At 37.2% G+C, this 288358-nt stretch overlaps 1 protein-coding gene and 2 pseudogenes across 3 annotated transcripts; 1 reads left to right on the top strand and 2 right to left on the bottom strand.

The window, feature by feature from the left end:
- Positions 1–36759: 36759 nt before the first annotated feature.
- LOC132014124 (TAR DNA-binding protein 43-like) lies at positions 36760–38262 on the bottom strand (annotated as a pseudogene).
- A 42496-nt stretch (positions 38263–80758) lies between these two features.
- On the top strand, positions 80759–90556 carry LOC132027036 (tubulin alpha-1B chain-like; annotated as a pseudogene).
- Positions 90557–96740: 6184 nt separating this feature from the next.
- Positions 96741–204712, bottom strand: EMCN (endomucin). Of its 3 annotated transcripts, XM_059376518.1 has the most exons (13): positions 204472–204711; positions 198703–198795; positions 167804–167923; positions 161039–161116; positions 150008–150118; positions 137177–137215; positions 126737–126832; positions 126231–126284; positions 124425–124520; positions 121283–121307; positions 119826–119887; positions 114526–114599; positions 96741–97289 (listed from the first exon to the last, which is right to left on the bottom strand). In XM_059376518.1, exons 3-12 carry the CDS (start codon positions 167841–167843, stop codon positions 114565–114567), a joined length of 636 nt encoding a protein of 211 aa, XP_059232501.1. In that variant the 5' UTR covers positions 167844–167923; positions 198703–198795; positions 204472–204711; the 3' UTR covers positions 96741–97289; positions 114526–114564. The 3 variants fall into 3 exon arrangements, with proteins under 3 accessions (XP_059232501.1, XP_059232484.1, XP_059232492.1); XM_059376501.1 differs by lacking the exon at positions 198703–198795; XM_059376509.1 differs by lacking the exons at positions 96741–97289; positions 198703–198795 and adding an exon at positions 97298–98824 and having other exon boundaries at positions 204472–204712.
- Between the last annotated feature and the right edge of the window lie 83646 nt (positions 204713–288358).

Below are 288358 nucleotides of genomic sequence, written 5' to 3' on the forward strand. Positions count from 1 at the left end.
ATTGGCAAAGCTGAGGATAAAAAGGGGCCATAACAAGAGGAAAACCTGGAAGAAAAGACTGGAGCCAATGCATGCCATATGGCAAAGAGTGGGTTTGAACTTTATGGGTGGGAATTTTAGTGGGGGTGAGGAAAAAAATCAATTCTGAGAGAGCAGAGGGAAAGAGGAATCAGAAAGGAATAGACACAGGAGGCCAGAAATCAGAGTGTGTAACAGTAGTCTCAATGAGAGAAGCAGGAGCCTGAATCTGGGGAGGGTCAATATAGGTGAAAAGTTGGATGCTTACACAAGAGTGATTCGGAAAGAGAAAACAATTGTTGGCCATGAAAACTGACTTGGTATGGACAAGAAGAACATGATGCAAAGGTGGTATCAAGATTTTGAGAGTGATTTTCTTGGAAAATGGTGTCACACAAGAACGTATTTTGAAATAGATGTGATGATTTCCCTTGGGAGTATGTTAAACTTGAGATAAAGATGGGCTGCCCAGTGGGAGATGTTTAGAGGCAATGGGCTATGAGGGTCTGGACAGTGGGAATCCTGATGTGATTTACATATTTCACATCATCTGCAAACGGGTGCAATTTGGACAACATTAACTAGGGATAGTGACTGGAACTGAAAGAGACACTCAAGGAAGTGGAAACTGGAGTTTGGGCAAAGAATGAACCTGATGGGAAGAATTTCTGGCATTCAAGTAGACAGTGCTGCCAAGCTAGCATGTGAAGAGCTTCTTGGATCTTGTAGAGGTAATCAAAAGTGTAAGGAGGCAAACTGATGCCTACTTCTTGGTGCTTAGATGTCTTTGCTATTATTCTGAAATAGTTAAGCTTTGGTTAAAAAAAAAAAAAAGTAGTCCATGGTTACAAGGTCAGGAATGTGTGAACACTCAAGATGAAAGTTTAAGTTTCAAGTTTTCCTTAGTGTAAAAATGAAAACCAGAATAACAGTAGCACTTACTGGAAAAAAGAAATCTTAATTTATATTTGAAAGTGTAGTTCTAAACTTTATTTATTCTGTTTGGGCTATGCTTATCAGTTAGAAGTGAGTTTACTACAGTCTTTATGTATTGGTTATATTTTGAAGTAAAGTTGTTCTTGATTAGGTCATGGTCAGTTATCTTGCTTCTCAGTTTCCAGACCTCAGAGAAACCTAACTAGCAGACTCTTCACTTAACAAAAGGTCCGACCGGGCTTCTTGTCCATGCTGTTTCCCACCTCCTCCCTGGTTCACAAGTAAGACACTCATTAGTTTTGAAGTTTTGCCAAGGCAGCTCGATGGATAAAATAGGCTGGTGATATGTCACGTTCCTGGAGCAGAAGTCAGAGCACCACTTACTTTCTCTTCCTCTGGCTTCACGCTTCAGTAGGTTAGGATTCTGGGACTCCATGGCAGAGAAATGCTCTCCTAATGGCTCACCATCAGTCAGCTGGTGGCCGCAGGAATTACGGACAGAGCGCCTGAGAGAAGTCACAGGGATGCATGTGATTGTCTTAGGGGAAATAGCATTAAACAGGAGTGTGTTAAATACCACTCTTCTCTGTGAAAATAGAACTCGTCTCTCTTCCAAAAGCAACACTAACCGGAGTGATCTCATCCAGAATAATAATTTCCTTTCATTCCTCCGCTGTACCGGTCTGTCAGTTTGTATTTACTGTGACTAAAGACCCGGGGACCTTTCTCTGATTTGGAGAGTTTAGAACACGTTCCTCTTTCAGGATATCTAGTAAATTATTCAGTAAGGCCAGTCCTTTGTAGATCTTGCAATTTATAGCAGAGAAGGCCACTTGATCTTTTATTTTCTGCGGCTAAGCAATCTTACCACCACCAGTAAAACATCTCCTCTGATTGTACAGTAAATTGGAATTGTGGAGTTAAGTTATGGAGCCTCATGTATCCAGGCCCTGAATTCACCAGGTTCTACCGCATTTCCTTTTCTGGAGGCCCAGTGTCCTCACGTGCCCTCTGCAGCAACCTCTGTTTCTCTTCATGCTCTGACCATTCCTTTCCATCTTTTTGGAAATGTTGTGCATGTTGTCATGTACCTGACAGCTCACTGGCATTAGTGACAGACTACTAATTTGATTAGCTAATCACTGGAATATGTTATAGGGAGTGGCCATCTCAATGGGCCTTTTCCTAGGTTCTATATTTTCCTGTTAATGCAGACCTTCCAGACACATAAAGCATTAACCCAAAGAACTGTCATTAACAGAATAATGTTCAGGAGGGTAGAGGAGATATATCTGAGAAGCCTTCAGACCTCCTTTTCATTATACGACTTCATTGATCAGCAACTTGTCCTCTCCACTCTGTGTGGGGAATCATAATTGAATGCCATTCTGGTGTGGCTTGAGCAGAGATAAAGCTATGGCCCATTTTTTTGTATTGTTGCATTTCAATTAATGATGGGGGGGGATCAGATGATTTAGCTTTAGGCTGTTTTCTGGGTTCCAGCTTTTTTATTGTAATTTGTAGTGCAGAGTCCTGAGGAAACAGTGACTAATTCACAAGAGGCAATGAAGAAAGAAGGGGGGAAGTGTCAGGGTAGGCGCCCTGGTGAGGAGGGTGGCGTACCCGATCTTGTGATTCTCTTAGTGATCCTCGCTGTTGCTCTCCCCTGGCAGTTTAGTAGGGAGGAGAGTCATTTTTTAAACGACTTTTGCCTTTCAAGGCAAGTCGTTCTGTGGGTGAGGTAATGCTATTGAGAGCTGGACGGAACAAGGGACAATAAAGGTGAGGAGACTGAGGAGGAGAAAAACAAGCAGGCTGTGGCTCAGACAGTAGAGGAATGTGCCCCTCCTGAAACCATTCAAGAACTGGTTTTGGACTGGGGAATAGCTGAAGCCAGAGAGCAGGGAAAGGGATCCGACAAACGCCAAGAGCAAGAGCTGGACGCAGGGGTCCTGGGTGACTCCGTATGTCTGGCTGCTTTGCTATGAGGACAGACCTGCTCCTTTCCTCTGGTTTGACATTTCCTGGAACATGCATCTCTACAATATTCAGACCCTGAAGGGTCTTCGGTCATGATGGGCTCTAAGAGAAGCTCAAATGTCTGCACTTTTGGAGGCCAGAAAGGATGGGGGAAGGGTATCCTTCTGTTACTTACAGATGAAGAAATGGGATTAAGCAGATGAACTTACTCACCCCCAGGTCTCTCAAAAAGAGAGAAGAATTAGTTTTTGAGTCACATACTTTTTTATTTCACAGCTTGGGTTTTCCACATTCATTCTGTTGTGTTAAAGTGGCACAAAATACGGATGCTGCAAATACTAAAATACAGCGAGTGACTCTTCATAGGTATTTTCTCTTTTCTCAGCTATCCATATGTTCTGGGTCCCTCTTGTGGTGGTTGGGATGGGCCGGGCAAGGGTGTCACGCAAAGGGCCTGCGTGGACGTGTCAGGTCCTCCGGTCAGATGGAATCCCTAAGGTCTTTGCCAATGACAGTAACAACATTCAAGGTGAGAGAATTCATACCATGGATTAGGAGTAAGACAGAGAGGTCTGAGGAAAATTGAAATAATCAGAAGGGAACTTGCCCAGATGCACACTACCTCATCTAAGTGCAAACAGCATCCACACTGTCATAATCTGCTTTCCTGAATTTCTGTGCCCTCAGTACCACCAAGCTCTCCACTTTCTCACTAGATCCCATCAACTGTCTCTCAAAGGACATCCCTCCGGCAATTCTTTCTTCTATCTTGGATCAACTTTTCACTCTCTAGTGGTTTCTAGAAGCCATCACATGTTCTGTTATTGTCCTAGTTTTAGAAAAATCTACCCTTAACTCTTTTCTCTTTTAGCAACTGCAAATGCTGAAAATTTCCTTTCTTCCAATTCTATTTCCAACCCACTCCAATTTGACTTTGTCCTGGACCACACTACTGACACTGCTCTTGCCAAGGTCACTCATGACCTCCATGGTGCCAAAACCCATGGTCAGTTTTCAGTTCCATCTTAACCCACCAGTGGCAGGTGATAGAGCTGGTCTCATTCTTTCCTCTGATATACCTTCTTTGCTTGATTTCTAAGGTACCATAGTCTCCTAGTGAGTGGTTCATCTCACAGGCTAGACTCTCCTTTTCTGTCTTGCTTCTTCTTTCTTTTGCTCTTGACCTCCTCCAGAGAACACGAGCATTCAACTTTGATCTTCTCCTCTTCTCTGTCTACATTGACTCCCTTGATGCTGTAATTCAGTCTCATGGCTTACAGTTCGACCTATATCTTAAAAATTTCCAATTTATGTCAGCAATCCAGATCATGTTGCTTTTGTGCTCAAAACCCTCTAGTGAATTCCCACCTTATGTAGAGTAAAACCTGAAATCCTTCCGTCTTGGAGCTCATTGCCTGCTATCTTTTCTTCTCTCATTCCTTTCTAGGCACACAGTGCTTAGGGCTTTTGACCTGGAACACTTTTTTCTTAAACAGCCCTGTAGCTAACTTCTTCACTCTTTCAAGATTTTTTCAAACATTCTCTCTTCAGGGAGACCTAACCTGAAATCACCTCTTAAAATTATAGCACATTCTTATCCCCCAGCACTCTGAAATCCCATTACACTGTTGTATTTATTCCTTTCCCTCATAATATTTATCAACTTCAACATACCATGTAATTGACTCATTTGTAATATCTATTATTTATTGTCTGTTACTTTCTGGAATGTCAGCCCCAGAGAGGCACAGACTTTTGTCTGTCTTGTTCCCTGATGCTTAAAATATTTAGAAGAATTGCTTGGTATGCAGTTGATGATGGACATATTAAATGAATGAATGCATAAATACTTTCCTTTACCAGGGGGAAGGTTATCATGGGGAGGAGAGAAGGTGAAGCAAATGGTCCAGGACGAGGATCACAGACAAGCCTAAGATGGTAGAGCTTTGTTTTATGATGTAGAGATGGGTTTGACTTATGTCAGTTACCCCAAAGCCCTGGAAACCTAGTTCATTCCCAATTCTTACGGTGTGGCTTGCAGGAGCTCTACTTACCTTGATTTTCTCCTTCGCATACATTTTAGTATGTTGGAATCCTTTTTTAAAAATATGGTGCTCAAAATGAAACATAATGTTCCAGATGCACTCAGACCAGCAGCCCATTAATATAGTCAGTTCTCATCTCCCTCTGCCTAAACCTATACATTCAGCAATTTAGCCAAAGAGATCGTTAGCTTTCCAGGGTCAAATGACGCATGACTCAGATTGAGCCTGCTATCAGCCAAGCCACAAGCTACTTTTATTTATTTTTTTCACATGAACCACACACACAAAATTTGCTCAATCCTATTCTTTTAACCATATGCGTATGACTCTCATTTTTTTTTTCTATGAAATTTATCTTTTCAGTTTAGATCCATTATTTTGATCTGTCAAGGTCTCAATCCAGAATTGTAGTTTACTTACAGAAAAAGATTGTCAAGGTATTGATAAAGTGTTCTGGGCAGGGTCCATAGCAAAAATCTGTGCCAAACACTTACACACCTTTATTTCCATAATAACAGTATCTGTTTAATTCTCACAATATATAGGTTTAAGCCGGCTATTTCTTAATCTTGCCCACAAGAATGTTACTGAATACTTTTTCAGATGGTTAGCTGAAATCCACATGTCCTATGCCTGCTGGATTTTGCTGAGTTTCCAGTCTAGCATTTTTACCAAAAGAGAAAACGAGGGCTGTTTGGCATAATTTTATTAGATAAGCCTGTGTTGGCTCTTCACAAGGCCATTAGATGAGCTCACAAGCCATCTTGTATTAATTCTGTGTTGAGGTCAGGCTTACTCTTTGCAATTTTAAGATCTGATCTTCTCCATCATGGTGACATCTTATCTCTGTTTATTTTGTGACTTATATTTGTAAGGAATCATCCCTTTCAAACTATTCTTTCTGGATGGGTGGCCCTTGTCATTTAAAAAAATATGAAAAATTGTAATATGTTGTTTTATATAAACACATATATTAATCTTATCATACAGATTTGAGTGCTGTCTTTCCTTTCCTGTTTTGCTTGGCCCTCTTCTCTCCTTATCTCTCCTCCTCCACTCATATTGTTGATTCTGTATTAACACCTACTGAACATATTATGTTTTCCTGTATTTTAGCACACTCATGTAATCCTAGGTGACCTTTATGAACTCTTAGCCTATTCCAAAGAGAATCAGTTTGAATATCCTTCTCCAAGAGATGATATTACTCACGAAACTGTTCTGGAAGCATTTGTTAAAGACTTTGAGACCCCAGCCTAAAAGTAATAGAATAACTCATTTGTCATTTCTTTCAGTAAGACTTGCTGAGCTCCTCTTGTGTGCTCGGCACCGTGCTAGGGTGTGCAGGAAGTCCCAACCTTTCAAGGTGTTGTGTTTAATCCATGCCTCTATCTTTTAATTTGCATTTGGGTGGGGGAAAAAAAAAAACAACAAACAAAACCCCAAACAACAACAACCACAAGCTCTCTTGCTTAGGGTGTTTCTTTAATAGACAAAAGGTTTGCATCCTCCTCAAAATCATATATTGAAGCCTTACCCACCAGTGTGAATGAATTTGGAAAGTGGCCCTCTAAGAAAATAAAGTTAAATGAGGTCATGAGGGCAGAGCACTGATCTGATAGAATTCATAGCCTTTTAAAAATACTAATACTAATACTAACGATACTTCCCCAGATGACAATAGAGCCTGCTGACTGAGAGCTTCAAAGTGCCACAGATTTCTACCACAATTTTTTTTTTCTTTCTGGGGAGGGGCTTGGGGCAGTGAATGAGAACATATTCTGCAGTATAGAGGGAAAATATCTTGATTTAATAACATTAAAGGTTGTAAGTATTCATTATCTGAATATTGCTACTTGGGTGGCTTACTTTCTCTCAAGACTCAACCATGCAGATTCCTGCTAAAATATTCAGCAATATCAAATATGAGTGTGCATATTATGAGCTGAATTGTGGCCCCTCTCCCAAACCTTCTAGTACCTCAGAATGTGACTGTATTTGGAGAGAGGGCCTTTAAGGAGGTGAAGAGGTGAGTAAGTAAACATTGGGTCATTAGTACGGGTCCTACGCTAATCTGACTGGTGTCCTAAGAGGAAGAGGATTTTAGGATGCCAAAAGAGACACCGGACTTCTGCCCACAGAGGAGAGACTGAGTGAGGAGACAGGGAGAAAGGGGCCTCCTGCAAGTCAAGGAGAGAGGCCTCAGGAGAAAGCCAGGCTGTCGACAGTTTGATTGTGGACGTCCAGTCTCCACAACTGTGGGAAATACACATCTGTTGTTTAAGCTGCTCAGTCTTAGTATTGCCTTATGGCAGCCCTAGCAAATTCATATGGACTGGATATAAACTTGGTCTCTGTTTTGTTTTTCAATTTCCCCTTCTCTCAGGTTTTCTAGGTACTGCAAGACCTTGTGGTCCTTTTGCTATTTAGAAAAATTCTTCAGGTCTGCTTTCAGATACACTAGCACAGTATCATTTCTATGAATATTAACTACTGGCAGATTCCCGTGAAGACCATTATTCTCTGCTAACCAAAAAGCTGGTCATAATGGGGTTAACCAGGCATTTTAGAAAACATGTAGAGTACAACACTCTGTCTATTAAAAAATTGGTTCTTCCATAACAATGAATAGCCTTGCCTAGGACACCCTCTGAAAGCACTTTCAATTTATTATGAAGTTTAACATTTCATTTGCTTGAATTTTCCTTCCAAGTTCTGCCTGTGACATTCTCCATCTCCTTTTTACAAGGATAAAATAGAAGTGTACTCATGCAGATGGTAGGAGGTTGGTAGAAACAGACCTTAGAATGAGCCTTAACTCTTAAAGCCATGCTCAGTCCTCAAGGCCAAGGTGACTCAATGTAGCATGCAAAGAGATGAAGCTAGGGTCTGGGCTCATGCCAGGCTGTATTCAAAATAAATAAATAAATACAGGGATAGAGACGGGAAATAGCTGGAGTGACTCAGAACTTATTCCCTGGAGCCCAAATCTCCTTGAGGTTCCTTAGCTAAATTCCCACACTTAGTGTATTTTATGGAGCCAGTTTCTAATCTGTTCCTTGCTTTACCACGGAAGCTTTTGCCCTGCAGCTGGACCTCATTTGGTTTGGATTTTTATCTATAAATTGCTGTCAGTAAGAATCTTTTGGTCCTAATTGGTGAAGGTGACCTAAAAAAGGGAACCCCAGAAAGGAACCAGAAAGAACTGAATTTTCATCCGTTCTTCTCCCAAGAATTTGTATTACCCTTTGCCAGGGAACAACTAGCTTTGAAGCTGGAGTAATCTCTTTTATTTAAAAGCTAAAAACCACCTTAGATGAAACGCCATCAAACAAAGTCTGTTTCTCAGTCCTGGAGTTGAGTACGGAGTGGCTAGTGTTTGCGATTCAAAGTCCCATTTGGACACACTTCAAAGAGAGACTCCAGGCAGAGCTGCTAAAAGCTCCACCAGCACCAGGACATACGGATTGCCAGTCACTGGGGCCTGAACTCAGTTCCTGCATCTGAGGAGGATCATAATTGCTGTCCTTTTAATCTTCTTTGCAGCCTGTCAAATGGAGGCCACTTCACAGCAGGACACATAGGTTCACAATAATAGGAGCAAAGTTTATAATGGTTTGATGTTCCTTAAAAAAAAAAAAAAAATCTTTGCAGTGAAACTGGGGCTTAAATTGGAACGAAGGACTTCAGGAGTAGCTCAGATGATGGAAAAGCAATTCTGTCATCTAAGAACTGGTCATGGGCCAGGTATAGCTGTTGTGAATGAATGTCTGCAAACTAAGGTGTACCTACATATAAATTTTTGTATTTCTATAACAACCAATTTTTAATCTCTAGATCCCATTCTATAAGGTGGAGTAACTTGATCTCAGTCTTTTCAGTGTCCTCAAATCCTGATGGTGACTCAAGATCATCTGTAAAAATGTCTCAAATAGGAAGTTTTAGAGTACTCGTGATGCTGTTGGGACTTGACCATGTGCCTAAATGACTTGCTATCTTGATGCTTCTGTACCTACCTAACCCCACTGGTTCCAGCAGCTTTGTTTAAGACTTCCACTGTAGAGTTTGGGACACAAGAGTCGTTAGCCCACTTGACACAGTTCATGTGAGGCTCACTATGGGTCTAGACCAGCCATTTAGCCAGTACCTTCCCAGGGTCCTGCCACTTCCTCGAGGTTCTACCAGGTGAGACATCTATTCTTCTGCTTCCGGAGTTTTCATAAATCTTTCCATTTGGCCACATTTCAGGGACAGAGTAAGTGCCCTCTCTAGACTTACCAAAGTTTCTTTCTTTTTTTTTTTTTTTTTTTTTAATTTATTTGACAGAGATCACAAGTAGGCAGAGAGGCAGGCAGAGAGGGAGAAGCAGGCTCCCCGCTGAGCAGAGAGCCCGATGTGGGGCTCAATCCCAGGACCCTGGGATCATGACCTGAGCCGAAGGCAGAGGCTTCAACGCACTGAGCCACCCAGATGCCCCTTACCAATGTTTCTAACTTCATCATTTCGCCACCAGCTCTTTCTCTGCCCCCAGCCAGGGGGACATTTTTTGCATTGGAGGTAGAGAGAGACAATGTGAGGAACTCTACTGTCCTCAAGTCTTCCTGGATTGGGCAACCCGACATTCCTCACTTCTCTTGCTCCCAAAGAGTTCTCCCTGTCACCAGTCCTTTCCGTATCTAAAGACTTTGTCTTTGAAAACAATATACAGGAAGATATTTCTTGCTCTTTTGTTGTGATATATCCTTCCCCTAGGGCAAGAAGTGCAGGGTTTGTAGGAATTGGGGTGAGGGAGAGGGATGTAAGATGCAGAGAAGAGACAGTGAGGAAATTTTTAGGAAAAAATAGTGTTGACTAACATTTCAAAAATATGATTGTAGGGTGCCTGGTTGGCTCAGTGGGTTAAGCCTCTGCCTTCAGCTCAGGTCATGGTCTCAGGGTCCTGGGATCGAGCCCCGCACCGGGATCTCTGCTTGGCGGGGAGCCTCCTTCCTCCTCTCTCTCTCTGCCTGCCTCTCTCTCTACTTCTGATCTCTGTCTGTCAAATAAATAAATAAAATCTTAAAAAAAATATGATTGTACCTTGGTAGCTTCCTATTGATAGATCAGAGCTCACAGTTGACTACACTTGGATCATGCTTGCCAACAATACCTCAGCTTCCACTTATAATTTAGACGCTTTCCTTGTCTATTCTGCTGTTCGTGCCTCTGAACACACTCACCCCACCTTTATGCTCTATTGATCTTAAGCAATTTTTTGGCTGGACAACCAAAAATCCTCATGCTCTAAAATTTCTTTCCACACACGTGCTTTCCCGTTCTTGAAGTCCTTTCTAACCAATCCCCAATGGCTAGAGTGAGCTCCCCCTGCTATTCACTTTTCTCCTGCCCTATCATTCTCCTCTCATAACACACTCATGTCATAGCAGTGAGTATTTAATCATGCTATTATTTGCTAAATATTCATCTTGCCCACTATGAAGATAGGAACCCATCTTTCTTGCTCACTGCCGTTCCCACAGCACTTGGTATCTAGCAAGTGTGTAATAAAATATTTATTAGCTAATGAATTAATGAATAGTAAACCAGCTAGATGTAAGGGAAGGAGAACAGGGGACCAAATTTGAGTTCCTACTATTCCAGGCACTTTCACATAAACCTTACCTCAGTCCTCTGAAAAAAAACTTCATTACCCCTGTTTTGTAGTAAGGTTTCTGAGGGTCCAAGAAATGAGGAAGGTTCTTTCCAAGATTCTTCAGTTAATAATTGATAAAGGGCAAATGTTTGGTTGCTTCTCTACTTAGCCTTGTGTTATCCTTAGCATCTGGCTTATGTTTGAAAATAACTTTGTAACTTCTAAGAGCAACTGATATCTTACCAAGTGATACTTGCTTTTTTTTGTTTTTGAGCAAAATGAGTATCTCATCAGGTGAGTACTCTGTAGAAAGAATTTTAGGCAGATCACGGTGACAGAATCTGTTGGAAATCCTTCCATAAATTACTTACATAGAGATATACCTGTGTTTTGCCTGTTGCCTTCCTGTCTTCTAAATATTAAACGTGTTTCATTTAAAATATTGCATCCATTCTATTTTTAGGGTCTTGTTTCCAGAATATGAGTTTGGAATTGGGGATAGAACATCCACACTGTGCTAAACATTAAAACAAGGCAGAATAAAAACAAACAAAAGGAACACATTTCTATGATAGTAGCTTATACTGTCAAATGCAAGAACCATGTGACAACATATATATTTAGTCCAAGAAATATATGATGAATTTGGGGGTTTAAAAATGCATTAGGGCAAGGGGTGACTGGCTGAGGGAGATCAACACAGATAGGGCATTAGAAGGGTTCTTGGGGATGAGGAGATTTGGGCCAGGCCCTGAATGAAGCATAGCATTTCTGCAGACGGATAAAAGGTGATCGCAGGGAGCATGGACATTCCAAGAAAACCAAGTGGTTTGTTCTGGCTCTAGATGTCCAATTTATAGAACTTCCGAGAAGTACAGGCAGCCCCAGTGTCAGCTTACACGTTGTAATATAACACATGGGGTTTGAGTTTCTCTGAGGTTTGAGTGTGTCAAGGCCAGCTTAGGTGTTCCTCGAGCAGAGCCAAACTCTGGATTAGTTTCAGCGCGTTCCTGATTTCCTGGAAATGCTCCTGACCACAAGACCAGTCTTCAGGTCTGAGCAGATGAAGAGATCAGGAAGCCCTCCCCAGCATGGCTCCCACCCCCTCCAGATGGAGTTAATAATTTCCCTGCCCCAGCAACCTCTGCAACTCTTACTGCCCTCGCTGCAGTCACCACATTGTTCGTTTTGTGTGCAGGCTGTCTTCCCTCCATGCTCTGAACTCCTTGAGAGCAAGCCTTTGTTTTATGCTCAGTGGCTCCAGGTGTCTTCAGCATCTAATACTTTTCTAGCACTTAGCAGAGAAGGGACTCAATTAATTGAGGGTAAATGAAGAGACATCGCTCCCAATCCCAATTCCCTGCTAGGCTTTACAGAAGCAGTGTGTTTTTTATATAGGTTGTTATGAAACTCATCTAGCTTTATGAATTATTCTTTAAAGAATTTACTTAGGTATATTGACACACAATGTTACATTAGTTTCAGTCATACAGCATAGTGATTCAACTCCTCTGTATGTTATGCTATGCTCACCACAGGTATAGCTACCATCCCTCACCATCACCATAGAAGACTATTATAACATCATTGACTATATTCCCTTGCTGTGCCTTTTTAGATATTCTTATGTTACTATTTGACAGATGAAACAGTGGAGGCTAAGTGATTAAATGACTAGCTTGCATTGTTAATAAGTGCATCTTCTAGACTTGAATTCCATTTTTTTCTTTTCCTTTTCTTCTCTTCTTTCTTTTCTCTTTTCTTTTCTTTTTCCTTCCACCTATCTTTCCTCCCTCCCTCCCTTCCTTCCTTGGTAGCAGATACTGTGCTTTGCCTTGAAGAGCTAGTTTCAGATCTATGTTTAGGAAGAGGAGCAAATTCTGAAGAAAAGATTAATGAGAGTCATGAAACTCCCTAATTATATCTATGTCACTTACCATTTGTCATGAATTCAGAAATGTCCTTTTTAAGAATTCTATTAGCATGATCTTCACAAGATTCTTTTTAAACTTCATACATTTTCTGACAGCAATTACTGATAATAGAGCTTACATGATGTGGGTCAGTTATTTTTCCACGAAAAATAATAAACACTTGATAGTGCTTTCCTAAGTGCTTTATATATTTTATTTCAATTAGTCTTCACAACCACCTAATGAGATAGATACTACTGATGTCCTTATTTTACAGACATGGAAACTGAGGTTAATATACATGAAAAAACTTTACAGAGATGATACAGGAAGTGGCAGAGCTAGTATCCCAGTCTAGTAGATGCCCAACGTCATCAAATATTTATTGAAGATCTGCTCTATACCTCATACCACGATGTGCCGAGAAATAGAGTGATGCACGAAATGGATAAGTTTCTGTCTTCATGGAGCTTTTATTCTAGAAGTGGGTGACAGGCTGTAAACCAATAAATAAATATGATAAATCAGACAATGCTAAAAGCAATGAAGCAAATATCTAAGGCAACGTGATAAGGTCTGACCAGGTTAAAGGAGGAGTGTGGCTACTAGAGATAACATGGCAGGGAAGGGAGGTGACAGTTAAACAGGACTCGAAGAGTGGGAAAATGCTGCCTATCCAAAGTTCTATGAGAAAGGAAGAGGGAAGACCATGTTTCTTCTGACTGGAGCTGGGGAAAGAGTTGTGCAAGGAGAAGAAACGGGGCAAGGCCACCCTGTATAATCACAGTAAGAGTGAGTTTATTCAAAGTACAATGGGAAGAGTTTTCCACAGGAGAGTCAAGTGATCTGGTCTGTGTTTTATACACATCACTCTGGGTTTTTAAAAATTTTTATTTGTTTTATTTCTACATAACTTTCCACATAAAGAAAACTTACCTTTGAGGTCAGGAAATGTACAGTATCTCTTGTTTGTATCCCACACAATAAAGAACACAAGCCAATCATGTAACACATGTTCAACATAAAATAATATCCCTACTTCATAGGTTTACTGTGAAGATGAAATCAGTTAATGCATGTACGATGGTTGGAGTAGTGCCTAGCATGTGGCTAGAGAACAGCATGTGTTTACTGTGACTACGACTACTGTTGTGGCTTTCTTAGTTTTCTTTGTTTAAACCTCTTGCACCATTCAAATGAGTTGAAAAGATGAGGAAATTTAACTGGCTAACCCAAATTGAAGTTACGTTACAGTAGATAGAGAGTCCGGCCTTGGCCATGTGACTCTGTTTTGATCAGGGTAATCCGGAGCTGGTGTAGATGTGGGAGTAGGGAGGGCAGTGGGGAGGCCACAGCACAGTGCTGGCCAGTGGTGGTGGCTCCTGGGGTGAGCATGGTGGCTGCAGGAATGGCGAGGAGGGACTTGGGTGGGAAACATTTTAGAGGCTGAGCCTGTAACTCTTATGGTGGTTTAAGAGTGGAAAACAGGAAAAGAAGGAAAAGAGGCCAACTTCTATATTTTTTACTTCAGTTACTGTTGGAATCTTTGTGTCATTTTACGGAGTTGGGGGAGGACTGAGGGAGGAACTAGTCTTGAGCAGTGAGCTGGAATTCAAGAATTTTCATTTGAAATACGATTTTGAGTTTCTTTTAGATCTCCATCTGGAGCATTCAGGAAGCAATTGCGTGTGGACTCAGGAGCTCGGAGGTTGTCCACTTGAAACAGAAGCTGGGCAGCCAGATTCAATAACATCACCATTGAACTTTTGTAGTTTCAACATTCTGCTCTAGAGGAGAATCCACTTTTTCAAACATATGCCTTAACATTGAAAGTTTCAATTCTTATCAAAGCAAGTAGGCTATAATTTGCATCACCACCTCAGAATGGCAGTAAGGTAAATTAGGAAGAATATGGAGGAAACAGGCCATGCTCTTCCGAGAGATAAAAATTGCAGGTGTGTGCACATGTGTGCACTGGAAGCAAGCTTACACTGTTCCTTGGAAAGCAGGTCACAGCAAAGATTGTCTAGCAGAAGTTAAGAAAGCTTCTTAATGAGACTGCTGAAGATATTGCTGTTAAAAATGGAACTTTGAACAAATACAGAGGTGATGCCTAGTAACACAAATATAAAATGCACCTCATTCCGTAGTAGAGCAATGTAGAACTGGAGTACATGTTGGGCAGATTAGCAAGATATACAATACAAGGGGAAGCTGAATTCACACCACATCAGAACAGAAACTATTCTCTCAGACCTATCCTAACAAAGGATTTTCACCAACTTGTGGTGATGAGGAGCTAGAAATTTCTGTTAGAATTCCCATTGTATATCCTGTATAATTTCTTTTAAGATTTTATTTCTTTGACACACACACACACACACACACACACATACACACACACACACAGCAGTAGAGGCAGAAGGAGAAAGAGATTTCCCACTGAGCAGGGAGCCTGATGGGGGTGGGACTCGATCCCAGGACTCTGAGATCATGACCTGAGCCAAAGGCAAATGCTTAACTGAACCAAAGGCAGAGCCACCCAGGCACCCAATCCTTTATAATTTTTTGAGTGCCTGAGTTAACTGTGTAATAAGATAATATATCTAATTTTAGTTTTGGTTCAATCTTTTAATGAAATCCATTTTTATTTTCATACCCACTAAGTCTGGGATAAAGAGAACCTCCAGATTTTATTAGTGCCCTGCTGGCTATCACAGTTAAGATTCTGGTATCTGCAGGAGGAGCAGACCCAGTTAGCAGAACTGCCCACATGTTGCTCTCTTAGTCGAGTTAATTCCTTCCTGGATCTGGTACAAGTTTTGAGTAACACCTTAAAACATGAACACAGATAAGCTGGTCATATTTCCTATCTGAAAGCTAGCAAAGAACAGTCCTAAGCAAGTAGGACCTAGCCTAAGTATTTTGTATTGGCAAGAGGGGATATGCAAATGTGTGGAGCAATCAGCCCTTCTAAGGATAAATGGCCCTGGGTTGTCCGTCTTATCTGCTGGGGGAGAAGATCCCCACCACTACTCCTAGACTCAAATCAATCTGTCCTCCATAATTACAGAACCCAGGTATTGTCCCTTTAGACCTTGCCCAAGTCCCTAAATTGCTCAGGAAGTCAAGCAGAATTATTCATCCTTGTCAGTTAATGTTTACAGCTCATTCCCTCTATGCTGGCCATTTCACTGACTAGGCAACTCGCTGTGAACCATGCTCCCTGGGATGTTGAGGATTAATAGAGCAAGACAGAGGATTTGGCAAATTTGGCTCCCTGTGGATAGTCTGTGTTTTCCAGGGAGTTGAGCACTGCTGGGACAGTGACTAAGCCAGAAGTTCATCTTCCACAGAGTTCTACTTGCTTTCTGTTATTTTATGCCACTCATCACACCCTGTGTTTGTGGAGTGTTTATTTGCCTACCTAGATGACCATGAACCAGATACGAGAAAAGGTATCACAAAGCCGGTTTGACAAAGAAACAAAACTCGAACTCCTGTTAGGCCTTATTAAATGCATTCATGAAAGTATGTGGACATATGTACGGGGCACAGATAGATAGTAACAAGAAATGCACCCTTAAATCATACAAAGAGATATCAAGGAATGACAGAGTCAGATGTTTCTTAAAAGATTTCTAAGTCTTAGAAAGCTTTCTTCAACTGAAGAGTTGTGCGGAAGCCCAATGTATAGAGTAAGGGTGAGGGCTGTCTTTCCTAACCTTCCCTGAGGCACTTACCTTGAACTGTAGAGGTTGGGCAGGATCATTCTGCAGGTCTAGTTCCCAGGCTTTATTGCTAAGGTAACTGTAGCTCCAAGGAGCTCCACGGTGATTGTCCAAGGTCATGTCATAAATTACTTGAGTAATTATGGCTAGAACCTGGTTTTACTGACTCTGGATCCATTGCACCGTGCATTAGGAATCTATGTTACACACTCAAAAATTCTGTGTAATCAGTGAATAAAGGACTCTATAGTTACTGTTGTTTTTGTTTAGATCTTCTCCACAGTCAAAAAGGAGTTGGATGGTTAGAAGGAACCACATGGTTTTATAATTTGGCCTTTTCTATCTGGCTGTTGGGAAAAGTCCAGCTTTCTCAGCTAAGGATGTGAGTTCCTTAGGTCTGCTCGTGCATTGCCTCTTCAGCCTGCAGACAACTCCATGGTCCACCCACCTGACACACCAGCTTCTCAGGGTCCTATGCTGACCTCTTCCCTCCCCCTCAGCCCCACATGTCTTGACTCCTGCAGACTCTTCTCCGGATGCCCTCTTCCTGTTGTCTCTTGCCCCTGATACCCAAGCATCTCAGCTGTTCCATTTTCAAATGCCCTTCTGCTCTTGTCTTCCTTCTGCTATTTCTCCAATGAGCACTTGTCTGAGATTGCCTGTTATTCATGTTAGTTACTGTGTATCTATCTCCTTCCTTCTCAGTTGTGAATTGCTAAGAGAGATCTGGGAAATATTCATATTTATATCTTCGGTTAAATCCCTGCCCATACCCAAGGCCCCCAAACAGTTAGTCCAATAGAATTGTATAAATATATTGAAATAGTCTTACTTTCAAGTTTTGATTACATGTGACAGTAGAAGTCCAAGATGGTCAGTAGAGATAACCCAATTGTGAGAGTGCATGGGGCTTTGGAATTTTTAAGATTTATTAATTTTCTTGAGAGAGAAGCAGGGCAGGGGCAAGGGAGAGAGAGAGAGGGAAAGAAGCACACTCCCTGCTGAGCGTGGAGCCCCACTTGAGGCTCGATCTCACAACCCTGAGATCATAACATGAGCCAAAATCAAGAGCCAGCTGCTTAACTGACTGAGCCACCCAGGTGCCCCTGGAATTATATATTTACATGTAAATGTAGGGATATTCCATATTCAAGGAATTGAACACTATCGAAAATTTTACCTCAATTTTGAGTATGTAGGACTTGAGTTAACATTCTTCCCAGTTTTTTATTCTTTTTGGAATAGTGCATCTCAGTGGATATTTAATTGCATGTTTAGAAATAAAAATTATTTTTTATTTAAAAAAATTCTAGAACTTTTTTCCTGGCTTGTTTTTCCTAGAAAGTATGAAGGTATTGATAGTTAATTTATTTTCTGTATGTAAATATATACAATACATATTCTATCTATTCACCTATCTGTCTGTCTCTGTAAGATGGGAGCAGGTTTGAAAAGACTATCGTTTTGGGGGCACCTGGGTGGCTCAGTGGGTTAAATCTCTGCCTTTGGCTCAGTTCATGATCCCGGGGTCCTGGGATCAAGCCCCGCATCGGGCTCTCCACTCAGCGGAGAGCCTGCTTCCCTTCCTCTCTCTCTGCCTGCCTCTCTGCCTACTTGTGATCTCTGTCTGTCAAAGAAATACATAAAAATCTTAAAAAAAAAGAAAAAGAAAAAAGAAAAGACTGTTGTTTTGGTTTCTGCTTGATTATAGACTTTAGTAGAGCAAGAGTCACCCATGTTTTTGGGCCTGCTAGAATAATCTTTCAAAATATTTTTACTTGGGGCACCTGGTTGGTTCAGTTGGTTAAACATTTGACTCTTGATTTTGGCTCAGGTCATGATCTTAGGGTCCTGAGACTGAACCTTGTGTCAGGCTCTCCACTCATCAGGGAACTTGCTTGAGATTTCTTTCCCTTTCTCTCTCTCCCTCCCGCTCTTCCTCTGCTCCACCCTCCACCCATGTGCATGCTCTCTCTCTCTCCCTCTCTTTCTCAAAATAAATAAATAAACCTTAAAAAAATTTTTTTAATTTGTAACGAAAGGCCACATGATATTATAATCAAGTGCATGAACTTTGGAGTTAGGCTACCTGTATTTGAATCACAATTCTACTTCTCAGTTGTGTAAGTGAGGGCAACTTGTTTTAACCCTCTGTTACCTTGACTGTAAAATGGGGCAATAATGGTACTTACCTCCTAGAGGTGCTATGAAAACCAAAATGAAGTAACATGTAAAGTACTTAGAATGGTACCTGATACTAGTTCTAAGTTCCAGTTTCATAGGTACTAGTTGTTATTTTATTCTAGTACCCTCTTTTCATTTTCTTTCTCCTACCTCTACCCCACCCCCCCCCGGCCCCTGCACATGCTCTTGGATACATTCTTGAGCATTAGTTTTATGGCTGAGATGTACATGAGTAAACACAGACATACTCACTGCAAAGAACACTGCATACATCTTTTCACAGAGTAGCCATTAATGGCACGAGAGCGTTCTTACACCCAGGGTTTTATGAAGGTGTTAATGGCTTTGTTCAAAACTAAGAGTAGAATATATGGAAGAGTGATTAGAAATGCAGCCACTGCATTAAATAAATTTTCAGATAATATAGCATGGGCTTTACCACAGGCAACTTTAGTGTATTATTAAAGGATGAGCAGAGCTGTATATCTCAAAAAGCCATTCTAGACTGAGAAGTTTGCTGATGTTAAAGAAGTGCAAATATATGCAGTTAATGGGTGAACCATAGGGGAAAAGTGTTTGCTGACTCAGCCCAATATCCGGTTCCATCTGATTGATATTATTTACAGCTCTTTGGGAAAAAAAGTCCTCCTGGATTCCTTGAGATGGTTTTAATGATCCCGTTGCTTCCCATCAATCTGCATAATAAGATTAACCTTCATAGGCATTTTCCCTGAGTTCTGAGACTCTGCAGGTTTTTTTCTTACCCTCTTTACATTTCTAAAATGTATGTGTTTAGTAGAGAAAGGCTCCAAATTGTGCTCACCGTGCTTGATTGGGTGCATAGCTTTTCCACTTTGGGTTTTAAACAGATTTGCAGATTCAGGAATCTGCAGAGGAAAAGCTGCTCTATGCCTTCCTGAATGGACAATCTAAGGCCCCTGTAGCCAGATAATTCAGCACTCACCAAACTTCGCAGTTGTGTTTGCCATGCTAATTCATAAGTGCAAATTCCAAACCTTACATTTACCATTATTTTTAGTATTATCAATTACAGAAAAAATACTGTGAATCCTTTGTTCATAGAAACTGTAGAAGGCAAGACAATGGTAATAGGAAATGAGGTGTATATAATATATATCTGTATCTATCTATCTTATCTCTCTCTCTCTATATATATATATATATAAAGAGAGAGAGCCATTGAAAGTTGTGGCATGACTGAGGAGCCTGACAAGGACTTGTCTGGGAAAGTATAGGTTAATGCCAGATACCTAAATAAACACCAAAGACTTCATATAGATATTCACACATCCTGTCTACACAATAGCAGATATCCAGAAGCATGAAAATATTTGCATAATCAAGTAGATTCTATCTGACACTGATGTCATTTAGAGGTAGACCTGACCTAAAGGGTTACATTCATTCTTGGAGGTCTCTAGTGCTTTCTTCTGTGTTTGTGACCTGAGGAGCTACTGGAGAATTAGAGACTTACCTGCTTATCTACTTAGCTTGGAATGATACCACCTTGAAGAATGGATCTTAGTGATCTACTAAGTTAATTCATCACGGATGATAAGCTGCTTTCTGAAAATAACTTGAATAATTTAGAAATGATATAAAAACATCTTGGGAAATTTGGCTTTGTTTCTAAAACAAATCAAGAAAAATTTTGTGTTGCATTACCTGGAGTCACCACTAATTGTGACCACATCAATGTTTCTTAACCAATTTGATCTTTAGTTCCTTCCCAAGTAAGGGGGGCATAACTATATCAATTTTGGAGTTTTTATGAGAGTAAGTAAGAATATTTGTGTTAAAATGCTAATCCAAGGGCACCTGGGTGGCTCAGTGGGTTAAGGCCTCTGCCTTCGACTCAGGACATGATCCTAGGTTTTGGGATCGAGCCCTGCATCGGGCATCAGCCTCTCTGCTTGGTGGGGAGCCTGCTTTCTCCTCTCTCTCTGCCTGCCTCTCTGCCTACTTGTGATCTTTGTCTGTCAAATAAATAAACATAATCTTTAAAAAAAAATGCTAATCCAAGACCATGCATAATAGGTGTTCAATAATTGGTAGCTGAAGGTTGGCATCAGATACTTGGATTTATTGACAAAACTTTGAGATTGTGTAGTATAATTGCACTCAGTCACATGGTAACTGTGGCATGAGTGTTTGATGTTTTTCTCTCTTATTACTTCTCAATAAAGTAAGTTTTATTTTTAATAAAACTGGGACTTGAGAGTATGCCATTCTGTAGTTTTCGGTTGAGAATGCTTGACTAAAGGGCTTCCCTCCTCGAGAGCTCAAGTTAATAGTTGATAGCCTTTCTGTTAGTCTCTGCTGCCCAAAGGAATTTCTCTCTGCTCCCAAAAGAGGTAAAAGAGACAGATGCAATGTTTTATCAGTTTGGGAAATGATTATTGAAGGTAATGCTTACTACTGCATGATTTTGATTCTCAACTTGCCAAAGATTTTGAGGAATTTAAACTCCTAAGTAGTTTCCACCTATTAGATTTTTTCTATTTAAGTAATTATTGGGAGGAGTAAATATCGTATGTAATTAGATTACTTTTGTGTGTATTAACTCAGGACCATGTGCTACTATATTTCAGGGATCATGAATGCTCAGAACATTGGTGGCCATATTGCTAGGAAACAGACATGAATAAAATGTGTCAGGATGATTTGAACTATGGACTCCTGGATATTGCTCCCAAGAACCCCAAGATGAAGGTTGGAACTTGAATTCTGAGTTCTCTTTCCTGTTAGGAGATGGTGCAGAAAAAGAGACCTCCTGTCACTCTGGAGACACTCTTTCCTTGCTCCTTCACCAGGAGGCACAGAAAAATAGGGTCTTAGCAAGGATCCAGTTTTGAGACAGAAACTACACTAATTATTTTAACAGAGAGAATTTAATGGGAACCACTGTTAATTTGGTATTAATGAACTGAAAACGTCAAAAATGAACATTATTGTGTCCCAGAGGTAGTCCCTTATTGGTAGAGCTATCTTCATGTGTGTGTGTGTAACCCCTGTGCTTGCACAGGATCTCAAATGTAAAAGGCCCCATGAGTGATTTAATACTCTGCTGTCACCATCTTGAAATTCTTGGTAATTTTTGAACAAGTGGTCCACATTTTCATTTTTTTTAGTGGACTCTGTAAGTTATGTAGCTGGATCCACCTGGAGGAAGCAGTTACCATTCTTAAGGGTAAGGAGACAACCAGAAGAGGTTGACATTATTCAACAGAAAATCTTAGAGAAGGGGGCCTCTGAAGTGTGGATGGTACCTGGTACTAATATCTCTGACTACAGAGAAGGGACCCTCAGATCAGGACACTGAGAGTGGGTGTTGGAGTTGTAGAGGGGCATGCCAAAGCTCATTCTAGAATGCCATGAGGCTACTTTCTTGAGTTTTAGAACCTCAGACTGGGCTGAAGAAGGATTGTTCAAGGATGCCAAGAAAGCCACAGCCCAAGTGGGGCAGGAAACAAAAGAGATCCAGGAAGTAGAAAAGAGGAGCCAATGCCTTCTCCCTTTTCCAATCTTTCCAATTTCCCTTTGTTCCCTACTGGCAGAGTTTAACAGGCACCGAGCTGAGAAGGCATCCCCTTGGGCTGCAGATTTAGACCCTGAGTCATAAATAAAGACAGAAAGGTGAGTGTGAAGGGAGAGCTTAGTAACTTTCACCAGCAGTCAGACACTAGGAGACATGGACAAAACATCTCAAATCTCTGTCCCCCAGCTGCCTCTGCCATAGCCTCTCTTGAACCTGTTTAGGCAGAACTTCGCAGGGCTCAATGAACCAGCCAAAATGACCTTCTTGAAGTATTTGTGGCTGCACTTTGTCCCGAAAACTTTATGATAAATCATGCAGTCATTCTGGGTCAGACCGGTAGAGTCTTCAGATAGATGCCCGTGTGTCTGAAAAAGGTAGGTAATCCTTTGTCATGCAGAAGAGTGTCTTTGTCTCTGAGTGCTTCCTGGAAGAAACATTTGAAGTAAGCATCAGACATTATGTTCCTCCCTTCGTCTTTTCTCAGGTTCGGAGTTGTGTTTGTTCCCATACCTGGGTGAAATCTGAGAAATGTGCAGTTCACATCTAGTACCATCATATTGTGGGGGTGGTTGTTCTTTTCACTGTACTCAGGGAAAGGGAGGATTATTACTTCATTTTAAATGACGTCTTTTGCATTTAAAGATTCAAAGTTACTATACAAGAGGCCACCCTCCAGGCTAGTGGGTGGGTGTGTTTGCTTCTCAACTCCATCTCCTCAAGCTCTTCCTGGGGAGGTGGGCTCGCATCTTGCCCCAGCCCCGGAGCCATAATGAGCAGTTCAGCTGTAATAGCTTTGTAGGGTTAATGAAAATCAGGTTCTGTGATGCTATTTGATAAGAGCCGCTTTCTTACCACACATTTTTTTCCTACATCCTTTTTTTTTTTTTTAATGTACACAATCATTGCTTGATAGTAAATTTGCTAAGTTGTACAGCCATCACCACGATTTTAGAACATTTCCATCACTTCAAAAAACAACCCTTTTCTTTTACTTAGCACCCTCCAATCTTTTCAGCACTCCTTACCCCAGGCCTCAGTAACAGCTCATCTACCTTCTGTCTATACATTGCCTTATTCTGGACATTTTATGTAAGGCTATACTTTTTTTTTTTAAACAAGTCCTTGGATGAGGATTAAGTACCATGTTTCCCAACACACGTATGTGTTAAAAAGAAAAGCTTCATTAGAATAATGATGCCAGGCAAGGTAACTATATGAATTTAAACTTGGGCTTATCCTCCTAAGGCTAGTTTCTCCACCTCTAGGCCTGCCCCCCTAACAACGCCTTTAAAAATCAGAGGACTATGGTAGCCAAAGTTACCCAACTTGTAGAGGGAAGAGAGAAGGTCTGGGACAGAATTGCTTTGTTCGAGTTGTTGGCAGATGAAGAACAAGTACAGTAATAGCTCATATGCTTGTCATCCATCATCCATCCCAGTCAAAGAAGAGTGTAAGACACCTTGTACTAGAATCTCAAAGCTTGACCTTGGGCAGTTCAGCCAGCCCCAGCTGACATGCTCAGCTTGAGCTGTCATTCAGGGACATGAAGATAGGTAGACAGGTTAACTTGATACACTTGATTTCAACATCATCATTGGATCAAGGACAGAAATAGCAAAGGTGATGAATTCAGAGAAGTTATTGCTTACAAAATGCCAGAGGTGGGTTCTACACAAAAATATATAAGATAGATCCCTCTGTGAGATGCATTTTCTTCACAAAGTGCACAATTTACCACAAAGCATGCAAGAATAAAGCTACCCTTCCTGCTGCTTGGCTTGTCTCTCTTTTTCATTTACCAGCACGGATCCCCAAATTATATAGACATGTAGAGACTTTGGTGCACTTCTGGGGAAGGCAAGAAAGAGACCCAGCTGTATCAGCTTCCTAAACTACTGCATTATTTTACCCTGATGGTTTTAATTAGAGAAAAATAACTGCATTGAGACCATCTGCATATTCATAATGTGGAACATATGGCTGGTTTTCAGGATTTTGAAAAAAAGAAAATGCATTAATAACCATGCTTCTTTCCATTCATTTCTCACATTCCAGGTTATTTCTTTGAGAAATAATATATTTGAAAAATCTCTACTTTTTACGTGAGCCAAATGTTCTCATTCCTTTAGGCCTCGTGTGTTGTGTCTGCTACTATTGTGCATTTCAGCAACAAATACTAAAAAGGATATGGTTATTTATGATTGAGAATGCCCCATAAGTTGGTTCAAAACACTTTGTAGATGTGTATTTACATCAACACATTGTCTTTTGTTAGGCATGAGTTACTGGGGTTAGATTCATGGGAAAGTCTTGTCAGAATTTCCCGAGAGCATGCCAAGAACTCAAACCAAGATGGGTGTGTGTTGGGTGTGCTCATGGACGTGTGTGTGTGCCTGTGAGATGAGCATGTGTATCTCAGATAAGACATAATAATACACATCTAATTAGACCACGTGAAAAAGTCAACAGTTGCAAAAATGAAAATTATCAAGTATATAAAAAGCATTTTGGACTTAATGTCGTTCTGGTAAGACAGTAAATGAGATGGATTGATTTCTGAATTTTAAATTCTTTAACCCACTGAGTCACCCAGGCCCCCCTGAATTTTAAATTCTTAATGGAAGGAAAAGCAATCTCTATTTATAGTAGAAGAAAGTAGAAAACCAGTAGAAGTGTGTTTTTTTTTCTGGCTTTTGGGTAGTCACTGGATCAATAAATCCAATTCCCAAGGTGAGATAACAAAGAGGAAAACAACCAAAGAACTAGAACTAGCAATAGTTGCCTCAGTAACAAAGCAGAAAAAGGTGTAAACAGGGGAGAAGAAAAGATTAGGAAAGAAATGAAATTTTGCTCTTCTGAGACCAAGCTACCATGTTTGTAAAGCAAAGGTAAAAGAGAAGAAGGGAAATAAAATTCAGATGGCAGAGACATATATGTTGAGAAGAATTGGAGGAAATCCATCTGTTCCCTAGGAGATTGTCCTTGAAGAACTCGCCCCGTGGGCCTCGTGTATCTTAATTACTCTTGGTGCCCCAAGGAGCTCTAAGGCCTCCAAGGGCTCAAAGATACAATTTCTTTCTTCTGTGTTGCCACATTCTTTCAGAGTTTATCTGGGGTCTTAGGTGCTTGGATAAAACAGCTTAAAACTTCCTGCCCAATTCACAGACAAAAAAATGGAGATATTTGGACCAGGTATTGTTTATTTAAAAGAAAAGCCTTCAAGGTAGGGGTTGAAATAAACAAATAGCTTATATGGAAATTATGCCAGAGTATCTGTGTTAAGAAAAGAAACAATTTGACACTTCCATTTGTTCAGTGAGGGCATTGGAGAATTCCAGTATTTCACAAAATCTACTGGGATGACTCAGATTGGGAATGAGCTTGCTTTTATGGGCATAGTGAGTGACTCCTTTTCAAGGAATTGACTTAATCTGAGTTAATTCCGTCCTTTTTTCCCATTCCAGTTAGAACATTATACCTATGATTTCACCAATATCCTGTTTTGAAATAGACTGTACTAACTCCGTTCAAATGCCATACCTCTTTAAATAGTAGAAAGGCTGTCTTCTTTGTTTTCCTGATCATCCCCTTTCTAGTGACGATGATACAAAGTTAATAATTTTCTTCATATGGTTTTGAAATTCATTTTATATTTTCTGTCTTTATATGTAGCAAAAATTCCCTTCGCTTTATATGGAACTTTTCCATAATGGGTCCAGCCTGGTGTTCCTTGTGCATACATTTATCTTGGATAGACGCAGTATAATGTAGGTATTCTTTATGGTCTGGGTACCATATTGTTTTATTTGTCCTACTCAGGATTTTTGTTTTCTATCAGTTTTCTAGTATTGCAGAACTCGCTTCTAGCTGATAACATTGCCCCCATTCTCTGTCAGGAAACAAAGGATGCTTAGATGTAGAAACGTGCCATGTTTTAGTGAAATATGGACCATTGGATCAGTGTGAACTCTTTCTCTTGTTAAACTATGTTTGGCTTCATGCCAATCCAGAAGTGACCATGAAATAAAAAATCTTCATCAATAACTGTTTTTCTTTTCTCAGTGACTTGTGACAAAAGACGATCGATACTTTTTAGTTCTGTGCATTTGACAATTCCTCAAAAACCTCAATCAAATCATTATTCAATATGAAGTGACCAAACATTTTGAATGAATTTTCCTTTTTCTTTTATTGTGGTAAAATATATGTAACATAAAATTGACCGACTTAACCATTTTTAAGTGAATGGTTTGGCGGCACTAGTACATTCATGCTGTGTAAAACCATCACCACCATCCATCTCCAGAACTTTTCACCATCCCAAACTAAAACTCTGAGTTTACTCAACCATGACTCTGCCATCTTCCCAGCCTAGCCCCTGCTCACAACTATTGTATTATCTGTCCCTATGACTTTGACTATTCTAGGTACTTCATATAAGTGGAACCCTACAATATTTGTCCTTTTCTGTGAATTTTCCCTTTTTGAATAATATTGCAGCATGAAGGAGATAACTTGGACCCCAAAAATGGCTCCTTCATCTTCCAGTCAGCAGAATATGGTCAGAGACCCATGAGGGTTTCCCCATTAGTCCCAGTAAGGGTATACTTCAGTTAACTTCATCGAAAACAAATTCATCTCACATACTACCAGATGATAGAATATATATACTCATATGAGAATACTTTTAAGTTCTTGGAGCCAACGCTATAAAAATATTTTGAAATAATACACTAACTCAAAGTATTCCCTCTTGAGTGTGTGTGTTGTGTATATTCTCATAAAGGAAAGGATTTTGCTTGGTAACATTAATAAATAATCTCGAGGGGCGCCTGGGTGGCTCAGTTGGTCAGACATCTGTCTTCTGCTCAGGTCATGATCCTGGATAGAGTCCTGCATCAAACTCCCTGCTCAGTGGAGGACCTGCTTCTCCCTCTCATTCTGCTTCTCCCCCTGCTTGTGTGCGTGTGCTCTCTCTCTGTGTCAAATAAACATTGCTTAAAAAAAAAAAAAAACTAATCTCCATAAGCCATATTGGAGTTTACAAAGGATTTTTCACAGGCCTCTTCCTATGAAACATCAGTCTTGAAAACGGTAATGTTCATCCCCATGTTTAGATGCTACAATTCAGTCTCATTGAGATTCACTCCCTTGCACACACAAGGCAAGTGTGTGATGTTGCTGGGGCCCTGAGCGTTGTCCATTTGTGTTGGCCCCACACCCCTCCATCTCTCTAATGACCCCCCAGTGGCACCGGAAGTCATGTCCGCATGTGGAGTCCCAGTCTGTGCACTATTCAGCATGGGCAGTGCTCTCCTTCATTTCATTTGACCTTCTAAGACACCCTCCTTTACGTCCAGCCCTCTGTTAATTACTACGCCCAATACTCTGCTACTCCCAGAGCCAGCACTTGACCTACACATTGTGCGATTCCCGGAGGGTCAGATACTTCCCACGTCTGGCAAAGAGTTTCTCCCAAGCTGCTACACTTAAGGGTCAGGAGCTCTTTCGTCTCACCAAAACTGGGTCAGGTTACAGATAGTGGGGAGAGATAGTGTGCGACTAGTTCAGAGTGGCAGCCGACCAAGTTCTGCTGCTGGCAATGAAAGTGGAAAATGGTTTATGCTAACATCCAACATGAAATTGCAGAGAATTAAAATAATAATAAAAAACGCTGCCAATGGTATTTAAAAAAAAACAAAAAACGCTCAAAACTTAAGGAACTTAGTGTAGAGCATCTTGGTTTTGCCTGGTAATCTCTCAGCTCTGCGTGTCTGGTCTGTGGAGGAAACCCGGCAAAGGGAAGGAGATATGAAGCAGAAACCTCGCGTCTGTGCTTTCTTAACTCTTGGAACCTCATGTCCCCAAGAGAATTGTCGGAGTGGTTTCTAAATTAAAAAAAAAAAAAAAAAAAAAAAAAAAATGTAGCTTGGCAGGGCTGCAGAGTGTTTTATTTCTAAAACTCTAGCCGGCCGCAAGCATTGACAGAACCATCTTCTGCTGGTCCTGGGAAGCTGCCAAAGTAGGGAAATGTGCTCTGCTGTGTGGATTCATCTCTCCCTCCTTCTCATTTGCTTCTGTTTTCCGTGGCCCTTTGATCCTTTCTCCTTTTCCACTCCCAATTGGTCCCTGTATGTCCTGTGCCAATTGGCATGCTTCTGTTAAAGAAGTACTTTGCTAATAATATCCTAGCTGCTCTGACTTCTCTACGGTTTCTCCTGCCCTGTCCGGGTACACTGTCCCTTGCTCTGAATCCTGCTGCTGAATCTTGCTAGTGCAAGACGGTTTAGCCTTACCTTCTTTACCTTATGTATCGATTTACCAAACATCTTTGTTCCAAAGAGTTTAAATGTTTTCCAAAGCTTTTCTTTTTCTAGATAACATTCTGTTTGAACAATTTGATAAAAAGATAGTCATCAAGAATTAAGGCTAGTTTGTTAATGTCACCTACCACGTTGAGGCTAGTTTTGGGTTTAAAAAAGTAAATCTGATCAAGAGATACCTTAACAGAACAGCTCAAATGCCTGTCCTTCCCACCAGCTGTGCTCTCCCTCCTGACTGAGGGAGGCTTCTATTCTGCGTCACAAATAAGGAGTGGAAGATTCCACTTGCCTCCTGCCATTAACATGCAACAATTCTATGCATTTCTAAAATAAAGAGCAAGCTTGGCTTGTTGCCCGAGGACTCCTAAGACTCACATTTCAGATACTCCTGGCTATGGGTTTCTAGAAATTAATTTCCTCGTTAGTCCTTTTTCAACTGATTTTGAAATTTGGATTTTTTTCTGTCTCCATTCCCCCTGTAGCTCCATTCCACATCCTATAGGTGCCTTAAAACAAAGCTATATCAGCCACTGAGAGCTGTATGTGACATATAAGTAAGAGAATTTCATAGAAGAATAACTTTTAAGGTGGTGCCCTTCTGTACTTTTCTTTTTTAGCCTGCTGAACCGTTGTCAAGCATAAATGTGATTTCTGCGCTTTGTTTGAATTATGTGGCTTGGTTTACATGAATATTTTATCATTATACATTAACTTTATCTGGAACATGATTTTTTAAAGAGTTCTGTTTGAGTAAGGAGGTTTTTATTATGCCCTAGGCCTCGTTTTTTCTATGGAAATGTGCTTTCAGCATTATAATAGAAGTCTATTGGAAACAGGATTAAAAATAAAAGCACTTCATTTTGAAAGCAACCTTTCAGTAATACTGTGTCTAAGGCCTTGATAAAGTTTTTAGGCTTTTAATATTTAGTAAGGTAAGTTGTAGTTTTGAGAGAGCACTCATATTGCACAGAAAGAGAGCACACCTCACCTCTGTGTTTCATCAAGGAAGATGTCTAGGTCTTAAACTAGGGAGCCTTGGACTTTAATTTCATACCGCCCCTTAGCTGAGTGATATTGGATGAGTCATTTCACCTCTTTGAGCCTTGGCTTTTCACCTGTAAGGTGAGCACACTTCCCGGGATTAGAGCTCAACCCCATCTAGCTCCCAGGAAGCACAGAACGAACAATATTTGGATGGCTTTCTATTAGGAGATGGGACAGAATCCAGTCCTGCCTGCTGTGGGGTACCATATATTATTTTTCTTTTGGACTTAAAGTAAGAATTCACTAGGAACAATTGTGCAATTTAGCTTATCACCTTAATATATTTGTCTTTAAATGGTATCTACCAATGGTTTCTTTCATACCTAAAACTGAACTTTTATTGTACCCTCAGCCTTAAAAATTAACTGCCACCAAAGTGAGTCAGTGATTTATTAGATTTTTTTTTCTTTCTAGCTGAACAGTGCTTCTCTGCTTCTAGTATATAGTTGAAATCTCCATTGTATGTCATTTTGCTTCTTTATTGGTATTCTAATTTGAATCAGCAACATTTCTCTTTCTGTCTCAGTCCTCCCTTCTCTGTGCTTTTCTTTCTTCCTTTCATTTAACATGTATTTCCTGAGGGTCTGTTACTGGTGTGACACTGTTCTAGGTCCTAGGGATACAGCAGTAAAAAACTACGAGGCCTTCTTTAAAAGAGCTGCTTAGAGAAAACCTCTCTGAGAGGGTACCATTCAGGCTGTGCAACCTTAATAATATGACATTTGTGACAAAATACTATTGTGTTGCCGTCACCCAGAGGCTTCTAAACTGCTCCTGTTTCTTCATCCATGTCTCAATCTTTGTGGTTACACTTTCTAGATATACACAGTTACCTGGCTTTGTCTTAACCTCATCATGAATTCCATTTGATTGTTTCTCAAAAATACTTGGGAGGTCATATATGCCAAGGGTGGCTCTACCCACTTTTTCCTATAAACCTTTCCAATTGAACTTTTCAACATGGACTGAGAAGCCATTAGTGAGTGGGTGTCCGTGATGGTTAATTTTATGTGTCAACATGATTGGGCCACAGGATGCCCAGATATTCGTTAAACATTGTTTCAGCGTGTGTCTGTAAGTGTTTCTGGATGAGATTAGCGTTTGAATCTACAGACCCAGAAAGCAGACTGTTCTTCCTTATGTGGGTGGGCTTCACTCAAGCCATTGAGGGCCTGAATAAAGGGCAAAGTTGGAGGAAAGGAGAATTTACTCTCTGCCTGACTGCTTGAATAGCATATTGGTCTTCTCCTGTTCCAGGCTGGAAATTCTATCATTGGGTCTCCTGTTCTCAGGCCTTTGGACTTGGCCTGAAACTATGCCACTGACTTTCCTGGAACTTCAGCTTGTAGGGGGCAGATCACAGGACTTCTCAGCCTCCACAAATGAGTCAATTCTCTTTCTCTCTCATGTGTGTGTGTGTGTGTGTGTGTGTGTGTGTGTCTGTGTGTGTAATATACATATTATCAGCTCCCTTCCTGCCACATGGATGGGAATATGACCCAGACTTAGACAATTCTGTTACCTTGCATCCTATGCCTTCAACACCTGAAAAAATCCTATGAAATGGATATTACCATAACTTACAGATGTGGAACAAGGTCAGAGATGTTATGCAAGCTAACAAGGTCATCAGCTAATAAGTGGTAAGGCTCAGTTTAATGCTCATGTTCTCCCACTGTTCCATGTTACCATTATATCATAATGTTCATTTTAGTGAACAATACTATTGCCTTAAATCCTATAACTAAGATGATTAGCAATACTTCTTTTCTAGCTAGCAGATACCTTATACATTTAGCCAAAGCTCTCATTAACTGAAAGATGAAGTTGAACCAAATACTCAAATAATTTAACTTTAAATAATATAACTTTATTAGCATAAAAAGGGGATTAGAGAGCAATGGCAAAGGTCATATGTTATTTTTGTTTGCTTAGCATCTCTTCCTTTAGGAAATTACCCTACCCCCACATGGGTCTGGACATATTTTCTTTCTTTAAAAAAATTTTTTAAATTTATTATTATTGTTTTTTATAAACATATAATGTATTTTTATCCCCAGGGGTACAGGTCTGTGAATCACCAGGTTTACACACTTCACAGCACTCACCATAGCACATACCCTCCCCAGTGTCCATAACCCCACCCCCTTCTCCCAACCCCCCTCCCCCCAGCAACCCTCAGTTTGTTTTGTGAGATTACGAGTCACTTATGGTTTGTCTCCCTCCTGATCCCATCTAGTTTCATTTATTCTTCTCCTACCCCCCAACCCCCCATGTTGCATCTCCATTTCCTCATATCAGGGAGATCATGTGATAGTTGTCTTTCTCTGCTTGACTTATTTCACTAAGCATGATACCCTCTAGTTCCATCCACGTTGTCACAAATGGCAAGATTTCATTTCTTTTGATGGCTGCATAGTTGTGTATAGCTCCATTGTGTATAGCTCCATTGTGTATATATACCACATCTTCTTTATCGATTCATCTGTTGATGGACATCTAGGTTCTTTCCATAGTTTGGCTATTGTAGACATTGCTGCTATAAACATTTGGGTGCACGTGCCCCTTCAGATCACTATGTTTGTATCTTTAGGGTAAATACCTAGTAGTGCAATCGCTGGGTCATAGGGTAGCTCTATTTTCAACTTTTTAAGGAACCTCTGGACATATTTTCAATCAACTCCTTTGGCAAACAAGTGCCAACACCCTTAGCTCCCTTCCTGCCATGGTGATGAAAATGTGACCCAGATTTGGACAATTCTTATATCCTAAGCTAAATGATGCCTCTGAAGAGTGGAGTCATGACTCAAGGAAGGCCAATGAAAATCTTTTGCCAGGACTGACATATTGTTGTCAGGAGAGAAAAATTTATTTTGGTTGAAGAACATACATATCTACTGACAGTAATCATTTCTCTGAAACATAAAGTCTGCAATATGATGTATACACATTCATATACATATGTACATAGAATATACATACACACATATATACTTTTTTTTGGTCTCTCTCTTTCTCCAGCTACAAACCCAAACAAATTCTGATTAATAGGAACATTTCAAGAGGCTATAAAAAGAAGAGGCATTTAAAGGTTATATCCTGAGCTAATGAGAAAAAATAAGGACCAGAAAGTCTAAATATATGCTAGCTTCATGGATCCAGGGTTAAAATTTAAGCCAGCATTTGTGTTTCTTATTTTGTTGTTATTTCTATCAAACAACACTATATCAATCTTTCAGAGATTCAAGTTTGCCTGACTTGATAGGAGAGGTAGGAGGCATTTACCATATTCAGGGAGCATGTTAAGTGTTGCAAGCGAAAGGTGATCTGGGATCTCACGGAGTTTAAGGCAAACCATAAAACTTGTTCTGGTGCCTGTTATTTCCAGGCATTCCCAGGGCCCAGGATAGGATCTAACTAAATTGATGATTTTGTTGGTTTATTCATTCTTGAATGAGGATGTGATGTTCTTACACTGGGGGCCAGGGCATCACTGAACCAATATGCACTGAGAGCCTACTGTGTCTCAGGTGTTATACTGGAAAGTAGAAGGGAATGCTGATGACACTGAATTTGATTTCTGCTTTCATGTAGATTACATTCTTGCCTAAAGGTAGACATTATGCTTCTAAACACATCATTATTTACAGAAGTACATAAATGATAAAAGTATTTACATTGTATTTGCATGTGTTTTACAATCCTGTGAGGTAGTTACGGGTTATAGCCCATGTTCCAAAACTAAGTATCCTCTTTCCCCACATGGTTATACAGCTCGGCAGCACCACCGGATTCTCAGTCAGCATTCCTGCAGGAATACAATAAAACCTGCCTGATGGTTGTTTTTTGTTGTTATGTTGATATCTGCATTAGCAGTGTCAGTTCTGCATTCTTACTCTTTTTTTTTTTTTTAAAGATTTTTAAAAAATTTATTTGAAACAGAGAGAGAACATGAGTGGGGCCAGAGTGGCAGAGGAAGAGGGAGAAGCAGGCTCCCCACTTATCAGGGAAGCAGTAGTTTTCTTGCCTACTAAATGGAGCAGCTTGAGCACAGGTGACCTTACCTCATGCTATAGCTCTATTCCTAAAAATGGCACTAAAGTTGGATGCTTACAAATCCAGATACTGACAGTGATGATATAGCTTGGAAGGCAAAGAAATCCTACACTGGAAATGTTAGCAAAACATACCATCTCTCCATTTATTTTTTAATTAGAAATTCAGTTTTGTGTACATTTGGCCTAAGGAAATATGACCTGCCTAAGCTGTATTCTTAGACTAGAGTTGTCAGTAGAAGCTTCAGTCTGAGGTTCCTTGTCAAGATGTCAGTGGTGAATGACCTTCCACTTCTCTATAGAAAAAACAAAGCTTCTCATCCGGCCAACATTATTTTTCAAAATTAGGGCATCACCTGTACTTCCAATCTGGTTTTTTGTGTATTGACTATTTTTATTTAAATAAATGTATAAAATATATACACTGTTAGTTTTGCAGGCTCCCCTTTAGCAGAGTGGCAGGTGGTATTGAAAAGCTTGGGCACAGCATTGCTCTTGCTCTCCATCAGTAAGTATGAAGTTTGGTGGGTACATAAGGAATATCATTCTCCTGGAATAGGAATTATTCTGTACTTCTAAGCCTTAAGTGTTTGGTGTGGGCCCCTGGGTGCCTGGGTGTTCACAAGCATCTGTCTCTTCACGCCCCTTGAGAATCTGCCCTGCATATTCCTTTCGCACTGGAGCCAACTTAGAACCCATCCTTTTCCAGCCAATGTCTTCTCCCTGGTCTTTGGATCTTGCTCATTCTGTTTGTGATTTGTCCTGATCATCTTCCTCAATTTTCTGCCTCAAAATTCATCCTAGCAAGATATAGCTACTTGTTTATGCATTTTATTTTTTTTTTGAACTTTGCTCATGTTGCACTTTGGCTTGGAATGTCCGAGCCAATAAAACACTCACTTCTTTGAAGACCCAAGTCAGATGTCAATTCCTTCAGGATCACTTCCTCAGTCCCTAGACTAGGTAAATTTTCTTCTTTTGTTCCAAGGTAAACTGAATTGTAATTTCCAGTTTTGTATTATTTAAATAAGTTTGTTTAATAATTTTCACCGTTAACAACTCTTCTAGAAAAGCATCCAAGCACAGGACACAGAACTGCATTAAGCAGCATTTGTATGTATCCCTAACAGACATTAGAACTTTCACCCTTCTTTGTGATACCCCCAAACTTACTGGTGAACTCTGTTTTTGAATACTCCTGCGAAGCCCACCACAAGCTCAGTTCATGTCCTCAACCCACCAGCTTCCGTTCATATGATCACACTTACAGTGTAGTAGTAGAAAAGAACACACACCATATAGCATTCATGGTAGTTGGCAAAGGGGTAGGGGGAATACAAGTGTTGTTTCATTTAACACATTCAACTAACATGGGTTATCTAAGAACAAAACCCACTTAAATTCTGCCAACAGATGTGGATGTCCTTCAACTGCAAAAAAACTTTTGTACATTATTTGCTATCTTTGCCATCTGCACACTCTCTCACCAAAGACACAGGACTGAGAGACACACCTCGCCAAGTTGAAAAATGTCCATTATGCACTACCATGTCTCTGCATGGCCTTTCTCCTTTTCTTGCTCATACTAACCTTTCATGTCTTGGCGCCACCATCAGTCCCACACAAAATTTCAAAAGTTCCAATGGCCTTCTGGCTCCATATTACAGGCTTGTGTTCATAGCATTTGGACAACTCCATGAAATAAAGAGTAGCAGATAAAAATGGGACACCCACTGTCAAAAACACAGCCTCTGCAGCGTGCTGACAAATTCTTGAATGAGAAAGCATGTGGACAGAAATATTCCTATGGCAGAGTATTCACAGCACTACTTTCAATGAAGTGCTTCTTCCATAAACATTTGAAATGAGATGAATTGCAGAGAGTAAATGAAGGCTTCATAGTGCATTTTTGCATATGAAGAGAGACAAGTGTTAAAAAACAAAAGCAAAACCAAAAGAACTGAACACTGTGTTGTCATGATCTCCGAAAATGGAGAATCATCCTAAGGAAAAATGCATATGGTGGGGTTCAAATTAAGTCAAGGAGAAAAGATGGGGTACCTGGATGGCTCAGTTAGTTAGGAGTTTGACTCATAATTTTGGTTCAAGGTCATGGCTCAGGTCATGAACTCAGCGTTGTGAGATCTTGTCTCACAACAGTTCTGCACTCAGCCTGGGAGTCTGCTTGAGATTCTCTTTCTCCCTTTGCCCCTCCCCCTCCTTGCAGGTGCATTCCCTCGCCCCACCCCCATAAATAATTAAATAAATAAATAAATCTTTTATAAAAGAACAAAGGGAGGGGCGCCTGGGTGGCTCAGAGGGTTAAGCCTCTGCCTTCGGCTCAGGTCATGATCTCAGGGTCCTGGGATCGAGTCCCGCATCGGGCTCTCTGCTCAGCAGGGAGACTGCTTCTTCCTCTCTCTCTCTCTGCCTGCCTCTCTGCCTACTTGTGATCTGTCTGTCAAATAAATAAATAAAATCTTTAAAAAAAAAAAAAAAAAAAAAAAAAAAAAGAACAAAGGGAAAAGAATGTAGTTCTAATCAATGGTTTCTATTTTAAACATGCAAAGAATCCACTTGACACCTGCAGGTATAAACTCTTACAGGCAAAACTTTTTTAAAAAATAATTTTATTTATTTATTTGTCACAGAGAGAGAGAGCATGCACAGGTAGGGGGAGCAGCAGGCAGAGGGAGAAGCAGGCTCCCTTTTAATCAGGGAGCCTGATGTGGTACTCAATCCCAGGAAGCTGGGATCATGACCTTAAGCCAAAGGCAGATGGTTAACCAACTAGTCCCCTCGGCGTCCCCACGGGAGAAACTTTCTGTTAGCAATTGTAGTGTGTTGGTTTTTACTAGTCAGGCAAACAGCAGTTCACTTTTAAACATATTCCTACCCTTTATGTAACAAAACTTATAAAATTTCTTTAGTTTTTCCTCTTTTTTTTTTTTTAAAGAAAAAGGCCCTCAATACTGCTGAATATACTCCACACTGAACAAACCTTTTTTTTAATGAATGACAACTGACAATTTTTTTTTTAAATTAAAGATTTTATTTATTTATTTATTTGACAGAGCACACCAGCAGGGGGAGAGGCAGAGGGAGAGGGAGAAGCAGACTCCCTGCAAAGCAGAGAACCCAGTGTGGGGCTGGATCCCAGGACCCTGGGATCATGACCTGAGCTGAAGGCAGATGCTTAACTGACTGAGACATCCAGGTGCCCCTGAATAAACCAATTCTGAAAATTCCTTGTACATATGTATTTTATAATATACTTACCACATGTTTAGAAAAATTTGAATTCCCATCAGTCTATACCAACCCTACTGTCTACATTCTCTAGCCAGAATATTTAGAATCCACACTTGAGCCAAAGCCTCCATTAATACCACTGCCTGACCTTGCATTTGAAAAGGATCCCCAACCCACTGCTCCACCTGAATTAGAGCTGCTATGGGAGGGACGCCTGGGTGGCTCAGTTGGTTAAGCAGCTGCCTTCGGCTCAGGTCATGATCCCAGCGTCCTTGGATCGAGTCCCACATCGGGCTCCTTGCTCCACGGGGAGCCTGCTTCTCCCTCTGACTCTGCCTTCCACTCTGTCTGCCTGTGCTCGCTTTCGCTCGCGCTCTATCTCTGACAAATAAATAAATAAAATCTTAAAAAAAAAAAAAAAAAAAAAAACTGCTATGGGAGTTATTTCCAGAACCAAAGGCCTGATTTGGCTCCCTGTGCGTGTTACCTTGGACTTGGTTATTGCCTGATGGAGCTGGCTGGAGTTATTTCCAGAACCAAAGGCCTGATTTGGCTCCCTGTGCATGTTACCTTGGACTTGGTTATTGCCTGATGGAGCTGGCTGGTTCTGCTGAGTGGCTCATATGCCCCTCGAACCCCAGCTGCTCTGCAGTGCTGTTTGGGCTATACCCGAATAATGCCTAGCACCAAAGTTCACCCCTCCACCCATAATACTATCTTGATTGTTTTCAAACCAGCTCCCTGCCTTCTACTTTTACCAAATCCACCCTGATTCTCAAAGCCCTTTAGGTTACCACCAAGTCTTTCACATCTTTCTGTCTATTGCTATCCTACTTAGGTTCAGCATTGGATATATGAATGCCGATTCCTTTAATGATCAAGTCCTGTCCAAAGAGAGACTGGGTTACTGGATCATCTGCAAATATAACAAAGGCAGATGACGGGAATGGTCTGGGAATAAAGACAATGATCACTTCCCTGTCTTGGCAAAAGAAGTGCTGCCTCTCCTCAGCAGTCATGTCCTCTGTACAATGTCCAACAAAGGCCCTCCTTCTTCTCAAAGTCTCACCTGGGTGCTACTTAGAATTAGGAAGTTTCCCAGTGACACCATCGTCCATCAATCCTAGTTGCTGTGACTTTCCTTTCAGCTGGACTTCATATTCAGTAAAACAAAGCTAATCCTTTTTCAGTGACCACTTTTAGTATCTTTCCTTAGAACCATAAAAATGTCTCCAAAGGTACTAAAATATTCTTTTGGATCTGTTCAGTTGTTTTCCATTCTTAAGTCAGATGTTTTCTGGACAGCTTTTCATTTTCATAGCAATGAAGTATCGGTCTCGTCCATTTTTTTCCTTTGTTATCTTTGGGATAGTTGACAACAGTTACTAGTTTTCTCCAGCCAGTCTCAGGGACATGCAGAATTTCTTCTATCAGCCGGCTACCTCCCTATACTGAGACACTCCTGGAGCACAGCCCACATGTCCCTGGAAAGAAAGGGGTAACAGAAAGCAACACTGTCTCATCGTCTTCTGATGATACTTCAGCGGGTTCATTATTATCATCTTCAGTTACCTGAATATATTCAGTCATCTTATTTTTCCACGAGGCCACTGCTAGGAAACCTGACAGGGAAACCAAAGCAGCAAGGGACCCAGGAAGAGTCATGCTACCTCTTCACTCCCACTGTAATTTCCTGTTTGTATATATGTTTCTAATAAGATCCTGCTTCTGTTCCATCCCATTCCCACCCTCATAGCCTGTGAAATTGCTCAAGATAAGAACCAAAGCATTCATCTTTGCATGGTCAACACTCTAAGATATTGTTGGACTCTCAGTAAATGTCTGCTGGATGACCGAATGCTTCCTGGATCCATAGTCATTAGCTGGGGTCTTTATCAGTCTGGAAAACCTTTTCTGGAACCATGAGTCTTGCTCATTGGCCACGAATCCTTATCATGGACTTACCCCTCAAATCAGACTATGCAGAATGGGGCCAGAGTAGAGAAGATCCAGCTTTACCATTGCCTCATTAAAGTTATGGTATGCCAGGACCTTTGTAGAAGGGAGTTGGAGTTACTGTGAGAGACTTCCCTTTGGTTTATCTCTGTGGCCTGCATCCATTTATTTCTGGATGACTTCCACATCTTAATGGGCCCATTGTTGAATGCCCAGCAGACCTTGAAGTCTTGAGACATGTAAATTATAAGACAAACCTCCAAATGCCATAAATGTTCCCATCTTTGTACCTACTTTTATATTGTATCTTTCTGGAATGCCTTCCACTAGCTTCTCTGCTTAATTAAACCCTATAAATCCAAATTTTATTTCAGGTTCTAGCTCCTTTGTGAAGTTTCTTTAACCACAAAAGCTCATATTAATCCCCTCTCTTTTGTCCTCCCCACTCCCAAACTGGTTCTTGTCTTTCTTTTGTGTCATCAGTTTCTTTCTACACACCTATGCTGTCTTTTCAGTAGGATTATCAGCTTCTCTAGGGTGGGTGTTTTCACTTGGGAATGCCTAAAGTCAGAACATGTGGGGAATTCAGTGACATAGGCCACAAGAGGACAGAGGGTGGAGTGGCAGAACAAGGTCAGAAATAAATGGGGAGAAGTTGACCTGTCTATGAAGGGCTCTTAGGGGCCTTGGGGCTGGCCAGTGCTCTAGGTCCCAGCTATATGCGGAGATGAGAGGTGACTTATGCCTATGCTGGGATCAAGGGGACTAATCTGCTGTGTGGAATGGGATGATGTGAAGGGACTCTGGGCCATAGGATTTTGTTGTGAGTCCCGTTAAACAACGCTCTCCTAAGAGGAAGCCAGTCAGGCTGTAGGAGTAGTGAAGGCTCTGGTAATATTTAGGTAGAGTGTGAAAAAATGCTCCCAGATCAGTAGAAAATGAGGTTGGGTTAGCAGGTTGGGGCAGAAGCCCAAACAATATGGTGCAGGTGAAGAAAGGGTAGGAGGAGGAGGAGAAAGAGAGAGAGAGAAGGAGTAAGGGAGATAGGAAAGGGAAATGAGGGGAAAGTAGAGAGGCTAGTCGAGAGAGAAGAGAGAGAGAGAAGGGAGAAATAATGAAAGAGGAAAGAAGAGAAGGAAAAGAGGAGACAAATGAAAATTAAAGAAAGGAAAGAAGAAAGAAGAGAAAAAAAGACTAGAGGGGGAAAAACAAAGAGAAGAGAAGGAAATGGGAAGGTTTATCCCTGCACACCACCTGCTTAAACAGTCCAACCTGATGGTCATGTGAGAGGGTGGGTGAAGGTGCATTATAGCTCTCTAAAATCACCATCAACCTTTACTGCTCAAAGAGAGATTTTTGACATGGATAACTGTCATTTTTGGAGAGTGTGAATAAAAACATTTTAAGAAAATTTGGCTGCATTTGATTTGCATTCTTTATACATTCTGCATTATGTATATATAATCTAAAATTAAGTGTACATTTCATTTATTATACATGTATTCTTCATTGGACACAAATAAGCTGTGATTGTTATACTCATGCAGCTTTGGAACTGATTTTCTGACTGCCTCACTTTACCAGCAGCTTCACTATATCCACATTGCAACCAATAACCCTGAGTTCCTGTGCACACTCCTGGGTTGGTCTTGGTTCCAGTCATAGCCAGCTTGTAGACTAGAGGCTGTTGATGCATTCCTGAGCCTCTTTAGAACTGACTTATCTCTGAACAGTGTCCAGATGGTTGATAAAGGTGTTTATGATGCACTTTTAACATCCAAGTAAGGACAGCATCAAGAGTCACTCATTCCCAATGTCCTAACATGTTAGCTATGACATAGATTAATGCAAGCAAAATAATACTTGGATGTGTCGTGGGGTTGTTAGGATGGAGAGATAATCACTTATGATATTATCTATGATACTTTTATTTGTATTATTAGTGATTACATTTTCACACGCAGTATCTTGCCTGGTGTTCACAGATGTCACAAGGCTGACAGAGCAGGTGCGATAACCTTGTTGGGCAAGCAAAAAAGTAACATTTGGCTATGGTGATTCAAGTTCACACAGGGAGCCCCCATACTCCTCAGCTGCCTAGTTAAATGCTGTTTGTACTCTTGTGAGTAGCCTTGTCCAAGAAGAATGATTATTTCTATGTCATTTCAGAATGGGAACAAAATAATGTAAGGGATGCCCTGACAAGCCCCCAGTAAAAGATTTTGCAGCTGTATATTGCTTGATATACTTAAATTTTTTTTTGTTTTGTTTTAGCCAGAGTTTATTTCTGTGCTCTTTCTCCCTTATCTTTCAAAATTGGGAAAATAATCCTCAAAATTTTAAGGCTAAAGGGCCCCTGGGACCAAGGGTTCAAAATAAAACTGGCTTCAAAACTACTTTCAGTTTTATTAGTGTGTGTAAAACTGACATTGGGTGGTGATTGTGTGTGGTTTTGAAGTTATCCCTTGTTGAAGTGAAAAGACAAAGTGGTAAATCCAGGAGGAGAATCAGGATAGCCAATTTTTGGCTTGCTCTGTGACTCTTGACAAGTCATTTAATATCTATACCTTGTTATCTCCTAAATGCAAACTAGGGCAAACACCAGGGCAGGGGGGACATGGGGCATTGTGATGACCAGGTATCATGTATCTGACAGATTCTGAAACTATTTGTGTGGGAGCAACTTTTCCTTATAGGTGTCAGAATGTTGGGTGGATGAACAGGCTCACAGTTCAGATCCCCTTAGGGGATACCATTGAAGGCATTGATTTGGGGTGTTGTACACCAGTTTGTATTCACTGGCTGCTTTGGGGGCTTGGTGATTTAATAAGGGACATACTGTGAGCATAGCTACTGTCTCTGATAGATGCATGTTAATTATCCTCTCATGGCCTCCAAGAGATTGTGGAAGAAAATCTTGAGAAATGACTTTGGATTCTACTCAGACAAAAGGTTTTCTTACAAAAGGCCTATAGTCAAGCACTGGTTATGATTTGATGAGGTATTTCAGGCATATTTTAAGTGTGTGAAACCCGAGGGAATCAAGAAATGTAAGTCTAAAGAGATCGTATTTCTTTCCTATCCATGTATTTCTTCATCAACTTGGCCATGATGCTTTCTTTACACCCTTAAATAAGGATTTTATATAATTTTCTTGAGAAACAGAGTAGTCTCTCAACCTTCCATGATTTTAAAGAACCTCCAAATAATTATTTTAGGATAAAATTTGCTCAGACACTAATTCATATTTCAAATTTATGGTGCTCTTCCCTATTGATTTTCACTCCCTAGGTGATCTCATATGGTACCATGGCTTTAAATACCACCCATGTGCTGACACTTCCATGTTTACATCTCTGGCCTAGACCTTTCCTCTGAACTCCAGGTAATATAACCAGTTCCCTGCCTCACACCTCCACATGGTGTCTAAAATCTCCTCAAGCCTAACATGTCCACAACGAAATTCCCTTTTCCCCCCAGCAAACCTGTTCTTTCCAAAGGCTTCTCCAATTCTGAATGGCAACTGCATTCTTAAGTTACTCAGCCCAAACAGTTGGGGTGACTCTTTATTTCTTCTTATCTCACAGCCCATATTCAGCTCCTCAGCAATTCCTATCAGACTGAGTTTTCAAAAGTTTCAAATGTGGAACCTGACCACTTTTTGCCACCCTCCCACCACCAGGCTGGCCCCAATCCCTGTCACCTTTCCTCTGAATTATTATAGCAATGTTCTAACTGGTCTTCATGTCTGTTAACCCCATAGGATTTCCTGTGTGATCCTTTTGGATCCTTTTAGAATGGAAGTCAGATTATGTCACCCTTCTACCGAAACCTTCTGGAATCTTCCCAACATAAGGACAGTAAAACAAAAGCCCTTAAAATGACTTACAAATTCTGCAGTGCCTATAACCTCCCTCAGCTCCTAATAGTCTTTCTTGTGTTCTGTTCCAGATGCTAGCCTACTTGCTCTTCCTCCATAATGCCAGGTACCCTGTAATCTTGGGTCCTCTGCATTTTCTTGTTTCTTTTCCTTGCAATGCTCATTTACTAGATAGTCTTGTGGTGGATTTTTATACTTGTCTGTCAACATTCAGATTCAGATAATTGCTTCCTCCCTTCCTTGCCATCTTTGGGTTATGGATGGTGAGAAAACTTGGGATAATGCACCGTTACTTGTAGTTCCCTTATATCACATCTTAGCAAATTGTTCTTTTGTAACAAGCCTTCCCTCAATCGTCCTAATTTGAATATGCCATCTTGCTATGGCCCTGAGTGACACAATAATTAATATTATATTTAGCATTCATGGTACTGTAAGTGGCCATTAGGAATAGGCCTATAAATTAGGATTATGATGAGTTTCTCCCAAATTCATAGAGCACAGGGATAATCATCTTGCCAGGGAAGGTGGGACATAGGCACTTCATGGAGTGAAGAGGCATTACTATTACCCAGATCATCACTGATGCTATAAAGGATAAGCAGATGGAGGATGTGGCAGTGGAAGGTCATTATGGCAACAGTAGGGATTATAAAGACTGTGAGTGCACTGACTTATTCTCTCTCTCTCTCCATAGCTTACTTAAGGGGAAAATGAGAGATACAAACTTATATAACACATGTGGAGAACCAGATGGCCTATATGGAAGATTTGAAGGAATTCCTCTTCTCTTACTGTTGCAGGATATATTTGGTGTAGGCACAAGTCCAAAATGTAATTGTAAAGGGTGAGGTATTGCAGAGTTAAATACTCATGTCTGTCAGGTTTCTCTTCTAAAGCAACTGGTAGAAAAGGAGTTGCACCCTGAGGCAGGGAATTGGGACATTTGAGCAGACACTGGGTTGAAAATTTTGACTCTCAAAATTATCCTTTCTGCATCATTCCCTTCCTCTAAGTAATCCTCCTCTGCAGAAAAGTTTTGAAGTGATTTGGCCGAAAGTTGTCGTCTCATAACCTGAGGTTAAAATTAACCTCACAACTCAACTTTGCCACCTGTCACTCCTTCTGACCTAAAATGAGGGTTATTTTACAACATAGCACAGTTTGAGAAGCTTAAGACCTGCCTCTGTGAGGAAGTACATATAGAAAAGGACCGAAGAATTGACTAATCTGTAACACCAGTTGCCTGAAAAGGTTATGTGAGAATGGATTCTAAAGGTTCTAGAGCAGGGGAGAAAACTGTAAGGCTGGATCAGGTCAACATCATCATGTGGGCCCACTTAACTGACAGTTAGATGGAAAGTGTTATCTCTAGGACCTGGAAATGGCACTAATAATCTATAAGGTTCCTTAATCAAAATTCTAGACTGATGTGTGGAACTTGCTGGTATATTGAAGAGGAAAGAGTCTTATAATTATGTTTATTCCAACAGATAAGTATTGGAATAAAGATATTATAAATAAAACTGCTTAGTCACTTCCTGGTCATATCCTTCTGGAGTACTCAGAGAATTCATCATTTATCATAGCATTAAGAAATGCATTGTTTCACATCAGAATGAAAGTATCTGTGATGGTTCCTCTTGCACTGCAGGTAATGGAGAAGATGATGCAATGTAATTGGGTATGCTGATCTTACTATGAATAATGGAAATCTCAGATTTGTAGAGGACATTTAATAACAATTCATTGTCAGGGAAGGGGTGGGTGCTATTACTATAATAAGCCACAGGATTTGAATGGTAGTCATGAAATTTGCATTTGAGGAATCTGTGACAATGCTTAATTGATGAGGGAATTCCTAGTAATAAAATAAATGGTAACCTATGTACAGGATTTTGACATATGTAAGAGGGAAAAGTTTTGGTCCACAGTACAGAAACCTAACTCAGATTGTTACAGTAAACTTAATGCCTTTGATACAATGTCTAAATCTAAGTTGGTTCATATACCTGCAGTCTCTTAACTAAGGAGTAGTCTGGGTCTCTTTAAAGACAGACATTTGGTATGGAGCTACCAATCCTATGACTCTTTACCCAAGACTTCCCTGGGAGACCTGAAGTCATTTATTGTGGTGACCATTCATGGAGAAATGGGTAAATGCCCAGACAGCTCCACATTCTGATGAGCAGAAGGATGGGGAAAAATACTGCAATTAATTCCCTTATCCAGAAAGTTTAACATAATTAATATTTTTAGGAAGAGACAAAATCCCTGTATTGACCTACTGACCTATGAAGTGGGAGCAGGGGAGGGATGTTATAGTAGAAAAGATCAAGTAGAAATCCCAGAGACTGCCTCCAACTCTACCTGCTCTTCCTCCCATAACACCAAAAGCAATATTCAATTCCTGGAGATATTGCAGAGATTACTGTTGTTATCAAAATTTTGAGAAACAAAATGGCTATACTTGCCATATATTACTTAACATTACCCTTTGAGGTTGCTAAAAAAGTCAGATATATTATGAAGAATAATAGTAGACTGTAGCAAATTTGATTGTGTGGTGATAATATTTGCAGCAGTGCTATCATTCTATCAGAATGGTGCTATCAGAAACAGTTTGCATTTACATGGCAGAGAGTACAGCATACTTCCACTATTTTGCCCAAGGGCTATGTCAACTATCTTACTCTATGTTGCAACCTAGATGGACCTTAATCATCTTGTTATTTCACCGAACATCTCACCTGTCTACTACATAATGATGACATTGTTAACTGGGTCTGGTAAGTAGGAAGTGTCAAGCACTCAAGTTACCTTAATAAGATGTATGCATTCTAGACCATTAGGAATAAAAAGTATGAAATTTCAGGGTCTAAAATATGATTGAGCATAATGTCATCTTTTTTCTGAAGTAAGGAAGAAGCTGCTACATTTTACACAACACTCACCACTTAGAAAATGGTATACATCGAAAACCAGTCAGGATTTTGCAGACGACACCTCTATTTGGGGATGAGCCTCTCACCATTTATTGGCAAATCATAAGGCTACAATTTTTGAGTGGGACCTGTAGGAAGAATGGGCTTGGTAGCAGGTCTGGGTTGCAACACAGGTTGCTCTGTTATCTGGGCCTAATGATACAGGACACTATAAATAAAGGGAGCATTTGTGGCAGACAAGATATTCGTTGAGCCTCTGGCAAATTCTCAGTAGGAAAATCACAACACAGGGACCTGGAATGAGGCCATGTCCTTCTTTCTTGACAACTATTTTCCATTTGAAAAACAGCTCCTTTCTTGCTAGCAGGTTCTGAGAGACACTAACCACTTGACCATGGGATAGAAAATGACCTTGCAATCTGAACACTGTGTATATGGGTATCAGCTGGCCTACAGAATTTAAAGTTGAACATAAATGATAAAATTGAAATAGTATATACACATCCAGTCCTGAGCATCTTCACCAGTTATAGGGGCTGGTGGTTCCGATTCATATTGTATCTGCTTCTCTTGCTTTGTCATCTTTTCCTCATCCACACCTATGACTGCACGGAGAGTTCAAAAATAACTACTTACTTGTGGAGGCAAAGCAGGGGCCCGATTTATGGATTGACCTCCACAATTTGCTGGCACCAGATGAAGAAGGACAGATACTACACAACAATCACACTCAGTGGTGACCTTGAAAGACAGGTGCCAGTATGATGGAGTCACTACCACTCCATGAAAGTGCCACAACTGATGGAATTTCATATGTCCCCCGAGATGAGAACAAGTACTTTTCAGCTGGATGAAGGAAAACAATAAATGATGAGGGGCGAAGCATGTAGGCTTTGTTCAATATCTTTCATTTGAAGTTGCAGGTCAACTTTCCCACCCTGCTTAACTTTGATCTGTGTCCTGGGAGAATGATGTGTGTAGGCTACATCCTGGGCTTCTCTGAATTTTAGCTGGGTATGGCCAGTAGGGATCTCAGGCAGGAGATTGGAACTAGAGAGACTGTTTATTCCCATGCCTCTTCTCTTATGAATTCACTTTAAACCACCCTTGATTCAATATCATTGTTTATTTCAAGGTAACTTTTTTTCTGTATGACTCTATCCTTTTGTGTTCTGATCTGGTCCTTCCTCTTGTCTTTTTAGGCCTATGGGAAATTATAGTACTGTTCTAACCAGCTCTGAGTTACTGCACAACCCTTGTGGTTCTGATCCACTGTACCTACACCTTTGGAAATAGAACCTTAATTTAAAAAAAATCCTCTAAGATTTTCCAATTTGAGAGTGCCATCTGTTTCCTATTGGGAAATACACCTCAGGCAGTCTTCTTTCCTCTTAACTGTATGCTGTTTCATTATTTAGAGCTCATGTATTTGCAAGTGACAAAAATATTCCAACTAACCTTGCTTAAGTTGAATAAAGCTAGGGATTTATTAGCTTGCATCACTAGAAAGTCCAAGGGATAATTCTGTGTTCAGGTATGGTTGATTCCAAGAGCTCACATGATGTTGGCAAGGTTCTCCCCCTCTCCTGGCTCTACCTTGCATTCATTCCTTTCCATTTTAGGCAAGTCCTTTCCACAAAGTGACAAATATGGACACTGGTTCTGGCTAACAATGTCTTTACAGATTGCAATCTTAGGAAAAAGAGCATGAGAGATACTGCAAGTGTCCTAACATACACCGTGATGTGATTCCAATGGTGAACTGTTGGATGTACTTGAGACTGCTTCCCTGGCTGTCATGTTGGCACTCACATAGAATAAATTAACAAACCCACTGCATTTTGGCAGAGGAGTGGCTGTGAATAGAAAAGAACATTGCCTGGCTCAGAGGAGATCCGTCTCCCAATCCTTCATTGGAACTGATCCTCTTTGAAGTATAGATTTGAAAACAGAAGAATATTGATAGTAGAGTGTATAGGGCAAACCAAGGGCAGCTTCTCTTTTAACTGAAATGCTTGTCTTGCTAGAATACAGTGTCACTTGTCTGCTTCAGAATAAAAGCTGATTTAGCAAATCCATTTGGAATGGCCTCTCAGACTCAGTTGGATTGCCAAATTCAATAATATTGTAAAGAGGGATTCCCTTGGGTGAACCATGAAGTAGAACTGTTCAAAAGACTTCATAAAAGACAAGAAAGCCCTTTGCCAACTTTGTGTTTCTTCTTTGGCAACTGTGTTGTAAATAATGACTTAAAACAGTTTGCTTGAATTTTTGGAATGACAGTGGATGTAAGGGAACAAGCTTGTCTGGGATGGTGGGTGTATTTCACCTTCCATAATACATAATGCATGATACAGCTGGATTATAGCAGCAGAGGGACCAGACAGGTAGGGTGGAGTGAGCTCCTGAAGGGAACAGCCCCCATTTGCATACTTAGTAGAGCCAGAGGAAACCTGTGTGATTTCTTATTGAAGCACAATGTGAGAGTGGCAGGCATGAGAGACAGCCTTGGCTTTCATTTTGGTAGACTGATGTTATAGCTGCCTACGAAAGAAGTGCCTGGGGTCTAGACTAGGGAATTCACAGTTTACTGGAAAGAAAGTAAGACAAAGAAATAAAGAAACAGCTCTGTGCTGAAAACAGAATAATATATGCTAAGAAATAGTAGACAGAATTCATTTGCCTTTTAGATTCTTGTTTGCAATACATGGAACCAGGAGCCAAAGTACTGTAGAAACACACACTGCATCTTTCACGGAACAGATAACATTCTGTGACTGGAGCTTTTGGCATGTTTGTTAAATTCTTCATTTATTATTATGTATTTAGTACCTACTCTGAAAATGAGTGTGAGATAGTGGAAAAATAGTTTTGTGGGTTTGTTTTTTGTCCTGCAAGATAGGTTTTAAATACCTGTTCTGTCCCTTACTAGCTTCGTGCTTTGAGCCAAATATCTGAACTTCATGCATAAAACACAGCACACAATTCCTAGCTCTCAGGATTTTTGTAGATCTTACATTGGATCCCGAGTACAAAGTGGTGGCCTAATTATCACTCAACAAATGGTTGTTGCTCTTATTACCAATCCCTTAATCAGGAAAGATCTTTGCTAAAACCAAAGCAGCATCATAGTTATAGTTAGTTGACGTGTATGTCAATATTTACTCCTACCCACCTACCCTACTTTAAATTATTTAAACAAATGGAACATGTGAAGTTTCACCATCTCGGACTTTCCAGCCTAGTCAAGGAAGGGGTTTGTGGTTTTTCTGTGGTCTGGTTTAATCCCCCATGGGGATCTCAAGGTGGCATATACATCACACAATGCATTGGAGGGGACGTAGCTTACCTCTGCTGAGATCTGCAAATCTAGATGTTGGAAATTTCTGCTCTACACCATGGACTTGTTCCCATACATTTCAATAGCTCCAATATCTTCACTGTGTATTTAAATGTCGATGTAGTGTGACCTCTGGATCTCCCCTCATTTTTCCACCAGTTAAAGCTGCCAGTAGAGAGCTTTTTGTTTTTACATTACCAGATTGGTGAGAGAGGTACACTTCAATGGCATTTATCTGTTCTCTTTTAAGGGAGTGAGTGAACTCGGAGAATGGTGCTACAGCAAGTGTACCAGCAGGGGGCAGGTGTGAGTTAAGGGCAAGAGTCTTTTTAACTTTTATGCACATCATTTTAAAAAATGATTACAACAAATTATATTTTCCTTATGGTTATTGGATGACTTTGGCTTGTTACCCAGTTTAAAATATGACTTATGGAAATCATATTTCGAAATCTGGAACTAGAATCCAATGTTAGAAACTGCTTTTCTTGGGTGCCTGGGTGGCTCAGTCGGTAAAGCATGGGCCTTCTGCTCAGGTCATGATCCCAGGATCCTGGAATCAAGTCCTGCATCAGGTCTCTTGCTCAGAAGGGAGTCTGCTTCTCCCTCTGCCTGCTGCTCCCCCTGCTTGTGCCCTCTCGTGTTCTCTCTCTCAAATAAATAAATATAATCTTAAAAAAACAAAGAAAAACCATGTTTTTCTTGATCATTTCTAAAAATTAACATATAAGGTATTATTTGAATCATCAGTCTTATACAATTCACAGCACTCATCATAGCACATACCTTCCCCAATATTCATAAGTCAGTCACCTTATCCCCCTCCCACATCTTCCCCCAGTAACTCTGTTTGTTTCCTGAGATTAAGAGTCTTTTACGGTTTGTCTCCCTCCCATGTCCCATCTTCTTGATCATTTTTTAACCAGACAAAGTACATGGTGACTGGCATTTGTGGATGTATTCATTTTGGAAAATTTCTGTTTGCTTTGTGCTAATTCTAATTTAGAGCAAAGTATCCTGTTCTCATTTTCTTCTTAGTTATCTTACATTTGTAACTACTTTTCGATTTTCCTAGTTATGTAAAAGGATATCTTGAGATGTACGTTAAAGCAACAGCAAACAGGAACATAATTGTGCAAAGCAGAAGTATCTCATTTAAGTTACTTTTTGACAAGTTAGTTTAAGAAGTCAAGAATGACTTTTAAAACTAAAAAACATTGGTTTTAATTAGTCAATGTATTTCTCTATTCAAAACCTATATACAAGGGGTGCCTAGGTGGCTTAGTTGTTAAGAGTCTATCTTTGGCTCAGGTCATGATCCCAGGGTCCTGGGATCAGAGCCCCGCATCGGTTCCTTGCTCAGCAGGAGGCCTGATTCTCCCAGTCCCAGTCCCTCTACTTGTGTTCCCTCTCTTGCTGTGTCTCTTTCTGTCAAATAAATAAATAAAATCTTTTAAAAATGTGAGACATTTTGAGGTTGTAAAGAACAGAGGCATACTCAAGTTTCCAAAGGTCAGTGTTCTCAGGGAGCATATAAAGAAGAGTGCATAAAGTCTTTAGAACATCATTAGGGAAAGCAGAGTAGTTCTGATGACCTGGTTGTTCAGCAACTACCAGCTGGTGGTGTCCATAAATGTTCTATCACTACAATGTGTCAGACATTTCATCTCTGTTTCAACTGCTTCAACCTCTCCTACCATTAAGGACAACTGAATTAATGTGGAACTCAAACTTTGTAAATTTAATCCTGTGAAGGGAGACAACCACAGAGACAGACTGTGGGACAGAAACAGAGTGAGGAGATATGGTTTGATGCCCTTTATGAAAACTTCTTATGCTTCAAAACACCTGGTCAACCTCTGGCTCAGGGTGGGGGGTAAGGAGTGGTGGGGACATCCTTTGTTCTAATCAGCTGTGGGCCAGAAGAGCAGGTCATCTATACAGAGCATGAGATCACATGCCTGAGGGGCCATCTGGTATAAATGATGGTGTCCTTTTATGTCTTTTCTAAATAGAGGACATTGTCATGGTAAACATTCAAAACAAGAAGGAGTCCTCTACAATACATGTCATTAAATCAAAATACAGAATCTAGAACCTTCCAGGAACTTAAAACACATACGGTATTTCACAGCCATTAAGACAGCTGATGTTAAAAAAGAAACCTGGTAAATAACATGTGTAAGTGAGGATGTAGGGAAATTGGAACCCTTGTGCCTTGTTGGTAGGAATATAAAATGGTGTGGCTGCTAGGGAAGACGGTATGAGTACTCTTCAAGAAATTAAAAATAGAATTACCGCATGATCCATCAATTCCACTTCCGGGTATATATCCAAAAGAATTGAAAGCAGATTTTCAAGATATCCCCCCTTCCCCCCACGCAGAGCGGCATTTTTACTAACAGCCAAAAAAGTCTTCGTACCAGCGCTGGCGAGCAGGGTGTGGTGGTATAGTGTGCACTCCCTGGAACCAGGCTGCCTAGGCTCCACTCTTACCTCTAGCATCCAAGAACGGTGTGATCCTCAACAACTTAACCTCTCCCAGCTTCAGCCTCCTGATCTGTAAAACAGGGATAGTAACACTATGTACCTCCTAAGATTGTTGTGAGGATTACTTGAGTAAATAGAGCGCTTAGAGTAATGGCTGGAACAAAACAAGTGTTCCAGAAATGGTAACTATTCTTACAATTTGAGAATGCATAAAATGTGATACTTTTCTTCTTAAATGAATTTAATAGATCAAAGTGACTTTGGTAGGTACATCTTCCTGTACAGTCTGAAATAAAGAATTTCTAATGGGAAGTCCCAAGGTCCTAAATGTGAAAGAACAAAAACTCTTTGCCTTGGGAACATAATAGGTTGGTTTCGTTAGGTCAGATGCATCTATATATAAACCCATATATTGTAATCTGTTAGTTTAGCGGTATTTTTTTGCATGTGATTATTTTCGATTTTGCCACTAAATGTATTTCCACATTGGATATTTTGTTTTCTCAGACTCCGTCCAACTATCCTCTCTCGGTTATTCTGGCTTTGTATTTATTGTAGCAAGCTTCTGAAACATGTCTGGGCATATCTAATTTGGCAAACCAGACGAGGCTAGACACAGAAGGATCATATTTGCATAATGGCCACAGTAACAGCTAAACTTAAAACATTTTCTTTTGCATAACAATGACATTCAAATGATTGTGCCGCTCAAGAAAAAGCAGTAAACTAACCGGGTCAGGTGTCCTAGTTCAATGTAACATACTGTGGTCCTTTTCTCCTGAACATACCTAATGAGGTTCTTGTTTATCCACTTTTTTCATGTCAGAATCCGTATAGAACATCTCACATGACTGTGTATGCGTGAGCTTGTTTGTGCATGAGATTCTTATTTAAAACAAAAGAATCTGTTTTCCTGATTTGGTTTGACTCTTTCTGAAATTATTTTCTCAATTTGTATTCTTATTGATGTAATTTAAATAATATTTAAAAGCCTAGTAAATATGCATCTATGAACAGTAATCATAACAATTTGTATCAATGTATACTATGGTTTTAGAGTCATGTGATTTCAAAGGTTTTTTTTTTTAATTAGATATATTGGAATATAGGAATCGAATTCCACAATTCCAATATAAATTGGCTGCCACAATGTCATGTTTTTCAGTGGCATAGGGAAAAATCTGAACATACAGTCTTGGATGTGTTCTTTTTTCCCTGAACAGTAGTAATGAGAGTGAGATTTGGCATCATATAGATCTAAGGCACTGCTTTGCCATTTGCCAGTTGTGTCACTTTGGGAAAGCCAACTTTCTAGCCTTCACTTTGTATAGGCTGGAGCACTGATATATATATATATATAAAGTGGAGCACTGATACCTATATCTGGTTACAAGGGTGATCACAAGGATTGAGTATGAAAATGTGGAGTACGTCTTCTGTCTTCGGGTGGCTTGATGCCATGGTGGTAACAGGGCTAGAAGTAGCTCCAGACTTACATCTGACTGGTTAAATAACTCAAAGAAAGAGAACTACAAAAGACAAAGGATGATACTCCTGTGTCTCAGATCAAATGTACAATCCACAAAACAATCCATGTGGCCAGAGGGAAGGAACAGATGAAATGGCCAGGGTCTCTTGCCTCCTATTTTTTTTTTTTTTAAAGAATTTATTCTTTTAAGCTGTACTGAAATGTAATCTACAATTAATCAAGTTCACCCATTTTATGTGTATCATTTGATGAGTTTTGATGAATGTATCTTTTTTTTAAAAAAAAAGATTTTATTTATTTGACACAGAGAGACACAGCGAGAGAGAGGGAACACAAGCAGGGGGAGTCGGAGAGGGAGAAGCAGGCTATCCACTGAGCAGGGAGCCCGATGCGGAACTCGATCCCTGGACCATGGGATCATGACCTGAGCCAGTGGCAGATGCTTAATGACTGAGCCACTCAGGTGCCCCAATGAATCTATCTTAATGTGGAACCACCACCAGATCCAGGTATAAGACATTTCCATCACCTCAACATCACCTCAACAAATTCCTCTGTGCCTCTTCAGTCAAGCACTTCTTTAGTCCCAGCCTCTGGCTACCTAGGATCTACTTGCTGTCACTATAGTTTGATCATTTCTTAGAATTTTACATGAATTGACTCAAATATCTTCGTTTATTTAGAATGCTAAATGCTTTTCAGATTCATCCATGCTGCTGCCTATGTAAGTAATTCTTTTCTTTTTCTTAGTAGTAATCTATTGTACAGATACAGCCACCCAGCGTGCTTCTCCATCACCATCTGAGGAATTTGGGTTGTTTCCAGTGTTTGCTTATTATGAATAAAACTAGTATGAATTTTCATTACAAGTCTTGGTATAGATGCATGGGTTTTCTTGGGGGGAGGGGAAGAGGAAACACCCAAGAGTGACATTTCTGGGTCATATAGTAGGTACATGTTTAATTTAATATGAAACTGTTGGGCTGTTTTCCAAAGTATTTCTATAATTTTTCCTTCTAACTAAAGATTGTTGGCGTTCATCCTTGCCCATACTTGGCATGGTAATTTTTTTTGAAGTTTTAGCTACTGGGTTGGGTGTGTAGATATGTGTAATTGTCATTTGCATTTCCATAATAAATAATGGGGCTAAGCATCTTATAATATCCTTATTTGTTGGAGTTTCTGTTTGCACTTTTCTCTTTTAAAAAACTGGGTTGTATATCTTCCTATTATCAACTATTAAATATTCTACATATGTTTAGAATACAAGCTCTTTATCATATACAGGTTTTGAAATTTTTCCTGCTACCCTGGTTTGTCTTTTATCTTCTTAATGGAGTTTCTTGAAGAGTAAATTTGTTTAATTTAATATTAGTTATCATTTAAAATATTTCATACATTTTATATTTCATCAAATAAGTCTGTTTTTTCTTCAAGGTCACATGGATTTTCTCCTATATTTTATTTTAGCAATTTTAAAATTTTATCCATTATGTTTACATCTATAATCTGCTGTGAGTTATTTGTATATGGTGTGAGATAAAGGTACAGGTTCATTTTATTGCATATAATAAAACAGGGTCCCAACATCATTTGCTGAAATATAATTATTCTCTACTGAATTATGCTAGCCTCTACCTTGGAAATCCATTTGCTATATATGTGTCTATGTCTACTTCTTGATTCCCTACTATGTTAAATATGTTCATCTGTATTTGTGTAAATATCATACTCTTGATTAACTTTCAGTTTTTATTAAGTTTTATAATGAGGTGGTGTAAGTCCCCCCAGTTTATTCTTCTTTAAAATATTATTTTAGCTATTTTTGATCTTTTAATTTACATATAAATTCCAGAATCAGTTTGATAATTTCTGCTAAAATCTGTTGGGATTTGGGGGAGAATTGACATCTTAAAAATACAAACTTCTAGTACATGAGCATGATTTATTTCTTCCATTTATTTTATTTTAAAAATTATTTAAATTCTATTAGTCAACATGTAGTACATCATTAATTTCAGATGTAGAGTTTAATAATTCATCATACATAAGATATACAACACCAAGTGCTCATCACACCAGGTGCCCTCTTTAATGCCCATCATTCATTTATTTTAGAAAGATAGAGAGAGAGAGAGAACATGAGCAGGAGGGGCAGAGAGAGGGGGAAAGAGAATCTCAGGCAGACTCTGAGCTGAACACAGGGCCCAAAGTGGTGCTCTATCTCATGACCCTGAGATCATGACCTGAGCTGAAGACAAGAGTTGGACCCTTAACCTATCATACCACCCAGACACCCCTATTTTAGTTCCAAATTTCTCTCAGCATTGCTTTGGAATTTTTCAGAGTACAGGTCTTAATACACATTTTGTTAGCTATATCCTTAATACTTTAAATTTTTATACTATTATAAATGATACATTTAAAATTTTTAATTTCTGGTTGTTCATTACTAATAAATAGAACTATATGAAATATTTGTGTTAACTATGTATCCTGTGATCTTGCTAACTCAGATATTAAATTTTAAAATATTTTCATAAATTACTTAGAATTTACCTCTTGGACATTCATGTTATCTTCCTTTTCAATCTGTATGCCTTTTATTTCTTTTTCTTGATGTAATGCTCTTGTTAGGACATCTAATACAATGCTTAGTGGAAGTGATGATGTAGACATCTTTGCCACATTCTCAATCTTAGAGAAGCATTCAGTTTTTACCATTAGGTACAGTATTGGCTTTAGGTTTACACAGATGCTTTTTATCAAGTTGAGGAGAACTTCTTCTATTCCTAGCTTGTTTGAAGTTTTTCAGTAAATGGATATTGAATTTTGCAATGTGCCTTTTCTGCGTCTGTTGAGATGGTCACGTGAGTCTTTCTTTCTTAGTCTGATTATATGGTGAATATTTGATTTTGAATATGTATAGTAAAACAATCTTGTATCCCTGAAATAAATCATTCTTTGTCAGGATGTATTATGCATGAAATTGATTTGCTAAAATCTTATGGATTTATGTGTCTGTATTCATGAGAGATGTTAACTGATAGTTTTCTTTTTTGCCATATCTTTGTCTGTTTTGGCTATACGGCAATGAAAGCCTCGTGAAATGTTTTGTGAAGTGTTTTCTTCTTTATTTTCTGGAGCACTTTTATGTAGAATTGGGATTTTTTTTCTTCCCTCAATATTGGTAGTGTTCACCAGTGAAGCCATCTAAGCCCTGAGTTTTCTTTGTCCGAAGATTTGTAAGTACACAATTATTTTCTTCGATTCCTATAGAGCTATTTCTTCTTGAGAAAGCCTTGGCAGTTGGTAATTTTCAAGATATTTGTTTATTTCACTTAAGTTGTCCTATTTATTGGTATATAGTTGTTTATAATATTCCCTTATTATCTTTTTTATTCCTCTAGCTTCTGTAGTGATGTCTCCTTTCCAATTCTAGGTATTTGAATTTTTGTCATACCCCACCACCCCCAGATCATCTTTACTTCTTGAGAAGATTTATCAACATTATTAATCTTAAAACAACAACGTAGGGGACTATATCAAACTACAAAGCTAAGCACAGGAAAAAACCAACCAAACCAACAAACAAAAAAACCAACCAAAAAAAAGGCAACTTATAAAACAAAGGAAAGCATTTGTAGATCATCTATTACATAAAGAATTAATATCCAAAATATATACTCAGGTATTTATATAGCCATTCCAGTTTTCTTTTGATTATTGTTAACATGTACTTCCTCTTATATCTTTTTACTATTAACATTTTTCAAGTAGATTTCTTATAGGAAACCTACAGTTGGTTTTGTTTAGTACAATTTGACAATCTTTATCTTTAAATTGGTGTGTTTGGATCATTTAGATTTATTTTGGTCAAATTCCTCCTCTCCTTTAACAGTGTACCATGTATCATATTTTGAGGGCAACAACTGTTAAAACTTCACATTATAATTATTTCTCCTTACTCTGATTCTAGGCTGAAGAAGCAAATTTATTGTTATTATTTTGCATTTCATTGGTTTTCTGCAGCACCATAATGTATTGACAACTAACAAGATCCACTATAGTCTGACTCAAAGTTACATTCCCCATCATAAAGCTATCTATTGATAGTCCTGATTACACAGCTGTCTTTATAATCAGGGTCAGCCCCAGGAAACTAATCCCTTGGAGTGTGCTGCTGTTCCTCATAGCTGAGGTTTGTGCCTTCGAACATGATTAACCCCCTGAGATATTACCACCCTTGGAGGTCCTAAATGGGTGTTCTGCCTTCTCAGACAACACTGTTTTTGCTGTAACTAAAACAGGAGCTGGTTCTAAATGACTGTTTCTTGAACAGTGGCCTATGGAGCATTTATATTAGAATCATCCGGGGTATGTCTTGTAGTGTAGATGCCTGGACATAAACTCAGACTAATTGAATTTGTCTCTGGCAGGTAGGTCCCAGGAATCTGTAGTTTAATACATTTCCCAGGTGATTTTCATGCACATTCAAGTTTATGTTATGAACTCTGATAATTAAAGAAAGGCATCCTCTGTATTTATAGTAATATTTATAAATTTTAGGTGTGTGTTACTATATTAATGCTATAGAGAGCATAAACACAGGCAAAAATAATGTTAAAACATTGAAATTTAAAATAAATAAAATTAGAAGTTCTGATATGTCTATATTCTAATGGTTGTATTGTATTCATTCAGTTTGGACATCCCTGTTCTAAACCTTAGGGCAGCTGGGTAAGTTGAAGGCTATTCTCAGTAATTTTATAAAAAGAAACCTAGCACAAAGTCTCTGAATGAATTAATGGGAGTATTGTTTTTCAACCATGACAATGTTCAGGGTACACCCCAGACAATTAAATATGAACCTGGGATAGGACTCAGGCATAACTATTTTTAAAAGTTTCCCATGCAGTCAAAATGTGCAGAAAGGTTGAGAATTTGCCATTATAACAATGCTTCTTAAACTTCAACATGCATAGGAATCACCTGGAGAGCTTGTTAAAACACAGATTCTTGGGCTCTCTTTGCAAACAGGCTTCGAAGAGGCTGATTTTGTGTTTTTAAACAAGTTCCCAAGGTGGAGCTGATGTTACAGGTTTAAACTCTACTCTCAGTAGCACGGTAGTACAGTGATGGTGCAGCGTCTCTGAACTTTCAGATAGCTCTTCACCTGTACTAATACTGCCTACCTTGTAGTAATTAAAAATTAAGATTCAGCTTATGCCTATATCAGTGAATTATTCCTTTGGGGATGTAATAATTACTTAAAAACAATTTCATCATAGGCTCTATCTTACATATTTCAGGAAGACCAATTATTTCTCTGTTATAGTGGGTCATCCTGAAAATAAATTCTGTGATCTAAATTAATTAATATCATGTCCATATGCCCTTTGCCATGTGATAACCAAGATACACCAACAAGTTTATTGACTTACCTTTCCTCCTTTACCGAAATTTTTGTTTAATATCATGTATTTTTGATACAAGAGTGAGCCTGATTCTTCAATTGCAGGTCCTTACTTTTTCTGGAATTAGGTCTTCCTGGACTTTGTTGGTACCAATTCTCAACTCTTAAAAGTGGAGGCAGAAGAAATCAGAGTGAAGACATTCCGTTCTAGCCTGAATTTGCCATTAATTCTCTGTGTATGTCTAAAAATTTATGTTCAATTTTCTGGGCCTCATGTTCTTCATCTATAAAATAAGGAGTTGGACAAGTTCTTTTTTCAGTTCTAAAATTGTCTTCCCTATAATTTTACAAAATACTGGACCCAGAACAAAAATGTTATTATGTGAGTTTGTGTTGATTCAGTAATTCAGTACACTAAAAAAAAAAAAAAAAAAAAAAAAAAAGTTGAAATTCTTAGCTCTCTGGAGCTTTACTTGTCAGCTTTTAGGGCAGAGCAAGTACAATTAAAATGGGTATGGTTTCATGGCAGCTTTGCTGGATCCTGCTGTGGCAAGAAAACGTCTCCACAGAATCTTCTTCAACTATGAAAATCATCAGTTTCAATCTTCCTTTGGCAAAACAAAAGGACTCTGTTATGCTGGCAGATATTATATTCTTCTGTATGAAATTCAATGTGCCAAATAAAGGAACTGGATAACATTAGTGCCAGCTTAAAAAAGGAAGATTAATGATTTTCAATAGGTTACAAATTAGAGCTTCTAATCTGCTATCCCCAGGTAGGACTGACATGAAGCAGTTGCAATGAAGGGGTTTAGTATTTGACTAATTTTAAGGCCTAACAACCTAGTAATACACACTGCTTGGGAAAAATAGAAGCATTTTAGGTGTTTTAAAGAAAAGAAGTGGAAAAAAAGAAAGAAAAGAAGTGGATTATAAAAACTTATGATCACTTGACAATTCCACTTCTGGATATGTTTCCTGAGGAAATAATTAGGCACATGGTAAAAGTTGTGTTCATGAAGATGCTGAGGATAGGGTTATATACACACACACAAGAGGAAAAGAGTGGAGCAGCCTAATGTCCAATAATAAACCAGTTAAGTGAATCACTCCATCCGCAGGATTGGATAATATGAAGACATAAACTGTATTATAATGATTATACAAAAACATGGAAAGAATAGTTATAATATGTTCATTGATGAATTCCAAGTGCAGAATATGTCCTCTAATAACCATGATACAAAATCATGAGTATCCAAAAGGTGGAAAGAAACTATCCAATATGCAGCAGTTACATAAGACTGAAGGGGTCATGGGTGACTTTTTCCTCCACTTTCCCAACTTTCCATAATGTTTATGTGTTATCTGTCACAGTGGTTCAGAGCACAAATGTTGCAGCTGCATGCCTGTATTCAAACCTGGCTCCACCTCTTACCTGGGTGAATTTGGACAAGTTCTGAAGTGAGTATAAATTCTGAAATGAGTGTAAATTTAGCAACTCTCTCAGAGGTTGTGAAGATTTAATGAATTAATATATAAAAAATCACATAGATGGGAGGATATGGCATATGGCAAACATTATAAAAGTGTTTGCTATTTATTATTTTTTAAAATAATTTATCTTATCTCATCTATAATGTCTTTTCTATTGATAGAAACACTGCATTTATTTTTTAAAGATTTTATTTATTTATTGACAGACATATCACAAGTAGGCAGAAAGGCAGGCAGAGAGAGGAAGCAGGCTCCCCGCTGAGCAGAGAGCCCAAGCAGGCTCCCCGTTGAGCAGAGAGCCCGATGCAGGGCTTGATCCCAGGACCCTGGAATCATGACCTGAGCCAAAGACAGAGGCTTTAACCCACTGAGCCACCCAGGCGCCCCTCCATCTTTTTTTTTTTTTTTTTTTTTGATAAAAAGAATATAAAAGTTGATTCATCAAATCACTTGGTCCCTTTGACACATATATACCAATTCCACACAACTCAGGAAAAATTACTGGTAAGTTTATGTAGTTTATGCACAGTCCCTGCTCTACTCAGACTCTCATTAGATCTTATTTCTTGGAAAGTTTCTTATATGCAGTTAGCCACACCAATAGATTCATATGATTTATAGGCACTCACACAAATTTGAGGTTTGGTGATCACCACTGGGCTTAAACTGAGACATTTGGCTTATTTTTGCTTGAGTCTCAGAAACTCCAGAATTCTCTGGATGTCTTTGACATGCTATGATCCTGGTCAGCAAATGAAGAAAGCTTATATGTTTGACAACAGTCCACCATAGGAAATCTCATTTCAAAAATTGCTGGGAACTAGAATCTGACTTTTGTTGTTCTAAAACTCCTTGGCACAGAATTTTTTTCCATAGTTATAAGGCGATACAGAAGAACCAAAACTCAAACTCATTAAAAATCAGATAAGAAAAAAACTTTTAAGCAAACCTTTAAAATGAGAGAATCATTGGAATATTTGGAGGTAGATGAGACTGAGGTATTGATAAATACTAGTAGTGACATGAATATATTTCTAATATTTAAAATTTTTATTTTATTTATTTTTTAAATAAGATTTTATTTATTTGACAGGAAGAGAGACTTCCTGAGAGAGAACACAAGCAGGTGGAGTGGGAGAGGGAGAAGCAGGCTTCCCGCTGAGCAGGGAGCAGGATGCTGGGCTCAATCTTAGGACCCTAGGATCATGACCTGAGCTGAAGACAGAGACTTAAGGACTCAGCCATCCAGGAGCCACTAATATTTAAAAACTTTAAATCAGGGTGCCTGGGTGGCTCAGTGGGTTAAGCCGCTGCCTTCGGCTCAGGTCATGATCTCAGAGTCCTGGGATCGAGTCCCGCATCGGGCTCTCTGCTCAGTGGAGAGCCTGCTTCCCTCTCTCTCTCTCTGCCTGCCTCTCCATCTACTTGTGATTTCTCTCTGTCAAATAAATAAATAAAATCTTTAAAAAAAAAACAAAAAAACAAAAAAAACTTTAAATCAGAAGAAAACTCCTAGCTCCACTGCTCCTTTGTCCTAATCGAGCTCCTCAGAGGCAACAACTTTTATTTTTCAGTTCTTACTATTGTTGTTACTTCCATGTATTTTTAAAAATTTCTTTTAAGTGTACCAGAATTCACTGTTTATGTACCACACCCAGTGTTCCATGCAATATATGCCCTCCATAATACCCACCACCAAGCTCACCCACTCCCCTCCCCTTCAAAACCCTCAGATTGTTTATCAGAGTCCATAGTCTTTTATGGTTCGTCTCCCCTCCAATTCCCCCCCCCGACCCTTCTCCTCTCCATCTCCCCTTGTCCTGTGTTATTTCTTATGCTCCACAAAAATGTGAAGCCATATGATAATTTACTCTTTCTGCTTGACTTATTTCACTCAGCATAATCTCTTCCAGTCCTGTCCATGTTGATACAAAATTTGGGTATTCATCCTTTCTGATAGAGGCATAATACTTCATAGTGTATATGGACCACATCTTCCTTATCCATTTGTCTGTTGAAGGGCATCTTGGTTCTTTCCACAGTTTGGTGACTATGTCCATTGTTGCTATGAACATTGGGTTAGAGATGCCCCTTCTTTTCAGTACATCTGTATCTTTCGGATAAATACCCAGTAGTGCAATTGCAGGGTCATAGGGAAACTCTATTTTTAATTTCTTAAGGAATCTCCACACTGTTTTCCAAAGTGGCTGTACCTACTTGCATTCTCACCAACAGTGTAAGAGGGTTCCCTTTTCTCCACATCCTCTCCAACACACATTATTCACTGTCTTGTTAATTTTGGTCATTCTAACTGGTGTATGGTGGTATCTCAATGTGGTTTTGATTTGAATCTCCCCATTGGCTAGTGATGATGAACATTTTTTCATGTGTCTGTTAGCCATTTGTATGTCTTCATTGGAGAAGTGTCTGTTCATGTGTTCTGCCCATTTTTTGTCATGATTATCTGTTTTGTGTGTGTTGAGTTTGAGGAGTTCTTTATAGATCCTTGATATCAGCCTTTTGTCTGTACTGTCATTTGCAAATATCTTCTCCCATTCCATGGGTTGCTTTTTGCGTTCTTTACTGTCTCCTTTGCCTTGCAGAAGCTTTTGATCTTGATGAAGTCCCCAAAATTCATTTTCGCTTTTGTTTCCTTTGCCTTTGGAGACATATCTTGAAAGAAGTTGCTGTGGCCGATATCGAAGAGGTTACTGCCTATGTTCTCCTCCATGATTCTTATGGATTCCTACCAGTGCAACAGAGTAGAGAGCCCAGATATGGACCCTCAAGTCTATGGTCAAATAATCTTCAACAAAGCAGGGAAAAATATACAGTGGAAAAAAGACAGTCTCTTCAATAAATGGTGCTGGGAAAATTGGACAGCTATATGTAGAAGAATGAAACTCGACCATTCTCTTACACCATACACAAAGATAAACACGAAATGAATAAAAGACCTCCTTGTGAGGCAGGAATCCAATTTCGATGTATTTAAATAATGTGTTGGTATTTATGGGTCTTGATTTTTTTCTAATCTGACAAACTGCTTTACCTGGCAAGTTTGAGCATTTGTATGTGTAATGATTTCTGGCATACCTGGAATGATTTCTACAATCTTATTCTGTGTTTTCTCCAGTGTTTTCCCCTTTCTCCATTTTTTTCTGTCTTCTTGGATTTATCAAGATTATAAAAGTTCTCTTATTTGCTTTAATTAGTTTAGAGGTTATGCATTATATGTCTGCTGGTCATTTGACTTAATAAACTTAAACTGATTGATTTTTAAATATTAAACTGAATTAGTAATTTGCATATAAATCCAATTTTGTCATGATAGAGTATTCTTTACATACTTTGCTCTTTCTGAGTTGCTAATAATTTAGAATGCTTTCTATCTATATTTATGAGTAAGACTGGCCTCTAACTTCCTTCCCTTTTACTGACATTGTGGGGACCAGGAAATGCTAATTCTTAAAATAAGTTGAATCTGTTCAGGAACAGAAAAATTTTTCAAGACTTTGGAGGAACTTGTCTACAGTTAGAATTATCTTTCCTTAAATATTCAGTAGAACTCAGCAGTGAAATAATCTGGATGATTATTTCCAATGGGGAAATAATTCCATTTGTGTTGGGAAGTTTTACTTTGCTGACTCATTAATTTAACATTAAAATGTCTTAAGAATTTATTTTATACAAATTAAAATTTTTTGTCTGTGGCATCTATAATGATGCCATGCTTTTTCACTACTAAACTGGGTACCTTTCTCTCTTTTTCTATCAGCCTATTAATTTTAATAGTCTTTTCAGTTACTTGTAAACCTCTCTATTGTGTATTTGTTTTCCATTTTGTTAATATCTTCTCCTTCTTGGAAATTATTTTCTTCACACTTCTTGTGAGGGATTCTCACTCCTTTATTTAAGGCTATATAATTCTCTGTACAGAATGATTTAATTGCATCTTGTGAATTTGATATGAAATATTTTCAGTATTTGATATGAAGTATTTTAGAAAGAAGTGGATCAGAGCAGAGCAAGAAGTGGGCTGTAGTAGATGCGGGGACAAATTTCCTAACCACCCTTCCAGAAGAAATCACTGATCCCCTCAGTGGCTGAGAGTCCTCCTTGGCAGAAGGCCTGCAGCTCGAGGCCCCCTTTGTATACTGCCTTGACTGATGAAAGTGTGTCTTGCTCATTTTTATGCTTCCTTCTTTGAGCTCTCTGCACCCAGTGCCAGACTCACATGGGTATAAATTCCTGACCCTCTCTCTCCAATAGTCAGCTTCAAAATTTCCCCTGGAGTTAGCTCAGGTTTCTGTTGAAATTTCGCAGCTATACTTCTGTCCAATCTTGTGTTCTTCTTTTTACTCTCACAGGTATGGATCCTAAGATTTCCCTAAAAGTCCTCTAGTGGGATAATCTCTGTATCATTCTTCTCAAGGTATTAAACCCATGATAGACGGCTTTCTGGAAGAAATGCTATTCAAGCTGAGAACTAAAATAGGTATATATAAGAATATATGTACTTAGTACCAACAGCTCATACAGCTGGGGAGTAGAAGGTGTGTGCATATGTATGCATGCTAAAGTAAAGTGATGGTGGAAAGACCTGGCAGTATGAGAGAAAGAGCTAGAAAACACACCTACCTAAATCACAAAGGAATTTATAATCCACCTTGAGGGGTTTGGGGCCTTAGATCCCACTAGCAGTATTACAGATGTAGGTACTAGGCATAGTTCATTGATTAGAGGGCTAGTGGGAACTCTTTGCCAGAGAGAATTCCAGAAAGTAAGTGGAGCCAAATTTCATTCAAATAGTCAAGATATTACCATTTCTTGAAATATGGTAGTACTTAGCCAACAACAAATGTTTGCAGATAGAAATGATCACTGAGTGATTCCAGAGTTTTTAAACATCCAGTTCCTTATTAGAAGTCCATTTCACTGTTGATTTACCCAGCAGGATTTTTGAAAATGTTTTTGCTCTATTGGGACCATGTAGCCTTCTATTCTCATGGCTTGCAGGCAAATAGTGCCCACAGGGAAAATTCTACTACACATTGTCAGTTCTCAGACATGCAACCAGATCACTGCTGGGCTTTATTAAAGACATAAATTTGAACTTGTGCAGAATATGTACAAAGGAAATTTGATTTGTACATCTTTATAACATCAAAGACTTACTCTAGTTTCCAAAGGCAGCCTATTTACTGTCTCATTAAAGAATCAGCACCATAGTCATATTTTCTAATAGTCGATTTCACTGACAGGCTGGAGTTCCCTATGTAATAAAGGCAGTGGAGAATGTGACATAATCATAAATCCCACTCAATCTAATACCTACTTCTTCAGTTGTCAACAATGTATCAGGTATGGAAAAAGTACTGGTTTTATTATTATAAAAATGCAGTTAAAATGTAAGTTGTTTGGATTAAAAAAACCTCTAAATATTTAGAGGATCTAAGTTGAAGGAGATGGCACAAGGAGAATGAAGAGAGGGAGAGGGAGAAAAGTCAAAGGATATCTACCTTTACTTGACTGGAGAGAAAAAATAATTATTTTATAAATATTTGAATAAACACTACAAAAATCTGCCACCAGCAAAAAAGTCAACAGAGTCACCTTGATAACGGATTCACCTGAAAGTAGCAAATCCTGTTGCATAAATATAGTACTTCAAAAGCAATATTTGTGAGCAACAAGTTGTGACAGGTTGTGAGCCCTACTTGGTGTATCTAGGAGAAAACAATGTTTGTGTATAGAGTTTCATAAACAGAATTGGTAGGCTTAGGGATATTTTGTGGTCTAGCTCAACATGAGGGAAGTTATTTCTCACTGATGTAGTAATCCAATGAGGATTAGTCATATGTCCACCCCATTTGCAGTGGAGGCTGGGAAATGTAATCTGTGACTGTGATACCACTTCTCAATGTCATCTCTATACTCTGGTAATTTAGTGGGGACAGGCCGCAGTTAACTCTTCCACATGAGCCATCACTGTCCTCAGAAAATAGTGATGGATCCTCTTTTGATTTACTTTCTGATAATTTCTACATTGAAATGCAAACATCTAATCTATACCCAATCCTCTGCATTTAGAAAAAGATGATTATGTTCAGTTCAATTGAATAAAAATCATTGTCCTAAATATTAGAGAGATTTGATGTTGTTGAGTTTCAATGTTAAGTTCTGTGACTACAATACTGTTAGGGTCCTCAGGGAACTCATAGGGAATATATTCTAATAAAACTCAATTCAATACAATGTAGTAAGTGCTAATTGTTTTTAAGAGTGCTAGAAGTTTATTCTTCCTATATATATTTTTGAAGATTTTATTTATTGATTTATTTTAGAGGGGGAGAGATAGAGTGAGAAAGTGCAAGCACAGGAAGGAGCATAGGGGCAGGGAAAGGGAGGGGGAAAGAATCTCAAGCAGACTTTGCACGTAGCACCCAGCCAATGTGGGACCTGATGCAGAACAACGTGGTGCTTGACCCCACAATCCTGAGATCATGACCTGAGTGGAAACCAGGACTCAGCTGCTTAGCTGACTGAGCCACCCCAGTGTCCCTATTCTTCCAATATTTTAATAAGTATCATTCATTAGAGGGTTGTCAGAAGCTCAGATACAATTGTACTAACATTGAAATTAAGTTTATTTATATCACATGTCAAGAAATGAAACAAACTTTATTAAGATTTTACTTATCTCTAAAATGTAACCATGTAGAGAACTTTATGCTGCATTGGAAATGTCTGATTTTGGAGAAAGCTCTTCTCAATTCTGTCTTTTCAAAGTGGAGGAATAGCAACCAGGCAGATGCAGAGTAGCCAATGCCATTTTTATTCTGTAACATAACACATGCAGTCAATCTTCTACTGACGGCTAATAATTGATACTTTGCTTTAACGAGCTTTAGTTCCAGAAGTTTTCCCCACTAAGGAATGACCTCTACTTAACAGCACAACCACAGCCCATACAATAAACACTTTGTCTTTCCTATATCACTACTTGCCGTGTTCTTTGGTCGCCTCCACAGCCGGAATTACCACTCCTCACTTCACTTCTGTACTTTTTGATAAAGAATCAAATGCATTTTTGGATCTTCAGATGGAATTAGATATGGTAATGGAAAGAAATGAAATCCCAAAGGCCTGAGTCTGCTGTGGTGTGACCTGAAATATGCATTTAACCATTCTGTGTCTTCATTCCCTCATGTGTGAAATAGAGTCTCAGAGTAATGAAGCTTTGATGCACTATGTATTTTGTTGAGTGAGTCAATTATTCTAGCACATTTCTGTATAATTATGTTGTCTATGCAGGGAATTCCAATGTAAAAAAAAAAAAAAAGTTGGGTGGTTGTAGGCTATATTCCTTCTGTTATTTAGATATAATTTACCTGCTTGTTCAATTTGGAAATCAGTTGTTTATGCTACCTTCTATTTATGTCTTTAGCTTCTTCTGCTCTTTATCTCTCTTAGCTCCATAAATACAAATTATCAACTACCTGAAACTAACTTCCTAAGCTACAAGCTTAAAAATTGCACAATTCTTATGTTTGGCAACACTCTAAGGGGGAAGATAATGTATTGAAAATAAATAGGCTTGGTTTTGGGAGTGTTTCCAATTTTGAATCCTTGGCAGGATTGGACTTCCACTGGAAAATAAAATTAGCCAAAGCTCTAGCTCAAAATCTTTTGAAAGATAAAGCTATGGGGATTACTCTAATGTATTCAAGGTGTCCATGTGCTTTGAGTACAGCTAATAATAAGCTCCCTGGAAAATATGATGAAGACACTGGCAGATTATCAAAGTTCAACAAAAATCAACTTCATGCACATCTAAGACTACCATTTTCCAAAATAGATTGGTGGATTTTAGGTTTATTGTTTCATTTGGAATGTTAAGTTTGGGAGTGTGGGAGGCATTTTTCATAATCACAGGGAAGGGGACAATAAGGTCTGCCTCCCACATTCAGTGTGTATCCTCATGCTGTTTTATCTTAGCATCTGAAATTCAAAGTAGCTTCCTCCAAAGCAAGAGGCCACCCAGGAGCTGGAATGAAAGGAGCATGCAGAGGAATTTGTGGTGAAATTGGCCACAGTCCCTGAAAGCCCCTCTTCCTGTATTTTTTGAGAGTGTTGGGTAATCTTTGAGTGCTCATAATGTGATCGATGTTCTACCCACAAGACTCAGTCTTTAGGATTTTGGAGCCGCACGGTACTCTTCTCAGAGGGATTGGACTTCAGGAGTGACTGAAAGTTTGATTTGTCTTTTCCAAAGTTTAGAGAAACTAATGAAAATTCTTCAGACTGTGAGAATTTCTCTAGTAATCTAACTACATCTCAGGTTCATAGAAAAGGGTTTAAGTTTCATAACTGAATAAACTCTCTTTCTATTCAGGAATTATATAACTTCCAGCAGTCATTTTTCAACCAAGGAGATGAAATGAAGGTTGAATCAAAGTCACCTGTGACACTTTTTCAACTCACACACTCTCTCCTCCCAATAGGCCCCATTTTTACCCCCAGATTCTAACACCTTCTTGCCTGTGGGGTGGCATGGATAGCATCTGCCACTGTGATCAATAGTTACCTTTAAGAGTGAGTTATATCTCTCAAATACTGGGGTGGAGAAGAGGTTGAGAAAGAGCTCCGTTGTTTTGTAGTATCATTTCTCTACAGTGTCTCTGGCTTTTCCAGGATTTGTGAAGTTAGTAATGGAGACCTGCAGGCGATGCTCATTATTTTTTTTAAAACAACCTATATCTACTGACAATAAAGCTGCTCTAGCTGCTGGCTGAAACTGTGTCTCTTGTCTTCAAGCTAAAATTATATCAACTCACGGTGATGAGGTAACTATTGTAAGCTATTGTGGAAGCTCTGAAGAACACTTACATGTTCCTTGATGAATAGAAATGGAAAGCATGAATTTCCGTTTAATTAGGGCTAGTCATTTGAAGAACTATTTCAAAACCTGGGACTCATAGGAAAAAAACCAAACAATTAAAAGTCATGTGGAACTAAAATGTTTGGAAACTACTGACCTCAAATGAAGTAGGTTTCAGCACAAGAGAATGTCTGTTGATTTTTCCTTAATCAATAACTTCCTTACTTATAGTCATATCTATAAATACAGTTCTCTCTCTCTATATATATGTGTACATATGTATATAATATGTATTATATATGTGTGTGTGTACAGATTTGTATTTTGTTCTATAATTGGTGGACTGAAGAAAGAGACACAAATCTATTAAGGATAGAGTTCTTCATATATTGATGGCATAATCATTTATTAATTTTAATTATGATCTTTTAAAATTATTCATGTTTGATTAATCTCCAGTAAATTTGAATTCCACACCCTTGCTCTTCCTGCAATGGGTTCTGTGGGTGGTGAGAACGTGGGAGTCTCAACTTCAGAATGCATTTTTACCAAATTACTCTCATCAGTAAGTTCTGGGTCTTACATAAGGTATGAATGGTTGACCTGAAAAATATATCTGTGAATATGATGCATATTAATATTGTTCTTACTGCTGTTTGTATAATGGATGATAAATAGAAGTTTGGATATTTGGGTATCTTTCTGTAGTATTAACAAGATTTTCTGCCAGCAAGCTCTCATTAAAAAAGTTGTTACTAAGGAAAAAATATTATGATGGGAAACCCTGAAAGCTACCAGCTTTTAACTTTTGAGGAACAGAAGAAAGCTATTTGTCCTTTTTCTATTTCTTTCCTAATACCAACTAGAATTGAAGCGGGGAGGACAAGTGTGGCAGTATCTTGTTACATGGCAGTGAGGAATAAGAGCACGAGAAAGGTGACCTAGGTTCCAGATGAACAAATATCTGGGTCTGATGGTTTGATCTTTAATGTATCAGTAAGAAAACAATGGAAGGAGAAGGCTGACTTGCTGATTTTCCTTCATGGAAGAAAGCTGTCTTTTAATTCTGAAACTCAAGTGCTATTTTAGGAGAATTCCACTTTTTAAGCAAGAGCCAACAGGTTCTTGAGATTTCAGGTCGTCCTTTCAAGTTGCTACAACAGAGAGAAAGCATGCATGATTGTTTTCAATCCCAATTCATTGCCTTATTTATTTAACAATATTTTGGCACTCTTGGAGTGATGCTGGGCTATATGATTTATCAGTTAATGGTCATAGTGACTCCTCAGTCAGATTTTAACATAAGGAGGTTGAATAGAGAAAGAAAGATAAGAAAGAAAGGAGGCAAACCTTTGCACTGTGTGAAATAGTATCTGAATTCCTCTTTTTGAAATCCCTTTTTCATCCTTGCCTGTTTCCATTGTAAAGCAGGAATAATAGTTGGAAACTCGAAAGCAATTTGACATCTGTCCCACTTCACGTGTAGAATATCTGCTCTCCCTCAGCTCTCTAGACGTACACGTACAGAGGATGTACAGAGGAAGCCCATGGGACAGCAACTTGAGAACCAACACATGGTAGACCCTTCTATGGGCTGTCTTGTCAGATGGCTTAGAATGAAGTCAGGAGGAGAGTCTTCCAGGTTTACCTTTGCTCTGAGAGCCTACCAAACAATCACAGAGAAAAGTCAGAGGTCCCAGTTCCCTGGTCAACAATTCCAAAGTTATCTTCCCCCTCTTTGAACTTCTTAGTGAATTTTTTATCCTTTGTTCTCTTCTTCCTCATTACTGTATTTAATGCAGCATTCTGCACACACATCAGCCTCTCAGCAGTCAGGAGCAAGTTGGTTGTAAGTTAAATTTGAAGTAATGGTCTGGAAGAGAGGTGAGGGCCAGGCAAACTCTTCCAAGGCAAACTTGGATCTGCTGTGGGACGCATAGGTGCTGGAGGTCTTGCTGCTGCCTTCTGAACCCGTTTCTGTTCTGAGGCAAACCCATTCCTATAAGGGCAGGACTCCTCTTGTGGGTGACTTTGGCTTGCAGACTCTGGAGGCCTGGCTGAAACCTTTAGAGCTGTGTTGCAGTATGAGACTCTTCCCACCGACTCTCCTTCCTTTCCCCTTCCTTCTGCTGGAGTCCCATCTGCAGCCCTCTCCAAAGCCTTCTCCTGCTTCTTCCAGCTTCCCCGGACTCTGCCCCTCACAGGATTATTCTCCAGAAAATCTCTTGCAGTCTAACCCTATCTTGGCATCTGCTCAGGACCTGTGCGAACACAGGAGGGAAGTTGACTTTCTTAGAGCTCGAAATCTGAGTTAAAATAAGGTGTTATGGAAAACCAAGGCAGATATCCAAACAGGATTCCAAAATGCGTTTGGCCACCTTCTCTTTCCCTAACTCTTTTACCACTCCCCAGTCCTGGAGCAGGGATCAGCCAACTTTGTTGTAAAGGGCAATATAGTAAATGTTTTATGCTTTTGGGTGATAAGGTCTCTGCACAGCCACTCAACTCTTCTACTTTAGCATGAAAGCCACCGTAGGCCGTACATAAAGGAATGGATGTGTCTGTCGGCCTGTGATTATTTAAAAAACAGGTGGCAGGGCATATTTGGCCCCTGGGCCATAGTTTGCCGACCCCTGGTCTTTCAAGTGCACATCAGAGATTTTCTTTGTCTGACTTACTCAGTCATTTATTTAGACCTCTGGAAATTGAGAAGATCTTTTAAGCTGGAGAGAACAGGAGGATCTGTGTTCTGTGCTGGCATCTCCTCTTTTAGAAATACCTCCCCTCTGCAGTCTGCATTGAAGGTTTTCTTCCCTGGGGGTCTTGTGGGGGGCCCTGTGTTTCCTGCTCCTCAGCTTTTTTTCATTTTGCTTGCAAATTGCTAAGCACATCGCTTCCTACTGTAACAAATGAAGCTTTATTTTGTTATTGTTGTTGCTGGAAATTTTAAAAAGTGAAATATAATAGGAGCATGACTGCATCTTATAAAAGCTTCTAGCAACTACAATAGGAGTCACCATGGCAACTCACAGTTTTTTTGGATTAAAGCATTTTGGAGTGGGAGCTGATGAGAAAAAAAAAAAAAAGTGTTGCACGCAGCCAACTGAGGTTTCGACTTTAGCTAGAAAAATACCTCCAACTTTTCCCAGAGGCATGGGAGTTGGAGGAAAGGAAGCAGAGCTGATAAAACAGCAGCGCTGTTCTAAGCAAGCCTGAGAATGAACCCAGGTAGGAAGTCCATCAATCAAACAGCCAAGTACTCTGAAGCTACAGGTGAGATGGAAAGATTTTTACCTCACTGATTATGCTTAATTGGTGGTAAACATGGACATTCTGTGATTAATGTTTAAATGCTTACTGTGGCTTCATTTATATCCCTGCTTGGATGGCCTACTTGGATTGTACCATTCTCAAAGAAAAGATTTAGATGGGGGCACTGGGCCTGTTTGGATTGGCTTTGCCACTTGCTCCAAACTTTAAGACAGAATGGAAGATAATGGCCTCCATTCTTAGATGTGGTCTGGTGGCAACGTAAACCTTGGCTCTACCTCCTGAGAGAGCTCTTCGACTCCGAAGCGTTTTCCAAGCCATCCCTCTGTCACGTGGCACTTCACCCGGATCCTCTGTCCTTCCCTCCTTCTTTGTTGTCATTGAGGACTCAGGCAGAGCCAAGGCTGTGAAATAAGCAATAGGTGATAAAGCTTCATTTACAACGGAGCCGCTTAAATGATGACAGCGTGTAATAGTTTTAATGAAGCGTCCAGAGTTGTGAGGGTTAACCATTAAATTAGTGATAACACAGCGTATAACAAACACCAATCATTAACAATAACAATAAGAGTTACTAAGCGAGGGGTACCTGGGTGGCTCAGTGGGTTAAAGCCTCTGCCTTCCGCTCAGGTCATGATCCCAGGATCCTGGGATCAAGCCCCACATCGGGCTCTCTGCTCAGCAGGGAGCCTGCTCCCCCCACCCTCTCACTGCCTGCTTCTCTGCCTAGTTGTGATCTCTGTCTGTCAAATAATTAAATAAAATCTTAAAAAAAAAAAAAGAGTTACTAAACGAGGGACCGAGGCTGACCACAATGACTACTACAATAATAATGAAATGTGTGTCATCTCCTTTGCTTTTCACAGCACATCATCTGTAGTTGCTGATGAGAAAGTTAAGTCTCAGAGTTTGATTCCGAGGATGTGATTCAACCAAGGGTCTAAAACTGAGAATTCACAGAATGGAAATTGTTGACTAGTCTGGCTTCTGCTGGCGGGGACAAGTGTTTAGGCTCAGAATTCTGGACTCAGACCATTAGGGTTGGTTGGAATCTCCACTCTGACCTAAGGAAATTTGCCTGATCTTCCTGAGCTTTGTTTTCTGTGTTACTGCAAAAATGGAGATAGTAAGAGTACTTACCTTATAGCTGCTTACAAGGTTACCTGGACTTAATGTAAAGACGTAATATGATGCGTGGGACTTACTAAGGGCTCTATTCTGGTAGCTTTTGAAGTAGCCTGGAAAACAGAGCAAACAAGATGTGTGTGTGTGTGTGTGTGTGTGTGTGTGTGTGTATTACACACATATATGTGTATACACATATGTATATATACATACAGGTTGCACATATATATTTACTATGAGGTGTTGCCTGATGCAACTATAAAGACTGAGAAGTAAACCCACTATCTGCAGTAATCAAGCTGGAGCACCAAGAGAACCAGTAGTGTGAATTATAATCTGTGTCTGAGTCCAAAGGCAGAAGTTCTATGTCCCAGCTCAAAGACAGTCAAGCAGAAACACTCCTTCTTATTCAGCCTTTAATTCTATTCAGGCTTCAACAAGCACCAGTCACATCAGGGAGGGTGATCTGATTTGCTCTACTTGTCGGTTCAGATGTGAATTTCATTCAGACACACGCATGCAGGAATGAATGTTTATGTCCCTCCAAAATTCATATGTTAAACACCTAAAACCAAGATGATGGCTTAGGAGGTTTTTTTTTTTTTTTTTTAAAGGTGATTAGGTCATGAGGATGGAATCCTTTTTTTTTTTTTTAAATTTATTTATTCTTTTTTAAAATTTTTTTATTTTTTATAAACATATATTTTTATCCCCAGGGGTACAGGTCTGTGAATCACCAGGTTTACACACTTCACAGCACTCACCAAAGCACATACCCTCCCCAATGTCCATAATCCCACCCCCTTTTCCCAAACCCCCTCCCCCCAGCAACCCTCAGTTTGTTTTGTGAGATTAAGAGTCACTTATGGTTTGTCTCCCTCCCAATCCCATCTTGTTTCATTTATTCTTCTCCTACCCACTTAAGCCCCCATGTTGCATCACCACTTCCTCAATCAGGGAGATCATATGATAGTTGTCTTTCTCTGCTTGACTTATTTCACTAAGCATGATACGCTCTAGTTCCAGAGGATGGAATCCTTTTGATGGGATTAGTGCCCTTATAAAAGAGACCCCAAAGAGAAAAGAGAGCAAAAAGAGAAAAGAGCTTACAGAAAAAAGACAGCCAACCATATAGGAAGCAGGTCCTCAACAGACATATCGTCTGTAGTTGCCATTCTACAGATGAGAAAGTTAAGTCTCAGAGTTTGATTCCGAGGACATGATTCAACCAAAGGTCTAAAACTGAGACAGAATCTATTGGTGCCTTGATCTTAGACTAACAGCCTTTGGAAGAGTGGGAAGTAAATTTCTGTTGTTTGTAAGCCACTCACTTTATGGCATTTTTGTTCTAGCAACCTGAATGGACTATGACAATGTTTAACCAAATAGGTAGATAGTCCATGGCCCAGTCAAGTTGTTAAATAAAATTAACCATCCACCTTATTATGGTTGTTTTTGCTACTGTTGTGTTGTCTTCTGTGGAGGCGAAATCTACGTAAGCACATCAATCAGACTAACACTGAATGACAGTCAAATGTAAATGGTTGGTACGGAGGTTAATGCATATGATATTTAAAATTTCTTAGAACACTCATATTATTCAAAGATTAATTTGCTTGGCTGAAAAAATAATTTCATCTATATTTTAAGGGCATTGCTTTTTATACAGAGGTATCTTGTTCGGGCACTAGACAATTTAAAAATAATAGGTTGACCGAAAAGACAGTGGCTTCAAAATAGACCGATGTATAAACATAATAGAACCTTCCTTAAGGGTTGGACTTTTAATGCATCAACTGGACAGCAGACTTTTCAAATTGGTAAATTAAGACAAGAGTTCTTGCAACACAGAGCACTTTCACATGTGAGGGGAACTTGGGAGATGGCACAGGTGATTTGCTAAAAAAGAAAGACTCAGAGGAAATTCCCTCAACCTGCCAGAGCAAAGCTGCAAGGGCTGGGCACAGCTCCCTCAAGCTGCCTTTATGAGTATCAACCTGCAGCCTTTGTAACCTGGAAGACAAGGGGCTTGTGTCATGATGGCCCCTGCCTTCTTTGTTTTGAGCTTTCACACTTTTTTCTTCAGCATCTTACCCCCTCACTGTAACATCTGATTGAATTTATACACAATGACTTAGGGTCTTGATTCTGTTAAGGTTTTAGGACACCACAAATTTTATCTAGACAAATTTTTATTTGGTGAAAGAGGAAATTTGATATCCATAGAGGTAAGAGGCAATGTTTTCTTAGTCACATGTAGACAAAGACAGAGCAGAGTAAATGGAGTAGACACTGCAGAGTAAGGTCATGGCTAAGCAGCTGGGGAACCTAAACTTGCTATGATCTTCTGTGGTACATTGGACTTAATCGTGTCCTCTCAAAATTCACGTGTTGAAGCCCTAATCCCTAGTACCTCAAAATATAACTGTATTTGGATATGGGGTCTTTAAGGAGGTAAATATGGTTAAATGAGGTTATTAAGTAGACCTCATCCAATCTGATTTCTTTATAGCAAAAGATTGGGATATACAGAAAGAGACTCAAAAAATGTGGCAAGAAAGTGGCCATCTGCAAGTCAAGGAGCAAGCACTCAGAGGAAGCCAACCCTGCCAGCACCTTGATCTTGGACTTCCAACCTTCAGAACCAGGAAAGAAATTTCTATTTTGTAAGACTCCCTGTTTATGGCACCTTGTTATGGCAGCTCTAGCAAACTAATACATCTTGATGAGAGAAGAGGGGATTCAGAAAAATAATTACAAATGAAGGAGAAAGAGTGCACAGGAATGGCCTTAACAACTTACAGCAAGATTGGGCTATTAGTATTGTTTAGGGAGGCTCAGGAGAAGCTAAATTCTCTCTCAAACCACAACACTCTTCTTCCCTGGGCACTCAAGGAAGAGATGAGCCAAGAGCAAGTCTATGATGCATGGTGGGTAGTTAAGCATAGCTTGGTGTGGAATACCATTAGAGAACTCTGGTCTGCTGGGTGAGGTAGTAGGATGAGGGCTTCTTTCCTTCCAGTGAAAGGAAAGGAAATTCACACCTGTTTTAGCCCCTGGCTGGTTATGCTAGAGGACAGTATACACAAGAAGAGAAAACGATATTCTTGGCAGTTTCAGGTTTTTATTTCTTCTTGAGTAAGTCTGAGCTACTTATATTTCTCTATAAAGTCACTCATTTTATCAAGATTTTAAAATTTATTAGTCTCTTTAATTGTATGGGTTTTTCTTTTCTAATTAAAATAATACATCTTCTGTATTCATTATAGACCTTTTTTCATATTTTGTCTTCTTCCTCTTTTTTCTCCCTACTCTTTATTGCCTCCAAAGAAAAATTAAATCCTTCTATTATATTTGGTTCCCTTGGAATCTTCAAATCACTTGCTTTCACATGCTGCCATCCTCTCCTCTTAACCTGTGGGGTCATGTGGGTTTCTCCATGATATAGAGATTACATTCTTTCCAAGATTATCCTGATTCCTGTGGTGGATCACTTTCAGACTTATATTCTTCTTCTGAGTCTTCATCATTACACTCTGTTCTCCTGAACTGCATAGGTTGTCTTTAACTTGCTTGTTGTTGTCTCCTCCTTGAAGGAATAGATCTATATCTAGTGTTTATAAACAAATACAGTATATTGATTACCTTTGACTTGAGTATTTGTTCTGTTGGTTCCATCTTAGATGCATGACAAGAGAAGAGCAAATTATTGCACATAGTCTTTATTTCTATTTCTAGAGTTTGAAAGCCTTTTGCCTAATGCAACCCTGCTGAAGTTCAACACCTGATATCCCTTCTTGAACTTCCCCACCCAACTTCCTTTTATAATGAATTAAATTGGTGAACTGGATGAAAAAGAGTAGTACTCAGAATATTCTACTCCTCTGGCTCTTTCCATGCCTGTGCTTAAGACCTGTTCCTACTTTCTGGCCAGTTATTTTCTGAGTGTTGCATCCTCTAGATAGATATAGAAAGAGCAGTATGGTGTCTTGGGGAAGGAGAAGCATGACAATTTGTTTGTCATGTCTTGTTTGCCTCAAAAAAATAGAATCCACACAGCAGCAGGTTTCATGCTCAATATGTTGGTTGGTTCATATCCTCCTTTGGAGTGGGACAAAGAGTGAGGAAATCAAAAGATTTTTTCCTTTCTGTTATTTAAATTTTGCAGAACATATCTGCTTCTTTTCAGAAGCAAAATACATGTGGGATAATAGTTTTATTTACCAGTCCCATTTCATCATTTTAACTCTAGCTTTAGCTAATTGTATGAGTTTTCATCTTTTTCTTTGATTTCTAAGTGGCAGTTGGGTTTTTCATTTTGCTTCTGACATATTCACAGTGTCTGGAATACCCTAGGTGTTCAATAAACAATTCACTTCATAAATGGGTGAATGTCACCATTGTTATATGACTGTGTTATTAGGACAATTAGAATAAATTTTTAAATGAGACTTCACTATTATGGTTGGTTTCATTAAATTCTAGTGCTAATTTTATTTTCTTCCTACTTAGTAGTGTTGGTATATAACAGAAGCTAATAGGGGAGCCTGGGTGGCTCAGCTGGTTAAGCATCTATGTTCAGCTCAGGTAACATTCTCAGGATCCTGGGATTGAGCCCCACTTCAGATTCCCTGCTCAGCAGAAAGTCTGTTTCTACCTCTCTCTCTACTCTCCTCCCCACTTGTGCTCTCTCATTCTCTCCCTTTCTCAAATAAATAAATAAATACAATCTTTAAAAAAATAACAGAAGCTAATAACTTGATTTGGAAATTTTGATATGTAAGAAATTGCATTAAGATCAATCTTTTTTTTCACAAACATTTATTACTTGTCTACTTAGGTTATCACTATGGCATGATAGAATTCTTTTCAGGTAGGGATTTGTGGGCAGCTATATAAATATGAAGAGCATAGGTTCAATATACAAATACATTTTTATATTAAGAGTAATTACAACATGCAGTGAGATATAATAAGGTAATGTAAAATGTAAAATGTACATGCATAATTACAACACACAGTGAGTTATAATAAAGTAATGTAAAATGTGCGATGAGTTATAGAAGGAATGATACTTGAGTTATGTTATGGGGTCTTTAGAGAAGATCATAAGGCTAAGAGTTCTGAAGGATGAAGATCTAAGAGGAAGAGCATTTCTGGGGAAGGTAGTAATATCCAGGGTCTACAATAGTCAGGAAACTATATGTAGTTAAATGTGATTGAAAAAAGAGGGTGAAGGCTACCTGGGAAGGTCTTGAAAATGCAGTTATCTATGGGTCACTGAGGATAGTTTTCCCTGGAATGCATGGATGATACCAGATTCAGAAGGGTGGTGGACCATAAACCAGAGTGATAATGACAGAGTTAGCTATGTGAATGTGGGGCTGTGAGAAGGGCATGTGGGTAAGAGTTATATAATTGGACAAAACGTCCTTCAAGAAAATGGATTTAAAATAGCCTTGGACATGTTAGAAGAGCATGCTGAGGGAATTATTGTGTACTTATGGAAAGAGAAGTGTTTGTGTGTGTGTGTGTGTGTGTGTGTGTGTGTGATCAGAAGCACACATAACCTAGAGTTTGAGCCGTGTTGCTCCTGCTTCACTCAGCCAGCATTTGTTTGGTATCTCTTGGAGTCATGGCTTAAAACACTGGCTCAACTCCAAGAGAGGAAAAGTACAGATAAAATTAAATCATGAACTAAGAATACTTGGAGAATAGAACAAAATGAACCACCAGGGAAATTGCTAGGGAAACATCACCACAGATTTTCAAGGACTCTGAGCTGATGTCAGAAGAGGGATATATTGAGGGAACATATAACCTTAACTAGTAAATATAATTGGAAAACTATTAAGTAAAGGGTGTAGAAGAAGAGTAAGTCGAGACAAGCAGGATGTGAGGATTAGGATATTAAAATCATAAAGAATGGAGATTCACTTTTATTCAAAATGCAGTCCTTATCTCTAGAAACTTATATAAACCCCATCATTGACTGTACCAAATTTTCCACTTTATTTGTTTATTAATTTTAATTTTTTATTTTTAAATATTTTTTATTTTTAAAAAATTTTTTATTTAAAAAAATTTTTTTCAGTGTTCCAAGATTCCTTATTTATGCACTACACCCATGCAATTCATGCCCTCCTTAATACCCACCACCAGGGCCACCTAAACTCTCACCCCCCCGCCCTCTGAAACCCTCAGTTTGTTTCCCAGAGTCCACAGTCTTTCATGGTTTACCCCAATTCACTCTTTACCCCTCTGATTTACCCCAATTCACTTTTCCTCAAAATTGAATTCCACCCCACCAATGTTGGTTTTATTTCTTGCCTCCCCTGCATGGGCCCTTTGGCATAATCTAGGTTTTCTACACCTTTATTTCTTCATACTGTCATCGAGCAGTGGCATCCATTGCTATGACCTATGACAATTTATTTTTTTAAAATTTTTTTAAGATTTTATTTATTTGACAGACAGAGATCACAAGTAGGCAGAGAAAGAGGAGGAAGCATGCTCCCCGCTGAGCAGAGAGCCCGATGTGGGGCTCGATCCCAGGACCCTGGGATCATGACCTGAGCCAAAGGCAGAGGCTTTAACTCACTGAGCCACCCAGGTGCCCCAGACCTACGATAATTTAAATGTTGTTATCACACACACACACAAACACACAGGTAATTTAAAAATAACTTTTATATTTAAATCAAGAAATATAGTATGCTCAAGAATGTTCTTGAGATTTTTTTTTTTGATAAGTGTTCAAATATCCTGTGTATGGAGATAAAAAACAATCACACTATTTTGCTATATCTTTTAGTTATGCAAATTACTTGAACAACCCAGAGGGACTATTTATGGTGCTGAGATAGATCTTTCAATGATGATAAGGATTCGTCATTATCCCGGGTAGTAGTTATTTGCCACTGAACATAGTGAAAGGGACCAAGGACATGATAATGCTCAGAATCATTCCTTAATGTTATTTAATATCTGGACTTCTTTCAAGAAAGACATGCACTCACTGCATTTTAACAATTGCTAGGAGCCACCATGGAAAGATGCCCTAGCTTTGTTGGGGTAGAGATGTGGGGGAGAATAAGAGGGTAGGGGAAATTGGAGCTGATTTTTTTTTTAATCTAAGAAGTATTTAAGTTTGCTTTAAACATGTAAACACAATTTAAAAAGAAACAAAAATAGCAAGGTAAATCTTTTTGTTACTAGACATCAAATTAATGGATTAATGTAGATTTCATTCTGAGTGTCCTGATAACTTTGGCAAAATGGAAGATATGTTGGTTTCATGTTGTCCTATAAAGGAAATAATATCAGATCATCAGCAGAAACAAACTTCAATGGCACAAATTCAAAAAGATTAGAGGCCTTGTCATCTCATTTATTTCTCTTTGCTTGGCTTCTTTGCAGGTTTTTACCTGGTTCTCTGGGATTTTTGTAATAGGGAATTAAGATGAGAAGGAGAGTTTGAAGGGAAGTCTTCAGATAGGACATGCAGAAGAATTCCTCAGAGAACCTTTAGAGAAGATTTGAGAAAGGTAAGTGTATTTTATGAATAAAAAGGATGGAACAGAAAAGAGAGTTTTCAGAATTTGTTGCTGTGGTGAGGAAATCTCCTTCAAGTGTTGAGAAATACAAGTAGAAGAAAGGAGATCTGAAAAATATAATTCATAATGACTTTTTGGTTGCCTAATTGTACATCTACCTGGACAAAAAGTCACAGATTCGATGCAGATACAAACAAAGAAAATGAAACACATAATACATAAATGAGTGAGTGGACGAATGGGTAGGAGCTCGGCCAGCATCGTCCTCTGGGAAGACGGTATTTCATATCAGCATTAGAATTACTGCAGCTATCCCAGGTAATGTGTCATAACGAGAGAATTTTGTGGCATTTGACTTAGAAGGGGCAGTTTTGATTTGCAAATTTGTAAGATCAGGTGATGATTATTTCATAACAGTAAAGGTGCTTTAACAGAACTATATTATGATGAGCCTACTAAAATAAATTCATATGCAAATGTGTGCCAAAGCATTGAATAAACGGATCTGTTTGATGAGACTACTTAATATTTTCCAATTAAATTGTATTTACAAATACAATTATTTCAGTTTTAGTGTAGTTGGCATGGAGCTTTGTGAGCATGTATATATTTTGTTATGGCTAATGTTCAGCTAATATGTATAGTTATCTTTAAAGCACCTCCTTGTTATAAGAGTAAAACTTATTAATTTAAAAAAGAATGATTACTCTAGCAGACAGCACCCAGTCATCTGGTAACTACTTAAATATATGCTGTAGATTGGGGACTTTAAAACCCAAGCTTGATTTTCACATCATTACCAATTAACTTTTTTTCCTCTTAATAAGCTTATTCCTGTTCTTTGAGCAGTTTTATTAGGAAATAGCCTCAAGGAAATATTAATAGCGTATGATCAAGGGAGTGATGACCCTATTTGAGTTATAGGTGGTTCCTCTTTATGAATTTGCAACCTGATAAGTGGTTGGTAAAATTGTCCTACTGCACCCTTAACTGTATTCCTAATAATAACCTCACTATGGATACCAAGCACAAATAGCTGCTGAGTTTATGTGTAGCATATTAAATTTAAAAACCTGGTGGTAATCTTTTGCAAGAAGAAAATTAGAGTGGGAATGTCTAGCAGGGAAACTGATGGAAAATTTAAGATAGTTTTTATTGATAAAGATGATACAGTGTAGAGTTTGAGGAGTTCTTTATAGATCTTGAATATCAGCCCTTTGTCTATACTGTCATTTGCAAATATCTTCTCCCATTCCATGGGTTGCCTCTTTGTTTTGTTGACTGTTTCCTTTGCTGTGCGAAGTTTTTTATCTTGATGGAGTCCCAAAAGTTCATTTTTGCTTTTGTTTCCTTTGCCTTTGTAGACATGGCTTGAAAGAAGTTGCTGTGGCTGATGTTGAAGAGGTTACTGCCTATGTTCTCCTCTATGATTTTGATAGATTCCTGCCTCAGGTTGAGGTCTTTTATCCATTTCGGGTTTATCTTTGTCTATGGTGTAAGAGAATGGTCAAATTTCATTCTTCTATACATAGCTGTCCAATTTTCCCAGCACCATTTATCTTCAGACTGTCTTTTTTCCACTGCATATTTTTTCCTGCTTTGTTGAAGATTATTTGATCATAGAGTAGAGAGAGTCCATATATGGGCTCTCTACTCTGTTGCACTGGTCTATGTGTCTATTTTTGTGCCAGTACCAAGCTGTCTTGGTGATCACAGCTTTGTAGTAAAGCTTGAAATCAGGCAACACGATGACCCCAGTTTTGTTTTTCTTTTTCAACATTTCCTTAGCAATTTGGAGTCTTTTCTGATTCCATACAAACTTTAGGATTGTTTGTTCCAGCATGTTGAAAAATGCTGGTGGAATTTTGATCGGGATGGCATTGAAAGTATAGATTGCTCTAGGCAGTATAGACATTTTAACAATGTTTATTATTCCGATCCATGAGCATGGAATGCTCTTCCATCTTTTTGTGTCTTCTTCAGTTTCTTTCATGAGTGTTCTGTAGTTCCTCGAGTACAGATCCTTTTTACCTCTTTGGTTAGGTTTATTCCCAGGTATCTATGGTTCTTGGTGTTATAGTAAATGGAATCAATTCTCTAATTTCCCTTTCTATATTTTCATTATTAGTATATAAGAAAGCAACTGATTTCTGTGCATTGATTTTGTATCCTACCACATTACTGAATTGCTGTATGAGTTCCAGTAGTTTGGGGGTTGGGTTTTTTGGGTTTTCCATGTAAAGTGTCATGTCATCTGCAAAGAGAGAGTTTGATTTCTTCTTTGCTGATTTGAATACCTTTTATTTATTTACCTTTTTTATTTTCTGATTGCTGTTGTTAGGAATTCCAGCAAACACAATGGTTGATATCCAAGATCTATAAATAACTCCTCAAACTCAATACAAACAAAACAGATAATCACATCAAAAATCAGCCAAAGGCATGAACAGACACTTCTCCAAAGAAGGCATACAAATGGCAAACAGACATATGAAAAAATGTTCATCATCATTAGCCATCAGGGAGATTCAATTCAAAACCACATTGAGATACCACCGTATACCTATTAGAATGACCAAAATGAACAAGACAGTAAACAACAAGTGTTGGAGAGGATGTGGAGAAAGGGGAACCTTCTTACACTGTTGGTAGGAATGCAATTTAGTGTGGCTACTTTGGAAAACAGTGTGGAGATTCCTTAAGAAATTAAAAATAGAGCTTCCCTATGACCCTGCAATTGCACTACTGAGTATTTACCCCAAAGATATAGATGTAGGGAAAAAAAGGGCCATCTGTATCCCAATATTCATAGCAGCAATGGCCACAATCACCAAATTGTGGAAAGAGCCAAGATGCCCTTCAACGGACAAATGGATAAAGAAGATATGGTCCATATATTCAATGGAGTATTATGCCTCCATCAGAAAGGATGAACACTCAAGTTTTGTATCAACATGGATGGGACTGGAGGAGATTATGCTGAATGAAATAAGTCAAGCAGAGAGATTCAAATATCATATGGCTTCACTAACTTGTGGAGGATAAGGAATAACATGGAGGGCATTAGGAGAAGGAAAGGAAAAGTGAATTGGGGGAGATAGGAGGGGGAGATGAACCATGAGAGACTCTGACCCTGAGAAAAAACTGAGGGGTTTTGGAGTGGAGGGGGATGGGGGGATAGGTGAGCTTGGTGGTGGGTATTAAGGAGGGCACGTATTGCATGGAGCACGGTGTGTGGTGTATAAACAAGGAGTCTCGGAACACTGAAAAAATAAAATTAAAAAAATGATATAGGTGACAAACATTTGGATAGTTTGACAAACATTTGATCTCATCATTAAGGACTGGCTCTCAACTCTTGATATTTTAAGGTATTGTTCTATCTTCTTTCTCCTCTGGGTATTGGAGTTACTAAATCCCAGGTCTGAGGTCCCTACAGTATTTGGGCCTAGTTGGTAGCCATTAAACACAGTGGCTATGTTTAGTTCAGGAAATCTCCCTCGTTTGAGCATGTGAATCTCAAGCATTGGAAATATGGTGAATTTGAACTGAGATAGGTTATAAGTGTAAAATGCATACCAAATTTCAAAGACTTCATTTGAAAAAAAAAAAGAATGTATTTCTTTTGTAGTTTATAAAAAATATGTATTTTGTGTATATGTTAAAACAATTAATTTTGTCTGCTTCCTTCTAGTTTTTGATGTGACTACCAGGAAAATTTAAAATTACATACATGGCTCACATATTTCTATTGAATAACATTGCTTAGACTTTAAAAAAATTGTCATAGGATTGCGGTCTAGTGACATAATTTGCTTAGGCAGTGAATATGTAAGCTTTAATAATTCCATTAGCCTAAAATATTCTGATCATGTGTCTTCAAATATATACCTATTAAATTCTTTTTTTTTTTTTTTTAATTTTCTCATGAAGCTAAGATGTTGAAAACAATAACTTGCTCTTAACTTTTGGGTGACTGATTGACTTCTTGTTAACATAATGACAATTTTTGGTAATTCTAGGCAAGCCTGGCAAGCCATAATTTTTCAAGTCTAGGGAAAGCAAAAAATGTCAGCTTCCCTGATGGACATGGCTTTGAATTAACATCAGAAGTCCTGGGGTAAAGCCAAAACTTTCTTGGCCAGTTACAAACAGTTTGCATGTTCTCTAGTAATAAATTATCTTGCTGGGAGCCAACAATGTGTTTTCATATCTTTAAGAAGGGGAAAATTAATAATAGGAGCCCAACTTACACATGAAGTTGTTGTGGCAAATGGAATCAAATTTCAGTAAAATTTTTTGTAAATTATTATTACATATATAAGGTGTGGTTTTGTTGCCTTTTAATATATGGACAATAAAACTATATGTATACTTGTTTTATTGTGCTCTTTGAAGGAGAAAAATATATATGTAGTATTTATTTGATAAAGTACACAGCCCAAAGTCAGATTTACATTTACTCTCTGTCCCAGATTCCAGCTAGAGATAATGATCTTAACTATTTCTGTTTTCAGCTGTTATGGGGTTCATCACTATAATTGCAAATAATAAACCTATGTTTCTTTTCTGTAGGTAGTGGCTAATTGACCCCGTGCTATGAGTAAAAGAGACGTTAACTGGTACCCCAACCAGTTAAGTCTCTTTTACTCATAGCATGGGGTCAATTAGCCACTACCTACAGAAAAAAACATAGGTTTATTATTTACAATTAAAAAAAAGAGAGAGAGAGAAGTTAACTAAAAAACACTACCTCCCAAGTTAAATAACCTATATTGCTCTTCAGTGCTTTTATTGTTTTCTTTTAACCTTAAATAATATAATTAAGCCTATTCTTTTTTTCCATTAGCTTCAAGAGTGTTTCTTTCTCCTTGTGTGAAATACAGGCATTAGTGTCCCTACTGGATCTCTCACCTCTCCTCCCACAACTTCTTTCAACTTTTTTCTCATCCCATAACTTCTTTCAACTCTGCTGTTATTTTGGATCTTCTAAGTTTGGGTTCAATCTTAAATTCTGTTTACTGAATAATTCCAAAATTGAGAACCTGTGAACATATCTTACATTATTATGATTAGATAAAGTGTATTCACAGCAGAATCCAGGAGTAAGGTTTGCTTTAACTCAAAGGGTCTTTGCGCCATTTTGTGGAGGCTTCCTCCTTGTGGACTGAAAAGTCATTCTTGGAAAGAGAAAGCAGTGTGCTCTTCTAGTCCAAAAGGCAGCTTATGTATCAGGTGATGATTCAGTACAGGATCTACTTAAGTCATTGGAGCTTGAACTTTCATGGGAATTTTTGCCTGTGTGAAATTTTGCAATGTCTTCTAGAGAATAGTGGAGACCTGCCTCCCTATGTCCATAATAGGAAAGTACAGATTATAATTGGTTATTATTGTTGTCCATCACCTTGGGATAAAAGAAGCAGGCAGATTACTTCTAAGGACATATTCAGTGGTCTGTAGACCTTGACCCTGAATTAATTAGTTTTAAAAAATCTAACCTTTTTAAGATAGGGAGAGAGTGGAGGGAGTTATCAAAAATCTCAGGACTTTGAAATAATTAAGGAAAGAAACACAGGTGAGGGGGAGTTTGAGAACCCAGTGTGGGTGATAGTTGATTACTAATTAAGTTGAGTAGCAAGTAAAGGGATTTTTTGGGAAATATTTAGACTAATGTTTGTATATTATGAGTGTGAATATTTTATTGCTTTGGTAAAATACTTCATTCTTAATTGGGCTCAGCAAGGAAAAGAATCCTATCAATCTTTGGCCAAAACTACCCTCTAAAATAGACCAAGACACTAAGAGTAGGAAATATAATTCTGTGTCATTAAATTGTTTCTCTTGAAGTTTGCTATTCTCAACATAAAATCACATATATTCTTTTGGGAATAATCTTGATTGTGTGTTTTCCCTTCCTGCATTTAAAAAAAAAGTCAAAAAGCAAAATTAAAAAAAGAAATCTCTGGTTTTATCTTCCCTTAACTGTTTCTTCCCCATACTATTTGGCTGAAATACTTTTAGAGTTTCCTCAATACTTATAGAAAAAGAGGCAAAAATTTCCGGGGTACAGCTTATATTTATGCTCCAACCTTGTATAACTACTCACTTGTCTGTATTAACTCTCTGCTACATTTAATTTTTGTTGTTATTGTTGATGTTTTGAAGTGATTGTTGTTCATGCTTGGTTTATGGGGTAGGCATTGTGTTAAATGATTTGCATGCATTATTTTACGAAGTCCTCTCAAAACCTTAATATCACCTTTTTAGCATTGAGAGGCTAAATCTTGGAAGCTAGACTTGAGCTCCTGTCTAACTTGGAGCTCATCGTTCATTAGCTCCTTGCCCTGCACCCCACTGTACGCCACTTGGAGAACAAAGCAGTGTCACATAACAGTAAATGTTTTGCTCAGGTCCTCACTTCTTCTCACCTGCCCATAGTAGCTATAGGTCAAGTAATGCCCTCCTCTTTAAGCTATCTGTCTTCTCTTGTACCAGCAATACATTCTCAGAGGGAATTATCACCTAGGATGTCTTTTCATAACTCCTGTGCCTAAAATAATATTTTGGACTAGTAGGTGGTAATAAAACTTTATTGATCATAATAATGATAATAACTATTAACATTTGCTATTAATAGCAGATTTCAATTTCTGTTCCCTTCCTACATACATTTCTTAAAGATTCAACCTTTGAAATCTTCCCACACTTCTCTATCCAGACAGTTAGACTTCAGATCCATACTTCACACTCCGAACCTCCTCTGAGTGGGAAGCACAGCTATCAGAACTGTTCTTCTTTTGAAATAAAAATTCACACCAGTTCTAGGGAGTGGGCCAGATCCCAATAAGAGGATGGAGCTGAGACTGAGCACATATTCTCAGATGCCAGAGTTTCATCTGATACTTGACTGAACCTTTAGTCTTAGGTAATAGAGGCATGAATTAAAAACTGCTTCTTGTGGCACACACATGACAAACAGTGGTACAGCACTCGGCAAGTAAGTGGGCTTTACTGCAACGCCAGGGAAAAGCTCATCTGGGCTTCCTCTGTTCTATCAGATCATCTAAGCTCTTTGAGATAACTAAATGGAACTGCAGTGGGAGCAGCAGTGTCCTGGCTGCCAGTTTTTATTTTAGATGCTTTCATTTGCTTTAGTTTAAGTTCTAAGCAAAATGCCCTAAATCCTGCATAGTGCTTACAGTTAAAATTTAAATGCAGCATTATTATATTGCAGTGCAGTGCTGGCAAAAGATAGCCCTTACTCTGCCAATATATTGCCAACACGCCCCAAATCTCCTCCCTTTTCAGAGCGCATGTGCACGTGCTCTCTCTCTCTGTCCTCTCTCTCTCTCTCTCTCTCTCACACACACACACACACACACACACACAGACACATATGCACATGCACACATCCAGGCTTGGTTTATATTTGTGAGCAAGGAAGTGCATGGATATCACAAACTTTCGATCCTAGAGGAGGTTAATGAAGGCTTGACCCTAAATTTGAATGTACAAGTAAGGTGTTGTACCTTAAAACATTGCAAACATGATCTTGTTTGAGTCTGCTTAAATTGATGTGGTCCAAGCCTACATCAGGCCAACAAAACAAAGGTGTCCCAGAAATCAAACAAATCTGTATTAAAATTTTTTTCAAATTAGTTACCCTTATTGCCTTTTTACTCATTATAAAACACATCCCTTAAAATGAGTGATCATCAAAATATCTTTTTTTTTAAGTTTTTATCTATTTATTTGACAGAGAGAGAGATAGATCACAGGTAGGCAGAGGCAGGCAGAGAGAGGGGGAAGCAGGCTCCCCCTGAGCAGAGAGCCTGATGCAGGGCTCGATCCCAGGACCCTGAGATCATGACCTGAGCCGAAGGCAGAGGCTTAACCCACTGAGCAGGCGCCCTGATCATCAAAATATCTAACCACAGGTGTGACATGGGGCATTGACTTATAAGAACAGATGGCCTCACTTTTGCCAGACATTATCCATTCAGGAGCTGGATCCGAGAGAGATCTAAGGTTCCCGGGGAGGGACAAGGCGGGCTGCTGTGGGGGCTCTCGGGAGGGAGTAAGCTTAGGATAGCAGCTATTTATCAATGATACTGAAACATTTCAATATTTTAACAGCTTACCAGATAAATGTTAACATTGGTAAGAGCTCCTTTATTTTGATAGGTAATCCTAGAATCATGACACTTGGAAACAGAGGAAGTTCTAGTCTAGTGGTAGACTAGAAGGGTTTAGAAATTCTCCCAGGTGTTGGAAAGGGATCTCAGTCTTGCCAATTAACTTTGAATACAAATACAAGTAGTTCTAACCCTGGCTGTCACTAGAAAAATCAAGGAGGGGAAGGGTTATTATATCTTGAATCCCAGTGCATCATAATCTCATTTAATTATCTCAGTAGCTCTGTCGGACTGTATTAGCTTACTAGGGCTACCATAATAAAGCACCACAGATTGAGTGGCTTCAATGAGAGAAATTTATTTTCCTACCATTCTGGAGGGAAGAAATCCAAAATTGAGGTGTCAACAGGGCTGATTTCATTCTGAGACTTCCTTCCTTGTCCTATAAATTGCTGTCTTCTCCCTGCGTTTTCACATGGCTTTCCCTATGGGTGTTGTCTCCTAATTTCCTCTTCTTGAGGACACCAGTCTTTTGGACTAGGGTCCATCTTAATAACATCAGCAATTTATCACTTTAATGAACCTATCCCCAAGGACTTGAACATATAAACTTTGGGGAGCACAATTCAGCCCATAACAGAAATTTAGTAATATAAACCCTTTTTTAAAAAAGAAAAAAAAAAAACTATACTGTCAGTGCATTACTTACCTCAACTCAGCTTGTCAGGGATGGAAGTGGGACCCGCTCTCTGCTCCTGTCCTCTGTACCTGCTAACCTGTAGCTATTACGCACAAGTGCTTCTCTATCTATCTTGGCCAGACTGCTGTTCATATCAATAATGCCTGCTGGGAGGCATTCAATATATCATATAATTGCCTGGAACATATAATTGCCTGGAACATATATCAGTAATTGCCTGGAACATGGCATCCAGCCCAATAGTCACATGCCAAGGCAAAAGACCACTGGGGGAAAAGATGACCCCTTCAACACCTACTTCAGTGAGATGGATCCTGGCAAGCATGTGCCCAGGGCAGTGTTTGTAGACCTGAAATCCATGGTCATGGATGAAGTTTACACTGGTGCCTACTTCCAGCTATTCCACTTTGAGAATCTCATCACCGGCAAGGAAAATGCTGCCAACAATTACGTCCAAGGGCACTACACCACTGGCAAGATTGACCATATCTTGTACTAAATTCAGAAACTGGCTCACCAATTCACAGGTGTTTAGGATGTCTTGGTTTTCCACAGCTTTGGAGGGTGAACTGTTTCTGGGTTCACTTCCTCACTGATGGAACTCTATTGATAATGGTTTGCTGCCTCTTGCACCATGGAGACATCGTTCCAGAGGATGTTAATGTTAATGCTGTCACCATTAAGACCAAGCGTCCCGTTTGTAGACTGGTACTCCACTGACTTCAAAGTTGGTGTTAATTACCAGCCTCTCCCTGAGGTACCTGGTGGAGACCTGACCAAACTACAATGAGCTATGTGCATGCTGAGTAGTACCACAGCTGTTGTTAAGTCCTGGGCTCACCTGGGCCACAAATTTGATCTCATGTATGTGTGCCAAGCATGCATTCACTGGTCCAGGGGGGAGAGCATGGGAAGGAGAGTTTTATTTCAGAGGGAGGAGAGAGAGAAGCTTAATCAGACTCACCACTGAGTGTAGAGCCCAATGTGGGGCTCAGCCTCATGACTCTAAGCTCATAACCTTGAGATCATGACCTGAACTGAAATCAAGAGTTGGATATTGAACTGACTGAGCCATCCAGATGCCCTGAAAGGAGAGTATTCTGAGGCTTTTGAGAATATAGCTGCCTTGCAAAAGGGTTATGAAGAGGTTGGTATGGATTCTGTTGAAGAAGAGCATGAGGAAGAAAGAGAGGAACACTAATTACCATTCCATTCAGCACTACAGCATGTTAAACTCACAACTTTAGCTTCAACAGTAGCTGACAGGCGTTAAAGCTTTCTGGTTAAATTGTCTTCACTTTTAAGTGTGACCGTGTCTTATTTTTCCATGTGTACTTGTAGAATTTTTCCATAATGTCTTAAAGTAAAGGTTTAAGAAAGAAAAAAAAAATTAAAAAGTGTATAAAATCTTTTTAAAAGTTAATCTTATTAAAGCCTATTTTGTACTTAAAATGATACTCATTTTAAGTGTACAGCTTGAGTTTGGGCAAATATGTACACCATCTAACCGATGCCACAATCAAACTGTAGAAATCTCTATCATCTCAAAAAAATTGCCTTGTGCTTATTTCCTGGCACTCCCCCTTCATCCCTGGCTCAAGAAAGCTACTGGTCTGATTTCTTTTCTAGTGTTTCATAAAAATGGAGTCGTAAAGTATGCACACCACTATCCCCTGGCTTCTTTTTTACCACATGATGCATAATGTTTTGAGATTCATCCATTTTTTGTGTGTATCGGCAGTCTGTTCCATTTGATTGCTGTGTGGCAATCCATTGTATGACTCTATCACCATTTGTTTATTGTTTACAGTTTCGGGCTATTATGAAGAGCTAAAATGAGCCTTTGGTTATCCATCTTTGTATAGCCAGGACATGTGTTTTCATTTCTCTTGGGTAAATATATAAAAGTGGAATACTGTGTCATATGAGAAGTATGCATTTAACTTTGAAAAAAAATTTTTCCAAGAAGACTCTGCTACATTGTTTTCCAAATGATTGTATTATACTACTATAATCGCACTAGCAGTATATGAGAGCTCTAGGTCTTCTATATCCCCTCCAACACTTGGTATTATTGGTCGTTATAATTTTAGCCTTTTTTGTGAAGTGGTATGTCATTGTAGTTTTAAATATGTATTTTCATGATGACTAAATGATATTAAGTATCTTTCCATGTGCTTATGGGAAAATCATGTATCTTCTTTTGTGAATTGTCTTTTAAAATATTTTTCCAGTTTTTAGTGTGTTGACTTATTTTTACTTTTTTTGAGCTCCTCATGAATTCTAGATATAAGCCATTTGTCAGACATGTGTAATTCCAATATTTTCTTCTTTTCTTTAGCTTGAATTCTGGGTTTATTAGTGCTCATTTTAAGAGCAGAATTTTTAGTTTTGATTAAGTTCAATTATCATTTTGCTTTTAGTTTTACCCTTTGATTTCCTATTTAGGGAATCTTTACTGACTCTATAGAAAGCAAATGTTATAGATCTGGATTTAATGTTTAAGTTTATGACACATTTCAAGTTGGTATGTGTATAATATGAGGTGAGTATTGAACTTAGTTTTTTAATGCACGTGAGTAAACTATTGTTCCAGAGCCATTCCTTTCTCTGTTGAATTAATATGGCACCCTCATCAAAAGTCATTTGAGTATATATGCATGCGTGTATAAGGCAACATCATATATTTATTTATTTCTGGGATATCTATTTTGTTTCATTGATTAAATTCTATTCTTAGGTTAGTACTACACCATTTTGATTACTGATGCTTTATAGTAAGTCTTCCAATCCAGGAGTGTGAGTAGTCCAAGTTTATCCTTAAAAAATTTTTTTAGCAATTCTAAGTTTATTTTCATATAAACTTTTGAATTATCAATTTCTATAGAAAATGAAAACTTGATTTAGAATGGAATTTTGATAAATATGTCAATTTAGAATTACATCTTAATATTGAGTAGTTTAAACTATGATCTGATGTTCTTTAATTTCACACAGATGTTTAACAGTTTCTAACGTATAAGGAGTGTACATATTTTGTAAAATTTATCCCTAAGAACTTCATTTTTTTGTAAATGGTATATCTTTTCAATTTTTTTGTTACTAGAGAAATCAATTGATTCTGTCTATTGAGCTTACATTCTATAATCAAAACAAATCTGATTATTAATTCTAGGAGATTTTTGAGGGTTTCATAAGATTAGGCAGGTTCTGTCATCTTTCTTTCCAGTCCCTGTATGTTTTTATCTCTTGCATTATTGCATTGGCTAAGACTTAACCCCCTCCCTTACTCCAGCCTAGAACAATGTTGAATAAAAGTGATGAGAGAAAGTTTACTTTGTTTCAAATTTTAGAGAAAAATATTTATTTTCACCATTTATATGAGTTAGATTTTCATAAATAAACCTTATCAGACTGAGGAAATTCTCTTTTAATCCTAATTTCATGAGATATTTTGTCATCAATGAATACTGAATTTTATCAAGTGCTTTTTCTCTATCTATTGAGGTAAGCATATGAGTTTTTTTCCTTTACTCAGATAATATGTTGCATTACAATAACTGATTTCCAAATGTCAGAAAACCTTGAATTCCCAGGATAAATTTCACTTAATATTTTTTATATTGTTGAATTTTAGTTGCTAATATTTAGTTAATAGGTTTTTGTTTTGTTCTGTTTTGTTTTGTTTTTGTATTTATGTTCATGAGGGCCATTGACCCATGGTTTTTTGTTTTTATTTTTATTTTTTCTTTATTGCAATGTCTTTGGCTAGTTTTGTTATCAGGGTAATACTATCCTGTGGAACTAGTTGTGAGTATCCATCCATTTTTATCATTTATGAGTCCCTCTTTATTAACCGATTTTTCTGCACGATTATAGACCACAGCTTACTTCTTTGGGGACATCTATATCATTTTAGATTGGACGATGACTATTTGGTACTTTACATTGTTGATGTGTTGCTTTGTTATATTTTGTTGTCTTTATCAAAGATTATCAGACCTTGTCCTGGGAAGCCTTTAAATATGTTAGTTTTTTTCATTTTTTTCAGGGCTTATTTTTAGGCTATGCTAGGGTTTATCTAGAGTCACCCTCACTCTAGGGGTATTTTAGCATAACTATTAAAGTGTGACTCTTGTGATATCATCAATTGACGTGATCAGTAAGGATTTTCCAATATAGCTGGTCAGACCCTGAATGTCTTTCCGCCCTGGATGATGTCTAGGAATTTTCAGCATACAGTTCTTTTTTGCCTGGTTTCATGAAGATTTACCCTAAGTGTTTGCACAGTTTAATATCCCATTATCAGCAGATAGAAAGTCACCTATATGCAGATTTTTTGGAGGTTGTCGTGTAGCTCCTTCCTGTCTGGTACTGTGCTTCATGAATTCCAGCTACTGTAGGCCCCTTGCTCCAATCTATGTCTCCTCAACCCAGTGTAACTTTCAGGTTCTGCTTAGGGATCCTCTTCTATGCAGCTGGTCTAAAATGTGTCAAAGTCAGGCCCTCATAGGGCTAACAATTTTATTTCTCTCTTTTCATGGATCATGGTCTTGTTCTGTCTTTTGTTCATCATTTGAAAAAGTTGTTTAGTTTTTTTAATTGTTTATAGGGGTATGAGAAATACGGTCCCTGTTTTTAACTATGGCCAGGAGTATAGTGCTTTCACCCATTTTTTTTTAAGATAAATTAACTTAGATTAAAAAGACTAAGTAGTACAGTGATGAGGAACAGAGATTTAGGATTTAGGTTGGAATCCAAATTTTTGCTGTTTACGAGTTGTACAACCTGGATAAGCTATATAACTTTCTGTCTTGGCTTCCATATCTTTTAAAATGGATATGCTTATGTTTATGTTTATGATGATAACAACAATAAAAAATAATATAATATTAGAAATTATTTCTTACCATTATTGTGATGATTTACTGAGATGATGAATGTGAATTGTTTAACATAATGCCTGGCATGTAGTCAATTTGGATATGGTGTTAGGAAACTAATGATATTGTCCATGATCACATCAGTAGAATTCTGATTTCAAGTTCAGGAATGTAACATTGATGGACATGATATATTTTTTTCCATTATTTACCAAAACAGTTTTTTTTTTTTTAAATATCCAGAACAGGAAAATATATTCAGGTCCACCCGCAGGGCACATCCCCCTGAAGCAATGACAAAGTATACTCATTTAATAAAACATGAGCAACCTAGTTTGTGTTGGTGGGGAAATTTTTAAGGGAATATCTGTGCATAATTCACCATTAATTCTTAGCTCAGGATAACTATTATTTAATTAACCACAATGATGGATATCTTGAATATGGGTCATAATAAACAGTCTCATATTTTTGATACTAATGTCATCCAAAGCATAAGTTTTAAAGGACATATCCAGTTTTCTTTTTAGAACCTCACAAAATTCTGAATAATCACAAGTAGGGCTCAACAGAGGAAAATCAAGGGAGGCTAGCATGTTCATTGATGAAGGTTTGTTGATGTCCTAAGTTGATCCTCATGATGGCAGGTAGACAAAAAATAAGACATAGATTTGTCAGATGTGTAATGGAATATTTCAGCTCAGCAAGGGGAATTTAGAAGTCTTTCTCTGCTAGCTGATCACAGCCCCTGTGTTGGCCAACAACATCTGCTTATTCTCAGATGACAACAGTGCCAGTTAATTAGCTCTTGTTTATGTTTTGCCTATTGATAGACTTAAATTATATTCATATTGTCATGCAGAATAAATAGATAAAAAGGTTTAGCTTTGATCTAATTACAGCCTTTCTATTGCTGCAGTGACATTTGAACTGTATATCAGAATAAAAAGATTATAATAAGTCAGGCATAAAAAGTAGATCTAAATCAGATAATTAAAAAAAACATCTGATTAATAATAATTCTGTTTGAAAACAAAATACACTACTTCAACAGAAGTTTAAAGTTGATTTATAAAAATGCAGACATTAGTGCTACACAATGCCACTAATATCTCTGCCAAGTCCTCAATCCTCTTTTCACTTGGATTGTTTTAAAGATTTAATGCTATATTTATTAGTATAAAGCATATTCTTTGTGGAAAAATCTTGAACTAGAATGAGTTGCATCCTTTTATGACCATCAAAAAGCTTTCCCTCTTCTGATCCTTATAAACTCTCTTCCAATAATACTCATGAAAATTCAAGTAAATGGTTTTTCTAGAAGCCAGAATAACGTATCACTTGTAGTAATTTAAACTGCAGGAAAGTTTGCTTCTTTGCAGTACGTTCTGTGTAACAAGACTTCCACTGAGGAGCTCAGCTCAGTACAGCATTCTAGGCGTGTTTTCACTTTCCAGAAGGAGTATTTTCCTTCTGGAGACAAATGTTCTGTGGTTGGCCTTCTCCAGCCTTTGTTCTTCCCATTTAGAGGCTTCTAGGTTAGAGGTGATCATAGTTAAAACATCCCTCAAGCGAAGTGTATGTATTGGATAGCCTTGCTTTTTTCTCTACCTTCTTGCTTGCTTTTTTCCCACGCCCATATCCCCCTTCTCTCTTCTCAAAGAAACACAAAGGAACACCATTCAGTAATACAGACATGCTTGCTTGGTGTGTCCTTAATTAGAAATAGTCCGGACATCAGGAACCTAAAACCAAGATGATTATACAATTCTTTAAGCTGGAAGTTTTGAAATACTGTGCAACAAAAGAAATTTTAAAAAACAGCTTTGAATCTACCCACTACACTGCTCTCCCATCACTAAGATAATTTAGCAGTGAAAACAATTTAGGTAATCATTAACTTAAAGAGCTGTCTGCCACTGGCAGCTTATTAGTTCCAAGGCTTTCCACAGAACTTCAGCCAACATGACATTTTGATCCCTTGTGTCCAAGAAGTGGTCAAGGTTGATCAGTCAGCTTTCAGCAGAAGAATTTGTTCTTGATGGAGGGGCAGCTATAATTGTACAGTATTTTTAGTAAAGTGATACACTGAAAAATAATACCATAATTATATATTTATGAAGTGTTGGTTTCTACAAACGGGATTTGATGGTGACTGCTAGAACAAATCATTACATTCCTAAAAAAATTAAAGAAAAAAAATGCACATACTGTCAACCAAATTGATTATGAAAAATCTCAATCCTGTTGTCATCTTAATGAATGCAGTACAGAGTGTCATAAATGCCCCTTACATCCTTGTCACAGTGTGAATTACAAATAGAAAGACCAAATAAATGCTAAACTGACTTCTCTTTCATGGAGTCTGATTTGTGAATCTTTTGCTCCTTTCTCACTTATTATAGATGCCTTCATTAGTGAATTCTCATATTCAAATAATCAGCCCCAAAATATTCATAATTATGGGAAGACAATATCATTGATATTTTCACAGTCACAGTATTTTTAGTGAGTTGAATATAGTAAATATTTATTAAAAGTAACACATGAAAATACAAATAAAGTATCTTTATGTACAAAGTGGCATGGCATGATTTCTACCTAATATTTAATAATACACTTGCAAATTGTCCCTGCATTAACATAGTACAAAACAATAAATACAAACGTCAGGTAATATAAGAACACCAAGAAAATAGGAAAGTCTCCATGGATAAGAACTGTTGGCTCTGGCAACTTTAAACTCGAAGGCATGCCATCATGAACCCACCTGCCTAAGCTGTCAGGATAACTGCTCACAAATGTCCTTCCTAAAACTCGATCTCCTAAGAATATTCCTGTAAAATGTAAGAATGTGCTTTTTCACTTCTCAAATGATGGGAGAGGCCCAGGCTTCTATGTGATTCTCTAAAATTATTGCATGTCATCTGGACATCACTTTATTGGGACAGGTGACTGGCACAGACTGGAGAGCAAGAATGGAAGTCAGGATTGCGTCCACAAATTGAATATCCCTTCTTATCCCTGGAGCATAGAAGCTGAAGATTAAGCCTGTGGGGGTGGAAAAAGAAAGTTTAGATTCCAAGAAAGGGAGGAAGTAGAGACGCTGGAGGGGCCATTTCTTGTTAAGAAGTGTTAATAACTTGCTGAATTTTTTCCACCCAGTGGAATCACTTGACTATCTCACAAGCACTTCCAAACTCAACATGTCAACAAAACACACTACAGTAACCTCACCCCCATCCCAATCCATGGTTTTGTTTCTCATGATTTCAGCTACTTGCAGTCAAACTCAGTCTGGAAGCAGCTAATCCTCCTTCTCATCTATTGTTCAGAAGGTCAATAGTAGCTTGAGGCTACGTCACAACACCTATGTCAGTCACCTTCATCTCATCAGGCAGACATTTTGTCATCTCACATCATCATAAGAAGGGTGAGTACAGTATAATAAGATATTTGGAGAGAGAGAAAAACTTCATTCACATAACTTTTATTACAGTTTATTTTTAAAACTCGTATTTTAGTATTAGTTGTTGTTAATCTCTTCCTGTGCCTTATTTGTAAATTAAACCCTATCGTAGGTGTGTATATACAGGAAAAAACATATATGTACAGGGTTTAGTACTATCAACTGGGGGTCTTGGAACATGTGTACTGCCTGCCAAACCTGTTCCCTCTCAAAATTCTAATCTTTGCTGTAACTTCCATGGTCCACCGAGGCACTCATGTTGGAAATGTGGATATATCTATATTCCTAATCTTCCTCATTCTCCAGTGCCCACATTCAATCAATCATGATCTCTGGAGACGTTTACCTTCCAGACATTTCTCTATTCCATTCTGCCTCTTCATCTTCATCCCTACTATACCTGCAGAACTGGTGAAACCCTTGAGCTTTACTTAAGCAATCAATATTGCAGCAGTTTTTTTAACTGCTCTGCTTCCAGTCTTATTCCTCTTGGATTAATCTTTATTAAACACTTGGTGATGTGTCTTCAGCACAAATCTCATCATATTCCTCTTCTGATTGAAGTCCTTGACTCTACCCTATCATTAATGGGACACACTTCAAGGTTTGTTCCTTGGGGTGACAATGTGAAAAACGGAGATACTTATTAGCATCTTTTAAGCTTTGCTGCTGGATGCTATCAGGGGGAAGCATGAACAGACAACTCTCTACTTCTTCTTCACAAGGAGAGAAGGAGAGCCAGAGCTTTCTTTATGACTTTGAGGTTTGCTTCTTTGCAGCGCAGAAACAACTTTCACAGTCACAAGGAGCAGGAGATGGAGACTTTTGTGCCTAAGTGGAAAAGGGTAAGTGGTCTGACCTGGCAAATGTTAGATGTTGTCATGTTGTTGATGGCAGGACTGGCAGTTCCCAAGAATCTGGATGGGGTAGGCCCTGGTACCAGGGGTAAAAACCTGCACCCTGCTCCTTCATAGCATGGTTGGTGACTGCAGGTACTTTGGTAGGGATGGTTAGTCATACTTCTGCCTCACGTGGAGGAAAACCAAACCCTGGCTGCCATGGTGGAGAGTGGTTTGGAGAGCAGTGAGTGGCCACAGGATCCATGTCAAGCTTTAGTCTATGGAAAAGATCATAAAACAGAGTATTTCTGATATCCTCCTAGAGTATCTGCAATAGACAGATGGTCCAGTTTATGTTAGAGCATGGCATAGCTCTAGAAGAAACACAGTGATCATAGGCATGACTGCAGAACAGAACCCCCCTCTAAAATTTGGAACTGATTTCCTGGATATTTTACATCCAAGTTTGCAGGATTAGGGGGTCTACCAAAATGATTAAATATCTACATGGTGTTAATGAAGAAAGAAAGAACCTCATTTTATTCTGTGTAGAAAACATATTTTATTCTTGCTTTCTGCAGTCCTTGCCCATTTACTGTGGAAAACAAGACCTCCCACTATCTGGTGTCCTCTACTGCTTCAGCCCTGTTTTCCAATATTTCTGAATTTTAACTATATCCTTTAGGCCAGTGCATCTCAAACTATGAACGATTAGGACAGATATACATTTTTTTCAATTTCTAATCAGCAGCAAAATGATACTAAAAAATATAATAACATGAATAGAATGTTGCAATGATATCAAATTGCTATAATAATTTTTAAAGACTCATACCCAGTTTCTATAATTAATCTAACCATAGAACAGTATCAACAGCTCACTGACCTAGCAGCAGATGTGCATAGCATAGCCCTAGAACAACCAGTTATTTTTAATTTCTTTCATATACCTATACTTGCTTATTCTAAAAGTCTCAGCTCAAATGCCATCTTTCTCAGCAATTAGCCATTAAGTTCAAGGTACTTATGTCTAACTTTACATACCACTATCTTATTATTTACCATATTAAAGTCAAATTATCTTCCTTATGTGTATTTCTCTTCTCTTCATGGCAACATGCCATGTACCTGGTCTCATATTTGGCAAAGAGCAGATCTCTGTTACTTTTTGTTCAACTGACCCAGACTCTTCTGTAGGTGAGTTTTCAGGTGCAGTCAAGAGTTTGCAGCACAGACCAACTAGGTAAACACCGGGATTTATGTGAATAGGATAATGCTCTTGATTAATACTATTGATTATATTTTTCAAGGATCAGCAAGTAATATGGGAACAAACTGATATTTTCATTAGAATACTCTTCACATTGATAATCTTTTTTTCAAGACTTGGATTTTGCTACATTAATGATTTTTTTCCCTCAGTTAGAAGTTTCAATTTGAATGTACCAGTAATCAGTATTTGCTTCTATTCTAAAGTTATAATCTCTCTAAATTTAGTGTGCAGTCTTCAGTAATAATAATGCATGACTTTATGGTCACTAAATGTCTCACAACCCTAAAATCTTATAAATCTATGATGCTTATAAGGAAAAAATGATCACACTCAGGAGGAAGCAAGATGGCAGAGGAGTAGGAAACTGAAATAGCATTGGGTCCCAGAAGTTCAGCTAGATAGTTATCTAACCATTCTGAACACCTACAAACTCAATAGGAGATAGAAGAGAAGAAGAGCAGCAATTCTAGGGACAGAAAATCAACCAGTTTCAGGAAGGTAGGACATGTGAAGAAGTGAATCTGAAGACACTAGAAGAAAATAGACCATGGGGGGAAGGGGTCAGCTCCCAGCAAGTGGCGGAGCAGCAAAGCACAAAATCAGAACTTTCAGAAGTCTGCTCCACTGAAAAACATTGCTCCAGAAGCTAAGAAAGTGTGGAGTCATCATGGGGACAGTGTGGTCTCAGGACCCATGGGGACACAGAAAGATTGGGAGTGGCTGACTGTAGTAGAACTGCCAGGTATTGGAGCAGGGAAGCTAGCTACAGAGACGGAGCTGAGGTGGAGGGCTCTCAGATCGAAGTTACCTTAAACCATGATCCAAGGCACAGTTGGGCCACTGCTCTTTGAGCAGGGACCCCACAAGTGGCATATCTGGAGATACCCCCTCCTTACTCCTCTGGGAGGAGTGGCACAGGAGTGCGCAACAGGAATCTGTTGGGTTTGGAGACTCCAAACGGGGCTGCACACCAGAGATAGAAATGCTCAGTCACAGGCTGGGTGAGCACAGACTGCACCTGGATACCAGGGAGATGGGAGGGATTGACTGTTTTTTTCTGAGGGTGCACTGAGGAGTGGGGCCTCCAGCTCTCAGCTCCTCTGGGGCCAGAGACTGGGAGCCTGCCATTTTCATTACTGTCTTCCAAAGCTCTATGGAAAGCATTCAGGGAACAAAATCTCCCAAGGGTGAACCAGAGAAGATTACTTAGCCTGGCCACTGGCAAGTACAGTGCAGTTCCACCTCAGGCAAAGACAATCACCTCAACAGGTCCCTCCTCCAGAAGATCAGCAAGAACCTCTAGTTAAGACTAAGTTTATCGATCAACAGAAACCGCAGAATTCCAGAGCTAGGGGAAAGCAAGACATAGAATTCATGGCTTTAACCCCATGATCCTTTAGTCTTGCAAAGATAATTTTTTTTAATTTTATATTTTCTTATTCTATTTTTTTAACTTTTCCTGTTTCCTCTTTTAACATTTTAAACTATTTTATCTTATCAATACCTTTTAAAATGTTCATTGTTATAGTTATGCTTTACTCCTTCATTGTATTTAACCTTATTTTTTGTATACATGTAGGGTTTTTGCCTTTAAAATTTTGGGACATAATTTATTTTACTAGATCAAAATATACCTTAAATATAGCTCCAGCCTGATCTCCTCTTTTTTTTTTTCTTTTCCCAACCAACTTATCAATTCCTTTTTTAGAATCTTTTTAAAATTTTCATCTTTACAGGCATATTCCATCCCTTCATTGTGTTTACCCTTATTTTTGTACATATGCAGGTTTCCCTTTCTTTAAAGTTTTGAGAGGTAGTTTCTTCTAAGAGACCAGAATGCACCCAGAATCAAGTGTGTGGCTCTGTTCTATTCACCTTTCCTCCTCCTCCAGTTTCACGTCCCTTCTGATTTGGTTTTCTGGGGTCTTTGCCACCCATTTAGTATTTTGCTCTCTCATTTATATATTCTTATCTGGATAAAATGACAAGGTGGAAAAACTCACCACACACACACAAAAGAACAAGAGGCAGTACCAAGGGCTAGGGACCTAATCAATATGGACATTAGTAATATGTCAGAACTAGAGCTCAGAATGATGATTCCTCAAGGTGATAGCTGGGCTTGAAAAAGGCATGGAAGATATTAGAGAAACCCTTTCATGGAGAAATAAAAGAACTAAAATCCAACCAAGTTGAAATTTAAAAAGCTATTAATGAGATGCAATAAAAAATGGAGGCTCTTACTGTTAGGTTAAATGAGGCAGAAGAGAGAATTAGTGATACAGAAGACCAAATGATGGAGAATAAAGAAGCTGAGCAAAAGAGACACAAATAAATACTGGACCATGAGGGGAGAATTTGAGAGATGAGTGATATCATAAAACAATATTAGAATAATTGGGATCTTAGAAAAAGAGAGAGAAAGAGGGGCAGAAGATATTGGAGGAAATTATAATAGAGAATTTCCCTATTATTTTGATCTAGGAGGCACAGAGAATCCTCTCAAAATCAGTAAAAATAGGTCCACATCCCATCATCTAATAGTAAAACTTACAAGTCTTAGTGACAAAGAGAAAATCCTGAAAGTAGCTCATGACAAGAGGTCTATAATATACAATGGTTACTAATACAATATTAGATTGACAGAAGACTTATCCATAGGGACCTGGCAGGCCAGAAAGGACTGGCATGATATATTCAGAGCACTAAAGAAAAAAATATGTAGCCAAGAATACTAAATCCAGCTAGGCTATCATTGAAAATAGAAAGAGAGATAAAAGGTTTCCAGGACAAACAAAAATTAAAAGAATTTGCAAACACCAAACTAGCCCTACAGGAAATATTGAAAGGAGTCCTCTGAGCAAAGAGAGAGCCTAAAAGCAATAGACCAGAAGGGACCAGAGGCAATATACAGTAATAGTCTCCTTACAGGCAATACAATGGAACTAAATTCATATCTTTCAATAATTACCCTGAATGTAAATGGGCTAAATGCCCCAATCAAAAGACACAGGATATCAGAATGGATAAAAAACAAACAAACAAACAAACAAACATAAAACAAAAAGCCAAGACCCATTGATATGCTGCCTACAAAAAACTCATTTTAAATTAAAAGAAACTTCCAGATTTAAAGTGAGGGTTGGAAAACAATTTACCATGCTAATGGACATCAGAAGAGAGCTGGGGTGGCAATCCTCATGTCAGATAAATTAGATTTCAAGCCGAAGAGTATAAGAAGAAATGAAAAAAGACACTATATCATACTTAAAGGGTTTGTCCAACAAGAATATCTAACAATTTTAAATACCAATGCCCTGACATGGGAGTAGCCAATTATATAAACCAATTAATAACAAAATCAAAGAAACACATTGACAATGATACAGTAATAGTATGAAACTTTAACATCCTTCTCCCTGAAATGGACAGATCATCTAAGCAAAGGATCAACAAGGAAATAAAGGCTTTAAATGACACACTGGACCAGATGGACATCACAGATATATTCAGAACATTTTATCCCAAAGCAAGAGTATACACATTCTTCTCTAGTAAACATAGAACATTCTTCAGAATAGATCATATCCTGGGTCAAAAATCAGGTCTCAAGCAATACCAAAAGATTAGGATCATTCCCTGCATATTTTCAGACCACAATGCTCTGAAGCTAGAACTCAGTCACAAGAGGAAAATTGGAAAGAACTAAATACATGGAGACTAAAGAGCATCCTACTAAGAATGACTGGGTCAACCAAGAAATTAAAGAAGAATTGAAAAAAATTCATGGAAACAAATGAAAATGAAAACATTAACTGTTCAAAGTCTTTGGGACACAGCAAAGGTGGTCCTGAGAGGAAAGTATCTAGTGATACAAGCCTTTCTCAAGAAACAAGAAAGGTCTCCAGTACAGAACCTAACCCTACACCTAAATGAGCTGGAGAAAGAACAGCAAGGAAAGCCTAAACCTAGCAGGAGAAGAGAAATCTTAAAGATCAGAACAGAAATCAATGAAATAGAAACCAGAAAAACAGTAGAACAAATCAACAAAACTAGGAGCCGGTTCTTTGAAAGAATTAATAAGATTGATAAACCCCTGGCCAGACTTATCAAAAAGAAAAGAGAACAAAACCAAATTAATAAAATCATGAATGAAAGAGGAGAGATCACAACCAACACCAAAGAAAAACAATTATAAGAACATATTATGAGCAAATATATACCAGCAAATTTGACAATCTGGAAGAAATGGATGCATTCCTAGACATATAAACTACCAAAACTGAACCAGGAAGAAACAGAAAACTTAAATAGATTCATAACCCATAAGGATATTGAAGAAGTCATCAAAAAACTCCCAAAAAACAAGAGCCAAGGGCCAGATGGCTTCACTGGGGAATTCTACCAAACATTTAAAGAATTAATACCTATTCTTCTGAAACTGTTCCAAAAAATAAAAATGGAAGGAAAACTTCCAAACTCATTTTATGGGGCAGCATTACCTTGATCCCAAAACCAGACAAAGACCCAATCAAAAAGGAAAATTACAGACCAATATCCTTGATGAACACAGATGCAAAAATTCTCACCAAAATACCAGTCAATAGGATCCAACAGTACATTAAAAGGATTATTCATGACCAAGTAGGATTTATTCCAGGGCTGCAAGTTTGGTTCAACATCCACAAATCAATCAATGTGACACAATACATTAACAAAAGAAAGAACAAGAACCATATGTTACTCTTAGTAGATGCTGAAAAAGCATTTGAAAAAGTACAGCATCCTTTCTTGATCAAAGCTCTTCAAAGTGTAAGGATAGAGGATAACTCCTCAATATCATCAAAGCCATCTATGAAAAACCCACAGCGAGTATCATTCTCAATGGGGAAATACTGAGAGCTTTTCTGCTAAGATCAGGAACATGGCTGGGGTGTCCATTATCACCACTGCTATTCAGCATAGTACTAGAAGTCCAAGCCTCAGCAATAAGACAACTAAAAGAAATTAAAGGCATCTGAATCAGCAAAGAAGAAGTCAAACTCCACCTCTTTCCAGATGATATGATACTTTATGTGGAAGACCCAAAAGACTCCACTCCAAAACTGCTAGAACTTGTAAAGGAATTCAGTAAAATGTCAGGATATAAAACCAATGCACAGAAATCAGGTGCATTTCTATACAGCAACAATAAAGCAAAAGAAAGAGAAATTAAGGGGTTGATCCCACTTACAACTGCACCCAAAACCACAAGATACCTAGGAATAATTGTAACCAAAGAGGCAAAGAACCTGTAACTAGAAAACTAGTTACAGTACTCATGAAAGAAATTAAGGAAGACACAAAGAAATGGACAAACGTTCCATGCCTATAGATTGGAAGAATAAATATTGTGAAAACATCTATGCTATCTAAAGCAATCTATACATTTAATGCAACCCCTATCAAAATACCATCAATTTTATTCAAAGAAATGGAACAAGTAATCCTAAAATTTATATGGAACCAGAAAAGACCTCGAATAGCCAGAGGAATGTTGAATAAGGAAGCCAAAATTGGTGGCATCACAATTCCAGACGTCAAGCTTTATTAGAAAGTTACAAACATCAAGCCAGTATGCTACTGGCACAAAAACAGACACATAGATCAATGGAACAGAATATAAAGCCAAGAAATAGACCCTCAACTTTATGGTCAACTAATCTTTGACAAAGCAGGAAAGAAAGTCCAATGGAAAAAAGACAGTCTGTTCAACAAATGGTGTTGGGAAAATTGGACAGCCACATGCAGAAAAATGAACCTGGATCATTTCTTTATACCACACACAAAAATAGACTCAAGATGGATGAAAGACCTCAATGTGAGACAGGAATCTATCAAAATCCTTGAGGAGACCATAAATAGCAACCTCTTTGACCTCAGCCACAACAACTTCTTCCTAGAAACATCACAAAAGACAAGGGAAGCAAGGGCAAAAATGAACTATTGGGACTTCATCAAGATCAAAAGTTTTTGCACAGCAAAGGAAACAGTCAACAAAACCAAATGACAACTGACAGAATGGGAGGAGATATTCACAAATGACATATCAGATAAAGGGTTAGTACCCAAAATCTATAAAGAACTTTTCAAACTCAACACCCAAATAACAAATAATCCAATCAAGAAATGGGCAGAAGACATGAACAGACATTTCTGCAAAGAAGACATCCAGATGGCCAACACACACATGAAAAAGTGCTCAACATGAGGTATTTGAGAGGCAGAGTGGGGCTGTGGGAGGTAGGGAAGGAAAAAATGAAATAAAATGGGATTGGGATGGAGACAAACCATAAGTGACTCTTAATTTCACAAAACAAACTGAGGGTTGCGGAGGGGCTGTGTGGGAGGGATAGGGTGGCTGGGTTATGGATGTTGGGGAGGGTATGGACTATGGTGAGTGCTGTGAAATGTATAAGTCTGATGATTCATAGACTTGTACCCTGGGGCAAATAATGCATTATATGTTAATAAAAATAATTTTAAAAAAAGAATAAAGGATCACTTTTGTAAAATTTTTTATTTTTTAATAAATATATAATATATTTCTATCCCCAGGGGTACAGGTCTGTGAATCACCAGGTTTACACACTTCACAGCACTCACCATAGCACATACCCTCCCCAATGTCCATAACACCACCCCCTTCTCCCAAACCCCCTCCCCCCAGCAACCCTCAGTTTGTTTTGTGAGATTAAGAGTCACTTATGGTTTGTCTCCCTCCCAATCCCATCTTGTTTCATTTATTCTTTTCCTACCCCCCATGTTGATCACCACTTCCTCATATCAGGGAGATCATATGATAGTTGTCTTTCTCTGATTGACTTATTTCACTAAGCATGATACCCTCTAGTTCCATCCACGTTGTTGCAAATGGCAAGATTTCATTTCTTTTGATGGCTGCATAGTATTCCATTGTGTATATATACCACCTCTTCTTGATCCATTCATCTAGATTCTTTCCATAGTTTGGCTATGGTGGACATCAATACTATAAACATTTGGGTGCACGTGCACCTTCGGATCACTACGTTTGTATCTTTAGGGTAAATACCCAGTAGTGCAATTGCTGGGTCATAGGGTAGTTCTATTTTCAACATTTTGAGGAACCTCCATGCTGTTTTCCAGAGTGGTTGCACCAGCTTGCATTCCCACCAACAGTGTAGGAGGGTTCCCCTTTCTCCGCATCCTCGCCAGCATCTGTCATTTCCTGACTTGTTGATTTTAGCCATTCTGACTGGTGTGAGGTGATATCTCATTGTGGTTTTGATTTGTATTTCCCTGATGCCGAGTGATATGGAGCACTTTTTCATGTGTCTGTTGGCCATCTGGATGTCTTCTTTGCAGAAATGTCTGTTCATGTCCTCTGCCCATTTCTTGACTGGATTATTTGTTCTTTGGGTGTTGAGTTTGCTAAGTTCTTTATAGATTTTGGACACTAGTCCTTTATCTGATATGTCATTTGCAAATATCTTCTCCCATTCTGTCAGTTGTCTTTTGGTTTTGTTAACTGTTTCCTTCACTGTGCAAAAACTTTTGATCTTGATGAAATCCCAGTAGTTCATTTCTGCCCTTGCTTTCCTTGCCTTTGGCGATGTTCCTAAGAAGATGTTGCTCTGGCTGAGGTCGAAGAGGTTGCTGCCTGTGTTCTTCTCAAGGATTTTGATGGATTTCTTTCTCACATTGAGGTCCTTCATCCATTTTGAGTCTACTTTCATGTGTGGTATAAGGAAATGGTCCAATTTCATTTTTCTGCATGTAGCTGTCCAGTTTTCCCAACACCATTTATTGAAGAGGCTGTCTTTTTTCCATTGGACATTCTTTCCTGCTTTGTCAAAGATTAGTTGACCATAGAGTTGAGGGTCTATTTCTGGGCTCTCTATTCTGTTCCATTGATCTATGTGTCTGTTTTTGTGCCAGTACCATGCTGTCTTGATGATGACAGCTTTGTAATAGAGCTTGAAATCTGGAATTGTGATGCCACCAACTTTGGCTTTCTTTTTCAATATTCCTTTGGCTATTCGAGGTCTTTTCTGATTCCATATAAATTTTAGGATTATTTGTTCCATTTCTTTGAAAAAGATGGATGGTACTTTGATAGGAATTGCATTAAATGTGTAGATTGCTTTAGGTAGCATAGACATTTTCACAATATTTATTCTTCCAATCCAGGAGCATGGAACATTTTTCCATTCCTTTGTGTCTTCCTCAATTTCTTTCATGAGTACTCTATGGTTTTCTGACTGTAGATTCTTTGCCTCTTTGGTTAGGTTTATTCCTAGGTATCTTATGGTTTTGGGTGTAATTGTAAATGGGATTGACTCCTTAATTTCTTTCTTCTGTCTTGTTGTTGGTGTAGAGAAATGCAACTGATTTCTGTACATTGATCTTATATCCTGACACTTTACTGAATTCCTTTACAAGTTCTAGCAGTTTTGGAGTGGAGACTTTTGGGTTTTCCACATATAGTATCATATCATCTGCAAAGAGTGATAGTTTGACTTCTTCTTTGCCTATTTGGATGCCTTTAATTTCCTTTTGTTGTCTTATTGCTGAGGCTAGGACCTCTAGTAGTATGTTGAATAGCAGTGGTGATAATGGACATCCCTGCCGTGTTCCTAATCTTAGGGGAAAAGCTTTCAGTTTTTCTCCCTTGAGAATGATATTTGTGGTGGGTTTTTCATAAATGGCTTTGATAATATTGAGGTATGTGCCCTCTATCCCTACACTTTGAAGAGTTTTGATCAGGAAGGGATGCTGTACTTTGTCAAATGCTTTTTCAGCATCTATTGAGAGTATCATATGGTTCTTCTTCTTTCTTTTATTGATGTGTTGTATCACATTGATTGATTTGTGGATGTTTAACCAAACTTGCAGCCCTGGAATAAATCCCACTTGGTAGTGGTGAATAATCCTTTTAATGTACTGTTGAATCCTATTGGCTAGTATTTTGGTGAGAATTTTCGCATCTGTGTTCATCAAGGATATTGGTCTGTAATTCTCTTTTTTGATGGGATCCTTATCTGGTTTTGGGATCAAGGTGATGCTGACCTCATAAAATGAGTTTGAAAATTTTCCTTCCATTTTTATTTTTTGGAACAGTTTCAGGAGAATAGGAATTAGTTCTTATTTAGATGTTTGGTAGAATTCCCCCGGGAAGCTGTCTGGCCCTGGGCTTTTGTTTGTTTGGATGACTGTTTCAATCTCCTTACTGGTTATGGGTCTGTTCAGGCTTTCTATTTCTTCCTGGTTTAGTTGTGGTAGTTTATATGTTTCTAGGAATGCATCCATTTCTTCCAGATTGTCAAATTTGTTGGCATAGAGTTGCTCATAGTATGTTCTTATAATTGTCTGTATTTCTTTGGTGTTAGTTGTGAACTCTCCTCTTTCATTCATGATTTTATTTATTTGGGTCCTTTCTCTTTTCTTTTTGATAAGTCTGGCCAGGAGTTTGTCAATCTTATTAATTCTTTCAAAGAACCAGCTCCTAGTTTCGTTGATTTGTTCTATTGTTTTTTTGTTTGTTTGTTTGTTTGTTTGTTTCTATTTCATTGATTTCTGCTCTGATCTTTATGATTTCTCTTCTCCTACTGGGTTTAGGATTTCTTTCTTGTTCTTTCTCCAGCTCGTTTAGGTGTAGGGTTAGGTTGTGTACTTGAGACCTTTCTTGTATCTTGAGAAAGACTTGTACCACTATATATTTTCCTCTCAGGACTGCCTTTGTTGTGTCCCACAGATTTTGAACCATTGTGATTTCATTATCATTTGTTTCCATGAATTTTTTCAATTCTTCTTTAATTTCCTGGTTGACCCATTCATTCTTTAGAAGGATGTTGTTTAGTCTCCATGTATTTGGGTTCTTCCCAAATTTCCTCTTGTGGTTGAGTTCTAGCTTCAGAGCATTGTGGTCTTAAAATATGCAGGGAATGTTCCCAATCTTTTGATACTGGTTGAGACCTGAATTAGGACAGAGGATGTGATCTATTCTGGAGAATGTTCCATGTGCACTAGAGAAGAATGTGTTGCTTTGGGATAAAATGTTCTGAATATATCTGTGATGTCCATCTGGTCCAGTGTGTCATTTAAGGCCTTTATTTCCTTGTTGATCTTTTGCTTGGATGATCTGCCCATTTCAGTGAGGGGAGTGTTAAAGTCCCCTACTATTATTGTGTTATTGTTGATGTGTTTCTTTGATTTTGTTATTAATTGGTTTATATAGTTGGCTGCTCCCATGTTGGGGGCATAGATATTTAAAATTCTTAGATCTTCTTGTTGGACAGATCCTTTGAGTATGATATTGATATGATAAGCCACTGGTCCATCCACATCATTGTTCTTTATCTGAAGCTCCCTTTTCTACTTTAACTGTCAGGAGGCTTGAAACAGAATGGAGAGAGAGCCTACTGGTGGGGGAACAAGCAGGTTACTCTAGTTCTCTCCCTTCCCATAGCACAGAATCTCTTGTGGAACAATCAAATGCTTTCTTCAGTTTTAAAATTGTCCCCTCACCCATTTAACATATACCTTAGTCATGTTTGCATGTAATTAAAAAACCGTCTTGGGGCACCTGGGTGGCTCAGTGGGCTAAAGCCTCTGCTTTCGGCTTGGGTCATGATCCCAGGGTCCTGGGATCGAGCCCCACATTGGGCTCTCTGCTCTGTGGGTAGCCTGCTTCCTCCTCTCTCTCTGCCTTGCCTCTCTGCCCACTTGGGATCTCTCTCTGTCAAATAAATAAATAAAATCTTTAAAAAAAACCAAAAACAACAACAAAAAAACTGTCTTGAGAATTACTTTTGCTAACTTAAATAATGTCTTTAATTAGAAGAAGCATAATTTACTTGAAATTTCCATACCATTAGACATGTAAACTCTTTCTAAATGTTCACTAATATTCTTTGTATATTAACCTTTAATCACATTTCAAATAATGTCCTTATGAAAATTTCCTAGAAGTGAATTTACTAGGCAACAACTGTGAATATTTTAAGTCAACAGTGAAAATACTGTTCTTCAGAAAGATTAATTTATACTTTCAAATGCAGCATATGATATTATTTGCTTCATCAGTATGACTTTTAAAAATTAAGGAAAAAAATTTAAGTAAATTGAAGGTTATAATTTTTTTGGTCTTAATTCACATTTTTTCATTATAGTAACTCTTATAATTTTATATTACCATTTCTATTTCTTTCTCCATGAATTGCTTGTTCTTGGCCTTTGCTCATTTTTCTACTTCCTAATCTGTATAAATGTCTTTGGTATATGGTACATTTAAGATATTAGTTAACTGGCCTCATATTTATAGCAAACATTTTCCCAGTTTATTTTTCTAAAGATTTTATTTTTATTTATTTGACAGAGAGAGAGATCACAAGTAGGCAGAGGCAGGTAGAGAGAGAGGGGGAAAGAGGTTCCCTGCTGAGTAGAGAGCCCAATGGGGGATTCAATCCCAGGACCCTGAGATCATGACCTGAGCCGAAGGCAGAGGCTAAACCCACTGAGCCACCCGGTACCCCTGTTTTTTTGTTTCATAATTTTTTTTTATGATAATTTCTTTTTGTTTGAATGTTTTAAGTCATGGTGTGATAGAATCCCTATCTTTTCCATTGAATTTCCTTATGTTGTTTACGTTTTAACAAAAATTTTTAATCAGTTATTTAATAACATATACATAATTTTTCTTTTACTCTCCTTTTAAATATTTAGTTCCTTATACATCTTCCCACATATAGACCCTATTAACTAATGTCCCCAGTTCCACAATCATTATGGACAAATTTATTCATTTATTGGCATCAATGATAAAAAAAGAATGTAGTTTGACCGCTGCACATTTTTGCATAGAAAGTCTGGCCTTGGTGTAAGTTCTTTGTGACAGCAAATGATTTCCTTTAGCTTTGTTATCCTTACCACTCCTTTTCATAAAAGAATTAATCTCAGAAGAAAATAATAACACATTTTCACTATAAATGAGGAGATGTATATATCTATATCATATATATAGAGATATATCTATATATACATGGACATGCATATCACTAATATATTTCTAATCTTTGATTCTGGTGGTCTCCAAAACTTAACACAAATTATTTTTGCATTAATAGCTATTTTGAAGGTGGTACCAGCTAGTAGTTGGGACCAAAGTGAATTATACTGGCAAAGTTTCGGCTAAAATAATCCTTTTCTTATTCTTAAAAAGTTATGATCCCTAAGTAGAGCAGTGCATCTGCAGTGAAAGGATAACATTTTTGAAACCCTTATCGATCTTCCTATTGTTGATATAAAAGTCTCAGAGATTTTAGAATCTGTTTGAACTGATGAATCAGTATCAATCATGCTCACATAGCTTTTAATTTTTTTCTTTAATTATTATTATCTTATTTCTTAAATGTGATGTCATGTTCCCACTAGGCAAAGATTTGCAGAGGGCAAAGATCATAGATTATAAGTATTTTGGAAGTCTTGTCTATCTTGCCAAATCACATTAAATATAATGCTCTGCACAAAATAGAGGATCAATATATGAAGCACTGAGCATTAAATTATTCTGGAATTGGATTTTGAGATGAAAATTTTTAACACTGTGAACTTTCCATATTAGTGTTTGCTGCTGCATACAGATCCAGACTTCTCAACTTTTATTCCCAAATCTCCTAGTTCTGATGACTATATTCCTATTTATTCTGAATCTCTGAGTTGAAACCTGATTTCTCATTAATAACCTAGAAAGTCATTCTCACTGGTTACTACATTAAAAGTACAATGATTGCCAAGAGAAACATACTGAAAAAAAGTAAGATGCGTTGTTGGATTGACATGTCAAACTTGTTTCTTCTCTTTACTTTCTGATCTTTATTCTTCAGAACATTGTTACATAATTCCAAAATTACATAGAAGAGCAACAAAAGCTACTTATTTCTCCAAATTGAAAGATGTAGAATTAAAGGCTAGGCAATTTTTTTTTAATTACAAAAAATTGGAAAGGAATAGGAAATGTATGATAATTTATCTTGTCAAACTTGTTTGGGTCACCAATATTCCTTATCTCTGTATAGTTTTTCTTTCTGACTAGAAAGAAGATTTTGTCTTTCTCTAAATTGGATGATTAGTCACAAAGAGTCAAGCATTTTGATCATTTAGAAAGCATCTTTTTACTAGCCACAAGGTTGCCAAGAAACCATAGTGGGTATGGAAGGAAGCTTTCCATGCCCTAGGTAGGTTTGGACCACCTATTTCAACAAACTTAAATTTCTCAACTTCTCAAACTTTGCATCTTAAATTGCCCAATGCAAAAGGATAGGCAGACTCTGATTTCTCTTTTTCTAATCCACTTTGATGGCTAGAAAGGGATAGGATTGTGATACTAGTATTCACATCTGGATGGTGATGCTTTGTCTCTATCTCCTGCTACTGACCAGAGAAACATTGGCATCATTTTCTCAGCAAGCACTCTCTATGTGTCTGTAATAGTCCTGTGTTAGTGGCTGGATAGTAAGCATGGGGAGTTAACACAACAATAATGGTCCTCCCTCTGGACACTACCCAGAGTGCCTACCATAGTGGTCAGGTCAATTCTGGGCATATACATATTTATTTGGTATTTTGCTCTTTTACTCTTAGTTACCAAAGGATAAATTCTTCTTCAGTTTCTAAAAAGCAACAAACACTAATTGTGAGGGCACTTAATCACTGTTTCTTGTGAAAACTAAATTGATATCAGAAGAAGACCTCTTTACCCAATTCTAGGGAAAAAAAAGACAATCTCATGCTAAACTGAGAGGGTTAATTCCACAATGCAAGAACTTGGCCTGAGACATTTTATTGAAATAAGAAGTGAATCTGCATTGCACTAATTCCTGGACAAAGCAGAGGACATGCAGAATAACAGTGTTGTTCATAACCATAGTTTCAGAAGATTTCACATATTTATTGATTTACAATTGCTATAATGAGATTGTTCATTTGCATCTGTTCTCATAGAGACACTGGCGGACTCTGTCCCTCAGCTAGTTATACAGCAACAATATGCCCTTGTGACCAGCTGGGTATAAGAAATCCCAGCTGAGACTACCTTTTTGGATCACCTTGTTTGACGTGTCTTGTGTACACATCCACGGTTCCTGCATCCACAGAGAAAGTATATCCTGGTATAGTCTTTACCGTGTGAGGACGGATGAGCCTCCCACCTGCCTTTTCAGAAACCCTTGCCCTGACCAGCCTTTGGCCGTGATGCATATCTTTACTTGTGCAGCTGCTGTGTCATATCTTTTTCCTGCAATGAACTGAAAATTTGTAAGCATTCTCATTCTGGATCCTCTGTTAGCTATAGATCCCTGTCTAACCACCACTGTTAGCATGCATATACCGACTGAAGTAAAGGCAAATTGCTTTTATATGAAAACATTACCAACAGGCCGAGTGAACTGTGTCATTTCTGAGGTGGGCAAGGCAACTGGAAGAATCTTCTACAGCCCCCAACATATGCACTCCTCTGGCAAGGCTTCTTAGAGTTTGTTTTTAGACAAATAGACAAGGATGGTTTCATTGACACAAACCATTAACTTTTCAGCTTGTAAAAGTCTTTTGAAATAATCTAAGTCGCAGCACTCTAACAAAGCAGATACTAATGAGCATCTCAGTGAATAAAATTTAAAAAAAACTTACATATTTATTGCCCAGGTGTGGGGAGGATTCATCAAGCTGTCAGTTCTTGGATTTTCCTTGTGCAGAGTGCTCACCTACAAACAGAAGATGTGTTTTGATCTATGAGCTCAGAGAGTGAAAGATGAAAATAAAGTTTCTTGGCTTTTTTTTTTTTTCCCCAGGAAAGTCCAATTTTCCTTCAAGAATGTCATTAGAGTCACAACTTTTCTCTTGGTATTGCTTGGAAACTGTTCAGCAAGATTTATGAGCTTTTTTCCGCCATCAACATCATCCTTAAAGGAGCAATGCTAACTAACTCCCTGGGAATTGGGGGTGTGTGTGAGTTAACAAGAGAGGCACCCTAGGGAATGAGGTATAGATTTTTGTTTCTTCCCTGAGCCTAAGCAAAACTATGTTATATGTTTAAAGTGTCATTTTATCAAGAAGCCATTAGAATGGTTCCTCTGTTTAAATAATTGAGAGACTTTTGTAAAAATGAATTTAGAGGCCAACATAAACCCTTTGGTGATATACAGAGCAGCACAGGGCATATTACTCAAAATATCATGTTATTCCATCAGCCAATATAAATATTGACCTAGGCTGATGGGAAGCTGACGATTCCAAGTGTTTTTATATGCCCCTGACTCCATGATCAACATGTTCACACTACCTGGGTCTTTCAGGTAAGTTCAACTATCAACATCAGTCATACTATACAAAAGCAGTATGGGTCAAAGTTTCTGGCTTTGAGAATAAACGTTGTTGTTTTGCTCCAGCTTTTATATGTCACTTAGAAACCTGTTTCTGGGAACTCTGATGATGTTACCTGTCACCAGCACTATCGCGGTGATAATAGTGCCAGAGACCGATGAGGAGAACAAACTTGAGACGCCCTTAAGAACCTCTTAGGTGCTGTGTTCTGAGAGATGCCACTTTCAGAGTGACAGCCCTCCCAGACACCTTCCAGAACAACTCTTTGCTCATATCATTATTTTGCAGAAAGTACAGCACTTCCTGTAATCCATGGCTATGAAGGACAGGAATGAGAAGTGAAAAAAATAAACACTTATTGAACCCCTACTGTTTGTCAGGGTCATCTAAAGCAATCATATGAAAATCAATCCAGTTCTTAATATCTCCTTCTAAGTGCTGTCTAATTGGTAATAGAAATATGATAAAGATTCAATCACAGTATGAATCCAGTAAGTTATAATAATGATGTGTATGATAAAAGTGAGTGAAACACCTACCTAGGGAAAAAAAAAACCCAACTAGAAGGAAATACACCAATGCCAACAGTGATTGCATTGCATTGGATTTCATGAATAATTTTTAAGTCTTTTCTATTCTCTAGTTCTCCCTATTCTCTATTATGCATAATTGGTCTAATATTAAAATGGCAGTGTAAGCCATGAAGAGATATCACAAGGCAATGATACATGTTGATTTGCCAAATGAAAAAAATAAGTTCAGAAGTGGGAGAGACTACGTACACCAAGGACAGTCAAGGAAGCTTTGGTGGAAATGAAGGGAATGGCCAAACATTGAAGAGCTGAGAAGGCAGACGCTGAATCTGTGAATGACTTTCTGAATCTTTTGATCTTCTTGCTCATCTTCACACTTCACATTTCTTTTTTGTTTGTAAAAATAAATAAGCAAAACAGTGACTGTACATTTAATAATTACCATAACATACTAATTAGTATTGGCATTCTAGTAATATGCTAATAATGTGTCATTACCATAATGGTGAAGTAGTAGAAGGGAAAGGGTGACAAAAGGGACCAAGGGACCATCTTCTCCTTCAAAAGAGCTTGAATTCAGCAAGAAAGACGGGGGCAGGAGATGCATGATGTCTGGAGAATATGAGTTAGTAAGTGGTTCACAGACTGAGCAAGAGAAGTCTTGGTGCGTCACAAAAGGCCTTTGTAGACATACTAAAGTGTTTGAACTTCATCTTAGATAATACAAACTTACCAGTTTTCTAAGCAGAGGAATATTATAATGATTCAGATCTGCTTTTTCTTCTTCCAAATTGTTCAAAATCAAGTAGTGCTTTAAAACTAAATTCAAAGATATTATGCTTTGTTTCTTCTGTGAAGTCAGCTATTCTTTCATTAATTTGAGCAGTTTTTCTTTGTAATTCTTAAAGTTTTTGATATTAAAAATAAGACCATGTATATTCACTTTCTGAGATATGCGCAAGTGGGGGTCATGTTTAAAATGCATCCTTGTCACATGTACATTTTGGCATCGGGCATAATGATGGTTTTTTTTTTTTTTTTTTAGGCATGATGATGTTTAACTGAGCAAGATTTCTTACTACAGTTGAGTGGGATCTTGTATGTTCTCATAAAGTACTCCTTGATCTGCCATGTTTGGTGCTCATTTGTTTCTGAAAGCAGATTCCTATTATACTCTAGCAAATGTTTTCTTTCATATTAAAGAAAACAAATAATCAAATTTTAAACATTTATGGGTTACATTTTTAGCAGAAGAACCCGTTTAAGAAAGAACATTGTAGAAGAAAGCAAGAAATGTTGATGGATAAATACCATGGCCTTTTTAGAGGAGGCTTTGGAGGAAGCAACTGTCTTCCTAGGAAAAAATGACCTGAACAACAATCATGCTTCTTGGAGACTTCTGGAAATCCAGATACTTTAGCACCCACTGGCATTTCCACTGTAGGTGGGTTGCTGCAGAGCATTGTTTCCTTAGAAACATGATTTACTGACCTCCAAAATGGCATAATTTATTTTGAGATAGAAAACCAGAGCTTATAAATTAAAGTACTGACCAATCCAATGAGTTCTTTTGGCCACTGAAGCTCAAATTTCATTTTGTTACCACTGAGGCATATTAACATTTCATTTCTTAGGCCACAAACAAATAACATAAAATGTAATAATCATCAATTCAGAGTCCTGGGTAGACAGGTATTTATTCTATCAAACTCTTTTCTACATTTTAAAAAATTTTTATATAGGAGATAGTGGAAAATTGAGCTAAGCCTGAATTTATATCAAACTTCTCATTTCAGATTTTATTCTAGTTATATTTTGGGGAAAAATGTGATGGTCAGGCAAAAGATGTTTAGGTAAAATAATTATAACAATGTAACTTCTATTGAGTGTAGTGAGCACAGTTTTATTAAAAAAGCATATTTGAATACATTTAAAAGGAAGTGAACAGAGATTTGTTGATGAGTGTTTCAGGAAGCAGACTTTAGTAAAAATTGTAGTATAAACAGGATTTGGAGATAGTTATGTTTTAGATTATTAATTCTAGGCGATTGGAACTGACTCTGAATGAGCAATTTCAGTTTTGCCCTACCACCAAATATCTTCCATGTTAATCAGGTAGGTTGACCATTGAGAGGTTATTTCATTAAAAGAGGTATGATTCCTAAGTTAAGACTGGCAGAAACAAAAAGACCAGAGAGTAGATTTTATTATTCCTGTGATGATATTTCCTCCTTAGACCTGTGACCTGAAAATTTACTTATGAGGGAAAGGAATCTTGGAGAACTAAGGGTCCTCTTAACTATCCCTCCATGGAGTATTCACTTGTTACTGCAATGATTATGGGAGTGGGAAAACCCAGATTATGTCGAATTTTCCCTGGACCTTAAAGAAGACTCAGATATTAAATTTGCAACCGAAAAACAAGGCTCTCTGGAATTTCCCACCCACAATCCCCAATTTGGTATCAGTTGTCATTTCCCTGGTAGAAATGGGAGGTAGGACAGGTGGCCCTACTCACAGGCCTCTCCTGACAAGGATAGCCAGGGCCTCTTAGATGGAGCCGGGGTCTCCCATAGCTTGGAGAGCCCTGAGGTTGCAATGTGTTTTGCTAAATCCCCATGGAAATAAGGACAGCATGCAAAATTATTGTTATGCTTTCTTGCAAGCTATAGGCAGATTCTGAAAGCTTTTCTTGGGAAATGGGGTGGTCACATTCAGGATCCTTACTTAGGATTAGTTCACATGTAGGCTGCTCTTTCCTGACCTGGTAAAATAGGCTTGGCAACTTAGTCAAGACTGGTGAATAATCAGGAGAAACCTGTAAGTGATTTCCAATTATCTTATGAATGAATTTTACTCCTTTGCCCATTCAGATTGTTACCTCTAAGAGAACTGTGTGGGACTAAAAGAAATGTGTGCATAGAAAGCGTAGAGGAGACATAAGAATGAAGAATGTTTCTCATAAGAAATTGACTCCCATGAGGGGAGTCTGAGCATGTCTGCAGATTCCGGGCACCCTCAAATTTTAAGGCTTCTCTGTCTGCATGTTGTAGTTTATTCTCATTAGAATTTTCCACCTAAAGTTGGGACCACATTCAACTGTTGGTATCTTGCTCTTGAATTGGGACAATATTGATTGCTTTTTGTTTGACAAAATTGCTTTTTTTGCTACATATATACAATGGAGTTTATTTTTCCATAGCTTTCACCTGACCAGGTATCTGTATTTTTTCACTATTTTGTATGGGTAAAATGGGGAGTGGAATATTGTGAATGTATTCATGTAACTTGCTATTTAAATTAGATCCACATGGATTGTTTTGTAGAGAGAATAATTGTTTTTTATATATCTGTTTTATAATATTGAGGTCTTAAATCTATGGTTTACTCAAAACAAGAAAAAAAACTATGCTTTTTCATGTTTAAATACGTTTTCATGTTTACTTAGCACCTCATTTTTCATTATTCTTGATGCAAATATAATTAATACAAATCATACCTATATTTTGAAAATTTATACATTTCACATCCAATTTAAAAATGTAGGAAATTGGGAAAAATAAACATAAATTTTTTCAACAGGAGATTGTATTTCCTCTTCATTGGGAAGCTCAATTAAAATTATATAAAATTTTATACATAATACAATTATATATAATATAATTTTATATAATACAAAGTAGGATTTTATTTTACATGATGAATCCGGGTTTCAGTTGACTATACGTAGTAATTACCAAAAATGAAACAAAGCAACAGCAATAATAAAAACCATTAAAGTCCTTTGTGCTACTACCACAGAGTAGAAAATCTTTCGAGTCATCACCCCTTCTTTGGAACATATTCATATATATTATAAAAAGCAACCTCTTAAAGTACAATAGTCCAATGATCTTACTAAAAATGATATTTCTAGCACTCATAATTTCCGTAGGGGAGAATTTTGCTTTGTGGGGAGTTACCTATTGTCTATTTCTTAAGAAATTATGCTTTTTGGTCATGTTTCACCTGAACAAAATCCGAGATAGATTTTGAAATAACCATTTGCAGCTAATCAGCAATCTGGGAGCTTACCAGACTCATGAGAAATCGTCTTAACAGTGAGAAGCTTCACACTCTCTTTATCGGACTGAGATCTATTTGGAACAGAAAATATAAGTCAGCACCACAGTAATTAACATTGCATGTCTGTGAAAGAAAATATACATGATATAAACAGAATGAAGAAGATATGCAAGCACATGTATTTTTTATGTGTTTCTATGACAAACCTGTGTCTTTTTACATACAGACATAATATACCTTTATAGCACTTTCTACTTCTAGAATCAAGCCAATAAATCTCTGTCATACAGTTAAGCAATGATAGGTAAATCAAACACAAAACGGGGTCATGTGAAACATTGCTCACAAGGTCCATATTGCACAGGTCTCCAGTCCTGCATTATGAAAGGGAAGACATAGGGGTGTTTCCCAGCCTTTTGGACCCATGCCGAGGTCTGGGGAACTCTTTTCATGAAGCTGTGGCTACTGCAGTGAAGTGTCTGTTCTGACCAAGAGTTCCCACCTATCCTTTCCCACATTCGAAACAGTTTCAAACCCAGATTAGTTTCTTGGACATCTCAAGAGACACCAGTTTGAATACATAAGGATAGATGACCTAAGGATATTATTTTTAAAGTCCACTATTCGATGAACATACAAAAACGACTACGTGAAGGCAGGCTGCAAATTTGGGTCAACAAAGAAGTCTTAACTACAAAACTTGTTTTTGACATTAAAACAATTTATTTCTTTATAGAACCTTGACTGTAACAGCTGGCCGGATTGGTGACAACTGCTTTTTTGTTTTGTTTTGTTTTGTTTTGATAAACTCAAAATAGAATAACCATCTACTGCTAAGATAAAGCCACTTGGAGCTGTCTCATGGTGCAGTCATGGTTATCCCTTGTGATAAATATACTGAAATTTTCACTGGAAAAGCTCTTCTTAAACTCTAAGTATGTTTTCTTTGAGATTTTTCCTTATAGTTACTTATATTCATTCTTCTATCTTTGCATTTCATCTTTATTTTTGTTTTTATTTATTTATTTTAGAGAAAAAGAATGAAAGGGAGCACAGGTGGGGGGAGGGGCAGAGAAAGATGGGGAAAGAGAACCCCAAGCAGACTCCCTGTTGAGCATGGAGCCCATGGGCCTTGATCTCTCAACATTAAGATCGTGACCTGAGCTGAAATCAAGAGTCAGACGCTTAACTGATTGAGCCACCCAGGCAGGCGCCCCTGCATTTTACCTTTTGATTTCTCATTTTACTACCATATCCAAGATTTAGAACAATGTCTCTTTAGTTGTTGGAATTTCTCTGTTGATTCAGGGAATTCTGACAAAGAGCCAAACCTTGTTTCTTGGGCTTTTTACACAGATTATTTAAAAAATAAACCAAAATGTGTAAGTAGAAGATTAATTTTTTTCCCCTTATATAAAAGGCAGGGTCAGAGCTTCTGGGGAAAAAAAAATGATGTTGCTACTTACTGGTCATTTCCATTTTCCGGTGTGCCTAGGGAAGGAAAGAACAGTTATTAGAGCTGTGAGGAGCTTGACTATAAAAACAAACAAAAACAACCCCAAGTCCTCTGCTACTTTCTGAGCAGAGATGTTTATGATGCCATTTTGTAACTTTTTTGTCTTTCCTCCAGCTCCATTAGTCTTTTTCTCAGATATGGTTCTGATTATTCCTTAGGTACGGCTGATACATTCTTGGGATAGTCCTAAGTAGGCCAACTCCACTGAATTTAGTTCTGGACTAATTTCAATCTTATAGTTTCATATTGTTATGTGAAACTACTATCCATTATCACACATCCCACAGACGCTAGAAAATGTCTCAGTTAATTTCAGTATCTCTGAAAAAAAATTTTCCTCAAAGTATTGCATTACCTTTTTATACCAGAGAATTGAATTTTTGGCTCTACTTCATACACTGCTCTTTCTGGAGACACAAATCACTGTATTTGTGGTGAACAACATTGTAGACTTTGCTTCTAATTGCATCTGGAGCCCACTGATTTGGCCTCTCAAAAGTGCTCTGCAAAATGTCACTGAGGTTACTAACTGTAACTAATCTTTTTTTGTTTTGCTGGGCTGCTCCACCAGGGTCTGACAGAAGACATTTGGGGTATAGAGTGAGAATTCGGAATGATTCGTTCTTCACAAAGCCTTGAATGTTAGGGAGCTTCTGTTGGTGGTCAAACCCTGCATCATTAATCTGTGATGCCTTAAGCAAACTAATGTAATAGCTCAGAGTCCCTCCTGTTTTGCTTCCAATTTTTTGTGGTTTTATTTCATAGGTACTCAGCTTTTGTCTTCTTGGATTTCCTTTCACCTCTAATGTAGTCCTTGTCTTTGGGATATGCCCTTTAAATACAATTCTCTTGGTGGTGACCATCATTGTTTTACAAAGAGTTTGATTTCCACTGATATTTTGGCTACTTCTATTTCTGTCACCTTGGCTAAGATATGCCATCATGACTCTTAATCCCTAGGATTCAACTCATGGCACCATATGCTATTCTTTAACTTGATCTAACTTTGTCTTCCCAACATCAGTAGGATTTTAACAGCATTTTTTATTCCTATTTTAAGTGTTATGTATGATATCACTTGTGATGCTCATAACCCTATTTCAGAATGAGTTGATACTTTTTTGCGTGCTTGTTTTAATACTTTTCCTCAGAATACTGTAATTCAGTTTCATTAGCAGATAGATGCACACCAAAAGATTACCTTCTGCATATAGGCTGTTCTTCCTTGAGTTAAAGCTCAGACTGCTGTCAACATTATCTAGATAAGCTTAATTTCATACCGAAATCTCTGATTCATGTTGTCTTCCACAGAGCAGAGAGGGTTTACAAATTTTCTGAACTTGATGAAGTCTCACCCACATACTTCAAGAGAGATTAACTGTAGGTGTTTAATGGTGCTAATTTAATAACAATGCTGTGAAACTTCTGTTTGGAAAACAAAGTTAACAATAACCAAATAGGTTTGGCTAATTGTACAATTGCTGAACTTTGTTATAAAGTATTATATGCCTCCACAATAACTCTCCATAGCTGTAGGAATTTTATACTTATTTTCCCTGAATGATCCAATTCACCCAATTCATCTTCTTCATTAGAAAATGTCAACTTTTCAAATAACTTATTTGCTAATATTCTTATGCAAAGCAGTCTTTCAGTGTAGGGTATTTTTACAAGTGGATTTAGCACATTAATTTTTTTTACCTATCCTACATACTCAACACCCACAGGCTTCAACTTGGATGGTCAATGTCCCATAAAAGATAGGACTGGTGGTTTAGAAACTTAGAGAAAGTGAACTGATTTATAAAATTGCTATTTCCCCTCTGGAAATAGACTAAGGAAACATATTTCAGACATTATTAAGAAGTTTATTCACGAACTCTCAAAAGGAAAGGCATTTATTTGTTTTCTGCTCATTTTCCAATAAGAGCTAAAATGAACACTACTGGTTTTTTTGTGTTAACTTTGCCTTGTGTTGTCACGCTTGTGCCCTGAACTCTCTGTGTGGTGCATGGCGGAGACTGGCTGCAGGAACAGCATCCCTTAATGCCCTGGGGGCACACTCTTTATTGGGTAAAAAATAGTATGGCTTGCATATCTTATATCTTATAAAAATAATCAATTTTGGGGTGCCGGCGTGATGCACGTGATCTGGTAAGTGTCCGACTCTTGGTTTCAGCTCAGGTCATGACCTTAGGGTGGTGAGAATGAGTCCAGTGATAGGCTCCTCACTCAGTACGGAGTCTGCTTGAGATTCTCTGTCCCTTTCCCTCTGCCCTTTCAACTCATGCTCTTTCTCAAATAAATATTAAAAAAATACATTGGGTTTCAGGAGAATTTAGAGATTTATCACTTCCATACATCACCCCATGTTCCTCACACGTGCTCTCCTTAATCCCCACACGCGTTTCACCCACCTCCCCTCCAGCATCTCTCTGTGTGTTCTCTATAGTTGAGAGCAGCAGTAAAGAAGAGAAGGAAAGACTTTTAACAAAGCAAGGAAAGACTTTAAATGCCATGGGAGAGATTAAGGAGGATAAGAAAGAATTGTCAAGCTTAAAACCCACTAAAAATCGCAATCATGTTTAGTTCTGAGGAGCTGAATTAATCAACAAAACACACAGTCATGGAACAACCTTCCCTGGAAGGAAGCTCTGCCCCCCCCGGGACAGCCCACATCACAGAATGCCCTTCATGAGAGTGTGGGGCTCTCACCTAAATTCTTAGCAATGCTTACCTCTATTCTCTGTCACATGGAAGTAGAAAAATTCTTCACTACAGATAAGGTATGTCATTTTATGCCTCCGTTAACTACTATAATCCCCTGGCCACTCATAAAACGAGGGTTCTTTCATTAAAAAGACTTTGTCCATATCTGATAATATCTGCCACCAGCAGGTAATCATCATCAATCCATTCATCAGCATTCAGGGGATTTCTCTGTCCCTTCCCCTCTATTTCTGTGATCAAGCAATAGGGCATTTTATTTCTTTCTGTAATCCTTCTCTCCCTGGAAGAGTTTACATTCAAGTTTAGACTGAGCGTCCATTCGCCTTTGAAAAAACAAAATGAAACAAAACTCTGTTACCTACCTGGGTCTGTCTTCCAGCACATTCGATACAAACCCACAAGAACAAATGCAGAAAGTGTCACTACAATCAAAGCAATCACCACTGGCAAAATAATACCTAAAAGTATTGAAGACGTTGGCAATTAGAGTGGCTATTGAATTTAACAGTAAAGAATTTACAGAACAAAAGCAGGCATGCATCTTTCCTTCTTTAAACATCACTCTATTAAACATACTATATTTTCAGCAAAGATGTATCTGATTCAAAGGTTTCCCTCTAGTTGTCATTTCTGATGTATCCACTTGATGTCAGTCTTGCAGCCTTTTGAAATCAAGTTCCGACCGTACGGGAGCTGGTTTCCTCACCTTCTTAGAGACTAGAGAAGTGAGGAGATGGAAGACTGGAGGAGCAGAAGATGTCCTCTATACTATAAATCCACATTCACACATTGTATTATTTACTACTTTATAATACGGTTACCAGAATCAATAGATCAATCAATCGATCAATCTACCTATCATCTATCACGTACTGGAACTGCTCTAGCTGTGATGTGGGCTTCCTAAAAAATTCAGAAATTCTTAATTTCTTGGGAAACGAGTGGATTTTTTCTATTCAGTCGTAGAATACACATGCACGGTATATGATATGTATGTTTTGGCTAAAACAGAGCATTTCTTTAAAGCCCATTTTTAACATAAGGTAAAGTTCTGTGAAGGTGAACCGTTCATTTTTATGGAGCTCTCTGCCAGTGCACTTACGGCTTATTTTTCCATAATAATATCTTAGAACTAGAAAAGGCATAAAATAGCATAAGTGGACATAAGTGCATATCAGGATGGATATGATTTCTAAAAATGAGCCCATGGTTCAAGAATGATGTACGTGTGTATGTGCACACACATTTAGGGGAGTGGTGTTGTGACAGTAAATTGAGGTGAGTTTTTATTCAGAAGAGGGTCTTGCTGTTTTGGTTTGGCTTTTAGCATCTGGTCTTCTTTTGTGACAGTCATTGCCCAGGTGAAAACAACAGTGATGAAAAGACAGAGCTGTCATAGTCATACAACCAGAGATGCAGAGGCCATAGTGATAGTGATAGTTTACTGAGTATTCTCATCGGCTTGCATATGTCCTCCTCGTATTAATCCAGTTTTCTGTAGGATGGCTTCTACTTCCAATTTTATAGTTAAATATATGCTTCATATTAGACCTTGTGTGAGATCATGAGTGCCTCCAAAAATGAAGATGCTGTGAATTAGCAGGTCGATAAATGCAGTGGTGACTTTTTGAATGGGATGGTTTTACCTAAATCTAGATCATCTTTTGTCATCTGCTTCATATACATTCATCTCATTCTTAATTTCTAGGGCAATGAGTGGATTTTTTTTTTTTTTCTATTTAGTTCTAGAACACACACATAGGTTACATGATATATTTATGTTTCGGCTAAAATGGAGCATTTCTTTAAAGGCCATTTTTAACATAAGGTAAAGTTCTGTGAAGGTGAACAATTTATCTTTATGGAGCTCTCTGCCTATGCACTTTGGCTTATCTGAGACTAGTCTTATCTATTTACCTTGACCCTTGGTGGTAATCGCTTAATGCTGGGGTAAAAAAAAAAAAAAATCCCAAAGGTGTGCTCATTAAAACCAGACCCAACAGCAGGAAATTCTCAAAACAGGCAGTAATTAGGTAGGATTATAATGAAATTCCAGGTTCAGCAAAGTTGATAAAAGACTGTCTATAATCGAATCCTCTCTGTTCTCAGCCACATTAAAACATTTTGAATATTTGTTATACACAAATGAAGAAACGTCTTTTACTCACTGGAGTAAGAGGGGTTGGCTGAAGAAGAGCTTGCGTTTTTTGCATCTTCAGTACCTATTATTTTAAAAAAGAAAAACAATAGGTCACCTTTGGTTAATGTATGCCAATCCTCACAATCCACACCCCCCCAACCACCCCATTTAACTAAGCCTCTGTGATTTCTAGGTATGATGGTTTCAAGTGGAAACAAAACAAAACAAAACAAAAACCCTCCTTCTGAAAGGACTCTGTTTTGTAAATCAAGATTGGTAGGGAGTTAATGTATACAAGTTGAGAGTGAGTTTGGACAAATCCCTATACCTGTGAAACTATCACCATAATCAAGGTAATAGACATGTCTATCACTTTCAAAGTTTCCTTGTGTCCTTGCTTTACCACGGATATGCAGCTTTGTTTTGTATTTCACTTATACCTTGATAAAATTGTTAAAAAAAGATTCATAAGGTTTTCTTGGTGAGAAGGGATCAAGGAAAGCACATGTCCACTCACGCACACAGAAGTCATACCTTGAAATTGGGAGTTGTTTCCTGGCATTGTTACTGAGACTGAGGGTGATGTACTGGTATGAGAAGTTGACCCCTCCGGAGGTAGAGAGCTTTCCCCTGTAGGGAAATCACAAATCCAGTCAGATGAGGGTATTAATTCTTCTTACTGAATTTCTTTGCTGATTTTACAGTTTGCATTTCTGAGGACCTGTGAAAACTGTTTCTTGTGGAATCATAGGATACACACAATCATACATTAAATCATAAGTTCCTCTATTCCTCCTGTAAAGATGATTAAAGTTGGGATCACAAAAGCTGGGTATCAGTATCACATCTTGAAGGATTGGCTGAGAAAGCTGGAGTAAGTCTCTTTCCTAGGCTGCAGTCTATGTCACCCGCTGCATGAAAGTTTTGTGGGATGCAGATCTATTCGGAAGCAGCAGTCACATTTCAGATATTGCAACTTTGGGGGATAGAGATATTTTTTTTTCCCAACACATGTACTTCAAATAGACATAAATGCACAAGACTTCAGATTTTATCCTGTTTCTTAGTGATCGAATAAAAGATTGCCACTGAAGCTTTGGTTAAAAGGATTGAGGAAGATAGCATGGTAGATTGCTTCATTTTCACCTTTAAAATTCAGTGGTTCTTTACACGTATGTGCCTTTTCTAGAATAACTGCTGCTTGCTTGCATTTTCACCACTGTTTCACGCTCTTTTCTTCCAAATAAATTGTTAATTTGAAGTTCATCATCATTATTATTATTATTAATTTGTTTAATTAAACATCTGCCACCTTTCTTTAGAAGGGCTGAAACAAAAGTTCTAAATAAAAGTGCATTATTTGGGGCACCTGGGTGGCTCAGTGGGTTAAGCCGCTGCTTTCGGCTCAGGTCATGATCTCAGGGTCCTGGGATCGAGTCCCGTATCGGGCTCTCTGCTCAGCACGGAGCCTGCTTCCCTTTCTCTCTCTCTGCCTGCCTCTCCGTCTTCTTGTGATCTCTCTCTGTCAAATAAATAAATAAACTCTTTAAAAAAAAAAAGTGCATGATTCAACATCTACTAATCTCAACAAGTTGCACAGAAATACCAATGTGTAAATGCTTTATAAGTTTGTAGTATCTGTTCTTGTGAATTTACGATGAAGCACTGTTTGTATTTAGGATGGTTTTGAAAAAGAATTATTTTTCAAAGAATGTAGTTTCAAGTAATTTCCTTTGATCACACCTGTTTGCCTTTTTTCACCACTGAAGTTTAAGTTCCTGCGGTGTGAAGGCCATAACTGCCACCATACTCCACATGGGGCTCTAACGGCGGTGGGTATGCACTGAAATGGAGCTGGCTGCTTGGCTGAAGCAAGAGGCATTTCTTATAATTACGGCCCCCTTAGGAGTACTGAGGACGTGTATAATTGCATCAGAGAAATTGATATTGCCTATGACTGCCTTGGATCTTTCCCTTTTTGCCACCCACAGCCCAGCACGCCCTGCATGCTCATGCATTTTTGACATCTGTGGGGGAAGAATAATGTTTAGAGTCTGTACCGTTCTTGCCATGCAAGAGATGTGTGGGAGGAAGCTAGATATATGCCCATAAGAACAAAGAAAAATGTCAGGCTAGTGCACTACACAGGCAGAAAAAGAAATATTAAATGAAAGAGTGGGAACTAGCTGAAACCGTGGTACTTTTAGCTGCTTTTTCCTTTCTCCTGCGTCAAGTGTTTTAGTGAGAATGTTGCCCTTTTGATTGTGTTGGTAGAGAACAAGATGGCTGATTAAATTACCAACAGTATTAAGCTCCCTGGGCTTTCCCAGTGGTTAATTTTCAAGATTCCATACCCTATCTTACTATCTTCTCATAGACAATCCAAGTGGTTACAATTCTGATTATTACCTCTGTGGTTTAGATAAAACTCCAAACTGCCCCTACTTAACACATTGATTGTCCAGTGCCATCTGTTATTACTTACGATCCATAGGCTTGGCAATAGAGTTAACCTTCTCAAAAGAAGAATTTATTGGCTCCTTGGACAAAGACTTTAAAATTTTTGTTTTTCTTTTAACCTCAACCTTCAATTGATAAATCATTTCTTGGGGCATCTGCTGGCTCAGTTGGTTGAATGTCTCTGATTCTGGCTCAGGTTGTGATCTCATGGGTCGTTGGATCAAGCCCTGAGTTGGGCTAAGCTCTCAGTAGTAAGTTTGATTTAGATTCTCTCTCCCTATCTCTCTGCCCTTCCCCCAACTCATGCTCTTATTCTCTCTCTCTCTTTCTCAAAAAAATAAATAAATAAATACTAAAAAAAAAAATTCTGAATCTGGTACACCTACACACACACTTACTTTGCCTTGGTTATGTGTAATGCCTCTGGTATTTTGTTTTCTATTGTCTTTTATTTATTTTTTTCCAAAACTGGCCATAACCCACTTGTTGAAAACTAACTCACCATTTGAGGAAACTTGTCTATTAGCATGCTCATATCAATGAAATTATTATTCTTGGCTTAATTCATAAATTGTGGCCCTAATGAAATTCTTTCTGTGACTAAGATAGAGGGATTTATGATGTGTTCAGAGCTGATGATGTTTGTGGATTTTGTTGAGACTCGGTTATGCTACATTACTACTAAAACAGGATTGACAGAGGAGATACAGGAGTATAGTGGAGTAGTTACAGGCGTGATTCTGAAGTCAGAGTAGGTAGGTCAAATCATTCCGTAGAATGCTGGGCAAGTCACTTAACCTCTTTGTGCTTGAGTTTCCACATGTACAAGTGGTAATTTTAATAGTTCTATATCATAGTGTTGTAAAGTTAAATGGGTAAAATTAAATTTAAATGGCTTAGAAAAGTACTTGATACTAAGATATTTATGTTATTTTATGATAATATTTTATTATTATATTATTTTATAATATTTTTATTATATTGTGATTAGGCCTCTAAAGAGTTGTACTTTTCAACCACAGTCAACTTGTCCCATTTTTTCAAAAATTCTTGATGTAAAAATATATGCAATAGACTATTCAGACACCTCCATGTTTTTGGATACCTCTTTTCTCTAACCAGGAACTGGAATGACGAGTATATAGCACTCTTAGACGACATAGATTTACTGTGGGACCCTGACTTTTGGTGATTATAATGATTATTTAATTGCAAATATGTTGTGTCATAATTTTTTTAAAACTTTGTTTATTTGTTTGACAGAGAGAGTACAAGCAGGGAGAGCAGCAGAGGGAGTGGAAGAAGCAGGCTCCCCTGCTGAGCACGGAGCCCAACGTGGCGCTTGATTCCAGGACCCTGGGATCAAGACCTGAGCTGAAGGCAGATGCTAACCCTACTAAGCAACCCAGGAGCCCCTGTTGGGTCACAATTTAAACCTAGTTTGCAAGCCAGAAAAATCAACTACAGGCCGTGTAATTGACCAAGCTTCCCCACCTGCTTTCTGAAATTCACTGTTGTGTTCTTGCTGATGCCATGCGTCCCCCAGGCTGCTCCTAGTCCGTGACTGAACCTAGCAAAGATAAGGAAGCAGGCTTGTTCCTGGGAGTCAGAAACTCCTCTGAGGAGAGACTCAGACTGGAGAAGTCCCTGTTGCCTTTTAAGAGGGGGTATATAAGATACATAGATATTAATGGGAGAAAAGTGTGATTGGCTGTAGAGGAGAAGACATTCTACATAAAAAAGAAAGGAAAATTATATATTCTATTTTTATTTCTTGTATGTTGCCTACACTTCTTTCTAAAATGTGGACACTTAAAGTTAAGTATCTGAGAGGTTAAACTCAATTAAATTCAATGATTTTTTCCCATTACTTATAAATAATCGGTACTAGTGTTTAATTGCAATTTGATGGATTTATGTCTCATTTTAAAAAAATAACTTTTCAGTATTTAACACAATAAATCATTCACTCTTCCTTAACCCTCCAATTTTATGTGGCTTGCAGCAGGAACACATCTTATGGCTTATTCTTCTTGGTCTCCAGCTGCTTCCCCTTTCTTGGTCTGACTCACAATCTTTGAGGGTCCTGGAGCTTAGTACTTGTCCTCATCTCTAACTACAATAATTTCCTTGACGATCTCATTCAATTTCAAGGCTTAAATACAACATCAATCCCACTGATCCCTGAATTTATATTCCCAGCCCAGATTTCATTCTTAAACTCCAGACTCATAAAGCTACATGCTTATTCAGCAAATAACAAACATCTTAAATTCAACACATCCAAACTTGAACTTCTACTTCATCTGCAGCCTTCCCATCTGGCAATCATTCCTTCCAATCTTTCAGGCCAAAGATCTCACAGCTATTTTTGTCTCATCTTTTGCATCCTAGCCCACATGCAGGATCAGCAGGAATCTCTATTGGTTTCACCTCCGAAATATATACAGAGTTGGAGACTTCACGCAACCTACCCTGTGACTACCCTGGTCCAAGCTAACAGCATTCCTCGCCTGGAAAATTTCCAAAATATTTTTGCTTCATCTAACAGGCTCTCCTTAGTTCTCAGATTTACATTTATAAGATATGAGTCAGATCATGTCACTACTTTGCTCCAGACACTCAATGTTTCCCCATTCCACTTATGGAAAAAGCCAAAGTCTTTGCGATAGCCCCCCCAAAGCCTAGGCAATCTGCCTGGCAAATCTCCTACCCCATTTACTCAGTACAGGCGCTGAAACACATGGGTTCTCTCCTCAAGTTCTAGCTCTGCCTGGGTGCTCTTCTCTCACAGACTGGTTTACTTACTTCCTCGCATTTACTCAAATCTTTTAGGTAAGCTTACCTTGATCGCTTTTTTCGGTCCTGCAAACTGGTCCCCACCTTTCTTCACCTAGTGAGCTCTCCTTCCTACACTGCTGTGAATTCTCTCTTTCTCATCATGTTGACCACCTTCTAAATTGAGGACCAGGATAATATTTTGGTCACTCATGTTTTCCAAATGTTAGAACAGTGTCTGGATGTAGGGTCTCTAAGTCCTTGCTTTATGGGTAAACAAATTTTTTGGCAGAAGTGACTACTGCTAAAGATTAAATGAATTAATGGGCATACCATTTGTGTCTTCATATTTGGACAGATGCATGTTTAAGATAATTGTATCATTAATATTTTCATTCATTCTATAGTAAGAAAAAATAGACACCTACTCCAGTTCAACAGGAAATATTTAAAGAAATAGAGTGGAATTCAAGAGGTAGTTATTGCATTTAAGGAGCTTATATTCTAGTAGATCATGACCTGAGCCAAAGGCAGATGTTTAATGGACTAAGTTACACAGGTGCCCCAAACTTGGTGTACTCTTAAAACAATGCAAAAAAAAAAAAAAAATTACCTCAAATTTCTTTCACTTTGCTTTGGGTTATCAATGTGACTAACCTTGGTTAACAGAATCTTCTAACCCAGTGATAACTGTGAATGGAGATTTATTTACTTTATATAACTTTGTAGAATTGTATGTTGAAGAAACATGTATTTTTTTTTTGTTATTTGAATGTGAATAGTCATTAATTTCCAGAAAGCTGTATACAGTATACAAAGAATGAATGAGGCACTGTGTTAATCATCTCATTCTGTAATATTTTTAATCTTGTGCTTTGAATATGAGAGATACTGTGGCTTGGAACTAAGACATAAACCAAGTAGGACTTAAAAGTCTTTCTTTTCCCTTTTCATTATACCAGGTAGCCAACAGATTTTAAGTGAGTTAACTTCAACTTATTTGTTAATAGCATCATTATCAGTGAAATCAATGAAATTTTTTTCTCAACATTCTAAAGTTTTAGAGTGTTCTTACCCTTCCCCTAACATAGAAACATCATTTTACCTTAAATTCACAATTTGAATAACATGACCTCAAAATATTGAAAAGCATTATAATATATAACTGTGCCAATGTTATATTTTCTGAGAATAAGAAAGTAAGCATTTCAAAATATGGACATGAAAATATTAAATAGGATTTTTATTTTCAAACCCTTTCAGGGTTCTATGTGTCAGGCACTGTTCTAAGTGTTTTCAAATATTAACTCATTCAACTATCACGTTATAAATATTTGCATTTTACAAAGTGGAAACTGAAGCCCAGGGAGATTAAGTGATTTGCCCAATGTTACACAGCAAGCAGGTGTCAGTCAGGATTTGAATGTAGGCTCTCGAGTCTGTGCTGTCAAATATCAATCCATGCTGCTTGCTGTTGCATTTCAGCAGGAATGAGTTACAAGTTTATGCCTCTTATTTTTGTTACATTAAATATAGTCTATTTCAATTGAGACCCCAATCAAGACAAACTTGTTTCCATCAAGGCAAACTAAATACCTCCTTCCTTCAACAGGACAAACCAGACCATGCAGATACATACAAGAAGACAGAGAGAATTATTCCTAATATATTAGATAAAGCACATTGTAGAGTTTATAAAGCACACACCATTAGTAATAACATTGAAATGTACTCGCTCTTAAAGTGAATGCTGGGTAGCTAATCAGTTGAGACTGTGAGTTCTTATGGCTTTCCGTGTAGACTAGAGAGGCACAAGCACTTCTCAGAGACTCCACAGATTTCTGAACCAGAAGAGAAACCATTCAGCTATATCCAAATTTATACAGTTTCCTAAGTGAAAGTTTATGGCAGACCCTATCACCTCCATATTGACATGTTCCATTAGGAAGTCCTTTTATTCTCAACTAGTCTTTAAAACATTTATAAAATTTCTAAGTTAAAAAAACAAAACACAATAAACCTCTGGATACTGCTTTACTATAGGTATATTTTTAGCTTGAGTGGATTCTACTTAAATAATTGTGTCAAGATTCTGTTATTCAAAGTTAGAATACTCAGGTAAGTAACCTTCAGCATAGAAGGATCGATGCTTCACGTTATATGAATTCCTAGAGGTCAGCAACTAATTCTCAAGCATTTCACAGGGTGTTGAGCACAATGAAGATGCCCGGCTGGAGCATTCTCCTTTCCAAAAGGCCAGTGGTCAGGTTTGGTAGGACTAGTAATGTCTGTTCTGGCTTCTAATTTTCCATCAAAATTAATGTCTACAATGCAATTGAGTTTGTGAAACACAGTTAAAAAAGTAAAGAAGATGGGTACAATGAGACCATTCTCAAGTTGTACTGATAGCTATGGGAATGTGGCTGCAAAGACGAATTTTATGTGTCAATTTGACTTGGTCATGGGGTTCCCAGAAATTTGCTCAAGCATTAGTCTGGCTATGTCTGTGAGTGTATTTTTTGGATGCTATTAACATGTGAATCAGTAGACTGAATAAAGTCTATGCCTCTCATCCAATCGGTAGAAGACCTGAATAGAATAAACAGGCTAATAACCCCTCAGTAAGAAACAAGGAGTAAAGAAGGAAATCTTCTGTGTCACTGCCTTGAGCTGGGACATAGGTCTTTCCTTACATTTGGACTCAAACTCAAATATTGTGCCTTTCTGGGTCTCGAGCCTGCTGGCTTTCAGTCTGGAACATACACCATCGGCTCTCTTGGTTCTCAGGCCTTGGACTGTAACTATACAATTCATTCTCCCGGGTCTCTAGGCTTCCTGGCTACAGATCTTAGGACTTCTCAGCTTTCAAAGTGCGTGAGCCAATTCCTTATAATAAATCTCTATACAGAGATATATAGAGTTTCTCTGGAGAACCCTGAGTAAAATTGAGGGCTAGTCATTTATTTCTTTCCCAATCCATGGAGGTGTATTAGTCCATTTTTCTTCAGATCTAAGGTCCCTTACCAAAGAAATCAAGTTTCACTTTCAAGGACACATTATTATTACTGCTCGTCTGTGGCAAAATGATAAGGCTAAAGAAAAGTGAATTTCATCATTGCTTAAAATTGTTGTCATGGCCATATGATTCCTGCATTTAACTCTTGGGAATAAATAGTCCGGCATCACTTTTTCTTTGCATTTCTTCAGTTGCTCTGAACTCGGAGCTAGAAAAATGAGTAGGCAGAATAATCTGGAAGATACCCAGTCACTTCTTTCATGAACCTTTTTCTCATCTTCCTTACACTGCTTTCTAAATCTGATGTATAACACAGCCATAGCTAAAGGGAGAGAAAAAAATCTCTCCTTTCTCCAATCTTAACTTGAAGTTAAGAAGTCTGAAGTTTGTCTATGACACATCATTGTAGACCTGTATGGCCACTAGAGTTATTACAGTATTTATTTATTTTTTGCCATGCTGATTAGTCTTCTTGGTAACCCTAATGACAGGCTCCAGTATCACTCATAACTCTTAGCTAGAGTTACATGTGAAGAAACAGAAGAACTATTTATTAAATGCCTGAGTTAGCGGTGGTTGATCAAATATATGGTTCTGTGTATTTAGTATAGTATCATACTAAATTTGTGGTCTTACCATACATGTTATAGTTGGTAGGTGAAGTTTGACTTTCTCACATACTTCAGACACTAAGTCATTGTCAGCATTGTTAAAACATAATGATCCACCTCAAACTGTGTTTCCTCTATTGAGTGGAATAAATGGCCATGTTTTCAGACCTTGATCAATCATTTCCCTATTACTATGACTATGTTATATCTATGTACAATTTCTTATAACTGATGCTTTATGTACAGTTGCCTTGCTTATTTTGAATTCCCAAAAAGATTTTTATGTAAAAACAAGCATCAATTTCTATACTCTAAATAATAATTTTTGAAGTCAGTGGTAAAAACACAATTTTTTCAAGAAAATGAAAGCTGGATGCATAATATGAAAGAAAATGCCAAATGTATGGCATATGATCTAATCAAAGGCTAAATGCATATTAGCTTATATTTATAAAAAGGAAGCAGTAATAATAATTCTGCAGACTAGAATTCTACCTCAATTTCTTCCTAAAAAAAATGTTAATTATTTCAAGTAAGATGCTTATTCTTGATCATAGGAGTGACTTTCACAAATTTGATGATTGAACATCTTTGATAACAAACAAATAACTGAACAAACAAATGATTACAGTTGTTAACAGATGTGTAACGAATACTTTCATTACACTTTTTTTTTTTTGAGTGAGTCTGGATTTAATCTACCCATAACAAATACCTCTCAAGTTAAGACTGACTTTTCTCATAGTTTATTAAATCAGTCTCACTTTATTTTAATCCACTGTTCAAATCAATGACATATTTATTATCTGTCTTAGGGGAACTAGTTTCTATAGTCAAAATTTAAGCAGTGTAGTTGGACTTTTTATTATAGTTAAAAATCAGCTATAGTTAAAGCTGACATTTTGTAAATTTTTCTCTTAAAGGATGCTTTGATCCCTCCTTTTAAGGACTTGATGATTTTGGCAGCTTCTCAATTCTCTTCCATATGTAACTTCTCCTGGATGACCAGTGCATGAAGCAGAAAGTAAGGACTTCTCCAGAGCAGTGCAAACCATCAGCCAAAGCAAAGTTGCCCTGTTTGTTTGGATGCACTGTTTTTATGTTTTGTTTTGCTTTGTTTTTCCCAGTGCTTTTTCTAGTGCATTTCTAGATTATGTAAATGGAAATAAAAATTATAAAAATATAGTGATGAGGTGAAATAAGGAGGATTAACATCAAAATAACTTTTATTCATGAGAAATATTGTGTAGAAGATAATTAAAAGTTAACTTAAGCACTTCAGTTCTGAGTTCCTTGAACACATGATGGGGAAGGTAGACTGTGATGATCGTTTTGTACATTTACTGTGAAAACAGACTCAGTCATAGTTTTCATGACTTTATTTTTTTGACAGTTTTTTAAGTTATGTAAGCTTCTAAGTTAATTTCACATATTTCTCATTTTTATATATGCCAAATGTGACCGGGATTGAGAACCTAAGAAATTTGTCATTTATAAAACTATGAGGTAAAATGTAGGAAGAAAGAAGTTTCCCAGGTAATTACGATTTCAAAACAACAAAGACTCAACGGTTCCATCTTCCCCTGCCCAGCAATCTTTTCCAATTCCTATTGCATCATCACCCTCAATTTATTCAGTTTAAAACTTAGGATTAAAAAAAAAAAAAAAAAAAGCTCTTCTTGGAGTGATAATATTTTAGGCTGTTAACTATGGTTTGTAACATCAACTCTCGAGCTGCCAGTATCAGGCTGTGTTGGGAAACACAGAGAAGACAGTCATAGACACACTGTACTTCTGGGCAAGGGCAGGCCGACCGCAGAAACAGACCAGAACAGTGGGTTCTGGGCAGAGGACACTTGCACAGGCTTCATGCATTTACCAGGGCTCGTTCTACTTACTCTTGCCACAGAGCATTCGGGCACATCCTATGGTCTGGTCTTGCACTTTTTTTTTTTTTTTTTTTGAATGCAAGTTCTCCTAAACATTTTAGTTGCTATGTAATCTTTTCCCTTGTACTATTTTTTCATGCTCCTACACTGACTGATCTTCTTTATCTCATTTTGGGGATTTTACTCATGAATATTCTCAGAGAGAAAATAATTAACTTACCTGGTGTTCCTGCTGTTTTGATTGAACTCTGATTCTCAGCTTCAGAGGAAATAAAAGAAAAAACAATCACTGAAAGTAGTTATTGAATATCAGATTTACTCTCCCAATTGTTATGGGTGGTAAATGGGTATAGATCCTACTTCATTTTTAATTTATTTTTCTTTAAATCATAAAATCACACAGACTTTATGGTTAGAAAAACTTCAGAGCATGGGTCCAATTTTTTCTTAAAAGAGCCAAATAGTAAATATTTTAGGCTTTGTGGGTCTTTTTTTTTTTTTTAAGATTTTATTTATTTATTTGACAGAGAGAGATCACAAGTAGACATAGAGGCAGGCAGAGAGGCAGAGAGGAAGGGAAGCCAGCTCCCTGCTGAGCAGAGAGCCCGATGCAGGGCTTGATCCCAGGACCCTGGGATCATGATCTGAGCTGAAGGCAGAGGCTTTAACCCACTGAGCCACCCAGGCATCCCTAGGCTGTGTGAGTCTTAAGTCTCTCTTGTAACTATTCAACTTTGCCATTGTACCATGAATGCAGCCATACACATAATACTTAAAGAGTAAGTACGGCTGTATTCCAAAGAAACTTTACATAGAAAAGTAGGTGGGGTGCTAGATTGGGCCTGTGGGCCATAGTTTGCTGAATCCTGTTTTAGAGCATGTGGTCCAACTTTACATCCTCAATAAACCAGGATATTGCAGACAACTACCTAACTTTGGGGAGGGCTTCATGAGTGACACTGCCGTGTGTCATATTCTCACTAAGATATGACAGATCTCTTGACTTGAGGAAGTTTCAGGAAGGTTCAGACGGATACCTCTCAAACTTAGGGAAAAGTAAATATAGTTCAGATGACCTTTCTACCATAAAATTACTTGAGAAAATTATAATGAAAAGATCACTTTAACAACTTTGCAAAAATGTACCATGAACAAAATCTGTCATGTGAAAAATACAGAAAATGATTTTAAAATAAAGAGAAGCCCATTAATGATAGTTTAAAATATCCATTTGCTGGTGCACCTGGGTGGTTCAGTTAGGGTTAAGCATCTGACTCTTGATTTCAGGTCAGGTCATGATCTCAGAGTAGTGAGATCGAGCCCTGGGTTGTGCTCTATGCTGCTTAAGATTCTCTATCTCCCTCTGCCCCTGCTCTCTCTCTCCCTCTCAAGAAAAAAAAAAGAAAAGAAAAAAAAAAAAAGAATCCATGCCTCTCTTGTATGTTCACTTGACTGTCAAGTTCACTTGACTGTTGGCATCTGAAACTAAACATGCTTAAAACAGAAGTCCTGACTGTTATCCTTAAATCTGCCTTTTCCCATGCTTTCTTGGTTCAATGTGTGGTACCATTGTCTCCAGCTGCACAAGCCAAAGAACAGTGGCCTTTCTTGATGTTCCTATTTTTTCACCCTATGGGCTCTAGCTTCAAAATATATTCCAAATATACTATTTAATTGGTTGTTCATCTAGCACCCTCATCTCTCCCTGCAATGGCCACCTGGAAAAATCTATTTAAATTTAAACTTCACTGCTCTAATGGCTCCCTATACCTCTTACTATGGCTGCTAAGTCCCTACATGACATGGCCTCTGTCTTGCTCAGTTAATTTCCAGCCATTCAGCCCCATTTCACCTTGTTTGGTAGATAACCTTATGGGGCTCTTCTTGCCTCAGGCTTCTCTGCTGGCTCTTCGCTATGCCTTGGTGTTCTCTCAGGCTACACGCTGGCTTCCTTCTATCTTTTGTAACTCTGTTCAGATGTCACCACTTAAAGAGGTCTTCTCTAACCCTCTCACCTAAAGTTGTCTCCTTATTTCTCTTCAAACTACTCTACCATGGGACTTCATTTGCTCAGTAGTGTTTTATTATTACAGTGTCAATTATTTGTTTTTTTCTAAAATGTGTTTGTTGTCAGTGACATTTAATTTTTTTAAATGTGTTTGTTGTCAGTGGAATATAAATCCAGGAGGACAGATATTACTTGTTTTATTCAGAGCCACGATTCTAGTACCTACCTCCAGGTCTCCAGTAAAAATGTGGGATGAATAAGTGAGAATACAAAACAAAAATAATAATAAATATGACAAATTCTGTTTATTCGAATTCAGTTTTTAAGGAAAAAAAGGAATGATTTATTTAAAATTTGCTAGTTGGATAATGATAGCTACCATTTTTAAAGGAAACTCTTAAGATCAGTTCCATATATTATTTGCTGGTGTCTGCAAAGGAGACATCATTGCATTCTGCAGATCTACAAATATTAGCTGAGAAAAGTGAAACGACTTTCTCAAGATGGGGACAATGATTATAAATCAGGTCTGGTCATTTTAATGTCTATCCTCTTCTAAAAAAGACGGATTTGCTATCCAATAAACCACTCTGCATAGAAAGCCTATGTAATTAATTTCTATTTTGATAATGTTAAAATACTTTTGAAAATGATATAATGCTGAGTTTGGAAGACACACTTAAAATATTTATCAGCTGCTAAAGGATTAGGATACAAAGAAAATCAAAACCCTTTGTTCCTCTTGCTATTAATATCAGGTCATAACCTTTCTTGCTGATAGACTTCATTAAGAGTAAAAAAATTTGAAGCTTATATCAGACAAAACTTTCTGACTATTCTTTATTTGAGTTTTTTTTAAATCAGCCTTCCGAAATGTATAATAATTTTAAAGAGACATGTCATTTAAAGAAAAACAACGGTGCTGTAAGGTTTAGATGAACTTTAAAAAATAATAATATATACCAATTTATAACCCTACATAGTACATTTTGTATTAAGTGTACTGAGAAATCCAGACATTTATATGATAATGTATACATTGTTTTTTTTTTTATAGTTTCTTTTTTTTTTTTTTAAAGATTTTATTTATTTATTTGACAGAGAGAAATCACAAGTAGACTGAGAGGCAGGCAGAGAGAGAGAGAGGGAAGCAGACTCCCTGCTGAGCAGAAAGCCCGATGCGGGACTCGATCCCAGGACCCTGAGATCATGACCTGAGCCGAAGGCAGCGGCTTAACCCACTGAGCCACCCAGGCGCCCTAATGTATACATTGTTATTCTGAAGACAAAATTCTGCTCAAATTTTAAATATTTAATCAAAACTGGAATATATGCCTTTTTACAGTCTGAAATCAAAGAGATACTATATTGAAGACAATAAAGTGTTTTCATATAGCACTTCAAATTTGGACTCAGTTCTGTTGATATAAAAGCTTACTAAAGATGAATTCTATGGAACATAATTTGAGTGTGAATTAATGAAATGTGAAGTCATTTGCAGTTATTCCTCAGGTTTACTTATAATATTTATAATGCACATGTTTTGAGAAAAGTCCAAACTCTGATCTGTAGTGAAATGAGTAAAGTAAGATAGCAAATGAATATAGGGCATTCTGTTAAGCTATTCTCAAACTTAGATATTTAGTAAAGACCAAAACCTTAGTCAAGGTGGTTGGTGACTTAAAATCTGTGAGTCGAGTTTGATTTAAAATATGATATGGAAATCTTATGAAATGGAAATGAACTTCAAAATGTCTAAACTTTCATTCACCTTAATCCAAAGCTAAACTTTACTCAATTAGCTTTTAAAACAGAAAGCTTTTAAAACAGCAATACGACAAATAATTTTGATAATAGGATTTACTTAAAAGATCTTACAAAGTATATTGTGTTTCTAGCTATAAATGCATATATCACTGTGTAGAGTTATCTATCGAAAATGTCATTAACAGGCAAGGAGAAAGAATATACATATGGCCATTCCCATATATATTCCATATATAATTCTTTATTGATTTGCCTAAAAATAATTTCCTATGAAAATTCAATCTTCCTTTTTTTTTTTAAGACTTGATTTATCTGTCAGAGAACTGCACAAGCAGGGGGAGCAGCAGGCAGAAAAAGAAGCAGGCTTCCCACTGAGCAAGGAGCCCGACACTAGACTTGATCCCAGGACACTAGGATCATGACCCGAGCTGAAAGCAGACACTTAACCAACTGAGCCACCCAGGCATCCCTCAGGTTTTCCTTATCATTCACATGTATACCTCATTGGCTGACTCATTATAACTGTCTGAGTTGGCTGACCCTCAACAGCATAGGTTTGAACTGTGTGCTCCTACTTAAACATGGATTTTTTCGATGTATTACTGTACTATAAATGTATTTTCTCTTCCTTATGATTTCCTTAATAACATTTTCTCTTCTCTAGCTCACTTTATTGTCAGGATACAGTATGTGATGGATACGGCACAGAAACATGTTATTTGTTTATGTTATGGTAAGGTCAACAGAAAGCTAATAGTAATTAACGCTTTGGGAAGTCAAAAGTTCTATGTGTATTTTCTACTATTCAGGGGGTCAGCGCCACTAACACCCATGTTGGTCAAGGGTCAACGTATATTTCTGGTTTGGCTAAACTGTGACTTGTGTGTGACTAAGACTGTGTTACCCTGATAATTCCTCTTGTATCTGCCCACATGAAATGATACAAATGAATTAAATATCACATAAGAAATGTTCTGACAAGTTCCAAAATAAGTGGCATAGGTAAATGGTGCGATTCACAAAAGAAATAATGAGGCTGAATGATCTGGTAAATGACTGTTTCCCAAAGGCTGAGGTGCATAGCATTGTATGAGAGGTTCCATATGGCAGTACTGGAAAGCGACATTAAATAAGATTGAAACATTCAGCGAGAACATTATTTGCTTTTCAGCCTTCGTTCAGTTTGTTTGGTTATTTCAATGAAGAACTTTCAAAATCACAATTTAAAGCAAATGTGTCATTAATATCTAATGTGCTTATCTTGATTTATTTTTTAAACAAGAATGAGCAAGCCTCAAACTAAAAGCCTTTGGCAAGCAACAAAATCTAGCTATAATTTAATTATATTTTGTTTATATCAGTGATTTTATAGCTCCTGTTGATGCCTAGTGAAACAGTTTTTCATTTATGATGGTTTTCTTTTAAAAGTGCATCCGTTGAAAGAAAGCACTAAATAAATAATAGTGCCGACGGTTTACATATCTCGTGACACTCATAAAGTTGTGGGAAATACTGAGGCAAAATCTTGTAGAGGCCTTTGATGGATGTGTAGAATTGGAAGAAGCAGTTGGAGGAAAGAAGAGGGGAAGAAAGAATAGGATCATGCAAACGAGGAGGGCAGGATGAGCAAAACCACAGTCAAGAATAAATCTGGCCTGGTGGGCGGCAGCAAGAGAATCACCTTTCTTAGAATCACAGGCTTATGTTCAGGGAGCCAGCCAGTCAGCCAATTTGTGTTATAATTATTGAACACTTACTTGTCAAGCATATGATACACCCAATTAAAAGCAAGTTGTTTTCTACTACCTTTAGATACTTTATGTAAAATAGTCGTAATGAGGACAAGTGAAGAGTTTATAGGGCTCGTGGCAAGAAAAACAGCATTTGAATTTCATCCTTTTAGTTTAACTCTAGCCAAGTCATTTAGTCTTTCTGAACTGGTTTCCTTGTTTGTGAAACTGATGTCAAATACCAACCTTGCCTGGCTTGTATGAGGATTGTTATTAATGATATAATAGCTAATGTTTGTTGTGTTTACTTGCCAGACACAGTTCTAAGCTTTGTCTACTTTATCTCTTTTACCCTTTTTAAAGATTTTATTTATTTATTTGACAGAGAGAGAGAACACAAGTAGAGAGAGTGGCAGGCAGAGAGAGAGGGAGAAGTAGGCTCTCTGCTGAGTAGGGAGCCTGATGCGGGGCTGGATCCTAGGACCTTGGGATCATGACCTGATTTGAAGGCAGACATTCAACCAACTGAGCCACCCAGGTGCCCCATCTCTTTTATTCCTAACAATAATCCCATAAGGTTATAATCTTTTTTTTTTTTTACAGATGAGGGAACTGATGCCCGGAGAAGTTAAGTAGCTTACCAAAGGCCATGGGACAAATAAATGGTTGTGCTATTATTTGAACCTAAGCAATCCTGCTTCAGAATCATGCTTCATAGTCAATAAACCAACTTCCTCTTGGTGTGATTGAAGTGCCTAATTTTTATTTCAAGAAGGCAGTGTGCCTTCTACTGGGTATTTACCCTATAAATACAAATGTAGTGATCCAAAGGTGCACATGCACCTGAATATTTATAGTAGCAATGTCCACAAAAACCAAAGTATGGAAAGAGCCTAGATGTCCATCAACAGATGACTAGGTAAAGAAGATGTGGTCTATATGTACAATGGAATATTATGCAGCCATCAAAAGAAATGAAATCTAGCCATATGCAATGACATGGATGGAACTAGAGGGTATTATGCTGAGTGAAATAAGTCAATCAGAGAAAGACAATTATCATATGATCTCCCTGATATGAAGAATTTGAGAAACAAGACAGGGGATCATAGGGGAAGGGAGGGAAAAATGAAACAAGACAAAACCAGAGAGGGAGACAAACCAAAAGAAACTCTTAATCTCAGGAAACACCCTGAAGGTTGCTGGAGGGGGGAGGGCTGGGAGGAGTGGGGTGGCTGGGTGATGGACATTGGGGACGGTATGTGCTATGGTGAACACTGTGAATTGTGTAAGACTGATGAATCACAGACCTGTACACCTGAAACAAATAATACATTATATATTAATAAAAAAAAAAAAGGTTGTGGGCTTTAAAAAGCAAGGCTTAGGCATAAGCTGTTCTCATGGTTAGCCACCAATGTATCTAAAATATCTATTTGGTTATTGTACAGTTATCTGTGCTTTTCATGTAAAAATAAATTCCATATTGTACTTGAATAAGTTATGCAAGAAGAATATATATTTGATAAACGAGTTACTATATATAAATGTTATTAACTCTTACTTAATAACCTACTGATGACTTGTAGATATAACTCATTTCCACTTGACAAAAGCCAGGCTTTCCCTTCAGATTTTAAGTCAGGAATATTATATATGCTGATGTAGCAAGAAATCTGGCTGGGCAAAACCCTTAGAGGTATTCCCTCCAAATCCTTGCTCAGTAAAGTAATGTATTGGCATAGCACCCATTTCAATGAACCTTCTACCTATCATCGTATTCCACTTGCTTTCCTCAGCCAAGTGAGAATTCACTGGAGAGAAAAAGAGCCATCATCCTCCCTTCCCCCCTGCCTCTGACCATGTGTGCCACGCCTGCTTTCAAATCTGGTTACGGATATCTGAATCATTAAATCACCAGCAAGAAAATCACCCATTGGCCCTCTCCTCTCCATCTTCCTCTTACTTTTCTCTTCTGTCCTCAGAAACCAACAGGGTGTGCTGGCATGGGAAATGAAGAAAAAGAGTCAGAGAGGGCGTCACATTTTCAAGCCCTTAGCAGAAATAAAGAGCTCAGGAAGAGGGCAAGTTTTGTACTTGCACAACAGAGCTTTACATGTGATCCCGCCATAGGGTAGCTGTTGGGGAGTAGGGACTGTTGTGATTGACATTTCCTTTGAATCCCCCCTCAATGCCCAACAAGGTACCCCTGTAGATAGACAATGACAAATGCATGGACAACAGAATCTAGGTGTGGCAAAGGTAGTTCAAGATCTGATCTGGGTGCCTGGGTGGCTCAGTTGGTTAAGTGATTGCATTTGGCTCAGGTCATAATCCTGGAGTCCTAGGATTGAGTCCCACATTGGGCTCCCAGATCAGCAGGGAGTCTGCTTCTCCTTCTGACCCTCCCCCCGCTCTCTCTCTCTCTCTCAAAAATAAATAAATAAATAAATAAATAAATAAATAAATAAATAAAATCTTTAAGAAAAAAAGATCTTCTCCAGAGTAGGTTAAATGGAGATTCTCTGTCCCTAAAACATGTCTACCCAGAACCTGTAAATATGACCTTAATGGAATGGATCTTTGTTGTTGTAATGAAGTTAAGGATCTTGGTAATTCCAGGTATCTGTGTAAGAACAGAATGCACATTGCTGCTATAAACATTGGGGTACTGGATGTGGTACAAAAGCAATGAATACTGTTACGCTAAAAAGAAATTAAAAAAAAAAAAAAGAACAGAATGCACAGACAGAAGAGACACAGAGGGGAAGTCCATGGAAGACAAAGAGAAAAAGGTCATGTAAAGGCAGAGTCTGAGATTATAGGGGTGCATCTACAAGCCAAGGAATGCAAAAGATTGCTGGCCATTCCCAGAAGCAAAGAGGCATTCCAGGCACACAGATGCCCTCCAAAAGCCTTGAAATGAATACACTAATCTATTAATTCATTCAATAGGCCCTCATTTATTTAACTGTAAAGTCATCTTAAAAGTTCTAGGATTCTGGGAACATGGCTTCTCTGGCAGAATAAAATAGTTAAACAGAAATACACAGAAATTTAAGAGAATGGAAAATGAAGGGTACCTGGCTGCAACAGTCAGTTAGGTGTCCTGCTCTTGGTTTTTTTGGCTTGGGGCATGATCTTAGTGTCTTGGGATCGAGCCCCAAGTCAGACCCCATGCTTAGCATGGAGTCTACTTGAGATTCTCTCTCTCCCTCTCCTTCTAGTCCTCCCCCCTGTGCTCTCTCTCTCTCTCTCTAAAATAAATAAATAGATCTCTATAAAAGATAATGGGAAATGATTAGAGAGAAATGCTTTGAGGACATGCTTGCTTTTGATCTATACCCTTCCTTTCTAGGGAGTAAAGCAATAAACCTCATTAACTCTACTCTAAATCAAATCTGCACTTGAGATGAAATACCCACAACACTTTTAGTCACTATTCAAGGGCCCATTGCCATGTGTTTAAGGGAGAGATGAAGATTCAGCTGTTCAACCTTCCCCACGATCACTTTGTTTTCTTTCTGTCTCTCTGTCTTGGCTTCGCTACTTCTGAATGCTTATGTGTGTGTTGGGTGGAGATGGAAAGGGAACATTGCTCTACTAACCGGGAATCTGGGTTAGCTCCTGGTTTCATCGGGCACAAATGGAAATGTGTGCCAAGTCATAATATCAAGTGGATTCCATACTAAGCAGCATGAACCTTAAGGAACCAGAGAGATCCAGGAAGGAATGGCTTTTATAACAACATATCTGAAGGACTTAGTATAGAACTGGTTAATCAAATGGCAAGTGCAAAGGGTAGCAGTAAATACTCTTATTGCATTATCTTGCTTTCTGGGGTGCCTTAATTTCAAGAAATGGCTTTGTAGGTGTGTTTAAAACCACTTCAAACTGTGTTTAGAAGCTAAATAAATACAATAGTCCCCAGAACACAGATGCAGTGGGCATTTTAATACATAAATCAAAGGAAAATTAGGAGTCCTAATTGACTCCTGGGGCTGACCACACATTTCTGTATAAGTGCTAATTTTAATAAACCATGGTCCCTGAATAACATTCCTAATCAGTCACTTAGTGAGTGGGTATTAGTGCAGAATGCAAATTATTTGAGTTTAACCTTCAACTGCTATACATGCTTCAGTTGCATATTTACTTTAACTTTGTTTATAAGCAGGACAATCGTGGTATGAAATGGATAGGGTTTTAGTCTGCTAAAGATGTCTTTCAAACATATTTTGCCTAAAAATATTCTACTTATCAGAAGCCAAAACACTCCCACAAGGAAATGTCCTACATCTGAAGGAGAAAAGACCCTGCTCTTCAAATTTCTCTATTTGGTGATCTTCTCTTTAAATAAATTCACTAGTTTACAGTTTTGAAGGAGAAAAGGCCCTGCTCTTCAAATTTCTCTATTTGGTGATCTTCTCTTTAAATAAAATCACTAGTTTACAGTTGTGAAACTGTAAACTAGGTATGAAATTAGGTTCCTTCTATGTAATCTTCTTTAGGTTCTGCTCAAGAGAATTACAATAAAATATGGGGAAATGGATGCTCCATGAGTGTCTCTAGATGAAAGTAGGCCTAGAACATCAGCAGTTCCCATCTGCCATCTCCTTCTACTCTAAAGGTCTCCCAAGAAAAGACCTGGGGACTGGAAGTCATTGATAGCTCCTCCTTATTGAGGACTGTGGATATGCCAAGAATGCCTCTGTTGTTTATAATGGACGGTATATGATAAGGCTGTTATGGCAGATGACTAGCTTTTCTAGTCAGGATATATTTGGACTAAAAGTACTGAGTACTTCATATCATTAAGGTCAGGATTTAGGAAGTGCTTATAGTGATGATATGCGTAGCTGGAGCTAGAAAGTTGTCTGTGCTCAGGGGATCTCTAGGCCCTACTGCTCTCTCTCTCATGAATAGCTTCATCTTGCTCATGGGATCTCTTCATCTCCTTGCATTCGTTCTCTCCATTCTTCCCATCAATTTTACTTCCTCCTAACATCTGTTCGCTCGTGCCACAGGTATGCCCAGGAGTCACCATGGCTGTCTCAGACTCATTCTACTGAAACCTTGCTGCTTCAGGTTTCACAGCTAATCACCCTTTTGTTTGTTTGGGTTTCCTAGTTCATATTACACAGAAAGGAAATTTGATTGGCCTAGCTTAATCTCTTTCTTTTTGTTTTTAAACCAAGCTTTATAAAGAAATTCACAACAAAATGTACTCATTTTAAGTATACAAGTCAATAATTTTTGGTAAATTTATAGAATTGTACAACCATCACTATAAGCCAGTTTTAGAGCACTTTTAACACAAAAAACTCCAGGGGGACTTGCTGCAGTTAATCCCTGGTTCCACCTCCAGCTTTAGACAACTACTTATATGGTTTCTATCCCTAGAATGTCCCTTCAGGATATTTCATTTAAATGGAATCATAAAATATGTGATGTTTTGTCAAAGTCTTCTTTCACTGAGCATAATGGTTTTGGGCTTTATAGTGTTATAATCTGGATCACTAATTTGTCCCTTTAAATTGCTGAATAGTAGTCCATTGTAAGGGTAACCTATGTTTTATAATATTCCAAATCCATTTCAGATGGAAAATCCCATGGAATATTCCACCTCAACAGTGAATGGGCATTTGGATTGTTCCCAGTGTGACTCCAATGAATAACGTTACTGTGAATATCATTTCACAAACACCTGTCTTGATTACTATAGCTTTAAAGTAAGTTTTGAAGTTGGCTTATGCAACTTTGTTCTCCTTTGACAAAACTGTCTTGACTATTTGAAGTTTTTTTTCATTTTCATGTATTATTTAGGATCAGCTTATCAATTTCTAATGATTTGTTATGATTCTGTGACACTGATAGGGATTCAATTTAATATATAAATCAATTATTTATCAACTTGGGGAGAATTGCCATCTTAAAATATTGAGTCTTTCAATCCATGAATATGTAGTGTCTCTCCATTTATTGAGATATTTAATGTCCCACAGAAATATTTTATAGTTCTGTATGCAAATCTTATACTTTGACTATTAATATCTTCCTAAATATTTTATCCTTTCTGATACTTTTGTAGATATCACTATTCATTTAATTTTATTTTTGGATTGTCATTGTTAACATACAGAAATATGATTTATTTTTTAATATCATATAGCTTATGATAGGAAATACTCTATTAGTTCTACAGTTTTGCTGTTGATTTTTTAATTTCCTGCATAAAGATGTAGTCTGCTAAGAAAAACTATTCTGTTTTTTCATTTCTGCATGAATGAATCTCTGTATTTACCTACTACCTCTCATCACCTTATTGTACTATCTAGAACCTTCGGTTATAATTTTGAATAGAAGTGGTGAGAATGGACATCTTTGCTGTGTTCAAGATCTTAAGAGGAGAAAAGCATGAAATATTTAACTATTAAAATGATGCTTACCATACATTTTTCGTAGATGTCCTTTTCAATTTGAGTAAGTTACATTTTATTTCTAGTTTATTGAGATTTCTAATTAAAAGTGGGTGTTAAATTTTGTCAAATGCTTTTTCTGCATCTACTGATTTTACTAATATAGTGCATTGCTGTCCTTGATTTTAATTTATTAAAACAGTCATACATTTCTGGATAAATTTCACTTGTTTATTTTTCTGTCCCTTTTTTATATGTGTCAAAGTTAGTTTGGTAAGGATAGTTGCATCAATGTTCACGAAGGATAATGGTTTATAGTTTTCTTTACTTGCTTTTTCTTTTCATTTTTTTCCTAGCTTTGGTACCCAGATAATGTTGGTCTCAAATAATGACTTATGTGGTTTTCCCTCCTCCTCTTCCTGAAAGGGTTTGAGAAGAACTGGTATCATTTCTTTTGAAAATATGTAGAGAATATATAGATATTGAAGCCATCCTGCTGGAAATTTTCTTCGTGGAACCATTAAAAATTTCTAATGCAATGTAATATCTTGATTATTTTTATATCTTTTTAGACTACCTATCTTCCTGAGTCAGTTTAAGCAATTTGTTTCTTTCTAAGAATTTTCCCACTTCGGGGTGCCTGGGTGGCTCAGTGGGTTAAAGCCTCTGCCTTTGGCTTAGGTCATGATCCCAGGGTCCTGAGATCAAGCCCCACACTCGGCTCTCTGCTCAGTGGGGAGCCTGCTTTCGCCTCTCTCTCTGCCTGCCTCTCTGCCTACTTGTGATCTCTGTCTGCCAAATAAATAAATCTTAAAACAAAAAAAGAGAATTCTCCCATTTCATGAAAGTTTTCTAATTTGTTGCCAAGCTCACTTTTTGTGTTAGGTGATATCATAGATTACTGCTTGGCCCTGAATTGATCTTTCCTGGCACCCACCCGTTTGTGGCTATGGAGGGATAAAGTTTCATGGTACAAAGCTAAGTTGCCAAAAGGTTGTCCTGTTCAACAGAGACTAGAGAAGACACATTGGGCATGGTTCTTTGGTAGCTATGGGCTGGAAAACATTCCCAGTTTAATGCTATCCACCACATAAGTTAAACATTTCAGCATAACTTTTTATACTTACTCTTGTGTTGGGAACTTTGTAATGTTGAAGAAACATTTGAAAGTGGAATCTCTGTCACTGTTGCATTTGTGACAGTTACCTCAATCTTTGTGATGACACTGGTTGTGGCTCCTAATTATGTAAAAACAAAAAGTAGCCATCAGGGGTGTAACCAATAAATAGACAGTCTTATTATCTTATTAGTATTAATATTAACATCCAATTATGACTTGAATATTAGTTACTGAAAGTTTTCTGATCAAATTTTAGAAATCCAACATTTTAATTCTTACTTTTTAGTGATCCAGTTAATTTTGCTAAGAAAACAAGGCATATTTGACTCTTTTATATGTCTACTATAGTTTATCTTATTTGGGCAGACAGTAATCCTCTTAATTAAGTAGTAATTGTGATCATAATTTTATATATAAGACTCAGAAGACTTAATTTCTCCATTGTCACATAACTTGTAATAGGAGAGAGCTAGGATCTGAATCTAAGCCTTTCTGATGCAAAAGTTAATTGATCACTCAGCTACCCTAGAAAGGGGGTGGTAAGGAAGTGGTAGTAGTTGAAGATGAGACCATGTTTCCATGCTGTCTTGGAAGAAATTTTCAGGTAGGGGGAATAGACAGCAGAAAAGGGATAATTGGAATTCCTTAAAATAAACTTTTAATTATACTTAGTTCATTTTTTGAGGGGGGGAGGAAAACTAACAACAAAAATAACCTGAGATTATGAAATAACACTGGAATAAGATTATTTGAAACAATTTATATTTGCACAAATATTATAAAAATGATTAATGTTTTTCACTCTTTCCGAAGTCTAATGTGGAGATCATTGGTTAGTGAAGAAAAGACAGGCATGCTGGGTACTGCATGCTTAATGTTAACTACATATGATGCTGGGTGGAGATGGGAAGAAGCCAGTTTACTAGATATCTGTCTCACAATAGGCAGAAAGACTGAACTGCTGGTGTTTTCCAGAAGTGCCAATCAGCTTCCATTCTACGACAACAAGCATCTATACTGTAACGCAAATTCTTAGTGCAATTAAGAGATTGATGCCAGAGAAACTGAGAGTTTGCAAGAAGACCTCAGAGACAGTAGGTAAATATGTCTTTACACAAAAAGCCTTCAGGAATTGATATGCCAGAAAAATATAAATATAAATATAAATATAAATATAAATATAAATATAATATAAATATAAACTCAAATGTAGGCTATAGCATTAACACTGTATATGAGAAAGAAAGAATTGAAATAAGCAAAACTTTCAATGCATCTTTTTAAAAAGATTTTATTTATTTATTTCACAGGGGAGAGATCACAAGTAGGCAGAGAGGCAGGCACAGAGAAAGGGGGAAACAAGCTCCTTACTGAGCAGAGAGCCCGATGCAGGATTAGATCCCAGGACCCTGAAATCATGACCTGAGCCGAAGACAGACACTTCATTGACTGAGCCACCCAGGCACCCCTGCATGCATGTTAAAGTAATAAATTGAGAGAGAAATATTTGAGAAAATAAAGAAATATCTTATCATAGCAGACAGTGATGCTCGTGATAACATGGAAGTATAAAATATCACCCAAAAGGTAGAAGCTCAACATTCGAGGATCAAGGGACATGTAGGGATAAAGATTTTGCTCCAAGAACATACTCTTAGAAAACGTTGGAACAGGATTTCCTTTTCAGAAATTTTTGGTGGAGAATTCTTCTGCTGTGAAAACCGTGGAAAAGATATCCTGATGGCCCAAAGGATTCCCTAGCATGAGACAGACTTAATGGTCTTGGACATGGAAAAGAGAATTTATATTTAAGAAAGATGTGGGAAACTGGCAGATTAGAAAAATACAAAGAAGAGAGTGGAATAATGGAATAACTGGGGATACAATGCCAAAGAGTTCCCTTCAAGAATTGCCTATTATTGATGTGGAATATACTTCACAAATGAGGGTAAAATGAGAGCTCTTAGTCAACTCAGGACAGACTGTCAATTTCACAGTGTCCTGCAGGCAATGGAAGGAATCCTGAATGCTTTATATTTTTAAATATACATGCATGGTGGACCTAAAACAAACAAGGAAAGATATAGAGACAAATGTTGCCACAGCCATAAATTTTGAAATTTTACTAGTATACTGAAGTGTTTCAAATCCTAGATTCAAGAGAGAAGAAAATGGGTGATGTACATTTATTAAGATATGAAGATCCAATCTTGTATTAATGTTTTGTTTTAAAAATTTTCCCAATTGTACTTTGGGTTCACACTTAATAGATTCTGGACTCCTTCCAGGAAGCGATTGACATCTCAGAAAAATAGAACCAATCTTAAAGTTGTCCTTTTTAAACTTACGTGGTTTGCTTTCTTTCAGTTTTTCTGTCTGGCCATTTCGCCCCAGATAACACTACATATCTGCTTTGGTCTACAAGTGAAAATTGAACTATAAGCCTATAAATATAATATTATATTAGGTTTGACAAACATTATTTTTTTGAGAAATACTAATTTAAATTGTGACATCAAAATAGTATTGACTTTACTTTTAGGACTTGTGTTTTTTTTTTTATGATTTTTTTTTCTTATAAACATATATTTTTATCCCCAGGGGTACAGGTCTGTGAATCTCACAAAACAAACTGAGGGTAGGACTTGTGTTTTTGAAGTTCATGTCCTTTAAGTTCTTGAAACTTTGGTAAAGATAGAGTGAACTGAAGACAAAATATAAGAATTTTAAAACCAGATTTGACTTGGGATAAGAAGAGTCTAATATATGAGATGCTTGGAAAACCTCATCAATACCAGAGTATGAGAGCAAAGAAAACAACTTCACTGCATCCATATTCTTAAGTGAAAACCATTGGCGGGAACTGAGCAGAATGAATGGGAGAGAAGGGCTGTTTTATAATTGCTTTGGAATTATTGATGTGAGATTCATTTTGTATATTTCATGACATTAAATTTTTGGGAGAAAGCAATAAATGTGGGTATTACTTATATTAGGAACATAGATGTGTTTATAACAGATTGACAATTGATTTGAGAGGGTTTATGGAGTTAAATTGTGCAAGGCATGGGAGTAAGCAGTTTCATTCCTTTGGAATTATGTAATTTGAATTACAGTATTGTTTTATCTAAAGCACATAAGCAAAAGCTGCTTGTGTGGTCACTTTGTCTTTAGAAATAGAATACAGGGTAAGTGACTTTTTTTTACAAAGTTAGCATTTACTAAAGCATATGCTAAAAATACTATTACTGTGGTCTGTTAAATTGGTTTTATGTTTAAGGAAAGACATTTTGTAGTCAAATTAATTGGAGCTGCATAGATTGTAAAAAGGCTAAATGGATGTTTTTGTGATAGGATTATTAATATAAAAAGAAATGTTATTGTGTATTGTGGAACCCCAAGAGGGTAGTCTTTTTTTTTTTTTTTTTAAGATTTTATTTATTTATTTGACAGACAGAGTTCACAAGTAGGCAGAGAGGCAGGCAGAGAGGGAGAGAGAAGGAAGCAGGCTCACCACAAGCAGAGAGCTCGACGCGGGGCTCGATCCCAGGACCCTGAGATCTTGACCTGAGTCCAAGGCACAGGCTTTACACCACTGAGCCACCCGGGTGCCCCGAGGGTAGTCTTTTTTAAAGCAATTGCCCAAGGACCTCCATTTCCAAGGATCATTTTATGGACTAGTGCTCCATAGAAATTTTGTATCTATGGCAACATGGAATACAACTTAATTAATGTTTTGATTCATTTAAGTGACTTCTGGGAGTAATAGTAAAGAGCCACTCATGGAAAGATTGTGAGAAGCCTAAGTACTTACTTATGCCAATGGGCTTACAGAGATGCATCAAAGCAGTGGCAAGAACTGAAAAATGATCCTTCTTAAAATTTTGTTCAGATTTTCTGATCTTTTTAAAAATTTTGTTCAGATTTTCCGATCTTTTTTTTTTTTTTTTTTGGAGTAAAGAGTAATACATCAGAATGTTAATAAATTCAAATGTTAAGCACAGGAGCAAAAAAAGTGAAAGGGTGTAGGCCAATCACCTGAAAAACTTAAGGAGAATTCAGAACTGTGGCTCTTCCAACTCAGATAATGAACAAGGCTACAATGGAGCTCCAGAGATCCTGAAGAAAACAAAATGGTGATGGTGGAGGACAGTCTAGGTGAAGTAGGACTATAGATACAAAGAGAAGGGAGTTTTATTTCTATGTGAATTTTGTATTTCCTTTTCCTTTTCCATATCATTTAGATAGTGGGTTAAGTTAGAATGAAGGGCCCCTTGAAATTGTGCATTTACCAATATTCTCCCTTTTGCTAGACTGACTGGGATCTGGTTATAACCCCAGGGCAAAGGAGCCAGAGCACACTACCAAGAGCTCCCTGACACTTTGGCTTTGGCTAACAGGGTGTCTAAGTGTCTTCAGATCTATCCATTTTCTAACTCAGTTTATCAAGTCAAGTTCATATAAAAATTTGGGACTGATTCCAGGCCAGGTACAAAGTTTTACCTGTATTTACAGTGACTCTTTGCTTATGTACCCCAGAAATCAAGTGATTTGCAGTGGTTTGGTGACCTCAGAGGGATGTGGTGATTTGGGATTCTTTTTAAGTCCTTGTTCTTCCTTAGAGAGTTCATTAATAAGTAAATATTGACTTTCCACTTTAAAAAAAAATCTATTTTAAGAGTGTTTTGGAGCCAGACCAAATACTGGTAGAGTTGTCTCCTTCATTTTCTTAGGTCTACAAATCCTATTTGTCTACATGTTTTTACACATCAGTGAATAACTGGCCACAGTGCTTATGGGGATCTTAAAAGCTTTGGGAACATTTGAGCTGCCTCTTTTGAAAACTATAGTTCATGACAACCACCATGGGGTTACTCCCACGTCAGGTAATGGGCAAAAAAGAATTGTTTGTTTGTTTTCTGGATGTAAAATGCACATTACTTTTTAAAATTTTACTGTGAATGGCATTTAAATAACATAATAGTACCTTATTTAAGCAATTTTAAACTGCACTACTGAAGCCTTAAGGGCTCAAGTGTGGAAGCCTCAAAGACTACTTTCAGCAATAAGAGAGAGAAGCGGATAGAAGTCCACCCTGCCCACATGCACGCACCACCACCACATTGCTTCAAACAAGTAGTACTTACATATTCCATATATATATGTAATTTTATATGGAAATGTATTTTCCAATTAAAAGAATTCAGGTCACAATTGTCTTACTTTATAAGGAGGGTCATAAAATGTTAACCTTGCCATCCACACTAAAAGTAAAATGAAGAAGGCAGAATAGGAAGAAATAATGTTAGGTTTGAAATTGCAAATTGTTACTATGAATTACCATGAATTTTTTGCTTCTTTTGTTAAGTCACTTAGCCTCTCTGAAACCCAGTTTTTCCATCTTCAAAGAATAATTTAAAAATAAACTTTAAAAATGATAACACATTTCTTAAAATAAGAGCCAAATGCACTATTATAAAAATAGTGCATAAAAATAGTACTTTGAGAAAAATCGCAAAGCATTTGCAAGTTATGCTTATTATGCTCTGTCTAACAGAGGCAAGGATATCTCCAATATACTGTTGAATAGTCTCTATATCATTTTTTAAAATTTTATTTCTTTTCAGTGTTCCAGAATTCATTGTTTATGCACCACACCCACTGCTCCATGCAATATGTGCCCTCCATAATCATTTATTTATTTATTTATTTTTAATTAATTTTTTATTTTTTATAAACATATATTTTTATCCCCAGGGGTACAGGTCTGTGAATCACCAGGTTTACACACTTCACAGCACTCACCAAAGCACATACCCTCCCCAATGTCCATAATCCCACCCCCTTCTCCCAAACCCCCTCCCCCCAGCAACCCTCAGTTTGTTTTGTGAGATTAAGAGTCACTTATGGTTTGTCTCCCTCCCAATCCATTTATTTTTAAAATTACATTAAATTAAAATTTAAAATTGTATGCTTAAGGGTGGTAACTTCTGGAAGGTAGTAAATACACTGAAGAGGAAAGAATTTTTTAAATGCAATAGGTAGAAATTTACAAACATGCAGAAATTTAAAAATAAACTTAATAACCAATGGTCCAAGGAATAAATAACAAGGGATATTAGGAAATACTTTGAGATGAACAAACATGGAAATGCAATCTACCAAAATTTATGGGATGTAACAAAAATGGAACTGAGGGAACCTTGTGGGTGTAAACATCCAGTTTATAAGGGAAGAAAGATCTCATATTAATATCCCAGTGTGCCAACTTAAAAATTTAGTAAGAGAGAACTAACCCCAAAGCCAACAGAAAGAAAAGGTAATAATAAAGACTAGAAAGAAGAAAAATAAAATAGGTAAGAAGAAAGCAATAGAGAAATTAATAAAATAAAAAGTTACTTCTTTGACAAGATTGACAAAATTGACAAACCCTTAGACAGACAAAGAAAAAAGAGGGAGGACTCAAATTACTAAATCATGAATGAAAGTGAACACATTTCTATCATCCTTACAGAAGTAAGCGGGGTTATAAGGCAATACAATAAATAATTGTATGTTAACCAATTATATAACCTATATGAAATGAGAAAATTCTCAGGAAATCACCAACTGTAGCCAAAATTGAGTCAAGAAGAAATAGAAAATCTGAATAGAACTATAATGAGCAAAGAGATTGACTTAGTAATCAGAGAAACACACACACACACACACACACACACACACACACACACAATGAAAAATCCAGGACCAGATGGCTTCGCTGGTAAAATCTACCACACATTTAAAAAATAATTACGATCTATTCTTCATAAACTCTTCCAAAAATTAGTAAAGGAAGGAACTTCCTAATTTGTCCTAGGAGGCTAGTCTTACTCTGATACCAAAATTAGGCAAAAACATCACACACTTATTTCTTTTATGAATATAGACACAAACATTCTGAACAAAATAATACAGATCAAATCCAGAAACATATAAAGAGCATTATATGCCATGACAAAGTAAGATTTATCTCAAAAATGCAAGGTTATTTCAACATAAAGAAATCAATGCAATATGTCTTATTATTAAAATAAGGGACTTGTAAATTTTACTATTAAGTGACGGGGTGTGGGCCTATTCTTATTGATTTTGAGGGGCATTCTCTGAACCTCCTGAATTTTGATGCTCGTTCCCTTTGCCATATTGGGGAAATTCTCCCCAATAATTCTCTCCAGTATACCTTCTGCTCCCCTCTCACTTTCTTCTTCTTCTGGAATCCCAATTATTCTAATGTTGTTTCGTCTTATGGTGTCACTTATCTCTCGAATTCTCCCCTCGTGGTCCAGTAGCTGTTTGTCCCTCTTTTGCTCAGCTTCTTTATTCTCTGTCATTTGGTCTTCTATATCACTAATTCTTTCTTCTGCCTCATTTATCCTAGCAGTTAGAGCCTCCAGTTTTGATTGCACCACATTAATAGCTTTTTTGATTTCAACTTGGTTAGATTTTAGTTCTTTCTGCTTCACCAGCTCTGCCACTAACTACACAGAACTTGAACACAGTTCTGTGTCCCTTACTGAAAAATGGTGGAGCTGAAGCCTTCCAGCTCCAAAACTCTGTATCTCTATGACCTAATCTCTACCTTGACTCCCTTACTGGGTTTCTGTAAGAATAAAGCAAGCTTGTGTAGAAATTATTAAATGTTATTTAAAAAAAAAAAAAAAGGGATAAAAAACCACACAGCAGTCTCAATATGCTGAGAAAAGGCATATGGAAATATCTAACACCTTTGCATGATAAAAACATTTAACAACCTAGTAACAGAAGAGGACTTTCTCAACCTGATAAAGGGCACATTTGAAAAATGCACAATAACATCATACTTTAATGGTGAGAGAATGAAAGCATTCCTTTATAATTAGGAGCAAAACAAGGAAATTTTCTCTTATCACTTCTATTCAGTGCTGTACTGGAGGTTCTAGCAAGAGCAAAATGGCAAGAAAATTTTAAAAAATCATCTAAAAAAATAAAAAACAAAAAGCATCTAGATTGAAAAGGGAGAAGTTAAACTATATATATTTGCAAATAAATCTTATATACAGAAAATACAAAGAAACACACATACACGCATAGATGCACACAACACACAAATACAAATTAGACCAAATAAATGGATTCGACAAGATGGCAAGGTACAATATCAATATATGATGATAAATTGTATTTCTATACAGTAGCAATGAACAATCCAAAAACAAAATTAAGAAAATGATTTCACTTACAGTAGCATGAAATGGATAAAATATTAGGAATAAATTGGACAAAAATGCAAGTCTTCTACACTGAAAACTACAAACATTATAAAAAAAAAAGTTAAAGAAGACCTAAAATGAACAGAAAGTTGTCCTACATTCATGGGTTGGAATATTTAAGATCATTAAGATGGCAATACTCCCAACTTGGTCTGCAGATGTGATGCCATCCTTATCACAATCCCAGCTGTTATTTTGCAGAAATTGTCAAGTTGATCCTAAATTTCCTATGAAAACACAAGTGAGCCAGGGTAGTGAAAAAATCTTGAAAAACAGAAAAGTTGGAGGACTCACATTTCCTGATTTTAAAACTTAATACAAATGGTAATGCAGAGTGTATGATTCTTGCATAAAAATAGATACAGAGATAAATGGAATATATTTGAGTCCGGGGGGGGGGAGAAGAACCTCCTACATTTATGGCCACCTACACAATTTAAACAGGGAAAGAATAGCTTTTTCAACAAAAGGTGTTAGGACAACTAGATAATTATACACAGAAGAGTGAAACTGGACATCTAACTCACACCATAAACAAAAATGAAAGACTTACATAGAAAAGCTAATACTATACAATTCTTAGAAGAGACCACTGGCATAAATCTTTGTGACCTTGAGGGCACGTGCACCCGAATGTTTATAGCAGCAATGTCCACAATAGTCAAACTATGGAAAGAATCTAGATGTCCATCAACAGATGAATGGATAAAGAAGATGTGGTAGATATATACAATGGAATACTATGCAGCCATCAAAAGAAATGAAATCTTGCCATTTGTGATGATGTGGATGGAACTAGAGGGTATCATGCTTAGCGAAATAAGTCAATTGGAGAAAGACAACTATCATATGATCTCCCTGATATGAGGAAGTGGAGATGCAACGTGGGAAGTTTGGGGGGTAGGAAAAGAATAAATGAAACAAGATGGGATGGGGGAGGTGGAGACAAACCATAAGAGACTCTTAATCTCATAGAACAAACTGAGGGTTGCTGGGGGGAGGGGTATTGGGAGAGGGTGGTGAGGTTATGGACATTGTGGGGGTGTATGCTGTGGTGAGTGCTGTGAAGTGTGTAAACCTGGCGATTCACAGACCTGTACCCTTGGGGCTAAAAATACATTATATGTTTACAAAAAAAAAATTCAGAAATTAAAAAAAATCTTTGTGACCTTGAGTTGAGCATGGTTTCTTAGATTTTACCCCATTGACTGAAGGAAACCAGAATGTTACCCTGAAATATCTTTGACATAAAAATTATTTTGACTGCAGCCAAATTAAGAGGCAGCCAACACAGGAAAAGCTTTTCTGCTTAAGGGCAGGATATAAATTCTCCTTTTACTGGAGACAGACTCTTACTAGCCCAGAGAAGAAACTAGCGGACTCCGCAAGCAAAACTTACTCCATTCGTTTTCCTTCCAGATATTTTCCTTCAATTTGTTTCCTGCCCTTGGAAGCCTAAACTACTTTCTTTTGTCCAGTCATTTTTCTACAAACTTACTGTTCTTTGTTCTAGATGTTATATAAGCCAAAATTCTAAACCACTGCTTTGAGTTAATCTTTGTTTTAGGTTTCTCATGTGTTGTGCACTGCCCATGTTAATAAGCTGTTTTTTGTTAATCTGTCTTCTTGTTAGTGTCCCAGATGAAAACCTAAAATGGGTAGAGGTAAAGTTTTGCCTTCTCTACATGAAAGATAAAAAAATAGATATATTTTGCTTCATTAGAATTAGAGATTATAGTGTTTTAAAAGTTACCATCAAGAAAATGGGAAGACAATCTATAGAATGGGAGAAAATATTTGCAAAATATCTGTCCAATAAGGCTCTTGGCTCCAAAATATATTTAAAAAAATACTTACAATCCAATGATAAAAGACAACCCAATTTTTAAAAAATGGAAAGAATTAAATAGACAGTTTTCCAAAGAAAATATACAATTGTCAACAAGTACATGAAAAGATGCTTGGTAGCATTCGTCATTAGGGAAATGTAAGTCAAAACCACAATGATACCACTTCATGCCCACTAGAATGACTATGATGAAAAGGATAGATAGCAACAAGTAGGGATTGTAATTAGGACAATTTATATCCTCTGACTTTTCTGGTGAGAATGTAAATAGTGCAGCTGCTTGGGAAATCAGTTCCTCAAAAAGTTAAACATAGGGTTACCATGTGCCTCAGTAATTCCACATTAAGATATGTATCACAAAAGAAAGGCCACATAAAAACTTGTATAAGAATCTTCATAGCAGCATTTTTTGTAACAGCTGAAAAGTAGAAACAACTAAAATGTCCATCAACTAAAAAAATAAACAAAATGTGGTAAATTCAAACCATGAAATACTATTCACTCATAAAAATAAATGAACTACAGATAAATGCTAGAGCGTGGCTGAACCTAAGAACATTCTGCTATGTGAAAGTCGGATACAAAAGATCATATACAATATGATCCTATTTATGTGGGTTTTTTTTTTTTTTACATGAAATTTCTAAAATAGGCAGAGGGACCGAGAGTAGTTTAGTGGTCCCTGGAAGTTGGGAAAGGAGTAAATGGGAAGTGATTAGTAACAGATACAGGGTTTTTTTTGGAGTGATGAAAATGTTCCAGAATTAGATAGTGTGACGGTTGCATAATCTTGTTGATATACTGAAAATCACTGCGTTGTCCATTCCTGAAGAGTGATTATGATGGCATATGAATTACATACATAAAAGAAAAATGACTGCAAATGATCATTACTCACCTCCACTTATAAGTGTTGCCGTTAACGAAGAATGTGTTGGCTGCAAAGATGTACTTGAGAGTTTCTCTCTGGTTGCTCCTAGTTTGATAAGATAGATGACATTATTATTAATCATAATTTCATCTCACCTGCCAAAGAATAAATGTCAGTCAAATCTGGAGGTAAACTAGAATCTCTCTACAGTGGTACTGTCAGCTTTTGTCGATCTTTAATTTTTTCATTTCCTATCTCCTTTAGTGTAAAGTAAGGAACATAAGTACTGAATGCTTGGGTGACCCAAGGAAAACACACACACACACACACACACACATTTTTTTTTTCCTACGATAGGACCCCAAAACAAATTTTCACTGCAAGTTTTTACTTGGGTATCTTTAAACATGCAAAAAATATATATTGCAAAAATACATGATTTAAAATTGTTATTTTTCCCAAGAGAAAAATAACCTGGTCAATAGGACCTTCCCCCCCAGAGTTCCATTTCATTTTGTTGATTTGATTATGACCCTGCAACTTCCAAAATTACATAAATTATAAAGGAACTTGCAAATTCTTGTAATTAGATAATTTTTTCATTTATGAAACATACACTGAGTTCCCAGTCTGTGCAAGACCATTTTCTAGACTCTTGAGGGCAGTGTCAAACTCTTGGTCATCTTTGTAATCTGAGTAGTATCGAGGCATTCCTGGCATATGATAGGCATGTAGTAAATGTTGTTTTCAATAAGCAGGGACTCATGTAGAACATGGGAACCAAGAAAAGACAAAGATTTGCTTTATGTAGTGAATACAACTTACAAATATGATAGCCCTACTAGTCAACATTCCTTTCTTAAAACACTTTAGGATATCCTTTTGTGATTAGGGCATAGGTTCTATTTTTATTGTATGACATATATAAAATCCTGGTTCTTAAAGGAATGCATGCTATATTGGGGGAGAAACAATTTGGCTCTGCACAGTTTAATACTTTAAAACCCCTCCAGAAAAAAGTTTTCAAAGGTAATCTGGCTGGATCTGTCTAACAGAAGAAACTAAGGAATCACAAGGAAGTTAAGATCTTTGAAAGGTCACTGGGGACAATTGTCTCCAAGCGGATGGTGGAGGTATTCTCCTCTGCTCCTCTCTCCTCACTTCTTATTAGAGGAGATAGGTTATTATAGAAATGGAAAGTGGCTGTAACATGCAGATACTGGGAATTATAATATGTGGAGAGTGCTGAAGCACTTAAGACATTCTCAAAGTCTTCTCTACCCAATATGGGGTTATATTTTAAAAGAAGAAACCAACAAAGGACACATTATTCCTAAAAGCTAGGTTTGAGATTTTTGCATTGCCCAATCACAGGGATGCCATCTTTCTTTTTTAGAGAGAGAAAGAGAAAGAGAGAGTGGGAGCACACAAGCTGGGGGAAAGGCAGAGGGAAAGGGAGAGAGAGAGAATTCCAATCCCATTCTCCATGCTCAGTGCAGAGCTCAAGATTAGCTCAATAATTGAGCATGACCCTGAGATCATGACCTGAGCCCAAATCAAGAGTTAGGTGCTTAACTGGTTGATCCACCCAGGTGTTCCCAGAATGCCATCTTAAGGTGAAGGTGCAATGATATAAATCAACTGTCCTTTCCAGCCAGATGTGGTGAATTTTTTTCATATCAGCACTACTCTTGGCATTCTTGGTACCAAGAACAGGCTAAATTGATTTTTTATAATTACCTTGCTTCATATGTTTCACTGGGATATGTCTCCTATTTCACTAAAAATTTCAAGAATAGGAATGATTACAGGAAATAATCAGGATACATATAACAATAATCATGAATATAAATAGAAAAAGTATAAGTGTGTGCAGTTCTTGAGTTTCTGAAGCCCTTAACCCTTTCCTTTTATAGCTACCCTAACTTCATGTTTGACAGAGGAAAGAGAGGTGACAAATTTGAGCTTTGGCCCGAGCATCAGCCCAAATCTATTTGGTTTCAATATCAGTCTTGGTCTTTGGAAAACTGAAGAGCTGAATGGCTATCCATTTCTGGAGATCCTGAACTTGTGTGTGAACAGTGAACCTGTAATCATGAACATGATCATTTGTATCTAATCAATGTTACTCTATCTAGGGCGCCTGGGTGGTGGCTCAGTGGGTTAAGCCGCTGCCTTCGGCTCAGGTCATGATCTCAGGGTCCTGGGATCGAGTCCCGCATCGGGCTCCCTGCTGAGCAGAGAGCCCGCTTCCCTCTCTCTCTCTCTGCCTGCCTCTCCATCTACTTGTGACTTCTCTCTGTCAAATAAATAAATAAAATATTAAAAAAAAATGTTACTCTATCTATAACAGAAACAGAACACAATTATTTTAGATTTATATTTAATGTATGAATATTCACTTTCCAATATGGATAAGCATTCTACGTGTAACTTACAATAAGATTCTTATGTGCTAAATATATTGAAATTCTGAGGTATAAATGCATCCTTATTAGTGCAAAAGTAAAATGTACTAATTAGTGCAAAAGTAAAATGTACTAATACTAATTAATGAGGATTGTGATTTCTGTTAATTTTATGTGCAATGATTAAGAACTTATTCTAGTTAATAAAAGAAATAGATTGAATTTAATATGAACAATAAGATAATACTATAGCCATATGTATTTAGGGATATTATATAATCTTGTTTATAAAAGACTATAGATGTTTATGGATATTTATAAAAGATTAAGATATTTATAGAAGATTAAGTCATTAAAATATCATAATTGTACTCTATTAAATTTTTAGTAAACTATCATCCATAATATTTTCCAAAATAATCTTTTGGACCTTGGTTTAGTTCCATTTAGGACATCAGGGTTTCAAGAAATTGCCTAATTTATAAACATTTTATATCTTATGAGTATAAACTAAAAGCAAAAAGCCAACTTTATAATTTCAAAACTCCATGAAAATGAAAACCCAAAAAATATTGTACAAAGATACCCCAGGGAAGTCATTTTCTTTCTTTCTTTCTTTTTTTTTTTTTAAGATTTTATTTATTTACTTGACAGACAGAGATCACAAGCAGGCAGAGAGGCAGGCAGAGAGATAGAGGAGGAAGCAGGCTCCCCACCGAGCAGAGGGCCAGACTGGACGTGGGGCTCGATCCCAGGACCCTGGGACCATGACCTGAGCCGAAGGCAGAGGCTTTAACCCACTGAGCCACCCAGGCGCCCCAGTAAGTCATTTTCAATTCAAACTTACTAAGGTATATAAAGACAGTGAAAAAAAGAAGAAAGATATGGAGAAAATGTGGTACCCAAACCTATTTTCTCACTAATAAGAGAAAATTTATAAGACTGCCTTTTAGAAGTCCCTTCTTTGCAGTTTTATCTTAGTTTCCAGAAACGAAGTCCATTGTAAACATCACCGTGACTGGCATCCTATATGGAAGAGATGGCCAAAAACAATGGGCTCCTCTATTGACCTCAGCAGACACTGAATATCTATTTAATATCAGAAATGTGAAATAACAGGGCTGACAAATTAATCCAGCTAATCCAAAAGAGTTTGATTATTAAAAAGTTTAAAAATCAAGCTGAATAATAATTATATTTTAAGAATGATATTTCAGGTTATTTTTCTCTCTGAGAAGTTTATCTCATGGGGCACCCGAGTGGGTCCATTGGTTAGGCATCTGCCTTCGGCTCAGGTCATGATCCCAGAGTCCTTCATTGGGCTCTCTACTCATTGGGGTGTCTGCTTCTCCCTCTCCTTCTGCCTCCTGTTCTGTCTTCTTGTGTTTTTTTTTTTTCCTCTCTCTCTCTCTCTCTCTCTCTGTGTCAAATAAATAAAATCTTTAAAAATAAAAAATTTATTAAAAAATTAATCTCATGATGATGGACATTCAGTGTCTGCCAAATGTTGATATTAACTCTGGCCACTTGGCCTTTGAACAAAATGGGCAGAGAACTTGGTACATAGCTAGGAAGAGATCAGGTCCCTTCTCTCTTATTGGGTAAACCTCTGAATGTGAAACCTACTCCAAGCAAAGCTGTCAGTCACTTCTGCCACTGTTGATACATTGCTACAAAAAGAGTTCTCATCTCAGTAGCACATTTTCCACTTTTCTGATGATGAAATTTCTGCCATTGTCGAGAAAAAGGAAATTTACGTGCTTTAGATAGACATAAGCACTATTAAATCAAGTATCTTGTGACTTCAAAATAAGAACATCTGGTTGGAAAGACAAAAGAAAAATAAAGAAGTTTTCCATGTTTTTTGTTGTGGTTGTTGTTTTGTTTTTGTTTTTGTTTTTGTTTTTTTTGCAAATACTTTTATTTTGTCAAATGACCGTGATGTCTGGGACACCAGTGTCGTTCAGTCAGTTAAGCCTCCAACTCTTGATTTTGGCTCAGGTCATGATTTCAAGGTCATGAGGTCCAGCCCTGCATAGAGTTCAGTAGGGAGTCTGCTGGAGTTTCTCTCCCTCTCCTTCTGCCTCTCCTGCTGCCCTCTCTTTCTCTCAAATAAATAAATAAATATTTTTTAAAAAATCACTTGACAACCAAATAAAAATGGAGAAACAGAAAAAGGAAAAGGAAGGAAGGAAAGGAACAAGGGAGGGAGGGAGGAGAAAGAAAACGAAAAATAAAGCAAATATGGTAAAATTTTGATAATTATTAATTCTGGGAGATGGACATATGGGGATTAATTATAGTGCTCTATTGTGGGTACATCTGGACATTTTTGTAATAAAAAGTAAAGCTTCACTGGCCTATTACAATTTGTATAATTGAATGTGAGTAATTTAAAACTCATCTGGGAGAACTTTTAAAGAACACAGACTGGAGATTAGTTTTTGTTAACTGGTTTATATAAGACAGTGAAGTGCCCAGAAAAGAAATTTAGAAGAAGCTATGTGTGTGTGTGTGTGTGTGTGTGTTCTCTGATTTCAAGTGTTTTCCGAAGCGACTTGTTTCAGATAAGGGGCTTCAGTGACCCACTTTAGGAGGCACCAGTGTAAAGTTATTAGGGTTATCTCTTCAGTTTATATGAGTAGGTAGAGAGTTTCCCTTCCGAGCTGGGCAGGTAAGATGAATTCCCAGTATCAGAAATGACAATTCTGCCTGAATTCCTTCTCTGAAGCTCCTGTCTTTCCCTTCCATGGTCACATAACATAACAGTTAGGGTCTGTGTTAATTTGACATTGTTAGTCACCACAGGTCACTATGGTCAGGGCTAGTAATCATCTCACTGAGAAAGCATAAGTTCCAAGGATTAATGTATAAATTGCATAACTTCAACCCTTTGAGTCAGTATGCAATATCAGTACCTACCTTCTCTTTATTGGTCCTTTTGGGGTGATTTTTTTATTACAAAAGTAACATGCTTTTACCAAATTAATGCAATTTTATGTCAAGAACACCACTGGCAACTCACAGAGAGAGTGAAAGAAAGAGAGAGACAGAGAGAGGAGAGCAGCAAATGCTTATACTTGGTGAAAGTATGAGCGTGCCTCTCTGCTTAAACCTGGAAAACATAGGGTTGAAACAATTTTTAAAAATAAAGGGCAGACAATCTCCCTTTGCTATCCTGCCTGCTTGCTCCCTTACAGTGCATTCAGTAAACTTCTATCTCATACAATACAATACAATATAATAAAGAAAAGAAAATATACAGTGCAGGAATTCGCTGGAGGCTCCATGGTCCTCCACTGGTTTTTGACTGTATCATTTGAAATTTTCCTTGGTTGGTGATATTGGTCCTACCACATTCTGGGAACAAAATCCCCTGTGTGGCCCTTTTTGTGTAAAGCTTTCTCCAGTTTGGTACAGGAATTCTAGGAGAACTGGTTTGGTTTCATCTTAGAATTGCACATTTCAGAAATAACAGACTATATGCATCAGACCCTTTTTCTTAGAGGATCACCACCCCAGTTAAGTCTCATGAACCAGTCCTCATTGGTCCTCAACATTTTATTTGAACTTGGTCTTAGAATGAAAATTAAATGGGGGGGAAGTGGAGAGGTGAGGAAGAGAGCAGAGGAATTCCAGCTATCTCCTCGTTAGGGTATATGATTTTCAGGTCTTCTTGTGACGTCAGCATCCTAACCAGAGTTCCTGCCCATAAGCGATAAATAAGCGATTCTATATTTCTCTCTCCATTGATTACAGAACCTGAATGATATGCCTCATTTTATGTGTGTTGCAGGATGGACAAGGCGGTATGCATTGGATTGATAACCTCTTGGGTTTTTAATTAAATGACCCCAATGGCTCATTTTACTTTTCATGAATGGTTAAAATACCTAGAACCATAAAACATGATGAGGTTGCAACTCAGTTCAGTAACAATAATGATGACATTGCTACGGAACCTTACAAATTAGTTCTGTTATTAGCCCAATATAACAAGACCCTTGTGTTATTAATATGGTTTTACCCTGTTAATGGTGATATTTAAGTGGACAATTGGAATATTTAGAACATATTTTTATAACTAAGGAAATAGGGATTTTTTTTAATTCTCTAAAAATTAACTTTGTGTATGTAACATTAACAATAGGATTATTCTCAAACAGGAGATGATCCAGAGGGATATCATCAAAGAAGCCTACTGTGATCTCAGGGTTCTGTATTCAAACCAAAATAACACATAAGTTTCAAAATAGTGAAATAGAACAGACCTTCATAACAATAGATGTAAGATCTCAAATTATTTTTCAGTGATTAGATTATATAGATGCTACTAATTTTATCTGCTAAGGTTAGAGTAAATTTCACTAAGAGTTAATCCTACCTATAGACATTTCACTCGTTGATCCCATAACAGTGTTCATTGTGGTGGTTGTTGGTACAGATGCAGTTGCCGAAGGAGTCGTTGCTGATGGTAATCCTTGAGGGACTATACTTCCAACATCTGCAAAAGGGAAACTGTTAAAGTAGCTGCTTTAAAGTTTACATTTATTTTGTCAAATACAGACTAGTACATTTAAGCAAAGCCAACTGTAGTGTACTCCTGCTAAGACAGTAAGTAAGGCATGGATTTGAAATTAATTTTCTAATTGTAATGAATTGAGCCTTCATTTCGCTATTTATTCACGAACTCTATCTGCTTCTCACCAACAGCATGAATTTTCAGGATAGCCGTCAGGAACAGTCCATAGCTCTGAAACAAAATTATAGCTGACAAAACTAGTGAGAAATACAAGTACAAATTTGAAATTTAACAATATTTTTAAGCCAACCTAACAAACATTGTCAGATGAAATAATTAAATGGACGTTCTCTGGACTGTGGATGTTTTACTAAATATTTTTATAGCACATTAAAATTATTAAGCAGTAAAATTTCAGTATTAGTACATCTCTTTCTGATATTAAAAAAAAGGATTTCTCCCTCCTTTCTCTTTCTACATATATGCCAAAGGAAGACAAAAAGTCTTGTTTTTAAATTTTTTAAAGAAATTCAATTAATTTTAAAGAAATTCAACATAGCAACATGCCTAAATTTTTGGCAATGGAACCACCATAAATATGCATTTTCAAATAATTTAGTTCTCTAAATTTTAACAATCAAAGGCACCAAAATGAAGGTGGCAAAACAAAACTTTGTTTTGCTGTTATATGTTTATTTTTGATAATACTTCTTTGACAATAGAAAGTAATAATAACTCTTAAAACTCATCTTAAAATATTCTTGTTTTTTCAAAGTGAAGTATATAGAACATAATTCTCAATGATTTATGGAAATATTTGTTTTATATAATATTACTGAATTTATTAGCTTTTATAAAATCCTTTTAATTCTGTGTTTGTTGGTCCTGTCTCTATATACTCACTGTTGTATCGAAGATCAGAAAATAACAAACAAACGTGTACGAAGGACTTGGACGATCTATTCATGCCCATGGAAGACATTGTGTTCATGTTGTTACTTCGTCCATAGAGAATATATATAGTATAGCACATTAGTTAAGAGGATGGACTTTGAGCGACAAAGACTTGTGTCTTGATCCCAGTCAAACTGGATATGTCGTTAGAGTAAATACATGTCATTAGTATAACTTTTCAAATTTAAAATTTTATCCAAAATTTTCCTGTTTGAATATGGAAAAAATATTCTTGCACATCGGGGAAAAGCAATATTTCAAATGTGAGGAGACAGAGCACACTTCCTGTTTCATTTTATAGACTTGTGGTGCTTGGACGTGCTAGCACTTAGCACTGACTTTGTTTATAGGCAATATAGGGAAATGGGTTGATGTATTCAACACATATGGATGTGTTCAGCACATCCAGGAATCACAGAGTGCCTTTTCACAGGCTTTACACAAATCAAGTCGAAAGCTTTTTCCACCTCTGGATACACTTCACACCCGTGTTCTCACCACTACTCCCTGACTCCCCCAGCAGGGAGAAGGAACACAGCAAGCATGCATGATGTTATCTTTTCTGTATTAGTTATTTTTTTCCCGCTATTCTTCTTTTCATCGCAGAGTTTGTGATGTAACACTGATTTTTCAGTTTAAACTGAAGTTGAAGAAAGTTATTCCAAGAAGCACACACCACTTTGGAAAAATCACCTATAAATAACTGAAATGATCCCTATCTGCTGACTTGTTATAAAGTAACAACCTCAATTTCTGGGTATAATCAATATCTTCAAAGCCTTTTTTTCTTATTTCTTTCTTCCCTTCTTCTCTTCCGCCCTTCCTTTTTTCCTTTTCTCTTCCACAAACACTTACTGGGCAACTAATGTGAAAGGCATGATTAGATCTAGTGAAAGACTATATCATACTACATGGTGTCACCTGTGAGTATCTCTCAGTCTGGTAAGGAACACAATGCCTATACACAATAAATAACAAAGTTATTCTGTGTGGGGCAGGTGGATCACTGTTTTTCAAACTGCAGTTTATGGTACAAGTAAAGAGTAATTAAGATCTAGTTAGTAGACTGCAGTCAGAACTTTGGCCAAATGAAAGAGAAAAGAAACATTAGAGGGATACTGCAAATAATGAGGGTAAATATTGTTTCATGAAGTTCACATGCACGTGGATGTGTATATGTGTACTTGAGTAAAACACGTGTCCACGCAAAATATGTTTCCTATTGTGATTCTGGCTAAAAATTTTACTGGATAAAAAAAATTGGGCAAGAGTTTTCAAGATAAAGGATGACTACCCTGCTGGCATGAACAAGGACTCCTTTCTGAAGAGTGGACTTAGGAGCTAGAATTTGAAGAGTAAGTAGCATGTCCACTTGCCTAGAGGAAGAGGCATAGTCAAAGGTCTGGAGGAGAAGTGAGAGGTAATTGAGAGAATTGAGAACAGTTGTGTTTGGCTGGATTGCTCTAAACTATGAAAGTACATAGAAGGCCTTGTCTGCCACAATACTGGAGGCTAGATCATAAAGGACCTTGAACACCAAACCAGGGACTTGGGGCTCTCCACTGGAGAGCTCTGGAGAGTGACCAAATAGAAATTCTAATGTAGGAAAAATGATGGGGAAGCAGGTGCAGCGGAGAATGAGAAGACACCAGCTGAACTGAGCAGCTAATCCCCATTTTTATGTTTACTGATGTCTCTGACCTCTTGAAGTCATCACATGAGATCAGTGAGTTCACATCTATAAACTGATTTGTGGCCAAATACAAGTAGGCACATTTTTAATTAAAAAAAAAAATTTTAGGGGTGCCCGGGTGTTTCAGTTGTTAAGCATCTGCCTTAGTATCAGGTCATGATCCCAGGCTTCTGGGACTGAGCCCTGCATCAGGCTCCTGCTCAGCGGGAATGGGGAGGAACAGAGGAAAAGAGAGAAACAGATTCCCCAGGGAGCAGGGAGAGCAGTGCAGGGCTCAGTCTTAGGACCCTGAGATCATGACATGAGCCAAAGGCAGACGGTTAATCAACTGAGCCACCCAGGTGAAGCAGGCACATTTTTAATGGTTGGTGAGGTAAGATTGAGATGTACTGCAAGGCTTGTCCTCACCAGACTGCTACATTTGGTCACTGATTTCCCTGAGTAAAATCTTAATCTAGTAGTGCTCATTAATATCTCCATTAATAGTTCTTCAGATTGTCCATCAGAGAGAATGCCCTCCTTCGGCAAGGACTGACAAACCACCCCTGAAAATACTGAGTGTCAGTGTGTGCCAGGTCCATGAAAACATTTTCTGTGAATTAGCTCCTTTAATTCTAAGAAGAAACCATGATGCCCATACTCATATCATTCATCATTGTACAGATGAAGACAATGGGGCTCTAAAAAGAAAAAAGCAACTTGCCCGCATTATGCAGTGGGAAGTAACACAGCTGAAATTTTAATCCAGGCCCCTTGGAATCCAGAGAAGATACTCTTAACCACCACAGATTTTGCTATGGGAAGTTGGTTCCATGTAAAGCCACATCCTGCTGCTCTGCCTGTTCTCTGCCTTTGACGGGGTATGATATTAAAGGGGTAGAAGTGACTAGATACACTGATGTTTTGCTCTCATGTACCTAGGATGAGGAAACAGACAAAATACCTCACTGTTTTTTTTTTTCTTGAAACATACTATCATTTTGTCATATACATTTACATATATACACATATAAAATGTGTCCATCCATAAACATCTGTAAAATGTTTAGACTTAAATCTCTGAAGGCAATTTCCAATCTATTACAGCTATCTATGAAAAATAAAAATAAGAGATTTACTCAGTTGGGAAATTTGAGAAATAGAAACATTCTCTTACTCTACAGTGGGAAAGGATTATTCTAACTACTGCTGTTGAAGGTTTTATCGACTGTGATGCACGTAATCATCGGTTATGTTTTTACAGCATTTTCTCTAAATTTCTTTCAGGTTTGATTTGATCTCTTAATAAACTATTGAGGAAAATGGCTTATTTTGAAATATTTTCTCATTACAAGACATAATGAGGTAGCATTTCACTTTCCTTTATCTCCAAGGTAATTGGAGATAAATTTAACAAGGAGACCTGTGTTTCACATCTTTGTTTATGCCCAGCCAGATAGTGCTGCTCTTATCATGTTGTAAGAGAAACAGATGGCATTTTGTCCTGATTCCACCCTATACTCAGACACCAGCTGAGAGAGCACAAGAGATACTATGACACGTAGTTTTTTATGCTCGAAAGGATGAAGCAAGATTGGGATTTTTAAAAAAAAAATATTTTAATTACAGAAATCATGAGAAATTTGAAAATTCAGCATATGGCTGAAAAACCAACTATCATATTTTTTCCTCTTTTCAAATGATTAGGTCATCTACTCCAATCTTCTTGAGATGCTTCGTAATTACATTTCTAAGTAACTCCCAAATGGTCTCTAGAAGTTAGAGTTTCATCCATCCTCATAATGAGAAGCTAGCTCTCCAATTATCTTTTCCCCTACTAAGTCTACATTTAAAGTCCCCTGGAAAACCACTACTAGAGAGAATAGGTCTTGGTTTCTCTAGATCAACACGAATACTGAATGACAGTAACTTAGAATTATAAAACTTGAGACCTAAAAAGAACTGTAAAAAAATTCCCCTGTAACAGAATCCCAACATTTTATAGCTTAGAGAATGTATGAGTTTAAGTTAGTTTCAAAAGATCATAATACAAATTACTAAAAAAGGTGCTAAAATTCCTAAATGAATACTCTGTATTATGTAATATAGAAAAATCTTTTTTTTCCCCCCAATTCTATTTGGGCATGTGGAATACACTTCTGACAGAAACAATGCTTATAGTTCCCTTTGAACTATAGGAATAAATATTTACTTTGTGAGTTTTAAACATAAACAAAATCTTAGAAGAAATTTTAAGCTCTTTAAGGAAATAAAGGAGTGATTTCTTTAGAACTATATAGAGTATATAGAAAATGTTAATTACTGAATGGTCTTATAAACCTTAAAGTACCATTAGTAGGTAATAATTTCATAACCTAGATTAACTAATCTGTGGAATTAAAGACAAAGTAAATAATTTTGCATTTAAATATCTTGTTTTTTTTAATTTTATTTTTTTCAGTGTTCCAAAATTCATTTTTTATGCACCACACCAGTGCTCCATGCAATATGTGCCCTCCATAATACTCACCACCAGGATCACCCCTCCACCTATCCCAAAACCCTCAGTTTGTTTCTCAGAGTCCACAGTCTCTCATGGTTTGACTACCCCTCCGATTTCCCCCAAGTCACTTCTCTTCTCCATCTCTCAATGTCTTCCATGTTATTCCTTATGTTCCAAAAGTAAGTGAAACCATATGGTACTTGACTCTCTCTGTTTGACTTATTTCACTCACCATAATCTCTTCCAGTCCCATCTGTGTTGATATAAATGTTGGGTATTCATCCTTTCTGATGGAGGCATAACACTCCATTGAATATACGGACCATATCTTCTTTATCCATTCATCTATTGAAGGACATCTTGGTTCTTTCCACAGTTTGGTGACTGTGGCCATTGCTGCTATGAACATTGGGGTACAGATGGCCCTTCTTTTCACTACATCTGTATCTTTGGAGTAAATACAGTAGTGCAATTGCAGGGTCATAAGGTAGATCTATTTTTAATTTCTTGAGGAATCTCCACACTGTTTTCCAAAATGGCTACACCAACTTGCATTCCCACCAACAGTGTAAGAGGGTTCCCCTTTCTCCACATCCTCTCCAACACTTGTTGTTTACTGTCTTGTTAATTTTGGCCATTCTAACTGGTGTAGGGTGGTATCTCCATGCGGTTTTGATTTGAATCTCCCTGATGGCTAGTGATGATGAACATTTTTTCATGTGTCTGTTAGCCATTTGTATGTCTTCTTTGGAGAAGTGTCTGTTCATGTCTTCTGCACTTTTTTTTTTTTGATGTGATTATCTGTTTTGTGTGTGCTGAGTTTGAGGAGTTCTTTATAGACTTCTGATATCAGCCTTTTGTCTGTACTGTCATTTGAAAATATCTTCTCCCATTCCGTGTATTGCCTCTTTGTTTTGTTGACTGTTGCCTTTGCTGTGCAGATGCTTTTGATCTTGATTCATTTTCACTTTTGTTTCCTTTGCCTTTGGAGACATATCTTGAAAAAAGTTGCGTGGCCAATGTCAAAGAGGTTACTGCCTATGTTCTCCTCTAGGATTTTGATAGATTCTTGCCTCATATTAAGGTCTTTTATCCATTTCAGGTTTATCTTTGTGTACGGTGTAAAACTCACAAAGTAAATATTTATTCCTATAGTTCAAAGGGAAACTTAAGCATTGTTCCTGTCAGAAGTGTATTCCACGTGCCCAAATAGAATTGGGGGAAAAAAAGATTTTTCTATATTACATAATACAGAGTATTCATTTAGGAATTTTAGCACCTTTTTTAGTAATTTGTATTATGATCTTTTGAAACTAACTTAAACTCATACATTCTCTAAGCTATAAAATGTTGGGATTCTGTTACAGTGGGATTTTTTTACAGTTCTTTTTTGGGTCTCAAGTTTTATAATAATATAAAAATAAAATATATTTATATATGAATATAATGAAAGAGAGAAACACATAAATAAATATAATACAGTACTACTTGCTATATTCCCATCAAAACAGCACCTTCACGAAAGACAAGACACTAACTCCAACTCCTTTTGATTATCAGTATCTCATCAGCGAGCCTCCTTTTCTATCAGAGCAAAATTCACTTTGGTTTATTGCCAACCAAATTAACAGTTAATTTTTTATCAATTAAAATAAAATAACAATTATTATGTGATGATGTGTCTTTGATGATTTCTTCTTTGCACTGTCCTGGAATTTCATAACATTTTATGTTAAAATGCATAAGTGGCTCACTAACCAATGCACTGTTTACCTCAATAAACATTTATTAAGCTTCTTTTCTTTTTAATATTTTATTCATTTATTTATTAAAGAGAGAGCCAGTGAGAGAGCACAAGCAGGAGGAGTGGCTGTCTGACAAAGAGGGAGAAGATGGCTCCCTACTGAGAAGGGAATCTGACAAGGGGCTTGATCCCAGCACCGTGGGATCCTGACCTGAGCTGAAACCAGATGCTTCACTGACTGAACCACCCAAGCACCCCAAGCACTTATTTCATTAGAAGCTAAGCAAAAATAGAAAACCATATTTTTCCCAGAGGAACTTAAAGTTTATGTTGATACTCAAGCTATGCATATGTGAAACAACCATAAGATTATGCTAATGGAGCATATAAATTGGTGCTCATTAATACTAGGCATAGCTGGTTCTGTATGATGTTAAGTGAAGTCAAAGTAAGGTGATGAGTCAGGAATAATTAGAGTTACTTTCTTGGGGGAAGAGATTTCAAGAGTAATCAGATAATTAGACACATCAAGGAAAAAAAAATTTTCATGGAAGAAAAGAAAGAAAAGATATTCAAAAAGAAGAAAGTCAACAGTGCTAAGTAAAACAGAGGCCATACAACATGAGGCCTTGAAAAGGGACATTCTTTTGGGAGAGGAAAATTGGAAAATCCCATTTTCAATGAAAACGTGCCCTCCATAATACCCACCACCAGGCTCACCTGCCCATGCCCCCCCCTTAAATCCTCAGTTTGTTTCTCAGAGTCCACATTCTCTAATGGTTTTTCTCCCCTTCTGATTTCCCCCAACTCACTGCTCTTTTCCATCTCCCAATGGAGATGCTAGAGATAGAGGCAGATCTTGAAAGAAATTTAAATTGAAAGTACATTTTCTTTTCTTTTTTTTAAAAAGATTTTATTTATTTATTTGACAGACCGAGATCACAAGCAGGCAGAGAGGCAGGCAGAGAGAGAGAGGAGGAAGCAGGCTCCCCGCCGAGCAGAGAGCCGGATTTGGGGCTCGATCCCAGGACCCCAGGATCATGATCTGAGCCAAAGGCAGAGGTTTTAACCCACTGAGCCACCCAGGCACCCCTGGAAGTATATTTTCAATTAAGACTCACAAAAAACTGTGGTGAACACCCAAGTGTTGAAAATGCTTACATTTCCTAGGTGGAATGAATTAGGGAGATAAGGAAGAAGAAAATCTCATCTCTCACAGTGAGGAAAATATTCAGATAAGAAGGAGAATGCTGTACCCGAAAGAGGAATCTCCTCAGGTTGCCAGCCATCTGTGAGGTGGGGAGGGAGAGCCAAGCCTGGCAGGCTCCAAGCGGGTGGACAGGTGTCTCAGCCACCTGGCCCCTCTGGGGACAACAAGAAGGCAGCATCACATTGGTGAGTTTCTTAAACAGAAAACAACAATATCTACAAAATGGACCTGAGAACTCAAGATATTTTGGCTCACGAATGGATGGAAGTGTACAAGGCGAATTTCCTTTACTCACCCAGATGTCAGGCTGGAAACGACAGGGCAGTACAGTTATTTGCCTTCACAAAAATAACTGTGATTTTTAAAAAAAAAATCATCCATAATAATGAGATATTTTTGATTGTGGACTCCATTATAAGCGAACTTTGGGTTTTAAGAGTTTCAACTTCTTGAGGCATAAAAAGAAAAAGGTTGTATTTAATATTTATAGGGGTGGGAATAGGAGGGAAAAGGAACAACCTAGCCATACTCTCAGACTTTTAGACAGTCGTCACACCATCCCTCTCTGGGCTGTAAACTCGGGCCAGAGAGGAATTGTGGTTTCGAAGCTAAAAAAAAAAAAAAACTTCTTCCAAGAAAACAAGATGCTTAGGCTTCACGCATTCTTATAGGCACCAGCAGACTTCACAAGCAAGTCTCCTGGGCCCATCTCATGACTTCAGCAAGAGGATGAAATTGGGGGGGGGGGGGGCTTCAGTCCCAGGAGGAACAGCACTGTCCTGTCCCTTTGCTGGGCTCCAGAGAAGGGCAGTGATAATAAAGGAGAACATTCTCTGTTCTCTCTCTCATGGCACCTCCAACTTTCTTCTGAATGTAGAATGTAGTCACTTGAGATCTTGGGTCTTAAGTATAAGCTCTCCTGACGGTTTTTTTCTCAGAAGGGAAGGTCTCACTAGACACTGTTGACCAGTAGATCATGTTCATTTAGAATTTTAACTTATACCCATGAAATGACATGACCAGGAGATGGAAGCAAGACCCAAACCTGGCAATTCTGACATTAACTGACCGTGTAATGTGGTGTGAATCACTCTACCTCTCTGCGTCTCTGTTTCCTCTCTATAAAAAGTATCTGTTGAACAACTTCACTTCAACAATAAAATTGTATTTCCTCTAAGATGAAGTTGCTATGTAAATTATCCATTATGGCAAATCATTTAGTGCAAGTTGCATTTCTATATACCTATGGAAACTTGTACTTTAGCAGTCATACACAATGGCTTTATGGAGTCATCAACTTGCTACCAGGGAGAAATCTGAGCCCAAAAGGGAATTCTGTATTTCAAGAGGCAACAGTGACTACATTCATTTGCAGTCTGATAATGTTACCTGGAGTAAATGTAGTCCCCTGTAGGGTGTTGGTCTATCCAGAACTAGAGGGAAATGTGAAAGACAAACTTTGAAATAGGCGTTGGGAATATTTTGTTTCAGAATTTTCTTTTCTTTTCTCTTTTTTTTTTTAAAGATTTTTTTTATTTATCAGAGAGAGAGAGGGAGAGAGAGTGAGCACAGGCAGACAGAATGGCAGGTAGAGGCAGAGGGAGAAGCAGGTTCCCCGCCGAGCAAGGAGCCTGATGTGGGACTTGATCCCAGGACGCTGGGATCATGACCCGAGCTGGAGGCAGCTGCTTAACCAACTGAGCCACCCAGGCGTCCCGGATTTTTTTTTTTTTTTCAAATAGAAGAGCAAGTGTAAGAAGAAATACTTTGTATAGGTGAATTAATTTCTACATGAATAAATAGAGCCCATAGCAAATAAGGTAGTCAACTCCCTCTCACCAATGTGTGTGTGTGTGTGTGTGTGTGTGTGAGCACACATGCTCATGTTTATATTTGATTAGTGACAACTGTATTTCCAAAAATTTTTGTCTGCAGCATTACATTTGAAGCCAGAAAATGGTATTTAGCTAAATTTTAGGTATCTTATTAGTAACTTCATCTACTTTAATTTTTGTCTTCTCTAAATGTAAAGAAAAACTCTCTGACTGATTTAAAATGTTGTTTAGTTTATTATCAGCTGAGAAACTATACTTTTAGTTATAAAGGGGTAAAATAAAATAATAAAAGAGTTATTTTTCTTTTATGAGAAGTCAATCTTTTCTTGCCCTGAAGAGAGTTGCTTGAAGGTATAAAACAACTTTAAAAATATGCTTTTTGAAGATTTTATTTATTTATTTCAGAGAGAGAGAAGGAGAGAGGGAGAGCAAGTGCAAGCATGAGCCAGGGAGGAGGGGCAGAAGGAGAAGCTGGCTGCCCACTGAGCAGGGAGCCGGATGGGAGACTCCATCCCAGGACCCTGGGATCATTAACCTGAGCTGAAGGCAGACACTTAGCCAACCAACTAAACCACCCAGGTGCCCTAGGACCAAAAAACAAACAAACACACAAACAAAAATACCCCCCCAAAAAACCAAAACCAAAAACCCTTTCAATGATAGATATCCCAAGGACACAAACTCATGTAACAGTTACTTTCGATTACATCAGCTGATTTTAACAACAATTTTGTGAAACAGTTAAACAGACACAAGTGTTAACTACACTTTATAGATGAAGAAACTGAGGTCCTGGTAAGTGACTGAGAATTATTAAGATGCAGAGTTAGGAGGTGTTAGAGCCTTCCCTAAACTCAGATGTTCTAATCCTAATTATCTCATCTAATTATCATGTTCTTTCCCTCAATACTGGCTAGAATCCCAGAACTGTAAGCTTACGTTTGCAGTCGTGGTACTGTTATGCCACTACTTTAATGACTTTAGAGTACCTAATTTTTCTCTAATATTGTTGATAATTGTTATCAAAATAATTGTAACTAATGAACATATGTAAAATACTAAAAGTAAAAAAAAAAATCAGTAGTATTTCATCTGTTTTTGGTTGATCCATAAGTGATTATTAAATAAATCAAATCAAAACAAAATCTCTTAGCTCAAAGCTTGGTCTTGTCCATGACTACAGCATTAGGGTGAAACAATTTTAATAAAAAATTAAAAAGGAAGAAAGTCAACTTTTATTGTAATAGCAAATCACACAGAAAATTTTTGAGCAGCTTCTGAAGCTGTGACTTTTTTAGTCTCTTTTTCACATTATTTGTTACTTGTCCTGGATTTAGGGTGACGTTATATAAATAAATGTTTATTTTCTTGTTTAGGGGTAAAGTCACCGTATTATTGTAAATATATTATTGTTTGGTCTCACTTAGCAAAAATCACTCATTACCTTAGTCACATCAAAAAACGATTTTATGACAAACCATAAGTGACTCTTAATCTCACAAAACAAACTGAGGGTTGCCGGGGGGAGGGGGTTGGGGAGAAGGGGGTGGGATTATGGACATTGGGGAGGGTATGTGATTTGGTGAGTGCTGTGAAGTGTGTAAACCTGGTGATTAACAGACCTGTACCCCTGGGGATAAAAATATATGTTTATAAAAAATAAAAAATTAAAAAAAAAAAAAACGATTTTATGGATTGAGTCCCGCATCGGGCTCTCTGCTCAGCAGGGAGCCTGCTTCCTCCTCTCTCTCTCTGCCTGCCTCTCTACCTGCTTCTCTGCCTACTTGTGATCTCTCTCTGTCAAATAAATAAATAAAATCTTTAAAAATAAAAAAAAACGATTTTACCCTCTTAATTTTATTCACATGAAGTTATTTTTTAATATATATATATATCCAGTATCCCCATATGAATGTAAGAAAAGACACTAAATAAAGGAAAATAATCTCTTAGCGAGGTTATTAAACAAGGGGCTGTGTAGTGTTGGGAGTCATAACAGCAGGGTTCTGGGGCCATGTTGTCCAGTCCAGGCCCCTCCACTGACCAGTGATGTGACTTTCTGCAAATAGCTTCATCTCTTTAGTCTCAGTTTTCAAAATTTTGGAAGCCTACTCTATATGGTTTTTGTACAGATCAAACCACTGATATGCCTCGAAAGGTGAGGGGTACAGTTAATAGCTAGGTTACACTTGAATTTATTCTGATAAAAAACTCAGTGAACTGAAGCTCCTTTTAGAGTTCTACCATTAGGTCAGATAAATTATGTTTCTGACTTCCACTGCCCCTAAATACTTGATTAACTGCTTACAGGGCCATGTCCCACATAGTCAGGAAAAGTCTGCTAGAAAAGTCTGAAAAAGCTGAAGCTCTTCCCTAAATCATAACCACATTTTCCCAATTATGTCCTACCTTTGACAACCACTTTGCCAGACTTTATAAATTATTTTTTCATTATTCTCATTTTCTAATGAGAACCTGATTATAAGTAGCAAAACAGAAAGCTTGCAGGATAGAAAAAAGAAAATTGGAAAGTTGGTTTCATGTATAGAAGAAAGAGGTTTTCATGCTGTAGTCCTTGGGCACAAGGTTGTTACCATGCTGTGGGCATGGTGTTATTGGGATCTGCAGAGTTTCTGGCAGGGATCACTAAGTCTCACACAAGTACCAGCTGACGTACGCAAGTACATCAATACTACATTGTATTGTACAATACTATATTGTATACCCCAAACTTATATGACTGCATGTTGACTACACTGGAATTAAGATAAAATAAAAACTTTAAAAATCTGTATTCACACTTATTATTGTCTGTGTATTTAAAAAGATGAATCACACATATAATTTATATTGTTATTAATAAAATACAAATTTTAAGTAGTTGCTTAGTATTTAGCACCATTCTGCTTCCTCAGATAGTGGGTGCAAATATTAACCTACTGGGAGGGGAGTTTGCAACTTTCCCTTGTAAATAAGGTGTTTCTTTTCAAAAAGTTTAAGGACCACTTCTTTGTGGATCTAAGTATCTCAATAACAGTAAAATTTTTAAAATTTGGCTGATGGCATTAAAGGCATCACAAAACAGCCAGAATTTGAAATCTTGTCTTATCCACTGCAATACAAAGTCAGGGACACTTTTCACATACGAATGACTCATACTTATTAATTAGAAACAAATAAGCAAAGACCAACAGAGTAGGGGACTTAGAGCCCTTTTGATTCTAGCATATACCAATTCTGAGTGCTAGAACAAAAGCGTATCTTTTCTTCCTCTGCATCTGTCTCCCCACAGTTCCTCCACAATGGCGATGGAAAAACTGTTCTGAACCATATGCCCAGTAGGAGTCCATCATGTATTTATATAAGAACAAGAAAGTAGTCAAAGTATCTGCTTTCCGATTTCAGGGTCTAGCTTTTATGTATATTTTCCAAATTAATATTTTGAACATTCCATTAGGATGTCAACAAAGGAGTCACTTATGGTGGGTTAATTAAATCGAATACATTTAAAAATAACTCTGTGTGTTGTGGGACAGATGCAGCCTTTGGAAAAAGAAGGAGCCTACACTGAACATTGCAACAGATTTTTGTATTTAATAGTAGGCAACAGACACATTTCCAGAATATGCTTTCAAATCCTGGTTGGGAAATGTCTGCTCTGTGACAGCAGGAGAAAAAAAAAAATCCATATATAAAGTAAAGGAGAACAAGAAGTAAATTATAATACTTTTACTTCTCAATTACTCAAATTTACTTCATTATTTAAAAGTAGTGCCCCATTGCATGATATTGTCCAATTTCACCTAGAATAATGAGCTACTCCAAGAGCCTTCCTAAAATGTAAAGACAGAAACTAAGATAGAAAAGTTGCTTTTAGCTAATTACAAATTGTCAGGCATACCCTTGGAAGAGGCAATTTTGGAAATTCAAAAGGATGTTCAGAACTATAATAGATGTGATAGAAAGGTTTGGAGAGAACTGAATTGCTCTGCCAAATGAACTCAGTGTTTTACCCCAACAGTAAGAGAAAGACATGGGGGAAGAGGAGAGAGAAAAGGCCAAGGAAGAAGGTAAAGTGTCCAAAGGACTTTTCAGACCAAGGATACCTAATACTCTCTTAACTTTGCATAGCTCTTACGTAAAACCTGGCCTTCCAGTAATACCAGCTACTAGGCACAAAGTCTGCAAATTACCCATCAAGACTTCAGTTAAGTCGATCTTTCGGGCCATGCACGAAAGAAAGGGGAGCTGTCCTTTGGATTTTGCTGAAGTGGAGTTAAAGAAAAGCTCACATGAAGCCAAATGTCGTACCTGATTTGAGGGGTGCAGGAGGTAGAAAGAAAGGTGGGAGCATGAGAACCTACTCCTTCCCCTGCCATGAAGGATTTGCAGAAATGCAGGGCATTGGGCTTGTACCCAGAGGAGAAAATAAGTTGAATCTGAACATAGTTTTACTTTAAAGGCTTTACATTAAAGTTGAATCTGAGTGTGGTGACATCCAGGTGACACCTGAGTTACAGAAAATAATTTCCTTGTTTTATTAAATGCTAGAATGAGAATCATATTTGCTAATTCATGATTATGACAATGCTTTTATTGAGAAGAGGATAATCATAAATTTGTTCTATAGAAAATCCTTCCAGAGTAGGTCCTAAATTGTTTGCTTCACACAGGTGGAAGGAGAGATTATCAGAACAAATAGACTCTACAGAAAAAAGATTTCAATACAGCATCAATAATTACTTAAATGTGAGATATTAGCAACGTTGAGCAAAAAAAATATTTCCTAAGTGTGAAGGTTAGCATTAGATCACAGATGACATTTACCTGTAAACTGCTTTATTTTTTTCCTGGTTTTGATGACAGATTCATGCCGAAACAAATTTATTTTCCTGACAAAGTGACAGAACTATTAATAAGGGAAAACCAATAGGTGTAATTTCACATTATTATCAATATATAATTGGTTTCCTTTATTGAGAATTCCTAAGAAATACAGTACTCTGTATAAACATGGTTATTAGTTTAGAATCATTATGTAAAACATACCAGAATGATAAATTTTCAAGCAATTCTAGTAAATAGCATTAACACTTATCTGTGTATCTTCAACTACTAGTATAGTATTTAACAACAAGCCCTTATTAAATGTTAATTAAATGACAAATGTGAGTAAATTTTTCCTGAATAGTCAGAATTTTCAAAATATTGTAATTATTCTATCATTTTAAATAGAGGTACTACTGTCATTTTAAATAGAAGTACTACTTCCTAAAACTAGAAAGCAAAAAAACTTGGGTTGATTTTATAGTGAACATATGACTCATTGTTGAAACTTCATATTGAAATAAATTTTCTCCATTTAATGGTAAATCATTATTTCTTATACTTTATTACTAGTTGTAAATATATCTCTACTCTTATGTAAACTCAGTAGTGTTGAATAGTGGCTAAATTTGTATTTATGGTATTTTTCCTGATATAGGGTCACTTCAAAATCTGGGAATCATTTGTGGGGCATTTTCTCTATGTTCTTGGCATTTTTTCTTACCTCCAGAGAGACTTCTATGATATTTGAAAACACATTCTTCATATTCTTCTGGTGACAAAGGTTGAGGTAAAATGTTTTTGCTAAGTTCAGAAGAGTCACTAACCAACTATCATAGTGTCCTCAGAACTCTTGTTCATTTTAACAACCTACTAGCAAGGACAAAAGTGATAGTAAAGAAAATGCCAAAGTTGGCTCAAGCTCTTTCCTGACGCTTAATCTCCAGGAAAATGTGCCCAAAATTTCATCCACTCCTGTACCACCTTTGTGAGTTTCTTCACATGCTTCACTCTACTTTATTACTTTATTCTACCTTACTCTTTTCCTTAAAAGTAAAATCACTTTTTAAAAATTTAATCCAGCTTTTAAAAAGAAATATTATAAGGGTACCACAAAAGAAGAGTAAGATCTCTGGTCATTAACCAGAAAAATAAAAACCATAAAAACAGTCATATTCCATAAAGATACCATTAACTATGGTGGTCCCATTCTTGATCCTGCATAGTCTGTGTTGAAAAGTGAAATTAGTGTTAGGCCATAACAAAAATTTAAGAACACAAAACATACACTGAGATAACCAAAAGTACAATAGACATTTGAGTCCAAATTATTTAATTCTCTGACATTTATCCCCCAAATTATCTCAGGCATGCCAGCTATATTCATTATATGCCCTGGAAATATTGTTTTAGGTGAAAGTTTCTTAAGGCCACCTAATTAGTCATAAAGTACCTTGAAATGCAACAAATTATAGCTTTTCCATATAGCAGAAAGTCAGCCCTAATTATTTTCTGTCCTTCTCTTTTCTCCTCAAACTAGCATACTTGTTCCCATCTGCTTTTAAGAACCAAAGTCAAAGAAGCTTAAAGCCAGCAATGTTTTAGGGACTGAAAATATAGGTATAAAGTAAAGGCTGAGCTGGTGATTAATAATGATGTAATGTCTTAAATATACCATAGACCTACATAGAAGCCTAGTACAATCAAGTTAGGCCTGAAAAGCTTCTGATTTTTGTCTCCTATGCCATTTCATCAACAAACTAGACAAACTAGAAGGCAGCAAACTATAAAATCAATTTATGAACAAAACTAGCACAACATTTCAAATGAGTCTGACCTTTGCATTTTAAAAAATAATCCAAATCAAGATTTTAAAGGATAGTATGTTGAACTGGATTTTTAGTATTTTGGATTAAATAATAAGGAAATGAATAAATATGAAAATAATTAGATAAATCATTGTTTATTTATAAGATAAAGTTGAGTTGCAATAAATATAAAGTGAGCAACAAAACAGCAAAAGCAAAGGGTAGACAAATTTAATAGAATAGTATAAAGAAAAGATGTAAAGCGAAAGGAAACTCCAAGTAAAAAAGAATGAATTAATATAATATTTTATCTTAAATTCATACTTGCAAATGGAGCTGTAGTGATAGATCAGGTTATATAACTAAGAAGTAACAACTGCTATTTTGCTCAATAGTGGTTAGATTCTTATTACAACATTAATTCAATTTGATCTCTGTGTTTTGAACAAGTAGGAGCAAAATCGTCAAAGAAGAGTGAACTAACGTGAGTAAAGATGGAAATTGGATTCCAGTAGGAGAAGAAAAAGGAGTTGGAATGATTTACTGTTTAATCTGAGAAAGAAAGTCTGAAATTATATTTAATCCTTTCCAAATTTGTTTCTGTAATATCACTTGTTTCTCTAACCTAATTTTCCAATATGTGTATGACAGTGAAAAGAATTTCACCTTAAAATTTCTGAAGTTTAACTAGATGAAAAAAATTACCAATTATTTTACCAATATTCAGAGATGTAAAATACAAATACAATTCATTCACAGCAATTCTCATATAAGCAATTTCTCATATAAGAAATGCAAATGATAACTAAGCCAACTTTATTAGTCAAATATATTTACAAGGAAAATAACATTATAACTTCCATTAATTACAGTGTATAACTTTTAAATTGTCTATGTTAGGGGGCACCTGTGTGGCTCAGTAGGTTAAATGTCTGCCTTCGGCTCAGGTCATGAACTTGGGTTCTGGGGATTGAGCCCCATGTCCAACTCTGCTCAGCAGGGAGCCTGTTTCTCCCTCTCCCTCTCTGTGTTCTCTCTCTCTCTCTCTCAAATAAATAAATAAAATCTTCAAAATACTAAATTATCTATGTTGGACTATAGAAAAAATTATGTTGCTTATAAAATTTATTGCTACTATAATTATTTCAGTATTATAAACAAGGTGATAAAGCATTATTCTTGTTCTATCTGCACCACTTCTTCAACAGTAAATTAAAGCTTTGAACTTTAAGACTGTAATAAGGCAAGACATATAATCCTAAAGATGTTTTTCACTTTACGGAGCAGGTAATAATGGATCAGTTAAATAAGTTCAGTCAGTATAATTAAACATGTACTGTGTGGATATAGCTTGAGAGAAAATAATTTAACTTGAAATCTAGAAAAATTCCCTTGATACAGGAGTTCTTTCTGATCTGAATGTCAATCAAAGTTATATCAAACACTAGAACATATTACAAGTTTGAATGATGGCACTTATATTAGCCACACATTGCTGTGTAACAAACCACACTTGTCTGACAAGGGTTGTTCATTATCTCACAGTTTTTGCTAGGAAGTAACTTGAGAGCAGGTTTGAGCAAGTCTGGCTTTGGGTCTCTTACAAGATAGCAGACTGCAGAGATTGCAGCTGGAGCAGCAATCAGCTCAGGGTGTGATGGGTCTGCAAGATCCATTTGTGAGGTGGCTTATTCACATTGCTGGCAACTTGATGCTGGCTGTCAGTTTGACTCCAATAGGTCTCTCCACCGCGTCACCTGACTCTTCTCACAGTGTGATGGCTGGTTTCCCCCAGAGAAACAATCTGAGAGACTGAGGTAGAAGCTATAATGTCTTTTACTGCTTAGGCCTTGGAAATCACACAACATCCCTTTCACGGAATTCTATGAGTCAGGCAAGTTAGCCCTAATTAAGTGTGAGAATGTTCCACCCAAATGCTTGAATACCAAGAAGCAAGGCTCATTGGAGGCCATCTTTGAAACTTGCTACCACAATACTTGAAATTTGTTGGATTACAAGCACAGAAATGATTAGATATTAAAAAATGAATTTCTGTATTTTAGAAAAAAATCTTCTAAGTTTTATATATAAACCGAATCTACCCACTCAACTTGCCCATTATTTCCCCACAGATAAGCTGGTTTCTTTGCCATCTTTTAAATATGGCATTTTTATTTCCTACTCTGTATTTTTGTTCCTTTTAAGAAAATTCAATAAAAATTTTAGAGAATATGGATAATTCTTTTCTTTGAAATTCTGCTAAAGTTGTACCACCTGCATGAAGCCTTATTAGTTCTTTCTAAGATGACTATCATCTCCTCAGAATTTCTATATTTTATATTCTTAAACTGCACAATTAAATACTTAATGAGTGCTTTTCATTAACTTAACAGACAATAACTGAGAATGCCCACTATGTACTAGGTCTATACTAAATGATGGCATAAAATGAATGATTTATTTCCCTTACCAATCCAAAGAATTTACTTGTATATCTCATATTCATGATACTAATACTTAATATATTAACTCTATAAGTGTATTTTCAAGTTGTTAAGTGTAAGCTTTTTTTTTTTAAATGTTCCCAAATACACATTTTGTGTGCAGAAAATGTTTTATAGATGTTAATTCAGTTTTGGGAGTATATATTCAGCTATTATTCAATTTATTAATACGAAATTTTAGCAATCATTTTAGAGACCTTTTAACATTTTATCCTATTTAAATATTTGGTTAAATTCTCTTAAATATGTAAAACTCTATTAATAAATTGAAAATATTTAACATATACCAGTTTGCCTGCTTTTTAGGATTTTGTAGAGATCAAATATATAAAAATACTTTGTAAACTCCTAATTTATGCATAAATATGACATTATTGTTATTAAATCATAAGGTCAGTTGTGCTTCTGTATTAAAATGATTCAATAGAAATCTAAGCACTTGACTTTGTTCACAAGTACTTTATTTTTTTATTTGAGAGAGACAGAGTAAGGGAGAGAGAGAGAGAGAGAGAGAGCGCGCACAAGTTGGGGGAGGGGCAGAAGGAGAGGGAGCAAACTCCCTGCTGAGCAGGGAGCCCAGTTGGGTGCTCCATCCCAGGATCCTGAGATCACACCAGAGCCAAAGGCAGATACTTGTTTTATCAACTGAGCCACCCAGATGCTCCTGCTCATAAATACTTTCAATGAATATTTTATTATTTCTTAGAATGGCTGTGAATATCTTTAAACAGTACTTCCTTACCTGAATTAGATGGAGATTGGAGAATGTTGAATTTAAATGAAGTTAAAGACCTAGGAGGATTAAACATTGTTCCAACACATGAAAGCCTGTATTGAACACAAGCAACATAGCAAGCAAGCTTTGATTAGAACTTTGCAAGATAGGTTTCAGCCTCAAGGAGGTCTTATCTAAGATCAGAGATCTTGAGGTGCGTTGCTAGACATGAGTTCTCAGGTCAGCATTTAGTCTGATGGAGCAAAACTTACAAATAAATGAATGCATATTAAATTAAAGAGGATGAATGCCTCTGAGTGCTAAAATAATTATAGAAAGACAGAAAGCTAGCTCAGTACAAGTTGAAAAACCCAAGCAGGATCAAATCCTACATGAAAAGCTTCTGACCCTAAATAAGTAAGGGTGAATGACCACCTAAAATTCAAGAGAAAAACAGAATGAGATTGGGGGAAAATGATAACATCTAAATAAAAGCTTAAAGTATACAGTTTCAAAAAAAAAAATAAAAGCATGCAGTGTCTTCCTATTCTTAAGAGTTTGTATGGCAGATGTGGTGGGGGCAGGGGGAGGGTAAATGGGGAATCACAAATTTTGTATGAATAGTGACAGTAGAGATTTATTTAGTAAAAAGAGATTGCTCTTGTCATCAAATGCTTCAGAAGGCTGCTGATATTTCTCTCCATAGCTTTTTTTTTTTCCCCCCCCTTGGTATTTCTTAAGGTTTTCTGATTAAATATCTTCAGCTTTTGGTACATATTTATCACTCTTGAAACCTCAAGGAGTCTTATCATCTACCCAATAAGACAGCTAATTTCCCTTTTTATAGATCCCAGCATCATTTTTAAGTTTCTTAAGCTCAAGCTCTGTATCTTATGCATTCCTCCTAACTTTTGTTAGGATTATAAAAGGGTAACATAAATGGAAAAGTGAAAAAATATAAATATGCATATTGTGAATAGATATTAGTCAGAACCTGGTTTAATTATGACCCAAATTAAGAAATAGCTGGAGTGTAGTGGGATGGGAGGGATGGGGTGGCTGGGTGATGGACATTGGGGAGGTTATGTGCTATGGAGAATGCTGTGAATTGTATAAGACTGATGATTCACAGACCTGTACCCCTGAAAAAAACAATACATTATGCATTAATTAAAAAAAAGAAATAGAATATTCCCAGGAGTGCAGAAACTTCCAGAGAATATTCTATGAATTGTATCTCTCTCCCACTGTTCTAGAGGTAATTTGTAACTAATCTGATTTATGGTAATTATTTCTAGCCTTTCTTTATATGTTTATTGTCTATTTGCACATCTGAATATGATAGAATTTAAACTTGACTATTCTTAACTACATAAATTACAATATATTGTAGTATTTTTTGTTTTGTTCAATATCATCAATTTTAAGGGTTTTTTATTTTATTGATTATAGCTCCAGTACATTCATTGTTGTTGCTGCCTATGGTTTATTGAATGAATAAGCCATAATTTATTTATCACTTTTGTAATCTATAGGACTTTTAGCTGTCACTAATTTTTATCTATCATAAAAAATATGTCACTATAAGCATACTTGTGTTCCGTTTTTGTTTTCCCACAAAAATGAGGTACCTATTTAAGAATGTTTTCGTTTTTGTTTTTAATTTTCCTTCCTGATTTGTAGTTTTTTCTACATATTCTAGTTGCATCTTTTTTTAGTCAGTTTTATCCATGTCAAATAACTTTTCCCATTTTGTGGCTGTCTTTTCACTTTTGCGTGATTTCTTTTGATAAACATAATAATTAATTCTAATGCAACAGAATATATGTCCTTCATTTATGTTTAGTGTTTTTTTTGTATGTGTTTTCCTAGAATAAAGTTACATAGATATTCTTTCATATTTTCTTCTTAAAGTTTTAAAGCTTAAATTCTACATTTACATCAGCATGTAATTCATCTGGATTTCGCTTTTGCGTATGTTGTTACATGGGAATCAATTTTAATTCTTCCCTAGAGCCTACCTGATTGTCCCAGCAACATTTATGAAAAAGGCCAATCCTTTCCCACTGCTCCGCTGTACCATCTTTGTTCTATATCAAAGATCCACCTATCTGTAGGTCTGTTTAAGCGCTTTCAATTTTATCCACTGATCTATGTGGCATCAATGGGGCTACCATTGCTTGATCCTTCTACCGTAAACCAGTTCCACAGTTTTAATTACTATGTCCTTATTATGGGACTTGATAACTGGTAGAACAAGTTCTCCTTTTTTGTTTCTTTTCCTTAAGAATTACTTTTAAGATTTTCTTGACTTTATGCATTTCCATAAAAATTTATATTCACAATAAAACTTATTGGGACTTTATTGTAATTATATTGACTCTCTGGATCGGTTTGGAGAAACTTAACATCATTTAAACACTGGGCTACCCAATCAATGAACATGGCTCATTTTTCTAACTTTTAAAGCTTTCTTTAATCTTTAATTTTGTTCAATAAATTTTATTTTTTTACTTTTAAGAATCATGTCTATCTTAAAAAAGTCATGCATTATTTATAGATATTTGGTGTTCTTTTTTTGATGTTTTTGTAAATTGTATTTTGTTAAATTTACTTTTTTTTAAATAGCTGTTGATGATAGAAATACGATCAATTTATATAAATTCTATATCAAGAAACCTTAGTTAGGTATTTAATTCTAATAATGTATCAGTAAATTCTTGTAGATTTTCTACGTATGCAATCATACCATCTAAGCTTTTATTTTTTCTTTTCCAATTATTGTAATATTTATTTATTTTTTTGTTTTATAGAACTAGGTAGCATATTTGGTACAATGTTTTATAAAAGTAATATTCCTGGGGTTCCCTGGGTGGCTCAGTCCTTTGAGCCTCCCACTCTTGATTTCTCCTCAGGTCATGATCTCAGGGTCGTGGGATCGAGCTCCACATGGGGCTCCACACTTAGCACAAAGTCTGCTTGAGATTGTCCATCTCCCTCTGCCCTCCCCCACCACCACTTGTGCTCTCTAAATAAATAAATCTTTTTAAAAAAAGCAATATTACTGGACAAGATTATCTTGTCATTTGCAGAGGAAAAGCTAATAATTCTCCACTATGCACGATGATTGCTGTAGCTTTTGCAGCTACTCTGTCAGATTAAAAAAATCCCTTATAGTCTTGTTCCCTAAATGTTTTTTTACAAAGAATAATATTGAATTGTTATAAGAGTCTTTTGATATTTGTTCGGATGATTATATGTGGTTCTCCTTATTCTGTCTATCTAGCGAATTTGTTGATTGATTTCATAGTTATTGGATGGGTTTTTGTTTTGTTTTGTTCTGTTCATTTGTTTCCAGGAATCACTATGCCTAATGTGGAGCTCAAACTCACAGTCCTGAGATCAAGAACCACAAGCTCCACTGCCTGAGGCAGCCAGGTGCCCTGACTGATTTCCTGGATTTAAACCAACTTCACATTGCTAATATAATCCCAACATGGGCACATTAATGTTTTGCAGGATTTTAAATCTTTTTTCATAATGAAGTTGGCCAACAGTATTCCTCTCTTTAAATACTCCTGTCAGGTTTTGATTTTAGCCATAAGCTTACCTCATAAGATAAATGGGGTAGTAAAACTTCTATTTTAGGACTCTGGGAGAATTTGTGTAAAACTAGATTTATTTATTATTTGAATGTTTAGTATAATTTTCTGGTGACACCAGCTGGACTGAGATTTTTCTTTGTGAATATATTATTAATTGCCAATGCAATTCTTTAATGGTTAAAGTCTACCAAACTTTTGTATTTCTTCTTGAGTTAGTTTTGAAAGGCTTATTTTTCTTGAAATTTGTTCATTTTATATAAATTTCCGAAATTATCGACTTAAAGTTTTTCATGATAACCACTTAAATTTTTAGTGGCAACTATAGTAATGTCATCTTTTTCATTTTTCTTTGTTTTTTCTCTTCTTTTTCTTGATTAATATTGGCAGAAGTTTAACAATCTTATTATATACAGAAATTTTCTGTTTTATATATATTTTTTTCTATTTCATGAATTTTCACTCTTACTTTTCTTAACTTCTCCTGCCTACTTTGTTTGGGTTTACTTTGTCCTTTTATTTCTTCTTTTCTAATGTGTATATTTAAGACTATAGTGTTCCCTGTAATCATTGACTTAATTCCATCATACACATCTTGGTATAAAATATTTTATTTCTCTTCATATTCAACATATTTTCTAATTTCCATCATGACTTTTTTTCTACAATCCCTAGGTTATTTGTAAGAAAATGTCTTTATTTCTAAACATACATAGAATTTTATTGTTCTAATTATAATATTGATTTATAGCAAAATTACATTAAACTGAGAAAATACACATTCAAATTTTTAACTGTTTCAAAGGAAAGATTGGCACAGAATACTTGGCACAATATGTGAACATTAAAGTTTTATTTGGTTACTAATGTATGAGAAATCACAAAATTGTGAGAGAAATAATCACATAAAATTTTTCAAATAAAATAGCTAAAATCTGCTCTGTGGACACTTGAATCCCTTTTTCACCCTGGAACATAAAAGTGTGGAGAGAGATACATAGATATATTTTTATAGGAGGCTATTGCAAATTACTTCTTTTGAAGAAATATCGAATTCCTTCATCCCAAAGGAGCAAGGCTCGCCTGGTTCTGCTATTCAAACCTCCCTTAAAATATGTTGTCCTTATAGTTGAATGACATAGGGACAATGACTCACATCTGGTAAAATCAACAGAATGAAAGACTGCTGGCTAGCTGCTTTGGTGTAGGACCAGGGGAGTTATTACTATGCTGAGAATGACTGCCCCAGCAGGGATTATTGCAGAAAGAGACACGTGACTGTCTCCTGTGGATCAAATGAAGGGAAAGAGTGAGAGAGTAGACTTAGAGCTGTTTTAAATCCTGTTCCTCAGGGCTATTTAGAGAGTTGGGCATTTTAGCATCTGAAACTCTGGGTTTAACACAGGATTACCAGGGTTGTGGAATGAGCAACCAGTGAACTCCCAGAATAAGGATCCGTTCTTAGGAACCAAAGACCTGCAAAGAGAAAGGCCCAAAAGCACACCTTTGAGGAACCCATGAAAATGCACCACTCTACAGCTCTGGGCACAACTTATAGTGCCAGGTCAAGTAATACCTTTCAATCAACTTTCTCACTCCTTCCTCACTCTGTTTCCAACATAGAATGATTAGAAGGAAGCTGGAGAGGGGACAAGGAAGCAGAAAAAGAGACACTGTAAAGATCTCACTTTGTAGAATAGAATAGTATCTATGTGCCTATGGAGATTTCAACACTTCAAATAATATTTGTCTTGGCCAATCTAGTTTCTATTATAAAAACTAGTACAAGCCAAAAACAACAACAACAAAAACAAAACAAAACAAAACAAAAAAAGGATCACACTGAATTAATGTCAAATTCTCTCTAAAAGCACTAGACCCTAGCAGTTTTCTTTAAAAGTATTTAAAGGTAAACACCTCTGGTCATTTTGTGGGTATAGGACAATGAAAAGAATTCAGATGGCTAGTCAGGAATTTGGAGTCTAGTCTAGGATTTCTCAGAATGTATGTCCATATACCAGTGTATAAAAATTATTCGTAGTAATTGCTGGAAGCATAGTTCTATGGATTTTACTGGAAGAAGTCTTGGGATCACAGGGTTGAGCCCTAGGACAATCTATTTTTAACAGACACCTTAAGCGTTTCTTATGAGTAATAAATGTTAAGACTTACTGATCTCAGTTCTAATGTGTGTGTCCTTGATAATGAACCCAATAACAGCAGCCTGTATAATCCCCTAGGCAATGGCAAGGAATAAATGAGATAATTGATCAGAAAGTACTTTGAGGGGCGTCTGGGTGGCTCAGTGGGTTAAAGCCTCTGCCTTCGGCTCAGGTCATGATCCCAGTGTCTTGGGATCGAGCCCTGCATTGAGCTCTCTGCTCTGGGGGAGCCTGCTTCCTCCTCTCTCTCTGCCTGCCTCTCTGCCTACTTGTGATCTCTGTCTGTCAAATAAATAAAATCTTTAAAAAAAAAAGTACTTTGAAAAATGTGAAGTATTTTGCAAATAGAATGGATGGAGAGATGAAGGACAGGCAAGAGATTTAATGATGAGAAGAAAGAATCTGGGATGCCTCGGTGGCTCGGTTGGTTGAAGTCTCGGACTCTTGGTTTGGGCTCAGGTCATGATCTCAGGGTCAAGGGATCAAGCCCCACCTTGGGTTGCACCCTCAGTACAGAGACTGCTTGAGATTTTCTCCCTCTCCCTGTGCCCCCCACCTTCTCTCTCTCTCCCTTTCAAATAAATAAATAAAATATAAAAAAAAAGAAGAAGAAGAAGAAAAAGAAGAAATAATAGTACCAAATACCACGTCTATTAGAGTAGCAAGAGTGGCTAGAAGGCTTATGGGGAGCATTCTTTCCAAACTATTGGACCATTTGTTACACATCCTTCTCCCTCCCCTTCTCATTCCTGGTATTTCCCCATTCCAAATCTCTCCGAGAAGCTTTCTCTCTTTCTCCTAGCCTGTGGTACCTTGTCAGTCTTCTTTAATCCCATCTTTTCTCTCAATCTCTTTCTGGATATCAATGAGCTTCTCTTTCTCTCTCTCTGTCCTTTTTTTTTTAATCCCTCCCACCATCATGTGTCTCCAGTTTATATACAAATAATACCCCATGGAAAATGGAAAAAGCGGTCTTTTGTCGATGTGTACTCTGAGAATTGTCTCTCATGGCAGAGAACTGACCCTTTACATGAGAATCAGTTACTATCTTACAGACTTATCTGAAAATTCCCAAAAGAAACAAACATTAGGGAACAGAATTGAGCATCTTGGTCCAAAGTGAACAAATCTAGGAATAACAGGATGAAAGTGAAGCAAGATAACTTGAGGCAAAATATACAGAAATCACTTGTTACAGAGAGATCATACAACTGTAGATATGGAAGAAAACTTCAATATCATTTAGTCAAACTACACTCTTATTATCGATGGGGAAATTAAAGACTTTAGAGGTTAAAATATTTGCTTGGTTCAGTCACACAACAAGCTTCTGACCCCTGGTAACTAAGACCAAGAGCTCTTGACTTAGCCAACAGTATACTCCACCATTGCACAGGGCTGGCTTGTGACACTGGTCAGAGCTCAGTGAAAAAAAAAATTTTGTTAAATTGCCAAATATATGCATACAGCTAAAGTAGACTTTATGTAATATACTAGTAAATGGTATACACATTGTAGGTGCTTTCTGTCTTTATTTGGCAAAGTAAAAACTTGAGAACTCCCTGTCAACTGTTCAAAGGGCATTTGTTTATTTACCAATCAATGGAATTTTTAAAACTTAGGAATAACTGAATTATCTAATGCCTTTGCCTCTGGATAGGATTCGAATAAAGTTAATTACTCAACACAGTGAATGAAGACCTCAGAGTTAGAGTGGTAAAACTTTAAATCAATGCATCTTTACAATTGCATTTTCATAATTTTGCATTTTGGTAGGCATAAGGAATAGTTTTATCTGTTTCAGAATTATCCAATGAATGATACACAGAATTATGGGATACCATTTTTTTCTCATGAACAAGAGACAGGAATGACTCAACACCTGCATTCTGATACACCATTCCTATGTGATTTGAATAGTCCATATAAACCAAATTCAGGCATATTCTACTATTTAAACAGCAATAAGGTCAGTTTCATAAAACAAATCACATTGGTTCAGCCAACTGAGAGTATCCCAAAAGACACTCACAGCTTCTCCACTATACAGGCCAAGGACAAAAATTAATATTGTCCTCAAGTTACTGAAAACAAATCCAGGAATACCTTGCATATTTCAACTCTGCTGACTTTTGAAGAAATACAGTTCTCCAAATTAAAGCAAGGGATAGTTAGTAAGCATCACTTATGTGTTCAAAGATAGGTCCTGGGGAAACGATATCAATTGGACATTTTCTTTGTTGCCAACAGATTTACATTCAGTTAGGCTGTAAACAGAATCTAATAACAGGTTTTTAAATGGTTTTAGCATTGTCATTTTTCTTTCTTCTACTTCGCAAATCTATAGAGTTGTAAACTTTAATATAAAACTTGTACTCAACAAATGAGGCTGTTGAGAAAAGAAGGAAGAAAAGAAAAATAATAAGAAGCTTATGGATTCACATAATTTCATTATCTTAATCTCCAAAATGCAATAACTATCAATAAATCTTTACTTACTTAATTCTGTGCATTTAAAATAGTGGGTCTCATTTTTTAAAACTGTATTTGCAGGGAGAGTTAGTTGACGGACGTTTTACTGTTGGAGAGGGGAGTTCTCACAATGGCCATGAGCTGGCAAGTACAGGAGTGGCCTCTGAGCCCTAGGGACAGTGTCTAGGAGCTCAGTGTTTATGTCCTCACACTTGCCGAATGCCCTGGGAGGACGATTTCACAATTCATACCAAAGAAAACAATTTCTTTTCCCATTTTAGTTAAAAAATAAGCTCAATGTAAGATACAAATGGTTTCCTGTGTTTTGTGTGTGTTTTTTATAACTTAAGCATTATTTCAACACATGGTTCTTTGAATACATAGCAGCCATAGAGAAACATATAAAGGTATTATAGCCAAAAGAGCAAGAGTGGAAAGGCCATTATAGACCAAGCCAATAAGGAAAAGTTCTCAAATTTATGAAATGTCTTCCTACTTATCCCTTGATTCTGTGAGTTAAATGTTAGCTTGTGTATCAATAACTAATATTTAAATAGTAATTTATGACTTACAAAGCACTTAAAACAGGTTTTTGGATTTCCATGTAACTCTAATACTGTGTCAACAAATATCATTAGTCTCATATTTAGATAAAGAAATAGAGGCTAAGAAAGTACTTAATATCTTGATCAATTTCAGCACACTAAGAAGCTAGACCCAAACTTGTTTCTCACATTAAAATCAAGGTTCCTTCTACTAACATTCCACTTCTCAGATTAAGCAGTGCTCAGTGCTAGAAGACAGGTAATAACGTGTGAGAATGTTGACAATTCCCAGACTCCACAGTTAGAATCTGCATTAAAAATAAAAATAATTTTATTTATGAATTTCAGGGATTAGTGAGTTAAATAACCTACAAATCTGGAAAACACTGTATACAATCTGTATATAGCAAATGGTGCCTTATATAATGTGATTAAAATATCACTTGGCAATCACCTTTCTAGTATCTTGTACCAATTCTTCCATGAAAAATATTCATGTGTTGGCTTTTCATTTTGTGAGAATTAACATAGTAGTTATTTAAATATTTGCTGATTTTGCATTAGAATCAGTTTGGAAATAAGTCAGTTTATCTAAGGAATGGGATATAATAATGTATAGGTCTCTGAGTTCCAAAACTCAGCAAACCTTCTAGAGTTCTCACATGCATGACACTATGTTGTGTGCTTTGTGTACATCTCTTCACGTGATCTCCCTAATACTCCTACGAGGTAGGCACTGCACTCATCCCACTTTACAGCTGAGAAAACTGAAGGCAAAGTAACTTGCCCACGTTCACAAAGACAGTAAAATCGGAGAGCTGGAATTTGAACCCAGACATTCCGGCTCCAAAAGAATTATAAATGTGACACTAAGTGATTAATTCACTAATAGTTATTTCCTCTGCTTGTTTTCTTCTCCTCCAAGTCCCATATCAGCTGCACTCACATTTATATTACAAAAAAAATTATATATATTTTTCAACTAACTTAGCAAGGGGTAGGTAGGCAAATACCTGCAACTCCTTTCAATGCATCTTCTACTAGTTAATTGAATCAAACATCTGAAGAGGATCATTAACATTAAGCAGAAACTCATTTGTGGCACTTAGTTTGTGGTTTAAAGGTGTGGAAGATGTTAGGAGAGGCAGCAGTGGCTTCTGAATTACTCAAGTGCCAAGTTTCTCTCCTTCCTCTCTTCTATTCGAAAATCTCAACTTGCTACAGTTTCACCACATTGGAAGGCAGCAAGCTATAAGGAGGCTTTTGAAGAACAACATCCTCTGGTTTGATTTTAAGCCACATTGCTCTAGTATAATTTTATAGCCTCGCTTCCTAAAGTGGGAATCATAAAATCGGCCTTAAATGCTGTGATGGAAGGAATCTACATGAAGGGCCAGACACGATGAATGGTAGATGTCAGTAAATGTTGTGACGGTACTCACCTGGGTTCACTTGGACCCGATTCAAATGAGTCTGGGTTTTGACCCAGCTAATTTGGGTTCAAGCCAGAACATGACTGAGTAGACAGATGTCAAAAGCAGTTCATATTTCAGATGGGCAGCACACCAAGAATAAAATCAATGACTCCAACATTTTTGGCTATCAACCTCACAATTTAGTTCATTACTGACTCTATACAAATAAGCAAATGATTGCCTTAGGACAGGGTCTGCTTAGAACATGATTGAATGTATTCAATAAAAGGCTGATAAAACTTCTCATTTGTTCGTTTTTTAAATGAAGAGGAAGAAAGGTAGTGAATAATAATTAGAGTATCAGAGGGGTGCCTGGGTGGCTTAGTGGATTAAAGCCTCTGTCTTCAGCTCAGGTCATGATCTCAGGATCCTGGAATGGAGCATCGCATAGGGCTCTCTGCTCGGCAAGGAACCTGCTTCCCCCTCTCTCTCTGCCTGCCTCTCCGCCTACTTGTGATCTTGGTCTGTCAAATAAATAAATAAAATCTAAAAAAATAATAATAATAATTGGAGTATCAGAGAAATGGTGATGATCTATATCTTGGTATATATTGTCATTCAAACCAAAAGGTTCTCATTAAGAAAAATAATAAATTCTGGATTTCCTCAGAAAGCAGAGCCTGAGACAAAGGTTTGTGGGCAGACAGTCTATAAATGAGTGAAGTCAAGGAAAAGCTTAGAGGACTAAGGCGGTGAAATGGATCAGGAATAGAGGAGGAAAACATTCACTCACTGGCTCCATCCCCCCTCTTGGCATGACTGGTCTCATAGAGGGCTACTGCTCCTGCTCTTCCAGTTCAGACATACATCACTGCCATCAGGGGCTCTGCAAGTGACACATGCCTTGTTGTCAGAATAACAGCAGACAGGAAAGCAAAAGATACAAGTTCACATGAGGTTACACATGTGCATAACAGGTTGCCATAGCAATGGCTGGAGTAAGCACAGCCAGAGAGGGTACAGGAAAAGACACAACAGGTATCTAATACTTATACAAGGGCTGCTTCTATTTAGAGACTAGTTACAAATATCTCTGCTAATATTTCTAAAAGACACAAAACTTCTATTTAAGTTGAGAAAACGATTTTTCTTTTCTTTTTTTAAAATGATTTTTCTTATGGTTTTCCCAAATTCAGGACCCATATAGTGGCCTTTCTAGATGTAATTAACTTCACTAATGTTTTTCACATGGATGCTGATGTGTCTGCAACAGCACAAAGAGGGTCTTGTTTGCTAACTGAAAGAGTTTCTTTTAACACCCAACAGGCATTATTATCCTACCCTGATAGAGCTATAATGACCCACAGGAATTCAGTAACAGGAAAGGAGGCACTTACTAACAGGAATTGAAAGTCCCTTAGAGTACATTCCTGCTTTGACATTCAGTGTTTAGAAATGTGCATCTCGAATTGTTCTCAAAGATGAAGAGGAAGTTGGAAAGAGATGACAAAAAAAAAAAAAAAAAAAAAAGGCATAGAAATTTCTTGAATTAGATAATTACTCACAAGTTAAAATTGTTAAAATTTGTTAAAGTTAAAAGCTTGAAATGTACCTTTATCAATGAAAATGAGAGAACGGGCAATGATCCAATAAAATAAAAGCTTTCTGAAACCCTCAAATGTGCATCATTTTTTTTCCCTGAGTTACCTGAATAATTAAAATTAGCAAGATAAAATCACCAGAGAACTTTCTGGTGACAGCTGTTATGAGTCTTTTGAGAACAGGAATTCTAGAATGAAATTATATCTACTTTTAAGCAGAGACTATTAAAAAAATGAGTTGTGGAAAAAAATGAATGCTAAACGAATGGTTTGGGGACTAAACACTTTCCCATTGGATTTGTTTGCATATTGGTTCATTCTTCCCACAACAGATCACTTATTTTAGGTAAGATTTTCTGATAGTGATGAAGCTAAACAGAAGTAATAAGTAAAATGATCTGCTCTAGAGCAACTCATATGCGATCTAAAATAACACATCAATTAAGGATATGTGGTATTTATTTAACTTTCTTAAACTTCTTTTATGAACTTCGTTTTTTAAAAAAGCCATTTTGTATTTTTAAGAAGTTGGTTGAGCATAAATTTTCTCCTTGAATATTTCTTACTATAAGAAGATATTATGTAAATTATTTTATACACCAAAAGGAAAGGTAGAGCCTGTTCTTTTTACATATTCTTTCCCCCAAAAATCATAGTCAGAGCAGTTTGAATCTCCAGATTTTTTGTCGATTACTGTCACCTGGTACTAGATTGTCCATCTATACCTATCACCTTCTCCTCTGGCTAGACTTTGGGAATTGGCTTACCTTTGATAAGAAGCCCCTTTCTTTGTATTTGGTGCCCATTTTCATAGCCAGGGAGCAAAGTAATCCACAACTTGTATCCATGTTCTATGCTATGTGTTATATGTGTCCATAATCTTTTCACAAGGACAAGGCAGTAAACTGGTAAGTGATTGTCATTGGAAGAAATTAAAAATGAAAGAAAATAAAGGCAATTGTATCACTAATCTAAGTGTTCATTCAGCTATGCCCTTATTATATGTTTAAAACTGTTACTGCACAGGAGTGCCTGGGTGGCTCAGTGTGTTAAACATCTGCCTTTGGCTCTAGTCATTGTCTCAGGGTCCTGGGATCAAGTCCCACATCTGGTCTCTGTTCAGCAGGGAGCCTGTTTCCCCCTTCTCCACTGCTTGCCTCTCCCCTTGCTTATGTTCTCTCTCTGTGTCAAATAGATAAATAAAATCTTTTAAAAAAAAGAACTATTATTGGACAAACTACATATGGTAATATATATGGTCCCTACTTTCAAGGTGCTTATAGTCTGATAGAGGAAATAAGATATGCCTACACATAATTATGACAGAATTAAAAAACAAGTGCCATAAGGGAGTTAGAAATATGAGTAGTTGGTGAGAAATAAATTGTCTTTCTATGTTATTAATTCTACAAAAAGCAGGACTAAGAACTCCTGGGATTCAAGAGTAAAGAAAACTCACCCCCTCATCCAGCTACAGAGGGATTCCAACTACCCATGGATTTTAATTTACATTGTGCATTTCTATTTAAATATCTTACTGGGATTTCAAACTCAGCATGTCCAAAGTCAAATACATGAATTTTCTCCTTAAACTGTCTCTACCTCTCTTTCCCTCCCTCTCTTCCCAAACCATTTCCCTACTCCTAGTATTCAGATAATCCTTTCTGTACATCACAGTCACTTTCTCCCTCATTGTTGGTCAAGAATATGTCAAATCACTAACTATCTACTTCCTTTAGTGCTTCCCCAGATCCTTCTTTTTATTTTATTGATAGGCTTTCAAACTTGGAATAACATTTGCTCTGTTTTCTTTTATCTTTTGTCTCTCTTGACTACAATAGTCTAATTTATATTCTGTTGACAGATTAATCTTCCCAATTTATATCCCTGATCATGTAGCTCTCACATTCAAACGTATTTAGAGGCTCTAAACTAAACAACTATTCAATTTTAACTATTTACTCTTAACTAGTCAATAGCTCTTATCCTGGTAGTCAGTATATATCTTGAGGCTCTATTTCCAACCTTATTTTCCAAAACTTAACCTATGTCCAATCTTTGACCTTCTTACATGTGTACTTTAGAATATCCTCAGGTTTTCATGTTCCTACTCAAGAAATTTCATCAATTTAAAATCTGTTTTTCAAATTTCAAAGTTTATCACAATTTCCACTTTTATATGAAGCCTTTACTGATATCCCACACTGAAAACTAAGCTCTGGACCGTTCTTTATTTACCACTTAAGACTTACAATATAATCAAACTTATAATTACTTGATTCCTCCTCTCTCCCTCATTTCAAGGGTCATGGCCAAGTCCTACTGATCTCTATAAATCTATAGCACTTAGCATAATGTCTGTCTCACAATCTTTACGATCCATTTTTTCCCCATGAAACTGAATGTTCAATCCCTAACAAATGAATTTCTCCAAGCAATGATTCTTCAGGTATCAATAAAATGATGTTTGTTCCTGTTTGCCAATGCCGAATACATTTTAATCTCTCCTAAATTAGTGCAAAATTCAAAAAACAAATGGTACTGGGAGAGTATATTGTTTTCTGGGTCTCCTTTCTCTTGGAATCCCTCTTCATCGAACTTCTCTTGGTCCTGACAGCCAAAGGCTCTTCCATCTAGGCCTATAAACCAGAGCGGTTTAAAAGCCACAGGAGGAGGGGCTGTTCAGTTTTAAATACGATTCAGAAAACCTTGGGAAAGAATGACAATTCTTTTTCAGGAACCTTCCCTGCATATTTCAACAGAAGAGCTTTCCAAATTGGAGATGGTAAAATATTATACCACCAACCAAGTAATAGAAGGTCACTGGCTGGCATGTAAAAAGATTCACTTGATTTTCACAAAGAGCACAAAAGACTACATTGTATGTATTTAAAGCTGTGACTGACAAAAATGTCAGAAGGAAAAAGAAAAGTAGTCAATTTCTCTAAAATATCATTATTTAGGAATAAATTGCTATGCAAAGAAGCATGGATATTCTTGACAACTTGTGAATTTAAGGCCAAGAAATTGCCTCCCTCCTCATCCCTAATAATCAACCCTGCTGAGGAAATATGGTAAGCATTCTAAGTTTGGGCAAGGTACAAAGCTTTAAAATCAATGTGTTTCCGGTATAGGGGGTTAGGGAAAGAACTTAATAAATCAGCTTAGGAAATGCTTCATTTCCTGTGCCCTGTCTGGGAAGGGAAACATAAAACCGGCAGAGCCAGGTGTGACAAAGCATACACCTGGATGGAAAATCTCTTCCAGCTCCTTCCAAGCACCACTCAGATGGTCAGTTTACGCTCTTGTGCTAGAACTTCCTTTTCTAAGACAAATAGAGTAGTTTTTGCAGACATGCTCTTTAAGTTAACAAATAGGGTTGTTGGCAAAGGTTAAGGAGATAGTCATGATGTAATTATTATCTCTGCTCAAAAGAGAAATTATCCTACTTGCGCTAACTGTTCCTTAGAAAGAAGACACTATTAACAGGCTGGGCTCATTACCAGTGAGGTAGAAGAGCTGGAGTGGTAAGCAGCCTAAGCCAGACTTCCAAATTTATATTGACCTGACACCTGTTTGTGAGCAGAGTTTTTCATGGCATCAGGATTTCCCTTGCATACTGAAGAGTTATTTACACGCTTATGCACTGATTTCTGTGGCCCTTCATACTCTTTATTTTAAAAAATCAGAGGCTTGGTAACTCTTCTAAGTTAGAATTTCCGGTCTTTAGACCTGTGGCAACTTAACTCTGGAAATGCCAATTTGCATGATAAGCAATCATACATGATTTTGAAATGTTTGGGAATGTATCCTAAATTTGTATATGTATTTTGGGAAATTAATGACAAAGATTGTTGAAAGACTGTGTCTAATTTTTCCTACACTATTATTCTAAATTAGAATTTTTGTAGGAAGCAAACTTTTGAAAAGAGCACACGTAAAATGAAATTGAACTGAATGTTTTCCAGGGCCCCTCAGAATCAAGATTTCCCAACTGTGTTCTTTTATGATAGATGATACTTTGGTTTTCACACTTGCCAAATCTGTCTTGTATTAGAATTACATATTTGTTTTTCCCCAATAGTACATTTACCACTGTTAGTAAGGACAATCATTGGTAAGGACATCATTGGTAATCTTAATCATTTATGTATTCTTTGCACTGGTAAGTACTAATAAATATTCATCAAATTTAATTGCTTACAGAGAATCTCTCAGAAGGGGCTACAGTAATATGTAATAATTTCTTGCAAGTGGTCATTAATATAGTCAGAGCTTATAGTGGTTCATATATATCTTTATTAACAAATTTCTGAAATTGTGGTCCATCTACAAATTTCTGAAATGTTGTGCAAAATGTTGTGTGTATATGTGTAGGTATGCACTTATTTCCGGATGAAATGTTATTAACTTTAATCAAATGACTCTCCTCTTAACCCGTCCTACCCCCTCGAGATATTAATATTCACTTCCCCAGGCAGCTTGATCCAACCTCACCATTTATCAGAGCCAAAAGATAGTTGGGACAAATATAGGCCAACATCTGCAATGCAGTATTTCTGATTACAGCCTTTCACCCATACGTGACAATCTTGTTATTTCTAGGCTTAACGCCTGAGAGGAACATTTCTGAGAAACAGTACATTTGTAACCAGCATTTTACCCCCAGATTTTTATTCTTCAAAAATGCTGTCATGCATTCTCAGTACCTTTATGGTGCCATCAAATAAATACACAGCAAGGCCACTGCACCAGCAAGCATTTCCTTCCCATGCAAACAAATATCCTCTCTGTGGAGCCTTCTCCACGCACTCCAGATCAATCAATACCCATGCACCCGACACAGCAAAGGAATTGCTGCATCCAAGTTTCAGGGGAAGGTCCCTGAAGGTCAACTGAGGCTGAGTCCCCTCCCAGTGAATTCTGATCCACCCTGTCAGCGGAATAAGAGAAAACGGTACCTGTGTTGTTGTTACTGCTACAAAGACTGGGCAGAAGAAGACAAAGGATGGTCACTTGAATGAGTTTCATGGTGCTCGTGGATAGTCTTGTGGATCGTCTCAGTGGCGCTTTTCTCCAGAGTCAGACAGGGACAACTCCCTTCCAGCCTGGCAGGGCCTTATTAGCAAATGGAAAAGGTGCGCGGAGTGTGAGCAGCCACTGCCCATTCCCACTTATTTCGGGGGCTCTGATAAAGAACGGGAGGAAATACACACACTCCCTTTGGGAGTTCAGCAGAGAGGAGATTTATTGTTTCAGTGCCTTACAGGAACTTTTTTTTTCTCTTCCTTTGGCAGCCACTTGTGTTTTTGTTACTCCATTATTTTGTTCTTCAACAAAAAGGTCAGGGCGGGTTCTGAACAGAAACAGATCTTTCTTGAGAATGGATCATACAGCTTTCTAACTTTTGTTTTGAAAGTGTGTTTCAGAGTGGTTATAAAAAGAGCCTTATTAACCAGAGACTCGCTTTGGATAAAGAGGCTTTAATCACCCAAGGGTTAAAGTTTAGAGCAAAATGCACAAGGAATCAACTTTTCTTCCTTCTCTCCAACTTGGAAGCCAGAAGAGCAAAGACCACCTTCTGGAGATCAGTGCCAAACCATATTAAATAGGTCCTGCTTTGCTCTCCAGTAAGCAAGAAGACTTCTTAGGGATGTCCAGGGAGGTTTTTCAGGCTATAGAATTAAACAACAATCTGACCATTCACTGCTCATTCCTGGCTTTTATTGGTGGAATTCGATGAAGTATAAAGAAAAATTAGTTACACAAGAATCACTTGCTTTTGGAAACTGGCATTGGGTGTTTGCGTTGCCCCAGCTGTTGCAGGGACAGTAGGCAGCCAGACTGGCCCTGCCCAGACCGCCCTGGGCGACACCCCTCAGAGCCACAGCAGCCTTGAACTGTATCCTGGGAGCATCTGGGCTTTATCTCAGTTGATCTTATGCTTCCATTAGCACGATGTATCCTAAGGTATGAGAAAAGCTCAGGAAAGTTTATTTTGGGAAGAGTGGGCTGGGAATGCTCAAAAATTTCTCCATATAAATTAATAATTGCTTCTTCACTTTACACCATTTCCACTTAGGGACGTTTTCATAGGATGCTCTAATTGCAAATAGCGAGGAAAACTCCCCCACCCTTACCCTCCACATTTCACTGCTGCACTATGCTGAGGAGAACTCATTAAAAAAGTGGTTAGAGCAAGTTAACTGATCAGAATATTCCAAACCCTAGCTTGTTTCTTCCTAAACTATACCAAGTCTCAGAAGAAGCTCCAAGTTTATATTTTGTGCATAAGCAAGATTGGATTTTACCCTCTCTTCTAATTAATTTTCTAAAACAGACTGCCTTTGGACTTGTTACTTTATTTGGCATATCCTGGATAGTATAAAGATAGTAATGTATGTGAATAGTTGTCACATGCGCTTACCAGAAATAAACTGAGGTGTAGCCATGAATTCACAGTGGAGCACTCACATTGCCTCACTTCCTGCTCCTTGCTCTGCGGTAACTGTGGAGTTCTCAGAACACAGAGTCACCACTAATATTGACCATGCTTGTTGCTATGCTGGTTCCAAGAGCATTTTGACTTCTCAACCCTAACTGCTAGGCATTTCCATGAAAAAGACTAGATACCTATTTCAAGAATGCTTGATAATAGAATATGATGTCTATTTAAAAGACAGGACCTGTAAATTAAAAAAAAAAAAAAAAACCCACAAAAGCCTAAAATTAAAACATAAACTAAGAAAATTCATTTTTAACAGTATGGAAGTTCCTCAAAAAGTTAAAAATACAACCACTTTATGTTGCAGCAATTGCACTATTACGAATTTACCCAAAAGATACAAAAATACTGATGTGAAGGGATACATGCATCCCAGTGTTTATAGCAGTATTATCTACAATAGCCATATTATAGAAAGAGCCCAAATGTCCACCAACTGATGAATGAGTAAAGAAGATGTGGTATATATAAGTATAAGGAATATTACTCAGCCATAATAAAGAATGAACTCTTGCCATTTGCATTGACATGGATGAAGCTAGAGAATATAATGCTAACCAAAATAAATCAATCAGAGAAAGACAAATACCATGTGATTTCGCTCATATGTGGAATTTAAGAAACACAACAAATAATCATAGGGGGGAAAAAGAATGGCAAAAACCACAAGAAAAATTCTTAACTATGGGGAACAAACTGATGGTTACCAGAGGGGAGTTAGGTGAGGGAATGGGTTAAATAAGTGAGGATTTAAGGAGGGCACTTGCTATAATGAGCACTGGGTATGTTAAGTGTTGAATCACTGAACTGTACACCTGAAACTAATATTACACTGTATGTTAATGAACTGGATTTAAATAAAAACAAAAAGACAGAAAGAGAAGAAAATCATTTTTTTTTTTTTTTAATAGAGAGTTTGAGAGAGAAAGAGAGCAAGAAAGCATGCATGAGCCAGGGGAGAGGCAGAGGTAGAAAGAGAGAATTAAACAGACTCTCTGTTGAACTTAGAGCCAGACTTGGGGCTCAATCTCACAACCCTGAGATCATGAGCTGAGCTGAAATCAAGAGTTGAATGCTCAACCAACTGAACCACCCAGGTACCTAAAGAAATAATTTTTAAATGGCTTAGGCAAGAAAAAAAAAAAAAAAAGGAAAAATAAGAGTGATATGGTGGGTCAGTTTTGTTAACAGATCAGAAAGTATTTTTAAAGTAAAATAATTCATTAAAATGATGGTGATTGCCAGAAGAAATAGATCATTTGCATAAAATAGGAAGTATATGTATATTTATACATACATTTACTACTTAGATATATCTGCAGCTATGTGTATGTGTGAGAGATATTAAATACAGGCAAATTGAACAACTAGTACATGTGATGAGCAGGATGTATTACTTAATAAGCGGTTTTTGACAAGTTGTTAATCATTAAAATAAATACATTTAGGTCCCTATTTTGCTTCAAATACCAAAATAAAATTTTTTTATGTTAAAAAATTAAATGTGACCAACAAAAGCAAGATTCTAGAAGAAAACATGGGTGATTATTTGCATATAGCTGGGTTGGTGAGGACATTTTATGTATAACACCAAACAGAAGATTTGATCTGTTCCTTTTAGGTCAGGAACACGACAGAGATGCCCACTCTCACCACTGTTGTTGAGCATGGTACTACAAGTGCTAGCCTCAGTGATCAGATAACAAAAAGAAATAAAAAGCATTCAAATTTGCAAGGCAGAAGTCAAATTCTCACTCTTCACAGATGATGTGATACTTTATGTGAAAAATCCAAACACTCCACCCCAAAATAGCTAGAACTCATACAGCAATTCAGCAGTGTGGCAGGGTACAAAATCAAGGGACAGAAATCAGTTGCCTTTCTATATACTAACAATGGGAATGAAGAAAGAGAATTTAAGGAGTTAATCCCATTTACAATTGCACCAAAACCCATAAGATACCTAGGAATAAACCTAACCAAAGAGGTATAGGATCTGTACTCTAAGAACTACAAAACACTTATGAAAGAAATTGAAGAAGACACAGAGATGGGAAAACATTCCATGCTCATGGATTGGAAGAAGAAACATTGTTAAAATGTCTATGCTGCCCAGAACAATCTGCACGTTCAATGCAATCCCTATCAAAATACCATCAACATTTTTCACAGAGCTGGAACAAACATGGAACAAGAAAAGATGCTGAATAGCCAGAGGAATGTTGAAAAAGAAAACCAAAGCTGAGGACATCACAATACCTGACTTCAAGCTATATTACAAAGCTGTGATAATCAAAACAGCATGGTACTGGTGCAAAAATAAACACACAGATCAATGGAACAGAATAGAGAGCCCAGAAATGGGCTCTCAACTGTCTGGTCAACTAATCTTCAACAAATCAGGAGAGAATATCAATGGAAATAAGTCAGTCTCTTCAATAAATGGTGCTTGGAAAATTGGACAACCACATGCAGAAGAATGAAACTGGAACACTGTCTTATACCATACCCAAAGATAGACTCAAAACAGATGAAAGACCTCAATGTGAGACAGGAATCCATCAAAATCTCAGAGGAACACATAGACAGCAACCTTTTCAACCAGCCTCAGCAACTTCTTACTAGACACGTCTCCAAAGGAAAGGGAAACAAAAACAAAAATGAACTATTGGGACTTCATCAAGATAAAAAGCTCTGCACAGCAAAGGAAACAGTCAACAAAACTAAAAGGCAACCTGTGGAATGGGAGAAAATATTTGCAAATGACATATCAGATAAAGGGCTGGTATCCAAGATCTATAAAGAACTTATCAAACTCAACACCCAAAAAACAAATAAGCCAGTCAAGAAATGGACAAAAGACATGAATAGACACTTCTCCAAAGTAGACATATAAATGGCCAACAGACACATGAAAAAATTCTCCACATCACTTGCCACCAGGGAAATACAAATCAAAACCACAATGTGATACCTCCTTACACCAGTTAGAATGGCTAACATTAACAAGACAGGGAATGACAAATGTTGGTGAGGATGTAGAGAAAGAGGAACCCTCCTACACTGTTGGTGGAAATTCAAGCTGGTACAGCCACTCTAGAAAACTGTATGGATATCCCTCAAGAAGTTAAAAATAGAGATACCCTAGGGCCCAGGAATTGCACTACAGGGTCTTTACCCCAAGGATATAGATGTAGTGAAAAGGATGGGCACCTGCATCCCAATGTTCATAACACCAATGTCCACAATAGCTAAACTGTGGAAGGAGCTGAGATGTTTGTAGGGGAAGGAAGCGAAATAGAATCGGAAGAAATCAGAGAGGGAGAAAATCCATGAGAGACTCTTGACTCTGGGAAACAAATTGAAGGTTGTGGAAAGAGAGGTGTGTTTGGGGTGGGGTAACTGGGTGATGAACATTAAGGAGGACATGATGTGATAAGCACTCACTGTTAAATGCAACTAATGAATCACTGAACACTCAGTAAAAACTAATGATGTTAGCTAATTGAATTTAAAAAAAAAAACTAAAATATTTTTGGCACAAGAATACACCCTAAGATGAAAAGGCAAATGAAAACCTTGTAAAAAAAATGCAAAATAAAAATTTGATATCCTTAATATGTAAAGATTTCTTGCTAATCAACAATAAACCAATGACTCTATAACTGAAAGACAGATAAAAGAACATCACAAAAAAAGAAATAGAAGGTTTCACAGAAAACCTCCACAGAAGGTTTTTTTTTTCTTTTCAAAACAAATATTTAATATCTTAACTTTGCCAGGAAAGAAATTTAAATAATAGGTACTTATTTTTGTTGTAGACTTGATCATTTCACAAAGGTGACTAAAAAAACAAACAAACAAACAAAAAACCAGTTCTGTGAAATTCAAAGAAAAGCACTGGAAATCTTCAGCTCTCCACTTTAATGGCCAAAGATACCATACAGACCTGTGCTATGTCATCATGTTCATATGTTTTCCTTAAGAATGTGTCTGTGAGTCTTAAGCCGGAGACACTATGCAGTCCCTGTACTGAAGACAGCAGAGTAAGGGCAAGGCAGAGAGAAGAACTGCGATGCAGCTTTCCAAGCTGTCTTCCTGAAGTGTCACACCAGTGCATAGAATTTGTATTGCACATTTCCAAAAGCAGATCCATTGTCCTTTCACTGTAGTTTGTTCATATGCCATATGCCATACTCAAATGGGAAAAAAAACGTATTCATGTCATTAGAAGTAAAAGAAATGGATATTCAGGAATTGAGATAATACTTTTTGTCTGTCAAATATAATTGGTTATATTTTCTGGCAATATCCAATTTTGATGAATGCTCAAATAAAGTTACTGTTTTATTCTTGGGGTATGAACTTTCTGGTTTATTGCATATGAGAAAAAGAAAATGTCAGCAGTGGCTTATCTCTAGATAGTGAATTATGGATAGTTTTATATTTGTGTTTTTAAAAGATTTTCTAGAAGAAATGTATATATTTCTATCTTTAAACAAATAAACAAAGCCCTTATTTTACTTGATACTTTTAAAAATTCAATTTAATTTTGAGGCAATATTTATATAAAAATTTTGTATTCCAATATACTGGAATGCTTGAATATTTTTTAAGATTTTTATTTATTTATTGAGAGAGAGAGAGATCTCTTAATAGAGGAGGAGGGAGAAGCCCTCAGAGTGCCCACTGAGCAGAGAGCCCGATGCAGGACTTGATGCCAGGACTCTGAGATCATGACTCGAGCAGACACTTATCTGACTGAGCTACCCAGATGTCCCTGAAATGCTTGAATTTTTAGAAAGTGTGTGATTTAAGAGAACTTTAATGAAAGAAAACAGGTGAAGAGAGCTAAACCACCCTAGCCTGAGAGATAAAAAGATGTTTTTGTTATTTTTACACAATATGTCTTCTGTATTCCTTGTCTAATCTGAAAGATAAGCTCTTGTGAAGTTCTGCAAAAGCCATCTCAGAATTCTTTCCAAAAACACATTAAGGCTGGTCGCTGCCATCTTTGACACTGAAGAAATTGTATAATGAAGCCTCCAACACTGATGAGTTTATGTTAACTTCTATGGTGCTAAGAAAATTTCAACTGGCACCATTATTACACCCTCAAATTAAACTTCCTCCCAATACTTGCCTTCTTTTTCTCTGCCAGCTTGTCACTGAATAAAATCATCTAAAATGGAAAGAATGTCAAAAAACGATCTCATAAACTGGCAAAGAACATGAGTCCTGGGTTCAAATTCTGACTCCCTCCCTTAATCATGTGTCTTGAGTGAGTTACTTGACCTTTATCTGCTCTGGATTTACAAGGGGAAAAATGGGGATAATCACTATGGCAACTATGAACGTTGTTCAGAGAATTAGGTGACAATTCAGAAAGTCTTCTAAAAGTATATATTGAAACAAATAACCTTAAACTTCTAGAATATTCAGGCTAAAAGAAATTATCTTAGTTCAGTGATATATATTCAGGTTGTTAGCATTTTACACAAACCATCTCATTCTAGAATGATTAACCAGTTTCCTAAGAAATGGTGTAAATCCCAAAATACTGTTGAGATCAGATTAAATAGATTTCTAACTCCTATTTTCAGGGATTCATTCCATGTTCCACTTTAAGGTACTTTAAATATCAAGTACTTTTTTCAATGGAGGATGAAACTAATAGCTTACTTTTATTACTTGCCTATCTGAAATGGGAATCATGGAATCTTCTGAAGGTATTGAGATCAGAGCTGAAGACAGAGAGATATTTAGGACCCATGATACTGGAGATATTAAGTCCCTATCCTACACAGCCAAATGGACAATAAGCATCAGTAATGGACAGGCCTTGTCATTTGGCCTAACTTATGCCAGTAAAATATTTTCCTTAATTACTGTGTTTCTTTTAAAGTCAACTTCCAGTGGCTCCAAACCAGTATGTTTCATATTGTTCAAGTGAAAGAAGATACGACAAACTTATTCTTGAAGTTTCGAAAGATTTTCTCTCACATTCGCCAATGGGTCATCACAATTTTACTACTCGACCTATGAAGACAGTCCTCTTACCTCAAACTAACTTCTTAATTTGATAGTGATCTATCTCTCTGGATCTTTCTTGAACTCAGAACCCTGAGATGGAACTGAGCTGAGATCAAGAGTCAGATGCTTACCTGACTGAGCCACCCAGGGGCCCAGATAGGAATGAGTCTCTTAAGGTTTTTGATACATAAAGACATGAATAAAAGCAAATAGTTCAGAGGTAAGATATATAAAAAGTTACTTTAAAATAGACTCAAAATGGATGAAGGACCTCAATGTGCAAAAGGAATCCATCAAAATCCTTGAGGAGAACACAGGCAGCAACCTCTTCGACCTCAGCCGCAGCAACATCTTCCTAGGAACAACGCCAAAGGCAAGGGAAGCAAGGGCAAAAATGAACTATTGGGATTTTATCAAGATCAAAAGCTTTTGCACAGCAAAGGAAAGTTAACAAAATCAAAAGACAACTGACAGAATGGGAGAAGATATTTGCAAACGACATATCAGATAAAGGACTAGTGTCCAGAATCTATAAAGAACTTAGCAAACTCAACACCCAAAGAACAAATAATCCAATCAAGAAATGGGCAGAGGACATGAACAGACATTTCTGCAAAGAAGACATCCAGATGGCCAACAGACACATGAAAACGTGCTCCATATCACTCGGCATCAGGGAAATACAAATCAAAACCACAATGCGATATCACCTCACACCAGTCAGAATGGCTAAAATCAACAAGTCAGGAAATGACAGATGCTGGCGAGGATGCGGAGAAAGGGGAACCCTCCTACACTGTTGGTGGGATTGCTAGCTGGTGCAGCCATTCTGGAAAACAGCATGGAGGTTCCTCAAAATGTTAAAAATAGAACTGCCCTATGACCCAGCAATTGCACTATTGGGTATTTACCCTAAAGATACAAACGTAGTGATCCAAAGGGGCATGTGCACCCGAATGTTTATAGCAGCAATGTCCACAATAGCCAAACTATGGAAAGAACCTAGATGTCCATCAACAGATGAATGGATAAAGAAGATGTGGTATATATACACAATGGAATACTATGCAGCCATCAAAAGAAATGAAATCTTGCCATTTGCGACAACATGGATGGAACTAGAGCGTATCATGCTTAGCAAAATAAGTCAAGCAGAGAAAGACAACTATCATATGATCTCCCTGATATGAGGAAGTAGTGATGCAACATGGGGGATTAAGTGGGTAGGAGAAGAATAAATGAAACAAGATGGGATTGGGAGGGAGACAAACCATAAGTGACTCTTAATCTCACAAAACAAACTGAGGGTTGCTGGAGGAGGGGCTTTGGGAGAAGGGGGTGGGATTATGGACATTGGGGAGGGTATGTGCTTTGGTGAGTGCTGTGAAGTGTGTAAACCTGGTGATTCACAGACATGTGCCCCTGGGGATAAAAATATATGTTTATAAAAAATAAAAAATTAAAAAAAAAGCCATAAGGAAATTAAAAAAAAAAGATATATAAAAAGTTACTTTAATACAGATATTTACATAACATTGTCATTTGTCAGGAATCCCCTTGACAAATGACAAGTGAGCCTGCATGTCAACAGTTGAAATGATTGGAACCCATTACTCTTTGAGGCAGCCCATTCTTTCATTCAACCACTCTTCTTGTGGAAAAGTTTAACTGCCTTTTCTTCATCCTTATCTGCATTCCAGAATGCATCCTTAAGCATTCTGGACATCACTTTCATAAACTGTTTTTTTAATATACAAAATTGAGTTGAAGAGTATTTGTTCCATTAATTATAGAGATCATATTAATAAGAAAATGAGATTTTTCTAAGAACTTCTTGGGAATAAAATGGAATATAATGTATTTTATTATATCTACAAAGCATAGGTATGATGATTTCCATAACGTTCTGGAACATGTAAATGAACTCAGAAATAAACAGGCAAGTATAAAGTTCTTTAATAGTTTACTTAACTTTCCATTTAGCTCAGTTGTTGCCATATATCACATGACCAGGATTTCTGCTCAGATGTGTCATTTTTGGTGTGCCAGAAATAATAGTGTCTTAGGGAAATATTATTTTCTAATGTCAAAAGACACTCTTAGTGTGCTGTATATACCAGGGATTTTTCACAGGTATGTTCATACAAAAGTATGACATGTAAGTGAATCGCATCTAAGTTAACTTCACTTTTCACTTGATAAATGACCCATCTAGTTTTGCTAATTAACCTATCTAGGCTTTACTTCTTTTTATTCATTCATTTTAGTTTTTGTTCTTAGTTTTCCAAATCCTTTTTTGCACTGTTCATCTCGGTGGCCAGTTAGTAATACTCAAAAGAATTTTTCACAGGACCAGATCTGAACCAGTTTAAAAGCATGATGAAGTGACTTATTTACTTCTCCTTTCTAAACTTCCAGACAGGGGTGCCTCAGTGCCTCAGATGGTTAAGCATCTGCCTTTGGCTCAGGTCATGATCCCAGGGTCCTGGGATTGAGCCTTGCGTTGGGGTCCCTGCTCTCTCTCCCTCTACTGTTCCCCCCGTTTGTGCTCTCTCACTCTCTCTGTCCAATAAATAGAAAAAAAAAAGAAGTCTTCATAAATAAGTAAAAATAAAAAATAAACTTCCAGACAAATGGGGAATAAAGTTAATTATCTAAAAACTGTAGGCTCCCCCTCTTTCTTTTTCCAAATAAAGAAAGCCAACTGTAGGAACAGCTTTTGAGTATTCATAGAAACCTATAAACTTAAAGTTAGAATGGAGTCTCTGTGTTGGCTCATTCCTCTTAATAAACCACTTTATACACATAACTCAGCTAAAGAGTTACCTTACAGGTGCCTCTGTGGCTCAGTTGGTTAGGCAACTGCCTTCAGCTCAGGTCATGATCTCAGAGTCGTGGGATTGAGTCCTGCATCAGGCTCCCAGCTCTGCAGGGAGTCTGCTTCTCCCTCTGACCTTCTTTCTCATGTTTCTCTCTCTCTCTCCCCTCTCACAAATAAATAAATAAAGTCTTAAAAAAAAAAAAGTTACCTTACTCACTCTTTATATTTCATTCCTAATCTTCTTTGGTCATTCCCTTCCAGGATTCTGACTTTTAACCTAATATATGTTCCTCAGAAGAGACTACCAGAGGTGTTCTAGTTTGGTTTTTCTCCTGGATGTTGTATTTCAGTTCAATATTCTGCTAACCTGTGGAGAGATTTCCCAGATTACAATGTTCTATATCATCCTATTTGGATTATTGTCAAGGATGAGATCTGTAGCCAAGACTTTAACTGCTTACTGAGTGCCCAACTTTTTGTATTAGGTAGGTTCTTGTGGCTGGTTCCGGCCAGAGGATATATGGCAGAGTAACATGTATTACTTCTCTGCATAAAAGAGAAAGTATGAATCTTCTATGCCTTATATTTCTCTTCCATGGAAAACTTTGAGACCATGGATTCCTATGGTGCCAGTTTGGATCTCTGAGTGACTGTATGGAGCAGAACCCTCCACCTCCAAACCATAGATCTGCTCTGAATTTGTTTCAGCAACACACAAACATTTATTGTATTAAGCCACTGAGACTTCAAGTTTATTTGGTTACCAAAGCCTATTGTGTTCCGTGAAAAATCCTATTTACCTTCTCTTGGAAATCTTGATGTGAAAGAATTAAGATCAAATTGGTTGTACTTTGAAGACATCATCAACCTCCCATACTAGATAGCAAACTCTTCAATGGCAAAGTATTTTTCTTTGTCATCTATCCCCATAGGTTAGCAGAGTTCCTAATACAAAATATTTAAATTTTATGTCAACTATGTTGACCCCTCAGCTCTGATCTTAAACCTTTAGGAAGGTCTTATACTGAATCCTAGTTTCTTTCCTCCATTTATCTGCTCCATTTTTCCTGCAACAATAAAATGCAATGGAAGTTTTATTGCTCCAGTTGAAGGCTCATTATTAGTTCAGGAGGTGAGTGGGAAAAAAGGAGGTCCAGACAGTTTTTTAGAGATTCTGTAGGTTTCCTCATTTTGCTGAGAGAAGTTAGTATATCAGGAAGACTTTGGCTTTGGGGGTAAATAACATTAGATCAACCATTTTCTAAAGCCCTTTAATCTTTAATGGAGAAAAAATAATTTTCTTGAGGAGCTGTTAAAATAATGCATGCTGTCATATATGTAAATTACCTGTAGCAGTTGATACTCCTCCCATTCTAGTGCTGTAATATGGCACTAAAATGGAAGTAAATTTTTCTTTGGGTCTTATTTTACTCGTCTATAAAATGACTGTGACAGTTCTTGTTTCTGAAACTATCAAGTGGATAGCTTTGTTTCAAAAATCAAAGATAATTTAAATAAAACTGAAATTCTAATACTCTTTAGTTTCTATATAAAAATAAGATACTCTCTTTTCAGTTTCTGAAAATTAAGAATATGTTTCATAAGTAATGCAAATAGTTTTAGGAACAGGGTGTTAACAATTAAGAACATGGCCATTATTAAATGTGTTGCCTTGCCAGAATGCAAACAATTTTAGCAAAATGCAAATGGTCTTTGCACCAAACTTCTCAAAATAAATCATTTCCATTTCATCACCAAATAGAATTGTTTAAAAATGTTTTCAACTTCACTAAACTATCATTGACTTAGTGTTTTCTCATCCTGTACAACTAAACATAAAAATATCTTGGATTAACAACAAAGCTGGGACCGAATTCAACCCATCCTTCCAAATCCAGACTTTGGTCAGAGGAAATGACATAGTCATGGCTTTCACAAGCAGCTGATTGCTGCATCACAGCACATTTCCAACCATAGAATTCAAATTTCCTGCTTTAGGAGGTTTTAGATTCTGATATCCAGGACTGGCTTAACCCTAGAGCACAGGCAGTTGTGTGCACAGTTATCCATGAGTTTTTATATCAAAGTTACTCTATGGAACTTTCTAAAAACATATGTGTTTAAGGGGTACCTGGGTAACACAGTCAGTTAAGCATCTGACTCTTGGTTTCAGTTCAGGTCACAACCTCAGGGTTCTGGGATCAAGCCCAGGATTGGGCTTCATGCATTCAGAGCAGGGTCTGCTTGAGTTTCTCTTTCCCTCTGCTTCTGCCTCTCTCACTCATGCTCTCTCTCTTTAAAAAAATTAAAAATTAAAAAAAAAAAAACCATATATGTTTAAGCCTGACCCATAAAATTTCTATTTAAGAAGTCCAGGGTACGGGGCACCTTCGCTGCCTTCGGCTCAGGTCATGATCTCAGGGTCCTGGGATCGAGTCCCGCATCGGGCTCTCTGCTCAGCAGGGAGCCTGCTTCCCTCTCTCTCTCTCTGCCTGCCTCTCTGTCTCCTGGGATCTCTCTCTGTCAAATAAATAAATAAAATCTTTAAAAAAAAAAAAGAAGTCCAGGGTAGGAGCCAAGCACACATATGAGAAAAAATACATATACTGGTGATTCTGGTGGTTACCCTCAGTTATTAACTACTAATTTATAATATTATTTTAAAAGATTTTTTTTTTTTTAATGTGTGTTTGCTACTGTTTAAAAGGAAGCATCCGCATTTTCTGATCCTCACTCTTGGCATTCATTCCAAAGTCTCACCATAAGATTCTGTAAGTATTTCTAACTGACTCCTATCAAGCCTTCACAACATCAGTATAATGAAGTTTTAAAAAGCAGCAACAATATTTCAGAAACTCACTTCTACAGAATGTTTACTGCTTTGAATTAAAATATGAATTCCATTTATATTGTCAAACTCACAGCTAATTAAACCTGGATTGATCTTTTCAAGTGGCAATGACTCCAGCCTATGGGAAAATATAATTAGTTTTTATGATTTTAAGCCCTTAAATCCCAAACATTCCAAACTGCCTTGAATAATCCTTCGTGAATCCCATCCTGAATCTCATTATATTTGCATCCTGAATTATGGAAAAAGAATAAAATACCTCCAAATTTTGAGGTTACGGTTTCAGATTCTTTTTCCTTTCTGTTTGGTCAAGGTGAACACTCAGATTTGAGACATGGTGACCAAGGTGTAATTCCATTAGAATGTGATTCTGTCTCATCTGTTTAATCACATACTATGTTTTATTTCATGCTATCCCAAGTAGAATTTTCTTCCAGGAAAAACAAAAACAAAAACATGTTGATCCATAAGACAAGTGTCTCAGATGCTTAGCAGTAATTATGTTGTATCTAAATTAATAAAATTAGCATTTGTGTTTTCTATACAACCAGTGTCTTTTGGACATGACTAATTTATTAATTCTCCAGATCTGACAAATTTGAATTTCTGCGTCTAGGAAACCAAAAACCAGATGCTGATCCATTGTGACCCAACCAAATCATGCCTCTGTGAAAGCCCTGCCTGCGTGTCACTGGAAAATGTCTCTCTTTTTATTGTTGCTGTTGCTGTTTCTGAAACACACACACACACACACACACACACACACAAATCAAATTTCTATTGCTGTCTTCTTTTTTCTTTTTTTCATTTTCCTCAAATAACTATTTTAAGCTTCAAGAATGGCTCACTAAGCCTTGAATTTAGTTGAAATTTAATTTAATGAAGTTAAATGAAAAAGTTCACATTTTTCTTTAAATTGCTTTCTTGTTTTTATAAACTCTGATGGTGGTTATTTTGTTTCTTTAGGTACCATTTCATTAAAGCTCTGATTTTTAAAAATCATTTATTTCTAAAGAAAGATGGTTTTTGTTTTGTACTTTTATTCACATCTAAAACACTTTTGGTGGAACTTTATTGCACATTGTGGAGACGCATAAATAATAAACACAACATTCTCACAATACCATAGCCCTATGTAAGGTGTAATCATTGCTTGCATTATAATAAAGTGCTTCATCCAGAAATTTTTCTTTACAGTCTTCTTTTGCATTCCAAAAATAAGAAGATTCTAGAAATTTCATAACTGATATTGGTTTTGAATTGAGTAGCTTTGAATTTACAAAACTGATTTGATTTTTTAAAAATAATTTCTGTCAAAAATAAATAAAAGAATTCATGTAACATTCTATAGCAGGCTAGGCACACTTGATCTTAGTGGCTACTTTGTCTCACTAGCTATCCTGTTGGTTTGCTTTTTCTTGAGTGTAATTTTTGGAAGACATTTATAGTTTATTGTGAAGAAAGGAGGAAAGTTGTGAGTGATTTAAAAGGGTAGCTTACAATCGTTGAAAATAGCAAGATTTATCCACACCAATTGCTTGTCTCAATTCTCATTATTAACTTCTGGGAAATATCTTAATTTGGCATTTTAGAATGTTTAAATGGATTACAAGGCCAAAAATACAGCAGGAAAAGAAAAAACAAAATCTAAAACAAAACAACAACCACCAAGATACAAGAAAGAAGTTTAGATGTGGAAAGACAAAAAAGAGAAAACACAATGCTTCTCTAAGTGTGGTGGTACACTGTAAGCATAAAAGTCACCAGGCATGCTTGTCAAAAAATAAAGAGCATACATTTTGTCTGGGCTAGATAGTCAAAAATCTCTAAAGTTAAGACCCTAAAAATCATATTATTGAGAGGCTCACATATGTAATTCTTATGCATGCTGAAGTTTTGGAAGAGCAGCTGTGTTGTGTGTGTGTGTGTGTGTGTGTGTGTGTATTCATTTTTGATTGCTTATTTTCCCCAGGATTTACTACATGTTCCCATATTGGACATTCTGGATCAGCTCCAAAATAAGAGAGTCCATCAATACTCAGGATGCAGCCTTGCGCTGCACATGTCATCTCTAGCTCATTAGTAAGTATAGGAATGTTGTTGAGGAGTGAAGCAAAAGGGAAAGCTTCCATTTACTTAAATGCTGACTTAATGATTTTATTCAATAGAGAAAACAAAGCCCCATTCACTACAGACTCAGACATATCACTAAGTTCAGACTTGCATTATAGTAAAACATGTGTTTGGGGAAATTTGTTCATAGGTAGACCTGAGGTTGAGATGAGTAGTTGTCTTATAGAAGGAAGTGATTTGCTTGATTATTACAATGATTTGAGACTCTTGGGGGCCAAGGACTGTTTATAGAGCAAAAACACTGACATTAGGAAGATATCATTGGAATTTGAAAAGAATTCATAGCCTACTGAATCTTTGTGTTTTCTGTTTTTTAGACATGTGCTTATTATGTTGGTTTTCATTTTGTGCACAGTAGACAAACTTAACCTCTGAAAGGAAATAATAGAGCTTGTCCCTTTCGCTTATTTTCTTCATGATGAAAATATGAAAAATAGATGCACTTGCTACATCAAACATAAATTCACCTTCCCCTTGATGTTTCAGGATACAAAAGATTTAGAAGACAAAATATGAGGTTCCGGGCTAATGGCCCTTAAAGAGACCATGCAGAGCCCCTGCTCTGCAGGAGGCCAGATTTCCTCTCCCTTACCATTCTCCCCCAGACTTTATTCTGCAAGAAAATACATTAATGGATGAGACTTCCACCAAACACAGATCTGGGGGCAGAAGATGTTTACCACAAAACTAATGAAATTTGTTCTTCAGAGAGTTTCACTTGCATATGCTAATTTCAAGGTCATCTGGGTGGGACCTAGGAATGCTTTCAAGTAGTTATATGTTTTTGCTGTAAAATTTGCAAAAGGAAGATGTTCTAACTGTATCAGTTTAGATACAGTTAGTTTATTGTCTCTCTATCCACTGTTTCCCTTCCTCCCCTTCTGTGTAGTATTGGAATGGATATTATAGGGATATAGATGATAAGGAGAATTTGAGTTGGGAATTTAGTTAGGATTTAACTGTATATATGTTTTATGGCTTACCGTCATTTTTATGTACCATAAGTTACAGCTATCTGTTCCAGTGCACTAGTGTCTTTTAAGAATGTTTTTGTTGGTCATTGCATTTATTGGCCTTGTGTTATGCATGAATGGGCAAGGCCTGTTGTCTGACTATAATTTGAATGTGTTTATGGCTCTTAGTACTAAAACTTTGTGGATTGTAAAAGCAAAGCAATGTTTGAAATGTACAGAGTTGGATGCAGTTTGTGGATAATTCTTCTAATCATTAGATTATATGTTCACCATGTGTTTCCCTTTGTTCTCTTCTGTAAGGAAAACACTTATTAGATACCATGTATTCAAGCATAAGTGCAGGTAACTTTTTTGATAAGCATCATGAGAAATAGAATTTATCAAGTTGCCTGCATTTATCAGATTAATATAACAAAAAGCAAGTGCACATATATGTGCAGTCATGTGTTTAAGAACTTCAACTATAAGTATGTAAAACAAATTTTGTTCAACCACGTTAGAGACTAAAGTTCTTTGTCTTCCCTTCTCCCTGTAAAGAAATAGTTTTATAAAGTTTTATCATATGAAAAATTATTATAAAACCAAACATAGAAAACAAGTATTACAGAATTTTGGTGTTCTGTGACATTTGTGATATTTGTCAACTTTTAAAATTTATAATTTGTTGTACTTTTTTCTCTTATTCCAAATAAATAACTACCTTCCAACCTTTTCTATTTTCCTTAAAAATAACCATCATACTTTATAACTTCAGCCCATAAAATCTTGTCCTTCCTGGGGGAGCTAAATGGAAGATGTGAAAATGTCTAAAATGTCTAAATTTCAACTAAAAACTAATGTGGTTCTCAAAAAGTCTCAAAAATTGTATAGGTTAGCATGGAACTATACCAAGTCTCTCTCTTTCTCTCATTTTCTCTCTCTCTCCTACTACCTCCTAAGCACACACATTACACACACACACACACACACACACCCCACACACAGGCTGTCTAGGCTTTTCATACATCAGAGAACAGAACGGATATTCTCTACATTCAACTTTGTAATTGGCATAGACCACTAAGCCTCAGTGAGAGAATTCTGCAAGAACTTTGTTTTGCCTCTCTCCACAAAAGGCCAAATAATACTTCCCTTCTATTGACTCCAAATGTACTTGGAAAGTTTACACTTCTCAAGCCTCTGTGTCTTTAAATGATGTTTATCTGCCGGGAGCTTCTGAGGGTAATCTTTAAACTCCTCTTATATGTCTGTCCTTGATTGTTATGCTGAAGATGCTAACTAGGCATACACCTCAAAACCATGAAGAAGAAAATTTCTTTTCCCTCTGGGAAAACTGCAAGGAAGATACCCCTTGATCAGATGAATGGATCATAGAACTAAATCTATGAAACTAGTAAGTGGATTTCTTTGGTACCCAGCTTTCAAAATAAAGAAAAATCATTCAGCTGAGTGAGTTTATACTAAGAGAAACTTGAGGTCTTTATTTAGTCCAACACTCCTACCAAGTCTCAGAAGCTCTATAGGTCTGTGTCAGGATCTGAACCAGCCTCCCCTTCTCATTTCAGCATTTTTCTGGTCACACTCCCATACCTTGTCTAGAACTCCAGCAAGAGGTAGCAGGACTGTAATAGCCATGGATTAAGATTCAACAACACAAAATTAATTCAGGGATTAAAATCTAGATGAGGTTCAGAATTATGGATAATTTTGGAATTCTCAGAAGAACTGGAGTAATAAAAAAAAAAAGCAGCAGTTTATGAAGATTAAGTCATCATTTGTCCAGCAAATACTCTTAAGTACCTGTTATGACCCCATCTCTGGTGTAGGGACTTGATATAGAACAATGGACAGGATATATTAGTACTTGCCCAAATGGTGTCTATGGGTGAAAACAAATCTTTATTATTTTAAAAGTATTTAATTAATAATATTTAACTACTTATTGTATTTGCTTAAGCTGCCATATATACTGCAGACTGGTGGCTTAAATAATAGATATTTATTTTCTCATAGTTCCCAAGGGTGCAAGTCTAAGGTCAAAATGTTGGTTGATTTGGTTCCCAGTGAGGACCCTTTTACTGGCTTGCAGATGGCCCCTTCTCATTGTGTCCTCACATGCTGGGTCAGAAAGAGTGAGCTCTCTAAGTGTCTCTTTTCCTAAGGGCACTAATTTCATCATGAGGACCCAACTTCATGACCTCATCTAAACCCAATTACCTTCCCAAAGCCCCATCTCCAAATACCATCACATTGGAGCTAAGTGCTTCTGCATATGAATTTTGAGGGGACACAATTCAGTATGTAACAGTTATTTAATTAAAAATATAGAGACATAATTATAAATATTTAATTATTAAAATGATCACTCATAGTTATGAAGAGAGTTATAAGAGAAATATAAATTATGCAATGGAAATATACAACAAATTAAGTCAATTCTAGACTTCCATGGACTATGGCACAGAAGGAGCATCCTAGGCTCACCCCATCCCATGGATACATCCAGGTGTCACCCACATTAGTATAAATAATCTAGAAAATGACCTGAAAACTGATAGAAAACTCTTTACAGCTAAATATAGAAAAAAGACCAAATCAAAGAGAATAGGGAGGGTCAAGACACGGTTGGGTCAGGAGCTAAATGGATGTCTGTAGCAGGGAGGAACACTGGATCACAGAAAAGGGAGAGGAATAGATACCACACTAGGTACCCCAGGCATGAGGAACCCATACTGGGAAGATGAATGTTACAGGGGTAACATTTGGCTTTGAATACCATAAGGACCTAACTTTTCAAGTTCTTACAATTAGTGGGGTTTAAAACTTGAAACTTTAAAAATCAGCAGGCATAGATCTAGGAGAGCTGGAAGGTGAGAAGAAACTGAGTCCCTCTCCTTAAAGAGACAGCATAACAAACTGCCCTGCTGAGTTCCAGCATGGAAACCGTAGCTTGAGAAATGCCTGGAGTATACAGGAAGGAGATTTATTTACTAATCTCAGAGTAAGGGGTTAGTAAGGGGACCTTTAGGAGACTTCTCTGAGAATAAAGGAGCTGGTGGGCACTCTTCCCTCCCCCATCCCCAGTCTAGATTCAGGGGCGACCATGAGAACCAGTGTAGCAGGACTCAGTATAGATCAAACACTCTCCATTTAACTTGCTAATAGTGTCCCTAACCCCATGCTTTTCTGAGGAGCAGTCCTCCATCCTGGCATCAGCAGTTTTGCCAGGCAGCTGCAGGTCCCTTCCCATCCACAGCAGGAGTACGTCCAAGTGACACCACAGTATGGCAGTGTGCAAATGTCCCCCACAGGGGCCAACACCACTCCAAAGTGACTCCTGCCTGGGAGAGAGGAAAATAACTACATACAACAGTTGGCCTGTGGCCACAACAGTGGGCTGGGGGGCAGATATCTGGTCTGACTTGCAGGCCTCCCCTACCAAGTAAAACTTCTCAGGTGACAACACAGGGAAAGCACCTGTAGCTTGGTGCTACTGCAGCTCTAGCAAATGCCTGGTCTGATTCAACTCAAGCTCAAGGCAGCTGCAGACTAGTCCTCTAACACAGGGACCAAACCCTGCCCAAACAGGAAAGAAGAGCCATTTCAGATGATTGGCCTAAAGGCAGATGCAGCTCAGTCACAATGTTGTGCACACAACACACATAAGAGACACCCAGGAAGTGCCAGGTTCTGGTGAACAGTGGACACTGCACTGCAGGACAGTATAGAACCTCTTCTTCCCAAGGCCACTACTTTCAAGAGCAGGAGGTGTAGCTGACATTCCTACACATAGAAACAGACACAGAAAGTTAGGCAAAGTGAAGAGACAGAGGAATATGTCCCAAATGAAAGAACAGGACAAAATCACAGCAAGAGAAGATAATGAAATAGAGACTAGTAATACACTTGATAGATAATTTAAAGTAATGGTCATAAAGATATTCACTGAACTGGACAAAAGAGTGAAGGACCTCACTGAGACCCTCAACAAAGAGACAGAAAACATAAAAAAGAAATAATTGGAGATGAAGAACTCAATAACGAAATTAAAAATAATCTAGAGGGAAGAAGTAGTAGACTAGAGGAAGCAGGAGAACAGACCAGTCACCTGGAAGGATATAGGAATGGAAAGCAATCAAGCTGAACAGGAGAGAGAAAAAAGAATCGTTGAAAAATGAAAATAGACTTAGGGAACTCAGTGACACCATCAAACATAATAACTTTCACATAATAGGGATCCCAGAAGGAGAAGAGAGACAAGAGGGGCCAGAAAATTTATTTGAATAAATGACAGCTGAAAACTTCCTTAAGCTGAGAAAGGAAACAGATATTTAGATCCAGGTGGCACAGAGAGCCCCCCCAAAATTAAACTGAGGTGGTCCACACCAAGACACATAGTAACTAAAATGGTAAAATGTAATGATAGGTAATTTTAAACACATCAAAAGAAAAGAAAACAGTGACATACAACAGAAACCCCATAAGTTTATCATCTGATTTTTCAGCAGAAATTTTGCAGGCCAGAGTGAGTGGAACAATATATTCAAAAGTCTGAAAGAAAAAAACAAAAACAAAAACAAACCTCCTCCACCCACCCCCCATAAAAATCTACAACTAAGAATACTCTACCCAGCATAGCAATCATTCAGAAGAAGGAGAGATAAAGAGTTTCTCAGACAAACAAAAATCCAAGGAATTTATGATCACTAGATCAGACCTACAAGAAAATATTAAAGGGGACTCTGAATGGAAAGGAAAGACCATAAGCAGGAGTAAGAGAAGTGAGAAGCATAAAAGAAGTAAAACTAAGTATATCTATAAAAAACAGTCAAGGGATTCACCAGATAAAAGAATCTAAACTATGGCACCATATATGTGATGGGGAGGAGTAAAAATTTAGTGCTTTCAGAATGGGTTCAAACTTAAGTTATCATCAACTTAATATAGACTGCTATATGTATAAGATGCAATATATAAATCTAATGATAACCACAAATCAAAAACTGGTAATTGATATTCCAAAAATAAGAAGAAATGAATCCAAGTATATCATTAAAGCCAGCAAACCATAAAAGAGAGCAAGAAAGAAGAAAGAACAAGGAAGAACTACAAAAACATTCACAAAATAAGTAACAAAATGGCAGTAAGTCCATACCTATCAATAAATACTTTGATTGTTAATGGACTAAATACACCAATCAAAAGACACTAAGTGATAGAATAATTAAAAATCAAGACCCATTTATATGGTGCCTATAAGAGATTCATTTCAAATTTAAAAACACATGCAGATTGACAGGGAAGAGGTGAAGAACATTTATTATCCAAAGAAAAGTGAAAAGAAAGCATTTTTTTTTTTAAAGATTTTATTTATTTATTTGTCAGAGAGAGGAGCAAGAGTGAGCACAAGCAGACAGAGTGGTAGGCAGAGGCAGAGGGAGAAGCAGGCTCCCGGCTGAGCAAGGAGCCCGATGTGGGACTAGATCCCAGGACACTAGGATCATGACCTGAGCCGAAGGCAGCTGCTTAACCAGCTGAGCCACCCAGGCATCCCAGAAAGCATTTTTTTTACCAAATAAAATAGACTTTAAAACAAAGACCATAACAAGATACAAAAAAGGACCCTACATCATAACAAGGGGACAATCGAATAAGAATTTTTAACAATTGTAAATATTTATGCAGCCAACATGGGAGCACCCAAATACAGAAAATTGCTAACAACAAACGTAAAGGAAGTAATTGATAGTAATATAATAATAACAGGGAAGTTTAACATACCATGTACATTAGGCCACAAAACAGGTCTCATCGAATTCACAGACTGAAGTCATATCATACACCTTTCCTAACTACAATGCTATGAAACTAGAAATCAACCACAAGAAAAAAATCTGAAAACACAAATACATAGTCACCACATGACTCTGAAAAGTCGAGTAAGTGAAAATTGGTAAATATTATTTGGGTTTAGGACCATGGAAGTCACTCATGACTATCCTGTGGGCCAGTTGAATATAAAGTTAAGTCTAGTTTGAAAACCACATATCAGGGTTAACAGGATGTAAAGAAGAGACTCCATATACAGACAACCATTTCAAAAGTTTGTAAAGAGTTGAAGAGGCAGGAATATATTTGAGAAGCTATAAGGCTGTATCAACGATAAATACTATGTGACTCATGTTCCTTGGGGACTGTCTGCCTCTCAGATCCTTGGCCTCAATGCAGGCCAACCAACTCTGATTGGCCAACACAGGTTCTTCATCTGGGTTTGATCAGTCACTTGTCCTGGGAGCACTAGATGCTTCCTTATGGCTACTCTATGCAGCCAGGCTGACCCATTGCACCACTGGATTTTCTGGCTTCTTTTATCACTTCTGAAATTGGATGAATCCTAACCACACTAACAGATTCCAGTGTGGACTCTGGCATCCAAGAGTACCAGACCACCAAAACTCAAAAGAGCAGAGAAGTTAACCCCTAGATGGCCACACATTGCCCAGTTGAAAATATGGGCTAGAAGGGACTTTCAGTTCCCTCATATTTCTTTATCCCCAGGACTATTAAGGGCACATTTTCTTCTTATTGCCTGTCCAGGGATATTGCAAGTGTCAAATGGTCATTTCTGTCAAGCAATCTGCTATATATATACTTTAGAGTTGATAGTGAAGGGGTCACTATTTGCATCTCATTTGATGTTGCTTTATGTGCTAACTTGCCTCACTATTTTTTTCTTCTCAAATACAGCATCATCAGCACTTGAATTTTTGTATCAGGCTCTCAAGTTTATAAAAAACCTGAGCTAATAAAGGGGAAGGGTCCAGGAGAATTTCTTTGTTTTGTTTTGTTTTTATTTTAGATGGGGGAATACCTGAGCATATTTCATAGTGGAGAGAGAAGGATCTTGTCAGGAAGAAAATGTTGAAGATGAAGGAGAAAGGGAGAATCATCACTGGGGTGTAGTTTTGAAGTTAGGAGGCAGAATGGACTCCATAGCATGAATGGAAGGGGGGAAGGAAGTTTTGTTGAGCTCTAATTATGTGTCAGGCTCTCTACTCAATGATGGGATATATTATTATTATTATTATTCCTCACAACATGTGCTGAAGTAATTCTTATCATTGTCCTCATAGTTCAGATGAAGAAACCAATGATTAGAACTTAGGAATTTTCCCAAATAACACAGAATTTAAGTGGAGGAGACAGAACTGTATTTCAAAGCATCTATTTCCAGAGCTAATATTCTCACTCACTGTATTTCACTGGAAGAAGATCATTTCCCCATTGTGATTAGAAGAAAGGGAGAGGTTTGGCATAGATACGATGCTTGTGGTGAAGAGGTGAGGGAGTTCCCGTCAGATTGCTCCAAATTTCCTAGTGGCCCGAGCCACAGTTAAGAGCAAGTGGAAAAAGGTGGAAAATAGGAAGGGATAGGGAGGGAGCTTTCCTTCCACCAGAATTTGTCTCAGAGAGCTTTTGTCTCCTGTTCTCTACCTTAGACAAAATCTTAGACACTTCTTATGTTTTATGAATCTTTAGATAGATAAGAATTAAAGACGAATCAAGGGACGCCTGGGTGGCTCAGTGGATTAAGCCTCTGCCTTAGGCTTGGGTCATGATCCCAGTGTCCTGGGATCAAGCCCAGCATTGGCTCTCTACTCAGCAGGGAGCCTGCTTCCTCCTCTCTCTCTGCCTGCCTCTCCGACTACTTGTGATCTCTGTCTGTCAAATAAATAAAATCTCTAAAAAAATAAAGATGAATCAATTCTAAGGTCTTGGTAAAATTCAGATGGGAGTTATTGTTAGATATATAATCATTTTTTTCAATTAAAAATTTGTGTGTGTGTGTCTACAGGGTGCTGAAGTTCAAACCTTAAGTTGTCTGTTTTTTCATCTAGGAAAAACTTGTATTTGTTGGCAAGTTTGTGAATTTGCCGCTCAGATGCCCTATCCCATAAGTGTCTCAGTCTGAAGGGTCACAGACCAGGCTTGGAATTCTGGTGTGTTAGTTAGCACATTCCCATCTAGTTTTCCACTCCCAAGAAGTGGAAAAGCTTGAGTCATTTAGTGATAAGAAGCTTCCTAACGGTGAAAACAGGTCTTCTAGGGCAGTACACAGTAGTGTTAGACCTAGCAAGAAGGGAGAAGACAGGCCTTAAGGAGTCATTGTAATGAGAATTAAAAGAAGATACCGTGATCTTCAACTGATTAACGGCACTTCCTCAGAAATACCTGGTTTTTCAAATGTGCTGGGCACAGAAAGCCCCAGAGGTGTTTGCTAAATGCCAACTCCTGAGTCCAACCCAGGACCTAACAGGTAAGCCCTTCTAAGGCAGTGCCCCAGAATCTTAACATTTAGTGAATGCCACAGCTAATTCTATTCTAAGTTGTCTGTAAACCAAACATGAACATTGTTATAGAACATAGGCTATAATAATAATTTTAAAAACCCCACAAAATTAGCTTCTAAATTATCAAATTGGTGAAAGTGAGACACTAAAGTCCCTGTATTTTCCTATAGGAAAAGTTTATACTCACTTTCAGAGTCTTTTTCTTTGTACTTTAAACAAATGTATAATACCATTGCCTGATTATTCATTTTAAGTTTCTATAATTGAATCAAAACAGCAATTAGAAGAAAGAAAGATGCCTGCTAGAGCCAGGGAAGCTGAAGTGTGATAATAAGAACTAACAGCTGAGAGTCTGTCAGGGAATTAGGAAAACAAGAGCTATTTCCGAAAGCACATAAGAGTGCGGAAAGAATTGCAGCTTAGGACCTCCTTAGGTAGGGGTAAGCCTATTGCAGGGCTTCCCGAGTGTATCACTGCATCACAGACTAATAATGTCCTTGAGTTAATAATGAAAGATTCAGTTGATTTTAGTATACTCTGTTTAAGACTTCAAGGAGATGTAATGAGTCTTACAAAAATTTAGATGCACAAAAATAATATTAAATATAGATTAGAGTAAATCTCAGGTATGGGAAAATTAACAGAAGCAGAAAAGTTTATTCCCCAGAGAAATGAGATAAATACTTTCTGTGTGGATAGTGGTGCAATAATGCCTTTCAGCTGCACCTGGGGCTGGTCTGGCATAGGAAGGTCTAATGGGTGGTGTCATAGTTTGTATTCAAGGTGCCAGGAACTGGGTAGGGGGTGGGGGCTGGTGTCTGAGAGAGCACAGGGCAGTGAGAGTCTGAGAGGAAAGACACACCAGTGTATGCTAGAGCTAGCTAACTCCAAGGCCAGTCTCCGGACCAGCAGCGGCAACATCACTCGGGAGCTTGTTAGAAGTACAGACGCTCAGATCCCACTTCAGACCTCCTGAGTCAGAACCGGAAGTCTGACAAGATTCCTGAGCACCTTTCTGTTTGAAAAGTTGTAAAATTAGTGAAAGTTGGAATTTCAGCATGAAAGGATGTAGTAGAGGATGAAACTCTGAGTTCAGAGTTCGGTATAACAAAGAAACTGGGAATTCAAAACCAAGTTCAAATTCTATAAAACTGCCAAGATTAACTCCGGGGTATCCATATAGCTCTTAAAGAGAAGGCATGGGTGATCAAAATCATAAGCAGGGCAGTTATCTTGCCCATATTTATGTTAAAAATCTTACAGCTCATCTCAAATTTTCTCTAAAGTGTTTGTACTGTAACATAATGTAAATATTTAAAAATGCACAAATATTTAAAAATGCACAAAATTTTAAAGCTATTTTAATGAGGTGAAATTTATATGCAGTAAAATCCATGATAACCTTTGATAAATGTGTAACCCATGCAATTACCCCTCTTGTCAGGACATACAACACACTCATCAGTCCAAAATAATTTTCTTCCACATAGGCAACTGCTAATACACACACCCAAACCTATGTACTTCTTTTGTGTCTGGACCCTTTCCCTTCACATGTTCTGAGAGTTACATTGAGAGTTTAAGAGTTACTTAGTTTGTTACTTTTTACTAGTAAACAGTATTCCTCATATGACTATACCACATTTGTTTATCTATTCTCTTACTGATGGGCATTTTTTCTAATTTCTTGCTATTATGAATAAAGCACCTATAAAAATTATACAAGGCATTTGTGGACAATGCTTCACTTCTCTTGAGTAAATATCTCGGTGTAAATTTGCTGTTGAGTTTCTAAGAAACTACCAGTTGTACAAGTAGTTGTACCATATTATGTTCTTTCCAGCAATATATGAAAATTCTAATCACTTCACATCCTTGCCAGCATTTAGTGGTGTCATCAGTCTTTTTAATTTTAGCCACACAAAGTGGTTATGGCTGTGAAATGGTGTCTCATTGGGGTTTCAACGTGCACTTCCTTGTCAACAAATGATGTTGAGCACTTTTTTGTGTGTGTCCTTTTTTCTCATCTATTTTCTTTTGTGAAGGATCTGTTGAGATCTGTGGCAGACTATTTTTCCCTCCCCCAAATAATAATAACAAAAATAGCCATAACAATATGGAAGCATAACATATTTTATCATATAATGCCATCATGATATCCTTCCTTTTTTTAAAAGATTTTATTTATTTGACAGACAGAGATCACAAGTAGGCAGAGTGGCAGGCAGAGAGAGAGAGGGAAGCAGACTCCATGCTGAGCAGAGAGCCTGATGAGGGGCTCGATCCCAGGACCCTGAGATCATGACCTGAACTGAAGGCAGAGGCTTAACCCACTGTGCCACCCAGGCACTCTCCTACATGACATTCTTGTCATCAGGTATCAAGGTGTATGTCACTTAATTTTAAAAATGGGTAAAGCTTAATGACTGCCTTGGTTGCTAGAGCATGGCAGAAGTGTTGCTATATGACTTCAGAGGCTAGATTACGATGAAAGTCTGTATGCTTTATATCTTCAAGGATGTTCTTCCTTGAAAGCTAGCCATCATGCCGTTAGAAAATATAAGTCGCTTTGTGGAGGGGTCCATGTGGATAAGTACTGATAAACAATACCAATTTGCATCATGTGAGTGCACCATCTTGGAAGTGGATCCTCTGGCCCCATTTGAACTGCCATTACTAAGTGGAAAAAGAGATAAGCCATCTGCCCTGAGCTTTACTCGGGTTACAGATTCATAAGCAAAATGTATGGTTGTTATTGTACTGAGCCACTTAGTTATGGAATGATTTGTTATTCAGTGCTAAAACGGATTTTAGTTGCTACACAACACAAACTAAAACATTTGACACTGGCTTGTGATTGAATGGTGAAAGAACAGCAAAGGATATTAGTATAATCTTGAGGACCTCAAGCAGAAGCTCTAAAGAATCTAGAAGCCTGTCAGTGATGGTTTAAAGCAATGTGCAGAAAACATTGTTAGAAGCTAAAGGAAAGGGAATCTTAATAATGTATTAATATGATGTGTGGCAAATAGGAGCATCTAAAGTAACATGGAAAATGGAAAGTTTGCCAGATTTACCAAATGAAATCCATGAGCAGTTTATCAGGGGTCAGCAAACTTTTTCTTAGAGGGTCAGATAGTAAATATTTTAGGCTTTCAAGATACATGGTCTCTGTTACAACTACTGAACTGTGCCATTGTTGTGTGAAAACAGCCATGGAAAATACACCAAAAAATGTACATGACTGTGTTACAATAAAACTTTATTTACAAGAATAGATGCCATTTCATGGGCACAGTCTGCTGACCTCTCCTCATACAGCTCAAGAGATGGCCAGGCAGAATATTGAAATACTCACCTTATGTATTCTTATTGCCTGCAATAAAATGGGAGGGGAGAGAAATGAGTTAAAGAATGAACTCTTAAATAAAAGGAGCCAGAACTTCTGGATTTCAAAATAAAACTGTTTCTCATTCTCAGCCTGTCCAGATGGCAAAAGATCCTTAGAGTGAGAAAAAATTTCAGAGCAAAGATCAAACCCCAGGAAATACTTTAAGATCCATTGCTAAGATCTCAGTAAGACTGAAAGAGATGCTTTACAAAATCTTTTAAATAGGGGAAAACAACAACAACAAATATGTGTGAAACCATGAGCTCTGGCAAATCACTTCTAGGAAGCAGTTAGCTGGCCCTAATCAAGAAAGTGGCAATATAGATCTGGCTAGATTTCCAAATTGCTGTTGACCAGTGACTGCCGGGGACCTCCCATTCTTCTTCCCTTTGAATGTGTCTGTAGCATTTATTCCATTATTTTTTGTCTCTTCCACCAATATATGTGGGATATGTAGGAGGCAGATAATTTCATCTTTTGTTCACAGATCTTTGTATTGAAAGAAATTGTATGTAAGAGGTTAAAACAAATTAGCTTTATCTTTACCAGTATCTCATTTAGATGACAATATCCTGGACTTGCAATGGAGCTCGATAAGGCAATGTATGAGATATTTGAAGGGTTTTTTTTCTGAAGGTGGTGAGTAATTTTAGTTGTGAAAGGAATACAAAAAAATTGTAGGTAGAGTGTGGGCTGTGGTAGTTTTAAAAGGTAGTCTCCAAATTCTTTCATACTTCTTTGATTAAGTGACAGTTTCTATGGCCTCTTCTATTGCATCTAGGCTCTGTGATTGTTAGACAAATCTACCACTATGGCAGCTTCATAAGAAGGGGTCTTACCAAGAGAAGTACCTCACAGCCTGTGCAGGACTTCTCACTTTGTGTGGGAAGATCTTTCCCTGTTTCAGATTCAACATGTACTCCTTTGTTCTACTTAACTGTGTCAGACAGGTCCTGACTAATCCCAATGCTGTATCTGTCCACTATGGGGAGGAGAAAGGGCCCTTCTGATGCAACACAAAAAGCGTGTAGGCAGGCTAATCGTCCTGCATTGGCTGTGGGAGGGACCCACCAGCAATGGGTTACAGATAACTATTACTGAAGCAAGCTCTGTCTCTTCTCTATATGAGTGCTTGGCAACTCTGACACCAAGATGCAGTGGGCAGAAGTGTTCAGACTTCTACTCCTGACAATAGACAACAGATGCCATTTGCTCCCTGTGCCAACTTTTAAGCCTAGACCTTAGTAACCTACAGCTTCCACTTTCTCTTGGGATGTGTTTTCTTGGAACCCAAACACTCTGCTATAAGGAAGCCAAACAGACACATGGACAGCATATGTGCAATGTGTTATGGACAACAGCCCCTGATTTAGTACCTTAGGTAATTTCCGTCTAGAAACCAGTTCTATACATTTAAATAAACAATGCTTTAGATGATTCCGACTCCAGGCAAGGAGTTACCCTGCATCTTCGTGCCATCTGAGTTATTGCTGCATAAAGCAGATATATGCTAGCCCCTCTGAGTCTTGCTTAAACTGAAGATTTGTGAGCAAATAAATTATAGTCTTCGTTTTAAGTCATTAAGTTTGGTATGGCTCATTGTTCAATGATAGACAATTGGAATAGTTCTTTGCTCATTTTTAACTGGATTGCTTTTTTTTTTTTTTTTTTTTTTAAAGCAAATCCATTTCTAAGCAACCTTCATATTTGGGATAGAAGGCTTTGTCAGCTATATGTATTAAAAATATTTTTTTCTAAGCCCGTGACTTCCCTTTCACATTTTTTAATGATTAGTTTGGTCAGCAGACATTTTTAATTTTGATGTGGTACAATTTATTCTTTCTTTTTTTTGTGGTTAATTTTTTCTTTGTCATCTTGAATAAAGTAGTAGCTACTAAGAGTTTATGAAGTTTGCCCCCTGCCCCAAGAAGCTTAATGATTTTAGCTTTTACAGTTAAGGTCTATGATATATCTGACTTATGTGTGTGGGGGCAAGAGAATGAGGTAAATGTTTAAATTTTCTATATGTTATCCAGTTTTTCCTCCATAATTTGCTAAAAAAGACTTTCCTTCTCCAATTGAATTACCTTGGCACTTTTTGTTAAAAATCAGTTAACTCTCTCTTCTGTTCCACTGATCACTTTGCTTTTACGCTGATATGATTAATGTGGTCTCATAGAAAGTCTTGAAATCAGATAGTAAAGTTCTTCCAACTTGTTTTTTTCTTTAAAGATTTTATTTATTTATTTGACAGAGAGAGAGAGAGCACAAGAAGGAAAGTTGCAGGCAGAGGGAGAAGCAGGCTTGCTTCTGAGCAGGGAGCCAGATGCAGGACTCTCTCCCAGGACGTTGGGATCATGACCTGAGCCAAAAGCGGATGGTTAACTGAAAGAGCTACCCAGGCACCCCACAACTTGGCTCTTATTTAAAAATTATTTTGCCCATCCAAGATCTTTTATATTTTAACATCTTTAATTTGAATTTGTAACTAGACTGATTTATTTAACTTTGTGAAAAAATAATTCAATGCTTTGGTTATGTGATAAAAATATTTAGATAAAACAAATTACTTTTATTGCAATTTGAAATTGATAAGAAAAACTTGGAGTACTTGAAAACATAAAATAAGATCGGTTCTTGTATTTCTACAATAGGGTTTATTGGAATATTGATGGACATTGGATTGCATCTTAAAATCGGGGGAGAGAATTGTGATATTAACAACAGTTTTCTAATCCCTGACCATGGTTCATTGCTCCATTTTTTCAGATCTGTAGTCTCAGGAATGTTTTATAGTTTTCAATGTGCAGTGGTTTAACAGCTCTTGTTAAATGAAATCTTAAGCATTTTATATATTTTTTATATTACTTTAAATGGATTTTTTAATTTTCCTTTCCAATTTATTGCCTCCAGCATAAAAAAATACTACAGCTGATTTTTCTACGTTGATTTCGTATCCTATGACCTTGTTAAAATTATTTCTGAGTTCTATGAGCCTGTTTTTTTAGATTTCTCAAGATTTTCTATGTAAATAATTATGACATCTGATGATAAAGAGTTTCAATTCTTCCTTCTTAAGTTTATGGGTATGATTTCTTCATCTTACCTTATTATGTTGGTAAGAACCACCAATTCAATATTGAATGGATATGGTGAAGGGAGGTCTCACTCCTCTTTTTCTCGATCTTAGGGGGGGAAATCTTCGTTATTTTGCTACTAAATATGATGGGCTAGGATATTTTTGTAGGTGCTCTGTATTAGATTGAGGAAATTTTCTTTGATTCCAGGTTTCATCAATGTGTTTTAAATGTCATTCAATGTTTTGGCTGCATTTATTGAGATACATTTTTCTTCTTTATTTTCTTAATATAGTGAATTACACTGACTGATTTTTTTACTGTTAAACCAAGCTTGCATTCCTGGAAGAAATCCTACTAACTCATAATTATTACTTTTATATATTATAGAATTATTTTTGCTACTATTAAAAATTTTTTTTTTTTTTTTTTTTTTTTAGTGGAAAAGAAAGAGACTTTTATTTTTTTATTTTTATTTTTTTTTTATTTTTATAAACATATATTTTTATCCCCAGGGGTACAGGTCTGTGAATCACCAGGTTTACACACTTCACAGCACTCACCAAATCACATACCCTCCCCAATGTCCATAATCCCACCCCCTTCTCCCAAACCCCCTCTCCCAAGCAACCCTCAGTTTGTTTTGTGAGATTAAGAGTCACTTATGGTTTGTCTCCCTCCCAATCCCATCTTGTTTCATTTATTCTTCTACCCACTTAATCCTCCATGTTGCATCACCACTTCCTCATATCAGGGAGATCATATGATAGTTGTCTTTCTCTGCTTGACTTATTTCGCTAAGCATGATACGCTCTAGTTCCATCCATGTTGTTGCAAATGGCAAGATTTCATTTCTTTTGATGGCTGCATAGTATTCCATTGTGTATATATACCACATCTTCTTGATCCATTCATCTGTTGATGGACATCTAGGTTCTTTCCATAGTTTGGCTATTGTGGACATTGCTGCTATAAACATTCGGGTGCATGTGTCCCTTTGGATCACTACATTTGTATCTTTAGGGTAAATACCCAATAGTGCAATTGCTGGGTCATAGGGCAGTTCTATTTTCAACATTTTGAGGAACCTCCATGCTGTTTTCCAGAGTGGCTGTACCAGCTTGCATTCCCACCAACAGTGTAGGAGGGTTCCCCTTTCTCCGCATCCTCGCCAGCATCTGTCATTTCCTGACTTGTTGATTTTAGCCATTCTGACTGGTGTGAGGTGATATCTCATTGTGGTTTTGATTTGTATTTCCCTGATGCCGAGTGATATGGAGCACTTTTTCATGTGTCTGTTGGCCATCTGGATGTCTTCTTTGCAGAAATGTCTGTTCATGTCTTCTGCCCATTTCTTGATTGGATTATTTGTTCTTTGGGTGTTGAGTTTGCTAAGTTCTTTATAGATTCTGGACACTAGTCCTTTATCTGATATGTCGTTTGCAAATATCTTCTCCCATTCTGTCAGTTGTCTTTTGATTTTGTTAACTGTTTCCTTTGCTGTGCAAAAGCTTTTGATCTTGATGAAATCCCAGTAGTTCATTTTTTCCCTTGCTTCCCTTGCCTTTTGCGTTGTTCCTAGGAAGATGTTGCTGCGGCAGAGGTCGAAGAGGTTGCTGCCCGTGTTCTCCTCAAGGATTTTGATGGATTCCTTTCGTACATTGAGGTCCTTCATCCATTTTGAGTCTATTTTTGTGTGTGGTGTAAGGAAATGGTCCAATTTCATTTTTCTGCATGTGGCTGTCCAATTTTCCCAGCACCATTTATTGAAAAGGCTGTCTTTTTTCCATTGGACATTCTTTCCTGCTTTGTCGAAGATTAGTTGACCATAGATTTGAGGGTCTATTTCTGGGCTCTCTATTCTGTTCCATTGATCTATGTGTCTGTTTTTGTGCCAGTACCATGCTGTCTTGATGATGACAGCTTTGTAATAGAGCTTGAAGTCCGGAATTGTGATGCCACCAACGTTGGCTTTCTTTTTCAATATCCCTTTGGCTATTCGAGGTCTTTTCTGGTTCCATATAAATTTTAGAATTATTTGTTCCATTTCTTTGAAAAAGATGGATGGTACTTTAATAGGAATTGCATTAAATGTGTAGATTGCTTTAGGTAGCATAGACATTTTCACAATATTTATTCTTCCAATCCAGGAGCATGGAACATTTTTCCATTTCTTTGTGTCTTCCTCAATTTCTTTCATGAGTACTTTATAGTTTTCTGAGTATAGATTCTGTGTCTCTTTGGTTAGGTTTATTCCTAGGTATCTTATGGTTTTGGATGCAATTGTAAATGGGATTGACTCCTTAATATCTCTTTCTTCTGTCTTGCTGTTGGTGTAGAGAAATGCAACTGATTTCTGTGCATTGATTTTATATCCTGACACTTTACTGAATTCCTGTATAAGTTCTAGCAGTTTTGGAGTGCATTCTTTTGGGTTTTCCACATATAGTATCATATCATCTGCGAAGAGTGATAATTTGACTTCTTCTTTGCCGATTTGGATGCCTTTAATTTCCTTTTGTTGTCTGATTGCTGAGGCTAGGACCTCTAGTACGATGTTGAATAGCAGTGGTGATAATGGACATCCCTGCCGTGTTCCTGACCTTAGCGGAAAAGCTTTCAGTTTTTCTCCATTGAGAATGATATTTGCGGTGGGTTTTTCATAGATGGCTTTGATGATATTGAGGTATGTGCCCTCTATCCCTACACTTTGAAGAGTTTTGATCAGGAAGGGATGTTGTACTTTGTCAAATGCTTTTTCAGCATCTATTGAGAGTATCATATGGTTCTTGTTCTTCATTTTATTGATGTGTTGTATCACATTGACTGATTTGCGGATGTTGAACCAACTTTGCAGCCCTGGAATAAATCCCACTTGGTCGTGGTGAATAATCTTTTTAATGTACTGTTGAATCCTATTGGCTAGTATTTTGTTGAGTATTTTCGCATCTGTGTTCATCAAGGATATCGGTCTATAGCTCTCTTTTTTGGTGGGATCCTTGTCTGGTTTTGGGATCAAGGTGATGCTGGCCTCATAAAATGAGTTTGGAAGTTTTCCTTCCATTTCTATTTTTTGGAACAGTTTCAGGAGAATAGGAATTAGTTCTTCTTTAAATGTTTGGTAGAATTCCCCCGGGAAGCCGTCTGGCCCTGGGCTTTTGTTTGTTTGGAGATTTTTAATGACTGTTTCAATCTCCTTACTGGTTATGGGTCTGTTCAGGCTTTCTATTTCTTCCTGGTTCAGTTGTGGTAGTTTATATGTTTCTAGGAATGCATCCATTTCTTCCAGATTGTCAAATTTATTGCCGTAGAGTTGCTCATAGTATGTTCTTATAATAGTTTGTATTTCTTTGGTGTTAGTTGTGATCTCTCCTCTTTCATTCATGATTTTATTTATTTGGGTCCTTTCTCTTTTCTTTTTGATAAGTCGGGCCAGGGGTTTATCAATTTTATTAATTCTTTCAAAGAACCAGCTCCTAGTTTCGTTGATTTGTTCTATTGTTTTTTTGGTTTCTATTTCATTGATTTCTGCTCTGATCTTTATGATTTCTCTTCTCCTGCTGGGCTTAGGGTTTCTTTCTTGTTCTTTCTCCAGCTCCTTTAGGTGTAGGGTTAGGTTGTGTACCTGAGACCTTTCTTGTTTCTTGAGAAAGGCTTGTACCGCTATATATTTTCCTCTCAGGACTGCCTTTGTTGTGTCCCACAGATTTTGAACCGTTGTGTTTTCATTATCATTTGTTTCCATGATTTTTTTCAATTCTTCTTTAATTTCCCGGTTGACCCATTCATTCTTTAGAAGGATACTGTTTAGTCTCCATGTATTTGGGTTCTTTCCAAACTTCCTTTTGTGGTTGAGTTCTAGCTTTAGAGCATTGTGGTCTGAAAATATGCAGGGAATGATCCCAATCTTTTGATACCGGTTGAGTCCTGATTTAGGACCGAGGATGTGATCTATTCTGGAGAATGTTCCATGTGCACTAGAGAAGAATGTGTATTCTGTTGCTTTGGGATGAAATATTCTGAATATATCTGTGATGTCCATCTGGTCCAGTGTGTCGTTTAAGGCCTTTATTTCCTTGCTGATCTTTTGCTTGGATGATCTGTCCATTTCAGTGAGGGGAGTGTTAAAGTCCCCTACTATTATTGTATTATTGTTGATGTGTTTCTTTGATTTTGTTATTAATTGGTTTATATAGTTGGCTGCTCCCACGTTGGGGGCATAGATATTTAAAATTGTTAAATCTTCTTGTTGGACAGACCCTTTGAGTATGATATAGTGTCCTTCCTCATCTCTTGTTATAGTCTTTGGCTTAAAATCTAATTGATCTGATATAAGGATTGCCACTCCTGCTTTCTTCTGATGTCCATTAGCATGGTAAATTCTTTTCCACCCCCTCACTTTAAATCTGGAGGTGTCTTCGGGCTTAAAATGTGTTTCTTGGAGGCAACATATAGATGGGTTTTGTTTTTTTATCCATTCTGATACCCTGTGTCTTTTGACAGGGGCATTTAGCCCATTCACATTCAGGGTAACTATTGAGAGATATGAATTTAGTGCCATTGTATTGCCTGTAAGGTGACTGTTACTGTATATGGTCTCTGTTCCTTTCTGATCTACCACTTGTAGGCTCTCTCTTTGCTTAGAGGACCCCTTTCAAGATTTCCTGTAGAGCTGGTTTGGTATTTGCAAATTCTTTCAGTTGTTGTTTGTCCTGGAAGCTTTTAATCTCTCCTTCTATTTTCAATGATAGCCTAGCTGGATATAGTATTCTTGGCTGCATGTTTTTCTCGTTTAGTGCTCTGAAAATATCATGCCAGCTCTTTCTGGCCTGCCAGGTCTCTGTGGATAAGTCAGCTGCCAATCTAATATTTTTACCATTGTATGTTACAGACTTCTTTTCCCGGGCTGCTTTCAGGATTTTCTCTTTGTCATTGAGACTTGTAAATTTTACTATTAGGTGCCGGGGTGTGGGCCTATTCTTATTGATTTTGAGGGGCATTCTCTGAACCTCCTGAATTTTGATGCTCGTTCCCTTTGCCATATTGGGGAAATTCTCCCCAATAATTCTCTCCAGGATACCTTCTGCTCCCCTCTCACTTTCTTCTTCTTCTGGAATCCCAATTATTCTAATGTTGTTTCGTCTTATGGTGTCACTTATCTCTCGAATTCTCCCCTCGTGGTCCAGTAGCTGTTTGTCCCTCTTTTGATCAGCCCCTTCCTTGTTTGCATGATAATGGCTAAGTTTGGCAGAAACCAATTATTTTCACCATTGCCCAAATTTGCCATTACATCTATCACACTTTCATGCATTTACTCTTACTGACTAGGGTATTGTTTCTGATTTCTTCTTGGCCATAAACTCCTAATTACCGCCTATCTATCTATCCATCTATCATCTATCACCTAACCATCTGTCTGTCCAAATACCTAGACAGCTACTCAGCTATGTATCTATCTAAATGTCTATTCTTTGAATCCCAATACAAATGGAATTCAAAGTTTATTGCAGTTAGTTGCTTCCTCCTCACTATTCTCTGTTCTTTATTTTGACATCATAGATGCTTTAATTTCTTCTTCTGTCATGACTTTAACATAACAATCTTTAGAATATGCTTAAAATATTGAATATCAGACACATTTTTTAAAAAGATTTTATTTATTTATTTGACAGACAGAGATCACAAGTAGGCAGGCAGAGAGAGAGGGGGAAGCTGGCCCCTGCCATGCAGAGAGCCTGATGTGGGGCTCGATCCCAGGATCCTGGGATCATGACCTGAGCTGAAGGCAGAGGCTTAACTCACTGAACCACCCAGATGCCCCCAGACACATTTTAACTATCACCATAATTATAATATAAAGCAAAGATTGTAAAAATATAGTGCTTGTATCACCATGTGTAAATTCTTTTAATATAAGTATTCATATTATATCTTGTATGTTTATGTATTAGTAAGAGGATCAAAAGGGTTAGACCATGCAATGACTAATTTTATAGCTTGCAATGACTTGTAATTCTAGAATACTTTTTTTGAGTGAATTTATATCCACACCATGTGGAAAAATATTATGTGCCAGAAAGAACTAATCTCCCAGGTCTCTCATAGTAATTTGTATTCATTTCACCTTTATATTGTAAATACCTTTTTTGAGGTTTCCAAATATACTGTGAATTATTTGAGAGAAGAAATCCCCAGTTTTGTTTATCTCTGTCTTAATTTGAGAGAAGATCTCCAGTTTTGTTTATCTCTGTCTTATTTATCCTTCATCACATTGACTAGCACATAGTAGGCTTTCAACAATAAATAGATACAGATTTTTTAAAAGCCTATGACTAGGGAAACCAGACTGAAAAGACTGTATGACATAAAACTATAAAAGGATAATGAGTTTCTTTTAGTAGTTTATTTTAGAGATTGGCCACTGAGTTGAACAGACCTGGTGGAATAAAGGAGCTTGGGAAATAAGACAGATCTATGTGAAGAATCTCATTAAATGTTTAATCAAAATTTCATGATCTGTGGAGGGAATTGAACAGATTCCCTGAGAAGTCATAAAATTAATTTGAAAGGGAATTAAAAATGGAGACTCATAGTGCTGTGTAAGTGATTTTGTGTCTTATAAAGCTCCCTAAATGTGTTTATGAGCTGAGCATCCTGTCCCAAGCTCATGAAATAGGAAACAATGCATCAGTCTTGGCATCTCTTGGTATTTGAAATGCTTGGAATTATTATCTCATACTCTTGGCCATCTCGAAGGAAACAACACAGAAGTGTATGTTTGGGTCACACTTTAATTTTCCAGAAGACTAAAACAGTCAATCACTATCTACCCAGATGCAAATCTCCTGTGCTTTTTCTTTGATCACAAAGAGTTCATTCTTCTGGACCTGGGTCCACTGTAATGGGCAGTCTGAGAACGTGTAATCCGAGGAGGATTTTAGCATTTGTTCCACATTTATTCTCTCTTCTGTCAACTTTAAATCCTGGTAGAGATCACCATGTAAATTTCACTAGCTTGTTTTCTTTCTTTATTAATAGTGAGTAGAAATAATAAAATGCTAAGTAAGATTGTAAAAATATAGTGCTTGTATCACCATGTGTAAATTCTTTAAATTATACCATTTTGGACTACAGAAAATATACTATGGAAAAATCTAATGAGTGTACACATACTTACTCCAGAAAATTGAACAAATGAATGTCAATATAAAATAAATGACACTATATGTTAAAGTAATAATGTTTAAATGTTAAAAAGTTATCATATTTAGAATGAGCATCCAGTCATATAGTTTCACTTACTTTTGGAGCATAAGGAATAGCACAGAGGACATTAGGAGAAAGAAAGGAAAAGTGAAACAGGAGAAATCAGAGGGGGAGATGAACCAAGAGAGACTGTGAACCATGAGAGAAACAAACTGAGGATTTTGGAGGAACTTGGAGTGGGGGATTGGGTGAACCTGATGAAGGGTACTAGGGAGGGCCCTTATTGCATGGAGCACTGGGTGGGGTGCATGAACAATGCATCTTGGGACACTGAAAAGATAAAATAAAATTAAGACTTTAAAAAAATTAGTATTCACATAAGTAAAATGATTATTACACACATGTTTGATAATATAACCAAGATTTCACAAATTGACATGTGATATAAATGCTAAAGAATAGTTAATTAGGAACAAAGTCAGGACTTTTAAAAATACTTTAAAATTTGACTATGAGATGATGACCACAGGTTTTTAGGCTTTTCTTCTTTTAGATGTAAAGGTATAGTTGAAAGCAAAATATGTGTTAATATTTCAATTAGAATTATATTTAAAGAAGTAGACATTATAAATTAGAATTTATAATCCAATACATATTTCTTAATAAAGAGACAGATATTTCCATGGACGAGTCATTGTGTACTATAGCTTCCTTAGTAACAAGAAAAAGATGATCACACTTTCATGAATACTAAAGTAACCTTGACATTAGACACAGGGGATTTAAATAAAAGTAACTGATAATGGTTGAAACTAGCTAAAGTTAGAGGTGAGGAAAAATGAATAAGTCAGCTATGAGCAAACCTCTCAAAACCCATTAAATGTCCAAAAAAGGAATAGACAGTTTACTATGTTAATGTATTACAGAACTGCAAAGGACTGCAAGTTACCTGAGACCAAAGGTAGCTGGGAGTCATCAGAATTCTTCAGCAATTTCCAAGAAGCATGTTCTAGAAACTTTTGGAGGGTGGGGATTGAAGACCATTAATGTAACCAATTTGTCTACCTGGTTTTCCTATAGAAGGAGAAAGGGAAAGATTTGATCCAAACTTTTTAATGTCCTCACTCTAGGAAATAATCTAGAAGGAAAATTCAGAAAATCCAGAAAGCACACAAAAATAAAATTAAAAATTATCCAAAAGAAAAAATGTAATTCAAAAGAGAAATAGAAAAATAAACACCATTCCTTGAATGGATATCGGATCTGTGCTCTCAAATCACATATAACATATCACACATGCTCTCAGATCCTTCTAAACCAACCCAGAATAACTGAGCTTTTTCTCTATTTATTGATGAAGATATTGAAGTTCATAGAGTTTAAGTAACTTGGCCAATATCATGTGACTAATAAGTGTCAAGGTTTGAATTCAAGCCTAGATATGTCTGACTCAAAAGCACATTCATTACCTAAAGAATAATCAGGAAAAGTATCTGTTTTAATCTTGATATTGAAAAGATTTACTGTGGTAGGTGGTGATTCTTTTACTCAAAGAAGCAGCCATCTAGTAAGTTTTTTTATAACCACCTAATATGGCTTTTTATTTTATTATATGAAAGAGATGATGGAGAGAAATACTAAACAATTCAAACCTATTGATCACACCTTGCTTTACCTGATGCAGAAAGTTGCATATTAATGAAGTCTTTCAAGAAACCAGGAGCATATTTAATAGTTTCAAAGTTTGGGGTAGGGAAATAAAATATAACTGAGCAAAAACTTTATTTTAATGACTTCTTTTTGAAAGAGAAAGGAAGAAAAATAAATAATGGATTATGTGGATAGTAGCAAAAAAAGATAGAAGGGAAGGAACTATTTGACACACTAAATAGTACTTTATGGTAATAAAAAGATGGAATTATTCTGTGGGAGATACTGCCTAGTATTTTCATTAATACCCAGGTTTTCATTTTTCTTGACACATCATTAAATTACATTCTAAATTCCTTTCATCAGGGACCATGTGATGATTTTTCTCCAATGGAATTGAATAAAGTAATACATGTCTAGATTAATGTGATTAAAAATGGAACACTCTTTCTATTCACTCATCTATCAACCTGACACTGAAGACCCAGTTGAGTATTCCAAGGCCCTAAGGAATGGTCAGACCCCTTAATCGAAGTAGGCTGGTCCGTAAATGATCATGGGGAGCGGAGTCTCTATTGACATTAGGCTACACAACACAACAAAACAAAACAAACAAAACAAACTTTTATTGTATTTAGTCACTGAGATTTTTTAAGTTGTTATTCCAGTTAGTCTGCTCTGCATGACATCAAATAGATGGCATGTACTTTATTCTTAACAACTAACTATGCTGATTACTGATACTACTAGTAAACAACTAGCTAAGCTGATTATTGTTTTAAGCTGAATTTGAATTAGAGAAAGATAATACACTAATAAAACAATCCAGTGAAAATGTATGGAAAAACAATATTGAAGAGTGCCCACTAATTCTCAGGATAAAATAACAGAAGACCCATGAGGAGCATTTGTTTTGAGATGACTATACATCAGGATTCAGGTATTCAACAAAGTAAACTTGAAGAAGGTATATACTGTCTCACAAATATCAGTAGGACATGGTGGATGGACCACTTGGCTACACTATGAAAATATAAAAGAAATCTGTGTTTACTAGACTAAACTGGTTTGAAGGGGTGGCCCCCTTGGGTGTGTAAGAAGGTATAACTGCTCCTTCTTTTCCCATATTTGCTTAGACCTGAAGGTTCTGTCTGTCCATCCGACTTCCAGTTCTGTCCTACAGTCTAAACTAATGGTGCCAAATTTTTCCCCACCAGCTGGAGTCAACCTTGGTTTACTACAAGGAGAATTATATAATGAACTTCTGTTTGTCTCATCCCCACCCAGGGTCAGTCCTAAAATTTGGGTGGATCACACTATGTCACACTGGGTCATTTCAGCCTGACTCGCTATCTTCCTGCTTACTTTTTTTGGGTAAGAATTTCACTGAGCACATAACTAAGTCTCCTCCAAGTTATCATAGCATTCATCTGTAGGGGGAATCATGAGATTATTGTGGTAGTATGCATTTGGAGGTTATTTGAGTGAAAACAAAGGCTGGAAAACAAAACCAATCAGTTGAGTTGGATGATGAGATTAAAGCAGAGGGATAGAGGCATGTAGCTAACATACAAAAGAGACCAAAAAATGTATTGAAGCCCTTACACAAGAAAGATGTCTTTTGGAAGCCTCATTCCATTTAAAGAAAAAACCCTGATACTTTACTGACTTCTCTCACTAATAGATTCATTTTCTAGAAGGTGATGGAAGCAACTATGGAGATTGCTACTTTGAAAATCATTACAAGAAAAAATGAAGAGTTAAACAGTAGAGGTATTTTCTACTTTCTACCATGTCACTTTTTTTTTAGTAGAGTGTCAAAATTCATATAAGTTATACCCTAGAGGGCAAAGCTAACTATGAGTTACGGTCCTAGAATATCTGCTGGCATCCTACAAAATCTATACTGTAAGTGAAGGCCAAGGCATATTTAGAAAAATTTTAGATGCAAACAATTATAAAGAACAGCTAATACACTGTATTTCTGGATAAAAGTGCAGCTTAATTTTGTTAAGTCAAATAAACAACATGAAGTTTAACAGAGAAAATACAAAATCTTGGACTTAAAAAAGTAAATATTAAAGAAAAGAAATAAAAAATAAATATTAACAAGAAAGGAAATATGTGGCTTAACATTTCTTCATATTAAAAAAGTTCCAGAAGATTTTAATTATTCAAATCCAAGTATAGACAACGGTATAAAATGGCTTTTTATAAAGATTAATGTCCTCTCAGCATAATTTCTGTTCATCAGCATGACCACACAGAGTGTATTTTAAATAATACACTGCCATATTAAAGTCCACCCAAAAGAGATCCATACAAAGAGTGGAAAGATCAATGCATATTTTAACCCCTTCTGTATCTCCAGTGCCTAGCTGTGGGTCGAAGACAAAACTGGTGACCAGTAAATACGTGTTGAATAGCAAATTGTGGACACCACGTAACAAGAGGCATAGTTAAAGCAATCGGAAAGTTTCATCTAAAGGAAAGAAGGTTTTATAGGGCAGTAACGGCTGTCTTTAAGTAAGGGAAGTTTTATCATGTAAAAGATAAATGAGCTGTTTTCTAGTAGATTCAGAGGAAGTTAAACATGTTCCCACTCTTCCCCCTGCTGTGGTAAAATGAAACCTTTGAAATGATTAGGGCTATCCAAACCTGGAAGATAGCCTTTCCAAGTGGGAGCTCCCTATTACTGCATGAGTTAAGGAAATATCATGAAATTCAAGACAGAAGGTGGACAGGTGTCCACTGCAACAGTTCAAATGGACATCTCTGTCTGACTTTATGTATGAATGTTGTTGGACTTTGTTTCTTTATTGTTTTGTGAAGTTTCTTATTTTCTAAGTTCACAAAGACCTAAAAGTATTTCAGGGTTAGCTTTGGAATGCTTCGTCTAAGAACATTAGATGTAGTGTTTAAACCTTCTCACATTCAAAATGGGTTACTGCTTTAGTTGATAACTAAAACAGAAACAAAATTAAGGGGAGAAAAACAGTGCCTTCACTTTCAGAAAAGTATTTGGAGCTAAAATGGATAACTTTGAATGGAAGTGGAAGTTACAAGCAATGAGATTGTACTTTGAGAGGAGTGAAGTGTCACAGTGAACTTCACTGACTGCTAGAGCTTCCAGAAGGCAGGGCGTGGCCTTCTCTATGCTGCCCCTGCTTCCTCTGCTTCCATCACAGCCCTCAAAGCATCTCGTAATCACCAGCAACTCTTCCATGCTCTTCTCTTCCCCAGGAGGCTCTCAGCAACGTGGGCCAGACTTGATTTGCATCTGACCCATCATGACATCCTGAGCAGCTAACAAAGTGTTAACATATTAAATTCAATGAATATTTGTTGAGTAATCTATATGGATAGATTGTGGAATCCTTACCTTTTTAAAATCCAATATCATGTTTTAGATGGTGCATTTTTATTCTTGGAATAGTGTAGCGAGTGCTTTACTGGAAAGATGCTAAAACATATATACCTCCAAAAGTAGTGAAGCCCATTTAAAGATCTGCTCTTTTGATTTTAAAACATATTTATTTATTGATAATTAGATCATTCTCTATTACTACATTATGAAACAGCTAACTTTTTTTTTTTTTTTTAGATTTTATTTATTTATTTGACAGACAGAGATCACAAGTAGTCAGAGAGACAGGCAGAGAGAGGAGGAAGCAGACTCCCTGCCGAGCAGAGAGCCTGACGCGGGGCTCCATTCCAGGACCCTGAGATCATGACCTGAGTTGAAGGCAGAGGCTTTAATCCACTGAGCCACCCCGGTGCCCTTGAAACAGCTAACTTTTAAATTCATTATTTTTGACTTTCATTTCATTGTTGTAATCAAAAGAAGGGTCTCGATGGCTCCTAGCTCCTAGCAGTGCTCACTATATGAAGCAAAAGAAACCCTCACTCACCCATTCACCAAACACTTGCTAAGATACTATGCTAAGATGATGATGATAGAAAAATGAACGGGGCACAGCACCTAGTTTTGGAAGTTCTTGTACATGGGAGGGAAAAATGTGTAAGTAGATAATTATACCAAGATAACAACATGTGAACAAACATTGGGGCTCTTGTGGTGCATATCTAAAATAGGTAAGACAGCTATATCAGGGTACATATGAAATAAGTAAATACATATATTTATAATAAATAATGCATAACTGATGAAGAGAAGAGGAGCACAGGAAATTTCCATCATGTATCTCCAGACAATGGCTGTTGACTATCCATTGCTGGGTTTGCAGAGACTAGGGGAAGTAGAGAATAGCATGTAATGAAATGATTCATAAGAGCTATAGTTACTACTGGGTTTTGCATAGTGCCTCGACCACTAAGCTCACAAAACTCTGTATTGTCATAGTTTTACAGATGAAATTCTGAGGTTAGGAAAAGTTAAGGAATTAGCCCAGATTACCTGGCCAGGAAATGATACGAGAATGGCAGCCCAGCCTCTAATACTCAGGATTTTTCACTCTTGCCTGAAGAAAGGGTCTTCGGAAGTGCTTAACTCATTGAAATGAATATTCCATGCATGTATCTCTTTTCTGTAAAATTACTTTGAGTTCAAGGATTTTATGCATAAAAAATACTACCTTAATGTGACAGATAGATTTTACATAGTCACATTAATTCAACACAGAAGCACCATCTTTTGCCTTCCACATCCTTCTCCTTATCAACCTACAAAATAACTCAGGAACATTATTCAAGTTGGAAGCACAAGCCTCCACTAGCTTTAACAAGAAAACCTATCTTCAATGTCTTTTACTTTTTTTTTTTTTTTAAATGGACTGTGTAGATGAATAGTTTAATTTCTTTTTATCATGGTGATGGTATTCTGAATTGATGGCCATGACAGATCTGTTCTTTACCTTAAAAAATAATGACACTTTTCAAGGTAAGTTGCTGTCACATACTGATTACCTGGACAGAGATAAAAAGAACAGTAACACAAATTATAAATATTCTTCCTTCTGAGTTCGGAGGAATATCTGTAGGAGAATGGAAATTTTGACTGGAATCATAGCAAACTCCAGACTGTCTTTCATGTATAATTTTCATTTCTGAACTTTTGAGTCTCTTACTGGGAAGTTTTTGAGATTATAAACACGAGTCAAATTGAAATGGAAATTATCTATATGCTTTAATATTTAATGCCAGAATTATCAGCACTGATGTTAAAGTAAAGTACTTTAAAGGAAGACAGTTTAAGCTTTCTGCTTCCACTCATTAACACTGTGACTATGAATTCATTATTTCAAATACCATGCTTAACTTTTCTCATCTGTGAAAATGGAGATATTAAAATTTTGAACTCTAAAAAAAAATATTTATTTATTTATTTGAGAGAGAGAGAGAGCGCGCGCATGTGGGCCAGGGGAGGGGCAGAGGGAGAAGGAGAGAGAGAGAATTTCAAACAGACTTCCTGCTGAGCAGAGAGGCTGACACGGGGCTGATGTGAGCCTTGGTCTCAAGACCCTGAGGTCATGACCTGAAACAAAATTAAGAGTTGGATGCTTAACCAACCCAACAACCCAGACACCACTAAAATTTTGGACTTTTATAAAACAGGTGTGGTGATCTTCATAAAGTAACTAGCACAGCAATAGACATACTACTTTATTATCTATTGTTACTGGATTCCAGGAAAAGGGTTTCCAAAGCTCACGATTTGCTTTAAGTTTGTAAAAAGTGTTTAATGGGTCAGATAATTCTGTGGGTTAAAGAACTGTGTAGGGATTCGCTAGAGACTGAGTTATAAGACCTGTATTTGCTTTTCCTAGTTTTGTTTCCTAGATCTTTTTACTTTTCTTTGCAACAAATTTGTCAGTGCTAAAAAGGTAATGCTAGTATCTGTCAGTATATCAGAATTTTAAATCTAGAAAAGTTGACAAGTATTGTCACTTGCAATGTATTTATTTTACTGAAAAAGAAGCTAAAAAGCAGAAATCACAGAAATTTTATGGCAGTATGAATTAGAAACTATCAACAAATTCCATTCCAGTATGATTCAGGTAGACAAATGAATTGTGCACAAATTAGGAATAACACATCTAGTACCAAGTCTGGCTTTTACTTTTATAGTAAATGCTCTGTCCACATTTGGAATCTTTATTTAAAATGATATTTTGGTTTAAAGCTGACCAATCCAGACTTATATAGTCAATCTATTTAGTGGTTTATTTATTTATTTATTTATTTAGTTTTGTTTTTTATTTTTTTATTTTTTTTAATATAATTTTTTATTTTTTATAAACATATATTTTTATCCCCAGGGGTACAGGTCTGTGAATCACCAGGTTTACACACTTCACAGCACTCACCAAAGCACATGCCCTCTCCAATGTCCATAATACTATTTAGTATATTGGGAGTGTGCCATTTTGAAACACCTCTCCATTATAAAGAAAATTATTTTCAGTAATATTTACAGAATGAAATAAATAGTAATAATTTCAAAAAGAAGCATAGACATAAAAATTTTCTTTTGTTGAAATTCACATATGTAACTATGCAAGTGGAAACAAAGTTAATTGCTATAATAAAAAAAGAAAACAGTAATTAACACTTTTTTAATTACATTATTACATTAAAAAAAAGAACAATGGCACATATGTCAGTGCTCCCAAAGATTAACTCTACAAGTTTCAGATAATAATTTTCAAATAGAATGATGAGTTGAAACAATTGAAGTTCTGTTTCCTTAACTATATGATCACTGGGATCATGCTTATTTAAGTGTAGTGCTTGAATGTAAGAATCTGCAGGACCTCAAAACAGGATCATCCAATTCAACACTGTCCTGGTGTAGATTCCACATTGGCTCAGTGACTCTTGTATGCTTGTCTTCCCAGATCCTTGCCCAAAACCATCAGACTGGCAGCGTCAGATTCATCGTGGAAGGCGTAGTATCTCAAAGAACTCAGGAAGTACAACAATTCAAGGTTATCTCTTCAGGGATTTGATTGTTAAACATTTGCCTGTACATCACAGATCACCTGTACTCAGGAGAGAGCCCAGACTATTTCCAGCTGTTGAGGGGGTACTCAGAGCTGGGAGCCAAATGCATAGCCAGCAGTTCTCTAACTTTCACGTAGGAAGCAACACAACTGGAGAAATTGTTTAAAATGTAGATCGACAAAAGGTCATTTAGAATTGTTGGCACATGTTGATAATAAAAAGCAGAATGATTTATTATTCATCCACTTTTTAACTTTATCAATGTGTAATTTACTTGCATGTATTCAAAGAGCGCAGTTTGATGAACATTAACAGCTTTATACTCTGTGTATCATCACCACTGTTAATGAAGAAACATTCCTAGAACCCCCAAGATTCTTCTGGTCCCCCAGCTTCTCCACAGCCCTAGACAGCAGCTGATAAGATTTTTGTCACTAAAGGTTCATTTTTATTTTTTTAAAGTTTAAATAAATGGAATATGTATTACATACTCTTTTGTGTCTCTTTTTTTCCCACTGCACCATAATAACTCTGAGATTCACCCAATGTGTTACATTTATCAATACTTTATTCTTTTCATTGCTGATTACTTTCCCATTGAATGCATATGGCATGTTCATTTTGGTTATCCATTCACGGATGGGCACTTAGATTGTTTACAGTTTGGGGGCTCTGTGAGTAAAGGTGTACACATCTTTGTCAGGGTAAATTTCTTTAGAGGTAATTACTAGAAGTTCAATGTCTGGGTTGTACAGTTACATTTTACTCCTTTAAAAAACAGAAAATTCTCTAAAGTGGTTGTACCATTTAGCATTCCACTGGCAATGTGGGAGCCTTCTAGCTGCACTTAGAAGTATCAGTTCACTCTCTCCTAGCAGTGAAATAAAGTCACACAAACCCTCCTGGAGCTCGGTAAATCATACAATTTTCCCAAACAATTAATATGGTTTCTATTTGCCCAGTGTTGCAACACATGTTTATAGTAGCTGAGACCTGAGTCAGCTCCTCTATAAACCATATGCTGGGCATTAGGAAGAAGTAGTTCTTCAAAGGAAAACTGAGGCACTAGGAGGAAGGAGTCTAGGAGGCCAAACATAACATAATTCTACTATACTATTCCATTATGCATTGAAAACTCTGCTAGAAATAATAGCTTTTTTAAACTTAGAAATGTATAATTACAGGAAAAATTCCATTTTTAGTTGGAATAATAGTGCAATGTAACACAGCACCTAATAAGCATATGCTAAGACCATTCAACAAAGGAACCGATGGGTGGGTGTTTGGAAAATCATATTAAGTCCATTGCTTTCCACTCCTATTTTTGTTTGTTTGTTTGAAATTTGTAGAAATCTGTCTGTAGTGTACTGGGTGTACTTGATGAAGACAGATGGTTGTGTTCTCTTGCTTGGTAACATAGAAAGCTGGAGAAGGAGGTGCAGATGGCCAGGTGGGGGAGGCTCTAGAAATGTGCGTGAGGCCAATGCTAACTTTAGGGATCATAGAATTCATATAAACCTAAAACTTTTGGAATATTTGTTAACTTGACAAATTAATGTTCTAGAACCTTTGAACATCACTGTTGTTATTCAACCTTAGCCTTATAGAAGGGGTAAAGAAGGGAAGAGAGATGAATCAGTCAGACATGTCTATTTTTCAGTTGCTTGTTATGTTAGGTCACCTCTCCTTATGGATACAGAACCGGATGTTTTCTCGCCCCTTTTCCATTCTTTACGAGCTGTTTGTGACTTCTTTCTTCCTTCCTTCTTTCCTTCCTTTCTTTCTTTCTTTTTCTTGATTTTATTTATTTATTTGACAGAGAGAGACAGCAAGAGTGGGAACACAAGCAGGGGGAGTAGGAGAGAGAGAAGCAGGCTCCCCACTGAGCAGGAGCCCAATGCAGAGCTGGATCCCAGGACCCTGGGACCATGACATGAGCCAAAGGCAGATGCTTAACAACTGAAGCCACCCAGGTACCCCTGTTTATGATTTCTGAAAGTTATTTAACTTAGTAATTTTACCAACTTTACATTCTGTACTTTACCACCACTTTTTATCTCCCTTACCTTGCTCATCTGACTATATATACATACATTTATATTCACATATTATATATTTATATATAATATACACATATTATAATTAAAATACATAAATTTAAAAGTATATATGTAATATTAATGATGTATATATAATATATATATATAATCTATATCTATCTGCTATCTATCTATCTATACTTTTAAATTTATATATTTTTATTGTCTTTTTCTCTCCATTTCCTCTGTAAAACAAAAACTCCATTAGGGAAGACTATTTTATTTGTTCTTTTCATTGTTGTATTTCTTTTGCCAAAGAAAATTCCTAGCATGAAGTAAGCATTTCAAATTTTTTGTTTGATATTTTCTGATTTGTTTTGGATAGGCAGGAGAAAGTTAAAAATGAGAGTAGAACCTTGCCAGACTTATTTGGTGATATAGCCTAAGCACCAACAATAGTGCCCGACAAATAGTAGTGTCTTATGACTGTTGGATGAGTTAAAGATACTCATTCTTTAATTTTTCTTTGTGAAGAAGACAGTGTTAACTGTTAGGTAGGGAAAGAAAGCAGAAGTAACAGTGGTTTGAAAGATGTGCTGAAGATTTGTAATAATTATTTTGGGGAACTGTAAAAGTTGCCAATCAGAGACTGCCAAAGGATTTCCCAGTAGAGGAAACTCTGTATTTGTAGTGGCCATATTCAGCAAGGTTATGTGATTTCCTTCAATAATTCTCAGCTATGAAGGAGAAGGATTAGATGGTTTTATTGACTTAACATCACCACCCTCTAAAATGATTGATCTCTTGTTTAATAGAAGCCTCTGTAATGTGTCATGGGATATAGACTGGATAGGAAGAAAAACAAGTACACAGGGGATGGGGGAGACTGGGGCAAAAGGCAAGGTATAGAGATTACAAGACTCAGGGGAGAAGGAATGGTAGGAGGAGTGAGAGACTGAAAATATGATTGATTTCGTCAAAGAATAAGAAGCATTCTAGTTTCTCGGTGATAAGCTTCATCTTGAGACCAAGGTACAATGTCAGCATGAAGTAAAATGGTTGTGTTTGAGGTTTGTGAGGCATGGGGTATAGGTAGAGAGGACCAAGGAATAGAGAACTAGGTTCTAGTTGGGTCTTCTGGAGTCAAGTTGGAGACGTGGACTCTGAGTCATATCTAATAGCTCCAACAAGGGTGAAAGTGCTGTAAATCTGCTAGTTGACGGATTTAGAGCATGATAGTAAGAGTCAGATTAGGGTACATAGATAGACAATGAAAGCTTCATCAGAGGAAGACTGTAGCCAATAAATGTCTCAGAAGTGGCACTAGGGGGCTAAGAGAACAGACTTGCAGTGAGTGGAGTATCAAATTAGGAAGCAAGATGACCAGTCACAAGCTATTGCAGCTGTAAAGAGACATTAATGGTTTGGACTAGGCTAGGTAGTAGCAGTTTTTGACTAGGGCAGTAGTTGTCAGGAGTTGTCATTTGGGAGTTCTTTCTTGAAGGTAAAATCTATGGGTGACAGATGGAATTAGATGTACGGTGTGAAGTTCCTTGTTATTTAGTCTGAATAAACTGGAGGAACGTTAGTACAAGGGGGGATGGCAAGGAAAGGAGTCATCCTGAAGGAAAAGAAAAGAGTTTTCATTTGGGTTTTATAAGTTTAAGAAATTTATTTGGCAGCTATTCAGACATTCGTAAGAGTGTTGGGAATTTTGTCAACTGCTTTTATATGCACCATGTCATGCTTTATATTTTCTTATTGATTCTATGAGGTGGATACTAATGTTATTTCAACTTAACAGATGAGAGTTAGAGAATTAGAGGAACAATGTCTATGTTATTGAGTTAGAAAGCCTCAAGGGCAAAATTAGAAAGCCTGACCAATTAGAATCAAGGCTGACCAATTAGAAAGCCCCAATTCCCAATCACTATTTTATATAATGGAAAACCCTCCCAATCAAGTGGACCCACATTTTATAATATCTGAAGCATATGCAATGGGGGAAGGCTCCTTTAAGAAAACAAAAACAAAAACAAAAACAAACTTACCACTATAAAATTATTATTAGAAGTAAATATTTAGAGTGAGAAGAGAAATCATTTTACGTTGTATACTTTAAAAGCTGTCCGATACCATAGACACCACAAAATCCTGAAAATTAGTGTAATTCTTAAAAGTTAACACATGAACACATTTCTATAATATTTTCTAACATTTTTTGCCTGCATACTCTTTGATCATCTCTTTCTACGGCAAAAATTTTGTAATACCATTTGCCGTGGACAAAAAAATGAAAGATAAATTAGTTGTGTAGCTTCTGTGATTAAAATTATTAAATTTTAGTCATTGATAGTTGAGAAAAGTTTCTTTCAGATTTATAACTCACCAATAGTAATGCCGTATAAATGTGTAGGATTGTTTAGGAATTTATTTGAGAAATCTGAGAAAATACTCAAGTTTGGCAATAACATGAAACCCAGTGACATACTGTTAGTCTCTTTCTAGGTCTTTCAGGGACCCATGCAGGGTAGGGACTCTGGGAATCCACGTCTGGTATTGGTTTCTCTCCAAGTAATCAGGGGAAGGAGTGGTAGGGCCAGGAGGTTTTTGCTATGTGTGGTGTAACATGAGAGCTACCCTTCCTGAGTGGCCAGAGAGGCTATTGGCTCTCTCCTAAGGAACTCACCATCTGATGGAATTATCCGTTCTCCAACTGTGAGGTGAAAGCCAGGGGGTCAAGAAAGGAAAATATTGGCGAAAATGATTTTTTTCACAAATTCTGTTTCAAGCTCTGTTTAAAAAAATTTTTTTAAATGGCATTACTTTTTCTATTTCTCTTACCTTCCTCTCATGAGTCAATAAAAATAATTATCTTGCAGAAGTTTTCTTATTTTAAAATATAACCTTCTTGAAGGTTAAGTGTATGTAAAAGTGATCATATTTTCTTTATGATTAACTAATCAATAATTGAAAGGCTTGGCATGATTATAGCCTTCCTTAAACACATTGTCATAAAACAGTGATTGAACTTGAATGGTGCATGGCTTTCTTTCTTCACTCAATTTTCCTTTGCCGGAATTAATTACACGTTCAGGACCCTTTCTGCTAGTGCATAGCAGCTGTGAAATGAGAATAAAGTGGTTCACTTTTTTGCATCCTTTGAGTGAAAGGTAGACGAGGACTGGAATAATCATTACTGAAAAGTGACTGTCCTGGTCGGAAAAATATAAGGAATTTAAAGAACAAGAAATAGTGTGAGCATGAAAAAAAAAAAAAAAAAGCCAGGAAATTCATATAAGAAAGAGATTTCTGGGATGTTTGGAATCCCATTAAACCCATTTTGGCTTCCATATATTTGGTAAGCTATAAGGTACCAATGGAGGCACCTTGATTCAATTTAACATGCTTAACGGAATTTCAGAATTCAACATAAATAGTGCAGGCAGTTCCCAGCAGCCCACAGCTCAATGTCACTCTTTAACTGATATTTCAGAATGCCTGGACTCCATCTCTCACCTGCCAATTCAGCAGGAAGCCCAGTCTGATAGTCAGAAATTCGCCAGGGTCTCTACTGTCCTAGCTGCTTGGTGATGAGTTCGTAAATTCCAACTCATTCTAGAGGCCAGGAGAATCATCCCTGGGGCCATGTGATGGCTGCTCCCCAAACTGTCAGTGTACAGACAACTATGCTGCTGTTCCAGGGGCAGGAAATCACTGAGCTCACCGTGGTAGGACTCACAATGTCCCTTGATGCACCTGGCATGCTCTGGGCTTCTATAGCTGCTTCTGGCATGCTTGGCTAAAAGCATGGGTTGGGGGGGATGGGGAGAGGATGCCAAAACTAGTTCTGTGGCATCAGCAAACTATAAGCCTACATGCAAGAGCAGTAAGAGGCTCTTTTAAAACTAAGTCTTAAGAATTTCAGGGACACCTGGGTGGCTCGGTGGATTGAGCCTCTACCTTTGGCTCAGGTCATGATCTCAAGGTCCTGAGGTCGAGCTCTGCTCAGCAGGGGAGACTGCTCCCCTCCCCACCCCCCACAATCTGCCTCTCTGCCTACTCATGATCTCTGTCCATCAAATAAATAAAGAAAATCCAAAAAAAAAAAAAGAATTTCAATCTTTAAAAAAAAATAAAATCATCAGTTTTAGGTGTAAAACATCATAATTAAGGTATAAAAGTCTTTACTTAGAAAGAGGAAACATCATAACACATGCATGGCAGAATCCCTGGAGACTGAGGTCCATTTCTTTTAAGATTCACTTTAGGTAATTTGTCAGAAATACTTCATAGACATAGTCCTTGAGTGCTTACCCTCCCCTCATAGAACATTTTAAACTTTGAGCAACTCCTTCACAATCCCCGGGGCCTGGACAAGGGAGAGTCCCTGAAAGGGAAGTCCCATTAGCTTCGTAATAAATCCACCTCTGCCTACATAGATAGTGTCACCTCCGGGTTCATTGTTGATTACCTGGGGTTCTTCCAGAACCAATTGGTCCTTGCCATTTGCATGCTTTGTGCATAGCCACCACTAAGGTTGTCTGAACCTGTTGGGAGTATAGGGAGGGAGTGCTCAGAGATTTGACTCACTCACACCATCATCTCCTCTTTCTCACTTTCTTGCCAGGCTTGTCCTGCTAGTGAAGCTCTAGCCACTGTGGTTTCTTGAGGTTTGAATGAGGGTATGACTTATTTTAGTCTTTATCTGGTGAAGGGACCCCCCTGACAGAATGAGCAGTTTCACCACCGTAGACCACTTTAATTTTATTCAATTATATTTATATTTCCTGTCCCTAGTAGAAGATGTGCAATGAAGAGCTCCCCCAACCCCAGCATCGTGCAATTCTCCTGCTATGCAATTCTTCTCAATGTTATTGTTTCTTGGGTAGCATTACAGAAATATACTTTGCAAAAAAAAAAAAAAATCTGTGTATATATGTATTGATGTTAAGCTCTTCCATCCTTTTATAGCATACTAGAGTAATTTAACTTATTCTGTTATTACATAATTTGCTATAATTCTCTGAGAATGATCTGAGTACAATACTTATAGGAGAGCTGAAAAAGAAGGAAATTCTTAGACATCTGTCTCTATTTCTTCTATAGTGATATTTTGTCTTGTCTTGTGTGGGATAGCTTTCCTTTTCTTAGCATTCACCTAGCATGAATTTTTTTCTTTTGTTTTAGCACAGTATTTTACTTTGTCATCAGAGTGCTACTATGTGAGTTTTGTCTGATTAGGTTTATTAATATGACTGAATTTTTTCTGTTATACTATTTCAGATGTTTTGTCTTTTCATAACTTTAAATATACTTTATAGAATCCCTGTGAATCCAATGGTGGTATACGAGTTGGAGGTTTCTCTGTGGTAGTTATATTCACCTTTGTGTCGTTAAATATACTCAGCCATCTTTACTCTTTGATTTGTTACAGAAGACATCAGAATATTTACTTTTCTAATTTTGGCTAAGTTTTGAATTACTGAAGATTATATTATTTACATTTTTATCTGATCTCATAATCTTAACATTTGTTTCAGTCTTGATTCTATGGTTAAATAGATTCAGTGATCACACAAATTTCTTTGATGTGGCTTTTCCTGTCATTTCTCTGTTGGCTAAATATTGCTCAATGTTAGATTCCTCATGAACAGATGGGAACTATTCTCTTGGATTCTTGCATTTAGTATCCCTCTTAAATATATAGGTTGAAATAGTCTTTTATTTCAGGGAAGTCTTAATAAGTTATATCTTTATATATTTTTGTTGTCTTCTTTTATTTCAATTTATTCTTCTAGAATTCCTAGTATGGTGGTTTTTCTTCCATATCTATGAAAATTTAATAGAGTTTGTATACATATATATGTATATGATATATGATTGCATATATATACATACATGTGTGTATATATGTGTGTGTGTGTGTGTGTGTGTGTGTATATATATATATATATATATATATATATGATTTTTTTTCTTTTTCTCTATGAGGAAACTAAAAAGGCAGTTGGCCAGGAGAAACAAATAAATCTTCCTTCATTACTCATGTCTAGATGGTGGTCAGACATCGGCATGTGATTTAACCTTCTCCAGGTCTCTTTTGAATTCTCACTGGGATGTGCAAAGTGGGTGGTCCTAGATTCTTGAAGGCAATATAGGTTTTGTTTCTGTTGGAGCTCAGAATAGTCTCGGTCCAGAGTATCAAGCGGCAATCTGATTAGAGGGAAACATGAAGCCTCTCAAAATTATGTCATCCACCCCAAACACAGTGATATTTACCATCAGACTTTGAAATGTAGATTTTTGGAAGAACTTTACCTATTTGCTATCCTGTGTCCTTATAAAACTTTCTTAAAAATTTTGAAAATGCTTTGTGTTATCTTAAGAATCAATCTTTCAAAGAATAGAAATCGGATTTTGTAAGAGTACAGACTACAGAAGGGTAATTCCTTGTGGGAGGTATTTGGTCCTGGCAATGAGAAAGAGTGGACCAGATGGTCCCTGAAGGAAAGGGTATAGAAAACTCAAGCTTCAGCATAACTGATGTGTTGCCAAAAAGTGTAGATTTTACACCAGAGCAATAATCATATTGGCCAATGCATCCCTAATATTACTGATTCAGACCAGGTCCAGGGTTACTGGAGGGCAGCTGATTTACCTCCAAACCAATTCCCCATTCTTGTTCCTTTGAGAGTCCTTCTGATTTCCTGCTGTTACTAGGAAGATCCTTGTCAGTGACATCCTGTAAGTCTCAGGCAGAGGGACAGAAAGGGGGCAGCAGATCCAAGACTTGCATGATAAAAAAGAAAAGGAATCTAAAGGAAGTGAGTAGAGCCTGCAAAGGGTGCCAAAACATACCTCTGATTTAATTCTTCAGCTGCTCAGTGAGTTACGTATCTGCTGTTCTATAGATATCACACATATTTTCCTGTTTTCAGTGTTTCCTCTTTCCACTCTCTGTCAGAGATAGAGGAGAATGAAATATTTCTCTCTGTACATACTGCAATCAATTTTGCCAGTAAGTACAGATCTTAAAACAAAACTATCTTGACCCTCTCATAAAATAAGGTATTTTCAATTGCTTGCTGATAGCTTGAAAGTACACATCATTTTTCATACGCATACCTCTAGTAATTTGTCAAGTGTCTGGGCATTTCATGATCAGTGATATTTTTCTATCTATCCATCTCTGCTCTTTCAAGTGTCTTTTTTTTTTTTTTTTTAACACTGAGACAATACACTTCCTCCAGTCAATAAAAGAACATTCCAGTGTGATGGTGATTAAGAACATATACTCAGATGTCAGACAACTTGGTTCAAATGAGCAATTTACTCAATTCTCTCTCAACCTTAAAAATAGAGATCATGTCAGTATCCACCTCATAGAGTTGTGATGAAGATAAGATTTAGATACTTAAAAGCATGTATCAGGCACCTGCTATAATAGGTACTAAGATGAAAATGTCAGCTAAGGTGATTGAGATGATAGGGCGACAGACAAAACAGCCCTAGGAAGGTTTTCTTTGAGCAGACATCTGAATCAAGTGAACCAAGAAAGCAAGAAAAAAGCCAAGTCTTGCAAATATGGAGGAAGAAGATGTTCCAGGCAGAGGAAAGAACAATTAAAAGACACGGTGTTAAGGGACATTATTGCCATGTTTGAGGAACCAGGGGAATTGAAATATCATTAATGACATCATAACATGCTTTCCACAGTGCCTGGGGCCTAGCAAATCCTCCATGAATCTTAGCAATTCTGCTTAGTATCTGAATCACAGGAACAGAAATATTTCCCCCTTTTATTATCTTGTTTAATGTAAGAGGACCTAATTATGCCAACCATAGCTCTGAGACATAAGATATACATATCTTTAGCTACCAACTAACATCTGATTAGTTTGCTTAGTTAGTTTAGTAACTAACTAGTTTAACTAACTAAACTAACTAGTAGCTAATTAGTTTGGTTAGTTTAGTAACCAACTAACATCTTCACTTAACATCTGATATCTACCATCTTTTCCATGAAGACATTTAACCACATCTTTTTAATGGCTGTATAGTTTTTCCATCATAGAGTTGAGCTATAATTTACCAACTTATTGTAACTTTATGATAATCTCCCTTTATAATGTTGAACATGTTATTTCTCTTCACATACTGCAACTGTGTTTTCAATATCCATGGAAGTAGAGAACACATAATGATAACAGTGTCCCAGGAAATCAGTGGCATTTTCTAAAAACGAGTTTGTGGACTTGTAACTAGAACAGCATCTATCTGAATTTGAAAATTTAGTTAGGTAGCGTGGGAGAGAGGGAAGTAAATGGATGGGATGTTAGGACACTTAAGTTTTGTCACACGCTTGATACATGAATAAACTTTTCCGCTCCTTGCAGTTTCAGCTATCCACTGTCCCGCCTGGAGTGTAGATGCACAGATTATGACGCTTCACAGATGAAGCAAGGGGGTTATGTTCAAAGTAGGGTCCTAGGACCAGCAGCACTGGCATCATCTCATAACTTGTTGGAAATACTAATTGCCTGGCCCCACTCCAGAACTAACGAATCAGAAGCTCTAAGGATATGGCCCCACAATCTGTTTTAGCAAGATGTACTAGTGATTCTGATCAAATCAGAGAACCGTCAAAAGGGAGAGAACGTAACAGTTGTATCCTGTCACTATCAGTAATTAGACCTGTGACTTCTCAGCAGTTACATACTATGAGCTTTGGTTTTCTTATTCGCAAAAAATCAAAAACACAAGAAGCAAACAAACATTACATTTATAATGATACAATTGTTGTAAAGATTCAATAACAATTTCTGTGAAAACAACTGGTTGTGCCTGGCATAAGATAATGCACATTGATTCGGGTATTATCTAAGATTCTAAAATGTGTGTGACAGGTACTGGAAGACAACGTGAAGAAGGTAAATATTTTCTTGGCCTTCATTCAGTAAAGGAAAGCCTGTAGTTAAAAAAAAAATCAATTAAATATCATATTTGCCTTGATAATGTGTAGTTGAGGCCCAAGAAAGGGAGGGTTAGTTGGGTTTGGGAAGGACAAGGAGTCAGGAAAGTCTTCACAGGGGAGAAAGCCATGAGCCACAGAGAGTCCACAGTGAATTAATTCTGGGAAGTGTGAAGAGGCCAGGGCTTGTGGACGTGGCAAAATGAAGTCAGAATATATCCGTGAATGACACATGAATGAGACAGGAGAATTTCCTGCAACAGTGGGTGTCTGCCACAAGAGGAAGAGAGAGGTCAAGGAGGAAGCCACAAGTAATTAGAAGAGTCAAAAATTTGGGAAAGAGGAAAAGATAAAATGAAAAACAAACCAGATCCTAGAGGTCTTGAATGGCCTCTGTATTTCTGATTCCAAGCATTGTCAGTTTCCATGTTTTCTTTCTTTCTTTCTTTCTTTTCTTCCTTTCTTTTTCTCTCTCTCTCTCTTTCTTTCATTTATTTCAGAGAGGGAAAGAGAGAAACAATGGGAGGAGAGAGGGAAAAAGAATCTGAAGCACCCTCTGGAAAGCTTGGAGCCTGACATGGGGCACAATCCCGCAACCCTGAGATCATAACCTGAGCCAAAATTCAGTCAGAGACTTAGTTGACTGAGACACCCAGATATCTCAAAGACTACATTTGAAAGTCGTACTGATGGAGGAAAAGAAATCCCAGGAAACCTACATCACAATTTGAGACAAACGTGGAAAGGCAAAGGGACCTCAGGAATTTTGTGTTTTTTGCTTTCTTTGTCTCCTTCTGCAGCCAATTGCCTGAATGACTGACAAGCTGCCAGCTCTGAGGAAGAGGAAAGTGGAGTGAGAAGGAATAAAAGGGGGCAGAAGAAAGAAAGGAGAGAAAGTAGAGCATTAGGAGGGGTTCCTTGGGGGTTCACCATACTCAGAGCCAGACAGCCGGTAGCAGATTTTTAGATATGCTGAAGTAAATCATTTATTGCCTTTGGATTTCGCTGGACCCTTTGTGGCACATTATTTATGACTGAGTTCTTTGTACACAGTTATTTTTAATGACTTTGTTCCCAAACTAAGCCCTTGGTACCATTGTGCCAGCACAGGCCCTGTGAAAATTGACCACTTCGTTCTTTTTATGAAGGACTATAGATTTACAAATGCCAAAAATAAAACCCACAGAGTCCATAAAGTAGACATTCTTGGTCCTCTGCTACCTTATTCTACTTTTAAGATGTTTTCCCAACCACAGTCATAATCATGGTTTACTGCATTGTCCTAAAGATAGAGGCCTTAGAACATCTACTCCCATAACTCAATTAAAGGCAATATCTTGAACCCTCACTCCTGCTCTCAGCACTTCAGTTGGGACAGAAGAAATGATTATGTTTTATGTAAATATTATGGATGTGCATTCTGCCTCTGCAGCTCAGGGTTTAAAATTTTCCACTTTAAAAGGTATTCACCACTTTCTCTTGCTTTCCCAAACATGAAGTAAATCTCAGAGACTAAAGGACAGTTAGTTTAGACACCATAATGCTCAGTTTCAGTATAATTAAGTTGCATACACATAGTCACACTCAGGGAGAGCCAGGATGTCAGCTTCTAATTTGCCACCAAACAAACATTGTCTCCGGTTATTTTCCAGAGTCTAGGGTGGTAACTTTAGTAATTGAAAAGGGGAATAAACAAAGTTAGCATAAAATTATAGTCTGACACAATCTTAAATTCTGTATTTTAAGATCTGGGTGAGCTCATCTGTCATGAGGCCTAAAATAAACAAGTGTTCAAGATGGAAACAATAGTGTAGTTAAAAGTCATCCACAAAAGCGGGTCAAGCACTCAAAGTGCCTTCTGCTCGGGGCAAAGTGAAATTCTGAGGGGTGAATCTAACCATTGTCCTTTAAAGACATGAACATGTTTAAACAACCACTATAATAGCAGACACACAAAGACATATGTACTTCGATTCTGTTTCTAAAATGTTGGAAAATAATCATGCTAACAAAATATAAAACTTACAGGTTGTTCATGTTCTGAGCTACAAGGTGACTGTCAGAGGGTTCCGGTCTCTCCAGCCTCCACACAATTGGGAGATGGGAAGAAATGAAAGGGATTGTCTCCCTGGATGAACTGCCACAGAACAAGGGACCAGGCCAAGAAGCAGAGATACCAAGGAGTTCAAGAACTTGTCTTCTTCCCCATCTCAATAAATGAAGGCTCCTCTTGCTCTAACAGTTCAGACCAAAAAGTTGAAGTTACATCTGATGTCTCTCTTCTCTCCTTTCCTGGATCAATCAAGCTGCAAATTCCATGTGTGCTGACATCACCTTTGTGCATGTGATACTCATTGTCTTCCATTTTCTTATCACCATCGGTTTTTAATTGTCTTCTTGTTCCCATCATTGTCCTTCTAATCTATTTTCCTAATCTATTTTCACCCCAGCAACTAAGTGATATTGTTAAAATTTAAGCCAGACCATGTCAATAGCTATGCATCTCGGAGTAAAATTCAAATTGTTTACAGTATCCTCAAAGGCCCCTCCTCAAAGGCCCCTCTTGATCAGGTCTTTTCTCCCTCCAGATGTCCTCTCCAACCACCATGGCCCTTCCCTCTCACTCACTTGATTCCCACTGCATGAGCCATCCACTTGTCCCTCAAGACTGCCCGGGGTACACTCCTGCCTCAGAACACTGGCATTTGCCATTTGCCATTTTTCTGCCTAATGTGCTCTTTCTTTAGATATCCAAGATGTTCTCTTCCTCACCTGTTATGGCTCTCTGATCAAAAATATTTCATCAAGAAACACTTTCATGAGCATTTTACTTAAAAGTGTAATTTCTTGGGGCACCTGGGTGGCTCACTTGGTTGCGTGTCTGCCTTTGGCTCAGATCATGAACCCAGGATCCTGGGATGGAACCTTGAGTTCCTTCTCCGGGGGCAGTCTGCTTCTCCCACTCCATTTCCCTCCCCCAAATCATGCTCGCTCTCTCAAATAAACAAATAAAATCTTAAAGAACAAAAGTGTAATTTCTTCCTCATTCTCAGGATTCTCTGATCCTTTCCATTCTTTATTTTTCAGTCAAGCAGTAACAATTTCCTACAAACTACAAATTTTATTTATTTTCTTATCATCTTCCACCAGGAGTTGATTTGTTTGTTATTTTTTAATACCAGTTTCCAAAGAACTGTAATAGTGGTACAACATAGATAAGTCCTCAACAAGTGTTTGTTAAAATGTTGCAAAGAGTCCTTCAAATAATGTCAATTATACTTCTTATAAGACTAGCCCTGCTCCCGCTCACTATAGTTATTTACAGAAGAGATCTGAGGAGTCCCAGGACTCATAACTAAAGAGAGAGGAAAGACTTTTTGAACAAATGTGACCACCTGAAGGCACTGGATGCCCCCACTGCACTGATTTGTGGTTCCATGAATGATTAGTCAGTGGAGCCCTTGCATGTGGCTCCCAGGCCCAACAGGTGCCGTTCTATAATATGTGAGAGCAAATACCTTGGAAGGAAGGAGGAAGCAATTTTAAACAATTTTTGTTTACTCAAAATTAGCCACCAGCATTTTCCTAAATTCATTCAGGATTCAATGACACTGTCTATATTTCCAAATCACAATGATATCCATGTAATAGAAAAACACATCTGGCATTAAAAAATACTAGTACTAGAGATATGAATTTCATTCATTATCACACTTTTGGTTCAAAATAGTAGATTGCCTCTAGACTAATTCTTTTTAAACCTGCTCTGACTTTATTTATTACCTGGACGAATGAAGTCATTTTAATTTCTCAAATGCTGATTAGGATTAGAATTCTCATAAAACAACCAAAGCAGTAATTTGGTTAAAAAAAAAGATGAAGTAGAACTTTCCCTCATGTCCTTTTGACCTGGAAAGTATATTACACTGAAAACTTTCAATGATGGTTATGTGTTATCTTAAACTGATCCCACTGGATCTATAACAATGCACACTGGTGTCCACAATTCATTTTCAACTGCCATGGCTTGTCCTCAGTCTCACTCCCCTAGGGAGCCGGGGGTGAGGGTAATGAGTTAGAAGTGGGCAAGAAAACACCTAAGTGATAAATAGCTTCCATGGACAATAACCTGAACGAATCTGCTCACGACTGTCTCTCGGAGTCTGAAATGAGTCACTTCACATTCACAGGTATTGCAAAGAGTGTGGATGCTCAGAGGACTCACTTTCCTTTGACAGCATCAAGTCAGTTCTCATGGTTCACTGGAGAAACTGAATCACAGAAATTACAAAGCATCTAAAACCAATGTTCCAAAGAGGCATATGAAATTGCCCACTGTAATTTTCAGAGGGAAAATATTACTTCACAAAAACATGCAGATGGTGGAAAAGCATACCTTCAGGGAGCCCCTCTTATTTGGGTAGGAACATCTTAGAAATCCAGACTGAATGCCCGCAACAACATAATTTCCCAAGATTTGGAAGAATTGGTGGGACATTGCATTGTTTTACGCTTTCTTGAGAAATCTGATGTCATTTCTGTTAAAAATGAATCAGTGCCGCAAAGTCAAATAATTTTTTAAGTAGTAGTGTTTGTAGTAGTGTTTCTTACGTCCCCTGATCACTTTTGTTCCTAACAACAACAATATAAGAGCTTAAGACGACTAGTTCTTTTATATGTTGTTTTTCTTCGTAAGATTTATTTTTTGGTTTTGGCTGCATAACATGAGCATTGTCAAGTCACATTTTCCTCAGCTGTTCATACTGCCAAGTGCATATGACATCCCTTTTTTTTTTTTTTTCAAATAAACTTCCTGCTGCTTTTTATTTTATCCCCTCTGAGTTTCATCAGCTTCTTGGGGTACCCTGTGGTGGACTTCAGAGGGGGCTTTGAAAAAAATCTCAGTTAGGAACCTCTGACGAGCTTTTGCAGGGTTGTGTAAATATGCATAAACAAACTCATTCTACCTATATCAAAAGGGTTAAGCACTCCTGAGTAGCACTTCAAGGTCAGTGGTTTGCTTTCATCCCTTTCCAACACTTTGCATAGCTGGCAGCCCTCCATCTTTCAGGGAGTACAGGGACAGCAGAGTGCACAAGACTTCACAGTCTCTGCCAGAATTTCCATAATCACATCAACAGATGGAATCATAATCACCACTGAAGTTACTGCGCGATCTTTCTGATGCAAGGAAACTTCCTCCTGCTTCATTTCAAAATCCTTTCTGCTGGCATTTGAGACAGAAGGTATTCTTACTTTCTGGAAATGTTAACGCACTAAGGGGGTTCCAAAATAGCTGAATAGTGTAAGCCCTGCATTTAAATACAATGCTGTGGAGGGAGGCATTGAATCCCTGCAGGGAGGTTGAGCAAGCACACTTGGGGGTAGGGAGCTTTCTGAGTGCCACAGGAAACAGGGAACACGGTCATTTTCTTGGCAGCTGGAAGCACCGATTGTGAGACCTGGCACCAGGGACACCACTTCCAGGCCACCTGGGCTCTAGTGCCACAGCTCTGGTTCCAGCTACGATGGCGCTTGAAAGTGACCTCTTCTGGTCTCCATGTAGTAGGTTCTCTGTATTCTTGATTATTCCGTTGTATATATACATACCACATCTTCTTTATCCATTCATCTGTCTATGGACTTCTGGGCTCTTTCCATATTTTGGCTATTGTGGACTTCCTTCTATAAACATTGGGGGCTGCAGCTATATTCTAAATGGAAGTGTCTGAAATCTATATTTTCAAAAGCAACCATCTTCCAAGCCTCAAGCCAATATTAACAATTATACCTGTTACAACTTTTTTTTGAGGGGAGAGGGGAGGTTTAAAGTTGCCAGATAAAACATATGATGCCCAGGGTGCCCGGGTGGCATCGGGCTCTGTGCTCAGTGAGGTGTCTGCTTCAGATTCTTTCTTCCTCTCTGCTCCCTGTTCATTTTCTCTCTCTCTCTCTCAAATGAATGAATAAAATCTTTTTAAAAATTTATGATGCCTATTTTATTTTGTCCCAAACTTATGGGACAAACTTACATTAAAAAAAAAAATTCACTATTTTTCTGATATTCAAATTGAATATACTCCCTGTATTTTAATGTGCTATTTCTGGCAACCCTAAGGTGGGAATTGGGGATGAGTTTTTGTTCTTTCATGTTTTTAGTTTCTCCATATCCCTCTCTCCTAACTTGGAGCAGTAATTGAGCCCTAACTAAATATCTCCTTGTCTCAAGGATTTTTGCAGGGTATGCGGTCCTAGGTGAAACCCAATAAAAAGATGATGCATGCTGTGTAAAAAGAAGAGAAGAGAGAAGACAGAGATGATGGGGGAGTGACTTGAGGGGGAGGTTCCCTCACCTGGCAGGAGACCAGAGACTGGCAGGCCTTGCATTTACCAAGGGCCAGCACATTGCTTTGCAAGCACTGGAAAAGAGCAGTGGCAAGATTTTGAAAATTCTGATTTGGAAAAATGGTGTGTGTGTGTGGAGGGATGTACTACTTCCCATGATACCAAGGTTCCCAGCCACCCTATCAGTTCACATGTCTAAGCAAGGAGAGGTAAAAACAGTGCACACCTTAGACCTGAAGGTTCAGTGTGCATTGCCACAATGGGTGCTTCAGTGGAAAACAGTGATGGCTGCTGACAGAGTGTTTTCCTTGATGCTTTGACAGAGAATACTATGGCAGAACCTTTGCATCAGGGGGAACCCAGATTGTAGACTCTGATTGAATTTCCTCCTATGCCCAGAAGCATGGGGAGTGAGAGCCTAATGCAATTTGATTTAAAGGGAATGATGAAATGAGATAGTTCTTCCATACCACATTTATGGAATCAAATTCAGACACTTTTGCGGTAGACACTGATGGTTAATCACCCTAAACCACTTTTTTTCCTCCAAATTTATCCTCATTGGCAGGCTGCCTTCCTCTATGGGAGCGGAACATGCCAGGAATTGCTATTCCAGCCTGCTCATAAACTGTGGGAGTGACACCCAATCTAAGCCCTGGGGGTCTGGAGAAAGAGTTTCCTCTATGAAACAAAACAAGGAGAGTAATACAAAAAGAAACTATCACTCTCTTTGGACTTGCTTGTGAAAATGTCTCTTCTGGAGATATCTGTGAAATGCAGCTTTTGAACAGGAGGGGACAAACCTGAGAACAAAAGATCTGAGGAGACAAACCTTCGAGGGAATGGTAGCAGGGAAGAATCTTGAGGGTATCACTGAGTCATTGATCAGTCAACTCTGTAATTGCCCTGCTTCAGAACGGTTTGTTTTAAGAGACAATAAGTGTTAAAGGTAGGCTTCGTTGGCTATTTATTATTTGCATCTGAAAGAACCCCAAATGATATATCACCACTGCCATAGGTCGGGTTTTCCAGAAGCAGATACTGACATGTGGTATGGGTGTGCGATGTTTGTTAGGGACCAGTGACCAATAACCTCTGTCTCACTCTGGAATTTATTTATACCATCTGCTGCTTTTCCCTTCGCTTTTGGTCAACCTGTTGCTTTGTTTTGTTTTGATTTGCTTTGTTTTAAGATTTTATTTATTTATTTGAAAGACAGAGGTCACAACTAGGCAGAGAAGCAGGAAGAGAGAGGGGAGCAAGCAGGCTCCCCACTGATCAGAGAGCCTCATGTGGGGCTTGATCCCAGGACCCTGGGATCATCACCTGAGCTGAAGGCAGAGGCTTTAACCCACTGAGCCACCAAGGTGCCCTGTTTTGTTTTGTTTTTGTTTTTTGTTTTTTATCTTTTTTTGGCTTATGATGTTATTTGGCACCAGAGATTGAGGGTGAGTAATTATGGAGGCTTGAAGTGTTGTTATCTTAATCTAAAGAGGGTTAGTGTTTTCTTTTTCTTTTGTATGTATTTAGAATTATTTTTGCTTTGTTTTGGCAGGCGGAGAGAGTATCAGCAGATCTTCTTGATCTTCTTTGCTCCTTTTCTTTCTGGATTATAGCTTCTCAAATCCTACCTGATTGTGCTCCATTACCTTCAAATCATGACTTTTACAATTTAACCACCTAAATATTGTCAATATTTTGACAACTAAATATTTTCACAACTCATTAGTAGTGAGATGGTTAATCCACCACCAGGCATTCTCGCAAGTCTAGATTTAGCAACCCTTTTAAATGACATTTGATTTTATGTGGATAAGTAAGGGAACAGGGAAGAGCTTTCTGGAGAGGAGTAATAGAGCCTGAGCAAAAATCCAGTGTTAGAATGGATGAATTTTGGATGAAGACAATTATCCATTCAAGTAGAGGGTTTGTGTTAAGGGGCTATAAAGGAAAAAAAAAATGGTTGAATAGAATTGGGTTATTGAGAATTTATTGCAGAGTTGGTAGGGACATATTAAATCTTTTTAAGCAAAGTTGTAAGAGGATGAATTTGTAAAGCGTAGTCTATCAATTGCCTTTTACAGAAGTAAAATCATCTTGATATTATGTAAAGGAATTATGAGTGCCATATAACCCTATGTGATCAAACTGATACTATCTCTTCATGAAGAATAAACTAAAGGCATTCTTTAAACCTTTATGTGGCTAGCCCCTTTGAAAATCTAATGTTAGTGGTCTGGGGGAGGAGGGTTGTAGGAGAGGGGAGAGGGCCCTAATCCAAAGGCCAAAGGAGTGATTGAGACTAAAGAAAATGAGATAAATGATGAAAATGTCACAAAAATCATATATAATCTTGCAATTTTACAATTCAAGTTTCATAGTGTGCATTGACCAATTTTATGTGAAAGTTGGGAAGAAGTATTACAAATTTTTTTATTATTGGGCTGTTTAACTCATTTCAGTTTTTACTGTTATAAATGACTCCTCTGTGGCTAGATATACTTATAGGTATGGTATAGTTATAATCCTAATGCATCATTTGTAACAAGGACATTCCCCATGGTTCTCTGATTTAAGACTCTATTTATTTTAAAACACCAACAAATTTACAGAAATATTTTGACAACTAAAATGTCCAGTTCAGTGTACCTTTTTTTACTGTTGAAAAATACATAACATAAAATTTACCGTTTTAACCAATTTTTAAATTAATAAACTTTATTTTTTAGAACAGTTTTAGGTTTACAGTAAAACTGAGTGGAACACAGAAAGTTTCCATAGACCTCCTGCCCTTACATACAACTTCCCCTGCTATCAACTTCCCTCAACAGGGAGGTACATTTGTTACAATCAATGAACCACACTGCCACATCATTATCACCCAAACTCCATCATTTACATAGAGTTCACTCTGGGTGTTGTGCATTCCCTGGGTTTTGACAAATGTATAATGACATGTTTCCACTATTATGTTACACAGAATTGTTTCGCTGCCCTACATAATCTCTGTACCCTGCCTATTCATCCTTCCTTCTCTCTAAACCCTGGCAACCATTAATCTTTTTACTGTTTTCATAGTCTTGCCTTTTCCAGAATGTATCATATAGTTGGAATCATATAGTATGTCAACTTTCAGATTGGCTTTTACCACTTAGTATTATTCATTTAAGGTCCCTCCATATCTTTTCATGACTTGATATCTCATGCCTTTTTAGCATTGGATAATACTCTGTTATCTGAGTATACCACAATTTAAACACTCACCTATTGAAGATCATCTTGGTTGCCTCCAACTTTTGTCACTTGTGAATAAAGATGCATAAACATCTATGTGCAGGTATTTGGGCGGACATAGTTTTCAGTTCATTTGGTTACATACAAGGGAGTGTGATTGCTAAGTCATATGGTACGAATAAGTTTGATTTTGTAAAAAATTCCCAAAGTGTCTTCCAGAATGGCTATAGCATTTTGCATTTCTGATGAAATGAATGAAAATTCTTATTGTTCCACATCCTTGCAGCATTTGGTTGTGTCAGTATTTTTGAATTTTGGTCATTTTAATAGGTGGGTGGTGGTATCTCGTTGTTGTTGTTTTAATTTGCAACTTCCTAATGACATATGATGTCCCGTCTTTTCATATACTTACTTCCCATCTGTAGATCTTCTCTAGTAAGTTATTTGTTCAGGGTTGGTTTGTTTCCTATTTTGGAATCCAGTTGTTCATTTTCTTATTGTTGGTATTAAGGGTTCTTTCTACAAATTGAACAGTCTTTTATCAGATGTATCTTTTGCAAATATTTTCTCTAAGTCTGTGCCTAATCTTTTTATTTCCTTGGCATGTTAATCATGTTGAAGTGTAAATTTCAGTTACATACATCCATCCACATTATTTTGTAGCCATTGCCATCATTCATCTCCAGAACGTTTTCTTCTGCCCAAACTACAACGCTGGACTCATTCAATAACAGCCATCTCCATTCTACTTTCTGTTTACATAAATGTGGCCAGTTTGATACCCCATGTGAATGAAATCAGACAATATTTATCTTTCTGTGACTGATTTATCTAATATAACATCTTCAAGGTTCATCCATGTGTCAAAATTTCCCTCCTTTTTAAGGCCAAACTATATATATATATATATATATATATTCTATTTACCTATCTTCACACTTGGGTTGCTTCCACCTTTTGGCTATTGTGAATAATGTTACTATAAACATAGAAATACAACTATCTGATTAAGTCTTAGTTCAATTTATTTTATAAAATAATTTTTGATCAGTGACAAATGCATTATATATTCACTTTTTTCCCCTCTTGAGTTTAACTCACATTATAATCATTTTAGTATTTAGGTTTTATTTTACTTTCACTATAATTGCCAATGTTCATCCTTATTATGGTATTATGAAAGATTCAAATGTTGACTATAATCATGTAACATCATTACATGCTGTTAAAATTTTATTTTCCTTTAAACTACTTCATTTTTCTCTTACAATTGTGTTTCAAGTTCTGAGTTTTTATTTTCCATACCATCTTACTCTGATTTTCTTGTTTAGAAGAAATAACTATCATTGGTTAAATGATTAGCAACATATATTGTACTAGAATTTTATTTCATCTTATTTTATTTTAAAAATTTTATCTATGTATTTGTCAAAGAGAGAGAGGGATTGAGCACAAGCAGGGGGAGCAGCAGGCAGAGGGAGAAGCAGGCTCCCTGCAGAGCAAGGAACCCCACACAAGACTCAATCCCAGGACCCTGGGACAATGACCCAAGCTGAAGACAGACACTTAACCAACTGAGACACCCGACATCCTGTGATGAGAATTTTAAAACCATTCTTGTGCTGTCATAAAGAGTATCCTATGAAAGAGATAACAGATCAAAGAGAGGTTGGTCAGTCTGAGAGATCAATTTGTTCTGAAAGGGGAGCACGGGTAATCAGTTGGGTTCTAGACAGTCAGAAAGTCAGTTTCAGAGACCACCAGATTCAGGCAAGGATCCAAAGAATTAAATAGAGAAGGCATCAGGGAAGTATCCAACAGAAGATCATGCATAAAAAAGAATACTTGGGCAGGTCTGATAGCACACAGCCTTGGGAAAACATCTTTGTCTCTACAAAGATGAGAAAATTAGGTAGGAAACTAGCACCATGGAACTAAGATATTGGACAGGAAGCAATCAAGAAATTGGGAATAAGTGACAAGAAATGATCGTTTTTGTCTGTCTCCCCATTAGACCACAAGTAAGTCGCATAAGGGCAGAGAACAAAGTATGAACAAGATGATAACAAAGCTAATGAACCTTGAGCTCCTCTTCCTTCCCTTTCCTTAAAATATTATTGTTTGAGAATTGTATGAATGGGCTAAATCTCCAGGGGGCATTAGGGTGACTTTGCAGTGAACTGTGTATATTCAAGCATTATGTAATCCATTCTATGCTTGTTCATTTTTTTTTTTCAGAAGCTATAGATGTCTAGACTGAGATAGGATTTTTCATGCCCCCTTATTTTACACTTAGTTCCCTATACAGAGGAAGAAAATCTCAACTTAATATGTGACAGGAACATATTCCCACTAGTTTATACATGCATTAAGGAAGTGTTAAAACTCAAATAAGCTTTGCTCACATTACACTTAAATATCTATAGAGAGGAAAAGATTTATGTAACTCATATTTATCTCATCTATTTTAAAAGATGTGGACATATAGGATATTTAAAATGAGAATTAAGAATTTAGGAGCAAAAAATAGGGGAACAGAGAACAAATACACACAAAGAATGAGAATGGATTAACAAAATAATATGGGAATTATTTAGATTTTAAAAATTGTTTTAGGTCAGGAAAACAAAATTCTCTCAGACATAAAATCCAGTGTTGCATCTAAATGAGAGAAGAACACAAGATTCAACACAAGTTACCAGAAAATTCTAGGCTGTCCATGAGAGATTTGTGGGAAACCTTTGGAATGCCAAGGCTACATTTAAAACCAAGAGATCAGAACTGGAAATCCATGTTGGCAAAAGGAAAAAACTTTTAGGTAGTTTTAAAACAAAAGATGAGAATTTGAATTTGAAATTGTGGCTTTATAAAGGAATTTGCTAGATACTGTGGCAAAATTATATTATTGAAATACTACTTGGAAAATTTGTTATGTTTTGCTTTAGTATTTTAGAAAGGCCTTGTAATAGTCTAAGAAAAATGAAACTTATCTCTGTAAAAATGAATACTGTCCGAGAAGTAATTTTTACTTCAGGCCAGTAGAAGGCAATAAAGAAACCAGTGGAAGATAGATGGAGAGAAAACATCATAGTTATTTAAACAATCTCAGAAACTGTCTGGAAAAGCTACTGTTGACAGGGAAAAGACTGTATTTTAAGCATTTCTGCATAATCATATCCTAGCTTTTTCCCCTTTCCTGTAAAAAAATCAGAAAAGATGTAAGAGAATCAAAAAGCTAAAAGTAATTCTGAGTCAGTTAGCCCCTTTACTTTTCTGCTTATGTTAGAAATTATTAAATATTCAGCATTAAAGAGAAAATAAAATGTTAAATTACTCCAGGGCTTTTGATACCAAGTTGAGAGGAAAACCAAGTTGAAACATTTTAATGTCCTAGAAAAATTTTGACCTTATAAGGGAAATTTCTGGTTGGCAGGATATGTTGCATTTAAGAGCATAATTTAAAAGAGCTTAAGCACAAGTCAAAATTGATATGAAAGATAATCCATTTAACATACACTTTATTTCTTAAAACTACCGTGTAAATTTTGTTTCAACATCAAATGTAATGTTGCAGTTAACATAAGGGTTTTAACACTTATTATTTCAATTGGGAGGGGGCGGAAAGAGCTTCTATTTAACATGGTTAACCTTATCCATAAGAAACCTTGTATTTAGACCATAGTATCATATCTTATCACTCAGTTCACACTCTTTACATGGAGGTGGTAATTTATTGACATCTCAGGTATAACGTCTAAAAAAATGCAGCGTGGCCTCTGGAAGACTAACCCTAAATCAAGTATACAGCAGCAAACTGCTTGTGGAATTAAAAAATTTTACCGACTTGTCAGCTCTGCAAGAGCATCACAGATTGTGGAAATGGTTCCTATTAGCAGTGAGAAACTGGGGAACTTCCATAATCTTCTAGGCCTCAGCTATTATTATGGGCATAACCATCTCTGCTCCCATAGATGTGACGGAAGGATTAAATGAAATCAAGTGGTAAATACCTTGCACTGTCCTAGCATAGAAAGTGTTCAGTAAATGGCAATTTCTGTTTTCACCAGGTATCTACATGAGAGCTTTTGCACAATAATGATCTGAATATTTAGATGGATAGAACCCACGATTTCAGAAGGAATCTGATATTTGCTATTTGCATGAATCTCTAGATTCTACTTATTCTTATTTTTTTATTAAATTGATTTATTTATTTTCAGAAAAACAGTATTCATTATTTTTTTCACCACACCCCGTGCTCCATGCACTCTGTGCCCTCTATAATACCCACCACATGGTACCCCAACCTCCCATCCCCCCGCCACTTCAAACCCCTCAGATTGTCTACTTATTCTTTCAAAAGAAAAGAATAATAAGTCAAAATGAGTCCTGCCATGTCATCCTCTCAAGAAGGGTCCCATTGTGGAATTTCCACACCGTGACTGGAGGCTGCTCTGGAAGGCTCCCTCACCTTCACGACGGTTGGATATTTAATTCTCACTTGTTAATTTGCTCTGTAGGCCCACCCATAAGAAAACTGAATTTCTATTGGCCCGACAGCTTTTTATACATTGTGAAACAAATTTTATTGTATTAAAACTGAAACATGCAAGATCAATACTTGCCCACAAATACTTTGTCATTATTCATGCTTCCTAGTCAACTTGGATATTTACATGCAACTCTGATACTTACTTTCTTTTCTTCATTATACCAGGGGAAATGGTCCCCCCGAATAACTTCAATGCATTTTTCCCTCTCCCTAACCCAATTTCTTGCTTCTGCCTTCTCACCACACTTTTCTACTGTGCCCTCTGAAACCTTCATTCCAGGAAAAAAATTTTATACAGATGTATCCTTTTCATAATTTGTTTTCGGCAGGCCTTAAAAAGAACACAGCTGTTCGCCTGAGTATACCACGCTCCTTGTTCATCCCCTTATTTTCCTCATGTTTTCTTATATCTCATCTTTCTCTGGATTTCTATTGCTGCCTATATACAGCTAAGCTAAATTTTATTACTAATTCTTTCTAAAGACTGTCAGTTGGCTGTAGCCATCTCTACCCCATCTCCATTATTTCTGCATAATATTAAGTCTGGGAACTATATTCTCGAGTTTCACTGAATGTGTTGGAATTTGGCTCACAGTTTTGCTTTTCAACCCAAACCCTACCACTGCCCTTGGTACTTTCTATGTCCTTTTTCCTCCTTCTAGATGGCATCCACAACTTGGCCATAACCACAGGATTCATTTTCTTAACATCCTTTCATCGTCTGATTCACTGTCTCACTCTATGTATTATTTGTTTTTCCAAGCATGTGCCTACCACATAACTCCCATCTTTCAGCTTCCATAGAACAGAACATCTCAGTGGGAATGTCAAATCTTTTATAGAGATAAGAGCACTGCCTCAATTTCGATCAGGAATCATCTTTGGTATATCAAATTACTGGGGAAGTGGCAGAGTTATGGAGTGCGCAAGGGGTGAGTTTTTATGGAAGCAAAGATTGTCCAGAAGAGGAAAGATGTTTCTAACACTATCTGCTACAGTGTCACTTGTCTGGTAAAAATCTTTCATTTCTCCCTATCCATGGCCTTTAGGAAATGTCTTAATTTCCTTGTGCAAAATCAAAAGGCTTTTTGTAATCAGACCGCTGCTTCTCTCCAGCCTTACCACTTTCTCTTAAAGTGCCTCTTTCCTTCTCCTTGTCAGCATTATTAACTTCTTTTGGATTTTGGAATACAATGGGATTTCTCTTGCTTTGTGGCCTTTGTCCTTGTTGAATCCTTTGTGGATAGTAATCATCCTCCTTTTCATTGGGAGCCCTTCCCTTTCCTTCTGAAGAATACAGGTGGGGTCTTTTGAAAGCCTTTAATAAATACCTCTTCTACTCTCCTCTGACAGAAGCAACCTGCCCCTGCTACTCTCAGACTTTGTGCAACCCTCTGTCATATCCACTGTCACACAGTGCAGTAATTTCTGACTTTTTAGGTCTCTCTTGTGCCATTTCTTGTTCTCCACTTGACAGTAAGCTCCTTAAGGGTAGAGATTTTGTTTCTCTAATTCTTTCTGCATCATAATATCAAGCAAAGTGCCTGATATTTAGTATATACTCACTAAATATTTATTGGAAAGAAGGGAAGAAAGAGAGAAGGAAGAAAATAAAATGACACCGTATTGGTGTTTTATCAATTGATGGAAATTACTAATATCTGGTATAATTTTATGTGAATTGAAACATCTCTATAATAGGAAACTATAATAGAAGCTTAACATATAGATATGTGAATACAGTTCTCCTTAAACTGCTCACATGGGGTGAAAACAAAATCGACTGCTTTATTTTGTAGCTATAGTCTACCCTGAACTATCTATCCTTCAATACACAACTAACCCAATATCATTGTCAGGGAGGTGAGGTCCATAAATTGAACATCTTCCCACCTTATCATTGAAAATGTGATGATGCCTGCTAGATACCAAAATACAGTTGATGAATAGGTGTTTTGCTGGCTTACCATCACATCTGAATTTTTTGTTTTTGAGAATATAGTTTGTGATTACTAAGAACTGAACCAAGAGTACAGAGACATTTCAAATATTTTAAGTAACTAAATACATGTGAGTTTTGCTGGGTAACTTTCCAGTGGGGGTAAAAAATAGTAATTCAAATATAGTAATTCAAATGTTATATAAAATTTTTTTTAAAAAAATTGACAGATATAAATGTATACCAGTAGTTATTAAATCTATCTATGCAGCAAAATCACCTCTTAGATTTTTTGGGGGGAAAGTGTTTTACTGCAACACTTTCCCCAATACACTGAATCATCATCTTGTTTACCACCAACCTAAATCCCTAACCTCCTCTCTAGAACCTGGCAAGTCTTTCCCCTCCATTCTATTCCAGTTGCATGTTATTTCAAACACTAGCTCATTCCTATTTGGAATGCAAATCCTTGCTCTATCTCTACAGCTGTGTGATACTCAGAACTGTCTAGACTATGACTAGTCTAGCCTTGGTCCTTTGAGAATCGTCATAACCTTCAGTTCAATACTCTAGTCTTAGTTCATTAACATTAAGCCTGTATCAACACCACTCAGAGGGCTGTTGATTGCAATTTTGATCATTTTATTCCAAGAGGACTTCTCAGCTGCTGTTTTGGTCATCTCATGCATTTTCTGTACTAATTGACATACCCCATCTGCTATTATCGTTCATGGCTTGCTTATATTTTTCCTGTTTTTCTTTTATGTCATGCAAAATAGCATAACCTGTGGGACGTCTGCCAAAGAAGGGACTTGAGGAACATTATGAGAATCCCGTAATTGCCCAGTGAGATTTTAACTTGGCAGGTCTAAGATGTAGCCATGGGGGCCAAGACACAATAACTCATTTATTCTCCAATGCTGACTCACTTGCAGAAAGACCACATCATGAATAGATGCCACTATGTGAGTCCTGAACATTTGTGTAACCACATCCTCCACCCACTGATTTATACCAAAAGTGACAGTACCTTGGCAAAGGTAAAGCAAGTGTTCTAACCAAAGGCAAATGAGGCAGCAGAAAGCACAAAATGGAGAAAAAAGAAGCATCCTCAATTCAGAGCTGAGTTGGCTGTCATGCTAACCAGCAACCTCAAGTTCTACTTGGCTTGACTGTCATCTCCACAGCCACCAAAATTGAGTGATTTCTCTATATTTCTCTAGTACTCAAGAAACTAGCAAAACTAGTTGAAGGTTCAGTTGTGCCTTGGTCTTGATAAGTTATTATGTAAACAAACAACAAAAACAGAACAAATGATAGATTATGTGGCTACAATCTGCCCCTATTCTATGAATAAAAAATATTCAGTGAAGATAATACAGAAAAAAATTTTGTAAACTCTTTTTGGTATTTACATTAATGATGCCAATATTTAAAAAAAATAAAGGAAAATGAGAACTTTTAGGATTAGTATTCTATTAAAATATATCATCTGGTAGGGAAAGACAGAATTCTACATGTTTTAATGGAGATGCCATTTCTCAAATGTTGCTGGCAATCTATTTTCTTTTCAACAGTTAATAATATAATAAATTCTGCATCTTTACTATCTACCTGGACAGAATGTCTTATGATAAACATATGTGTCCTATGATATATATATACACACACACACACAACACACATCTGTTCAGAAATATCTGATAAATTGAAGATTTCTTTATTTAAAACTTTATATTCTTAAAATACCTCTTTCAATGTAAAGTTTCATGTCTAAGAAGCCTTCATTGAGGGCTTGACCATGTGCAAGGCATTATGTACAAAGCATTTACCAATACCTGTAGAGAATCTGTAACCTACTAATGAAAAGTTGACATACATGCATTCTTCATTTAAAATTATTTGATAAATACTATGGAATATAATCCCATCTGTTTCTAAAATACTCTGTTAACTAAAATTTTAATAAATGTATAAATAATCATAATGGTATACTGTCAGTATATGTGTGTGCATGTGTGTATATATTTGTCCTATGTTCCTAGTCTTATCTGACCCAATCTGACTAGTGTCCTTACAAGAAGAGCAAAATTTAGACACAGATATACATAAAAGAAAGACACTCATATGGACACAAAGGCAAAGATTGGAATTATGCTGCCACAAAATGGAGAAAGCCTGGGACTACCAGAAGCTGGGGGAGAGAAGGAAGTTTCTGCTCCTAGAAATTTTGGAGAGAATATGACCTTGCCTACACCTTGATTTCAGATTTCTGGACTCTGTAACTGTGAGAGAATAAGTTTCTGATATTTTCAGATATCCAGTTTGTGGTATGTTTCCTAGGCAGCTATGAAAAACTAATACAACCAGCTAAATGGTATATGCATTCACAAATAACCACAATAGTGGCAAAAGATAAGTAGTCATGAGTACCACAGAGATATACATAGAAAGTTCCTTGTGATTACAAGAAAGAGAGATGATTCCTGATGATAGCCTTAGAAAGTCTTCAAGGTAGATGTGGCCTTTGCAGTTGACTTTGAAGGGAGGATATCATTCTAAATGGAAGGGAATATCAGCTCTTGCCTTATGTTAGCTATATGCAGTGATGCTTATTTCCAAAGGCTCCATACCATCTATTTCCTGAGATTATCTTAATTAAACATGAAAAAATATTAAAGGTACTAATACCAACAGAAAATAGGGTAGAAAATTGATCTTGCTCCTCAAGCCGGGTTGCTTGGAATGAGCTGTGGGTTCCTGTGATATTATTAAGTTTTCTAGAATAGCCTTCTCTCATCTCTTTGACTTGATTCTATAACAGGACTTTTGTTTTGTTCCTCTGTTTTGTAATTCATCTTCATTTCCAAGTCTAGAATACTTCTCTGAATCCTGATAAACTTGACTAGAAATCAGACGACTTATATAATTTTTGCTGGACTTTAAACCAGGAATTGGACCCTTTCTCTACAACCCCCATTGGCTGGAAGAATTCTACTCCAAACCATGCGGTGAGCATCACCATTGTGAAGATGCTTGTCCTGCCAGTGATAAGAAGAATAATGGTTCCTTAAACATGTCTACTTCCTCATCACTATAATCTGTAAGTATGTTTTGTTACATGGCTGGGGGAATTCATATTGAAGATGACATTAAGATTTCTAATTATCTGGTTTTGAGATGGTTTTGAGATGGGAAGAGTATCCTGGATTACCCAGGTGGGCCCAATGTAATCAGAAAGGTCCTTATAAGCAACAGAAGAAGGAAGAAGAGTTGGTGTCAGAGTGATGAAGCATGAGAACAACTTGAATGGTTGTTGCTGGTTTTGAAGATGGAATGGAATGGATGCCAAGGAATGTAGGTGTCTTCTAGAAGCTGAGAAAGGTAAGGAGAAAGATGGTACCCTAGAGTCTTCAAAAGAAATGAAACCCTATTGTGACCTTGATTTTAGCCCAGGGAAATCCATTTCAGACTCCTGCCCTCTAGAGCTGTAAAAACAAAACCAAATCAAAACTATATTTGTTTTAGCCAACATATTTGTAATAATTTGCTACAGCAGCAATAGGAAGCAAACGCATTGCCTTTATGCAAAACAGACCTTATAATATCAAAGCTAGCTTGTTTTGAGTCTGAGTTGCCATGTTCTTTTGTTTTCTGAAATAGTGGGATAATGTAATTTGCAGTTAATAACATGGGCTTTGGAACCCAACAAAGTAAAGGGTAAAATTCTGCCTCATCATTTACTGGCCACATGGTCCTTAAGGAATGACTCAATTTCTCTGTGCTCGGTTTTAATATCTGTTCACTGAGGATAATACTTTTCTCATCAGGTTGACTTGAGAATGAGCTGAAAAAATGTATATAAAATGCTTTGCTTAGAGTATGGCAAATGTCATGAATTATTAGGACTCCTCCATGTCTTTCTTTCCAGAAGTGAATTCTCCTGTGGGAGTTATATAGTGATATTAGATAACCTGGGTAGGCATGTCGTGAAGCATTCTTCATCACATACTGCTAAGGAGTAGTAGATTTAACTTGGTAAGCAAGGGGGTATTCATTTAAATTTAAAATACTTCCAGTTTAAAAAGAATGTCTAACAGTGCCAATATAACTTATAGACACTTACAGATATAAAGGAAAAACTAAAAAGCCTTATCTATGCCAAAAACCAGGACTGAGAGTCAGAGTTGCATTTGGAATATGAGAAGAAGACTAATAGTGATAAAGCAAATGGATCTAAGTTGGAAAGCACAATAATTGGAAGACCTATTACTTTCTGGAAACATCTGGTCTACCTATTTGATAGTAGCTATTTTTATCCCTATCTGCCCTCATGTTTAGAAATATCTTTTCAAAAACCTGGAAATAATCTTGTAGATGTTACTTTTTCAAAGACTTTGTGAATGATATCTTCTGGGTTTCATTCTATTTCCCCTCTAATACTATCTGCATCTATCAGGAAAACAACCCACTTTCCAAGAAATAAAGGAAAGGGAAACTGGTGGTATATGGTTTCAGTATGGAAGGTATAAGCCTCCCAATTAAACTGCAACAGGTAGAGACAGAAAGAAGATTAGCTTTTTAAAATAGCAAATATTGTATACACAATGAATTGCTGGTTTTTATTTCTTCATTCTTCTGAAGTGTCAGAGAGCTGATAGAGAAGAGACACATACAGCAAAATAAAGTGGAGGAAGCAACCAGACAAAGAGGTTAGTTTAGACTAAGCTCAGTGTATCCTATAAAGAACTTGGGAAGGTAAATGATATATATCCCATCTTAAGGAAAGGTGTCTGGCCTTTTGTATTTCCAAATAAAATTCTATGCTTTTCTAGGTAAAGCAACAGTGATCTGAAAAGGAAAAAGTGGTTAACAATTAACAACCAATACTCACTGCAGCTAGGGAATTGGAATAAGGTCTAGTAAAAGGGACCTAGGAATGATACCAGTGGTGTCTACTACAATGGATATAGCAGTTGAGATCAGAAATTTAACCTAATGATTGTTAGCATACTTTAAGAATATGCTAGGAACATTGGGACAGAAGCAGTAAGCAAAGATAAAATAAAGAAAAAAAACTATCCTGGCTTTTATTTTAAAAAGTAAAACCTGCCTAATATGCAATTTTAAAAGGCTAACTGAATTTTAAACAAAATATTTGGAAATAAAATGCAACTGAAATATTCCAGCAAAATTATACACACACACACACACACACACACAAGACAGACACAATCCACAACCACTTAAAAGGAAATAAAGATCATATTTTTCCACAAGTGAATAGAAACCAAGCTTACCTCAGAATTCTTAGGAACATCACTTATTGGAGGACAATGGAATAGCACAGATAGAATCTAGGATTATTTTTAAAAAGCCCTCTTTTCTGTTTAGTCTAACACAGTTATTTTCTATATACTGGGGAAATATAAAAAAAATTCTAACATATTCAAGAGTTTATAAAATATAACATGTAAATCATATGTATTACTTGGATGCCTTTGACTGCAAGTAACATCAACAACAACCACAGCAACAAAAACTCACTGCGGCTTGCACCATGTGTTAAATACCTGGAAGTATGTCACTAGATGCTCATTTAGTTGTTATTTTTTGTTCAGCAAATATATATTAAGCCTATGATATGCCAGACATGCTAGGTGCTAGGAACAAAGTGATAAGACAACCAGCCAGACACATGTTTACTATTTTGATCTCTTCTTTATATTGGCGAAGAATGGATTCTTGCCCTAGGGTTATGGAGATGGCTGTATACATGGTGTCTGGCAGTGGACAGGTGAAATTAACAGTAGCTTATTGGTCCCATATACTCACAGCCCAGGAAAGAAGAATACCACATACCATACGGAGCCCAACAGGGGTTGCCCTCAATATCAAAGTGAATGCGGAGGAACTGCAGAAGGCAGATTTTATAGTAACAAAAGCATGAGATGTTCTCTGTTTCCTGTGGAAGGATGTCATTGGCTAATTTAAAGAATCTGATGGTCTGGCAGAGAACTGAAGCCCAATACTTAGGTGTAAGCAGGCACTGCACCTGGTTCAGTGATAAGGAGAGATGTTTGGCTAGTGGACCTTATCTGCAGAAGCACAATGAAAAGGTGAACTCAAGGTTAGATCATTAGAGGCCCTCCTAGTTTCAGATGTCAAGGCAGCACATACTATTAATTTTAGGCCTTAAATGACAATTACCTTCATAAATAATTTTTTCCTCAACTGCATGCTTTACCCTATAATTGTATACAGTTACACTGTGTTCAGATAGTGCTTTAATTAAGACTCTATTTTGGTTTATCTTCCTTGAGCATTTTCATGTTGATTGGTGGTGTCCATAACATATGGAAAATTCTCAGCTATTGTTTCATTAAAAAGCGTTTCTGTCCTTTTCTTTCTCCTCTCTCTCCCTGGGATTAAAATCAATTTATGTTATGTTTTTCTTTTTCAACAATATCTTTTTAACTCTCTCTTTGTTTTTGCCTCTGGTAACCGTATTCTAGGTAATTTGTCTGACCTTACTTCCAATTCCCTAATTATTTCTTCAGCCATGTGTATCTAAATTTAGTTACTGTGATTCATTCACTGAGTTTTTAACTTTAGGTGTCATTTTTTCCAATTTTTTTTTCAAATGTGTTATGTCACCTTTCATATTTTATGTACTCTGCAGTCATTTTCAAGCTGTTTCACCTAAAAAAAAATAAAAAAACATTTTTGTTTTTATACTGTGTGTCAGTAGCTGACACACAGTATAAAAGCTTGTGAGTTTATTTTATTTTTATTTTTAGGTTCTCATTCATAGTAGATGCCTTGTTTCCCCATGTGTTTTGTTATCCTTGACAGCAAATTATTTGGAAAATTATTTGACGGAGTAATTTGAGGATCAGGAGGATTTTATATCCCTCCAGAGAGGATCTTTGTGGTTTTTACCAGGGGTTTGGGAGGGTACCAATTCAGGATCAACATATATCTAAATTCCGTTTTGTGGTTACCAAATGACCCAAGAGTCCTGGGACAAAGCTAGTTTACTTCTGGTTCACACTTCCTATGAAGGTATAGCCCTGTGCGTCTCATCTCAGAGTGGGTGTATAAGGGGTTTCAAAATACTTACCTTGGTGAATGAACCCTGGGCTGACATGCACCTGCCTCCTTCCTTCCCTCCTTTCCTCTCCCCTTCCTTTCTTTCTCTTCCTTCCTCCCTCCCTCCTTTCTATCTCTCCCTCTCTTCCTTCTTTCCTTTCTCCCCTCCTTCGTTCTTTCTTTCTCTTTTCTTTCTTTTATGTATTTCTTCCCCCAGAATACTGTCAAGCTACTAAAACCATAGCACTGTTTCACAGTGTTATTCCCAGTTGGATAAATGACCTTCTGGGAAAAATGGGTTTTTGCTTAGGCTTTCCCCTCCAGCTTCTTGCTTTCTTCCAGATTTTGGTTTAGGTAAATCATCTTTTAAGTTTTAGATGACCAACGTAACTATCTTTGTTTGTTTTTTGGGTTTTTTGTTTGTTTTTGTTTTCATATTAATATTTTCTCCAGCTCATTTAGTTGTCTAGTGGGAGGGTTTATTTCTAATTACTCAGTTTACTATTACCAGGATAAAATCCCTTTCATCCCATAGTTGACAAAGAATTGCTACTGTATCTGAAGACATTTAAATAATTACTGGTTATATTCTAGTTCAGTCCTTCCCCACAAAGTGTCATTATTTATACTCTTAGGATATGATGTAGGGTATTATAACAAAAGGCTCCTTTCTTTTTCCTTGAAACTAAAGTTTGAAGGGGAAAGCATTTGTCTTTTTTATGACTAAAAAATTCAATAATTGTTTTCAGTACCTTTGAAACATCATACTGAACTTCCCAAGTTATTTTTGTGCATGTGTTTTGCTATTTAATTGGTAGTTGCTGAAAAAAAATCCAGTAGTAGCTATTTTGTCAATAAACCCGTCCTTGTTTTATTTTTATCTACAAATTATGACTATTTTTATTTAATTCTAATTAAAATTATGTATGCATGACCTCAAATAGATATATATGTCTGTATGTATATATGTATATGTGATATATATATATATATAAGAGTGAAGCAGAACTCAGGTATAGAGATGGGGTTTTACAAGCAGAAACATTGCTAGCTCAGACAAAAAGGGACAGACTTTGTCTACCACAATAGATCTCCACTGTACAATTAGAGCAATAATCTACTTAAAATCTATATCATGTTATAATTATATTCTAATTCTGATAAGCCATACAGGAGTATTGTCTCTATTCTATGCCATATTGATATTAAATTTCATTTGAATATCTGAATGCCAACTGACATGAATTCTAGATAATTACTCATCAGACATTTGTATATGTGCTGCCAAAGCGAGCACTTCATCAGACATTTGAATCATTAAAGATGTGCATGTCATACGTGGATTCTCTGTATGTCTTTTGCGAATCTACGATTACCTCAAAATAAAAAAAAAATAGCTTAAAGAAGTGTGACATATTTTGTTTCTTTCTTTGTTACTCTTTTTAAGAAATATAATCTATTCTGATGGACTTTCCTCTGTATGTAAGGAATCTCTTCCCCAACGTGCTCTCAAGAGCTGTCTAAAATTATGATTTGTCAGTTTCACAATCGGGTGTCTCAAGGTCTTTCTAGATTCTATGATCTGGCGGGGGGGGGGGGATGCTCTTTCTGCCTCTAGGACATAAACGCTGGTTCCAGTCCGCAGATTAGGAAAGTTTTCATGAAGAATTTGTTCAACTGTATCTTTTAGTCTTCTTTCTTTCTCCTGCCCCTCAGGGACCCCAATAATTCTGATTTTAGAACGTTTTATGGCATCATTTATTCCCCTTATTCTGTTTTCATGGCTTCTAAGCTATTTGTTCCAGGCCTCCTCCTGATCCTTTTCCTCTATCAGTTTGTTTCCTAGATCACTAATTCTATCTTCTGCCTCAGTTACTCTAGCTGTTAGAGAATTTAGATTATACTGGATCTCATTGATAACATTTTTAACTTCTTCCTGGGTGGCTTTCACTTCTGCCCTAATCGATCCCATGTTGTCATCAATGGTTTTCTCCAACCTAGTCATTTCCTGGATAATTGTTACCTTGAATATTCAGGGCGCTAAATGAGAAGAACATGCAGCCAAGAATACTTTAGCCAGCAAGGTTGACATTCAAAATGGGTGGAGAGATAAAAAGCTTCCAAGACAGGCAAGGTTTAAAAGTGTATGTGATCACCAAGCTGGCATTACAAGAAATATTAAGGGGGGGGGGGTTCTATAAAAGAAGAAAGAACGAACCCAAGAGTGTCGTAGAACAGAAATTTACAGAGATAATCTATAGAAACAAGGACTTCACAGGCAAAATGATGTCACTAAAAACCTATCTTTCAATAATCACTCTCAACATAAATGGCCTAAATGCTCCCATAAAACAGCACAGATTGGATAAAATGACAGGACCCATCTATATGTTGTCTACCATAGACCCATTTTAAAACTAAGGATACACCCAGACAGAAAGTGAAGGGATGGAGAAGCATCTTTCATGCCAATGGGCCTCAAAAGAAAGCTTGGGTAGTGATTCTTATATCAGATAAATTAGATTTTAAACTAAAGCCTATAGTCAGAGGTAAAGAAGGACTCTACATCATTCTTAAAGGATCTATCCATCAAGAAGATCTAATGATTGTAAATGTTTATGCCCCCAATATGGGAGTAGCCAACTACATAAGACAACTGTTAATCAAGATAGAGAGTCATACTGATATGAATACATTAATAACAGGGGATCTTAACAT

This window comes from Mustela nigripes, chromosome 1, assembly GCF_022355385.1.
Source record: "Mustela nigripes isolate SB6536 chromosome 1, MUSNIG.SB6536, whole genome shotgun sequence".
Classification (NCBI taxonomy): domain Eukaryota; kingdom Metazoa; phylum Chordata; class Mammalia; order Carnivora; family Mustelidae; genus Mustela; species Mustela nigripes.

What these genes read in the sequence shown, in the direction of transcription:
- EMCN (XM_059376501.1), bottom strand. Translation starts at nt 204,541, where the DNA reads ATGAAACTCATTCAAGTGACCATCCTTTGTCTTCTTCTGCCCAGTCTT. An exon ending in GGCAACACTTATAAGTGGAG is followed by an intron (nt 150,119 to 161,038) that starts GTGAGTAATGAT and finishes TTACATAATTAG; the next exon opens with GAGCCACAACCAGTGTCATC. An exon ending in AAACAACTCCCAATTTCAAG is followed by an intron (nt 126,285 to 126,736) that starts GTATGACTTCTG and finishes TTAAAATAATAG; the next exon opens with GTACTGAAGATGCAAAAAAC.